General features: G+C 39.7%; 2 protein-coding genes, 1 long non-coding RNA gene and 1 other non-coding gene across 8 annotated transcripts; 3 read left to right on the top strand and 1 right to left on the bottom strand.

The window, feature by feature from the left end:
* The first annotated feature begins 13,998 nt into the window (after window positions 1-13,998).
* Window positions 13,999-141,171, top strand: STON2 (stonin 2). 4 transcript variants are annotated; one of them, XM_074327087.2, is made up of 8 exons: window positions 14,000-14,178; window positions 48,045-48,308; window positions 50,446-50,721; window positions 67,488-67,685; window positions 89,311-89,481; window positions 129,879-131,717; window positions 136,131-136,333; window positions 137,837-141,171. In XM_074327087.2, exons 2-8 carry the CDS (start codon window positions 48,221-48,223, stop codon window positions 137,918-137,920), a joined length of 2,859 nt encoding a protein of 952 aa, XP_074183188.1. In that variant the 5' UTR covers window positions 14,000-14,178; window positions 48,045-48,220; the 3' UTR covers window positions 137,921-141,171. The 4 variants fall into 4 exon arrangements, with proteins under 4 accessions (XP_074183189.1, XP_074183188.1, XP_074183186.1 ...); XM_074327085.2 differs by having other exon boundaries at window positions 48,030-48,308; XM_019731112.3 differs by lacking the exon at window positions 14,000-14,178 and adding an exon at window positions 16,862-17,048 and having other exon boundaries at window positions 48,030-48,308.
* A 16,001-nt stretch (window positions 141,172-157,172) lies between these two features.
* LOC141570521 (uncharacterized) lies at window positions 157,173-163,571 on the bottom strand. The gene is made up of 2 exons (XR_012494577.2): window positions 163,359-163,571; window positions 157,173-162,857 (listed from the first exon to the last, which is right to left on the bottom strand). It is a non-coding gene; the product is annotated as an uncharacterized LOC141570521 (long non-coding RNA).
* A 27-nt stretch (window positions 163,572-163,598) lies between these two features.
* On the top strand, window positions 163,599-211,038 carry GTF2A1 (general transcription factor IIA subunit 1). Of its 2 annotated transcripts, none has more exons than XM_074327090.2 (9): window positions 163,599-163,711; window positions 168,963-169,064; window positions 178,096-178,297; window positions 180,779-180,843; window positions 184,479-184,554; window positions 185,943-186,076; window positions 188,333-188,653; window positions 194,113-194,202; window positions 206,783-211,038. In XM_074327090.2, exons 2-9 carry the CDS (start codon window positions 169,050-169,052, stop codon window positions 206,888-206,890), a joined length of 1,011 nt encoding a protein of 336 aa, XP_074183191.1. In that variant the 5' UTR covers window positions 163,599-163,711; window positions 168,963-169,049; the 3' UTR covers window positions 206,891-211,038. The 2 variants fall into 2 exon arrangements, with proteins under 2 accessions (XP_074183191.1, XP_074183190.1); XM_074327089.2 differs by lacking the exon at window positions 163,599-163,711 and adding an exon at window positions 163,895-164,383.
* On the top strand, window positions 180,077-180,220 carry LOC141570928 (small nucleolar RNA SNORA79). The gene has a single exon (XR_012495370.1). It is a non-coding gene; the product is annotated as a small nucleolar RNA SNORA79 (small nucleolar RNA).
* Window positions 211,039-212,639: the final 1,601 nt, after the last annotated feature.

Raw genomic sequence — 212,639 nt, 5'->3', positions numbered from 1 at the left:
CAGAAACTGTCTTCTCAAGTCAGACACAAGAAGCTGGGTCCGCCCCAGGGCTGGCAATCGTTTGGGAGGAGGGAAACATGTCCGGTGGACCAACAAAGGAAGCAGCTGGGTGCAGTGAGGGAAATGGCTTCTTGGTCTCTGCGTGAGCCCAGAAAAGGGTTCTGAAAGGGACGAGGAGCTCTGCGTGAGCCCCAGTGTCGTCAGGGGACAAAATGCTGTTGTGTGTTAACCAGCTCTGAACTAAGGAAAGACCCACAATAGTTTTTTATTTTTAATTTGAGTTTCAATTTCAACTTTATGGAGATATAACTGACATAAAATTCTAAGATATTTAAAGGGTACATCGTGGTGAATTTAATATGTATACATTGTGAAAGGATTTCCCCCAACAATTAGTTAGTACATCCATCGTCTCACACATTTATTTTTCTTTCTTTTGTTTCTTTTTTTTTTTGGTGAGGACATTTGAGGTCCACTCTCCTTGCAAACTCGTTACCCCTTCATGCCTCTTTCCTCAAGGCTGTCAATTGTCATCGTATACAAGGGAGGTTAAGAGTTATTCTAAACCATTATGGATGCCAAAGGAATAAAGGAGTAGGGAGGAAAGAATAGACTTTTACTGAGTGACAGCATTTGTGAGGAGTTTTAAAAATCCAGATACTCTAATGTCAAGAGAAAACTGTTAATGTTTCAAATGTTTCGGAATAACTCAGGAAAGGGGCAAAACTGTCCCTGGAAAGCTATGTTCTCCCATCCATCCCATGTCCTGCACAGGGTCCCTGCACCCCTGGTAATAGACCCGGATGCTGGCAGGCTCAAGGCAGCAAACGCTGGGAAATCTCTGACAGTCACCCTCTTCCTCCTGTCATTAGCATCCCAATTTTGCTCCACGTCAATCAATGTGCCCAGTTCCAGGGATGTGCCATGTCAGGTCTACACCAGTCATAGCAACCCTGTATCTTTTTGACAGTGGGGATTGGGCTAAGGCAGCGTTCATGTTTCCCCACTTTTTTTTTTTTCATTGTTAGCTTCCTAAGGAACCATTTTAGATATGTGTTTCCCCTAATTGCCCCCCTCTGCCCTCATGAAATTTGAATACCACAGATATATTGAATATCTATTTGGGTACCGTTTGTATATCTGTGCTTTATAAATAAAAAGGGAAATACTTCTTTGCCTTTGCCAAGAACCCATTTTCATCCCTTTCGAGGGCTATCTGGTCCTCGTTGAGAATGTACAGTGTAAGGGATTGCGATGCTGTTGATAATAGAAGATTGGAAATCATTTAAATGTCCATCAATAAAGACTGGTTGAATAAATTATGCCACACCCAAGGAATATGACACCAAGTAGCCACACATTAAAAAATGAGGAGTCCTCCTATGTACTGATATGATAAGCTCTCCAAATACATTAGGTAAAAAATGCAAGGACTAGATGAATGATTACAAAATGGAGAGGAAGAATGGATATATGAATTTCTATGTGCCTGAATATCACAGAAAAGATATATGTGGCACTTGTGACACTGGTGTGCCTAGAGGGAAGAAAACTGAGTGACAACAGGACAGAGATTAGATATAAACATTTGACTGTATACCCTGAACTTTGTGACCGTGATGCCTATTTAAACATTACATTAAAAGTAGAAAAAAACAAAATCTGAATGTAAGTTAGCACTTACGCTTTTTGGTGTATCTTCTTAAAATATTAGTGCTGGCAAAATTAATGGTGTTCCACTTTTATGTCACCAACTGAAGGATTCTAAGAATCTGATGGAATAACAAGTGGCTTTTATCTCCATTTTCTGTTTCTACAACATTGGAGTAAGGTTTTTATCACGGATGGGCTTTTTCTGTAACATCTCCACAACTGGAAGAGCTAAACTTCCGTGTGGAGCTTGAAAATAGAACTCCCCGGACTCCCTGTTTCCATTTCTCTGCATAGTCACATGTTGATTATCCCCACGGCAGTTTATATGAGGACTTTCCACACCGGCCACAGTAACTTCTCTGTCTTTGGATAAAGTGACTTTGCCCAACTTGGAGAATATTCTGAGGCCAGAATTTCCCCCACTCATTCCTGTCGTCAGTGACTCATTTTCTAGGCATGGAGAACCATAAGCCAGTGGGGAGCAATTTACACATTCAATGTGCTGGGTCCTTCTCCTGTCTGTCATTAAAGTTGTCACCCAATTGGAGGACGTCTCAGTTAAGCTCTTGTCTAAATTTAGTCATCAGGGTGCTGTCAGCAAGTATTGAATGCTGACTGTGGACTCAGCACTGATTTCACTCTTAACAGAACCCATAGCTTAATCCAAAAGCCACTGCCAGGGCGTTTTGGTGATGGTTAATGTGTATAGAAACATGGACAAAGAAAAAAATAATCCCAAAAGCCTAGAGGGTCACTGACACTCTTTTCATGGGGTGTGGAAACACTGTGCATATGGCAGCATGTCCACAGCTGTTAGCAGTACACGGTGGCAATGTCATTGTGTTGGTATTGTTGGTACTTCACCTTTAATCCATCACTATTTAATTGTTTAATGCTTGCAAATATGATCTTCAGAAATAACTCAGTGCTGCCCCCTTAGTGTCAGCAAAAGGACCTGGATCTCCCTCTGGTGGATGCAGCTTGGCCAAGGGTGATGATGCAGTGGGAGGGTATGTGGGTGAAGGACAGAGGGGATATGGCCCTCCCTGTTGAGCTGTTGGGGTTGGTGGGGGCTGTGGTGCATCCGGAGCATAGGGCTGGTAAGGAGGGAGGGATCACTGCCCTCTAAGGGTCTCTCTTGGGTGATGGAGGACCCAGGGCACCAAGTCAGCCTGCTGCAGCCCTGTTAAGGACTGGAGGGATGAAGTGGGGCGCCAGTGCCAAGAGGCTGAACTTCCGTTCTTCCAGCTTAAATGGGTGCCAGTTTGAAGCCCTTTCACTTTCTTCGCAAAGGGATTCTGGTTGTCCTCACCTAATAGCTCTTGCTGGTACCCAAAACCCAAATTGAGATGACCACATTGTAGTATAACAGTTTTAAAAGTCAATTTTTTAAATCAAATTAGTTGTTGGTTGTCATTTTGCCCTCTAGGGGAAAAAGAGCTAGTTTTACCTTTAGCAGTTGGAAGTCTTCTGTTTCTTTGATGCTTAAGAGAAGTTGTTCAAATTTCCAAACCGAAGCAGAATTAAATGAAAAGGTAATACCTTATATTTTAGATTTATTCTGGAAATAATGAAAAAGGAATGCATCATTCAGCTGTGGGGTAGGTCTCAGAATTACACAGAGAAAAGCTGAGGAAGCAGACAGCTCTAATGGTCTAGCTAATTGAAATTGTGAGCCCAGCTGTTGGAGAGAAATAGCACTCACTCCCTGTCACTCTCTAAAGGTTCAAATCTCCAGGCCCACTCCTTACCCAGGGGAGCTCAGGGCCCTTGAGTAACAGCCTCATTAAGACTGTGTGGGTTGGGGGAGAAAGAGAAAAGGATACTATGCAGGCAAAATCAATAGATTCCATTACAAACACCATATTTATTTTGTGTTCTTAAACCACCTTTTTTTTTTTAAAGCAATCAGCAGTATTCATTCAAGTGCACAGAACGTCCCCAGCCTTAAATTAGGGGTTCCAGTCTTTCCCCCTTGAGGATCTGACAACCTAGCTAGAGAACAGACACATGAACACACCACAGGTAAACTTAGAAACTGTGATAGAACCAAGTACAGCTATACATGCTTCAAAAAGTAATTATATATATAGATATATATATACAGCCCCATGCTCATTGCTATTTACAATAGCCAAGACATGGAAACAACCTAAATGTCTGTTGATGGATAAATGGATAAAGAAAAAATACATATGTTATGATATATATACATACAATGAAATATTATTCAGCCATAAAAAGAATGAAATCTTGCCATTTGCAACAGCGTTGAATGGACCATGGGGGCATTATGCTACATGAAATAAGTCAGACAGAGAAAGACAAATACTGTATGATCTTACTTATGTGTGGAATCTAAAACAAACAAAAATGAATAAACCAGGCTCATAGGTACAGAGAACAGATTGGTGGTTGCCAGAGGTGAGATGTTGGGGGTGGGGGTGAAATGGGTGACGGGAATCAAAACGTACAAGTTTTCAGTTATAAAATAAATGAGTCATGGAGATATAAGGTACAGTATGGTGACTATAGTTAATAATACTCAATCACATATTTGAAAGTTGCTAATAGAGTAAATCTTAAAAGTTCTCATCACAAGAAAAGCACTTTTGTAGTTATGTATGGTGACAGACATTAACTAGACATATTTTGAAATATATACAAATATTAAATCATTACATTGTACACATGAAACTAATATAATGTTATATGTCAATTATACCTCAATTTTTTTTTTAAAAAAAGGCATATCTGAAGTAAAACCTACAATGAGGATCTGTTTATGACTGTCCCTCTGACATTCTGAGACGGGAGAATCTACTGCAGTGATTCCAAACCTTTCCCAGTATGAGGAATCAACTTTTGTTTTTAATTTCAAGAATCTGTATGGAATAGTTGTTATATTTTACATACTCATTGAATGAACTAGGAAGGCTAAACTAAAACATATTTACCAGCGGCTTGCAATAACTCCATCGTCCACCAGGGGACAGTAGCGCACGTTTTTTAACCACAAGTCTATGGAATGGCACACAATTTAGATTAGATTGACGATGTGATTTTTAATAATTCAGTTAATTTGTTGACAGCTCTCCCTACACTACTAATATAAGGATGGACTTCGAATAACTGTCTTGGGGAAGATCTGTGGGATAAAAGAAAAGCATAGGCCCTGGAATCTGAAGACATGATTCCAGTTCTGCCTCTGTGTTTGTTGGCTGTGTGATCTTGGCAAATTATCAACCTCAAGTTGAAATAACGGGCATCATAATAAACCGTATCCTGCCTTTCTCATAGATTTGTTCTGATGAGAAAATGTCTTTAACATACATTGTCATTCACTTTAATCCTCTGCAAAAACTTCCTCCCTCTCTCCAAGTTTCTTTGTGAGCAGTTCCCAATAATGGGATAATGGATGTTAAGTGCTTCTTCAGGGTCAAGTAGATTGTAGCTGCTCCACAATTTTGTTCCTTGTCCCCACTAAGTATCTCCCCAGTAAATTAAAAGGTCTATATTTGTGCTGTACAATACAATACAATTTGCCCCATGTGACTATTGAATACTTGAAATGTGGCTATTCAGATGTGAGGTGTAAAGTGTAAAATTCACACTAGTTGTCAAAGACCTAACATGAAAAAAGAGATGTAAAATATTTCGTTCATAATTTTTACTTGATTATATTGAGATGATACTTTTGATATATCAGTTTAAATAAAACATTAAAATGAATGTGGCTACTGAAAATTTTAAATGATGTATGTGACTCACATTATATTTCCGCTGGGCAGTACTAGTCTTAACGATGCAGGATTTCAGTTTCTGTCCTGCCATGAGTGAGGTTCCATGATTCAAATATGAACACTCTTAGCGGGAAAAGAAGTTCTAGATAAGCCTGGGATTTAGTTCTTCCATTCCTTGAAAATTGTTCTCTCTGTAATTGTTTGTTTTTTCTTTGTGAAAACACACACAAACTATCCTTTACAATCTGTGTCTTCTTTGTAGTATTATTTATAGCATGAAGAAAGCAGCTGGAAATAACTTAAATGGGGACTAGCTAACAAACAACTGGTACATCCTCATCTCAGACAAGTGTAACTGTTAGAAAAGCAAGACATTTTCCATAAAAACCACCTGAGATGTTCTACACTGAAAAGGAATATAATATCGTATGTCAATTATATCTCAATTTTTAAATGTATTATTATTTTTTAAACCTACCCGAGACAGTTATTTAAAATATAAAGTTATAAAAATTTCCCAGGCCTCTCTGAGTAATTCTGATTCAGCAGGTCTGGGGTGACACCTGTCACTCTTTATGTTTTAAAAAATGCACCCAAAAGATTCTGATTTCCAGACAAGTTTGAGACACACTAAAATAATTTATAAGTGTAGGTAACTAGTACTTGGAAGAGACATCCAAGTTAGAGTTTGCAATCATATTACATAACAATTTTTGTTTATAAAACAATATTACATATTTGTGTGTAAATATACACACTTATGCATAGAAAAAGATCTGGAAGGATGTGAGACCCACTGCTACCTGTGGTTGCCTCTGGGAAGTGTAAGGAGAGTAGGAGAGGCCTTTCCCTTTTACTTACATACTTGAATGTTTGTTTGCATATCACTTAAAGGGAGGAGGAGGAGAACTTGTGATTCCATCAGTTCCCAAGTGTTGGGAGGGAGGAGAAAGGAGGCTGTCAGTTCTCTCGCAGCCCAGCCTGCAGCCCTGGGGCAGCCTATGGGGTGGGGGTGGGGGTGGGATGGGGTGGGGCCAGGGGCGAGGAGGCAAGTCCTTCCCAGGAGCCCCAGCCTGCTCTGCAGCTCCTCCTGTGTGCAGTTCTACACCCTCCACTGCCCTGACACCCGGGGGCGCCCAAAGCCGACTTGACTAAATGACCTGGGAAGAGGGCTGTCCAGATCACAGCTTGGCGGCAGCAGAGCCAGAGTGGTGAGGTCACCCAGCACAGCTGTGAACTATTTCAAGGAAACAGGTGGTGGCTCTGGCCTCTTCTTAGGCTGGGAGTTTGCTGAGAGAGGCCTCTTCAAGGGTGACCTCAAAGCCCAGCCATTGATGCCTCTACAGCTGGGAAAGGGAAGTGCAGGGTGACCCCATGTCCTCAGGAGCCTGCAGATATTGGCTCCCTCCAGAAGTGCGGTTAGCCCTAGTGGCACATTAAGTCACTGGGGAGCTGTAGAAGTCCTGTGCAGGGAGCATAGGATGGGGCGGGGCGGGGGGGGGGGGCTGCACCCCAGACCTACAAAATCAGAATCTCTAAATGGGGCCTAGGTGTCAACATTTTGAAAGCTTCCAGGGGAGTCCATCATGCAGCCAAGGTCAAGACCACTGGTCTCTCACCCTTGCATCTGAAGTCCCTGGAGCTGCAGCATGTACTGGAGGTTTGTTAGAAATGCAGAGTCTCAGGCCCACCCTGGCGTAGTGAATCAGAATCTGCATTTCCACAGGATCCCAGGAGATCTGTGTGCACTTTAGAGTTTGGAAGCATTGCTGTACCCAGGGCTAGGAGATAAACACACAAGCTCTGGGGGCTTGCAGAAAGGGTGGAATGCTAGCAAAGCCCCAAGAGTCCTCGGTACCTCTGCGAGCCTCATTCTCCTCACGGGTATATAATGAAATAATAAACACTCCCCTCGGATTGTTGCGATGATGAAGCTCAACGAAGCCTGTAAAGTGCCTGGTCCTGAGCCCCGGTTTGTTAGAACTGTACTGTTTTTAATCCTGAAACACAGACCGCTCAGTTGGCCAGCCTGGTCTGAGCATGTGCTGGCCATGCTTCTTGTCCAGCTCATCCCTCATCCTGCCAGCATCGCATGTCTTTTCTCTCCAGGGGCTCAGACACAGGGACCAAAAAGTCCTGGCTCAACCCAGATGGTCTCCAATTCCAGAGTTGTTTTTCCTGTTGAAATCATGTGATTGCTCCATCATTAGGAAAAGAAAAACAATAAAAGGGAGTAGGCTCTTGTAATTGCCATGGAAGCTGCAAACGTGGAGCGTTTCTGTGCCAGCTGGAGAGGAGTAGGGTTTGGGGGAGGGGGTTTGCCAAATCCCCGCCCGCCTGCCTGGGCGTCTTGATTGCAGATTAACCTCAGATTGAGAGTCTGAGAAGCTGTGTGATGGCCTCTGTGCCGATGTGGGGAGTGGTACGCTGATGCTGACAAGCCGTGGACAACCTTGAGCAGTGCTGTGCTGTCAAGGATAGCACAGCTTCCTCCAACAGCAGTGCTGTTTCTTTAAAGCCTTGTTCTGTCCCTTAACAAACATCAACTGAGCATTTTCTCAGTGCCAGGCATGGTACGAGTGTCTCATTTCATCATCAAAATTGCCCCTTCAGGCTGGTATTACCCTCAGCTTACAGGTGAGAAGATAGGCTCAGAGATGTTTGGTTCACAGGCCAAATAACTGTTGAATAACAGAAGTGGGATTCAGACAGAGACTGTCCTGCGTCCACAACCCATTCTGGTTCATTCTACCAGAGCTTCTCCCCAGCCCAGGAGGATACGGCCATGGGCTGGAGCTCATTCAAGTTAAAGATTGGATGGTTATTCTTTGTGTTTTTTCCTCCTGGTGTTGAGAAGTACCATCTCCCTAAGTCCTCCTCCCATCCCTTTATCCCCTGAGAGGGAGGATGTTAGTTCCACTATGAGCCACCGTTCTGTATTTAGTGGATACTGTTCTGTATCCACTATGAGCTACGGTCTGTAGCTACCATAGGAGAGTTAAAATCATCTCCCTTACTCTCTTCCACTTTTCCACCGACGAAACACTTATTGAGGATGTCAGGAAATACACAGATGAGCAAAAAAGAGAGAGAAGGGTCCTGTCGGAGACACGGGAGCATGAGAGAAGGGACCTTGGCCCACGGGAGTGGAGAACATGTGGTGGTCCTGTGGGTCAAAAAGGAGGGATTTCAGGCAAAGGGAACATTGCAGGTGACATCACAGAGACGTGTATATTTGTCCTCTTCTCCCCACCCCACCCCCAATCTCTAAGACGCAGGCCCCTTGAAACAAAAGCCAACTGGGATTTTAAAGAACAAGTTTATTTTTAATTTTAAATGACTTCAAATAATAACATTATTAGTATCTAATAATTCCTAACACCATCTGCCAGGCACTGTCCTGAACACTTTCTGTACATTAACTCATTCATTCCTCACAAGAAGCCATTTTAGAGATGAAGAAACTGAGGCACACCGAGGCTAACTAACCTGCCAAGGGTCTTACAACTATTAAGTGACTGGACCAGGTTTCAAACCCAGGCCGCCTGGCTCCTAAGTCTGGGTTCTTACCTGCCGGCTATATTGTTTCTCAAATGCCAGATACTCAAACATATGAGTATCACTGCCGCTTTTTGCAATCTCACTTTGAAAATGTTTTCTTATTCATTTCTAGTGCAGAGAAGGGCTGAGACCCAGCTTACTTGCACCTCTGCTACAAATACCTGTGTAGTAAAATTCTAGTCATAGCGAATATTTATTTATCAAGTATGTGCTATGTACGTGCCAGGCACAGTGCTAAGGTCTTCGTGGGCATCTCCTCATTCAGGGCTCACCAAGACCTCTGAAGTAGGTGTATTATTATCCCCACTTTATAAATATGGAACTGTGGCTCAGAAACCAGCCCAGGGTCACACAGCTAGGAGGTGGCAGAGCTGGGTATCCACCCCAAGCTGCCTGAAATCAGAGTTCTCCTTCCCACCAACACTCCCATGGTGCCTCTTTATCTTGGGAGGTCATTTCACTTTCCTCCTTTTTAGTTTTCTTATCTGTCAAATGAGATGAATAAAAATAACTAATTTCTGTGTATAACTGTGTAGATTGCAAAAAGAGTCTCAGGTCCATAATTTCATTTGAATCTCACAGCAACCTAGAATGGCACACCTTCCCACCAGGTCTTCTCTTGAACTCTCTAGGTTCTAATCACTGCGTTCCTAGAATTCTTTCGATGTTGACTGCACCCCTGCCCGCCACACACCACCACCACCACCAGTGGGGAAGACAAGGGAGGAGAGTAGTGTCATTCACACAAGGAATGTCCATCCTTCATCTACATAGCTGACAATTCAAAAGAGAGAGGACGGTATCACCACAGTGGTCAGAGGAAAGAGAAGACAGACATTAACCAGAAGGGCCTGTTGGCATTGTCGCACAATGGGCTGGGAAGCCCTGGGAAGAAATAGGTGTGACCACCCCATGCAGTGGATGGGTGACTGCCCTGAGTACCAGCAGAGACTAAAGAATGTCTGTTGTGTGCACTCAGCTGCTCCTTGCTCTGTGCTGTCAGTGAAACTGCCTCCACATCGAAGCCAGACTCTGCAGAACAATTTCTTTGTGTGCCTCCTCAGTAGGCTCTGAGCTGCTCGTGACCCTTTCTTTCTTTTTATCCACAGTCCCTGGCACAAAATAGTCATTTTACAATAAATGAATCTTGCTGTGGGAACACCACACTACAGAAGAACACTTAAAAAGTCATTACTTTCTATCGATTTCAAGTTCAATGAGTGTTCCTAGAAGGGAAAGACCAACATGAACTGGAAGGTGTATTGAAGGAGTTAAGGACGTTATGAGGCTTGAGTTGGAAACAGGAAATCTAAATAAAGGTGCTTCAGTATCACTTCGGCATCTTAATAGCAAGATTTCCCACTTGGATGCGTACGTGTATGTGTGTGAGGGGGCTGTTGGAGGGAAGAAAAAAAGGAGCCAGGTCCTTGTAAGGGATTTCTCTTGCCCCTTCTTCTTCTCAGCCTTGTCAAGACCAACCCTTTGGAATTTGGCAGATATTGTGTACAATCTTTCCTCTTCCCAGAATTCTACAAAGTGCTAGGTCCACGACTGTTTGTGGAATGGAAGCACCTTGCCATAAAGACAAAATTAAACACTGGATTATTGACTGAAGTTCATTAAGAGTTCATAGCACAGAGAAGGGTGGGAGCAGTGAGATCTTTTTGAAGAATTTCTAGTGGATTCAGGGTTGAACTGGGCTATGGGGTATAAAGATGTAGACTCCCCCGTTCTCATATCCTCCAGTATTTTTTCAAGCTGCCACTTAAGATGGCTTTAGCCCTGTAAACCAGCAAAAACTACACTGTCAGTAGAGTAGCCACTGGTCAGATGTGGCTATTTAAATTTACAGACAGTTTAAAATTCTGTTCTTCAGTTGTATGAACCACACTTCAAATGTCTAATAGCCACACCTGTCTAGTGGCTTGCATAATGAATCTTTCGGGTAAAGAACATTTCCATCATCATGGACTGTTCAGATGGACAATGCAAATGGAAGAAGCAAATCCCCTCTGGGTTGCTGAAGGTGGGAGCATGAGGGGGACAAGCCAACTCTGAACTGTTTTTTGTTGTTTTTTTTTAAATAGGTTTTTCTGTTCCTCCACACTTCTATAGTTTTAGCTGTTACATTTTAGGATTTAACTAACATGTCCTTCAATGAAGGTTTCCACACTGTCAGAATGCTGTGTACTTCCCCCTACCCCCACAATTCAGTGGTTTTTAGCATAGTCATAAAATTGTGCAACCATGACCACAATCTAATTCCAGAACATTTTCATCACCCAAAAGAAAACCCTGTGTCTATTAAGCAGTCACTGCCCATTTTCCCCTCACCCATCCCCTGGCACAAATAATCTGCTTTCTATGTCTGTGCATTTAACTGTTCTGTATATTTCATCTAAATGGAATCAATCATACCTTATGTGGCGTTTTGTTTCTGGCTTTGTTCCTTTCACTTAGCATGATGTTTCCAAGGTTCATCCATAGGACAGCATGTTATGAGTATTCATTCCTTTTTATTGCTGAATAAGATTCCATTGTATGGATGTACCACATTTTATTTATCCATTCATCAGTGGATGGACCTTTGGGTCATTTGCATTTTTCAGCTATTGTGAAAAATGTTACTATGAACATTCATGTACAAGTTTTTGTGGGGGCATATGTTTTTAATTCTACTGAGCATATACTTAGGAGTGAAGTTACTGGGTCATATGGTGTCTCTATGTTTAACTGTTCAGAGAAGTGCCAAACTGTTTGCTAAATCAGCTGCACAGTTTCATCTTGTGTATGTTTGAGAGCTTATTCTTCTCTTTACCTGACAGAAAATGACATACAGAAACCATCTATTCACAGTTGGAGTGGATGGATGATCTTTTTGACCCACATCAAATGTCCATCCAGCCTGGTACTGGAAGATGCCCTTGTGACCAGGATAGAGGCTTGGCTCCAGTCTCCTTCATGCCACCCTATTAGGGATTTTAGTCAATCATTCAAGTTTAATTGAGTACCTACTATGTTGTATTTACTAAGCCGCAGGCCTGAGGGATGGCCATTTAAACCTTCCACTAGCATGCTGTTGCTTTTGAGTGTTGTCATGAGGATATTGCATGGATAAGTGCATCACTACCTTTTCCTGGGAGAGCTAGTGAAGGCCTCATAGAGGGGCTATTTCAGTTGAGCTTTGAGTGCTAAGTAGGAGTCCCCGGAGGAGAAATGTGATGCAGTTGGCAGAATGAAGCAAAGCTTTGCTAGGTGAGACAGTGCATAGCTAGATGGATGCATTAATAGTTCCTGCCCATAAGAAGACTCCAGAGTGGATGTTGTAGGATTCAGATTCTTTCCCTTATCATCCTTCCAGAGGGCCGAGTTTAGTGTGCTGTGACCCGGGGTTGATCAATTTAAGAAATCATCCTGGGTCAACCTAGTTTTCTGGCTGAAATACCCTTTCTTCTTTGGAGTGATAGTGCAACCGATCCTAATGGAACGTCTGCATTGGCAAAAGCCACAGTTATGGAACATGTGTAACTGGAATGATGGGCTGATGTCTCCATGCGCTTCTGATGCTTGGAGAGGGATGCTGGTGAAAGAACCATCCTCAGCCAGTATGTGTGCCACCAGGTGAGGCTCCACCCATGCCCTTCCCATCTTTTCAATATAAAGTGAATCAATTGTTTGCCCATTGATATAAACTGGAGGAATCTGAGTTAATTTCCTTCTAGGGTCTTGGGCTTCTCAAAGTAAATGACTTTAAGCTCACTCTAGGGCAATAATCAGACCGTTCAAAGTGGCTCAAGCTGCTTTTCACTGGGGTCTTTAGTTCTCTACCAAGCTAAATTTGTCACTAAAGGGTTCTGTCAACATAGAATAGAATTAGGGGGGAATACCGATAGGAAAATAGTTACATACTTGCTTTCAAGACATTAGTGCAACCAAAGTCAAAGGTCCTAAAATATAAACTGTGCTACTTATTTCTACTTATTGTCTGAGTATTTAGAGGGGGGTCCTTTTATGAGTGGTGGAACAAAGTTCTGGTGACACTTTGATTTCTAGTGGTTGTTTTTATTCTTTAGAAAGGTTCAGTGCAGGTGGGAGAAAATGTTGGAAGGACTAAAGACTATGGAAGAAGAAAAGGAAGATGTGAACAATTTTAATTTCCAACAATCTCTCTCTCTATTCTAACTTGTGTCTCTTTACCGCAGTATGGAGTGACTGAGTCTGTCCTCCTGATGAAAGTCTCTCCGTAGTCAGAACTGATGTCACTTGTCCATACATTTCACAGCACATATAGGCATCCTTATGAAAGCGGTTTCCTGTGTTTCTGAATTAATATACGTAAAGCACTTGGAAAAGTGCCCAGCAAATACTATGCACCATGGAAACGTTAGGGTTATTATACTGTTATTATTAATCAGTCTCATCTTCCTAGCTAGGTATGAATTCCTTGTAAATGAAGATCTCACCATCTTTCTCATTCTTAAAAATTTGTTAACATGATTAAGTCCTAACGTGATAACGACCTTGGACAAGCCACTTCCCCTTTGCGAGCTCAAGTTGAACTACATAGAGATTGTGTGTAAAGTCCAATCTGAGTCCACAAACCCAATTTAGCCCCCACTGTTTACAAGCCACTGCCCTGCGCCTTACGCCCTTCTTATAGTAGAAGTATCAAAATGAACAGGTATTCAAAACCCCAAGTAGGCGTGAGGCCGAAGGAGCAATTGATACCCACCATCCAGCTGTGGCACGGGGTATGGAAGAGACTCCAAGGCGATGCCCACTCCCCGCCACCTCAATGCTACTCGCAGCGATGCTTTCCTCTCTGCCTCGTGCTCGGACTACCGGCCCCACTGGGCGCAGAGGGTCAGCATCTGGAGCAGGGTCACGGGGTGCAGCCGGGATGTGAGGCTGCGACGCCGGGGGCGCGGGGAGTAGGTCCCAGCGGCTCTGGGCCCGTCCCACCGCCCCGGTTCTCGGCTGCCCAATCAGGGCGCGGCTCGGGCGCGAGCTGCGGCCAATCAGGAGCTGCGGGAGCGGCTGCCGGAGCCGGCGGGCGCGGAGCGAGCCCGGAGTCGGGAGCCGGCGGCGGCGCTGCGACCCGGAGGGAGCGCAGCGAGACCAGTGCGGCCGGGGTAGAAGGGGGGAGCCCGGCGCCAGCCCAGCCGGCTCTGCCGCGGCTACCTTTCGGTGGATACTTGGGTCCCTGCAGGCGGCGTCACAGGTAACCGCGCTCCGCAGAGGGAGGGCGAGCGTGCGGGCGCGAGAGGGGCCCCTCAGGTGGAGCGGGCTGGGGGCCGGCCGGCCGCGAGGTCCTAGCGCCGCGGGTGCTGCCCGATCCCCTCGTGCCCCAGCGCCTGCTTCTGCCAGAGTCCCAGGGAGGCGCGACAGTTCCAAACGCCGCGGGTGTACAGGAGTGTGTGTGTGGGGGGGAGGTGAATCCGTCTAAGGCGGCGGGGGTGAGAGGAGAAGACACCTGCGACCCCCGCACCCCTACTCAGACACCGTTTGCCAACGCGTGTCTTCCCCAAGATCTGGGTCCTCAGTACGTCTTCATTGGCCTGAGTGGGGAGGCGACAACAGGTGTCCTTGGGGACCGTGCCTCTCCCCCACCCACCCACCCACCCACCCACGCTTGAAATCCCGGTCTTGGCGTTCCTCCCCACCTTCGGGGTGTCGGGAGACAGGACCCCAGCCAGGCCTCTCAGGCACGCTGCCCGCTGGACAGCGCCCAGAAGCGTCCTGGACCCGGCGGACCCCGGGTTTGGATGGAGTTTCTCCCGCCTGTTGCCAAGCAATTTGCCGGACACCCGCCTCTCGCTGGGATGAAGAGTTGAAGTGTGTGTGTGTGTGTGTGTGTGTGTGTGTGTGTGTGTGTGTGTGTGTGGAGGGGGGCAGGGAGGGAGGGAGAGAGAGGAAGAGAGAAAGAGCGGCAGCCCTTACTGAAAGCAGTTGCCTGAGGGCTCTGAGTGAATCATTAACCGTGGTCTTGGGCAGCTACTGGCCCCTGCCTCTCTCTCTCTTTCTCTTAGGCGGGTCGACCCCTTCATGCTCTCTGTGACCCACTCTTCTAATCTGTAAGTGGCAATAATGATTGCACCCACCTGACAGCGTTGTTTTGAGGGTTAAATGAGGCAATGCCTGAAAAACACGCAGCACAGCGCTAAGTACTCAATAAATGCTGGCTTTTATTATTTCCTGTACGGAGTGGATGGTCTTTTAAAGAATAAATCAGACGTGTCCAAACTGGCCCAGCAACCAACTGGAGGTGCTCTGAATAGCTTTCTACACTGGAAGGGGAAAACATGCTATTAATGTTACTGATGGTATCATTTAAAGGTAATGTATCCCTAGAGGGGATAAAAAGGTGCTCCACTGGAATGGTGACAAATAAATGGATTCCAGCTAGTATCTTAGAAAACCTTTGTAATCCCTGAAAACATTGATATGACTGTTGTGTGAAGAGAATATCATGGTATTTGGTTGAATGCTTCTCTTTCATTACTATGGCTGAATTGGGGCGGGGGGATATGAAGTTTCTTGTACTTTCTACCCCTCTATAGTTTAAAAAGAGGGAGAGGAGTGGGGGAGGGGTGTGCGAGGGGGTGGGGTGGGGATGTGGGGAGAAAGTCTAACCACACTATAAAATGCCGGCATCTCTAGAAACCTAAAATTGCGGTTAACACTTTAGTTGTTCCCATGTCTGACCTGGACAGTCTGGTTCAGTTCTTTGCCTCTGTGTCATTTTCCTTTTCTTGTTTAATCTGAAAAGTCAAACATTTGGCGCCATTCTTTTTTCTTTTTAAAACCTAAAATATCAATATGTAGCAGACTTGTTTGGAATTCTGAACCTTCTGCAGCTTAGCCTCCTACCCTGTGACAAACCCAAAGGACCTTCCCAAAGGTTCTTTAGGGCAATCCCAGTGAGCATCTGCTTGTCTTATCACAGCACACTACCCCCATAGCTTGGGGGGGGGGGGGGAAGGCACAAACAAAATGCCCCAGTTATCTTAGGGTTTCCAGGGCCATTCCCTTGAGCCTTAAAAATAAATACATCCTCTTAAAGAAAGTGATCATCTTCTCAGGGTGTAGGAAGCCCACTTCCAGATGCAAATCTTTCAAGTGTCAAATTAATTAGATACTTTCAGTTGTTGATGAGGAGACATATACTCTCTCTACTACTAGAGTGGGAGGATCTGAAAGCTTGCTGCTGGTGTGTGTGTGGGGTGGGGGGGGCAGGAAAAGATTGCTCAGTTCAGAGCCAGACCCACACCTGGTGAGAAATCTATCTCAGTGGCTGATGGCTGGGAAACCTGGACAAGTTTGCTTTTCTGAGCCAAAGTCTCCCATTCTGTAAAATGAAGACTCAATTCCCCCTTGCCCCCCCTTCCCCCCCTCCTGCGTCGGTGGGTAGCTCACCGCAGCCCTCTGCCCGCTGCCGGCCACTCACGTGACCTCGGTGTTAGGAGCAGGGCGCTCCAAACACCTCAGCCACCAGGCGGCCCCCAATTTTTTTTTTTTTTAAGAGGAGTTTTTCTAAGGATGCTAATGGATGGAAAGACCCTAGCATAATTCCAGGGACAGAGTTACAGGTCTGTAACATCCAGAGGAGATCCTAAAGGTGAATGATCGGTTATATCTGGGAAAGAAAAAAAAGACTTGATGAAGGGGTTAACACCTGAACTGAGTGTAGCATGATGAGCCAGTCTTTTGTGCAGATAAGAGTGAGGTGGGATTGGAAGAAAGGGTAGAGCAGAGGAGAGAAGACATTCCAGACAAAAAGAATATGGGAGATCAAAAGTGCTCTAATTATCATTTTAGGCTAACTAACAAATAAACCCCAACTCTCAGTGACTTACAACAGCACAGGTTTATTTCTCACTTACGCTGCATGTCCATTGTAGGTCAGTTGTGTTTCTACTTCTCATCTGTTTTCACTCTGGAACCCACTGAGGCTTTAAAAACAGCTTCTTTCTGGGACAATACTGATCTCATTCTGGGGAAAGGGAAGAAAGAAAACATGACAGAACAAATACGGCTCTTAATGTCTTCTCAGAAATAGACAACACTTCTGCTCTTATGCTATTGGCCAAGGTAAGTCACATGGCCAAACGTGATGTCAGTAGTGTGGGAAAGTATAAACCTCCTGCAGACAGTGAGGTCTGGCCAAGTAGGAGGGGAAGCACAGAAGGAAACAAAGCCAGAGAAGTGGCCCAGAGGCAGATGATTAAGGGCTACATTATGTGTCAGGGGGATGAGACTTTATCCTGTGGGCAGGGAGCAGCCACTGAAGGGTTTTAAGTTAGAGTTTAACACAATCAGATTTTCAGGCTGAGTATACATCTCTCGTGGTGACAAGGGGAGATTGAAATGTATGGTACCAAAGGCAAGAGATTGGTGAGGGCCTGAACTAACACAGCAGCCTCAAATCTCTCACTATCTGTCACATGACGTGAGATTCCAATACTAGAAAATGATTCATTTGGCACTTGAGTGGCTTGTCTTGTTTACAAGTCCTCTCCTAAAATGCACATGCTCTCTCATCTGAGAGTCATTATTTTATAATATCTAAAGCAGCAGTTCTCAAACTGTAGTGTGCCTCAGCATCACCTGGAGGGCTTGAGAAAACACAGATTTCTGGGCTTCCTCCCCCAGAGTTCCTGGATCAGTGGGTCTGTGGTGTGCCTGGGAATGAGCTTTTCTGACAATTGCTCAGGTGATGCTGGTGCTGCTGGTCCAAAGACCACACTTTGAAAACCACTGAACTCAAAGGAGAGGTTAAGACATGATTGAGGGAAAGATCTGAATAGAAGGGCCTAATGGAAAGAGGAAAAAGTCTGGAAGGTCTCAGCATGCTCCATGTGGCAGATTTGCTGAAGACCAACTCCAGCCATGAACAGTGGGGTCTGTAAGAGTGACTGAGTCTCTCGGTTTATATTAAATTGCAGATGCAGTGCTCATAGTGAGGAAATGAAAACTTGAGTTCACAGAATTTGAGTACAAGAAGAGTACAAGTGCTGCTTTTATTCCCTCACTTCGTCACTCTGTCCTGACTCGCCGTCCTGTCACTGAGCACACACCCTTTTGCCTGGCTCCAGACCTTTCAATCCTGTCAGTGTGTTCCAAGCCTGATCCATCACATTTCTTGTCGTCCCAGTTTTAATTTCTTCTGGAACTGGGTTTGCCCACTGGATAGACATTTGGCTGAATTTTAAAATAGGCAGACCAAGAAATTTCTCGCTTCACTGGCGGTCACCTTCATGAGTACACATCTGTACCATGTGGTCATGCAAATTGTGATCAACCCCCTGCATGATAACCCCAGGAGAAAGCAAGATCATCCATGGTTTGGCTTATACCAGTGGGTGGAGCAAGTCACAACAATTCCCTTAGCTGTGACTCACCACTCCTGAAATGAGACAGCATTCCAAAAACGGATGTTAAGGAGAAAACATGTTGGTGTGTACACCATGACACAAGAAATAAAGCATAGTGAGGATTTCTTTATACTGTATTTTTCTCAATCCTGGATGTGGCAGAAGTTTGAACTCTATCAGGGTCCAGTTAATCAGCAATATGCCTGCCCAGCAGACACCATGTGACTGCATGAAATACTTTTATGGTCAACATTTTGAATGTTGGCTAGCAGGTTAAAATATTTGTTTCAAGGTGGGATGAGTGTAAATTGGTTTATTGGGGTGTGGATAGAATATGAGATCTGACAATTAAGTTTGTGAACATATCCTAGAAAAAGTGCTGCATACCTCATTGCTGAATATCACTATGGTCACCTTCAAAGTACTCCCCTTGGGAAGCTATGCACCGATGCCAGTGCCTAGTCCACCCTTCAAAGCAGTTTTGGAACTCTTTTTCTGGAATGGCCATCACAGCTGTTGTCGTATTATCCTTGATGTCCTGAATGTCATCAAAATGCCTTCCTTTCAATATTTCCTTTATCTTCGGGTAAAGAAGGAAGTCATTGGGGGCCAGGTCAGGTGAGGAGGGAGGGCATTCCAATATAGTTATTTGTTTACTGGCTAAAAACTCCCTCACAGACAGTGCCATGTGATCTGGTGCATTGTTGTGATGTAAGAGCCATGAATTGTTGGTGAAAAGTTCAGGTCATTTTCATCTAACTTTTTCACGCAGCCTTTTCAGCACTTCCAAATAGTAAACTTGGTTAACTGTTTATCCAGTTGGTACAAATTCATAGTGAATAATCCCTCTGATATCAAAAAAGTTTAGTAACATCGTCGCAACAAGTTCTCTAATTGTCAAACCTTGTATACTAGAAATTCTATACATATTGAATTTGTATAAAATAAGAAATGTCTTGGTGGGCCCAAGCTATAAAACAAAGTGAGTGAAATTCGAAAGGACCCTTTTCTTGACTGAGATTTGACAGAAACAAATGGCACCGTCAAGGTGTGCTCTTTGAGACAGGAGAATTCCCTAGCATTCTGCTTACTGCCAGAGGTGGCCGAGAAAGCTTAGAGCCAGAACCTCTGTCCTGAGGCCAACTGCATTGATCCGATCTGTCTGTTTCTCTTTCTGGATAATTTTGCATGACTTTTCCCTTCCTCCTGCAGGCTGAGCCTTAGTGCTACATTCCCTTGGTCAATTCTCAATCTCAGGTCTCCAGGAAACATGGTCTAAAGTTTCAAAGATGCAGCAGATAAAACCTTAGACATGAGTGAGAGCCAGGAGGGATTAAAAATGCTGAATATACTCGTATTTGTTAGAAAGTGTTACAATTCCATAGCATTTATACAGCAATTTGATATTTATGAAATATACATATCAAATCACTAGATAAATAGTATCTTCTCTGGATACTATTGAATTAATGCTATCATATATATTGAATTAATTGAATTTGAATTTATATTGAATTAATGCTATCATATATTTTTTTCACATCTCTACAAATTTCAGGAGACAGGTTTCTAGTGCTATTGCTGTCTTTCTGAAATGCAATAACTTGGGAAAAGTTGGCCAAAATTCTGAAGATAGATAATAGAAGGGCAGGATTGAAAACTCAAAGTCCCTTGGATTTTCTTATGGAGCCCCAGCTGGCTCCATACTAACCTGGACTGTGCTGCCAGATGGCCTCACTAACAGGCAAGAGACGGGCAATGTTCTTTGTGATATGTAGTCACAGTGAGGAGTGTGAAGCTACTTTGCAGATTGTTCATGGCCCGGGAAAATCTTTGGAAGGTGCCTTCACGTGAATGGCATCGAGCGTCTTCTGGGCGCATGGCTCTCAGGAGATGTTATGAGGAATGCAGAGAAGTGTAATAATGCTTCGTCTTCTGACACAGCCTCTAACCAGAGAGAGAAAGGGCCTAATATTTATGCAGAATTAATAACAGTTAAATACCAATGAAGCCAACACTAGGCAGATAATCCAAGGGGGCATCACGTGCTGTGAATTCAGAGACAGACATCTTTCTGAGGTTGTGCTGGGCTGGGAAGGCTCATGGAGGTGCAGCCGCACTGGATGGCAGGTAAAGGTGAGATTTAGATGGAGCACTCGTTTTTCAGGAATGAACCTAAGTTTACTGTGGTTCTAATGAGCACAGGCTTGGAGAGGAGAAGGGAAGTCTGAGCTGCTTCCCCTGCCCCTTCTTGCGCCTCTCCCCTCCCCCACTCCTGTTCAAGTGTTGTTTCTCAGTCTAGTTGTGTAGGACACAGCTCCCTGGCCCGTGCTGGTATTATGAGCCTTGCGCCCCCCCACCCCTGAGGCAGCAGGTTGCCATTCGGCCTCTCTCAGCAGTTCATGGTAGCTCTCGCTGGCTGCCAGTGCTCACGATGGCCGCCGGCCGCTCACGATGGCCGCCGGCCACTCATGCTGGCCATCGGTGGCTCATGGCAGCACACGGTAGCCCACCACAGCACACACCGACCTCCGGCTGCTCATGGCAGCCCAGCTCCTGGGAGAGCCATTGTTCACAATCTTAGCTGTAGAGGGTGCAGCTCACTGGCCCTTGTGGGAAACAAACCAGCGACCTTGGCTTTAGGAGCTCAGCGCTCCAACCACCTGAGCCACTGGGCCGGCCCTACTCTGAGCTTCTTAAAGTTTTTCTTTCATGACTGTCATCTACACATCCAATCCAAATATTCTGCCTGCCTGTATCACCTCCTGACAAACAAAGCCATTGTGTGATGCACTAGCAGATGAGTAACACCGGACTTCAGATTGACCTTTACATGTTCACTTTATTAATAGGTAAGCACTTTGGAGCTACGGATGTCAAACCTCTTTATAAATAAAATCTAATCCTATCATAAACTCTGTCAAACTGGCAGGCAGCAGGTCTCTCTCCACTGGCAAAATGACCTCAGAAGGTCAAGTGACTTGTTTAAAGTCATGCAGGAATCCCCTGGCACTTCTGCGTTCACTGGTCCCACTTCCCCTGACATTTGGTCGTGTCCAGCTTCCATTGCTTCACAGATCTGCATAGGGATGGTGGCGCTGAGAACTTGGGGCCCTGGATATCTAGTTAGCGTTTTCTTTATCCACGTGTACTTTATACCACATGGGGGGGCCCTCAGTTGTAACCCCAAAAGGTCCTTGTTACTTTTGGTTTGAGGATAAGATAATTACACCCTTCTCTTTCAGGCTTAACCCTGGCTCTTGAAAGACAGTCCCATTTTCATGCTGTGGGTCTGTGCAAACACACCATCTGAATGAAATGGCATTCTTGGCACTTTTCATGTCAAATGCCAACCAATATAGCAGGACTATCAGTGGCTTCCAATCTGCCTGAACTTTGAAGCGAGACACTAGACCCACCAGCTTGATAGGATCACTCCGTTGGCTGCCTGCCTTCTGAAGTTAGCTAATTGCTTTAAAAAAAAAAAGTGAGTTGTTTTAAACGAAAACAGATTTTATTTCTCTGTTTGCTTTAGAAACGGAATATATTTGTCTGTCTTTCCTGACTTAAGGTTTTAAAAGAGAAAAATTATAATGTTATGATTAAGTGGGTAAGGCTAGAGTGATCCATAGATGGTGAGCTGATTGAGTTATGTATTGTTTAAATGTCTATTGGGTTAACCCACAGCCATCAAAAATACAGTTTTACTTGTGCATTGGGGTCCTGGACAGCCAGTTAGGATTTTCTCTAGCTACATTATACCCCATGGGGGCCCTCAGTTGTAACCTTGTTACTTTTAATTTGAGGGTGAGATAGTTATACCCTTCTCTTTCAGGCCTAACCTTGGCTCTCTTTGAAAGAAGGTATCAAGATTTAATTTTTTCCTACATTGTTCCTTGTCCCTATATTTCCCTTGATTTCGGGCTCTGAACAGTTAAGACGTCTGAAAAATTTTATTATTGAATTTATCAAAATCACTATTAGTAGCTATCATTCATTGAGTTTTACTCTGTTCCAGGTCCTCTGCTAGCAGTTTTCACCATATTATCTCACTTAATTTCTACCTTGACGCTGTAAGGTCAGGAAGAGTAGCATTTCATTTTACAAGTGAGACAGAGGCTGGAGTTACGTAATTTGTCAAACATTGTAGTAGACCTGGGATTTGAACCCCTTGTCTAATCTCTTAGCTCTAAAACCAGTGCTCCATCTAAATCTCACCTTTACCTTCCATCCAGTGCGGTTGCACCTCCATGAACCTTCCCAGCCCAGCACAACCTCAGAAAGATGTTTGTGTTTGAATTCACAGCACGTGATGCCCCCTTGGATTATCTGCCTAGTGTTGGCTTCATTGGTATTTAACTGTTATTAATTCTGCAACTGTATCTGGAAATAGAAGGAAAAGTGCTCTGCTAAGTTAACGGGCTCTGCCCTCTCTGGCCACACCCACAGGGATCCTGCTGGAAGGAAAACTGTCTGCTTTTGCTGTCGGTTCACATCATTCAGCAGGACTGCTGAAGCACACTTCCTTCTCTTTGCACTATCTCTTCCTCCTTAACCTTTTTGTTATAAAGGATCATCTAAAAAGGGGGTGGTTTGGGGAGTGGACATCTACTTGAGTGAATTCAGCATGTCTCTCAGTCACTCACCGTCAGCCCAATTAGCATGGGCAGGCAGTGCCATCTGCAGCCGCTCCCCCAGCTGTGCCATCCACCATCACACTCTCGGGCCCTGGAGCTCACGTGTTCTGCTGTTGGTTGGTGCTCAGTTCCTCATCCCTGAGTGGGCCGTGGGGAAGCAACTCCAAGGACGTCAGTCATTTGCTTTCCCACAGTACACTCTGCTGGGTGACTTACTTGGCTGGTCGCAGCACAGGGCTCACCAGACCAAGGGCTTTGATTTCCTGTCCTGTGGTTGCCTCGTGTGAAGAAGACAGAGAATGTGCATCCAATCCTGGCAGGGCACTTGGCAGAGGTGGTTCCTGGCCCTCAGAAAGCCAGATAAGACAGTAGGTTCATTGATGCACTTAGAGGGGATAAGTACGTCTCATGGATGGAAGAGCGTGGTGAAGTGGTTAAGAGCACGGACTCGGGAGCTGGACTGTCTGGGTTTGAATTGTGTGGTCTTGGGCATTATTTAAACTCCCTCAGTTTCCTCATCTAAATAAATGGGCTAATAGTACCTACCTCATAAAGTTCTTACGAGGATTGCACAGTGTATTTGATTAAATGAGTTATAAAGCACTATGAGATCAATGTCGGGATGGCTCCAAAAGACGCATTAGGCTTATGTTTAGGGGATGTCATACTGAAATAAGCTAGGGCTTATTTTCTGGTTAGGTCTTATTTGCAGGGAAACACGGTCAGTGTTTATCAAATCACCCATAAAAATAAAGTGATCATCTGTGTAGGTAGACAATGCTATGATAAAAGAAGCTCACCTAATTGCTTTAGTAAATGTACTCAAGATGACTTATGTGTAGATGAAATCTTACTAAGTCTACTAGGGGAATTTGCCATTTGATTTGTTTTTTTAATTAATTATTTTTTCATTTACAGTTGACATTCAATATTACATTAGTTTCAGGTGTACGGTGTTAGTGGTTAGACATTTATATAACTTACCCCAATCAGTCTAGTACCCACCTGGCACCATACATAGTTATTACACTATTAGGGAATTTGTAATTTTAAAGAGTCATATGAGAAATATGTTTGCAAAGTGCCTTTTTGTAAAGTGAACATGAGAGAAACAGTGTCCGGGGAAGAGGGAAGCCCAGGGTGACGATGTTTTTGACCAGGGCTACTAGAAAGCTACAGCTGCCATCATCTCGGGTGGAAAAGGATGCTAGTAGAGTCGTTTGTGGGGGTGGGGAGTAGTTGTACAATTGTGGATGTCTTCAGTTTGAGAGGCCTGTTAGACATTGAAGTGAAGGTGCTCCGTGGGCATCAGCAAGCGTCAGGGGAGAAGTCAGGGCTGGAGACGTCTCTGTACTGATTCTAGCTGTAGATGGGATCTAAGCCGTGAGGGCTGAAAGTGGCCCCAGAAGAGAAGGAGTCACCCCTGGGGCTGAACCAGGGGGCATTCCAGCTTCAGTGGAAAAGTCAAGCCAGCTCTAGTTTTCTAGTTCTTTTCTTTGCTTCACCAGTGTAAAATGAAGTGTGTCCCTATTTGATGCTGGCATTTTCTTTGGATAGTTTATCATTTGAGCTCTGTAATGCTTGGACTTCAGTCAAGAGACTAGAGTCAGATAACACTTGACCTCTACCTAGCTTCGTGCCTTTGGGCAAGCTCCTTACTCTCTGAGACTCAGTTTTTATCTTGAGATGGGCACTGGTAGTAAATATGCCCATCTCAGAGGTCTGAGGGGTCAGTGAGTGCAGCTATTGTTTTTTCCAAGCTGGTAGAATTTTTTTCTCTTTACTTCCTCAACCTAGAAGGCCAGAAAGAAAATTAGTGCTATGAAGCTGGTCCTCGGTTTATCACTGTAAAGTTCTCCCTGTTCATCTAGCGTGTGAGGATTGAGGAGCGGTGACAGCTCACACATTTTAAAGCCCTTTGAATTTTCCCTGAACTGGAAACCACATGTTAATCCAGCCCATATTGCTACTATTTTCCTTCTTTTTATTAAAAATAAAAGACGGTGGTTAAGGAGATACTGCAATAAATTCCACACACATAGGTCAGCCACTTATGCTTCCTCTGTAATTGAGACACTACATCCAGAGATCAAGTCTGGCCTGTGTCTGGCAATTGGTACATGAATCACAGATGCATAAGCATTCAGAGACCTGAAAATTGAAATGCAAAAAAAACGGATTTCCCTGGCAGTGACAGTGTTTCAATATTGTATAAACTAACCTCGTATGTGTTCTTTACCACTGTGAGCGAGGTAAGAAGGTTCTCCCTCTTTTCTAATAAACACACTGATCCTCTCTCCTGCTATAAATTCAAATTTTACGCTTGGTTGGAAAAGGCATCTAAGACACTTGATTTCGCTCAGCAAATAATATGATTCTGAATCTGTGTTTTAAAAATGTCTCCCTCTCAGAGCTAAAGAATACAGAGCTATGGAGGCCCAAATGCTGAAGTCTTGCGTCTCAATTCTCTAATTAGTATGTCTGCTGTGTTGCAGTTATGGCTTCTATGCCTTGAATTTGTGGCTTTTCTGTTTTACAGGAGTTACTGTCAGGGAGATGTCTCCCAAAAAGAAATACTACTGTTAGTGGTGGCGGGACCAAATATACGTAACGGTGTGGTTGGTTCCTACATCTCTACTAGAATTTTTGAGAAGCCTTTTCCAGCTGGAGGGGGGTGGTGTGAGGGCTGAAAGCAAACATTAGAAATACGAAAGTAGAAAAATTAATAGGAAAGAGCTTCCAGTGATTAAAATTTTCGTTCTGGCCTTTCAGGTTGAGGAAGTAAAGAGAATAGGCATAAACTGTGGGAAATTTCCACCCGCTTGGAAAAAACAATAGAATAAATAATTCTTAGCCATGAGATGAGAGCCCAGGGAGTCACAAGGTCAAAGGATCCTGTCCCATTTGTCTGTGGTGACAGCCTCCCCCTCCAAAAAAGGAATGCCTCACCCTGAAACAATAGAAGTGTCCCTGGGAAGCTGAAAAGGTACATGCAAAGAGAATTTTTAGAAATCACATCTTTTCAGAAGTACACCAGTTGTTATGCTATATTTTCCAAATTTTCCTTAGTGAGAGTGTACCCCTTTTTAAATTCATTGTATACGAATAGATGTATAGATATATAGATATAAATTAGAAAAATAAATTTAAATGAAGGAAATACACTGGGAGTGTGGAAATGGGTGAATTGTCACCATTTGAAGGTGTTAAGTTGCTCACATTTTTTTTATAATGTGGGGCATTATTTTGTCCTGCAAGTCATACCACTTCCTGACGTATCTGCTCTCTAAATTTACAATCTATAGAGAAGTACCCCGTGTCAGCAGTGCCTGTCACCCACCAAAATCCAAGCCCCTGCTCTATGAAAGCAGAGTCAGCCCTCAGCCAACAGTTAGTTACTTGGCTGCCAGACTGTGCCAAGCCCACCCAGCGTATCCCTGTTCCTGGCGGCTGCCCCTGGCAGTTGGAGACACCCACGTGCCCTCCCTTCAGTCAGCAGACATGAACTTGGGATGTTTCTTGTTTAGGAGGGGCCTGCTTCATGAGGATAACGTGGTCATCAGCAGAGTCTTGCTGCAGCCGCCGCCCCTGAAGCCCACTGTGGCGTCTAAGTGTTTGGCTGGGTTGTTTTGGTTTTATGCTTGTGTGTCTGTTTTGTTGGGGGAAGAGGGAGGGGAGGGATTCTTAGAAAAGGGAAGGAGATATCCTCCCCGTTACTGAAAACGGAAATAAGGAATTATCAGTTCAGGGTCAGTAGAAGCCACAGTGCCTGGTTTCCTTCTGCTGCATGCCTCTGGAATGATTCTGTTTTGTTTGGAAAGATCTAAAAGTGACGTGAGCTGGAGAAATTGTTGTAGGGGGAGCTTTGAACAGGGAGTCCAGAGGTCCCCAGGGGACTCACCAAGGGGCTTTGGGAAAGATGTCTGTGAGGCACCTAAAATTATTATAAATAATGTTGCGTGTATGTGTATTTTCTTGGAGACGAGGGTCTCTGGCTTAAATTATATCTCAAAGAGATCCAGAAAGCCACACTTTTTCAAAAAAAGATTAAGAACCAGTCCCAGGGGAAGTTTGAGTTGTGCGTCTTGGCCCTCGCCCTGACTAGAGAACTCTTCCCGATGGATGACATGTGTGTGAGTATGTAGTGGAAGTATCAGTATAAGTGTGGAAAACATCTTAGGTGCATCCCCAGAAGCCCATGCTGCAGAAAGATGAAGAAGTTTCCAAGTGCCAGAAACCCAGACATGCACAACCCCTGTTCTTCTGTCTAATGCTTCCTATCTCCTTCCCCTCTCTCGTGTCCTTGAGCTGACCCAGAGCTCCTTTAACTGTATTACCTGAAGCGTTCACTGATTGAAGTGAACACTGATATCGCCTCTGGGTGCTGAGCAAACCAGGTTGATTTTTCCTGCAATGAGAGGTTGAATTTGACTTGACCTCCATGATGGCGACAAGAGAAGGCAATTGTAGTGAACTCCCAGGAGCTGTTTAGCCTGTGCCCAATATGTTAATGTTGACCTTCCCACCCCTGGTTCTTCTTTCTCCTCATATTGTACACTCTCGCTGGGTGACCTATTCCAAACCCTTGGCTCTCAATGACCTGTCAATCTATATTATCAATGCTCATCTCTCTTCTTCTGAGCTCTTGACCGCTCTATTTAACAGGCCCCACAGACATCTCCCACAGGCCCATTAAACTCACGGGGTCTGAAACAGCTCATCACATCACATCCCTACCACCCCTCAACCGTCCTTCCCCCTGAAGTCCTTATCGTGGTGAATGGCACGAAAGTTTATCCAGTTTTCCAAGAATCTTTTTCACCCACCCACCACATCACGACTCCCTCAATCTAAATGAGCCTCAGATAGACTTTATCCCCAGGTCTTGACTATCTTACATCTTAAACGGCTCATGAAAAGCATCCTTCCTCTTTCTCCCTCATCTTGCAATGCCTGATCACTATAATTACTAGCTGATCTTCCCACCCTCCAGTCCACCATCCTCATGGCTTCTGGAATGATATTTCCAAAAGACAATTGAATCATGCTAGATCCTTGTTTAAAATTGTTTAATTGATTTCCATTGCCTTTATGACAAAACCTGACCTACTAGGCATGGTCTGCTAGGCCCTGTGTGACCTGACTCCTAACCTTCCCAGCCGCCTGTCTGAATACTGTCCTTCTGACTCATTGCATCAATCAAACTGAATTAGCTGTAGCTCAGAAAACAACGTGCTTTCCTTCATTTCCTCGTCTCTGTATGAACATATTACCTTTATTACAGCTATTCTGAGTGGGGGGCCTTATAAAAAGCTGTTATACTTCAACCTTCTTGGTCATGTGCAACACAGACTCCTCATGCTAGCTCTGCATCACCCCATCCCTGCCTCTTGCCCCATTCCTAACACTAATCCTGAATCTCAGGCTATCCCTGAACTCAAGCCTCATTTCTCCGTCCCGTCATCCCCTTACACTGCACCTTACTCTTAGCTACAGATCCTACTGTATCTCTGATACTTACTGCAGGGGTTGGGGTCAGTGATGCATGGTGTTCGGGGACGGTGTTAGGCACGGGGGAGGTCTGGGGATGGATGTAAGAGCCAGGGATGTCTGTTGCACACTCTTTTTGGTAACAAACCAGTTTTCTATGTTAACACAACTGTTTAGATATGGCTGAGTAAAATGGCATCCTCTAATTGACCATAGGGTGTTGTCCTGTTTTGTTCTTATAGGTGCCATACTTCAAGCTTAGAATGTCCTTTATCCCTGTCCCCAGCTAATTTCTGTTCATCTTTCAAGCCGCTGCCCAAGTATCACTTCTCCTCAGTTATTCTTCACCGACCCAAGACTGGGCTAGGTGTCGCTGTGAGTGCTCATGGCACTGCTGGGTTTTCCTGGGGTAGCCCTAATCATGCTGTGTTGTGATTGTCTATTTATTTGCTGGTCTCCCTGTCTAAGGCAGGATCTGGGTCTTAGTCCTCTCACTATCCCTGGAATTGCACTAGAATATGCCTATCAAGAGATGTTCAATGAATGCATGATAAAACGCTTTTGTGGAAGTAGTGTTTACTGGCTTGGTATTTTATTGGTATTTTATTTTGTTGGAGAACATGTGAAAACCACATAGGGCTTCAGACAAGTTAAGTCTATTTCCCATCTTCCAGGTATTTTCAAGGTCTTTGCAAATATGTTTATATTAATCCCAAGTTAATAAATGCATGGAAAGCAATTGCAGTTTTGCTGTGGTCATTCAGAGAATTTGTGGCAGGGCAGATCCCAGGAATTACCTGTTGGCCCCTCCTCTGAGGTGGTTCAGGTTGTGCCGGGTAAATTCCAACATGCTTCCTCCGTGAAGCTTGTCACTGGGATTAACAATATGTAAACTTGTCATTTTTTGCTTTACAAAGCTATATTAAGAGCCATTCAACTTTAAACTGTAATCATGGTTTATTATTAATTCCTTGCAATTGGGTTCCCGGTCCAGCTGCTTGACTCTCTTCCACTAATGCTTGAGGCTTTCCTTCTGTGTAGCCAGCCCTGAACTTTGGCAATACCGTGAGAAAAAGGGCATAGACATCCATCCCTCTGGGAGCTAGGCTCCAGTTAACTTTCCTCAGTGCTAGCGCTGATGATCCAATGTCTCTTTACAGCATTTAACACTAGAGAAACCTACCTTCTTGAAAATTCTCTCTTGCCTTCATGACCCCAGAGGCCTCTGGTTTTTCTGTTTCTCTGTCTGGCACTCTCACCTTGCTCCCCCACCCCCCTTTTTCCCTTCTCACCTCCCCCCTGCCCTGTAGGCATGCCATCTCCAGTTGTCAGCCATCTTTTGTCAATCTTTGTACTTCCTCTATTGGTCGCCTATTCATTCCTTTAGTTTCATATATCATCTTTTTTTGCAAGGCTCTGAAATCTAACTTTTTACCTCTAATTTTTCTCTAGGCTCTAAATCTACATATTCTCCACCCACCCTCTTTTTCACAATTCTTGGATGTCAGCATATCCCAAATTAAAACTCTTTTCCTGTTCCCACCCCAGTTAATTCCACACTCCTTACATCCTTAGGATATTTCCTGGGACCTTTTCTGCCCTCAATTCAGCTGCCATCGTCCTAATCACCCAGGCCTAATTGCTATTTCTTATCGCTGTTGTTTCTTTATTCTGCTGGATGAACAATAAGCCCAAGGATTCCTATGTGATACGAATTTACTTTCATCTTCTTTCCCAGTCAAGGTTCTCTTCTGAACCTTCAACATTTGCATGGAAAAAGGGTTTTTTATAGAAAGTAACCTCACAGGGTGATCTGATCATAAATTCCTAACTGGACAGGTCATGGTAGGTAGTCATGCTCCTGGCATATAACTTCTTTAGTAAAAGGGTTATCTTTGCCTTAACCAAGCCCCGTCCATTGTTTCTGTGCATCTAGGTTAACACACCTTTGAAATAAGCTGTAACTACCCTCAAGATAGCACATAATCTTGTTAACTATTCTGTAATCCAGTCCTCGCCTTGTTTTCTCCCACCTCCATGTAATCTTCCTTAGGTTCTCATTAATTTCAAATGCATGAAAGAAGCTGCAAAACGTATTCTCCGGAGCATTTGAGATCTTTCTCCTTGGCGTATATCATCCGTTTGGCTCAAATAAACTCATAAAAATTTTCTACAGGTTTGGACATTCTTATGTTGACAAACATTTCCCTGCCTCTCTTTCTCTCTCTCTCTCTCTCTTCTCTCTCTCTCTCTCTCTCTCTCTCTCTCTCTCTCTCTCTCTCTCTCTCTCTGTCTCTCTTTCTGCTTGCTTGCTTGCTTGCTTTATTTCTTTTTTAAAATTTTTATTGGGGGATATTGGGGAACAGTGTGTTTTTTCCAGGACCCATTAAGCCCTAAGTCAAGTCGTCGTCCTTCAAGCGGCACACACTCTAACCAACTGAGCCATCCAGCCTCCCCACCAGCAGCTCAGAGGCAGCTTGTTGTCTTCAATTTAGTCATGGAGGGCGCAGCTCATTGGCCCATGTGGCAATTGAACTGGCAACCCTGTTGTCAAGAGCTCACGCTCTAACAACTGAGCCATCCGGCTGCCCCCACCCTGCTTTTTCTCAAGTGTGAATGGTGGGGTGGGAGAGCATGTGTTGTTGCTGGGCTGCTGGATTGCACAGCTCTGGGGGCAGCATTCACGTATGGGGGCACCGTTCCCATTGCACCCCATGTGAATGGCGCCTCCTGGAGTTGCGTGGCACAGCACTGTGGGAGTGTTAGGGTGCAAGGTGACATAGAATATTGGTGAGGTCTTCCAGGAGGGAGGGACACTGAAGACTAGAGTGGCAGGGAAAGAGTTAAGGGGAGTTGGCAGTTCAACCCAGGAGGAAAGTTTCATTTCTTTGCAAGAAGGAAGGATGGGGAAATAGTTTTTTTCTTTGCTGTCTACCTGGGGAAATAAAGCTCTGTTTTCTAGACAAATCTACATTGTGCTAACTTCATAGTAGAACCACCCACCGAGCTTGAATCTGTGGCCCAGAGCTCTATTTTCCTCTTAATTCATGTTATTCTTGGTATACGGAGTGTTGGCAGGAGCTTCTAGAATGAGGTTCCGTGTTCCTGAAGCTGCACTGATTCACTGGGATGGTCTCAGACTCTGTGCTCACAATTGGACTCCTTCAGATACGGTGTCCATATGGCCCAAAGACGTTGGTGACAGCGCTGGTCACACTTCTGCCCCCTATGTATTGAAAAAGCACAGGTGATTTGGACCTATCATCAGTGGTGGGACCCCTTGGCTGGTGGCCTATAGCAATAGTGTCCGTTGTTCAGGTATCCTTGGAGCACCTAGCCAGGCAAGTTGCCCCCTTCGGCTGCACGCTGCAATGCACACTCCACAGACACTGCTCACGTAGCTGACCATACAAATGGGGTCCCGAAGTTGTCCAACGTTGCATCCCTGCCTCCGGTACCTTCTCTCACGAGGCATTTCCAAGCCAGCCAATGCCTGACATCCAGCTGGCCAGCTGTTTCCTGTCTCACGCTGAAGCTTATTCTACCACTTCCTTTTTTCCCCAAATTTTTACAGTCTCCCCCTTTCTACCACTTTCACTTCCTGAGTGCCGTAACCACAGGAATGAAATCAGCAAGTTCTTGCCTTGTTTCTTTACCAGGCTAACTCCTACTTACTGTGTATTAGTGGAAAATAATAATGGTAAGAGAGAACATTAATAGAGCACTTATTTATTATTCATTGTGGTAAAAGTCTAACATGCAGCTTTCTCCCCCATCCTTGTAGGAATCTCTGAAACCATTGGGTGAAGTTCACATTTAGAGTGTTTGAGACATTCCCATGATGCAGTTAACAATGGAGGAGAGTTGGCCTGCCTGACTGTAGAGCTCTGTGCTCTGAATCAGTGTGATGTTCATCTTCCTAAGACCCAGGGTATATATAGCCTCCTCCAGGAAGCCTCCCTAGGCTTCCCCACCCCACCCCAGCAACTGGTGGTCATCCTTCATAGTAATCCATGTTGTCATTCAAGTTCAGAGCCTCTTAAAAGTGGTAGACAGAGACCTAATGTTCCTTCCCATTTCTGAGATTCCCAGGATATTAAATATTGAAGCAGTTTCATAGTCTAGTTTGAAATCAGGGAGTGTGATACCTCCAGCTTTGTTCTTCTTTTGCAAGACTGCTTTGGATATTTGAGGTCTTCAGTGATTATATATATGTTTTTGGATTATAGGTTCTAGTTCTGAGGAATGACATTGGTATGTCGGTAGGGAATGCGTTGAATCTGTAGATTGCTTTGGGTAGTATGGACATTTTAATGATATTAATTCTTTCAATCCATGAGCACAGTATACCCTTCCATTTATTTGTTTCCTCTTCAGTTTCTTTCTTTAGTGTCTTATAGTTTTCAGTGTACAGATCTTTCACCTGCTTGGTTAAATATATTCCTAGGTATTTTATTCTTTTTGATGTCCATATAAATGGGATTGTTTTTTTTTAGTTTCTATTACTGATCATTCATTGTTGGTGTGTAGAAATGCAATGAATTTCTATTATATATTAATTTTGTATCCAGCAAATTTACTGAATTCATTTATTAGGTCTAATGGTTTTTTAGTGGAATCTTTAGGGTTCTCTCTATATAGTATATCATCTGCTAATAATGACAGTTTTACTTCTTCCTTTCTAATTTGGATACATTTTATTTCTTTTTCTTGTCTGATTGCTGTAGCTAAGACTACAGCATTGAATAAAAGTGGTCAGAGTGGGCTTTCTTATCTTGGTCTGGATCGAAGAGGAAAAGCTTTCAGCTTTTCACCATTCAGTATGATGTTAGCTGTGAGTTTGTCATATGTAGCCTTTATTGTGTTGAGGTATGGTCCCTATACATACTTTGTTAAGAATTTTAATTATAACTTGATGTTGAATTTTGTCAAATTTTTTGTGTGCACCTATTGAAATGATCATATGATTTTTCCAAGACAGGGTTAGAAAAATATTATGACCTTTTTTGTATATTTGCATTTAACCAAATGAAAACCTTTAACATATACTTATACACATAGCAACCCACAATGTAATATAATTTTGTTACACACAAGATAACTATAAGAGTTATAAATGATGTTTATTGAACTCTTTAAGCAGAGCTGTTTGGTAATGGGACATGAATTTAAGGTCGTAGGAGGCACATGTTTCAATTCCTTTAGTGTATCCCTGTGACTAAATGCGTGTGTTCATTTGGAAACAAAATTATTGAATTTATTGGAGTTACATTGGTTAATAACTTTTATGTAGATTTCAAGTGTGCAATTCTATAGTATATCATCTGTATACTGTATTGTGGGTGCGCCACCCAGATTCCTTCATGCGTGTGAGGCCATTGGCTAATTGGTCTCTCTGGACTCTGAATTAACTATTTCTCAATCCCTAACATCTAGCGGAGTCAGGGTTTACTTAGCACATTGTAGGCTCTTAATCCTGTTGGTTGGTTGAATGAATTAGTGAATGAAATGTTTGAGAACCGTCTCCAAACTCAAAATGATTTTGGTTGGAATCCCAGCACTACCACTTACTTACTAGTTCTCGGACCTTGATCAAGTTACTTAACCTTTCTGGCCTCAGCTTTTGAGGTCTTTAAAATGGTAGTATTACTAAAGCACTTACTTCAGGCTGATGGGAGGAGCAAAGGAGATGACATGCCTCCTCTGTGGGATGACAAAGTTAGCCTGCCTGCACGTGCATAGTGCTTGGGGCCCAGGCGGGGTGGGGTGGTGGTCTGCGGACATCATTGTTAATAAAGCAAGATCGACTCTAGCTGCATCCCTTTCCTATGCCTTTGCCTCCCCAACCAGCCACAGACATAATGATTTGTAGCCTCCAGAGCGTCTCCAAAGCACTTGACTTTGTTCTCCAGGCCCTTTATCCCTTTTCATATTCTGCTACTTGATTGACAACTGTGTGTAGACTGCTTTTTGAATACTCGTACTTTGTAGTCTACAGAGCATTCACACAGATTACCTCATTTAATAGTTATTCAGAACTGTAAAATTTCCTGTAGTTTTAGGAAATTCCTGCCCTTGTTATGACATGACTGGCACCTGTCCCTCTCCTGCTGATAGAATTATCACCAAAGATATTTGCTTCTGTATTTACTGAGTTCTTCAGCAGCATGTTTTTTTTCATTTATTTGGTTTATTTTTTTATTTCCAAGCCTGGAATTCAAAGAATCTCATGAAGAAAAGTACCTTTACAAACTCTTTTCCTGTTTCCAACTGGACACATCTAGAGTGGCCTGCTTGGTTTAGGACCTCTGCCTTCCATATGCCCTTGTGTTGAAGGGCAGAGCATGGCAGCACTCCCCAACGAGGACTCTCTCCTGATTTCTGTTTCTGTCCATTTGGAGTCACAGGGTCCTAGGACCTGAATGGAGTCTCATCGTGCTGCATCCATATGGCTCAGGCATGTGAGAGCATCTGCCATTCCTTCTTTTGCTACAGTCTCTCACTGAATGACTGGGTATATTCTGTATGATCACTTCACAATTTGTACCTCTAGCCTTGGTCTCCAGATTCCCATGTCCCGTTGCCTGGTTGATATCTCTCATGGTTGTCTAATAAGCATCCCAAATGCATCCTATTAAAAAGAGATGCTTATTTTACTCCCAAATTCTGACTCTTTCCCTCAACCCCAGTCAATGGCAGGATTCTCCACCCAATCGTCACTGTTCCGCTTTACCCTCCTCCACATGGCGTCATCCATCCATAAGTCCTGTAGAGCCTACCTCCAAAATATATCTCAGCTACCTCTTTGACTCCATCTCCATCGCCCCCATCCTGATTCCAGACACTGTCATCTTCTTTTGGTGAAATAAACCACTTTAATTTTTAATATTTCTATTATGTAAAATTATAGTGTAACTAAGTAATATTAGTTTTATGATTTTAAAATTTCCCTGTACATTTATAATCAACAGTAAGAGTATTTAATGTTTTGACAGTAAGTTTTAAAGGTCACAAAACAATCCTGTTTTTCCCATGAAGATTGCTTTCCATAGCTTCAGCTTGCATGGTCTTTTTTTAAGAAAGCATTTTTTATTTTTTTTATTGTGTTAAAATACATATGGTATAAAATTTACCATCTTAACCATTTCTAAGTGTACAGTTCAGTGGCATTAAATATGTTCCCATTGTTGTGCAACCATTATCACCATCCATCTTCAGAACTCTTTTCATCTTTCAAAAATGAAACTCTGTACCCATCAAACAAAAACTCCCCATTTTCCCTACTTTCCCACCTACCACAGCCCCCGGCAACCACCATTTTACTGCTTTCCCTATGAATTTTTCCACTACTTTAGGTACTTCATATAAGTGGAATCATATAGTAGTTGTCCTTTTGTGACAGGCTTATTTCACTTAGCATAATGTCCTCAAGGTTCGACCATGTTGTAGCATGTGTCAGAATTTCCTTCCTTTTTAAGGCTGAATAGTATTCCATGTCTCATATATATATATATATATATATATATATATATATATATATATATGCGCTACATTTGGTTTATCCATTCATCCCTTGATGGATACGTGAGTTGTTTCAGGCCACCATTGTGTTTTGTCTCAACTATTACAACAGCTTTCTAATTGTTCTCTCTGCTTCTATTCTTACCCCTTTTAATCTGTTCTCTACTCAGCTTCTGAAAAGGCAAATCGAGTTTTGTTGCTTCTCTTTAAATCCTTCATTGACTTCTCATTGTGTTTGGAATAAAATCTAAACATCTCAATCTGGCTCACAAGTGAACTGCCTTTCACCCTTATCCCATGCCCGGTCCTCCTTGCCTACACGACTCTCACTTCAGGTGTTTTCTTGGTTTTGTTTGTTTGCTTGTGAATTTTTTCCTATATCAGACTCTTTGTGTCTTTGGTTCCCTCTACTTTGAATACTCTCCACTTCTTGTCCTGTCATGGTTGGCTTCTTCTCTTCCTTGAGGTAGTAGTTAAATATCACCTCTTCAGAGAGATCGTTTCCTATTGTCCATGTTATTTCTTGTCTTAACCCTTTATTGATTTGCAGATATTTTATTTGTTTATAGTTGATTTGTTTCAAACCTCTTTTCCCCTCTTGCATATTAGCCTCTTGAAGGCAGGGTCTCTATCTGCCTCGTTTACTTTTATATCTTGAACATCTATCGGTGTTTACTAACAATTTGTTGGATGAATTAATCAATATCTTATTTAAAAAAAGAGTTTGCGAGTGTATTCCACAATTGGTTCTACTTTTCCTCTTCATTCTTTTTGCTCACTCTTTATCCCACCTCTAAAATATTCCAAAATGTTAACATCCCTCGTTAGGAGCAGTCCTTAGCATGATATCATCATTCCTGCTCTAGAAAACTGATTGGCTGTTCCTTGAACTTCCGATGTTCAAGGAAAGGTATCCAAAGTTGTTCTTTAACTTTTTGCACTAAAAATGATTACCCTGCCAGCCTTCCCCCATGTCTTTAGAAAAGCAACCTAACTTTGCAGTAGCCTAAATAAGCAAGGCAGAAGAATAAATTAAACCTCTGGAGACAGAACTCCATGTAATATGTTCTAAAGTTCTACATGTATAAGTGTGTGGTTTTTTTTCTCACTATTTTGTATTTTGTATTAGTTTTTACTTACTCTGTACTGCGGGTAAAAGTTGATTTAGTTGTAGTTCAGTCTCTTATCCATATTGAGAAACTATTGAAAGAAGGCTATGTCCAGGCCTCAAGATTTTGAGCTCTAGAATAAATTCTCCCATTTTTGCACTACTACGCTGGCACAGCTTGGGTGGCTTCTCTGCCCAGAGTATTACAAGGCTGAAATTAAGGGTCGACTGCTGTTTTCTCACCTGGAACTCAGGGTCTCCTCCAAGCTTATGCCTGTTGTTCGCAGAATGCAGTTCCTTGTGGTTGTAGGACTGTGTCCCCTTTTTCTTGCTGGCTGTCAGTTGGGTACCACTCTTACCTCCTAGAGGCTTCCCTCAGGCCCTTGAGCTTCATCTTGGCCTCCTCTGTCTCTGCAGTGGAGAACCTTCTTCTCACACTTTGAATTTCTCTGCCTTCCTTTTCTGCTACCAGCCAGAGAAACCTCTGCTTTTAAAGAGCTCATTGATTAGATTAGGCTCACCCAGATAATACCTTAATGTCAATTGATTAGTAACCTTAATTGCATTGCCGTTCAGTGAGACATAGTCATGGTAGTAACACCAGGGTATGTGGAGATCTTGGAGCCACAATTTCTCTCCCCTGTTTTATAGCTAGAATCACACTCACCTGCATGTATTAGAAAACTTGATTATAAGAGCTTAAACAAAATATTTTCTTTTCACATGACAATAAATATAGAGATGAATGATTACTGATACTGGTTTAGTGGCTCAATGACATCAAGGCCAATGACTGATTCTCTTAGCCTTTTCTCATGGTTGTAGTATGATTAACGTAGCTCCAGCCATCGTGACCATGTTCAAGACAGGAAAAGAGAGAAAGTGAGAAGGATTAGGGAGGTATGAACAATATCTGTTATATCAGTTGGGAATGCAAAAAACAAAGACAAAAACACCTTTCAAAGCTTTATTTTTTACTGTACTTCCATTTATGTTTCATTGGCTAGAACTTGGCCAAATGGCTACCACTGGGTACAAGGGATGCTGGCAAAGCAAGAGTAGGAATTATAGTGATTGGTTCAACCAATAATGATCCATCCTCTGGTGCTCGATGATGACAGGAAAGGAATGTTGGTGACACAGTTAATGCATCTGTTATACCTGTTTTCTGTAAGACAGGATGTGGTGTCATAGGATAGAGAATTGTGATCCTGTTCCAACTCTGTCATGGTTAGCTGTGTGATCTTAGACTAGTCAAGCAACCTCTCTGAGCCAGTTGCCTTCTTTATCAAGTGAAAGAAATGTCTGCTTTACTTATCTCAGTGTCATAATAAGAAATGAATTGAAATAATCCATGAACTTCTTTGAATCCTGGAAATATACACTAATTGTAATTTTTGTAAGTATTTGGTATAAAAATAAAACTGTATTTTATTGATTCTAAGAAATACATATATATATAAGGATTTAAAAATATTTTATAATCTCTGAAATTAGATGCACTTTACAATCTATGGCATTTTAACTTGAATGAAATATAATAATGTTCTTCTGAGCTTCTTAGAAAGTGTTAGGGTTATGCCCAGGAAATACGGCAACCACTGGGACCCACAAGACTCTTACAGACTCTTAGGAAACTGATAGTCTCATGATGGTACATCCAAAGTGATAGACTCGTGACTCTAAAATGTAGATGAAAAGAAATTACCCACAGCAACTCCCTGCCTTCATACAGGCAAAATATTAGCATCTCTATTCTAGATATGAAACTAAAGTAAACCAAGATGAGTTTGCCAAGATGGAATAAGCCAGTAACTTCTAAGAGTTCAAGTACCAGAAAGTGTTGTGTTCTGCATATTTTAAAGCTTGACCTTCTACCAGAGTCATTCACCGAATGTGACACACTGTTCAGGTGCCTGGGGATATCATTCAGGGTCACTGCCTCAGGAATGCACCAAAGATCAGAGGCAGCCTGTTTTTCATGCCAAGCGTGACTTAGCTCCTTGACTCTGAGTGTGAAACCATGGAGTTGGATAGCACAGCCATCGGGATTGTTTATTTTGAAGAAAAAATCATGCAATAGAATATTTGTACTTATAACCTTGGGATATACATACATGTATTCATGTACATATATATGTATTTATTTATATGTGTGTGTATGTGTATATGTGTGCATGCATGTATACACACCCAAATAATTTGACTTTAGAGGGACCGAGAACAGACATCTAGGAATAGGGGATTATGGTGTGTGTGATTAAAAGAGAGAAATAGGGTGGAGTTACTTAATGGAGAATCATGCGTAGATACTATAGTTGAAACACAACATATGTTCCTTTTGGAATTCTTTCTCATATGTGTTTGTTTTGAGGCTGGGGTGTTCATTCTACTTACCAATTTCCAATGAAAGAAGAGTAGGCAGTCTTTTTTATTTTTAAAGAATGAAATATTTAAATGAAAGACAAAAAAAAAATGCCAAAAAGATAGGAAAAGCAAACAACCAGGATCACTCCACTTTTCCCTTTCAGGAACATCAGGAACATTTCCCTTTCAGGAACATTAAAGAAACTGTTAATTAAAATGTGTGTGTGTGTGTGTGTGTGTGTGTGTGTGTGTGTGTGTGTCTGTTCTCCAGTGAATTCTGTTCAGGTGCTGTTAACGTGAACTCTATTTTTTCATAAAGGGAAAGAATTTACAAGAAGGAAGAGAAGCAGTGTTCCAAGTCTTTAATCTGATGTAGGTTTTTGTCACAGGGTAATTGGGCCCTCCAGGCTTCTCTTTATTCTGAGAATTTATGAAGCAAGTAACATGGTTACTTTAACTTCCTGAATAAACTTTTATGATTTCTGAAGCACACTATACCAGAGGTCTCAGAATATAAAACCATGCTTGATATTATTTTGTATCATTGTACTGTGCACAATTCTGAGAGCATAGTAGATGCTCAGTAAGTTTGTTGAATATCTTGTTTTAGAAGAAAGCTAGAAAAAAAAATACATACAATCCATGCGGTTTCATTTTTCTCATTCTTCCTTTTTTTCAGTTTTCCTTTTGACATTGAGATGCTTGACCAGGAAAAAGCCTTACTTTTGGGATTGAAATTGGCACTGGGATCTAGTTTAGAATCTAATTTAAGATGTTTCTGCATAAACCCCAAACAGCCAGCCAGATAACGTTTGCCAGTAGCCTCAAAACTCAACAAATGAATGCAGAAATTTTCAAAGTAGCTGTCTAGTTGAATACATATGGCAAAGAGTTACAAGGGGAAGATGTCTAAATTCTCAGATTTAAATAACCCCTTTTGGATCACTAACCAAACAGGAATTATATAGCATAGCTAACCGAACAAAATAAAATATTATCCTAGCTCTGAAGCGGTGGAATTAATGCACGTAGCTACATGAAACCTTTCTTTTTTTCTCATCTGATTTATGAAAGTTCTGTAAAACTTCTAATTAATATTTCCAGGACATCAGTATAAAATCACCCTAATTTAGATGATCTGAACTGATCTTTTGTCTCTTTTTAAAAATAAACACAAATCAGAGAGGAGCGTTTCCGGGGGAGACTTCCAATTCTGGCTATAGCTGGCAACAAACCAGTTCTTTTGCAGTAAACAGTCACAAAACTGGATGAAATGTATGAGGTAACTCTTCTCAAGTATTCGTCATCAGAAAGCACAATCCTAAAACTCATGAGGTGAGCCCAAGGATCGCCTTGGCTCTCTTCCAGGGGAGAGTTTCCTGACTGCAGCATAGTGTGCTGGAGTCTAAACCAAGCACAGCAGTCCTGCTGAGATTAGGAAACAGAGATCAGAGTCTGGGCGACATCTGGAATCTGCAGGGCAGGGCACTAGCAAGGAGAGAGTTGCATGGGGAAGGGTGTCTGAGTGTACCCAGGGAATTCTTGGCTGGGCTGAAGTGCACATGTACAGACTGAAACCATATGAGATTTACCAAAAGTGGTGGCTCCAGGGTTAAGAATACGACATAGATACCAGAGGTCAAACAATACTGGGGGACATTGGCAGTCCATCCTAGCTACCATGGGAAGACCTCCTTAATACCCTATTAACACCTCAAGCATCCAGAAAAGACAGAAAAAGTCTGTGTCTTAGGGGTAAGGTCTGTGCTTTTGAGCAGGGTTGGTAATTTTCTTTTTTTTAATAAAAGGCTAGATACTAATTATATTAGGTTCTATGAGCCATGGGGCATCTGTCACAACTACTCAACTCACTACTGTAGAGCAACATCAGCCACAGGCAATGTAAATGAATGTGCTTAGTTTTGTCCCAATATAACTTTATTTACAAAGAAAGGCAGAGGGCCAGACTTGGATTGTGGCTGTATTTGCCAGTTCCTACTCTAGAGTAAGGACTACTTTAAACCCACCCTAACAAAGCCTCAAACCAAGGCTGTCAAGATCTCCAGGGGTGATCGAGTTTGGAAACTGAGCCTTGTAGTAGTTAAAGAGGCTTGGCAAACACCTTTGGTTTTTCGCAAATCCCTCCAACAAAGTAGAAGACCAAGCCTACACAAGATCAAGATAAGCAGGCAATTTGAGTACTGACGAAAATCAACTGTCTGCAGAGGAAGATAAATGCTGAATGTCTTCAATACATCATCACCTATTATTAGATTTACAAAAAAAATAAGAAAATATTGCCCATAGTGAAAAAAAAAGTCAGTTTTTGTATTTACTAACCCCCAAATGGCTCAGATGTTGGATTTGGCTGACAAAACCTTTAAAACAGCTATTATATTCAGAGAACTAAAGGAAAATATTGTCATAATGAGTGAATATATAGGCCGTCTCAGCAGAGAAATAGAAACTATAAAAGAATCAAATGAAAATTCTAGAATGGAAAAGTTGAGTAACTGAGAAGAAAAATTCACAGGATGAGCTTAACAGGAGAAAGAAGGTAATAGAAGAAAAAATAAATGATCTTGAAGATAAATCAATAGAAGAGATAGAGAATGGGGGAGAGAAATATTTGAGGAAATAGTAGCTGAATTTTTCGAAGTTAATGAAAAAATTGACAGACAAATTCAAGATACTACACAATCTTCAAGTAGGATGAGTTATAAGAAAACCACATCTAGACACACTATAGTTAATTGCTGCAAACCAAAGATAAAATATTGAAAGCAGTTAGAAAAGATGTATTATATGGGGAAATAAGAATTACAACCAATTCCTCATGAGAAGCAATAGCTACCAAAAGGCAAAATACTGAAGGGAAAAAAAGTCAACCTCAAATTCTATGTTTATTGAAAATCATCCTTCAACAACAAGTTTGAAATTAAGAATGGACTTTTTTAGAGCAATTCTGTCCAATGCAAATATAGTGCAAGCCACATATGTATTATTTTCAATTATCCAGTTGCCCCATTAAAAATAAGTTAAAGGAAACAGGTGAAATTAATTTTGAAATACATTTTATTTAACTCAATATATCCAAAATATTATCATTTCAACATGTAATTAGTATAAAAATTATTAAATAGGTTTCATATATATTTTTGTTCTTTTTGAAATCTCGTGTGTATTTTACATTGAAAGAACAACTCAATTTGGACTAGCCACCTTTCAATAGTTACCTGTGTCTAGTGGCTAGGATTGGAATTGGATAGCACAGTTTTAGATCAAAGAGAAACAATGAACATGTTGCCCTATATCCACGTTGTCTACCAAGCTATCTTATACATAGTGTTTAAATTAACCTTCCTAAAACATTTACCTACTCAGAAGAGCTACCTACTATGTGGTAAAACAAGTTCATTTGTTTGTTCATTCATTCATTCATTCATTCATTCATTCATTCATTCATTCATTCAACCATTTACTCAACAAACATGGACTAAATTCCAGACCCTGTTCTAAGAGTTGGAGGCATCCACAAGATGTCCTTTTCTTCAGGGAGCTCATTGGCAGATACCACATTAGCAAACAAGTTCATTATCATTTGATAAATGAGAAGATATGAGGGATAGGGGGCAAGTGGGATTAGTGGGAGTCAAGAAAGATACCATATATCAAAGTTCTTGGTTGTAAGCAACAGAAACTGACTCTAACTAAAAAAGGGGAAAGAGTCTATGGCTGTGAGGAGCCGTTGAAGAGTTTTTTGTGTTTTTTTGTTGTTGTTGTTTTTAAAGATTTTATTGGGGAAGGGGAACAGGACTTTCTTGGGGAACAGTGTGTACTACCAGGACTTTTTTCCAAGTCAAGTTGTTGTCCTTTCAATCTTAGTTGTGGAGGGTGCAGCTCAGCTCCAGGTCCAGTTGCCATTGCTAGTTGCAGGGGGCGGAGCCCACCATCCCTTGCGGGACTTGAGGAGTTGAACTGGCAACCTTGTGGTTGAGAGCCCACTGGCCCATGTGGGAATCGAACCGGCAGCCTATGGAGTTAGGAGCATGGAGCTCTAACCACTGGGCTGGCCCGAAGAGTTTTTAAGTAGAGCTGTGGCGTGGGCATTTTTAGGTTTTAGGAAGATAACTCTGGCACAGTAGATTGGGTAATAAGTTGGAAGGGATGATGCTGAAGGCAGGGAGAGAGATAGGCTAGTCATAGTCTGAATGCAAGAGATGATGAGGGGCTTAACCAAGGTATTGGCAGTAGGAGTGGGAAGGGTAGTTTGAAGAACTCAAATTCATTGTGAAATTTAGAGCTGTCAGTGTTCCAACCCTTCTTTTTCCAGTGCATTCAATACCACTCCCATCCTCTTCAGATAAACAGAATGTAACTGTCAACCTACATGCCCTTCCTGCTTCCCCTTTTAAAGATGTCTTTGCTTCTCCACTCTTTTCTGAGGCCTCCCTTCCAATTTAAGGTATAGCTCATGACCACCTACTGCTCAAGCCTTTAGTAATCTTTTGAAGCCCTTACTCTCTGCTGTTATGGTTTTGATGGATAAGCTATCACAACACGTTAGGGAGCCTATTGTGTTGTTATTTGATGTTGCTGTCATACCTCCCTACAATTTACTGTAAGCTACTTGAGGCCAGTGATGCTGTCTTATTCTTCCTTGAACCCTCAGGCCCTAGAATGGGCCCAGCACAGAGTACCCAGAATGCATTCCTGACGATGTTGACTTTTGGGACATATGGACGTCCTGTGGTGGCCAATAGCTTCCATCACCAAACTTGCTCAGTAGAGTCTGAGGAAAATTAATCTCCCCTAGGCACATTTCTTGAGTCCCTCTCCACTCTTAAACCTTCAGCAGCTTCCCTTTTCCCACTGAACTCCTCTTAGCTGTTAAGGCCATCAGTCCTCTCTCCCCACATTTCCCCAGTAGATACCTCAGCTCTCATCAGACTGAACTCTTCACGGGCCCAGAAACAAACCCCACAAAGATCTGATTTTTAATCTTCTCTTATACTGAGCATCTGTCCCAAGGCTGTTCTTACTCTTCCCTCCCAATAGTCCAGAATCAAGGATGTGCTTCAGATCTAAGAAACCTGCCCCGTCCTTTGTGGTTCCAGCCCTTGCAGATCTCTCTGTAGCTAAACAGCATTTCTGGTGTATCCTTCAGCAGGCAGTTATTCCCAGATTTATTGTGTTTGCTCTTCTGTGTATCTTCATCTCCCCAGCTAGATCATAGACTGCTTGAGGGTCACAGTCTCCAAGGATGCCTGATGCATTTCCAGACACACAGGGCTCTTGAATGCATATAAGGGGACTGAGAGAAAATACATCTATTTCTGTGACTCTCATCAGCCAACTGCATTCACTCCCAAAGTTAGTGTGTAAGGGATGCTGACAAAGAAACTTCTTTCTGAAATGGCAACCTGGAGACTTCAATGAAAGTTTTAGTGTTTCTTGGTCAACCCCTGCTGCAGATAGTGAGTCACTACTCATTTGTGGTGATTCTAAGCCTCACTTTATGATTCACATTCTAAAAATGGGGTGAGGTTTTTAGAGAGAAACCAATTCCAGTGTGAATTTAGCCTCACAATTATTGGGTTCCTCTGTGGTTACCAGCTGCTAGCACAGCGCTCCTTGGGGTCTGGCATCTCATGACTTATTGGGTGATGTGGCTGTTTCATGGCAAATACATAGAATCCATTTCACAGGGTTATGATACGGGGTTCTCTGTAATGAGTTTGTTCCACCAGGCTTTCTTGGGACTACTCATTCTCTGTTACCAGCACATGTCTGGCTCTGGGTTGGTTACGCTAAAGAGGGTCGATAAATTGGGGCTCGTCTTTGATTAATACTTTCTGATTAGTAGTCTTGGTTTATCAGCCAAAGTGCACCTGTATTTGCAAAAAGAATGTTTAGCATTTGACTCTGCATAGTGTTTAAGGGAATTGCTCTAAAAATGACTGAAAGGGGAAGAAATCACTAAACCCAGCATGTGTAAATGTCAGAAATGGGGTGGTTTCATGAAGTTTGCATTCTAGTCCCAAGTCTTCCACTAATGACCTGTGTGACTTGGGGTGAGTCGTTTAGTAACAACACTGGTGGCTGTGGCTGACATTTATAAAGAGCTTGGAATGGGGCCTGGCACATGGTAAGCCCTCTGTGAGGTCACCTGCTATTATCGTCATTGTCATTGGTACCGAGAGTTTGTTGCTCCCAGTACTAAGCACTTGGTGTATATTACTGTACTTTATCCGTAAAATTATGAAGCGAGTTTTGTTGTTCTTGCTACATGTGAGTGAACTGAGGCATAAAGACTCTATAGGACTCGAATCTGGACAGCTCAACTCCTGGGCCCATGCTCTTACTCTGTTGCTCACCTGCTTTCCTTGGGCTTCGGATTTCTCATGTGTAAAACCTGAGATCGGGACTATTGGTCTTTAATTCCTTCGAGCTCTAAAGTTTCTAAGTATTTTCCCCATCACCTTCACCCTTTTCCTCCTTTTCTTCCCCAGGCCCCTTCCCCACCCACATTCATCCTGAGCATTTCACTGGATTTGACTCATCATCACTGGGTCTGCAGGATGTTCTCCCCATTGAGCTGTGACGCGATATGTGTCAGACATGGACTTGTGCTGTGGCTTGTTGTTGTTGAACCTGGTTTACATGCTGCTATTGTTAGGAGAGGAAGAATCTGATTCTTCAGTTTTACTGTCGTACCGTGGCCTGCAGCCATTACCACACCGAGTGACGCGAACATTTGACTGGGCTTGAGAAAGGCTTTATGGGAGAAGTCTGTGGAATCAGATCTTTGGGCCTGGGCTCTGCATGGTTCTCTGGTAGATCTGGTTTTGAAGTACTGCACTCCCCAGGCCATTTGCATGAGTCTGGTCCATGGCTGGTTAAGGATCTTAGGTGAGGGACTTGGAAGAGAGATGTCTGGGCTTGGCATTTTCTGTACAGCTTGGGTCCCCTGGCAGATTTCCACATGGAGAGTTTCACAGATCATTTCATTATGGTTCCACTGTAATTGATGTTTGTAAATTACTTCAGTGCATGATAGTCTATATATTCTCTAGTACTTTTCTTGTGGCTGTGACCCAAAGATTAGAGTGTTTTGGCATCAGAAGACTTGGGTTCAAGGGTTGCATCTATCACCTCTTAGCTTGGGGCATCTAGCACATCTGCTTGTTATGGCCGCCTCTGCTCTCGATCATTCTTTGGGAGGGATCTTATTATGGAAAACAAAAAGTGTTCGTTTGTCACTGTCCTGGGATGTGTGAATTCTTTCACCTAGAGGGCTAGAGGAAACATCTTAGGAACTTAGGGCACCAAACAAGGACCTGGAAACAACACAAGTATTGGATAAGTCAGTTACCTAAGCCTAGATTTCTTTATCTGTAAAAGAATGATATTAATACCCGCCTTACCCAACTAAAATGGCTGTTGAATCAAACGAAGTATGGTATGAAATATTTCTGAAAATTATAAATTCTATACAAATATTAGTTGTTTTTAGGAAGTATCATATAACAAAACTGATTGTTTTAATTATGAAAAAATAAAAGCAAAAGCTGTTAATGTTTCTATTCCGATTTTCCCCAGCATAGATTATTTATTGCAGGTAATAACATGTAGTAAAATTTCCTCAACATTTTCTTTTTATTGTGCACCAGTTAGAAGGCTATGAGTTAAATTGTTCTAGACTAAAATGAATATTGTGATTATTCAGTTAATCAGAACTAATATTGCACAAGGTAGACAATAGCTCTTTTGCAGAAACACATTAATTTTGCATTAATTCAGGTTTTATTAATTCATTATGAGAACAAGGTTCAAGTTGTAAAAGGACATTAATAATACAGACAAAAGTATGTCTATTAAGTATCCTTCTACATACATAGAACATAAGTGCAGTGTGAATAAAGGCTAGACTTTTATGTACTAATTCACATTGGCCTAGACTGAAAATGCGTTTAACTCACATTTTTCACAAAGCAAATATGCCCTACCCCCTAACTCCAAATGAACAAGATGATTCCATTCCAATTTTTCTTGATTGATAAACCGTGCGTGGAGATACCAGCTGGACTTTGTTGGGTTTCTGCCAAAGATTTAAATCAAGCTTGCAAAGAGCTACCTGCCTAAGGCAAGAAACTGCACTGATTTAATAGGAAAGCACATGCATTTATTTCACCATCTGGTAAAAGAAAGTGAAAGCACTTTAAGAAATTTTGATTTTTATTTTACAATGATGACATTACATGATAGATAAAAGTGTTTCCAAAATAGAATAATGGGGGACATTTGAGTATCTAATTGCTAAAATTTGGGTGATTATTTACAAGTCTGCTATGAAGGCACAGAGATCTTACATGAAAGGCAGGTGTTTCCATAGGAGTGGGGGCAAGACGGACACAGAAAAGTAAGGCAAATGGAAACCACCCTGTCCTTCTCGTGGGCAGTGTTGGAAGCCCTAGACCTGTGTGGACTGGGGATAATGTGATGGTTAATTTTTATTTTTATTTAATTATTTTATTTTATTTCAATTTTAAATTTTTATTATTTTTAAACACAGATTTCCGCTTGGCAGATTAACCAGAAGCAAGAGGGGCGAGTCTGGCTCCTTCTGAGTGCGGCCTTGGGCAAGACCACCACAACAGACCATAGGCCCAAATCTACCACGCCACTGTACCCTTCCCCATCCCAGACTTTACTCTGGGGTCTGCCGGAGGCCAGCTGTGTGAAGATGACCAGTGCTTTCCTAGCATGACGACCTTGGACCATGTGATCGCTACCCACCAGTCGGAGTGGGTCTCCTTCAGTGAGGAGCCACTCTTTCCTGTCCCTTCTGAGGGTAAGGAGTGCTTTCATTCCTAAGTGAAAAGATTGGCAAAGAACCACGGCTGCTTGTTACAGCTTGTACTTGATCATTCTTTGGGTAGGATTTTAATATGGAAAAAGAGCCAGTTTATTGCTTTCCTGAGATGCAGATTCTTCTACTCAGAAGCCAAGGGCCTGGAAACACCAAAAGTGGCTGTTTTCTTCAAAGGAACGTAAACTTCATATTTACAAAGGGCTCTATACTCTGCTTTTTTGGTTGTTACTCCCTACATCAATTTTGATTTCCCCTTTTTTTTTTTGTTTAAAGATTTTATTGGGTAAGGGGCAAAGGACTTTATTGGGGAACACTGTGTACTTCCAGGACTTTTTTCCAAGTCAGGTTGTTGTCCTTTCAATCTTAGTTGTGGAGGGTGCTGTTCAGCTTCAAGTTGTTGTCCTTTCAATCTTAGTTGTGGAGGGCACAGCTCAGCTCCAGATCCAGTTGCCGTTGTTAATTTTTTTAACAATGCGCAGCCCACCATCCCTTGCAGGACTCGAATTGGCAACCTTGTGGTTGAGAGTGGGAATCGAACTGGCAGCTTTCGGCATTAGGAGCACGGAGTTCCAACGACCTGAGCCCCCAGGCCGGCCCTCGATTTTCTGAATTTTTAAAGCATAGTTGTTAAGAGTGGCAGACTCTAGAGCTAGATTGCTTGGGCTCCAATCCTGGCTCCCCACGGGTGAGTGATGTGACCTTGGGGAGATCACTTAACTTCTCTGTGTGGTAGTTTGTGCATTAGGGGTAATCATAGTACCTATTCATAGTAGTGTGAGGACTAAACGAATTAATATGTGTCAAGCACTAGAATAGTGCCTGGCACATGGAAAGAGCTCAGTAGTTGTCATTCATGATCATGATAAAGATGGATAAATTGACTTCTAGGGAACTGGTGCTCATGGAGGAAGGCCAAGGTATGATACAGGAGATATTTGCAGAGCCATGTCCGCTGGTTCTGTTCTACTGCAGCTGTGACTGCCAACTGAAATCAACCCAGCTTCATTTTACAGCACCTGGAAAGTGTGAGTTCACGGGTGTGCTGTCCAATATGACAGCCATGTGGCTACTGAGACCATGATATGGTCTAATCTGAATCAAGATATGCTGTAAGTGTAAAATACCCATACTGAATTTCAAAGACTCATTAAAAGTTAAGTATTTCATTAACAATTTTTATATCAATTGCATGTTAGAATTTTCAACATACTGGGTTGAAATTTATATTATTAAAAGTAATTTTACCTGTTCCTTTTTATTTATTTATTTATTTTATATTTTTTAATGTGGCTACTAGAAAATTACACATGTGGTTCACCTTTTATTTCTTCTGGACAGCGCTAGAGGCTTTGACTACATGCAGGTGGACTCGTTCGTCTGGCTAGTGATGGGAGGAAGGAGTTTCATTTTTAGGACTTTAATTTTTAAAAAGTTTTCATACAGTAAAATTGTCCACTTTTGATGTGCAGTTGATGAACTTGAACACATGTGTAGATTTATGCAACCACTACCACAATCAGAGTATAATTCTTTTATTAAAACATAATGCTATTTGAAGGCTGGTAAGTGTTCCAGGACCAATAACGTGATACAAAGTCAGGGGAGGAGCCTCTGTGCCCCCTTCAGCTGATCATTGGTGCAGAGTCTGCAGCTAGTAGCCTGTAGCCATGTGTAATTAGGACTGCACAGAGCTTAAAGTCTGAGTTTAAATGTCTCTAATTCAGACAGAAGCTCTCCACTTCAGCCATACTCTCCACCAGTCCCTGTTGTCTTTGGCTTTTCTCTTCTCACTCAGTTATATTTCTTGATTGGTCACTGTAGACATTTTTGTTCATGACCCCCAAGCACTGGAGTAGATGCTGGGATAAGAATTGTGAATCAGTCTCAGCCTCCCCTTATCCTCTACGGACATGCTGAGGTTATAGATTTTACACATTATTAGGAAAGTACTCCTTTGCATAAGGGCAGATGGGCATGTCTGTTTCTTCACCCTCACCCACTGTGATGGTGAGTCCTATGATCACCCCTTGCCCATCCTTTGTTCTTCCTGCACAAGACAGTTCGGAAGAGTGGCCTTCCTCATGTATGTGATGGTGCCGTCTGGTATCTGTTTCAGGGGGCACAGAAGAGCACCTCCCTGGACTGTCGTCTTCCTCAGACCAGTCCGAGAGCTCCTCTGGGGAGAACCAAGTGGTGGATGGAGGCTCTCAGGACCTTTCCCACTCGGAGCAGGATGACTCCTCTGAGAAGATGGGCCTCATCTCTGAAGCGGCCACTCCTTCTGGGAGCCCGGAGCAGCCCCTGTCTGACCTGGCCTCAGCTATCAGCAACTGGGTTCAATTTGAAGATGACACACCCTGGGCCAGCATGTCACCGACTCATAAAGAAACAGGTGGGACAGTTGGGAGGCTGAAAAGAGTTCTGGCTTAGGTCTGTGCTCATCAGGGATACTTTTCCATGAAAGGTGTGTACGGCTGCTAGGAGTCGACTTTATGTGCCCCGAAGCCCTGAAACACTGACCACACAGGAGAGAGTAGGCAGAGATCTCATCTGACTTAATTCTGTAATAGTTTTTGTTAACATAAACATATATGGGTTTATGTGTTCTGGATCATTTCCAGCCTTTTACCTTTTTCCCTGGCTGTTGACCTGTCTTTGGAAGTATGCATATTTATTTATCTGTTAGGGATTGAAAGTATACCTATTCAGCACCTAAACTGTAAGCTCCTTACACATAGAAATGAATGTTTCTCGAAGTGTGGACCAATGACCATCTCTAGTAGAGCAGCCAGTTAAACATGGATATTCTTATGTCCCAAACCTCTTGAATCCAAATCTTTAGGGTAGGCACTGTCATTAATGGTAAGTCTATTCTTTTGTGGGGATTTAAATATCCAGAAGTGCACTGGGGATCTTAGTGAAGGCAGAGGAATTGCTGGCCCTCACCCTGGTAACCTGGCTACTTATTGTGCATGGAAGCATACCAAGGGCGACTGGATAACCTTTGGGACTGTATCAGTTTTCTTTTTGCTGCTATAATAAATTACCACAAACTTAGTGGCTTAAAGAACACACTTTTATTTTCTTACAATTCTGTAGTTCAGAAGACTGACATGATGTTACCTGGCTGAAAAGAAGATGTTGTCAGCACTGCATTCCTTTCAGGAGGCTCTAGGGGAGAATCTGTTTCCTTGCACTTTCCAGCTTCTAGAGGCCACTCACGTTCCTTAATGCATGGCCTCTTCCTCTGTCTCCAAGCCAGCAATATTGCATCTCTCTGTGCCTTTGTTCTGTAGTCACATCTTCCTCTGACTGGCTTCTGCCCTGCCTCACTCTTCCATTTCTAAAGACCCTTGTGCTTACATTATAGTGTAATCACAGGATAATCCAAGATAATTTCTCCATCTCAACGTCCTTAATTTAAACACACTTGCAAAGTCCCTTTCACTATATAAGGTAACATACTCAGGGTATGGGATTAGGATGGACATCTTTGGGAAGACCATTATTTTGCCCACCACAGAAAACTAAGAGCAAAAAGCAAGGTTGGTATGTTTTTCTGTTGGTGGGTTAAATGTTTTGCTAATTTTAATTTTTAAAAATGATTCCTTTGTTTTTTTAAACATGTTTTTAACATCAGTAAAAACGATTTTAGGAAAATACAAAGCATAATTCTGCCATATAATAAGCACTTCCATTTTTGCATAATAATTTGCACATTAATGTATACTTTTTCGTATTTAACCATCCGATTTCTCAGTTACTTGTTGGTGTGGGAGCCACAACACTCAAAGCAGTGTGGATAAAATGACAGGTCCAGGCAGGCTTCCCAGTCTGGCTAGAGGGAACAAGTAAACTTTACTGGACACCTAACACTGGCATGATAGTGGGCTAATTAAGCATTTATACATGTGACGAGAAGTTACTGAACACTGGGCATTGAATCAGTACAGAAGTACGTTTCTCATTTTTAATAAGATATATGTACTGAATGCTTCCTCTGTGAGGCGGTATGTTCATTGCTTTAACTGCATCATCTCAGGCACTCAGTAGAGCAAGCTTATGAGGAAGGTGTTAATATTATATTCACTTTACACACCAGGAAACTGATACATTAGTGGTTTGAGAATTTGCCCAAGGCTGTGTGCTAGGAAGTGGCAGGAGAGAGCATGAAGCAGGCAGTTCCCAGGATCTCGGAACAGCCTATTGATGTTCGGTATTACATTTGCCTCCATCTTCCTGCTGGGGCTGTAGTTTCCTCTGCTCCTTCATTCCTGGGAGGCAGAGGAGGTGAGAGAGGGGTGGATGGTGTTTCTCCACTCATTTGCCCTGAAATGGCCATGGCTTCGGGTCATTGGTTATATTCTGGCGTTCAGATTCTTGCACATCTTCTTCATACCTTACCTTTAGCCTCAAAGATTGCTCAGAACTACTTATACTATAGACAGATGGGTCAAATTGCTTCAAGTCTTCACCCCTCATTTTTACAAAACTAACTGGGGTTAGTAGTAATTTTGTTTCCACCATCTGACTGAGGCTTGTTATTGAGAATGGTTTTGACTTAAAGTTAAAACCTCATCCTTTAAGGTAGCAGTTCCCAAAGTGTGGTCTCTAGATCTCTGGGGTTTCCCAAGACCCTTTCAAGAGGTCTCTGGGGTCAGAATGATTTTCATAATAATTCTAAGATGTTATGTGCCCTTTTCACTGCATTGCATTTACATTGATGGTGCAAAAGTAGTGGCAAGTAAAATTTCTGGCTACTGTGTACTTATACTAAAAAAAGTTAATTTCACTTAATATCCTTGATGAAGTAAAAATTATTGCATTTACTAAATCTTGATTCTTAAGTATATGTCTTTAATATTCTTTGTGACAAGTTGGGAAATATGCATACACTATACTTTTGCCCCATACCAAAGCGTAATGGTTGTCTTGAAGAAAAATGGGTGTCTAGGAAAAAATTGGGTTTAACATTTTTTAAATTAAAAGATCAATTAAAAAATTAAAATTATTTTAAAATTATGTTTTAGAATGAAAATAATTTTTAAAAAATCTTTGAACTAAGTATTAGTATTTTAAAAACAAGATCTAACCAACACTTGCATGACTACCACACTCGTTTCCTCTTAATCCTGGCCCTAGTTCAATAATATTTTTGTAGGTCTTCCCGCATTTGCTTGTAAGTCTCCCCCAGAGCACTTACTCAATTTTGCCCTAGATCACTGGTGTCCACTTGGAGAAAGCTATAAGTTGGCTAGGTGGCCAGCTTATATAAAATGAGTGGCCATCTGGTGCTTTTTAATCTGGCAATACAGAAATGAACTGTCCATCAATTTCTCATTTATCTACTCTTAAAAAAATGCTTCTCTTGGATTATTAATTTCCACCAATCAGATCTTGAACCTATTTTGGGCTACAGCTTCAGTATATCAAACTTTTTTTAGTACGGATAACACATGAATGAAATAGAATTGAGCAAGCAAGATATTTGATCTGTTGTATTTAAACATGCAAAAATTTGGAATCTGTGGTGAATGTGGAATATGTAGGTCTGTCTCCATGAATAGCAGGGAGTGAAGTTCAGCCAGAAAGAGGTCTCCATGGGAATTGATTTTTGACTATATCCATCTTCCCAGTCACATGAGTATCAACAGAACAAACTGACTTCCCTATAATTTAGCTGCAGTTTCTGAGTTTCTTTCAGTTTTATTCCCCATGTCCTATATGCCTCTACTAAATGCCCAGCACTTCTGATCAGACATCTTTGCATGAGGAGAAAGGGAAAAATGTGTATCTTGGACCCGTCCCATGCAGCCTCTCTGCGAATATCCTTTTATGAAAAGATTATGATCTTGGCTTAAGATAAATGAGGTGGGAGGACAAAAAAGGAGGATAAGTGGGACCAATTAGCGCCATTCCTAGTCTGGATTTCAGGAAGCACACAGTGGAGCCTTACTTAGACCACTGTTCTATCCCTTAACGTCCTGACTTGCAAAGAGAAGCTAGGAAAGAAAGGATAGCGTGCGCGCTCGTGTACACACACACACACACACACACACACACACACACACACGGAGTAGCCAGGTGGAGAAATGTTATCTGGGATATTCCTCTTCCTCCCCCTAGTTCTCCAACTGCCACTCTCCGCAGTTTTTCTGGCAGATGAAGAGGAGAAAATAAAAGAATTTCTCTTTTAACCTGTGCCACCTAAGAATAAAGCCAAGGGAGCTTTGGATTTCAGCCTGGAATGGGAATGTACCATTTGCCCTAATTAAAATGCAAGGAGGCTCTAAACACGGTGGAACTAGGGACAAAGAGACTGCCGTTAGTATAAATCTCTTATTTTTATGGCATTTAAAAGCTAGAAGCTGCACTGACTGGGGAGCTTAGAGAAGCCAGGGACTTGTTAGTCCCCACCCTGGTGACCTGGCTACTAACTGTTCACCGAGGCAAACCAAGGTTGATTGGATAACCTGGAGTAACAGCTAGTGGCGAAAACAACTCCAGAAATACTTAAATCCATCCAGGGAACAAGTTTCTTTTGGACTTCAACTAGGGCAGGATTTGAAGTGAAAAGTCCCATTGTGGTTGGTCTGGGACAAAGGAGATAGATTTCCCTCAGAAAAAATATTAATAAAATTCATTGAGTGGCAGATCCTTTTTACAAGGCAAGACAGCTGGCATCCATTCTTTGGCCCTGAGGATACTAAGATGGGAGGGCATATAAAATCATGCCCCTTGAATCTTTCATAAAGATTGTTTCCTTCATTAAAACCCCTGAAATTTGGTCAAAACCAAATGTGGAATTCATATCTCTTTGACTTAAGAAGACCACTTTGGCTCAGGCCATGTTGACAAATATTATCTTCAGAAAGATTTTTATTAGAATCTTAACTCAAATAATTAAGATTTAAATTAGCCATAAGAATACTGTTCACATCTGCAGTCTGAAGATGTCATGTGATCGATCTGGGTTACATGGTCAAAAATATCAAGACATTTAACTGAAAACTTGTTTGCTGAAACTTGAACTAACTGCATAGCTATTCTGCAGAACCAAAGTGTTTTTAGCTTCTGGGGAATCTGTTCAAATTAAAATTGAATCTTTATATCGCTCTCTAAAAAAATGTTTTTGAAAATGAACCTAAACCCAGGTGATGTTTTATTCACATTTGGGTTCTTTAGCAATAGTGTTTCTGAGTTTTCCTAGTGGCAAAAAGTTTTCCTAACTTAATGTTGTGCTGCCTCTTGCTTTAAAATTCCACTGTGCACCAGGAAGAATATAGCATTTAATTTACCTGTCACCTAAAATCTTCATAAAGATTCTCTCAGCGCAAAGGCTGATTTCACGTAGTATGTGCATTTTACAAGTGTGTGTGTGTGTGTGTGTGTGTGTGTGTGTATGTGTGTTTAGAATATGTTTGCAAATGCATGCAGACAAATTGACTGAAAGAGCAAAGTTCATCCCCAAAATAATTTTTTAAAAAAATGAGGCATTATTATCAGCACGAAGCTTCCTGTTCACTCATGTTACGCGCTGACCTTCCTACACGGACATGGCAATTTTACAGCAAGGCCAAGGCTGAATTGGACCCATTATGCAGATACTGCAGGATATGCATAATTACAAACACAGAAAAACTTTTATTTCCGGAACATTTGTCCCACAGCTCAAGCAATGCACTTGTATTCCCTTGTGTTTCAAATGTCTTCCCTAAACTCTTGGGCTAAGGCCTTCCCATTGTGTCTGGGGAAACTAATTATCTGGGATCAGAGAAAGAGCCACTTGTTTGGGGGTGGACCAGAGATGATGTCAGCCATTTAAGAGGGAGGCAGGGGTGACAGCTGAGAGACCTCTTCCCGAAGAAGGCTAGCCCAGTGGGTAATTTCTATTATGTTTTTCATTCTGGCTACTGGGGACGAGTGGTGGGTGGGGGTGGAGTGAGATCCCAACCATTTGGCGACTCTGTGGACCAGGCCCACTGCATTTGGCATGCATATGTATTTCCCTCCTCAACAGAGGAGGTCTTATTTTCTTTTAATACCTTGAATTGTTCTTCTTTGCTTTTAAATGCAATTAATGACCTTTCCCGAAGCCATCTGAGATAGCGATGTACTCAGGAATGAATTTTAACAGAGCCCTCTTCCTCAGGGCCTGATGCCTCTCTGCCTCTCTCCACTGGGCTCCATTTTGCTGACTGTTCCCACCAAGTTCATTACTGCTCTTGCTGTTTCCTTGGACCCTAGAGCTCTTCCCCCACATTTTCACTCAGACCTCTGCTCAAGCATCACTTCCCGCTCCCCAGCTTTTTTCTGCTTTAAATGTTTTTACAGCCCATGTCTTTACCTGGAAGTAGGCCAAATATATACATATATATATATACATACATATATATGTATGTATGTATATATACATATATATGTATGTATGTGTGTGTGTGTGTGTGTGTGTGTGTGTATATATATATATATATATATATATATATATATATATATATATATATATTTGTTTGTTCAATGTCTCTCTTCCCCACTAGGGGAAATGGACTTTGTCTACCTCATTTACTCTCTATCTCAGAATATGGTGCATGGATCTTAGTAGGTGCTCACTTAGCATTTGTTGGATTAACAAATGAAAAGATGAAAGAAGTACTATATGAAGCCTACTGTAGAACGACTAAGTGACTCATGTTTATGGGCCTACTGAGCTGTTGGGTAGAACTTTAAGGATGGCTTCCTCGGTAAAGTAGATTTTTTTTTTTTAACAAAATAGGCAAGGAAACTAGGCCAGCCTCTTCCCCATATACCCTTTTCTTATTAGCTATTATCAGTTTTTGATTTCTCATTGTTATATTCACAATGCATATACACACATATATATACATACATATACCACATGCATAAATATAGATACATATACACACAGGCATAACATATACACATAAAATAACACATACATACACCTACAAGCACATACATGCACAAACACACACATGTATTTTTTCCTGGGGACTGCCTTAAAAAGCACACTTCCAACTGTCCAATACATTTTTGTTGGATCTAAAGGTGCCATCATGCCATGGGGGAAGAAGGGAACTCTCAAAGATGGCTTTTTTCAGTTATCTAAAAGGGGCCTTAAAATATTTTATTAAAAGTCTAATATTATCCTTTTCTAGAGAGTGTGCTAGCTCACCCAGGCAGGTCTTGTGGCCTATCTCACCCTCAGTGTGGGACACAAAACATAATAAATTACCCAAGCATGCACTAATTAAATAGTTCATTCATGCAACACATATTTAGGTGCTGGGAAAGCAATTAGGAGAAAGTTGGCCCCCGTCCCCGCTCTCGCCAAGCTGAGGTTACCTAACAGTTGGCAGTCTGTTCCCGATGAAGCCTTCTCTGTTGAGAGGAGGAGATCCTCTGACCAGTCCTGGGACAGCTGCTTCTCAGTGCCAGCTGGGAAATAGCAGGGGAGCCACCCATGAAGACTGGAATTTGATCTATTTTGTTTTCATGGATGGTCATGTTTACAGTGTTGGAAAAATCATATAGCCCAAGTGAGTAGACATCAAAGTATAAATAAAGGACATGATATCAACATGTATATAAGTATTTAAAATTTTAATCTACCCAGGATCCCAAAGGATAAAAAAGAAAAGTATTGTATTAGCTGTATTGTTTTAGCTGACAACTTGCATGTTTATTATTCATTCAACCAATGATGCTTTGACCCAACACCCTCCCCCCTCCCCGCGCGTGCGCCCCCCCCACACACACACACTATGTGCCAGTCACTGTTCAAGGCACAGGGGATACAACAGAATATTCCTGTCCTATGGAGCATATGTTCTGCTGGGTGAGCCATACCAGAGATACAATAAAGAATAGACAGGATGTAAGTGTGGTAGATAATGTGGTAAGTGGGAAGGAGAGAAAAATGAGGCAAAACAAAGGGGTCAGGTTGAGGGAGGATGTGACATTTTACATAAGATCAGGGAATGACTCTGTGTGGTAACTTCTGCATGAAGAAGACTTTGGAGAATTTAAGGAGTGACCTTGCAGAAATTAGGAAAGGAGCCTTCTAGGTCGAAGGAACTGCAAGTGAGGAAGGAAGTGCTAGTGAGAAGGGAACTGCCAGTGACGCGTCTCTAAGGGGCTGCCAAGTTCCGGGTGTGGGAGTGGAGCGGAGGGAATTGGGGTGAAGAGGAGACAGGCAGAGCGGAGGTGGGGCCTCAGACCACGGAGACCCCTGGAGGGCATGGTGAGGACTTTGATTTTACTGCGGGTCAGACAGGAAACTGTTGAAGGGTTTTGAGCAGAGATGTGGTATGATCCGACCTAAGTTTGAACCGTAATTATATTAAAACTGTGGCTGCTATGTTGAGAACAAATTGAGAGGAGGACAGTGGAGAAGCAGGAAGACCGGGTGGGAAGCCACTGCCGTGAGCCAGGCAGGAGAGCAGAGTGGCCGGGACCAGGCTAGTAGCTTGGAGACGGTGGGAAGTGATTGGATTCCAGACGTATTCTGAAGGTAGGATGAACAGAAGCCGTGATGGACCAAATGTGAGAAGGATCAGGGATGACCAGAAGGTTTCGTTCTGAGCCCTTCATCATCTGAAAGGATGAAGGGCTTGGAGTAGAGGGGATGGCAGGACCTTAGTTTTGGACAAGTAAAGTTAGAGCTCTAAGTGGAGATTCAAGTAGTTTTGGACATATGTCTGGAAATAATAACTATCCTTTCACCCTTTTTCAGTACTCCCTTTGTGCCAAGCATTTTTCCAAGTCCTTTGTGGTTATTAATCTAATCCCCTTATGAGGTGGGTACTGTTTTTAGCCCCATTTTACAGGTGAAAACACAGAACAGATGGATTAAATAACTTGCCCCAGGCTACAGGGCTAGATCCAGGTTGTGAACCAGGCAGTCTCCATCTAGGGTCCTTGTGCATAATCTCATAGGAGAGGAGGAGAGGCAGATTTCTATCTATTTTTTCACCTTTTTTCCTTGCTGGATGGATGTGGCACGTCGTGATGACAGCAACCTGCTGCTCTCTGGCCCAGCTGTCAAAGGTCTGGCCCCTGGGAGAAGAGTTCAGGCTCCATATTTCAACTAATTTTGTGGCCTGAAGACATTCAATTCAAAAACCTAAATAAAATGATTTATCCAAGATTTCTAAGTGGATAAATAAATTATACTCATATAGACCAAATGAGAACAGTTTGTGAGATGGAGGGACTTTGCATCTCCCAGCTGCATTATTCTTAGTTTCTCTTTCAAGGGAAATATTGGAGTTTTGTCTAAGAAATGTAAAGATCTAATGTGAAAATATAAATAATTAAAATAGTTTCCTTGCTGAGTAATTGGAGTCTTTTGATGTGCGGTGTTAATAAGCTTTATTAACTATGTCACGGCACATATTTTAAATGTACATTATATATTTTAAATGTATATTAAATTTTTATTTTTTAATAAAAGGAACATATTTTATATGTATATTAAATTATAAAGAACAATAGTACAACCTATCACCCAGTTTAATAAATAGAGTATGGCCATCACCCAGAAGCTGCCATGTTTCCCTCCTCCTTCCAGACATCTCCTTCACTCCCTCCTAGATCACCACTTTCTTGGGTTTTGTGATAGTAATTGCATTACTTTTCTTAACAGCTTTCCTACCTACACATGCATTGAGAATGATATAATTGAGTTTCACCACTTTTTGAACTTTATATAAATGAAATAATACTGTATGTATTATTTTATGGCTTGCTCCTTTAATACAACGTTATGTGAGATTTTTCCATGTTACTGCCTGTAGCTATAGTTCCTTTAGTTTTTATTGCCGTGATTTCCATTATATTAATATACCGCAGTTCATTTATCCCTTTCTGTTATTGATGGATATTTGAGTTGTTTTTACTTTTTCGCAGTTAAGAATGTGCTTCTATGAGCATTGTTTTTGTTTTTCTATGAACATTCTTAACATAAATCCTGGTGAACATACTTGTATATGCAAGGGATTCTCTTGTATAAAAACTCAGAGGGGGGAAACTGCTGTGCTATAGGGTGTTTTTATCTTTAACTTTATCACATAACATCAATTTACTCTCTTGTCAGCCATATATAAGAGAGGCTGTGGCCCCACTTCCTCACCTTGGTTGTCATAGTTTTCTGTTTGTCATGAGGAGGCAGGAAGAAAGGGAAGTGGAGAGTAATGGTGTCTCATATGGTTTTATTTGCATTGTGTAGATTATTAGATTTTCTAGTTTACTAGATTGCATTTTCTAGTTAATGAGGTTGAGCATCTTTTTTTTTTTTTCATTTGGGTTTTTTCCTTCATAAAATGCCTATTCAAGTATATTCTTATTGGGGTCTTTCCCTTTTTCTTGCTGATTTCTAGACGTTCCATGTGGGTATGATGTATGGTAGATATTATCTCCTACCCTGTGGATAATCTTTTCACTCTGTGGTACTTTTGGTGAAAAGAAGTTCTTAATTTTAGTGATATGAAATTTGTTTATTTTTCTTTTATGCTTAGTGCTTTCCGTGTCTTGGTAAAGCAAATCTTTTCTCTATCCTGAAGTCATGAGCATATTTAGCTACATGTCTCCTGAAATAGTTTTTGTGTAACCTTTCACACTTTGACATTCAGTACACTTAGAATTGATTTTTCTGTATGGTGTGAAGTAAGAGTCTAATTTCATTTTTTTCATATAGTATTTTTCAAATATTATTTCTGTTATTTAAAATATATATTTATATTATTAATTTTTAAATTATATTAATAATCTAAATTGTGTGATTTTGCTCAGTAATATGAGGGAAAAATCCATGGTAGGATTTTGATTGAGAATGCAATAAATCTGTAAACCAATATGGGGACAATTAATATCTTTACAACATTAAATCTTTCAATCCCTAAATATAGTATATTTCTTCATTTATTTAGGTCTTCTCTACAATCTATTAATAAACTTTAGAGTTATCTCCTCTGAGCTCTTACACATCTTTTGTTAGATTTTTACTATATATGCTTTATATGTTTTTGTTGATGTTATTTTCCTTCCTTTTTTTTCTTTTCTTTTTTTTAACGAGGGCACAGCTCACAGTGGCCCATGCGGGGATGGTGTCACTAGCACCACACTCTAACCAACTGAGCTGACCTGTTGATGTTATAAATGCTATCTTGTTTTAAATTTTATTTTCTAAATACTTTTCGCTGTTTTTCATAAATGCAATTCGTTTATATATATATATATATACATATATATATATATATATATATGTATATATATATATATATATTTTTTTTTAAATCACAAGTACCTTGCTAAAATTATTACTTTTATAATTTATTAGTAGGCTCTAATTACATTAATTGCTTTTGTAATGTTAACCCATACATTCTTACCAGGGTGGATTTACCCCCAAGGGGGCTGAAAATAGTTCTTGGGTTGCCAAGAAATTTTTTATGTGTGCAACATAGCTATATACACAGTATATAATAGACATACAATATATCTTGGTATCAGAATTCAAGGGGAATTGATAAATTGGACCTCATCAAAATTAAAAATTTTAGCTTTGCAAAAGACCCTGCTAAAAGGATAATGCGACAAGCTACAGACAGAGAGAAAATATTTGCAAACCACATACGCAACAAAGCAGAAGTATTTAGAATGTAGAAAGAAACCTCAAAACCCAACAGTAAAAAATGGAAACTTATGTTCATAAAAACCAGTACACAAATGTTCATGGTACCTTTACTCATAATAGTTAAGAACCAGAAACAGCCCGGATGTCCTGTGACAGGTGAATGGTTAAGCTAACTGTGGCACATTCATACCATTACTGCTCAGCAATAAAAAGGAAGGGAATGTTGAACAACATTCAGCACCTTGACTGAATCTGAAGGCATTATGCTGAGTAATAAAAACCAATCCTGAAAGGTTACATGCTGCATGATTCCATGTATGCAGCATTCTTGAAAAGACAAAATGATCGAAATGGAAAACAAATTATTGGTTGCCAGGGGTTAGGAACAGGGCATGAGGACAAGAGGTGGGAATGGATATAAAAGGGCAACAAAAACTGTTCTGTATCTTGATTGTGGGGGGAGAGGGGCTACACAAATCTACAAACTAGTAACATTTCATCCAACTAAACACACACACACACACACACACACACACACACACACACACACGAGTCCATGTAAAACTGGGGAAATGGGAATAAGACTGGTGGATTGTATTAACGTCAATTTCTTGGTTGCGAGATTCTTTTGGGAGGAGGGGAGGAATTCCAGGGGCAGAGGATGATTAGGGGGAAGATGTGTAAAATGCTCCTTACAGGGGCAATAAAGAAAAAAAGTTGAGACAGGGTGTATTAGAACAACCTTTCATTCATTAGATAAAGCCAATTTAGTAACGATGTAATCATCTGTTTCATAATTCACTAGATTCTCTTTGATAATGATTTATTTGAGATTCTTCTATCTATGTCCATGTTGGGACTCATCTATAACTTTCATTTTGGAGAATATAAGTATAAATGAGGTACACTTTGTCAGGTTTTCATGTCAGGAAATGCTAACGTCATAGAGTGAATTTGTGAGGGATCCTTCTTTTTCTGTACTCTGGAAGAGTTAATGGAAGATTGAAATTTTTTTTTTCCTTTAAAGTTTGGTAGAACTTTTCAATAAAACCACCTGACCTGACATTTTCCTTATGGGAATATTTTAAGGTCTGATTCATTTTATTCCATGGTTATTGGGTAAGTCAGGTTTTTAGTTTGCTTCTTGAATCAATTTTGGAAAGTTGTGTTTGCCTAGGTCTACAGTTTATCTATGTTTTCAAAGGTATTGGTGTAAAGACATTCACTATTTCCCCTCATTGCCTCATTTATACATATATATTATATATATATGTGTATATATATGTGTGTATATATATGTATATATGGCATTTGTAATATATATGTGTATATATATATGGCATTTGTAATTATGTACACTTTTTCGTTCTTAATGTTATTTGTGCTCTCTTTTTTCTTTGACAATTTTTCAAATAGTCTTCTCAAAGAATTATTTACCTATGTATGTTTTTAAAAAGTGCAACAATTTATGTTTTTATGTTTATTTACTTCTTTCTAACAATCTTTGGTTTATTGTGTTCATCCTTTTGTAACTTGATAAGTAGGAAGCTTATCATATTAAATTTAAGTTCTTTTCTAATAGAAGTGTGCAACTTTCCCTGATAATACTGCTAACCTGCATTCTTACAGTTTTCATATATAGTAATTTCATTATTGTTTGGTTTTGAATATTTTCTAGTATTCATTGTGATTTCTTGTTTGACCAATGAACCATATAGGGAAGTATGTTTGTTAATTTCTAAATTTTTTCAAATTGTCTTATATCTAGTTTAGATAAATACGTACTAGTTATCTGGTTTATATAACTGGTTTAGATAACTCTGCATTTAATTGTATTATGATCAGTGTTCATAGTCGGTTAGATAACAGTTTTTTTAAATTTGTTAAAACTTCCTTCATGTCAGTGTGTGGCCACTTGTCATAAGTGTTCTAGGTGTGGTTATGAAGAATATGCATACTTCACCTGTTGAGTGCAATGTTCTATGTATGACCATTAGATCAGTTTGTTCACTCTGTTGTTTATATATCTTCCATTTCTTTGATTTTTTTTTTCCTACTTGATCTACCAGTTACTGAGAGAGATATAATTTTATATCTCCCATTATGATGGTGGACATTTTTTGATTTCTGTACTTTTGTCCATTTTTTGCATTAACAACTCTGAGGCTGTGTGTGTGTGTGTGTGTATGTTATATATATTATATATAATATTATATATATTTATAATATTAGGTTGGTGCAAAAGTAATTGTGGTTTAAAAGGTTAAAAATAATTGCAAAAGCCTAGTTTGCACCAATCTAATAATTATATATATCTGATGAATTAAAATTTTATCACTTTCTTGTAGTTCTCTCATAATGCTTTTTGCTTTAAAATTTATGAAGTGTATAATATATAGTTATTTTTTCATTAATATTTTGTCTTGTATGGCTTTCCCATCCCTTTACTTTCATCATCAATGAATCTTTATATTTTAGATATGTCTTCTATAAACAGCATTTTGGATTTCATTTGTATATTCAGTCTGACAGTCTAAACATCATTTCTTTGAAAGTAATCTTATTTAAGATCTTCTCTTTTTCTTTGGTCTTATATAGTTTTGATGTCCACCTGTGGAGTTGTTTTTGGTTACCCTGCTTGCAATACCTTAGGATTTCTAAGCTGATAAATAAAAATTTTCATACATTCTGGGGAACTCTCAGCGAGCATTTTTTCAAATATTGTCTCCCATTCTTTCTCTCTGCTCCTTAGGAACTCAGATTAGGTATCTAGGAGACCTTCTCACTCTGTCTTTCCTGCATTTTAATTTCTTTTTCATGTTTTCATCTGTTTGTCTTTTTGTGCTGTCCAGTCAATTTTGTATGTGTAGTAGTATTTTTTCCTTCTCCAGAAGTTTATTTCCTTCTTTTTCAACTCTATATGCTCCTTTCTCATGTTTTCAATTTCTTTTCTTATTTCCTTGAACATATTAAACACACTTACATTTTCTGCTTAATAATTCTAGTGTCTGAATTCTTTGCAGGTTTGATTCTGTCTGCTTCTTCCTCCCTCCACATCACTTCTTCCCCACCACACACACCTTGTTGGCACTTATTCATGGTAACTTGATTTCTTATGTGTTTCATGATTTATTTATTTGATTTTTTTTTAAAACCATATGCACATCAACTTAGGAACTTTCTGTCTGGAAAGGCTGGTTGTAAGGTATCTTCCTCCAGAAAGGACTAGTATTTGCTTTTCCCAAGTGCCTGAGGCCACTACCAACCTGGAAATACTTCACCTAGTTCTCAGATTGGAGATTTTACAGAACCACAAAAGTATAATAGTTTTAGGTGCAAACCCCTATGTGGGACAGCTTAGGGTTATAAATTCTCAACAGATTTTTTTCTCTCATCCCTGCATCTAGGCTTAAGGAAGACAATTTTTTTTTTTGCTATCCCCAGCTTGGGGGTGGGGCTTATTCCAAATCTGTCCTTTGACTAAGCCCTTGGGAAATTCTAACTTTATGTGTCAAATCTTCTGTTAGATTTTCCATCTTGGGCTTACCCTTCTTTTGTTTCTCTTTTGCCTTCTTTACAAGATTTTAAAAATTCCAAATCAAATGTCTCCCTAGTTTGTTCAAAATCCTCAGGGTATGAAAATCAGGTTGTGTGTTCTGCTTATCATTTCTGGGTTCCAGCTTTCGTTTGGCCTCTGAGAATTCTTTACTCTCTAGCTCACCCTATAATGCATTTTCAATAATGTTATTGCATTTTATTTGTCAATGTAAGAATGTCCAAACCTGTAGAGAATTATAATAAGTCATTTGAGCCAAACAGAGGATACACCTGGCAGCAAGATCTCTATAGACAGAGAAAAAGGAAGAAATGACCATTTGCAGTTTCTTTTATGCATTGGAATTAAGGAAGGAATGTAAGGAAGACTACATGAAGGTGGGAGATATTACAAGATAGTTAATAAGGTCATGCTTTAGAAAGAGGGATCTGAAAAGAGGCATTTCAAAGGTGTGTTAACCTAGATGCACAGAAACAATGGACAGAGCTTGTTTAAGGCAAAGAAAAGCCTTTTTCTAAAGATGTTATATGCTTGGGACATGACTATCCACGATGAACCTACCCAGTTAGGAATTTAGGATCATATCACCCTGTGAGGCGTCTTTCCATAGTACCCTTCTTTTTCCGCCCCCCATCCACAGTGGTATTGAACTGTAAGTACTCCAGACAGAGAAAAGAACTTATATATCTTATAAATGCCTGAGAGAATACAGAATGAAATTCGCTATAATTTTATATTTTGTGCCATGTTATGAATATTACTATTTATTCTTTCTTCCCTCTTAAATCTCAATTTTCTCTTCTTGTTTCTTAACTCTATAATTTTGATTCCCCAGCCAGAAGAACTGACTCAGTCTTTTTGGGCAAGCTACTTAACCTCTGAATCTGTTTCCTATTGTGTAAAATAAGACCATGGCCTATCTCTTGGGATTGATAGCTGGGATGAGATAACATTTGTAAAAGTGTCTGACATTTCATGGGTACTCAATAAATTCTAGTTTCTTTTTTCATTTTTCCTTCCCTGCCAACACTATTTTTGGCACTTGTTTTCAGTACTTGTCAGTAAATTTGCAGTAAGATTTTTATGCAGCAAAATGGAGAAGCTTTGTGGAAAGCAATAAACTGGACAAGTTCGGGACATTAGAAAACTTGATTTTTTTTTTTTAAAAGAAACTTTCCAAAGTGGTTTGGAAAGGCTTTATTTGGTGCTCAGGGCCAAGGAGATAAAGCCAAGCCCTATACATTTCCCCCTTAAAGATATTTTTCTTTGTATCATAGGTCAGCAGCCCCAGTAAATGTCCAATTGTATATTCATGATGGGCAGAATCTCCGGTTACAGTCAAACTCAAAGCAAGCAAAGGCATATGACATCCATATGCAGATAGATAGATAGATAGATAGATAGATAGATAGAGATATATATTCACATATTTTATATATCTATACATATATATTCACATATCTACTCTTATTTCTTAGCAGTGTAAATTGGTGAATTTTCTTGAGATTGTTGGTATGCAATTAAAAATGGGAGGGAATGGAAGGGTAAGGGTGGAAGACTCACATAGTTTGGGTTTGAATGGAGGTGAAATCTAAGTTTAAAAATAAAGTAAATCCTGAAATTACTCATTCTTTACTAAGTTTTTTGTTTGTTTGTTTGTTTATGTTTTTGATTTGAGGGCCATGAGACCTTAGTTGTGGTACTGAATTTCATACTGACTCACAGTGGGGTCTGTTGAAATTTCATACTGACTCACAGTGGGGTCTGTTGACTCACAGACAATTGCTTTTCCCTGTCTATCATGGAGTGATATTTCCTGTTCTTCCTTTTCTTGTGTGGCGGTTGAGATTTCATAGGATCTGAGCAACATCAAAGTAAGACAGGCACTAAAGGTAAACCAAGCACAACTATTTATACTGTATGCTTTTGGTTTCTGGTCTGTCCCCAGGCCCACCATTGACCATGCCCTGCTGGATGTGCCCTTCCTTCAACTCGCTGGGCAGATGCCCTCCGACCTCCGAGAGCAGCGGCACCACGCATTCTGAAGACACCAGTAGTCCTAGTTGTGGCCCCTCGTACACAGACCTGCAGCTCATCAGCGCAGAGGAGCAGATGAGTGGCCCGGCTTCTGGGGCTGACTCGACAGGTAAGATGGAGCACCAAGCCAGAGGGCTTGGCAAATCCCTTTTGGTGACCTGTTGCCACTCTCAAGGTCTCTGTAGCCATCTTTGTTTAAAGAATGAGTTCAAGCATAGTCATCCAGTTGAAAAGCTGGAATCCTGAGGGATTCAAAATTGCTTTGGAAAAAAAACACATACACAGATTGGCTGATTGGTTGGCAGATGATTAATATTGGGAAACTGCTTGACAGTATATGTCAATGTGTTATTTTCTGACGAATCGGTACAAGTACTACTGTTCTCTGTCAATTTCATTTCTTCTTGGATGACGGAACTATATGTAATATGCACAAGGCTGAATCTTTCCTCCTACCACCCACACGTCTTCCCTCTTCAGCAAGAGCGAGGGAGATTTAAGCAGAGAAAAAGTAAATGTCATGTGAAGTGGAATGAGGGTCAGGACTCAGTCCCCATGTCTAGAGTACAAATCATTTTGCAGTTTTGTTTATTCTGTTGTGCCTGAACTGAGCTGTACATTGGTCTGTAATATCCCGTGGTCTATTTATTAAATGTCCGGTAGGCGTAGGATGGAATGCTGGCTGGCTTTGGGGTGGAAGGCGGGCCTGTCAACAAGCACCGTGCTATGCGTTAGGGTTAGGACATCGTGGAAAGGATATTGTGTGTTCTTCGTGTTTGGTTATTTGGCCCGAGAGATTGGTTTCCTCTGAAAGTGATGGAGTTCCTGGTATAGCTTCTCTGTGCATGAAATGACCCAGTATTGTCCAATAATATTTGTATTTTTTTCTCAAAAAATGTTGTTTAGGAATTTGTCTCTGGATCAGTTTTCAAACATGGGTAACCATTTGCCCTCGTGTTGTGTGCTGGGCGGGGGGTGGGGGAGCAGGGCCCGGTGGGGTGCTACAGGAGCAAGAGCGATCCCTCTTGCAGACTAACAGGTTCAGACAGGGTTTAGTGTGGTATTTGATAATATTGCAAGGAATCCTAGTTTATCACAGTTTGTCTTTACAAGCCACAGTTCTGTACAGCATTTTGTTTTCACGGACACTCTCTCAATTCTGGTTGATCTCCATGGCTGATGATCCAGTCAGTGGCTGAAATATGCCCCAAACCCCCCTCTTTACTGTGGGAGCATTTCACGGGTGGGCAGGCACTGTCAGGAGCTGAAGCAGTGAGGAAGATAGGCTGTGCTTGCCTCCTCCTTCACCTCTCCTTGCTCTCAGCCTCCTTCCCATGAGGATCCAGACGATGTGTCGGTTAAGAGCACACACACTGAAGTCCGAATTCTCAGGTTCAAATCCTCATTCAGCCATTTGCCAGCTGTGTAACCTTAGGCAAAATCCTGAATATCTTTCCGACTCAGTTTCTTCATCTGCAAAATGGGGATAATAATAGTACTTAATTCACCAGGTTATTATCAGCTCTAAGTGAGACAATTTCTGCAGCACAACTTACACAGTGCCTGACACAGAATAAGTGATCCTTGGGGATGCAACCTTTCTTCTCCTGCCCCAGGGTTCCTAGTGCTTTAGAGAGCTGGAAAATGGGCTATGCGCTGCAGGAAAAGTCAGGATCTCTGGCTCAGATTCCTTTGTTCAGTGGCCTCTCAACTGAGGTGAAAATTGTTGTAATTCCTGGAGGTTCAGATGATGAAAATCAGAGTCCTAGCGTGAACTGGACATTTTTATTTTGCCTCCAAAGCTTATAATTATTTTCAGTATCTTTTCTAACAGTGTTACACTTCACACTGAGAAAGCCTCCTCCCTGCTGTTTTGGTCAGAGTCCTGGCAGGAAGCAGATGGAACCCTCAGAAGGGTTTATCTGAAGAGAGTTTAATGAGAGGACTTCTTACAGAGGCAGCAAGAGCTAGAAGGATGGAAGAAGGGCTGCCCCACACATGCTCTGGCCAGAGAAAGGACAGAGCCACGGCCAGAGGTTTGCTGAAGTGGGGAGAAATGGGGGAATGAAACACCCAGGCCTTGTGCTGGGGCTTCTCATCGGCAGATCCCAGCTCAAAGCCAAAGGACTGAGAGGTCTGGTGAGGCAGCCCACAGAGGTCAGCCACCGGGTCACAGAGCAGGTGGAGAAGGGTGGAAAATGGATTTGGGGTGAGGGGTGACAGTGAAAAAATGGAGAATTGCCAACACACGCTAATCCCCACCAAGAACTGAATGGCCCGTAGGCTGGGGTGACTCCAGAGACGCAGATGCAAAACCAGGACTGGAGAATGATGAATGATGCTCTCTCTTGGTTCTTTCCTTCAGTAGGAGGCATTTTCTGTGGCTACAGGGAGCCTGGAGGTGTGGTCTCCTGGGCAACCGTCCTCTTTTGCAGAAGTAGTAATACTCATAGCCAAGACTTACTGAGTCTGTGCTGTGTGCCAGGTGTGTATTTTCTGGCCTTGACAAAAATCCTGCCAGACAGGTGTCATTCTCCCCATTTCCTAGTTGACGCTCTGAGTCTGTGAAAGGTTAAGAAACTAGTCTGAGAGAACACCACTAGGAAATGGGTGAACCTGGATTTCAGTCAAAGATCCAAAGCCTTTTCCAGTGGTTCCCAAACCTGGTGATGCCCCCAGAGTCATCAGTTATCAGTTTGCTGTGTTACCTTCCACACCTTCTGTACACGTAGGTATAGAGGATGCATATAAATATAAATTTATATTTCTGTTGTTGTTGTTGTTGTTGCCTTGGGGGTTATTTTTTACCTAAATAGGATCAAGATGTGTGGCAGGCAGAGCTTGAGGAAGAAGCTAATATTTTCTTATCATCTGAGTGTTTACAATGGCTGCTGGGAGGCCACAGCATCGTGGTAGGTAAACAAGTTTCTAGACACTGCATTGTGAAAAGAAATACTGTAAATCTTTAATAAGGAAAGGGCCCAGGTGGGCCCAGGCACCAGGGAAGGCCTCCATCTGCTTAGGATGGCAGTCTTCCTTCACATCTCACCTCCACCTATTCTTCCAGGCCCAGAGGTGGCAAGCGGTGTCTCCAGGGTCCTGGGAAAATGAGACACAGTGGCTTGGAGAGCAGTTCCCCAGGCCATGTAGACCGTGTCTGGATGCAGCCCCTGCTGTGGGAACCCCAGGTGGCTCTTCCTGAACACCCTGACCTATGAAAAGCCATTAACTCACCCTGGGTCCCAGGATGGAAGGAAGATAAGGAAAAAACCAGGTTTAGGAGAATGACCAAGTGCTTCTAAGCCTCTGTTATTTATCCGTCTACCCAAGCAGTAAGCTATGGAGAGCTTCAAAGATTCTGTACACATGGAGAGCTCCCCAGCCAGGCCTGTGACAGTGCCCTGTACTTCTTGCTAATCTTTTTTTATTTTTTTAAGTTTAATAGTTTTATTTTTACAGGGAAAACAAGCATAATTGAGAAATAGCTAAATTCCTCAAACGACACTCATGGAAAGCCTTTGTAGTTCCACAGCAAACCCACAAGAAAGCCAGTACCATTCTGCCTTGCAGCAGCTTAATGAAATAACAAACAGCACCCAGGAGGAAAGCAACCGTGTCACACACAGCTTGGAAACCCAAACCTGTAAACTCCTGGCAAATGTCACTGCATTTACAGGGAGAGGAAAAAACCTTACATTATTCGTTAGTTGTTGTTGTTGTTGAAGATTTCATTGTTTGAAACTTTTAGGGGAATCAATTCCATTTAATAAACTTTTGTAAAATGCTACAGAAGCTGAGGGGTCCAGGACAAACATCGGGGCAGCAAGGGGCAAGGCTGGCAGGAATTTCTCATCAAAAAGTATAAATGAGCTTGTCCCTTCATCAAGCTCTGGGCCACACTTAGGTTTTTCCAGATTTTTACGGAGCCAAGTGCCTGTTATCTCTCAGTGCCCAGAACCTGGAAGGGGGCAGGGCCAGCCTAGAAGCTGGGGTCTGACAGACACCACCAGTCACAGCTGCCTTTCACAGATTTCCACCTCCCAGAGCCACCCTGGGGCCTGGAATCCTATTTATCTGTCTGTTGCCTTGGGGTAGGTGACAACCCCCGCCCCACTTTTGATTGTTTGCATCTGAAGCTCTGATTTAGGGAATCTGTCACATAGTTTTCAACTCCTTCTCAGTGAGGATTATTAAATGTGCTGCTGCTCCTCAGCTTCTCCAAGTGACCCAATTTCTTCTGCAATTGTTTGTTTTCTCGCAAAACTGAACTTGGATACATGTATACACAGAGAAAAAAATAATGTCTTGTTTTCACTGTTGTTTTTTTAAATTGAAGCCTCCCCAAACAGGACATCACTCCCTGGCTTGAATTGTGGTAGTTTGTGGATATGTCCCCCACCAAGGCCAGAACTCAGAAAACTGAATCTTTTCATCCTCATTCTTGGCCCTTTCCTCAAAGATATGGAACAAGTCATCTTTGTCCTTTTTGTCATAAGCCTTGAGGAAGTTGTGGAGATTCTCCTTCCGCATCCTCGGCAGACCCCGATGTCAGTCTTGTCATTGGGTCCCATGGGTTTGTGGGACAGGTCGATCACACCCCGTCTCTGGGAGAGCCCTCCTTCGAGGCTGGATGGTTCATTCCGGGTAACCTGAATCCCTCTGAGGCTGTGGAGCAGATTCTCATCTGTGTCTCTTTCCTCCGGGCATATCATCTCCCCAGAGCTTCCCTCCCTCATCCAGGAAATGGGGTGCACGTCCTTGCCCAGGTAGGGTGACAGAACATGAGTGAGGGTGCTTCGCACAATGCCAAGTGCGGCGGGAATAAAGGACAATTTCTAGCTTAATGGCTCTGTGCCTCATTTCCCTCTGATGTGGGAAGTGAGGATAATTACTGTCTATTCCTTTCTTGCCCCAAAGAAGACTGTAAATTACACGCGTGGTGGGATGGGATCTGAGAGGGGCTTTGCGGTTGGTTGTCAGCAGTGAGAGGTAGGTCAATGCAGAGGCCTGCAGGGGCTTCAGCATAGGCGGAACTGCCTTGGGGAGACAGTTGTCATTTATCTACCCCTCACCCCACACCATTTAGCATTGTGGAGGGAAGTCAGGGGAGAAGCAGAGGTCTCTCAGCCCAGCTGGCCCAGGCTTTCCCTGGCAGCGGGGTATGTGAAGAAGCCACGGGGGCAGATGCTCCGTGATTCATCTCCTGTGTGGAGAGGGGTTCTGGAGGCCCAAGCCCAGCCTGTTGGCCTTGGCCCCGGGGCTCGCCCGGCACAGCCACAGCTTCCCCGTCATCTGAGGCAGGCAGGGGTTTGGCAGCCCCACACGGCAATCCTGATTCCCAGCATAATTGTGGAGGGAAAGACGGAGCAGCCTACACTCTCTTCTCATCTTCTCACCAGAGGGATAATTGGAAGAGGAAGGCAAACAAATCCCCTAGCCTTGGCCAGACCAGAGTGTGGGGCAGAGCTGGACAGCAGTGCTGATGTTTGCTCTGGGGTCCAACTCTCCAGAGCAAATGGCAGGAGAACTGGGAAGAAGCAAGATCCCTGGTAACACTGGCTGCCTCTCTCACCCCCCATCTCCCCAGCGTCCCCTTTCCCTAGATGACAGGCACATCCTGTCATCTTCACAGTGTGGCTCTGTAATGCCACTAGTTCTACATGGATGGATAAACAGTAAGAGGGTCGAGGGAATAAAAACAAGTCTTCTGCCTTTGAAGCCCATTGCAGCCAGGAACAAGAAAACACAAATGTTCGCAATGGCATAAGCTGCTGGTAAGTGGTGGGCTTCCATTTTGGTTTTCTTTTAAGCACGAGGAAAGTGTAGATTTAAGTGTGGGATTATAATGCTCAGGCATATGCAGAGCGAGGAATGACAACACTGAGTGAAGCACATAGCAGGTGTTTGATGATTGCTGAATGGACCCATGAATGAAAGGAGTGAGATTGCAGGCGGTGAGTCCTCTGCAGCCCAGACGTCTGTGTCTTGTTTGGATTTAAGAGTCCAGCATTTCTCTCAAGTGTGTCCCGTGCAGCAGCCCAAGAAATACTGGGATGCTGGCGCCAGTGTGTTAGGTCATACTATGCTCCCTCTGTTGAAGGTTCATAGTGTCAATTAGCTTATTAGAGACTAGAAAATACCTGAAATTATGTGTATGTATGTATGGACCTACATATATGTATAATTTATGCTTGTATATGTAAATACATACATATTTACATATATAAATAAATTTAGTCTTCCATTAATCCATACTGCCTACTGGTCACCTGGTACAGAAACCTTAACATACATATCGGCAAACTTGGAAGTGCATGCGGTTGCTACAGTGTTAGGAAACCAGAGAAAGCAGAAAGAAATATTTTGACAAACTTTTCTGGATTTACAGAGTTAGCGTTACTTGGTGACAGGCCCGGCTACATTTCTCTGACTTTTTTTTTTTTTTTTTAATTCTAGATTTAGTAGACCCAAGACTATATTTTGCCAAACTTTCTTTGTACTTAAACTCTCATGGGCTTTAAAACAAATGTGGGCCAAATGTTCTTGATTCATTTGCACTTAACTGATCACAGTGGAGCTCTGCCAGAGCACCAGGATATCCCCAGGGAGTTTGGACTCTTTTTGTTTTGTGTTTGTTCCCCCCCCCCCCCCCATCAGAAACAAGTGTTTATGCTGGGTCGAAAGCTATGGAATCGAGATACCAATTTTCGTAACAAGAACTTTTTAGATGCTCCCAAAGTTTCTCCTGTCATTTTTGTAAAGGAGGATGGCATGAAACCATCACTGGGGCTGCATGTCACTTTACAAGACGGTGCACGTTTCTCTGCTGCCTGTTTTGTCATAATCCTGCTGCAGCTGGAAGAGCATCAGACTAGATCCAGGGCCCCAAATTCCCAGCAAACTGTAATTACCATTGTGCCTGAGGGGGGCACAGGGGATTCTTGTTGTTCTTAAGGCATGTTTGTATTTTATGAGTTTGGGGTTTTTTTTTTTTACCTTGAATATATTTCGCTTGGAAGACAAAAATAAGTCAAAATCTTGGAATATAATGAGTAGCTATTATGATAGCAATATAATGTAGTTTTCAGAATTCCTCATATTGTAGAACTAGGATTCAGTCTGTGGGAAGAGAATATTTTTTTTAAAGTTGTGGAAAAACGGAAATTGAACCCCAGAAAAGTTCTATTTTGTATCCTTGGCTAGTTGGTGTAAACCACTTTTATAGAAAGGTAAATTCTTTTATTCTGTCACTTCTCATTGGCTGAAGGGTGGGCTCACTGAACATGCTTTCTGAAGCCACTTGTGACTGTGGCATTTTTCTGCAGAATTGGAATCAGGGAAGAAAAGCTTTCCTGAGAAGAGGTGGGGGAGGGCTCTGGGTGGGGGTAGGGAGAAACTGCCAGGTTTACTTTTGTAAATTGTTTACCCCCCTCCTCCTCTCCAAGATTGGTTGGTTTGTACAAATTGGTTGCCTCAAGCAACACATTATTAGTTGAGCCTAAATGTGTCCCAGGAGACTTACTGCTTTCCCTTCACCAAGTCCTTTTCATGCAGAGAATGCTGGGATTGTGGGGGCATTTTCCACTTTGGCACATTTCAGTCCAGTTCCCCCAGCTTTCACTGAGTATCTGCGATTTGCAAGGGGCTATGTCATTTCACAGCATTTAGAAAGCAACCAGTTGTGAGCTGGCTGGTAACCTTTATGTTCAACTTCTGGGTTTTTCTTCCTTCCTTAGACTCTCAGTACTGGTGTCTAAGGAAAGAAGATTATATTACCGGTCAAAACATTCACGTCCCTCCCTTTGATGTAGGTCCCTCTTACAACAGGATGATATTCCCGCCCCATTGACGTCAGGTTTAGCCACGTGACTTACTTTTTGGCCAGCGAAATGCAGGTGGAAGTGACACATCCCGCACGGATTTCCATCTGCCTCCACCCCACACGTTTTCCCCTTTGTCAGCGTCACTCACACTGCTCCACATGCTGCCCTCAGACTCCGGTTTGGACCCTGTTCTGGTGCCCCTGTGGCTTTACTAGTCCCCACTCCTCACCTTCTAGACCACAGTCCATGGACCCAGGACTCCAGAATCCTCTGCACAGACAGCTGCTTCCAGGCCTCTTCCTGGATCTGTGCATCCAAGTGCAGCCCATGCCACTGGTGTGTGCGCCCCTAGGCCTACAGGGGCTAGGACAGAGCTTGGATGTGGGGACAGGGGAGCCTTCACAGTGCAGGATGGAGTGGGGTGGGGGAGCAGGACTCAGGCCAGGGGCCACTTCTCCCTGCATGGTGATGTTTCCGTGTGGAGCTCCAAGGAATCCAAGAAGTCGCAATTCCATTAAAGCCTCGTGCTTGTTATGAACATATATCGGTCAAGGAGGATAGGACCTACGTTGTTTAACAAGTTTTAGCGTGGTCTATACTTTTAAATCCTTACGCATTATGTGAGCCTGCCCCTGGACTCTTAGGGCAATATCCTTGAAGGCTGGGCATAAATCTGATGTTCCACACAGGGGCTACTCTTTCGGCCTGGGCCCTGGAATGAGGGGAAACAGAGCTGCAGCTAATTCTCGATGGATGTAATGGGAGAAAGAAATCTTTATAATTGTAAGCCATTGAGATTCTGGGGTTATCTGTTACTGTGGCATAATTTAGCTTATTAATTCTAAAATGAAGAAGTGACATTCATCGAAGGTGTGTGACTTCACCCACTTTAAATAGGGAACTGACAGAACATTTTCTTATTCTATGCACAGACGTCTGGAATAAATCCCAGGTGTTTACTGTAGTTCTGTGAGTGGGCACACATGTGCCCTTTTCCACACCCCGTTGCTCTCATTGCTGCTCCTGCACTGCTAACACAGCAATGCACTTGGAGGCTCCTTTTCCAGTAGTGATGGTTTGGGTCATCAGTGCATCTGTCTGGTTTCACATCCCTTCTGACCCTTCAGGATTAGACTTGAAGGCCAGACCTTGGGACAAAAACATAAAATGAGAAAACATAAATAAAGCCTTTCCCATGAAGAATTTATATTTATATTTTTTAAAATGTAGCCATTGCCTACGAATTTACATTTGAATGTATCCCCCCCATCCATCTCCCATCTTGTGCCAAAAAGAACAGTCCCAATCAATGATTGCTTTTCAGATCCATCTGTTCATATCAAATATGAGGCAGGTGCTGGAACTAAGAGGAAGTTCTTTCTGACTTGGAACAAAGAAAAGTTACCTGATCCTCACTGGAAGTAAAACTATGAACTTGGTCTAAGGCAATCAGATACAGACGTTTATAATAACACTTTTGATAATTATATTTTAGGTGAAAAACACTTGTTTTCCAAAAGCTTTTAAATACATAATTTTATTCATTCTTTATTACAATTTGTTAGATAAGCAGAAAAATGTCCTCCATTTTCACAGAAGAAACTAAGGCTTACTAAGTTTCAGTGATTTGCCCTCTATTAATATTGGTATTAGGAATATTAATATACTAATGTGTTTTATATAACATACATTAATGATTAATATAATATATAATATACTTTGCATGGTATGTTAATACAGGGGTGCCAAAACAATGTATACAAGTGAGCACGTTGCTCAAGCAGTAGTTCGTCGTAATCAGAAGGGTCTGGATGCTGACAGTAACCACTTTGAGCACCTCTTTTAATTGCAGAAGTCAAATACAAGTCACTTGTATTCATCTTTTGTTATCAGTGTGTATTGAGTATTACAATTTTAATACAGTTTTCCTTTCTTAAAATGTGTGTACTTTTTTTGGCACTCTCTGTGTATGTTCACTCTATGTAACCAGCTTATATAATACCCTTGTGCAGGAGGCTAACTGCTGTAATAACTCCCAAGATTCCAGTGGCTCATCACAGTTCGTGTTTATTTCTCATTCAACCCCCTATGAGTACAGGGTGGTGACAGGGTGCTGTGCTCCCGAGTTCAGGGACCCAGGCTACTCTGTGTCGTCAGTCTCGTCCATTCACATGGTGGGTGGGAAATGGGGGTGCACATCCTGTTGACCAGAACTCAGAGTCTGGCCACACCTTATTGCCAGAGAGGTGGGAAAATGTGGCTTAACTGTGTGCCCCAAAAGAAGAAAACACAGATATTCATGATCACAAGAAATCTGTGCCACAAAAATTGTAGAAATTTAGTGTTTATCTCCCATGATTATAGGGGCCCTGTTTAAGATCTATAGACCATGATGTTACCGCCCAGCTTTACTGAGGTATAGTCGACATACAATAACCTGCTCATATTTGAAGTGTACAGTCGAACTGTTCTCTGCTTCCCCCAAATATCCTTGTTTTTTTCCCCTTAAGTGTACAGTCTAACTGTTCTCTGCTTCTCCCAAATACCCTTGTTTTTTTCCCCTTGGGCCTTGGTTTACAGTGTTCCTTTGTCACAGGTCTAAATGGGGTCCCTCCGTTAAGGTCCAGCTCAGATACCAGCACCTCCAGGAGGCTTTCTTGATTCTTCATCATGCCTTCTATACACGCCATACACCCTTCCCCCTACCCCCCAAGGTGGGAGTACCGTCTCTATCACAGCAGCAGCTCTGCTGTATCACGTACCACTTTCTGTTTGGTCATGTTCATGTAAAACTGGCCTGCTTGCTCTTCTTTGCCTCCGGGCTCTTTCTGTTCCCTCTGTCTGGAAGGTACTCCTTCACTCCATTTAGGTCTCTGCCCATTTATCACCTCCTCACAGAGGACTCCCCAGATCACCCCCTCTACCATAGGGCCGCCAGGGCCCAGTTCACTCTCCATCTCCCTACCCTGCTTTGTTTTCTGCATTGCACTTAACCCCACTTAATAATATTAGTCTGTTTCTGAGGGTCTGCCTGTTGATTGCTCACATGAACTCCATGTGCACGGGGACTCTCTGTTGTCCTTGGTGTATCACTAAGTGCCTGGCATGTAGTAGATGCTCAGTAATTACTTGTTGACAAGTGGGTAGTCACCACCAGATTACACTGTGTCTCTATGGATGTGCCTCGAGGGTCAAAGCAATGTCAGTGTCTGATTCATCATTAGATCACCTCAAACACGTTGCCTGTAATAGCATACAGTAAATATCTGGCTGAAAAACAAAAGTCAACAGTGAGGAGAAATTTTCCCAAGGTCCACACAACTCAACTTTAGCTTCAACCAAAGGTTATTGAGCACCTACTTTCTGCCAGGCACCATCAGATACTTTTCCATACATTGTCTCATCTAAAGCTCACAGCGATTTTCCCATTTTCACACTAATATTCCAGTTAGAACCTTGGGCTAGGACTAGCAACCATGGGAAAGTTCCACAACTTCTCCAATAGCTTCCTCCTTTCCTGTCACTGATACAGCCCCCTCCTCTCCCGACCCAGGGTCTCCCTCTTCCCTGCTGTTGCTGACCATCCTTCTGAGGTCAGAGCCCCTCTGACCCCTCCTTGGACTTTCATTCATTCACTCACTAATTCATTTACTCCATCCTGAGCCATCTTTCCTCTTTCAAACCCTTGTTAATGGTGAGAAAATAATCCTGCCTTCTCTACCTGTATATTATGCGTCTTGTTGTTATTCCTTCTCCTAAGTAGTCTGTCTTACCCTCCTCTCCCTGTGGTCCTCATTTCCTGAACCTTGGAAGGACTGGCATGATATCCTTTCCCCTGGGTTGCTTTTATGCCATTGTTGAGCTGCCATCATGCCACATGTTAAAATAAACCTCCGTGTCCACTGCCACTACCTTCCACCCAGGTCATGTATGTCGCATTGCTGACTTTGGCCATCGTCCCTTTAATGATATTTCCAGTGCTCTCACTACAACAGTCTCTGCCTGAACAACTCTCACTTTGAAGGACCCTCTCTCTCTCTCTAGGGAGGCAGCCCATTCCATGTTCAAGCAGTGATTACTAGTATCTGCCACTAGTTCTTTGGCGACTAATTGCCCAAGGCCTGGGAGAAATCCAGTCGCCTACTCTAAGGGGGTTATAACCCCATATACAGGTTTATGACCCATTTTATTGCTGACTTTTGGTTTTAAAGGAGGATCTGCTGTGTTGTTTGAGAATAAAAATCAATCTCTCTCAGACAGCTATGGAATTGGCTCCCTGGGAAGATAATAAAGCCAAATCTTCATTACGCTGTTGAGGAGTGGAGGAGGTTGGGAGCTCAGTTTGAACTGCCCAGTTTGAATACTGGCTTATTAGCCATTTGACCTTGTTCAAGATACACTTAACTTTTCTGAGCTTCAGTTTCTTCTACAAAATTAGAACAGTCTTAATAATCATTTCATAGAGTTGTGAAGATGAATAAAAATATATTTAATGCTCTTAGAAAACGGCTTGATATTATAGATGTGCTTACTAAGATGTCAGCTCTTCCAATAAAATAATAATTATTATTATAGTTATTATTATTATCACCGCATCTTGGATCCATAAAGAGTAAATCTAATCTTTTTGCTCTAAAATGTCTTCCCTATTTGAAAAGAGCTAAACGTCCTCAGTCCCAGAAACAGTTTACCTGTAAACTTTTCTCTTAAACAGTTTGCAGTTCAGCTAGTTCTACAAAGGTAATAAAAGAAATTCAAAGCATTGAGGTAGGTTTTATATACTGAAGCCTATTTGAAGAGCTCAACAATAAAAATATTTTTAATATCTGAATAACGATGACCTCCTCCCTGGAATTTCTATCCCCAAAAGAGATATTCAGGAGCGCAAATAAAATAAGTCTAACAAGGAAATAGTTCAGATTTCTTTACTGGTTTCAAAAATAGTGCTGACTTATGATGTATATAAAGTGCATAATAATAATAATAATTACAATTATTATTATTATTTTGTCATTTATGTGCTATCTTGGACATTTTAGAGTGTGTGAAAGTGATTTTTTTTCAGAATCATGCCAAATCTGCAAAGCAAGCTGCATATCTTTGTTTGCTAACAGATGGTGTCAGGCCAATAAGCCTGTGAGTTCGAGACCAGGGAGGACCTGGCCTGAAGAGTGCCGTCTGTGGCAACAGCACCGTGACAGCCATGACCTCCACCAACCTCTCCCCCTCCTCATGGTGACACTGAGGAACTTCCTGAAGAGTTTGGTTTTGACAGGCCCAAGGCCTGGGACAAATCCAGCCGCCTACTCTAAGGGGGTTATAACCCCATATACAGGTTTATGACCCATTTTATTGCTGACTTTTGGCTTTAAAGGAGGAGCTGCTGTGTTGTTTGAGAACAAAAATCCATCTCTCAGACAGCTGTGGAATTTGCTCCCTGGGAAGATGACAGGCCAAATCTTCATCGTGCTGTTGAGGGATGGAGGAGGGTGGGGACTCCCTCCCCCCCCCCCTCCCCCCCCCCCCCCCCCCCCCCCCGCAGTGGCTGACAGCAGAGGCCAGGAGGTGTGGGCTCCTCCTGAGAGCCTTTTGTTTGGTTTCTATGGCTCTAACCTCAATCAGCTTGTCTGCATGGAGAGGGGAGAGAGTGTAGTTTTTAACCCTAGTTTGGTGGCTTCATTGAGTTCTCTTTTTCTCTTCTGTCCAAGGCTAGAAATATGCATAGAGGCCAGCTTTGTGGAATTACTTGAGGGTCTCTGGTCAAAATGCATTGCTTGTATTGGTGAGCAGAAGCTGCAGGTATGGGAGAACAATGGTAAAGAACTAACAGTTTTGCTTGGATCCATAAAGAATATGGTCTTCCTTCCCAATTGTGTTGAACTGGGTTCTTGCAGAAAGTCTGTGCTGGAGTCATCAAGACATGAGATCCAGTTCTTGCTCTGCCCTTTCTGGGCAGTTTGCTATCTGCTGACACAGGGTTAGTGCTACCTGGTAGAGCCTCTGAGTGGAATAAATAAAAGAGCAGAGGGAAAGAACTTGGCACAGGGTCTGGTACACACCACTCCTATCCGCGTTTCCAAAGATGTATGGGGTCGAATACTCTTTGTTGCTTCTAGCAAGTATCCAAAGCATCTGGCAGTCAGGAAGGAACAATAACCTTCCAGACGTCACCAGGAAGGCTCTGATTTGCTTTAGCCTTCAGGTCGTGTGCACATGGCGCACACGCACACCCTCACCTGTTTCCAGGTGTTGGTGCCTCACAGGTGGTTCTCTTAGTCCCGGTGCATGTTTTGCCCTCTGCTCTTGGTGGTGCCATTTCAGGGAGAACCAAAAGGAAATGATGAAGCAGCCCCTAAAAGTGAGCAGGACTCTTAGTCATATCTTTTCTGCTTCCTTCCTTGCCCTAACATAACCACTAGGTAGCTTGGGATAGCTCTTTTTTTTTAATCAGAAAGGTAGAGAGAAGTCTATTGCACATTTCCATCTGTAAGGCCAGCTAATCTTGGGGCCTGGTGGGCTTTTGAGAGGTGCTAACAGATGATGTGAAAGGAGGTAATTCCTGCCCTGGGGGAGCTAATCTGGGAAAATAAAAGTAGCATACCTGAAATAATTAGCCACCAATTAAGTGCTAAATCATATGCTACTGACTCAGTGTTAGAACACAGTGTGGGTGAAGGTAAATTAGAGGACGGGCACTGTCTCCCTAGGTATCAAGTGCTGCGCCTTGCTGAAAGATTGAGCAATGTTGTTTATAAACTACACACACACACACACACACACACACACACACCCAGTAAATGCACATGGCAGCTTTTCCCACATCTTTTTTGAAAAAGTAGATCAAAGTTTTAAGCATTTCCTTATAAAACTATTAACATCAAAAGACATTTTAAGAAAGAAAGGAAGGTATCCCTAATCCCACACACCTAACACAAGGAAGTTATCAAAGACTGTATCTCATTCTTAGTCTCTCCAGGGTCCAGCCCAGTGCTTGGCACACAAAGGGCCTCAGTGGATGTTTGTGAATGGGCAACACCACTAGTTACTATTACAGATATCCAGACAATGGCTCTAGGACGGATGCCAGACCAGCGCCTCTTGCATGCCAGGTTCTCTACTCCATTATTGCACTGACTCCTTCTCACAGTGCAAGGTGGGTGGTGGCTCAGCCTGGTTAGCCAACTAGGAGAGTGTTTAGGAGCATCTGCAGTAGACCATTGAGCCTTCCTGAGATACAATATAGAGAGCCTGCTGCCGCGGGTAGCGTGCTTCCCTCACTATCCTGGATTGTATTCAAGTTTCTCCTTTATGCCTGTGGAGGAGGATGTCAATTTGTCATTGCCCCCCACCCCCACTCCACACCCCAGCCAAACTCCACAAAGAGCAGTCTCATTCCCAAGGTATCAGTGCTAAAAGTTCGTGGCTTCTACCTACCTGCTTTTCAGGTAAAGCAGGCTTACCTACCTGTTGGTACTTGCACAGCTTTGAAGACTCAGTCAGGCCCAGTTGATGTAAGATAAATTAAAACTGATTCAGGTTCTCCTGTCTAGGAGTCCCCCCTCCTTTCCTCTCTTTTCTGCTAAATAAGCCAAAGGAAGGCTGATTGGCCCATGGCTTTGGTCTGGGCTCACTGGGTGTAGTAGTTTCTTAGGGCTGCTGTAACAAGTTACCACAAACTGGGAGGCCTAAAACAAGAGAAATGTATTCTCTCATAGTTTTGGAGGAGAGAAATCTTAAGTCAATGTGTCAATAGGGTTATGCTCCCCCAAAAAGCTGTAGGGAAGAATCCTTCCTTGCCTCCTAGAATCCTTTTAGTTTCTGGTGGTTACTGACAATCCTTGGCGTTTCTTGGCTTCCGGCAGCATAACTCCAATCTCCGATTCCATCTTCACTCTGTCTTCTTCCCTGTGTATCTCTGTGTCTCTTTGCTCCTTCTTACAAGGATACCAAAGATTGGACTCGGGAGCCATCCTCATCCAGTATGAACTCATCTTAACTACGTTATATTTGCAGACACTCTGTTTCCAAATAAGGTCACATTCACAGGTTCTGACAGGGACTTCAGCCTATGTTTTGGGGGGACACATTTTGATCCTCTATACTAAGTGATCCCTGAATGCACCTCGGGACAAGTCAAATGTAATGACAGTACTGATGTATTTTTGTTTTGAAGAAAACTGGTGTCTTCTCAGGTCTCTGGTGATGGATTGATCCTGCTTCCTTCACTTGCCCCAACCCTGATGGTTACCAACAGTACTTATTTTCAAAATAGCCAATAATTAACCTGGGAGCAAATAATTACCTTTTTAATGCCTACACGTGATTTAGTGTAAATTCATGAGCAGAGACTTTGTTTTGTTTATTCCTATATCCCCAGCATCATGAAATATTAAAGCCATCATCAGCTTGGGACGAAGTAAAGCCAATCGGCTCTGTATTTATTCACCTAACATTATTGAGCAACTGCTCTTTGCCACGCAGTGGACGAGGTATGGGGTAGACAATGGTAAAAACCAGTGTTACTATAATTTATTGAGCATCTAGTAATTTTTTTGGACACTGGAACAGGCTCTTTGCATATTTTATCATGAATCCTTATAAGGCAGAAGTTGTTATCTTATAGAGGAGAAAACTGGAGGTAAGAATGTTAAAAATTTTGACCAAATATCATAGCTCACAAGTGACAGAATCAAATTTAAATCTGAATGATGTACTGTGGACCAGTCCTTCTCTACCCTTTCATTGAAGGTTTTTTAATAATGTTTCCTAGTTTCTCCTCCCCTCCCCTGAGATCTAATGGAGTATTTTTTTTATTAGACTAAGTCGTCTTTTTACTATAATAGATTTTAATGAAATATATAGATAGAAAGGAACAAATAGCTATCATCTAATATAACACCTCGTAGCCAAAAATACATGCTTTAATTTCAGGCAAATGTAAACCTTTAATAATAATAATAGCATCCCGATTAATAAATGAAGAAGTAATGGGAGAAAATCACCATTTTCCAATCCCTATGAAGTACTGTGTAAGCACTGATTTTCAGCGCCTGCTAAGTGCACAAAAGCAGAGGTAATCAAATACGAGTTGCCTCCTGATGGAGGTACATACGACCACGAATGAACTAGCTATTCTATCCAAAGATCAAATCTGAATTTGATCAGGCCTCTAGACCTAACTATGACTTCACAGAAAATAAAGGGGACAGAGGAACACCAAAAATCACACCATCATCAAAATGTGGATTGTGGGACAATCTGTATGACAAAAGGATCAGGTTATTAACAAATAAATTGCAAGGAAAAAGGAAAGCTGGCAAAAGAACTTTTAGATTAAAAAAAGACAACATCGTTCAATCAGTTGCAGGATTGATTTGCACAAAGTGAAAAAAAAATATTTGAGCCATTTGAAGAAATTTAAATACTGAGTGGATATTGGATAATATTTAAGTAATTGTAGTTCATTTTTGGATGTCATAACATTTTGGTTTTATTTACAAGCAGAATCCTTATCCTTAAGAGCTACATGTGGACATTTATGGGTAAAATGATATGATACTGGGAATTTGCTTCAGAAAATCCAGAGTGGGTAGAGATAGAGGGGAAACACGATTTGGTTGAATTGGTGATTGTCAGAGCTGGTGATGTGTACATGGAGTTTTGTTACGTGGAGTTTTGAAATTTTCCACAACAAATTTGTAAAATTTGTTTCATAAACATGACAAGGAAGTAGTTCAGAAGGCCTGATAAAGCAAGAGGAATGGAGGAAGAGGTCTTGTGTTCACATGAAAATGAGATTGTCCATTTTCTACTAGACTTGTGCTCACCAGCTGGTTAGTGTTCTGATGGACCTACTTTGGGAACAGCCTCTGGTTAGGCCATGGGCTGGGGGACGTAGAACCACAGAAACAACTTGGTTTCTCTACTACAGCAATGATCACCCTCCACATTGAGAGAGCTGGCAGCTGTGATGGTTGGTCACTACCTAATATTTGTGTGGTGCTCGGCCGTTTACAAATGTTTTACATGCTTCTTTCAGTGAATCTTTAATCACAGCCTTGTGAGGTAGATGCTGTCATCCTCATTCGAGAGACTAAGAAGCTGGAACTCGGACCTGAACTTGACTGGAACATCAATAGCAGATTTGGGACCCAAGCCCTGTCTTGGATGCCACCGAGCACTGCGGTCCCTCCCCTACTCCTGACTGCACAGTGGTAGAAGCGAGCATTTATGTCTTTGAAATGTGTGTATGTCACAGCAGGGCCGCACTCGCTGCCAGTGGACTTCTTTCTGGATGGATGGTCATTGAATGTAATTGAAAATAAGAAACAATGCATCCGACATGAAGATTATGCTACATTAGAGGGCAGGACAGAGGACAAATACCCGCCAAATGAATAAACCACCACCATCTTCTAGGCTTCTGCTGAAAGTTGTATTTAGTATTGGAGTGGGGGGTCAAAGCTGGAGGAGAGAAAGAGTCAAGTTCTCTGTCCTGTTCTTTTTTTGTTTTTTTAACCCTTCAAGTAAAATGCATAGTACCCACTCAACTGTAACCACCTTAAAGGAATGCAAGACTGTCTTCTTCCCCCCTTCTCTCTTTCGGTCCCTCTGTGACTTACCTCACCTTCAAGGCTTTCCTTGCCTGAGAAGGTGGGTAGGGAGGGGAGAGGGAGAGGGAGAGGGGCTAGAGAGGGAGAGGGAGAGCAAGAGCAAGGGGGAGGGAGGGAGGGAGGGAGAGAGGGAGAGAGAGAGAGAGAGAGAGAGAGAGAGAGAGAGAGAGAGAGAGAGAGAGAGAGAGAGATTGGCAGGAGGAGCAGGTCGAAACATGGGTACCCCAACCAAAGCTAAGGCTCTGAGTGCTGTCTCAACTATGGAGATGCTTCCACAGTGATGTTAGAGGGGAGAGAACCCAATGAACCGATTTTGAATACCTCTGGATTTTACAGAAAAATCTATTGAGAGAATAAGAACGTGTTGATTCACAATATCCCTAGACAGTTTTTCTAAGGGAAATGAGTCAGTCAAATCATTCGTCACATGGCTTTTAAAATTCTAAGTAGGCTGGGAAAGCTATTTCTAATGAAATGATGCTTGTTCTAACTTATGTATTAATATTATGTCAGATTTATGATACAGTATGTTCTGTGTGTACATATAGAATGTGTTGGAAGCCCTCGTGCCATCACATGGGGTTTAAATTTAAGCATATTTAAAAATTGTTTCATGACTGAGACAGTGTCATAAGGTATGTACCCTTGGAGGAGACCCACATATTTTTCTGGATGTGGTTTCATTGATCAGTAAGCAGAAAGGGGTTTGTGGGAACCATCTCTCAAAATCTTTGAGTCATGAACATCATTTTGCTATTTTAAATGATTATGAGATTTGTTGTATCTCTGTTTTTATACGATCTTACTGATTATGCATGGAATTTATAGGAAACCAAGGTGAGGTTTTGAAATAGAAACCCCAATTACAACATTTTTCCTAAGGGAAAATGGGACCCACTTTACAGTGCCACTTTGAGGAGTAAGTACATTGTGGCAAAGACCAGGGTTGCCGATATCATATTTACTTTGCTGCTACAACTTGAAGCATTTCTTGTACACTTGATGCTGGGTGCACACGTGAGATGGCTCTCTCAGCCTGTAGAATGGGGCTAATAATACCACCTGCTTCATAGGGCTGCTGAGAGTAAGGCTTCATTGAAATAATACATACAAAACATTAAGAAAAGTGTCTGGCACAGACACTTGTGGTCAATAAGTGGCGGCGGAGGTGTCATTGTCATCATAATTGTTATTGATCCTCACAACAACCTGTGATGTGATTTAGGTCCAAGGGTCCTCCCCATCTGAGATATGAGTGTCCAGTATAGAGGTCACCCGGAGCTAGAAAGGGAAGCCAGGCATTCTGACACTGAATCATGAAGAACGTCCCCCACGGAGAGGACCCTTTTACAAAGTAGTAATCCCATGTTATAGACCTACCTTTTACTTTTCTTGACTCTTACCTACTAGTAGCAATTTAATATGCTGATGGAAAATCTCAAATACATCACTTTTTTTTTTTTTTTTTTTTTAATTGCCAAATAAGACTTCATGGTTATACTTGAATCCTGGTTGTGTTATTTTTAAAAGGGTATTCATATGTGCTTTATATGCATACAATTTCTGAAGCAGATACATGAGAAATTTTAACAGTGGGAATGGGACTGATTATTAGAGAGAATACAGATTTTTACTTTTTATTTTATACCCTTATATACTATCTGAAATTTTTTGTCATGAACTTTTTCTTTTCATAAATTCAAAACTTATAAACAACAGAAATTTGTTTTTCATAATCCTGGAGGCTGGAAATCTGAGATCAGAGTGTGAGCATGGTCAGGTAAGGGTCCTCTTCCAGATCAGACTTATATCCTCAGAAGGTGGAAGGGGCTAGGCAGCTCTGTGGGACCTCCTTTATCAGAGCACTAATGCCACTCATGACGGCTCTACCCTCACTGCCTAACGCCTCCCAAAGGCCCCCTTTCCTGATACCGTCACGTCGGGCATTAGGATTCTAACATGTGAACTCTGTGAGGACACGAGCACTCAGACCACAGCAGAGGGGGAGAAAAGTACAGTAACCCATCTCTATAACAGTGTTTCCCAAACCCAAAAGATCCCCTCGTCCCAAGTGACAAAGCTTTGGGGAAGGAAACCTGGTACTCTGGAAGTCCTGAGCTTGGAGATCCATAATATATGTTGGTATGTGAAAGGTTGCGAGAAGCCACAGCAAAGAAACCTGTACAGCACATTTTTTCTTACCTTTATTGTACCTATTATCCTGCAGAATTGTATTCCTTAGCATATCCACTTTGGAAATGGTATACATATTTAAGAGAAGATAACCTCGCCTTAGGTCAAATGCAAGTGAATTATTTCTTCAGGAATGGTGGAAGACTTGCCTGGTGGTATGCTGTTCTAATACTGGGATAATACTGGGTGTTCGATTCAGGCAAACCGGGGTCCCAATCCTGGGCCTTCCATTCTGTAGCTGGCAAGCCCTAGCCAGGTTACCTGACCTCTGAGTCTCAGTGTGCTCACCTGTGAGAGAGAAATAATGATGCCTCCCTCAGAAGGGCAGTTTCAGGATTTCCATGAGATAAGTACCTGGTCCAGAGTCAGTACTAATAGGTGTTAGTTCCCTCCTCCTGACCCCAGGCTCCATTGTTCCGTTGTCTTTTATAGTAACCCTGCTGGACCTCTGTTTATGAACACCCACACTTAGACCAAAACAAATTACTAAATGATCCCTCCATTTAAGAAAAGCTTCATTTTAGGATTCTTCAAAGGCCAGGCTATCAGGTAGTAAGTTCGTACATTTTCAATGTGAATCCATTTCTAAAATCTTGATATCCAGGTACCCATTTGAAGAATGTGCATCTGATACAAGGCAAAGAATCCTGTTTCTCCAAAACTTAGAGCCCAAGAGATAGGGAAATTCATTGTCTCAATCACATCCAACTTTGCCTGCTCTGGGCCATTCCAGGCCCCAGCACCAAAGTAGCCCCTTCCCCTCATTTCCTGTGCCAGTGTTAATGCTCAAACACAGTGGAAACACATTTTGGAGTTTTTTCAAGCATGTGCACGCAAGCACTGCATTTTCAAAGTAACCTTTGCATTAAACCCTTGGAATCTAATTACCCAGTGTTATTTGCCTCCCCAAAGTACCCATGTCTGTACAGATCGAGTGTAAAGTTCAGAAAGTATTAACAAAAGGAATCAAAAGCGAGATCTTGAGCCCAGGCTCTGAAGAATCTCCCTGTTTGCTCCTTGCCTCTCCCTCCTCCTGGGTGTGCCCGCCTGGGAAGGCCAGTGAGTAACCTGCACATTTTTTTTCATCTTGGCCCTTCCCACCCAGACGAGAGGACGGAGTGGCAGACAGGCAGGCAGACGACGGTGAGTCCTGTTCCAGCATGCATGGAGCATACCTCTACCCGCACCCACGTCCTGGACCCCTCGCCACCCTCACCCCACCCCAGGAGGAGCCAGAGCCCATGCGAGGGTCCGGAGGGGACCTCCACTCCCAATGGTAAGGGCTGCCCGCAGCGGGGCCACTTCATTCATTTTATTTGCTTTGGTGTTGGCTTTTATTTTCCATTGTGTTTAGAGGGCAAGTTTCGGATAGAAGTGAAGGTGTTTTGTTTGATTGGTTAGTTCTCAGTCATCTTAAGACAAAGAAATGTCTTTTCCCAACAGGATTTATTAGAACTTGTAACCTGATAGGTTGGCCTTGAAACAAAACTTAATGTACTAATTACCTCTGGTTAGTACAACTTACCCTTTTGGCCCTGTAGAGAGAGAGAAAAAAACACACAAAACTATATTGCTTACCAAATCGGTTTTGAAGAAGGAAAATTGCTAAGGATTGTGGGCATTTTATGGTCATCTCTGACTAATTGAAAAGTAGCCCAAATTGTTACCATAGCTTTAAAATAGACCACGATGACGTTTTGTCTCAAAACAAAACAAGCCAAGCAAACAGAAAACCCTATTTAAAATATTTCATTGTTGAATGAAAGATGCCAGTGCGAGGGGCGGGGGGTGGGGGGGAGTTGAGTGAAAGAATTCAAAGATAAGTTGGTCTAATTAAATATATATAAATATATACGAATATGAAAGTGTTGAATTACATCTGTGGTGCTCTGGGAAGAAAAAAGTCAGATGCTCAATGTGGGATTCATGTGGTATTTACGGGAGAAAATGGAGAGCTTTGTACAGTGTGCCGAGAATTCTTTGAGAGGAGGGTCGGACGGCACTTGGAGGAGGCTGGAAAGCAGGTTTGTTGCGTGGGGCTGGTGCCAAGGACTTCTCCTCAATTGCTGTGAGTGAGAGAGTAATTCAGAGTAATCAAGTGCTACATTGTTAACAGGCTACTGATTTCCATATTTATTCCAAATACAAGCTGTGGATGGCACAGCCATGTGAAGGAAGGACTAAAAACGGCTGCCTCTGGTTCGTGGCCTAGCCCAAACTTTAATACCTGGGGAGTTCCAAGGAAAACGTTGTAGGAAAGATAAGGCTGTGTGTAATGTTACGTTGACACTGTACTACGATAGTATATTTGAGACATTCCTATTCTTTTAATAGCCACAATGAATTACGTTGTGATGACATTGGAATGTGAAGATGCTGAGCTAAGGGGTTTTAGAGGAGAAGGCATAGGAAGCTGCCATAGAAGTTGCCCACAGCAAAGTCACTCCCAGGACACATGGGGACGTTTGGCCTGTGCCCAGGCATCTCTGCAAATGCAGCACAGATTCTCCTTGGAACCGCCGTGCAGGCAACTTAAGGAGCAACCTACACTTAACATATCTAGGTTTTTAGAGCAGCAGTAAACAGTAGCCCTAAATCTAGTGTAGGGCTCAGACTGTGAAGGGCTCAGGCAGGGTAAAAATCCCCTTCTTAGACTGCACACCCCTCTTCTAAGAATTTTCAGGAAAGTACAGTATGTCTTATGTTGAAATCAGTAATTCTTCATCATTGTCATTTCCAATGTTCCTTGGTAATCACAGCAGCAGTTGGCTTTCTTATAGCTGAGGTTTCCCCTTGGCTAATAAATCAAAAGCATAGATTGATTGCAGCCCAACCAGCCAGCTCTTTAGAAGATAATCCGAGAATGTCACTTATTTTGTTGCTGAGTGAACAACAGATGAAGGTGGGAGCCGGGGCGATGATTTTCCTGGAGATGCGAGGTTTAAATGTGTGCCTCTTTTTGGTTATGATTGAAAAACAAATGGATTCCACTCCACGCCACCCATGGTATTCACAGCAGTGACAGCCACCTGGCCGTCACAGGCATTTGCACTTTGGCCACTGTGCATTGCGACATCGCCATACATACAAAAGCCGCTTCTCTCCCAGACCCAGTGCTGGGGATAGAATACAGTTTAGAAAAGTGGGCAGTGTTCCGACCGATGGCCTGTTCTGCCCATTTTCAGAACCTCTTAGGGTTTCTCCGTAAATGGAATTGAATGCAGTATCTTCTTGAAGGTGGCTTTTCTGAGGCCTCTTCATGGAGAATTTGGCATTTCTTTAAAGTTCACTGTGTTTTTCATCCACTCTTGTTGCTTAGTCTTCTAGGCAATTATCCTCCCAAGCAGACTCAAAGCTGGCCGTCTAAATGGGAACCAAACCATGCACTTTAGACAACTTTGCATTGAGCAGCGTATGCTTTCTCCTCCCACTCTCCCTTCGGGCACTATCCAGGCCTGGCCACTTCTCTGCCATCCTGTGTTTTATGGTTTCTGGACTTCTTTTCTCTACCACCCCCTGCTGTCCCAGACTTCACAGGTAGGTGTTTAGGGAATTTGAGTGAAGCTAACCCAAAGGTCAGCGTGGTTTTTCTACAAAACAGAAAGCAGCACCTTCGTTGTAGAGATGCGCTAATAAATTCTGCATCCCCGCCAGGCTGTATATAGGGCCTGGGTCAGGGAGAATAGTTGTGGACTCAGCTACCATAGTTGTAATGCATTTCCCAAGTGGTCACCATTGGGGCAAGTGTGAGAGAAGCAAGGAAGTGGAGTGGAGAGGGCTTCCCCAGCAGCTGGGGGCTGGAATATAATTAGCCTCAGCCTGTAATCTTCAGTGAGCTCCTGTTTCCTGCTCCTCAGGGCTTTTGGCTGTTCTCGTGTGTTATCTTTTTCCTGTAATATTTATTACAAGGCATTGGTACTCCTCATGGTAATGCTGAGGCACCCTTTGGAGGATGTCCTGATAAGCACTCGGCCACATGTCATCTGTAGGCACTTTGTAAGGCAGGGAGAGACATCACAGAGAGACTCGCCCTGAACAAATCCTCATGAGGGTGGCATGTCATCCACATGGCCTGTAAAAACCCCAAAGGAGAATATAAAATAGTGCTGACAGTAAATCCACTTCTGCTTTAGTTTGAGACCAAGATCTTGGGGATTGAGTAAGATGTGTATGTGTGCCGGCAGGAGTAGAAATGAGGAATAGCAGAAACTTCACCCTGAGGATTTTCTAACTGTTTGAGATCAGGGGGAAAACTTTGGCCGACACTTAGAAATCACATTTGGCTGCCCGTGATAATTTTCTCTCATTAGGTTGTGTAAAAATTGATTGCAAAAATGGCCCTAATGATTCTCCTCTTTGAATCTAGTCGCTTGTGATATGATTTTGTAGCTCCTCTTATCAAGAGGTAGAGTCTGTTTCCCCATCCCTGAATCTGGGCTGGCCTGTAACTTACTTTGGCCAATAGGCTGTGCAGAAGGAAAGGTGTGTTTGCTTGCCAGTCCCCAGCCTAGGACTTAAGAGGCCTCGCATACTTCTGCTAGTTCCCTTGGAATCCACCCCAGTCACCAGATGGACACTCCTGGATTCACTGGCTGTGACCCATAGACCCTTATGACCCCAGCTAACCGTGATCTTACACCTGACATCCTAGACCAGCCAGCTGACCTCAGATACATGAGTGGGCCCAGGAGAGAGCAGACAAACTGATCTGGATTCACAGACTCGTGAGCAATAATCACTTCTTATTGTTTTAAGCTACTGAGTTTTGGACTGGTTTGCTATGCTAATAATAACTAATGGATATATGTGGTCACCTGAAGATGGTTCCCCATATATCCATTAGTTGTTAGCATAGCACGCCATTTGGGTTTATGAATGTCATCACAAATGCTTAGTGCAACTCAGTGTAAGAGATTCAACCACTGGATGGAGGGGTTCTATTTGATGGGGGGGGGGGGGCGCAATTCTTGTGATCATCAGCATTACTTTGAGACCTTTTTAACAACACAGACACCTGGGCCTTATGCCAGATTGTTCAACTAAATATAGATGGGTACTAGGAATCTGTAATTTAGAAAGCTATGGTGATGGGCTAGGATTGAAAACCAATAATCCAATGGTCTTGTTAGTCCCTTCCATTACTGAAAGATACAATGATTCCAGTTCATCTGTATTTAGGCAAATAACACTCAGGTGGTTCAGAGTTCATTACTGACTTGGTATACTTCCAGCTGCATAAGTAAACATGATAATCACCTTTGGGCAAAAGCACATTGACCTGATCCTAGATAGGAAAAAAAATTCGCAGGTGTGCATTGATGGTTGGGATTGTATATTGTTTATCATTGTGTCCCCTGGGGTTTAGAACATGGCATGGACTCCATGAATAAATCTGGGGCATTGGGGATGTAATAGGACCTGCACTGAGGACCTTATAGTCTAATGGGGGGGGAAGGGAGGAATCAGAGATCCATTAGGAAAACAAAGCAAACTGTGTTTTAACCCTTAAACTACAGGTGAATTTGTACTATGGTGGCTGTATCAGTTATTGAGTGTTATCAGTTAGTTGTTGCTACAATAATGCTGCATTACAAAATAGCCACAAAACCTCAGTGGCATACAACAATATGCTTTGATTAACCCCTATGTCTGCAGGTTGGGGTGGGGAAAACCAGCTGATCTTGGCTGGGGGTGGCTTTACTCCTCATGTCCCTCATCCTCCCCCAAGGACCAGCTGTCAGTTGGGTAATGGCAGAAACACAAGAGCGCAAGCCACAAGGAGCAAGCTCATTACAAGCATCTAGGTTTATGTTATTAATCTGTTAACATCCTATTGGTCAAAGCAAGTCATATGACCAAAGCCCATTGTCAAAGGGCAGGGAACTATATATTTGCAGGGGGAAGCTGCAACATCATGTGGCAAAGGGCATGGATACTGAGAGGGGTGAAGAATTAGGGCCATTAAAATAAGCTTCTGTGGGGGGAGAGGGGCATGTGAGCGACTTGCCCTTTTTCCTGCTTAGCAAAGCTAGTGAAGTCATAGCTGGATCCCAGAGTAACCAAGAGGCAGAAGGTATCCATTTCTTCCAACTGGCCTGTTCCTTGTAATGTGGAAGTAAGCACTGGACTCTTTGCTACTACGATCTATCCAGTGGGGTTTTAAAGGGAAAAGAATTCCTGCAGGTACCTCAAACTTGGTAAGTACAGAGATGGCACTGGAATCCCAACAAAACGCCTCCGTTTCCATTCTCACCCCATCCTCCAAAATGTAAAGGCATAGGTCATTGTGCTTGGTTGCCTACTGCCCACTTCCAGGATGAACATTATTTGGGGCGGAATCTTTACTTTAGATCACTTATATACTATCATCACTTATTTCTAGGGCAAAAAGAAACCAATTTCCATCTAGGTGAAACATTTCTGACCTTTCCCCAAACCCTAGCCCAATGGTGCAGTGGTTAAGAGATTTGGGTGACTGTCCCTCCCTGATGGGCCATCTTTTCTTGATTTGTTTTCCTGATTTGCCTGTTGCCTGTGCCTCTGGTTGGTATAGAAAACCGGTGTTCTAAAATATGATTGAGGTTCTCAAATAGTCTCCAGGGCAGAAACCGTGTTTCACAGCATTTTACTGAGAATAATAATGAAGTGCTTTATTTCAGGCCACTGGTTTGTAGGCGTTGCTATTGATCATTCTGGGCCTATGAAACTACATTGTGTATCAAATTTACCTCTGAAGAAACTTTATGTAAGGATTATGTAACTTCCCCAGAGACCACATCTACTAACCAACCAAGATTAGCAACCTGTCGTCTTGGTTTTTCAGCTTTTGTTTGGCAAACTGATTGACACTGCTTTGCTTCACAAAAAGCACACGAAATCATTACCTACAGAATGTATTGTCCTAAGAATCCCCACCTTCCTACTACTTATGCTCCATGGGAAACAGGGAAGTCTAGCAGAGAGATATCTGTAATATGAGATTTCCCCACCACAGTATTAGGGAAAGTAAGCTGAGTTAAAGGTAATTTCTAAATTGTATTTCCTGAGGTTTCTTCGTTACTATCTTGACACAGAAATAAATTGCTATCAGAACTGTTTAGAAGTCCTGTTCTTTCATGCATTTTCTGAGCCCTCACCTGCTATTTCTGTTGCCTGGTGACTATTCAGCAACTGTTTGCAATGGTTCTCTGAAGAACAATGCTATTTCTATTTTATGTGGGAAACTGATTTGATTAAGCAACTCATTTAAACTAATGCTTTGTAGGAGGTATGCTACGAGTAGAGTAGGCATTTCTATTGGTATTTTTGTCAAGTGAATACATGCAAATAATCAAATAATTACAGTGGCCCTAAATATATAGGGTCTGCTATAATTAGTGTATGAGCTGGTTATCTTGGATCCATTGTTTCCATTCTGATGATGGCTTTGCTAAACATCTCATGTGTCTCCCATACAACACTGATACTCCATGACAAATTGTTATTTTAGCAAAGGTTTAATATCCTACCCTTCCCCTTGCTCAATGCCAAGGGTCACATCTACATTGCTTATCACTGAAAATCGAGGAGTCCGCGTAACAGAATCTAAATAAATAGCTACTGGGTTGAATGAGTGAGTGAGTAAATGCTAAGGCTACAACATCTAAGAAAATAAGCTCCCAAGAAAAATTCAGGATTCTTCCCAGGTATTTCTGCCCCTGAGAAAGGGCAGTGAAGGGTTAATGCCATCCTAGGAGCTGGAGGGCCTGGGGTGTGGATCTCAGCGAGCTGCTCCAATCACATTCTTTCTGCTGCTATAGCAACAGGTTGAGAATTCTGCGGGCATTGTTGCCTGCCTACGCTGGAAATGCCTAAGTGCAGGCGACTGCATTGTCTGGGAGAAAAACTATTTTTTTCTATGATGTTTCAATGAAGCAGCTTCTTTGCGGAGACAAAGAGGCCAACACAAAGCAGGGTCTAAGAATCTTGGAAAGGCAGAGAGCGATCTTGTTTTGATTGGAGGGACATTTCGAATCTTTTGTCCCCTGAAGAGGTGTGAGGTGGGGAAGGAATTAAGGTTTAATCTGTAGTCAACTGCATCTTTTTCTCCCTCCTTAATGAGGCCTTCCTTCTGAGAGACAGCCTTGGCAGCATTTGGAGAACTTTCTCTTACTATCGTTGCTTCACATAGAGTGATAGTTAAGCTCTTGGATTATTGCCCATGTTCACTTCTAAGTTTGGAGGTGCCAGAGTGGATCAGAATGTAGGCTTTCCCCTATTCACTTGCCAGTTCTTCTAATCAACTCTGTACCTGCATTGTTTACTGAGAAAGAAGGACAGCTAACTGAGAGTGAGAAATGGTGGTATTCGTTTTTATTTGGTGTAGCAGTGTCATCAAGAGAGGAAAGAAAACGGGGAAGCTGCTGAGGAAAGTTGCTTAGGTGGTATTGACTTCCCAGCAGGCTCCACAGGCACTTAAAAAATGCCCAGCTTGTTACTCAAGGGCTGCTGCTTATGTCATCTCAGGTGTGGTGACGATCAGAGCTTAGGGCTAGCTGTAGTTCTTGCTGGGCTTATGGATGAAATCAGTAGTCATTAAATATCACTGGTTGATTTATCACATTGCCACCTTACTGTTACCACTTCTACATCTTATTTTTCATTTTGCACATAGAGGGGGAAACCGACCTGGTTCACTCTTTGTTTCTGGCTTACACATACATTTTAGTCAGAAATACCTGAACATACTGAGCCATTCAGAAGCAGCACTGAGCTCTTTAATCAAAAGCCTAATTTTAAAAACCTTTTATTCCTAACTCACTACGTACTATTTGAATATGGAATAAGCAAACCCTTGATCTTGTAAGGGCTAAAATAAAAAGGTAATACTTTTCCTCTCAACTTCTAAGTTCTGGCTGGGTTAATAATCAAATGAACAGAGAATTTAACAGGAGAAAATCAAATTTTAATACATGCCCATGGCGTATGCACAAATGCATGGTAACTCCAACGGCAGTGAGGGGCAGTGAGGCAACACCGCATATATATGACGTTTTGAACAAAAGAGAGAATGGGGAAGGGTATTAGCTTTCAGAAGTGAGAATGGGCGATTTACAGGTAGTTGAGGGAAAGTGGAGCACACGGGGCAGGCAAATGCTTGCTGGGCAATCCAGAAACAGTGGGGCACAGCGGGTATCTAGCTAACCGGCCCCTGCTTGAAGCCTTCCTATTTACCATAGTTAATTCAAATTAGGCCAACGCAGTGTCCTGAAATTACCTTTCTGAAGCAGGTGTTTCTGCCTGAATCTGTCAGGCAGGAAAGGGTAAGGGTCAAAGTTTCTTTCTGAGTCATGTTTCTTAATAACCAACTTAAATCAATATCCCAAACGGCAGCTCAGGGTGGCAAAACTTTGGTCCCCTTCAATCTTTATGTCTCTGAGTTCTGTCCTCCTGCCTGTAAGTCTGTCGTGGCTACTGAAATGGCCATTCTAGTTGCTGTGAAGCCCAAAATGTGCTTCCAGGAGCTCTGGGCTGGAAGCCAGGAGCCAGGAGTCCTAGCCAGAGTGGCCTTGCCAGCTCGTACAGGGATTTTAATTCCATTGCTTGTAAAATGAAACATTCGGATGACATTTCTGAGATTTCTTTCTCATTTCTCCCATACACCAAAAACTGTGGTCTCCCAGTTTTTTTTTAGTGGAAAAGCCTTGGCTTTGTTGAACATTTTATAATGTGCAAGTCCCTTACCTCCTAATCATACTTCAGGTCTCTGCTTCCGTGACAGAAAAGACTGCCGTGACCCCCAAGCTAGATCAGGACTCCCCGCCTACGTTCCCTGACATGTGTGTTCTTTCACCACTTTTATCGCAGTTTGTAATTATCGATTTTTTTAAATCAATTTTCTCTCATGCCCATAAGACCTAGGACTCTGTGAGGCAAGCACCCAAATTGTTTTGTTCACCATGGGTTCTGCAGATAGAAGGCTGTCAGTAAACATTTGTTGAGTGACTGAAGGTGCTTCATTAGGCTTTCTGAAGGGTGCACAGATGGCTGCGTCACAGTCTGCCCTCAAGGATCTTAAGATTCACTGGCCCTGTTTCTCTTCTTCTACCATCCCACCTCACACCCAAAATCATGCTGTGAGAAAGGAAACCAAACCCAAAACCAATACCTTGGGTTCTGGTCATTGATCTGATTAGTAGATAGGTTTGTAGGGGTCAAAAAACTAATTTTCCTCCCACCTTTCTAAGTTCTTCTGGCTGGGCTAGTAATCAAATTAACATGAGCCAGATTAACAGGAGAAAATGTGCAAAATGTATTATGGATATACGTGTGGGGGAGGTTTAAATGCCATTTTGGACAAAGGAGCAGGGGTCTGGGGGCTGGGATTTCAAAGAGAAAGCAGGTAATTTACAGGTAGAATTACCCTGTAAGCATGGGGTAAAAGAATTCTCGCTGGGCCACCCAGAAACAGTGAGACGCTTGGGAAGTTCAACAAACGGGCTTTGCTACATTGATTTCTCCTTGTCTGCCACATTTAGTTTATTCCATGACAAGCAAGGGGATGCCGCCTTCCTTGAAGCAGGTTTTCTGTCCAAATTCCTTCGGTCAGATAAGGAGGACCTTCAAAGGTTCTTTCTGAGGCTTTTGTTTCCTAATAACTAGCTTAAAATCAATATCCCAAAAGTCCTATTTTGGGGGAGCAAAACTGTGGCCTCCCCCTCAGGTTTTAATGTTCCTTGATTGGACTGATTAGTCTTTTGTGACAGAATCCGTGCAATGAAGCAAGGCCCAGGAACAAGGTTATAGAAGATAGTATATAGAATGGAGGTGGTGGACAGAAAAGAAGGAAAGAAAGAAAAAAAGAAGGAAAGAAAGAAAGAAAAGGAAGAAGGGGAAGCTGGAGGAGGAGACTATGAGGATAACAAGAAGAGTCGTGAAATCACGGGGCTCTGTCTTTTTAATTAATTAGCCCGTAAGGGTCCTTTTTTGATGGCCAGGCTTTACAAGCGAGGACATGCTTCTCAAAAAGAATTCTTAACCTGGAGTGTTGAGGAATGGCACAAAGAGCTTGCTACCAAAAGGCGATTGATTACTGACACACACAAAAGTTAACCGGACTGGGCTCCAGAAATCTTTTATTTATTTTATTTTTTACTTATTTATTTATTTTTATTAGTTTCAGGTGTACAAAACAATCTAATAGGTAGACATTTACACCCCTCGCAAAGTGATAACCTCCCCCCCCCAACTGACTACCCCTCTGACATCGTACATACCGTGTTTCCCCAAAAATAAGACCTAGCCAGACGATCAGCTCTAATGCGTCTATTGGAGCAAAAATTAATATAAGACCAGGTCTTATGTTAAATTATATAAGACCTAGTCTTGTATTATGTCATATCATTATATTATATTACATTATATTATTATATTATATTATACCCGTTATTATATTATGTTATGGTATGGTATGTTATATAAGACCTGGACTTATAGTAAAGTAAGACCGGGTTCTTATATTAATTTTTGCTCCAAAAGATGCATTAGAGCTGATTGTCCAGCTAGGTCTTATTTTCGGGGAAACACGGTAGCTGTTATAATTCCATTGACTATATTCTTTTTGTTTTAAGAAATGGAAAGTCACCAGTTCTGAAAATGATTGTCAGGTTCCTGTAAATCAGTACAGTTGTCAATGCAGGCAAATGTGTCAGGATACCTGAGCTAGCCATTACACATTTAGATAGTGAGAGGCCATTTGATTTTAATCATCAAGCTTAATTCAGATTTCAGTAGCGAAGAGCAAGAATTCCTTAGGCTGAAGGTGTGATGGATGTTCATCAGCCAGGTAGAGGAGGCCTGGAAGGAAGATGATTGAATTAGAAGATACAACTCCTTTTGGTCTCACTGAATTTGCAATTTGCAGGGGAAATGGTTTAGGGGACTTTTACTAATTAAGTTTCTGTAGAAAGAATGAAATCTCTACCTTCAAAAGGCCAAAGCAGCCTCAATTTACTTTGACAACAGGTATAGATAGAGAATGTCAGCAAGTAAGACAGGCAGATTCTCTTCTGACCCCTCTCCCTAAAGAGTTCAGCTTCAATGGCAGAGGACAGCGTTTCTCCACATAGTTGTCTCAGCTTCCCTTTCTTACCAACACCGCAGACAGAGGGAGTCAGTATCTGGCTTTATGCTCGATCCACTTGGGAGCTTAAACCCTAGCCAGACCGTATCCCTCCCAAAGCCATTTCAGGAAGAGAAGAATGACTAAAACAATCACATAATCTCTCTTCTTTATGAAGAGGAAGGAATTTTAACCAAGAATGCAAGGTGTGCCTGTGGCTTTGTGCCTACACTGCAGAAATACACACACACACACACACACACACACACACACACACGTCCACTCTGCTTACTCATTTACTTAGATGGAGACAGTGTGGTATGCCATGTTAGCTAAAGGCTAGGAAATAATTGTTGGGTTGACAAGTAGCAAATTATAAGGCTCATGTATCTCACTGGGCAATATTAATTGGTCACTCCTTTATTTACAAAACTATACAGCAAAGATAATAAATGGGATTATGGTGCTTTCCTATCTGGGGTCCCCGGCTCGTTCCAGAGAAGGTCAGCTATAAGCTGTCTCTTGGATTCCTGGGGATGTGCCTCTTTATAGACCTGTCAGGAATAAATACCATTTTAACAAAATTCTTTACAAAGCAAATCCCTTTGTTTTTAGTGGCAAAGCCTCTGTTAAGTCTCAGCTCTGCCACTTCCTAACTGTACAACTTGGGCGTGTTATTTAATCTCTCTGTGTCTTATTTTCTTCTTCTTTCCACTGAGTTAATAATAATATCTCTCTCGTAGGATTCTTGTGAGAAGTAAATAAGATCATCTAAGAAAAGTTTTTTGCACTATGCCTGGCACATAGTATGAGTTTAAAGAATTTAAAAATTGTTATTGCTTTTAATACAATAAAGACATATCTCAGCCTTTTCTTTTCTCCTTGGCCCCTCCTAAATTAGAAACACCCCTTGACATTTGGTACTGCTCCATATCAGGGTTCTGTTCTGGTGTGGGGAGAGGCGAGCAGAGCAGAGATGGTTGGGCATAGTGGGGAGGTGGAGACCTCTGCCCTACTGCTTTCTGTTCTAGTGCTTTTCCCAGTGTACCACACTACTTCTCTACCTGGTGGCTGGAGACAAGGCCAGGTGCAATACTTTGTCTTCCAGGCAGTGGGAATCTAAGTGCCAGGCTCTCTTTCTCCTGTCCTCCAAGTTCTTTACATACACTGGCCATTCGGCTCAAATCCTAGCTCAGACCTCCCACATGAACTAATGCCTCACACAGAGCAAGCACTCTAGAAATATCAGTGGTATGAGTTAACTTGATTATGGAAGACAGAGGTAGTCGTTGAGCCGTTTGGTGCTTAGAGGAAAACACTTTTACAAAGTCAAAGAGCAGGTCAAGTAGCAAACTTTCTGAGCCATGCGATCTCTCAGGTCTTTCATACTTGGGAGGAAAGGATGTGAATCATTGGGCCTGGAAAGATGGCACAGGGGAAAGGAAACAGGAGATTTCCTGTCCATCTCCGCTGTGAAAGAGATGTCAGTGCAGTGTGGTTGAGTTGCATGGGCAGGACCCTGAGCTGCTGTAGCCCTCGTTTCCTAACCCATAAAACAGAGGTGATAATCGAATATTAAATCACACACACACACACATACACACAGACACACACACACACAGACACACACACACACACACACACACACACACACACACACACACACACATACAGAGCTTTAGGGTCCTGCATATCGTAAGCACTCAATAAATGGTCTTAGCTGAGATTAGCTCATGAATAACACCTGGATATTCAGCTATTTGGAGGCCAATTAGACTTCTCAGTCCCACATCACTTGAATTTTATCACCCTGATGCTGCCCATTTCTCATTTGTTCACCACCGTGAGTGGCGAGGTGTTCTGTCTGCTCACAGCTCTGGTTAACCTTGATAGTTCATAAGTTGGAATTAAATGACCTTTGTTGAGGGTTCACAGGTATTTTTCTGTCATTACCATAGATGGTGAGAGACAAAAAGTATATGACAGGCAGGCAGCTCTCTGGTAATGACTGCAGGGAGGCACTACATGTATTTTTATCTTTAACAGGAATTCATATTTTATCATTTCTTTCATTTGAGTCTCATCAAAGCAATGTCCTGTCCTTCATTCTGGTGAATGTAGGGTGGCTCTCACTGTTTTCCTTCACCATAAAAATGTAGAAGAATGATATGAACTATAGGGCTTTAAAGACAGGACAAATTCCGGATCACCTAATCTAATGCCCCACTTCAGAGGTGTGGAAGTTGAGGCTCATGGGGTATTAAATGTGTTGTCCTAGTGGCAGAAGGACAGGTTTTCCAGCCCCAGTTCAGGGCTCTGAATATGTGGTCTCTTGGTTTATTGCACTTCCAAAGTGACCATGGACAGAAAAGGATTTGAGAGCCAATGTTTAGAAATGTAAGGTTGCTCATCTGTGTGGAGCCTTCTCAGACGAGATAACAAGACCTTTGACCCAGTCTCTTCCATCTTCGGCACGTTATCCCCAACTCCCCATAGGAAATACCCAGCTGTCTATTATGTGAAAAAGGCAATGATGACAGATGAACAGTTCCTGTTTTTCCACTCTGAAGGACAGATAACTCCCCCACAAACTGTGTCCTTAGAGACACAATCAGGATCAAAACAGATTCTGATCCTGAGCTCCCAACGTGGTCCAGGGCATTGACTGAAAAGTACTTCCCAGTGGAACCTCATTCTCTTCCAAATCCAAGGAAGGGTCCAATCTGCAGAGTACAAGACCGGGATATTTATGAATAGACTTTCTCAAGAATAATGATTAAGTGATTTTTAAAATGCTCTTTCCCAAGTATCATTGTAAAATTATATTGGGAAACAAGAAGGTGTACAGTATTTTGAGAAAATATACATTCAAGATGTAACAGTTCAAACCGAGATTCAGCAAATTCTAGACTTATCCAGACTAGACTAAATTTTTCCTTTCAATCTATAGGTTATTATCTTATTAGTAGTTCAGATCCAATATTTGGCCTCTCCTTCTTTTGTTTAAAGCCAATAATACCTTATTTACCAAGCTACTGCTATGAGCCAGACACTGGAATAAATGCTTTGCATGAGCTCTCATTTAATATACACAATACTGTGAGGTAGGTGTGATTTCCCTCATTTTATTGATAAGGGCACTAAGGCTCAGGAGTCAAACTAACTAGATTTTGGGGGTGTTTGATGACCTGTTCTTTCCACCGAAGCAGGGCAGAACACGATTTTAGGCAAACACCAAGGAAAGGTTGTTGATCCAGTTGCTGAACCAAATAAAGCTTTCCTATCAGAAAGACCAGCCTGTTCTACCGGGCTAGCACTATTCCAGAAACAAGCCCTTACAAATTTTGAAATTCTGAATTTTGCCTATCAAAGCAGTCTCTCTCCCTAGTCCTCCCACAGTCCCTTGGTGTTTAGTGTAGGGGAAAACATGTCCTCTGAGTGAATCTGGTTGTCCCTTGAGATTTTCTTTGTCTTTCATCAGTTCCTTCATTTTTCCTTGCACCAAAAGCTACCCTTTCTTCCTGGCCTGCTTCATCTCCCACGAGTTGCTAGGGATGGACTCAGAATAGCTTGACTGGGGAGGCCTTGTCCGACACCAAGAAGCACACGTGTAAATAAACGTCCGACACCAAGAGGCAAACCTGTAAATAAATGTGGACTCCGTGGTTGTGTTTTATGTGTTCGGAGTCCTCTTGAAAATAATTTCTGTGTCTGAGCTGGGTTGCATAAATCCGTAGACAGTGTAAGTCTTGACACTCACTAATGACTATACCAATGCCTAAAACTTGTAAACAAACTTCTGTTTGGGAAGTACTTTCAGAAGCAATTCACATGCCACAGACAAAAGTCATTCTCCTTTTTAGTCATAATAATGAAAGCTAAAAATATAAAGCTTCAGATAACATTATATCATTTCCTAACCAGACTCATCAGATAGACGATCAGTCTTTTCTTATGCTTAAGGAAATTGAGGCTCAAATAGACTGTCTTGCGTTCAAGATCAGACCCCAGCAAGTGTCAGTTAGAACCCAGGTTTCCTGAACTCTGAAGTCCATGCACTGAATTGCTATGTTGTGTTGTCCCTTTTTTAAAAAAAAAAAAGAAATAAATGTATAGAAGTTTACTCTCCATATTTGACTCCGAGTATGTTTTGACCATTTTGAAAAATCAAACCCAACCGACCTCAAGGAATGAGGAGTTGCCACCATTGAGGTCATGCTGAAGACAGCACTGCAGGTTCTGAAAACATTTCCACAAGATGTAATCCAGAACGCTTGCTGTTATACACACTAGTTGCATCAGTGCAATATGTGTACGACGCATCAGCTTAGACTCATTTGGAGGTGTAACTTCTGTTGTTGTTGTTTTTAAGTCTCATTCTTGTTGGCCTATGCTCATGTTTTGTGAAATGTGAAGAGTCAGAGAAAGTGACTGTCGAGATGAATCTCCAAAAACCCTTCCAGTTAGAATACTCAGTGTTTCTATAGTCCGTTACCTTCCCTCCCCTCCACGCTGACTACTCAGGATAAATTTGATTTTTAGAAGTGCTCCTTATTTAAATTATATTCCACCCCAAATATTGTTTTCTCCTCCATTTAAATTATAAGTGCTCATTATTATAGCCACCAGGTAAAAAAGATAGTACTTATGCTTAGGCACAGCTGCAGAGCTGTCTTTCCTTGATAATTTGTTAAGGGGTTCATGCCCTATTGTACCTCTTTATTGTCTGTTTTGGAGAATGTCCAGTTTTAGCTACATTTCCCCTTCTTCGTTTCCCTAAGAGCCAATGAGTTGAAAATGCCATTGTTTTTCCTAATGTGATGAGTGTAAAGCAGAGCCAGATCTGGGATGTCAGGAAGCTCGTAGGTTTTAAAAACGATACTGAAATCATGAAAGGAAAAGGACTGAGTTTCAAGAAGTAAAATTTCTTGTTTTCACAGTGTGAGTGATCAAGCTGCCTTTCTCTGCTTAGTGCCAGGTATAAAAGTAGAGAGGTAATGTCAATATACAGAGAATGAGGGAAGGAATCAATAGGATGCATTGACTGCTTGTAGGAGAAATAGACTCTGGCTAATTAGACGTTTATACAGAGAGTTTATTAGAAGGCTGTGGGGTTGGGGATAGGGTGTGCTCACAGAATTGAAGGGAAAGCTGAGTAATCAAGCTGAAAAGCCAGACGTCGAAAGGACAGGAGCAAGAATAGCATTTGGGTCTCTGTCGAGGACTTGCAGATGGTTTCTTCCAGGGCTACCATCTTGATGAAGGAATGACAACCGTTTTCAGTTTCGTTTTCATTTTCTTAATGAGTCAAATTCCAAAGAAATAGCTTTGCAGTGGCTTAGCTCAGTTCATGCGGCTACAGGAAGGTCGGGAACCTTTACTGATAGTGCCACCCGTCTCTGCTGAGGCAGTGCCTAAAAAATACATCTTAAACAAGATCCCAAAAGTACTAACTATAAGACAGAAAACTGATACATGACACTACAGTAAAATTAAGACTGATAATCAGTAGATACTAAAGAGAGTTAAAGGCAAGCCACAGCATAAGAGGAGGTGTTATTTGTAATAGATACACATGATAAGGACTCATACCCAGAATATATAAAGAACTTCTACAGAACAGCTGAGCAACCAATGAGCAAGTCTTAAAAAGGTAGTTCACTAGCGAGGCTATCCAAATGACCAACAAACATAAGAGAGCATGTACAACTTCATGAGTTTACAGTGAAAGTCTAAAGGCACAATATGATACCCTACGACACACCCACCATCATAGCTAAAATGAAAACGACAGGCAATATCAAGTATTGGCAGGATGTAGAGCAACCAGAACTCCCCTACACTGCAGATGGGAGTGTAAATCATATGATCACCTTGCATACCCAGTGACAGAACAATTCCACTCCTGGGTATGTACCCCCCAAAAATACATGCATATATGTACCAAAAAGCATGTACAAGAATGTTCACAGAAGCACTAACCATAATTACCTAAATCTGGATACTGTCAACTGTCCATCAACATTAGAATGTCATATTCACACAATTGAATATAATACAGAAATGCAAATAGCACATCACATGCAACGAAATGAATGAATCTGATAGATATAAAGAGAACATACTGTATGGTTTCATCTATACACAGTTCAAAAACAAGCAAACTCATACATGGTGGTAGGAGTCAGGCTAGTGGACACCCTGGGGGAAGAGGAGAGCAGTTAGTGACTAGAATGGGACACGAAGGAGTCTTCTGGGGTGCCGGCAATGTTCTGCCACTTGATCGGTGTGAGTTATCTAGGTGTCTTTACTTTTTAAAATTTGTTGAACTTTAAATGTGTGTTTTATAGGAGAGGAGTGTGTTTTTTTTGCGTGTGTTTTATACTTGAATAAAAATGAAAGAAAGGCTAAAGTCAACCCCTGCGGGCCCTACAGTAACCATGCCTGGGTGTGAATTCTGACTCCATCTCTTCGTCACTGTGTGGCCTTAGGCAAGTGACTTAAATTCTTTGTGCCTCAGTTTTGTCATCTGTAAAGAGAGATAATAACAGTATCTATCTCTTTGGGTTGTTGAAAGGATTGAATGAGATAATCCAGGTAAAGCACTTAAAACAGTGTCAGGTACACAGTAAGTAGAAAATAAGTGCTAGGTACACACATACTGTGAAGTCATTGCTCCTTACTAGATGTACTGGGGGAATGTAAAGTATAAAACCCTGGCCTCAAGGAGCTTATAATCATAATTAGAAAGACAAGATATGTAAAAGAACAAATAGCTGACCCTACAAGAGAGTATTGGGAAATTCTAAGTGGGTGGTACAGATGATAAAAACCTATGAATTTAATGGTAGGAGAGATTGCTGTAGCTTAGAGTGCTCTGGGAAAAATTCATAGAGTTGTGAGAAGTGAGAATGGTGGCTACCCCTGGAGTGGGGTGTGACAAGAAACAAGCACAAGGGGACTTCTTGATGGGGGTGCTGGTTTACTTGAATGTGCTTCCTTTGTGAAAATGTACAGAGCTGTATATTTATGATATGTGCATTTTTGGGGGGTATGTATTATAATTCAAGTCGATGAAAAGGGCATTGGTTTTGAAACCTGGTTGATACTTGATCTTAGGCAAGTTACTTAATGTCTGTGAATTTCATTTCCTTAATGTATAAACTAAAACAGATACCTCCCGTAGGGTCGTCATGAGGATTAATGGAAGTGTATGTAGAGCACCTAATTCCGGAGAAGAGCCTGATCTGCTTGCTGGGGTAAAAGATGACAAAGTGGGGCAGACCTTTCTTGTATTAAGATTTGGAGACTCTATCTGGAGTTTATTGCTTTGTTGGAGGGGGTGACCTCCTGTCATTATTGGTGTTGTGAATGGAACCTGTCACAGAAAGTCAGTGTGATAGCGCAGTGACTCAACCACTGGAACAAAGGGCACTTCTGCTTATCAGAGCCACTGCTGGACAGTTGCCCCACAGCACCACTGTTGGTTTCCTTTTCCTGTGTTTAGTCATGGCCACCCTGCAAGTGAGAGTGCAGTGCCCCGTCCAGGTGTGCACTCAGTAAATATTTACGGAGTGTCAGCTGGGTGCCAGGTGTTATGTTAGACTCTGATGGAGCATGCAATAAGGACTAAAACAGGGTAAGAAGCAAAATAAAGTAAAACATAGGTCTTGCCTTCAAATAGCTTATAGTCTAGAGACAAGATATATGTGTTTTTTCCGAAAGCTACTTTTCCCCCTTTTCTCTCCTCTTTCTGTTTTCTGAGTAGTTACAGCTACTCACCCAGTATCTATTCTCATTCTAATTCAGTCTCTCTCTCTCTCTCTCTCTGTCTCTCTCTCTGTCTCTCTCTGTCTCTCTCTCCTTCTCTCTCTCTCTCTCTGTCTCTCTTTTTCTCTCTCTTTGTTTCACACACACACACACACACACACACACACACACACACACCTTTCGCTGAATTCCACTCCATGTGTGCAAGCTAAAAGCTATTTAACATGGCCTCTATCCAACAAAAGCAATCAACTCATAGCACGTATCTTCTCATTGACTCCCCCAAACCTGTAGATGGCCGTGCCTTGCATGAATTATAATAACAGAAATAACCATTTATTCGGTGTCCGTTCCATGGCAGGCACTTGCCTACATTATGTGCAGCTCTTGTAACATCCTGCAGAGCATCATTATCCCATTTTCTAGGTGAGGGACCTGAGGCTGTGAGAGAGCTAAGCTCATTTGCCCAGTGTTACCCACAGCCTGCTCGTGGCACTCACTGTGCGAGCCTGCACTCTCTGCATGGGCCATGCTGCTTGTAGAACCGTGTGCAGCATTTGCTCTGATGATTAAATAATGTAAACACCCTTCTGCGTCAGTTCATCTGTCAACTATGCACACATAAACCCATGTGGTTAGGAGAGGTTGGCCCATGGTCACTCTTGCTGTAATTATTCTAGTTTGACTGGAAATGTCAATAAGGAGCCAGTCAGCCTTGCAAAGCTTCTGAGTTCTTGTTTTGTAAATGCTTCCATACTCAGGCACGCTAACCTGCTGTGCCATCAGAAGGGATACTGAGATTATTTCATTATCTATATGAAAATCTGGGCTGCGTGTTGAGAAACGTCTGCCATTTTGGTCCTCTCTTAGTGGACTGTCTTCTCTCAGATTAATTTAGTACCTATTGCTAGCCTGTGTTCTAGAAATCTGTAGACTGATAGGGGTGTCTGATGCAGATGAAAATGAGCATTGCAGTGGGTTGGGCACAGAGGAGGCAGCTCATAAATGTAGTGCACGTTCTGAGTGGCTTTGTACACAGAGGCACCGTGTAGAGTGGCTACTGTTCCCACTAGTCCGAATGGTTTTGGGTCCTGGCCTCTAAGTGTCTGTAAGCCACTCAAACGGAGATAGCCCAGTCTACTTTATCCACAGTTTCAAGGTACATATTGGGGTTCAGGTCATGATCAAGTGAGCAGGGAAGTCAAAACAAAAGCCGGCAGATCACCATGGTTTAGGATCTAGTCTTAAGGTTTTCAGCATAAGAAAGTTAATCATATTCTTTTTTTTGGTGCTGAAACCCGGGAAGTTCATTGTATTCTTGCTTTGAGAGGTGAGGTTTTATGAAGACTGACACAAATTTACAACAGGAGATGTATGTTGGCAATATGACTAACACCAGTTATTTGTTTTAAAACTAAAAACTACTATAAATTGAGCTCCTTCTGCATGTGCTTGGAACTTTACAGGTATTACTTCCCGTTCCCACAACAACCCTTCAAGTTGTTGGATAATTACTCACATTCCACAAATGTAAATACTGAGCTGGCATCCCAACCAGGTGTATTTCGTTTCAAATCTTGGACTCTTTCCACGCTTCTCAATGCCTGAGAAGCATTCTGTCGGCTGTTCCATTACCAACTGAAATGTTAGCCCCTCTGCCGGTGTGGCTTCAGTCAATTTAGCCAGAATTTTCAGACATTTCCCTTTTGGGGTTCACACAGTACTGTAAGAGCACTTTCTGTTGTATTGTCATTGCTTTTAGTGAATTGTACTTGGTTGTTTATCAACCTGTTTCTTCTGCTAGACTGTGAACTTCTTAAAGACGGTGACAGTGACTCAGTCTTTTTTTTTTTTTTTTTTTACGTTAGGCCTGTCATAGCCACCTGAAAGTGTTGTGGAGTGAAATAGTGGAAGGACTGGGTTTAAATCTTGTGTCTAGTTTGGCTGATGTTATATCTTCGGTACATGGTACACTGCCTGTCGGCAAACAGTATATGCTCAGTAAATATGAATGAATGAATGAATGAATGAATGAATGAATGAATGAATGAATGAATGAATATAATCTTAGATATTATTTTTCCTCTGCAAATCTTTTTCATTATTAAAACCAAGGAATAATAATGTCTACTTTATAGGGTTGGTATGAGATTAAATGTACTAAATCAAACCAGGGTGAGTGATGGTGTGATAGTGACTTTTGAGACTCAGATAGTGGCTTTAAGATTCAACATGTTTCTGCATCTAAATACTTCACTTACGGTTATCTCTATAGTAGTATTCTATTTCATGAACATGACTCAATTAACTTATCCATTCTCCTATTGATGAACATTTGAGGTGTTTCCAGTTTACTTTTATGAATAAAGCTGCTATGAACGTTCTTGAACAAGTCTATTTGTGGACATATCTTTCATTTCTCTTGTGCATAAACATAGGAGTAGAATTGCTGGGTCATAAGGTAGGTGCATGTTTGAATTTATTAGAGGCTGCCAAACTTTTTCAAAGTGATTTTACCACCTTATACTCTTACCAATAATATATGAGAGTTCTAATTGTCCTACATCCTGTGCCACTTGGTATTATTATGCTTTCTAATTTTAGCCCTTCTAGTGGGTGTGTAATATCTCATTGTAGCTTAATTTACACTTCCCTAGTGTCTAATGGTATTGAGCACCTTTTCATGAGCTATATGGCTATTGATATAGCTTCTTTTATGAAGGGCCTGTTTTTTCATTTGGTTCTTTATCTTTTTATTATTAATTTGTGGGAATTCTTTATGTATTCTGGATACAAGTCTTTTATCAGTAGCTTGTCTGTTAACTTTTTAAATGATATCTTGATAAATAAATTGATGAAATGCAATTTATTATATGTTTCTCTTTCATGGTAGTACTTTTGTGTCCTACAAAATTATTGCCTACCCAAAGTCATGAAGATATTTTTTGTGTTTTCTTCAAGAAGTTTTATAGTTTTGGCTTTCATATAGGTCTATGATTCCTCTCAGGTTAGTTTTCATATATATGAGGTGTGATCAGAGAATATGGTGAATGTTTAAATTTTAAAAAAATGTATTACAGTAAAAGACACATTGCCATTAATCCCCCTCAAAATACTCCCTCTCGCTTCGAACACACATCTCCCATCGTTCTTGCCACTTTCTGAAGCAGTTCTGGAAGTCCTCTTTCGTGAGTGTCTTTGGTGGCGCTGTTGTGGCTGCCTCGATGTCCTGAATTGATTCAAAACATTTACCTTTTATGGTCATTTTGACTTTGGGGAAGAGCCGGAAGTCATACAGTGCCAGATCTGGTGAATAAGGTAGATGAGGATACATCGTAATGTTTTATTTGACAGAAATTGCCATACCAGAAGCGATGTGATACGGAGCCTTTCCTTTGTGATCAAATATGGTGAATGCTGCTGCCGAGTGCCATCCAACAGAAAGGCAGGGATTTTCAATATGGGAAGCAGTGCGATGAACCTTAGTAACGATGTGTGACAAGTTTCAATTTGTTCGGTGGGTGCAGTTATTCAGGTGTGAGCTATGGTTGAAAGAAGGTGTGTTTTAAAGTGTGCCGTAAATTATCCTCCATCATGACAACACTCCAGGTCACACATCGCTTCTGGTACAGCAGTTTCTATCAGATAAAGACATTACAGTGTGTATCAAGGCAGCCACAACAGTGCAACTAAAGACACTCAGGAAAGAGGACTTCCAGAACTGCTTCACAACGTGGCAAGAATGATGGGATAAGTGTGTTCGAAGCGAAAGGGAGTATTTTGAGGGGAACTAATGGCAATGTGTCTTTTACTGTAATAAATTCACTGTATTGTTTGGTCATACTTCATGTGGAGAGAAGAGGTTAAGATCTTTTTTTTTTTTTTTTTTTTTTTTTTAATGAATATCCAGTTACTCCTGCACATCTTACTGAGAATAACTTTCCTTTTCCATTGAATTCCATGGCACCTTTATTACAACTCAAATGACTGTATATGTATGGGTTTACTTCTAGACTTGCCATTCTGTTCCATTAACCTATTTATCTTTCCTATTATATTGTCTTAATTACTGAATCTTATAGTAAATCTAAAAATTTAGTAACGTAAGCCCTACAACAGTTTTCTTATTCAATATTGTCTTGGCTTTGATAGAAATTGGGAATTTATCAATTTGTACCAAAAAAAAGCTGAACGGGATTTTGATTGCAAGTATATTGACCCTACAAGTCAATTTCAGAATTTTTTTTTTTTATCTTAACATTTTTGAGTTTTCAAATTCATGACTGTGAAATCTCTCCATTATTTAGGCCTTCTTTATTTCTCTCAACAATGTTATGTAGTTTTCAGTGGAGAGGTCTTATACATTTTTTATTAAATTTACCACTGTGTATTTAATATTTTTATGCTATTGTAAATCATAATTTTTAAACTTTCATTTTCTTGTTATTTGTTACTATTATTTAGGTACTTAGGTTTTTAAGTAATGACTTTGCATCTAGAGAACTTGCTGCATTCACTCATTAGTACTATAATTTTGCTGATATTTTTGGATTTGCTGAATATGCAGTCATGGCACCTATAAATAAAGAGAATTTCACGTCTTTCTTTTGCTCTTTATTTCCTTCTTTACCTTGCTGCAATGCCTAAGAACTCCAGTACAGTATTGAATAGAGTAAAAAGATTGGGGGAAACTGTTCAATATTTCACCATTATCTTAGCTGAGTTCTTTTTATACATGCCCTTTATCAGATTGAGGAAGTTCTCTTCCATTCCCAGTATGCTGAGAGTTCTTAACACTAATGGGTGTTAAATTTTACCAGATAACTTTTCTTCATTTGCTGAGATGGTCTCACAATATATTCTTGTACAACTCATTATTCTATGCATGTTTGGATAAGTCCCGTAATATTCCTGGGAGTTGCAGAGTAGTTGCCTGAGAGGGAAATGTTCAGGCGTGTGTTTTAAAGTTACCACCAGATTCCAGTACCACACACGATTCAGTGTTACATGATCTCCATCTGATTCCTGCAGTTAACTTAGGCATACTTTTGGCTGTCGTTTTTAGTTTCTACTTCATCAACCTTCATAACAGCACAGATAGCTCTTATTTTTATGGTAATGGTGGGACTTTGGGTGCCTTTTATTATTTCATTCACTTGTCTGTATTTTCTACATTTTTTTTTCACTAAACTTGGATTACTTGGTGTTAAAAAAAGTTTTTAAACTTCTGTATTATTAATTATATTACAAAATAGTAGATGTTAGGCCTATTCTTAACAAAGCTTTCTGAAATTATATCCAAGTCATTTTTAATTTGATATGAGTGTTGCTTAAATCTCTGAGAGCAACACATTCACAAACCATTTAATTAATGGTGGATGACTGAACTCTTCTTTGTTGATCCTCCTATTGTTTAATTTCCAAAGATGCTCATTTTTTCCTCACTCCCAACTTTGGGTTCCTAGATGAAGTTCTCAGCACAGTTCGGTTCAAAAGCTTTTATATGGCTCCTCTTCTCTAGGAACTGACTGACCAGAGCAGGAAAATAAACACAAAGAGGTGGTTCCTATGTGTGCTATGATAGAGGTATAGATCAGGGACTTCAGCCCTGCTTGGGAGTTCAGTGACTTCCAACAGATGGAGTCTGAGTCCAGGGAGACTTTGCTCACAGGTAACTCTATCCTTGGCCTTCAAATTCTGGTATTTTTGCCCATGGGAAACAGTTGAGGCTTTAGAGGCCTTGCGCTGGAGAAGCCTTCTTCAGACTAGACTAAGAATGGAAGTTCTAGGATGTAGAATAGGCTCCAGGCATCAGCTGTTATTTCCAGCTGCTGTGCTTTGTTTTCGTGGAACAGGAAGTCATTACCTGGAGAGCCACACATCCTTGAGAGTTCATTAACACTTCAGGAAAGGGAAGTGTCACTTGTCTGCCAGAAATTAGTGTAGGCTTTATCACTGGAGCTACAGAGCCCCCCATGGAGCCATTCAAAGTCATTGTCTTGTCAAAATAATCACTTTTTCTTTCTAGTTACAGGTTCTTGAAACAAGGAATGTTTCTTGCTTTTTCTCAATACTTAGTATGCCTACCAGTGACTATCATTTATTTTCATTGCCTTATGTTGATTATTAAAATTAAAACCTTTATCCTAAACAAAAACAAATACTATGAAAATGAAAAAAATAAGTGCCCTCTTTCTCTTCTTTCATCAGTAATAATTTTTTAAAAATTAAATTGTATTGCATGCCATGTATTACAAATGGCATTCACATGTCTCATTGGGTCCTCACAACCATTTTGTCGTGGATAAACCAGATTTTTATTATCCTTTTTAAAAGTGAGGAAATTGAGGCTAAGACATGGAGTAACTTGCTCAGGATTAGCTAGTTCTGAAGACGCTGAGCTGCAGTGTCAATGTATAACAGAGCGCTCTAGCTGAGGGTGGTGAATTCAGACCTCCTGGGTTCACAGCCTAGTTCTGACGCTTACAAGTCTGTGACTTTGCTTAAGCACCTAACCTCTATGCCTTAGTGTTCCCGTTGATAAAGTAGGGATAATGGTAGGGCCTACCTCAGGCAGGTGTCTCCAGGATCAAATAAAATAGTTTCACTGCAGCTCTAGGCAGAGCACCTGGCCTTTGACACATGATGGGGAGGGTCAGCCTTGCCACATCTGTTGTCTTGGAGGTGGAGGTGGAGGCAGTGGTGGGTCGTTATCCCTCTTTCCGGCTACCTCTCCTGCCCTAAAACCGGAAGTCGACCCCCAAAGTCACCAGAGTACTCCCGACACATTCCAAAAGTCGCCAAGGGCTCTGTTGTCTTCAAGAATCCAAATCAAATGAAATGAACCATGTGATTTCACTGATATGTGGTACATAAACCAAAAACAACAAAAGAACAAGACACAAATGAGAAACAGAAACTCATAGACACAGACAATAGTTTAGTGGTTACCAGAGGGTAAGGGGGGTGGGGGGGTGGGAGATGAGGGTAAGGGGGATCAAATATATGGTGATGGAAGGAGAACTGACTCTGGGTGGTGAACACACAATGGGATTTATAGATGATGTAATACAGAATTGTACACCTGAAATCTATGTGATTTTACTAACAATTGTCACCCCAATAAGTTAAAAAAAGAAATACGTTGACACCCTAAATGTCGCTTTTCCGTACTGCATTTTGCCCTGGTTCTGAAGACTGTGTGTGGTTATCTCCTCTTACACACCCCGTACCTCTCTTAATCTTACCCAGAAAGCTTAAGGTTTTAGAGTAGTTACATTCTTCCTCTCAAAATATTTTTGGGACTGCTTATTCTTTATTCACTAACAACTTTTATCAAATTTATGAAGACTAATGTATTTGCCACACTCAGCTCTTGAAGATAGGATAGAAATTCCTATGCTGTGCAGTGCATGCTCCTGAAAAGCCTTCGAGGAAACAAACCTCTGTGTTTTATGTTGTGCAACCTGCCCTATAATGGAACTGAGCTTCTTGCTTAGAGGTGGGCAGACGATTCTGCCTTTTATGTCCTTCACTTGACTTCCCTCATATATTCAGAGAAGGCCATAAAGAACCACACATACCATTGTGCTGTATGTCTAGCTGCAGAGAACACCCAATCAGAGCCCAAGGAAATGTCCTCAGTGTAGCACACAGAGGTTACTATTGGTAAAGAGTGGAAGAGAGTACCTTTGTCAACCTTTCACGGTGTGTCACAGGCAGGCAAGAAACTTTAGAATTGAAAATAGAAGTCCTGATCCATTACCTCATCTCTGTCTACTGAACTCCCTGACTTTAAATGTCAACCAGGGTCAAATTCACTTCATGAAACAAATCATCAGCATTGCTTATCCTTTATCCAGTCTCACACTTTCTGATTACTTTTCATGCATCCTGCACTTGTCCACTGAGGTGGCTAGACATTGCATGTATGTACTGGAATTAGTATGTTTTCGTGCTCTGCCCTTTGAACTCCACTAGCACACATTGCAATGCTCATACTGACAGCTTGGTCACATACTGCCAACCACATCTGCGACTTACTATCTCCCACATTGCCTGTTTTGAATGTTGTCCCATGATAATTCTCATCTAAGACCATTAAGTGAAAAACATAGGCTTTAGAACTGTATATGCAGAATAATCCCTACTTGGTAGATACGTGTGTGTTTGTGAACGTGTGTGTGCAGGATGAGACAGCCCGAAGGATACAGACTATGACAGTGACATCGATCATCTCAGGTGGCAGCAAGATTATGTAAGTATCTCTCCACCTTCCAAATTTCCTAAAACAAAACTTCTTCCTTAAAATTATCCAAAGCTTCAGTCTTCTTGACATTTATAGAAGCTAACTGTTATTTATGTTAGAACTTGGTGACTGGAACATTTATAAAAGCGAATGTGCTGTAAAATGAATTCCCATATGAGTGCAGTAGATTCAGTGGGCCTTAAATCTTGAGTTGTCCCCAATGAGGCAAAAAAAACGCTCAACCTTGGTTCTGGGGACAGTTGGGGAACAAGCCAATTAAGTGGCATCTGCCAGTTCAGAATGTATAAAGCTATGAGAGTGTTTCTGCCCTTCCACTTTCCCCTCCTCTCTGGTTACTTGATTTCATTTCCTTTCTCAGAAACAACTTGATTTCATTTCCTTTCTCAGAAACACTTAGTGTCTGAGAGACTTTTGAAAATGCCATGACCTCTTTGATATGTGAAATGTATGGAACTTCGCACACAGTTTTGGTTTAATATATCTGTAAATAAGTCTTTATTCCAAGACTGCTTTCTTCATTTTTATGGTCTTCTATCTCAAAAATGCAATAACTTCCCACCTAGGACCCACTCAACTAGCATGAGGAATTGTAGGACTCATTTGGGACCTAAAACTACCTCAATATCTGAAAAGTAATTACAGGCCTTACCAAGTGGCGGCTAAGAACTTTCCAATGTTTAGGAGCATGTTTACATGTATTGTTTCATATTTGCTTCCAAAAAGAACAGAGATTACAATTATCCCATGCGACAGGGAGGAAATGGCACAGAGACTTACTCAAGGCCACAGTGAGTTTGTGGCAGAACCAGGACTAGGAATAAAACCTTTATCAAAGCCGCCACAATACCAAATGTCTCCAAGATTTCCCTAAGGACTCCACTTGGACTCTACGGAATGGTCATAATAATACTAAATGCTTACGTAATGTTGACTATGCAAGTTTTGTGTACATTAACTCGTCCTCACCACAGCTTAAGAGGTACATATTGTTATCTGCATTTTACAGTTGAGACCTAGTGCATTTAAGTAACTTGCCCCAGGTCACATAGCTGGTACGTGGAGCAGCCAGAATATGAACCAGCTTGGAGCTGCAGTCTACATTCTTGACCATTTTACACTGCAGCAGGGCCTATTCATTTCCACCTTTTAATGCCAAGGGCAACCCAGGTCAAAGATGGCAGTTCTTTGGAAAAGAGTCTTAAAATTCCTTCCCTCCAAACTTACAGTGTTTGAAGTATGTGTCTTGTATTATTTAATCAATAAGAATACCGTTCTACTTCCTTATGAAAAGAGCAAGAGAGTAGAGAGGAATAATAAAACAGATTTTGCTCAATAGCCAGACAAGTTTGGAAGGTTCGAGGAACTTATATCTGCCTATGGTTCCTTCAAAGATCATCTCATCTGCCTCTTGCCTGGCTGCTATAAGCAACAGAAACCAACTTGACTAACTTGAAGCAAAAGGTATTTATTCTAAGGATGTGGTAATTCACTAATCAGAAACAAAGCTGAAAACTCAGGCTTCAGGAAGTTGGTGTATCAGGTTGTACCGTGTTACATACAAACCACCCTGAAAATTAGTCCCCCCCCCCCCCCCATAATGATCTGTTTAGCTCAAGATTCTGCAAGTCAGCACTCTGGGCAAGCATGCGCACTTCCCAGTCCGTGCTAGGCAGAGCTGATCTCCTTAGGGGCTCACTCATGGGTCTGCAGTCATTGCCTGGTTGACTAGATGTCTCGCTTCTCCTCCACATGGTCACTCATCCCCCTGCAGACATGATGGTCCCTGGGTTCCAAGTACAGCAAAAGAGGGGACGCCCCACTGCACAAGCACTTTTCAAGTTTCTGATTTAGATGTATGTGATCTTGAGTAAAGCAAATCGCATGCTCTAGCTCAAAGTCAGTGTGAGAGGGCACTGCCCAAGAGCATGGCTAGAGAAAGGAAAATCTGTGGCCATCCTTGCCACCTCCCACAGATGGTCAGGAAACCTGGCAGTCTGACGGCTCAAGTGAGCATGGACTTAATATGCAGCATCTTCAGGCGCCTCCATCTGAATAACTCAGGTCCCACCGTTTTCCTGTGCTGGAGTCAGACCCAGACCGTTCAAGATTTCCAGCAAGAATCTGGCTTTGCTTGGGTCATATGCATCATCTACATCTTGATTAACAGTCCATGAAGACTTGAATGAGAGGGGGAAAGTTCAGTTGTGAAGGTGTTACCCGAAGTAGCAGGAGAAGAGCAGGTAAAACGATATTCCTTCCCTCCATATCATTCGCCATATTGACTTTGTCCTTCCCCTCTGAGCCATGTGGGCTGACTTTAGTGAAAGCAAAAGGAACTGTCTCAACCCATTACATGAACAACAGGAGATTTAAAACATTGGATTCAGAAGACACTTGTGATAGGGTGGCCGGAAGGCTCAGTTGGTTAGAGCACGAGCTCTCAACAACAGGGTTGCCGGTTCAATTCCCACATGGGATGGTGGGCTGCACCCCCTGCAGCTAAGATTGAAAATGGAAACTGGACTTGGAGCTGAGCTGTGACCTCCACAACTAGATTGGAGAACAACTTGTAGCTGATGAGCCCTGGAGAAACACACTGTTCCCCAATATTCCCCAATTTAAAAAAAAGACACCTGCTATAAAGCTAGTGACGATGCTGGCATGGCTCAAGACCTCACAGACATTCCCTTTTCTATCATTGCTATGTAGTCATTGGGCACCAAGAGTAATGCCAAGAAAGGGATGTGAAAAGACTGGTGTTCTGATAGGTCACGTAATCTCAGGCTCTGGCAGCAACTGAACAGGTATTTGTTTAGGTCAGTTTCATAATTTCTGCAGAATTCAAAGACTGGTTTTAAAACTTTCTAGAAATCAAGGAGGGCTAGTGCTGATGTCAAGTTTAGCTAGATTCCAGGCAACAGGGAAAGCCTGAGATGATTTGTTAGCATGGCCACCAGGGAGCTGGGGCATAAAGACTGAATTATTGCCCAAATAATACCAGAGTTTAAGGGAATAGTAAGTAAATCCTTATTTGCCAACATACCTTTCCCTTTGGACTGACAACCAAGGCCGTTTTTCTGGTTACAATGGCCCACTCTTAAAAGGGCAAGGAAGGGGTGATTTCTGTGTGTGTGTGTGTGTGTGTGTGTGTGTGTGTGTACCCATGCTAAGTATTTGAAATATGCCTAGTGCACTCAACCAGTTTCCTCTAAATATTTGGTCGTGTTTTTCTAAAGCTTTGATTATGAGCCTCTAATATTTGTATGTTTATTTGTAAATATGCTATCTATATTATAAATTTACTTATAAGTTACAAACATAGTAGGTATTTCAGTAAATGTTTTATAACATATAAACAAAAATTAGCAATGTTTAAAGGATGGGTTAAAAAGTGAATAAAACGAGAAGTACTGCTAGTTTCTTCCAAAACCCAAGCGGCTCATCCCATATACCAACTTGGGTGTGCTCCCCCACCTTGGGGACTACTTGTCTGGAATACGAAAACATCTTAGTCCTGCCCCACAATCACAAAGGCAATTCTTAGGACCAGAGGGATAATAGAAAGTTGGGTGTTCTGTCTTGACCCAAGTGAACTCACGATTTAACAGTCCCCTTATGTGGTAGATTCTAGTGCTGCTTTGTTATAGTCACAATGCTTTTTGAATGCACACTCTTATATCCCTGTAATTCCCCAGCCTTTGGGGATTTAGCTCTGCAATAATTGTGGAAATACTTGGACTCATGAAATCATAACCTAAAGCAAACATCCTTCTCTTTCTCTCCATCCCCTTTCCCTTCCTTCCACTCTTCTCCTTCCTCTCCTTCTCTCTCCATCAGACTGACACTAGAACTTCAAAGGCATTGTCTCTCCCCACTGCCTCCCCTCCCCTCTCTTCTGCTTCCTTAAGAAGACTGAAATAATAATATTTACATATTTTTTGTGATAGCTAATGTTTATTACACACTGGGCCAGTTAAATTCAATGTCCGTTAATGATCTCATTTATCCTCACAGTAACCCTATAAAGTAAGTATTATTCACCTTAAGAATTGAGAAATAATGAGGTTTAGAGAGAGTTAAGTAATGTTCTCAAGATCTCAGTTTTCTAATGGCAGAGCCAGGTCAGTCTGACCCCAGAGCCCAGGCGTGACCCTCTATAGCCTGTGGTGGCACAAAACAGGCATGGAGACCAACATGGGGCCAGGAACTCAATCCAGCATCAGTATAAGCCGCAGTGAAGCTAGCCTTTCCCTAAAGGGTCTGCTATCCACCCAGGAGACACTGGTATATATATGCTGAATGCTGTGGGTTCTATAGCAAGTCAGGACAAGTACTGAGTGTGTGAATCATCTGGAAATAGTTTTTTACTCTGTGTTTGCCTGTAGGTTACCTACTTTAGGAGGTTTCTGAAAAATTTGAGGGGTTCAGGAGTACAAATGGATCTCTGCCTACCTGCTAGAATAAATCTATTGTCATGCTAGGAGATTATCTTAATTTAATGTTTACAGCTTATAACTTGCATCTACTGTTACTCTGTAAAACTGTCTCATTTGATCTTGGTAACTAAAAGGGAGCTGGACGAGAACTGAAATGAAATCAAATTACCAACTCCAAGTTCAATTGAAAGAGGTGGCTTACTGCATATAGAAGCTGTTTGGTTATTTTGTTGTTATTTCTGGAAAATCCATATAAAGAGCAATGAGCTTTGAGAAATACAGGTGAAAGGTAATCATTTGTAGAGATTCTTTCAGCTGGTCGGATTTGCTCTTCACCTTTCTATACTTGTAGCCCAACTGATTATACCCCCTGTACCCAACAGGCTTTTTCAATGTTTCCTGGAAGCTGTATTATAATCTAGCAAAGTTAACAAATGGAAGCTAAGCAGGCTTGATACAGACTCAGAACACCTGCTCTTCTCATCCCCAATACACGTGTACACAAGCATATGTGCGAGAGCCCCCCAAATTCTCTCTTTGCCCTTACCATGAGCCCCCTGACCAAATTTGCAGAATTTTTGGAGAAGTAGCAGTTCCCATCACTGAGGTTCAAAATGATCAGACTTTGAATGTGGTCCACAGTAGACCGGCTCTACTATGTCACTGTTTGGGGACTATGAAGGGTAAGAAGACATTGCTGTGTGTGCTTCGAGGATATAAGCCCATTAGGATAAGACACTTCCAGGCAGGTGAGACTGATGAGACATCTAAGCTCCACTCCCAGAAGAAGTGGGCATGGGTCCCTGCCCGTGATGCAGGCAGCCGTGCAGTGGCTGTCAGACTTACAAGGATATGTAAACAGGATGGTGAGTTTCAGCTCCGCAGGGGCGTACACTGATCAGGAGGACATTAGTGTCAGTCAAAAGTAGACCCATGTGTTGAAGGGAGTAGAGAGGGAGATGGCAGAGCCATCAGTGAGACTGAAACTTCTTGGTTCACTTCATTTGGTCACTGTGACATCCTCTCTGTGGCATAGCTGTTTTCTGGTTACCCCCCAACATAACCAGGAGGATCATCAAGCCCTAATCCTTGGGTGCACCCTAAAGCTTAGTAAACCAGGTTATTTTCTCTGTCTCTAACTACTGCAGTGAAGTAAAGGTAGTGAGGTGTGTCTTTACCTCCCTTGGAAGTTCCAGGACTTGGGCGTTATCTTACACAGCCTGAAACTGGATTTCACCTGCTCACCCAAAAGTGATGAGGCTCTTAGCAACTGAGATCTCTGACCAAATGTCACAGCAGTGTTCAGTCCCCTCGAAACCCTACCTTAGGATATACTGATTCACCCTTAGTCCTTCACTAAATTCCAAGAACTTCCCCACCCCCTTAGGCGTCCAAGGGTTCCTTGGATCTTACAAGCATCCTGGGTTATTGCTGGGGTGTATCCTCACATGGTAACCAGGTGAATAGTGAGTGAGTACGTAGAGGCACACACAGGAATGACACCTTCACTGTGGCAGTGGGACAGGCAGTCCTGATGAGTCACCTGTCATGGTCACAGTAATGGCGTGGGCACTGGAGGCCTGCCACTATTTCTGGGAACTTGCCCAATGCTCCTCCACGCAGTCCTTTTCTTGGTCCCCAGCCTGGCACTTCCTGAGCATAAAAACTATGCTCAACTCAGAGTCAGGATGAAAACCCCTTTTCTCCTCTTGCCCCGACTATATGTTCCTTTTACAGTAACTTCTGGATGTTCCTCCTTCTCATCTAAGCTCCTAAACCAAAAGAGACCTTTCCACTTCTTGTCACCCTATAGAAGAGTTTGATGGTCCACCCCAAAGAGCCCAGGCTGTAGGAACCCCTCTTTGTTCATTTCTCCTTGGTTGGCTTGGAATGGGGTGTCAACTGTTCTTGATAGGGATTCTATCAAGTAGTGGTAAGTGGTAATCGTAGTTTGATGGATTGGCTTCTTTGGGGAGATCTCTGACCGTATAACTTTACCAGCATCAAAGCATCCTCTCTCCAGGACAGTGCTAGGACAGATGAATACATTCAGACCCTTTGGCTCTTCTTTTTATCAGTGTATTATGATGAATAAGTAGGTCCCAGTGTATTTTATCCAAGTTAGAAGCTCCCTTGATAAAGTTCAGATGACTAACTCCTTTCAGCCATACACATTCACATATCAGGGATGACATCACCTGACTTAGGCCCAAAAGCTTCTCTGTATAAATGGATGTTAATCCTTGTTTAGTCGACTTCTTTTCCCCACTGAACAGTGTTCCTAGAAAGTTGTATATCAAGATAACTCTTGCCAATCGCAAAAGTAATGGGAAAAATTAACCAGATTTTAGCTTAGTGAACAAGCCTCAAGAAAATAACCAGAGTTAGTGGAAAAAGTAGGACTTGATTTTTAATGTCACCTTGGGGAGTTTACTTAATCTCACTGAGCCTCAGGCTTCTCAGCAAAATGAAGGGGCAAAGTTTTATTATTTCTAAAATCTCTTCATATCCCAAAATGTTGTGATCTTTGTTCCTCTTTTCACTTTACAGATCACTCCACACATATTTAAGTGCCTACTGTGTATCTGAGGCTGGTTATACAGTTGTAAGCATATGCTCTTGTAACAGTAACTGCTATCTTATGCTGAGAAAACTGATCTAAGAATATTTGTTCTTGCCACTGCTAATGAATTTGAATGAACAAGTCTTTTTTTAAATTAGTTTCAGGTGTACCGAACAATGTAATAGTTAGACCAGGGGTGTCCAAACTTTTTTCAACGTTTTTTACCAAGGGCCATATGCGGTGAAATACACAAACAGCCGGGCCACTCTCTCGAGGTGAAGTACGTATTGCCTCACCTGGTTTATTTAAGTAAACTAAATATATTTTTGGAATTTGCTGCGGGCCAATTAACAATGGATTGCAGGCAGCAGTTGGCCCGCGGGCCGCAGTTTTGACACCCCTGAGTTAGACCTTTATCATTTATATCCCTCACACAGTGATAACCCCCCTCCCCAATCTACTACCCCTCTGACATCGCACACAGCCATTACATTTCCACTGTCTATTCCTGATGCTGTACTCCGCTTCTTGTAAATATATATATATATATATATATATATATATATATATATATATATATATATATAAAATTGTAGTTGACATTCATTATTGTTCAGCTTCAGCTTCAGGTGTACAGTGCAGTGACCAGGCATCTACATCATCCCTGAGGTGGTCTCCCTAATGAGACAAGTGTCCATCAGATACCCTACAAAATCTTTACAACATTATTGATTACATTCCCCAAATTGACTTTCATATCCCCATGGCAATATTGTGGTTACTGATTGTGCTCTCTAATCCCCTCACCTTCCCCCTTATCCCCAACCCCCACTCCCATCTAGCAACCCTCAGTTTTTCCTCTATGTCTCTGAGACTGTTTCTCATTAGTTCATTCATTTATTCTTTTCTTTAGATTCCACATATAAGTGAGATCATATGGTATTTGTCTTTCTCTGTCTGACTTATTTCACTTAACATAATGTTCTCTAGGTCCATCCATATTGTGGCAAATGGTAAAATTTCATTCTTCTTTATGGCTGCATAATACTCCATTGTATAAATGCACCACAGTTTCTTAATCCAGTCGTCTACCGATGGGCATTTCAGTTGTTTCCATGTCTTGGCTATTGTGTATAGTGCTGCAATAAATAAACATAGGAGTACATAAATTTTTTCGAATTAGAGTTTTGGATTTCTCCGGATAGATACCTAGGAGTGGAATTGCTGGGTCATAAGGTAGTTCCATTTCGAATGAACAACTCTTAAGAAGATTTTTTGCATTTGTCATTTCGTTAACAAATTGGGTTAACAAATGGAAGAAGAAGATAGCAGAATATCTGCTATGTTCAAAATATCATAAAAACTCTTACATTTTTCCCCATAGTGCTTACTTTTTCTTCAATTTGGTGGCTTTTATTACCATTATAATCATTATTTAATCTTTTGGGAATTTAAAATAGATTGTGGTTTAACATTAAAAGAATCCACCATTTCTCTTTAGACACTAAGTAGGAAGCTCGCAGGTACTGAAAATCATCCTGTGGTGTAGCAGGAGAACTTAATCTTTATACATGGCTTTTGCTTGGCAGCAGCCCAATATAATAAAAGCCATTTGGAGGTAGCAAGTAGACGAGAGAGTAATTAAAATAATGGCTTGATTTTCGTTTGGGGTTTTGTTTTAATAAGTCAATAAAATGGAATTGTGGGTGATAGTTCATTTTGTTCTGAAGATAATTAGTTTTTGCCTATTTCTTACTGGAGAAATTTCCTGCCTTTTTTTTTTTTTAACCCCCTCATTATTTCTCTTATCAGCCACACCAGTCATAAGTGTCTTAGGAAAGATCTAACTGATGCTTTATCAACATGCACTACAGCTAAGCTGTTTGTTTTCTTTCTCTAAAGTTAATTAGTAGGAGTAATAAAGATATACTAAGACCTTTCATTATTTCTTTATTTGTAAGCAATACAGAATTTTTTTAAAGAAAGAATACAGATTAAAAATTTTGTAATCATTTCTTACCCAACATGAGACATTTGTTTTTCACATCAAAACGTTGTTATATTCCAAAGCTTTTTAATATGTAAATACATTATATCATGGAAATGTATCATTCTAGCAGTAGCAGTAATAGCAGTAAGGATAATAGCAGCTAACATCTCCTGAACATTTATTATTTGCCAGGCACAATTCTGCTAATATCTGTATTAAATTTTCCCAGTAATCCTGTCAGGTAGGATTTAATATTTTCCCAATTTCATAAATGGAAAAAGTGAGATGCAGATAAATTAAACAACTTGCCCAAAGTCACATGGCTAATAAGCTGCAGATACGGAATGGAAACCCAGGCAATCTGACACCAGATTGTAGGCGCTTGTTATTATTCAGTCAACAATATAGTGTATCATGATCAGCTTCCATGTGAATAAACATGCATCAATAGCTTTGTCTTCAGAGCTCCGTGGGATTCCATTTTAAGGGTGTCACAATTTTTTTGATATGACCGGTCTCCCATTATTGGGCATTTAGGTCATTCCAATTGTTCTGTGACAAAACATTGCTATGATAAACGTACCACTCTATACATAGTTGTATGCCTGTCTTGTTCTTTCCTTAGAATAGACTCCTATAAGTAGAATTCTTAGGTCACGTTTTTTTGAGACTTTTATAGAAAATTTCAAATTGACCTCTAGAAAGATTCTTTTATCAGAGTGTAAATTTACCTGTCACCAATAATGAATATTATTCTTTTTTATCTCTTTGTCTCTATGACCTATGGAGAATTGTATTTATTGTTTTAGAAGGTTAAACTTTATTTCAAATAGTTATTGGACATTTACATTTCTTCATTAGTAAATTGTCTGTTCTCATCCAATATTTTGTGAAAGTGTACCCATTTTTATTAAGTATACACTGTCATTACATATTAAGTACATTAAGTTTTTATCATATGTGATGCAAATATTTTCTCCCCCCAATTTTCCATATAGATGTTATTTTTTATATGTGAAAGTTCCAAAGAAAAAACTTTAATATATAACCTAACCTTTGTTAAAAACAATTGAAGATGTTTTTCAGTCATTGATAAATAATGCAAAATAAGAGCTCACAAGAAAGGAAGTCAATGTTAATAAAGGATAAGTTTTTTAAAGTAGTATTTGGCAGTCCTTGGGTTCACCTCAAGAAATGCTTTATCTTACAAATTGGTAGTCATGGGGATGTCAAATACAGTATGGGGAATATAATAAAAAATGTTGTAAAGATTACGTAGGGTGTCAGATGGGTACTGGACTTATCGGAGGGATCACTTCATAGATTATATAAATGCCTAACTTCTGCACTGTACACCTGAAACTAATATAATATTTAATGTCAACTATGATTATATATATATATACACACACACACAAATATGTATATGGTCACAGGATATAAAGTACAGCATAGGGAATATAGTCAATGTTATTGTAACAGCTATATATGATATCAGATGGGTAGTAGACTTTGTGGGGTTATCACTGTGAGGGGTATAAATGTCTAATCATTATGTTGTTTTGTGCACCTAAAACTAATTGAAAAAAGGGGGGGATGTTTCAATTCTCTATCTTCACAAAAAAAAAAAAAAGGCTTTATTTTCATGTGAACTATGGACCACTTTTGCTTTTTATCCGTAAAGTGTCTTTATTACGATATTTTTTATTTATAAGTGATTTAATAGAAAAACAAATTCTCATTTTCAGAGATTTGAACTATAATCCACTACCATCCCAAAGTATGGATTTTTTATTTTAATTTTTATTGGGGAATATTGGGGAACAGTGTGTTTCTCCAGAGCCCATCAGCTCTAAGTCATTGTCCTTCAATCTCATTGTGGAGGGCACAGCTCAGCTCCAAGTCCAGTCGCCATTTTTAATCTTAGTTGCAGGGACGCAGCCCACCATCCCACACAGGAATTGAACTGGCAACCTTGTTGTTCAGAGCTTGTGCTCTAACCAACTGAGCCATCTTGGCCGCCCCCGGGATGGATTTTTTTTTTTTCTTTAAGACAGGTTGTAATCACGAGACATGAATTGCCAAAAGGGAGAAAATTTTGTAACTAAGTCTTCTGATACTTTTTAATGCCTATCAAAAAGAATATAGAATCTCTAGTAATTAATTTTTTAAAATTCCCCTCCAAGTATAAATACCCTTCTTAATTGTGAGTCTAATGCTTTAAAACTATCTAGGACTTGGTGTGATTTTAAATAACTTGGTTTAAAAAAATATTTATTGTAAGAAAATTATCTTCAGTGGAGACAAAGGCCTTTATTTACTAATTTATTTATTTTCCTTCTGTTTTGACTCGGGAGAGGAAGATGAGAAATGCTATTTTGGGGACAAGATTCCCAACAGAAGGGAATCCTTTGACAGTTTTGGCAGAGAGCCACCTTTAAAGGAAGAGGCCTCGAGCTTGTTTTAAACTGGGGAGTGGTGATAAGCTCTAAGGCAAAAAGGATGTCCCTGATACACTACCAGACTGGGTGGGAAGGCGACAGTACAAAAACTCTACAGAGAACCTTCATTAGAAATGGATGCATTGTAAGATACGCCCCTTTTCCAGTTCTCTAAGGAAGATCAGTTACCGTTCCAAGGAAGTGACTATGTTTTACTCAGGGCCACATTGTTCCCTTTAGCCTTCATCATCATTACCATCATCATGATCATCATCTTCACAACAACAACAGTAATAATAATATAGTAGTGGTAATACATAAAATATAAATCCTACAAACCTAGGTTGTTTCTGACCCTTTTTCCTTTATTTTCCAGAAATAAATCCACCACAGTGGATTAATGATTAATTTGAATGACAATGTCATCTTTAATTTTAAAATGCTTTGAAATCCTTTTGTGGTGCTATACATATAGAAAGTACGTTTTGCTCATTGTATTTCTGGAATTGTTGTGGATATGTATGTATGCTCATGTATTCAACCAACGTTTTTGAAACTGATGTTTTTTAGTAGAGAGAATTGCTATTTGTTTGAACAAATATATTTGGAAAGATGAATGACAAGCCTGCCGTTCTATCCACGTGTAATTATATTTGCAATTATGTGTGGCACTGCTGATTTGGTATGGTTAGATGTAACATTCATGAAAGTTTACCAAGGTTGTCAGAAAACTGAAGCATTTGAGTATCTGTTTCTCTTTGATTCCAAATTCTGGCAGTGAAAACAGTGCATGAAATGGTGATATCCGAACACATTGCTCCAGAGACAGAGAGTGGAAGAACTGCCCCAAAGCAAAGTTTCTGTTCTTACACATTCAGTCAACAAACTTAGTGAGTTTCTACTCCATGCCAGATACAGATTTGTTTTCTGTTCTATTCCTTCATCAGAATCCACTCCTCCTTGCTAACGGCCGCATATTCCACTCCCTTCCCACAACCCCAGCAGACACACACAGGGTTTTTATGCTACTGAGAAGATTTAAATCTCTCCCACATGAAAACTCAAGTCCTATAGCTCTTTCCTTGAATGCTCTGCTAGGGTGGAGTTTTGTTTATAATAACTTTTTTTTCCCTTAAAGTAAATAAACCCCAAGATAGAAAGGTATCTTAGAGAAAATAGAAGACATTATATCATGAACATTTTCTCATGTTACTGAATACTTGTAAACATTTAAGTAGCTGGGTATTATTCTATTGTGTACCTCAATTTCTTAACATTCACCCAAAACTTGGTTCACAAGTTGGATTTATTTCCTTAAGTCATTGTTTATGAACATTTGTAAGATCATTAATACTTGCCAGGCCACTTTCAGAGACTTTGTAGCAATTTACAGTCCCATTAAAGTTCTGTTTACTGTTCATATCATAGCACCCTTATTCTCTTGAGATTGGACATTTTTCACATGCTTATTAGACATTTTTAGTTGCTTTGCCCTAAGTTGTCTGTTAATGTCCTTTGCCTGTATTTCTATTGGAGTTTTTGTATTTTTCTTATTCACTTACATGAACTTATTTCATATTAAGGATGTTAACATTTTGTCTTACTATTTATTGATTACATTTGGGGGGAAAAATCCCTCCAGTTACATTATTTGCAATCATATTATTACTTGGAGCAGATAACTTGTTTTATTCAGTGAGATCAGCTGTATATCATTTTGTGTATGAAGTGGTTTTCAATGTTTAAAAATTAAGGCTACATTCTTTAGGGCAGAGTAAAGAAAACATCTATTCCACGAACATTATAAAGTAAAGGGAGAATGTATAAGAGTTAAATTGCAAGGGACCTTGACTCTACCAGTACTTGTGTATCAATAGACTGGTTTGCATTCTTACTGTCGTTTATATATGGCCCCTCTAGTGTGTTTATTACAGAATTATGAGATCTGTGCCCAAACTAAGCATTTGAGACAGGTAATGAGCTGCTTTGGAATTTACTGGATTTCAGCTAAAATTCTAATAAATTCAGTAAATTTCTTACCTCAGTTTCCCATACCTCCAAAGGCCCGAATAGCAGCCCTCATATGTTCTTCTTTTCCTTTTAGATAATTCTTCCTCACTCCAGGAAGATGAAGAGGTAGAGATGGAGGCCATCAGCTGGCAGGCCAGCAGTCCAGCCATGAATGGACACCCTGCCACTCCGGTGACCCCTGCTCATTTCCCTAGCTGGGTCACTTTTGATGACAATGAAGTCAGCTGCCCTTTGCCACCCATCACCTCTCCCCTGAAGGCAAACACACCACCTAGTGCATCTGTGATCCCAGATGTACCTTATAACTCAACTGGGTCATTTAAGAAGAGGGAACGTCCCAAGAGCACTTTAGTGAATTTCTCCAAAGCTCAGAAGCTGGACATTTCCTCCTTAAACCATCCGCCTTCCATAACTGAAGCTCCACCATGGAGGGCAACCAATCCTTTCCTGAATGAGACTCTACAGGATGTACAACCCTCCCCTATCAACCCTTTCAGCGCTTTCTTTGAGGAGCAGGAGAGGCGTTCCCAAAACAATTCCATTTCCAGCACCACAGGCAAAAGCCAAAGAGATTCTCTTGTTGTCATCTACCAGGATGCCATCAGTTTTGATGACTCAAGCAAAAACCAGTCACACTCTGATGCTGTTGAAAAACTCAAACAACTCCAAATTGATGACCCTGATCACTTAGGTAATGCGACACTAACGGATGATGACCCAGTAGGCTGGATTGAACTGGACGACCACCCGCCTGCTTCAGCACTGTCCCGGCCCAGGAATGGGTGGCCAATGATGCTAAGGATCCCTGAGAAGAAAAACATCATGTCCTCCAGGCACTGGGGACCCATCTACATCAAACTGACAGACAGTGGTTACCTGCAGCTGTATTATGAACAGGGCTTAGAAAAACCATTCCGTGAGTTTAAGCTGGAGATCTGCCACGAGATTTCTGAACCCCGACTCCAAAACTACGATGAGAATGGCAGGATCCACAGCTTGCGGATAGACCGTGTCACCTACAAGGAGAAGAAGAAATACCAGCCCAAACCTGCTGTTGCCCACACAGCAGAGAGGGAGCAAGTGATTAAGCTGGGCACCACCAATTACGATGATTTCCTGAGCTTCATCCGTGCAGTTCAGAACAAGCTCATGGATCTGCCGGTGTTGTCGATGGAATTGAGCACGGTCGGCTTGAACTACCTTGAGGAGGAGATTACAGTGGATGTCAGAGATGAATTCTCTGGCATTGTGAGCAGAGGAGACAGCCGGATTCTCCAGCACCACATCTTGACACGGATCCACATTCTGAGTTTCCTGTCTGGGCTTGCGGAATGCCGCTTGGGCCTCAATGATGTCCTCATCAAAGGGAACGAAATCGTTTCCCGGCAAGACATCATGCCGACCACCACCACAAAGTGGATCAAGCTCCATGAGTGCCGTTTTCATGGCTGTGTGGACGAGGATGTATTCAACAACTCACGGGTTATTCTGTTCAACCCTTTGGATGCGTGCCGCTTTGAGCTGATGCGGTTCAGGACGGTATTTGCTGAGAAGACCTTGCCTTTCACGCTCAGGACGGCAGCAAGCATCAATGGGGCAGAGGTGGAGGTGCAGAGCTGGCTAAGGATGTCCACCGGCTTCTCCTCTAACTGTGACCCTCTCACTCAGGTTCCCTGTGAGAATGTGATGGTTCGCTACCCTGTGCCCAGTGAGTGGGTGAAAAACTTCCGCAGGGATAGCGTCCTGGGAGAAAAGTCTCTGAAAGCCAAAGTGAACCGGGGGGCCAGTTTCGGCTCCACTAGTGTATCTGGCTCTGAGCCTGTCATGAGGGTAACTCTGGGAACTGCCAAGTATGAACATGCCTTTAACTCCATTGTATGGAGGATAAACCGATTGCCCGATAAAAACTCAGGTAGGTAGAGACTTCCCGTCTGTGAAAACCACCACACAGTTGCCAGCGAGCTGGGATCAGAGTGCCACGTGCTATTATTATTCCCCTCCGAAGTGCTGAGTTTTGTTGTGTGATGGGAATGGTGATGGGGGGAGTGGGGGAACCATAAAAGCAAAAGTATTTGAGTGATGTAAGTAACAAACAGGGATGACCCAGTTCACGGCCATCTTTTTACCCCCTTAACTATCACATTTCTTCCATAAAACTGCATTATTCTCTTCAGCTGAGCTGCTAAACAGCTTTCCAGGACAGCTTATAAATTGATATTCCTTTCTGACCCACTAAAGTATGATCTGTGGTGCTGGAAGCTATCCATTTTCAGATCCTAGTAGAAGGCTTCTGGATTCTGAAGAGACATCTTTTCAACTATGCCCTTGGTGTAGGTAAAAAGGCCAGTTTATGGCGAATCATATGTACAATACAGGTGAGGAGCAGATTTATAATTCCAGCCACCCTATGGCAGGCCTGTCACTCACAGTATCTTGAACTCAGAGTTGGAATCTGGGGATGGGAAAGAGGAGAGATGGCCTCTGACCTAGCCAGGATGTGAAGTTCCAAAACATCTGAAAGTCCATCAGACAAAAAGTGAAGGAAGGAATGTTTGATTTAAAGAAAGAAAGAAAGCTTAGCCAGCCCTGGCTGGACTGCTCACAGCTATCAGGGGTGCTTTTGTGCTTGAGTGAGCCCAGAATGCAATGACTTTCCTCATAAGTCCAGTGAGACTTGGTGAAAGGACAAAACTAGGAAGTAATCAAAGCAGCTCCAGCAGCCTTATTTATCGCAGTAAGTCTGGGTGACCCCAATGGCAGTCAGTAAGCCCGCAATCCTTTGATCTTTTAAACCACTTCTCCTTGTTTATAAGAAACTTGGCTCATCTGTTGGCAAAAGTGGATATGTTAGCTGAGCAAAGAGAATAAGGTTTGGCAAAACTCTTGTTTGAAATTTCTTCCTCTGATGCAGATATTCTTCTTTCCATTCTCAATATTAAATCCTAACAGTGTGTTCAGAGTCTTCATTTCCTGTTCTGAGTGTGGAGAGGCTGTGTTTTCATACTCTAAGTGTAATATGATGTGATGGCAAGAGGCAGTATGATCTGGTCCGCTCTCCAGGCGTTCCAAGCAGTGGACACACACCAGGCACTCTGAATCAGACGCTGGGTGTAGTGGTGCACATTCGAGAGACAATTGGACCTCTGTGTCTGAGGCTGGATTTGCCACGCTCTATTTCTAAAATGACAGAATTTTTCAAGCAAAGTCTTCCTAGCTGTGCTTGCTAATTCATTTCCCCTTAAACAGCAATATATTTTCTGGGGTGATAGCACAGTGATTTCTACCTCATCCGCAAGGCCCATCTGATGGAAGAAAGAGCCCTGGGGAAGAGAACAGAGGTGACAGGGAGAAAATTACTGTTTGACCTGCTAGACACTTGACATGGGAAAAGATATGGCCTCAGGTTTATGTATATTGGAATTTTTAGCTCTTAAGTATACTAAGCATGGATTCAGATAACTTAACGTAGAACTATTGGATTTTTCAAGCTAGAAGGGGCATTTGGGGATAACGTACTCAAACCTTTTCTTTCTACATATGAGAAAATTAAGGACCAGGAAGTGACATGACTCATCTGAAGTTACAAAGCCACATCCTTTTCGCAATACCGCAGCTGCCTCTTAGTAGATGACACCAATTAGACACAAACTTGAAATACGAGAACAGAGATTTACCATTGCTGGGGGTACTCACTGTGCCCAGCCCCTGCCGCCCCCATCCAGTGCTCCATCCATGAAACCAGAGAATTGATGATGATCTATTGGTAATTATACCTTTTCGGAGCTCTTCTGTCTTGGTCATCAGACAGTCTTGTGAAGGTGCCGTTTACAGATTATTTTCCACAATGCTCACACCTGCATTGTGAAGGAGGCCCGAAACTCTGCATGGCGATTCCCACCTGCGATGGCGCTGCATCCCTAGCCCCCAGCAGGCAGGGCGGTCACACCATAGGCAGGATGGGTCTGCAGGTTTGCTCCTCTGGCTTTGCTGGCCTCTCAAGCCTGCAGCCACAGCTGCTTTATCCCATTTCCAGCCACCAAAAGACTAACAAGCTGCCATTGGATTCCAGCAAGGCTCCTGCCAGCAGGGTCCAGCCCAGCTCTGTGCATGTATAGTCCCCATCTCTTTGTTTTCTACCAGGACCCTGCCCATCCTAATTTCAGGAGTTTTTCTTAAGCCTAGAAGGCACCAGAACAAAGCATCAGTGCTGTTGCTTTTCCAGATCATCTGCCATGAAACAAAACATTCTGTCCTCATAGGTAGCTTTCTTTTATGGAAAACAGAAATCTGAATTTTAATGCTAAATTTTCTCAACTTCATTAAGGAAGATGACATAACATGTGGGCTGATTACCATAAATTAAACTCTACTCATTTTCAAAATTGCACTTCTCTGTCTGTCCACCAGCCCTACACGTCCATTAACTAATGCTGGGAATCAAGAAAGAATGCTGCTTTCTCAATATGCCAACAATGTGTAAATAAGGATAATTAGGTAAAACTGTTGTTCACCTTGCTATTGAATTAAATTAAGAAACTCCTTTATATACTTTGTACTGATCTAAATTTATAGCAGTACATTGAGAGGAGTTTGGGACATAATTTGGTGTCAGTCAGATCTGAGTTTTATTCCCAGCCGTACAATTTAATGGCTGTGTGCCCTCAGGCAATTTCCTTAAACCTCTCAGAAATCTCATTTTCCTCATCTATAAAATAGGGTTATTAATACCCAGCTCATTAAGAATGAAATTAGACAATGCTTTTAAGTGTTTAGTAGTCTCTGGCCTGTAATAACTATTCAATATATAACGGCTATATAATTATATCTATGGTACACGATTTTAAAAAAATTGAATGGATTCATTTTCAAAAAATGTCATTTTTACTATTATATGTATCTTATTTAAATTCCTTTTCTAAAACCAGTGCAAATTTTCAATTAATTTCCCTGAGTATTACTCATTAGAAATAACCATTGAAATATCTCACATACGTGAAACACAGCAAAACAAATACTTCACTCTGTAATGTTTTCCTTGGAGAGAGGGTGTGTACGGCCTCATTCTCTGAGATTAAAAATTCCTGCCCAGACCAATAAAGGAAATTGAAATTGTTTATTTGGGAAAATTCAGATAACTAAAGGCTGCTTCAGATACATAATGAAATCAAAGTCATGTAACATTGTTTATCCACAGAGAGTTGCTATACGGGGCTTCTTACAGCTGACTGTCTGCAGCCCTCATCCCCCTGCAAACCTGGTCTTGCAGCTTGGAGACTCAGGTGACGTGGTTAAAACAATTTGGAGTCACTGCTGGGTTCAGTTCTTAGCTCTGCCACTTTCTCGTATAATGTAATACTATGACCTCAAGAGATTGTTATGAAGAGGCAGTGAGAGAATCTGCATGAAGCATTTAGCACAGTTGCTGGTACAGTGTGCTCAACAGATGGATCCTACATCAGATGAATGATGACGACAGTTATCGTCTCAGAAATAAGCTCTGACTCTTTTCCCTCAAATATCTCAGAATTCTCAAATGAAAATCAAACCTTCAGTTTGCCATCAAAGTATAGTAGAACTAGTTGTAGATTTATAGAATTAAAGAACAGGAAGGGACTATGCTTGGCATTTTCCAGGCCATACTTTCCTACCACCTTCCAACTCCCCCACTTTACAGATGAGGAATTGAGGCCTGAAGAGAATAAAGGACTTAGGTGTGGGGACTCTGCCACTTAGCAGGAGAGCTGGAAGTCAGACCCAGCTATCCTGACTTTAGTCTGTGTGCTCTCCAGTGGACCCTATTATTCCCTAATAAAAATGTGCCTTTTTTGTGGGCTTTGTCGTTGATTCATGCCTTCACCCTTACAAGCATGCCAAACACATTTTCTTTTTTAAATATGAAATGCTATTAAGAAAATTCAATTCATCTTTCAAAGGAAATCAATGATTTCGCTCTAGGTGGCTGTCACTGATGTTTTATTAGGTGCTAAGTGCTGATCTCTTTCATTCCTTTCTGCTAATCTATAGCCCCTATTTCTTAGTATTTGTGCTGTGTTCACATATCACTCAGACCTGAGCTGGCAGAATAGCCTCTGTTTCTCAGGCCATGGTTTTGATTGCTAAGATACCAGGCTACTATTGATATAATCAGATAGTGTTATATCGAAGGGTCTCCGGCACATGTAGTGTGATTTCTGCTGAGGTAAATCCTCTGCTCAGTGTTGAAACCTCTGAAAGACTTCCAGGCCTTATTTGTTACTGCGGTGGCTCATCTTCCACCTTCTCCCCAAAGAACCTGATCTCTAGCTTCTTCGTCTTTGTTTCGTAGCTTCTGGTCACCCACACTGTTTCTTCTGCCACCTTGAACTTGGCTCTGACCAGGAAGTGCCTTCCAGATTTGCCAGTCACGTGAATGTCGAGTTCAGCATGCCCACAACTTCTGCCTCGAAAGCTGCTGTAAGATCCATCTCCGTGGAGGATAAGACTGACATCAGGAAGTGGGTGAATTACTCCGCACACTACAGCTACAAGGTAGCCCGGGGAGGCACCTGGCAAACGTGTCCAAACCCATCTGTTCACCCCTGTACCCTCTCCCCCTCTCATTCCTTTTAGCAGTGCCTGCCTTGGAGGAGGTTCACCATTGTACATAGCCTTGAATGAGTCTGCCCTGATTTAAATGAATAATCTCTCTAGTGGGCAAGAGAAAGGTTGGGGGGAAAAAGAAGGTGATGAAAGAGGAGAATATAATGTGTTTCAATCATCATGAACAGCAACAATAAACATGAGTAATGGGGTAAAGGGATTATTGCTGCTCATTCATAAGAGTGTTGCAGAGTAGTAATCATAGAAGTAAGTGGAAGGGAGTGTCAGAAACAGCTAACCCAAAGCATATTATTTCAGTTACAGAAGTTGATGGAGTGGATCTGAGTAAAGTTAGGACACAGATGACCTGGTCACTGGGCTGTAACAGGTCAAAACTCAAAAGCCAAACCAGCTTTCATAACTGTAATTGGATTAGGGCTGTGCAAGGAGGAAACTGAACTGGAGTGTACTGACCTGAGCAGTGATTATATCCTGAGGAGTTAGAAGTTCAAAAGGAGATTAAATGCCAAAGATGGAAAATGGAGGTTACCGAAGAAGGATTTTGTGAAGTAGTTTAATAATTTTCTATTCTTAATAATAGCCTTAGATTTATACGATGATTTTTTTGTCTAATTGCTTCCTTAGTTGTGTGATCTACCAAAAAGAACAAATCCTCCATCTTGTGGCCAGAAAAAAAATAGCACTTTCCTCAAATATGACCCTGGTGGACTCTTCTGTCTGGAATTGTTTCCCGTGTCATGAACATCCAAAGTGTTGTTGCGGGCAACAGCTTTAATTATGAAACTCCCTTCTAGAAACATTCCCTGCCTGACATACAAAAGGTTTCAGTTGAAGTGTGTCACTTTCAAGGCAAGATTAATTGATTAATCCCTTTATATACAGTTACAGTATTTTGCAGAACATATAGGTAGAACTGTAACCACTGCAATACTTACCAGTTGGGAGACTTTTTAAAGAGCAAATGTAATGGAGAGTGTCAACAACCAAAGGCAAAGGAATTCATTCATTTAATAAACCTTGTCATTGTCTGCTGTGAGCCTACATTACTGGGCTACAGTAGTGAATAGGGCCAGCCCCTCTCCTATGGAGCGTGTGTTGTGTGTGCCAGGTACCATGGGAATATGGAGGGGGGGCACCTAACTCTACCTAACAAGTCAAGAATAGCTTCATAGTAGAGGTGATTTTTGAGCCACTGCGCAAGGCAAAGAGTAAGAATTTTCCAGGTGGGCTATGAGGGAGAGGGAATTCGAGACCAAGCAAAGAGAACGTGCAAAGAGAGAATCGTAATACACGTAGGGCCAATGACTCCAGGGTGGCTAAAGCCCAAAACATTAACAAAGAACCTATACCTACTGAGGTATTCTCTTCGTTTGTTTATTTCTTGAGATACTTTTCTTTCTGATATTTCTCTCCAACTTTTATTCTTGGCAGGTGGAGATTGAGCAGAAAAAGAGTTTGAAGCCAGATTTTGAAGGCGATGAAATGGAAACTCCCAAGGAGTGTGGGGTCCAGTGATGAGGCCCTACTGCAGGGGCCTGACCGGAGTCCCCATAGGATGTCTTCCCGAATAGCTGAAGTTCAAGTCAGTACCTGCCATGACTCCTCCACCTTGGGAACAGTGCACTGGATCTTCCTGTTTGTGGTTATCTGCATTTTAACAGGAAACCCTGAGGTGGTTGCTTTGGAGAGGCTCTGATCGAGCTGGAAGTACCTTTTGGAGCTTGTTAATTATGCCTCCTTCTCTCCGCACTGCTTAGCTCATAGCACTTGGGTGTGGCTTGTTGTGGTTCCCAGAGTCAGGAAAAGAGCCTCCTACTTTGGTGTTGGCATGGTTTCCTTCTGATGGTCTTATGTCACTTACATGAGATTCTGGAAAACACCGTCTTGAGAAGTTAATTAATTAAGAACCCATCTTTGTCACTCCTTTTAGAAAAGGTTCAGAAAAGGAACAAAACAAATTTCTTCTTTGGGGCTACTGGTCCTTTCATAGGTGTCTCCATTCTTAAAATAGTCACACTATGCAGTAGTAGTTTTCAAGGCATTTCTCTCTTGGTTCTAGGCTGTGTTGATGGAAATGCTTTTTCCATCTCTCTAAGGTTTCAGTCACAGGGTTTACCACTGTGAGTCACAATTGACAGTGGAAAAAAGGCACAATAGGATCTCTACGATTAGCCCCATATTCTGCAAAGGGTGGCTGTTGAAGGGAAAGCAAATTTGAGCTTATTTTTCTTCATTCTGGAGAAAAGAGACATTAGTGGTAAAATTATACTCAATTTAGGAGAGAGCTCCTATCCTAGTGAATTCCCAAATTCACACTGAAAAAGATAGGCCATTTCTGATTCCTGAAACAAATGGATGTATACCTATATATCTATGTGGAATACCTCAGGCGTTTGTCAGGGGCATTTGGGAGCTCTTTTTATACCTCACAGCCAATTGACAGTGCATGTCTCTTTAACTCAAACTTTACAGGAAGTGTATGCAGAAAAGATGATTAAAGCTGTGTCAAAGCTAAGCTTATATGACCTTTTCCCAGAAATTCAGGGTTTAATAATCACAGAATTGTAATAGATCTAAAAGGCAGAAGACTCTAGGGTAGAGATGGGGGAAAGCCATGTTTTTCTAATGTTGGGAACATTGACCCCTGATTCCAAGAGTCTGGGACAAGCACTCTACTTTCCCTTCATCCCTTCCTGCTTACGTTCTAGACCTCTGCTTCTTATTTGTACTTGGGTGTTTTCTACTATACAAGGAACTACATCAGCCATCCCAAAGGGGACACCTGCTCAGTAATTTAAAGGCAGCTTCTATCTGCCTTTCTATTTCGCTATGTAAATTGAATCAGAGGATGGAAAGCACGCTTAGCAGATTTGTAGATGACACAGAAAGACATGTATCCCGTCTATTGACTGGCAGATTCAGGATTAAGTTATTCGATGAATATTCATTAAATTCTAACTATGTACTGACACTAGGCTATAGAAATCATTACAGTTTTTTGAAATACGTAAGCATAAGACTGAAACTAAAAGGATGAAATTGAGTAGGCATTAATGAGAAACTACAGTCTGAGTTTTTTTTAAAATGCAACCTTCTAAGTGTAGAGTGGTGTACGTATGTGTGTATTTGTGGAGGTGTGTGTTTATATGTGTGTGTTGATGGGAAGGGTGGTAGAAAGTCCTGGTTTCACAGAAGTTCATGTAGAAGAAGCATTTTCTTCAGGAAATAGAAGGTCAATTTTGAATCAGGAGTGTATCGTGGCTATTCACCAAGGTAATGCATTCAAACTGTGGTATTAGAAATCCAGGGAGCCCTGCATGTTGCACTGGTAAGTCTACATCTGGATGGAGGGTTGGGTTCCATTCTGGGTACCATGTGTTAAGAGAGACATTAATAAATTGATTGTGTCCAGAGGCTGGTGGCCAGAGTTGTGAAGGGTCTGATTAAATAAGGAACAGGGGAATAGATCCCGTGAAGAACACAAGGTACAGCTGGAAAGGGAGTGCAGAAAAAGAGAAAATGGTATGAGAGCTGCATTGAAATTTCTGTTGAGCTCTAAAAACGGAGAAGAATTAGATTTATTCTGTGTAGCTTCACGGGGCAAACATAGGAACAAAGGGGACTTTTATAAATGACAGATGTTTGCTTCAATATAAGAAAATGTTTTCTAATAAGAGTTGTTTTAAAGAGGGATAGACTCAAGCAGTAAAATTTCCTGCTGCTGCAAATGCCCAAAGTCAAAATAGTCATCTATTCCAGATGCTGTGCAAAGGTCTCTTACAGTGGATTGGAGCTGGATGACTACCAAGATCCCTTCTCCATGTAGGTTTAGTCTCAGTAGTAACAGTACTCTCTAACTCTAGTTACTTTTTTCTTTGATAAGTGGTTTTTCATGCTCTTTGAAATACAGTGGGGTCCCCCAGAGGTCTTCATCAACTGAGGGCTCCAAGGCCTAGCCCTTCCCCTATTGTACTAAAGGCATATGAGATTCCTCATTGAAACACCGAGATGAATTGAAGAGCTGGCAAAGCGAAGGTCATTCTGGTACCTTTCTTATTGAAGATTAGCATCTGGACAACCTCTCAAGATCTCTGCCTCGCCTGCTAGCATCATGTATACTACTTCTTGGACACCCCCACCACCCCTCACCTGCCTCCCCCTTGGTTAACTCTCACTGTCTTCATGCTTTCACTTGGACGTGTTTTGGTTTTTTTTTAAACCAAGGGTTTGGAATATCCCTTTCATGCTATCCATGCATTCAGCAAGCAAATTATTATTAATCTTGAAACACTTACCACCTTGATTTCATCAAATGTGTTTTCCTTCTACTGTCTTGGAGAAACTGATTATGCGTAGCGTTTAGGGGTTAGAGAATGTAACACTATATGTTTTCAGCCCTTAATAGCCTACATACAAAACACAATTGGGTAAATTACCTTTCTCATGTGCAGATTCTAAGTCTGTCACGCTGGATTTTGTGTGTGTGGTCACAAATAATCCTTGTCTGTGTTATCAGTAATGTGAAAATAGTAAAAGTTAATTCATTTTACCAGTGCATAGTATTTCTATTAGAACATTAATCAGATGTCACATATCAACAGCTGTACTTTCTTTTGAGCCTAGTGGCTTACTTTGTGACTTCATAGTAAGAGGATTAGAAAAGTACTCATTATGACATGTCAAACAAGAGAATATGAGGAAATCCCCTTTGCCACTCTTGTAAACATTTTGCATTTCACTTATATTAAATATTATTCTGGACAGTGGGTTTTTTTTGTTTTTGTTTTTGTTTTTTATTTGGTTCTATCACTCTTCTCTACCTTCCTGCATTATTGGCAGGGCTCATAACCCTTGAGAACATTTTTTATGTAAAATATTTTTTATTTGAAATGAGAGTAGTTTCTATTCAAATCCAGTGAGTGGGTGAAGGCAGGAGTTTATTTCCCTAGAAATTCACATTCCCAAGAAATGTGATCTATGAAGGCAAGGAATGTATCTTATTTTTTGTTTCCAGTACTTAGCAAAAAGCTTGGAATATAATAGGTTCAGCCACTTTAAATCCTTGCTGGTGAGACAAATACATGTTAATGAAATAAAGGGAAATTACTATGTATTCAATACATGTTTGCGCAATGAATATTGACCCTGAAATTCTAAGACTATTTAACTCTTACTTATCGTCAAATACTTATATTAAAGCAAGCAAACATGCTTTTATTCCCTGGAAGACTTAAAATAATATCTCTTTCTTTTTATTCCTGCCTCCACTGGCAACTAATGATAGTTGTCAGCACTTAATGTGCAGCTGAATTTAAACTATAATGTACTTTATTCATGTTGAAACATATTGTTGTGCCCAAAGATACAGCAGTACAGATGCTGTCCATAGTCAAGATTATTGATTCAGTTTTGTTCCTGCAAGTCAGATCTCTGAGGAGTCTGAGCCTTGCCCATTGGATGTTCAGTGGGAGAAGAAAGCATTTGGTGGCGCGCACAGCCAGTCTTGGTATGCTAGGTCTTTTTTTTTTTTTTTTCTGCAATAGTAACCACTGACCAATGTTACTGTGTATTTCTTTTGTCACCACAGTAAGATGGAGGTCTGAGGTAAGGCTAAAACTCGTAAAATGAAATCAGGATTTCAGAGCTGCTTTTAAGTCACATAATAAGTTTAGTGGTGGGAAGGCAGAGAATGATCTGAATTTTGTTCTTAAAAACCTCGGGAATATTAAATTGATTTGAGTAGGAAGCACTGCCATCTAGCCTACTTTTAGAAATTCTCCCCGTTGGGAATGGTAACCTTAGCTCTTCTACAAAGGATAGTGATAAGTTAATCCTAGCATATCTACAGTTTAGATTATGTTAAGAATGCAATTTAAGAGAAAATTGAAAGAAAACTGACCAAAAACAATATTGAATCCACAGAAAATATCATCTAGAAAACAAATCATCTCTGACACTTCACTACCAAGTTCCATCTAAACCATGACAGCTCTTTATATAAAATTAGTCATGGCATTCTCACCAAGTTCTAACAATGTTTTCATCCCCCCCCTTTTGTTCCACCTTCCCTCCCCCCACTCTAGTTCAAGCCATTGTTTCTCAGTCTAGTTGTGTAGGACACAGATCCTTGGCCCATGCTGGTATTGTGAGCCTTGCACTCCCACCCATGGCAGCCCAGCTCCAGAGAGAGCTGTTGTTCACAATCTTAGCTGTAGAGGGCGCAGCTCACTGGCCCATGTGGGAATCGAACCAATGACCTGAGCCACGCGATAGGCCCCCTAACAATGTTTTCTAAACATTACCAATGTCTAGGCACCAGTTCCCTACAAATCACCACTTCTTAATTATTCTCTTTGTAAATGAAACTTGCTTTGCATTTTCTGACTCACATTTATGTATTTAAGGAGTTACAAGTGAACAAGGTGTATAAGAGTCATAAATGTAGAAAATAAATGTGTGTATCAGTAATATTTTCCCATGTATTAGCTAAAGCAGGAATATGGAATTTCTACATATCTTCTAGGGTGCCTTAGCAATTCTGACCGGGAGTCAGAATTTGGAGGGGAAAAAATGTGTCTCTGAACTTGCAATTCCAGAGCTGTAAAGAAATTATTCATACATAGTAATATACTTGGTAGTGTCTGGAGAGAAGCAGATAGCAGTTGTATGTAATGAAAAGCTATAAAAGAACAGACTCAAAAAATAAAATTTCAATATGAAAAAATATTCATATTGAATATAAATGAGATTATAGGGAGACGACAAATACAGCACTAGCCATCAAACCTCAAAATGCTTGAACTAGAGGCCATCCCTTAAAAGTAAGGAGTGCTAGGAAAAATTAAAGATTGCATAGCAGAGATAAACAATGGAATTAATTCAACAATTACTTATCAAGTGTCTACTCTGGTCAAGGTGCTACGCTAGCAGACAGATTCTCAAAGGGGAACTAAGAGCAAACATAAGGACACTGAGGGTTGTTGGGATAAAATTGGGGTTTCTGTGAATCTTTAAAGGACATAATCATGGAGACAATCACCATTTAAGTGACTTGCTATTTTCCCAATTGGGCTTCAGTAACTGCAGCTAAAAAAGTGAGGAAGTTGGACTAATTGTTCCCTTAGGTCAGGGGTGTCCAAACTTTTTTCAACGTTTTTCACCAAGGGCCATATGTGGTAAAATACACAAATAGCCGGGCCACTCACTCGAGGTGAAGTATGTATTGCCTCACCTGGTTTATTGAAGTAAACTAAATATATTTTTGGAATTTGCTGTGGGCCAATAAAAAATGGATTGCGGGCCGCAGTTGGCCCGCGGGCCGCAGTTTGGACACCCCTGGCTTAGGTCCTTTCCACTTTTGTGGATCATTTTATTAGGTTGGTGCAAAAGTAATTGCCGTTTAAAAGGTTAAAAATAATTGTTAAAACTGCAATTACTTTTGCACCAACCTAATACAAAATACCCTTTGTTGCTCTTGTCAGTGATACCTCATGTCAACAGGACTCTTCGAATATAGTCTTAAGAACCAAGAAATTTTAAAATTTGAGAATTGGGAAAATCAACTGGCCCATGTTTTCGTGTCTCTATTTTTTACCAATCTGCCCAGACGACAGAAAAACCCTGCAATCCTCTATTTTGTAGTTGCCTTCAAAACATAGATTAAAATGGAGGATCAAAAGCATGGTGAAGATCAGTTGGAATACTGCTCTGGAAGCGCCACTGGCATCACCCAGCACATCGGTGGTGTGAGTGTAAAGAAGAGCAGAAAGGTCTCCAAAATTCCCAAATGGATATTGGATTTGGGTTCTAAAAGAAGTTTTAACGCTTCCTGGGAGCTGAGGAGCCACTTTGGGATGATCAACGATTTATGGATATGTCGTTTTATATGAAAGACTAGAGAAATTGAAGGAGGAAAAAACGCTCAGTAAACATGCTGTTTACTCAGTTTCACTCAGGTGCCCTCAGTCAACACCCTGGGACTATTGTCCTATAGCTAAATGAGATGAAGGGTCTGTCCACCCTCTCCTCACTGTCTCTTAGCAACATAAAAATTGTAGTTTAAAAAATTTTTAAAACACGTACAAAGTAGCATCTCTTCTGTGGTGTCAGTATGATTTAATTTTCTTGTACTTAGAGTTGGTCAAATGTATTGGCTGAATTCCAACTGGACAGAGCAAAAAATTCCAGCATCCTCTGCCTCAGATCAAACTCTCAATGCTAGTTGTGGATAACATTTAGCCACACTGTGACCGAAGCCTTAAGCACCATGTGCTTCAGGACCAGCAACCCCACGTGATGTCCAATGGGAGGATTCTGGGAGAGCAGATGTGCAGATCCCGACAACACGCTGTTGGACCATAGTTTTTAAGGGTTTTGAAGTATGGGCGAGTGATGGAAGGGAAGAGTATGAACTTCTCTAACCTTAAGCCAGCATTCATTTAACCTTTATGTCCAACTGCCAACAGAACCTGGAGAACACTTTACCATGTTCAAGAAATTAAACAGAATCAGTGTGTTAGCCAGGAAATGATAAAAGAGTAACCCTTCTCACCCTCATTTTTGTAATGTCCATAGTGAATTTCAGTGTGTCAGGATGGACGGACCCAAGAGCCAATGAATGATTTAGCTGATCAAAGGCTTGTATTTTCCATCATTAGTCATCTACCCTCATTCGATGTAACTTTTTGTACTATTGTGGTTAATTTTATGTAAAACCAGTTTACCTAAAAAAAGTGATATGTGCCTATGTAATAAAGTCTATACACTGGCTAACTGTAGAGGTGAGATTTGGTTTTTAATTGTTCTGCTGATTGTCATCTGTAATCGTTTTTATGAGCTATGAAAATTATCTTTTAATAAAAATTTTTAAACAAAATCTGTCACTGTACAAGATTTAATGAGGTCAGGCATCATGAAAAATGTGTATTAAAAAGAAGGCCCATGACACAATTAATATGGGTAGTGACCGTAAGCTGACGAATTAACAAATGATCTGTTTAGTTATCCTAGTTAAGTTGATCATGTATATAATTTAGTCAGTTCAATACATGTTTATTTCATTCCTATTTTATACCCAGTTCTGTGAGAAAACAAAATGATACAGTGCTTAAGATTTTCTTCATGATAAGTATATACACATAGTATAAGTGAGAAATATAAAAGGGCACATAATCAAATAATATTTGCATTATGTTCCCAGCATATTTTCAGTGCTCAACAAATAACTGTTCAATCAATTGACAAGTTCAAATGACAATGTCAATATAAACTCAGATGGGACAAAAATCAATATGGACTAGAGGACTTGGGAAGTTTTCACAGGAAAGATGTCTTTTCAGTGAGACCTGGAGGTAGGGATAAAATTTAGCTCAGTGGCAAGAGGAAGAAGAGAGTTTAGAATTGGGAAGTTTTACCAGCATGAATTAACTGTTTCAGGTGTGAGAGTATCCTTTATCTGCCTCAAAGACCCACTGAGTGGAATGGCAGACTAAATAACTGGAATAGACATATAGAGAGTCTTCACGATACTTTATTATGCAAAGCAAATTTTAGTTCCACTCCATCGCCTGCTGTCATGAACCCACTGAAGTATCTTTCCAAACCAAAGTCTTAGATCTCCAAAAATCATTTATACAAACACAACTTTTAGATGAAGTTAAAGTCAAAATGCATGTACTTTCCTCCCCGAACAGTTTGAATCAACAAAAGGGAATAGGATAAAATCTCTACCTGTCAAGAGCAAATCCCAGGGCTTATGACATTTTTTTCTCTTTTCTCGTCTCCCTCCTCTTCTCCTTTTTCCTCCCCTCTCATCTTTCCACTAACAGGCTTCAAGTCCTGGGAACCTAGAAGATCTGGTGGCAGTGGCAAAGAAAGGGACATCTCAGAGACTGAACATTTTCAAATTTTTCCTATGTTGGACTGTTGAACAAACCCCTACTGCATATCTCTCCTGCTGCCTTAACGCTTGTGAGCTGCTTTTTAATGTTTATGTTTATTAGATTTATCCTCCTCCTAAAAAGCAATAGTTGACTAAGAGAACTGGCTTTCTCAGTATGTGGCAAAAATGTGCCAAAAGCAATACAAATCAGCAAGCATAAGTCAACATGCAACTGAATATGACTGAAATTCACTCTGTATTTTAGTAAAACTTTCTTATGGTCTCTTAGTGTAAATTCCCCCCACCCCCCCACCTCTGAGACTCTAGTCTGGAAAGTCTTCTCTCTACTGTTGCTTTTCTTTCTGTTTGCATCTCAGAGGTTAATGTTATCAGAAATGCTGAAAGAATGTTTAAATCTCCTGATTTGCCAGAAATCACAAAATCTATCTTCCTTTACTCTCTTAATAGGCTTCTGATAAGGGAATGACAATTGCAATGAAAAAGCAAGGCTCTATGTGGTGAAGGGGAGGGGACAGAGCACTTGGCCACCAGACTACATGGAGGGGGGAACTTGCTATTTCTTTTGCTATAAAAATACAAGCTATATATCAATTTATACTCTCCTGAGATTTTTAAATTATGAATTTAAGAAGTACTCAAGACATCAGTTTAAGGCTCAGTCTGGGAAAAGCTAGCAAGAAAGTCTATGTGATTTGTCAAGAAAAACATACAAAAGAAAAAACCTGAATAACGAAAGAAATATGAGCAAAACACCGTGACACTCCACAGAGGTGAACACTCGCTTCTAAGTGAATGAATAGACCTGGTTTCTCCTCAAGGTCTGTGACCCCCTTTTCACAAAAATTCTAGCGATGGGATTCCTACTTGCAGATAGGCAATGCTCGCGTTGTGGGAATGCTTCCTTTGGCAAGGCAGCACTATCAGTGGAGACTGGGACTTGGAAGACAATGGGCTCCTTATCTCTAAAACCCAGAAGTAAGTTATCTGTGCTCTCAGATGTTCTCTTTGTAAACCATTTGGTGCTTCACTTCCCAACCCTCTGCTGTCTCTGAATCCCACCTCAGGGAAGAGAGGACTAAATACAGCAGTAACGGATGTATCCAAAATCCTCCAGATCTTGGCAGTAATATTTTCGAACATTTGTTTCTAATTAGAAGTATTTTGAATACACCCTGGGGGTTGTGGAGACAGTACCTCCAAAAGTTGGCCTGTTTGAACAGCAAGCATCATCATCATCATCGCAATTTTTAGACCCTCCTTCTACCTAGTCTCTCCTCAACATATTTTATTTCCGCTAACTAAACCTAAGACACAAAATGCATATTTCTCACTACAAAACCTCTTATCAGATACATTTCACATGCTTGACATTTAACCTATAAATTCCTTTGCTTGCTCAATGTGCTTCGCTTACATTACTCAACAGTAACATCAATGGCTCACACATTGCTATGTGCTTTCTATGCATTACTTCATTTAATCCTCACAACAACTCTATGAAGTCAATATTATTACTGTCCTCATTTTACAGGTAAGAAAACTGAGCACACAGAGGTCATTTAACTTCACCAAGATTCATAAAGCTACTCCAGAGCCCTAGCTCTTAGCTACTGTATGCTGCTCTGCCACCTACCGAAAGTTTGTGAGTGGGTCAACTCAGTTCCAGGTGACAGCAATGACTAACCTATCTTCTAAGTACTCTGTCTTCTGCAGGAATAATTGCTAATCAAAACAGTAGTGATTCATGAAGCGTTTTGAAGCATCCACTCCATGTTCTATTCGGTGCAAAGGATACCAAGGTAAAAGAGAGATGGTTCACCTTCCAGAAATACTCAGTTCAGAAGATGGTTTTTGATGGCAAATCCACCATCATGGAGAGCAGCACATTTGGTATCTTTATTTGAATTACAAAAGGGCACTATGCTTTCGGGGCTGACAAAACCCCACATCAGAGCTTAGAGAATATTTCAAGTAGATCAAACATTGGATTCACCTCTACTTTCTCAGGAGAGTCCTTTTATGCAGCGTAAAAACTACACAACAGAATGTGCATTCTTAGGTCTACTGTTGGTACCCAAATTATGAGCTTGCAGAGATCTATTCTTTAAAGACAGACATGACAGTATCTGAAGCCTAAAATTTACAAAAACAAATACATATGTAAGGAAATATGGGAGTAGTAACTGAATGTTTTAATATTTTATTTTAATCCCAATATCAGTAAAAGGAAAGGTGAGCCAGCAGGAAACAAGATGTATAAAGGATCTGAAGGAAAAAAAAAAAGATGAAAAAAATGGAAAACGAAAATCAATGAAGAGGGGATAGTTGAAGGACCTACAGAGAATAAACACATCCTTGGTGTTGAAACTTTAGGAAAAGGTGACATGTGTATTTTGAATGAGCACATGCAGAAATGTTCCTAAGAATGGCTTTGGAAGGCTGTGTCACACACTTGCCAATGCAGCAATGTCATTGCAACAAGAAATGTTTCACATGTACTTTGAAAGTTGCGTTTGTCATGAGACCACAGAATCTTCTTGTCCACTCCATGATATAATCATCAACAACAAAACACAAACATTTAAGGAATTCTTAGGATTAGTAAAATAATTGGTTTTTGCTCCTAAATGCATTAAAACTTTAAAATATTGTCATTCTTGCCCTCAAAAAGAATTATACTTGAGAAGATAATGCAACGTATATACAACATGGGCTATATAAGTGGTACTGAAATGATGGATTTTAGAAATTCAGGGAGGAAATTAAATGAGCTATTATAATCAGGACAAAGATTTGAAGAAGGGATGTGTTTGGAACCAGCTCTTGAAAGTGTACCACTTCAAAAGGCAGAGGAGGAACATGGTGAGGAGGGCAAGTGCATACCAAGTAGGGGGAACATGATTGTGTCAGTAAAGGAAGTGTAAATGGTAGATTTAGACACAATCCATGTATCTATTTGATGAGAATAATAGAAATAATAGAAATGGCAAACTATGGCCAACTATATTTTCCCAAAATGAATTCAACGCATAGCAATACTTCCAGTCCCACATGCTCTTCCAGAACCTTCCAGCCCCCATCAAATAGGAAGCTATTTTTGCACCCCTTGAATCTGGGGCTCGAATGGTGGGCTTATGACTGCTCCCACCAACAGAGTACACTGGAAGTAATGCTTTGTGACTTCCAAGGCTAGGTCATAAAAGGATATGGTTTCTGCCTAACTCTCCCTTAATTCACTCAATTTTGGACCCTGATTACCATGTTATGAGGAAGCCCAGGCCACATGGAGAGACCGCATGTAGGTGTTCTTGTCTGCAATCCCAGCTAAGGTCTGAGCTGAGAGCTGGAATCAACCAAGACGTAAGCGCATAAAGATTTAGATGGTTCTAGCCCTCAGACTTTGAGCCTTCCAGCAGAGGTACCTGATGTCGTAGAGATGAGACAAGCCATACCCACTGTACTGTGTCCAAATTCCTGATCCTCAGGAGCATAATAAGTGATTGTGAGCATAATAATTGATTGTTTCAGGCCAATAATTTCTGGGGTAATTTGTTATATAGCTATATTAACTGGAACAACAACATTAACTGAATAATTACCAGGTACCGTGTGCTGTGTTTGATGGCTTATATTTTATATCAGTTATTTCTGTGTAATAAACCACCTCAAACCTCGGTGACTTTAAAAATATTTCTCTTATTATCGTTCACATACCTGTGAGTCTATTGAGGATTGGCTGACCTAGGCTGGGCTTGCTCATGTGTCTAAGGAGTGGCTGGGAGCTCTGCCCTAGGCTGTGGTTGGCGGGGGCATCTTAGCTAGGACAGATCCATTCTACATGTCCCTTGTCCTGTTGGACTCCGCAGGCTTGCATTGATATTGTCATTTTCATGGAGAGGCAACAGCACAAAGACAAGAGTGGAACTATATCAGGCTTCTTGGGGCTTAAGGTTAGAAATGGTACACCATTACTTCTACCAAATTCTACTGGCCAAATTGAGTCACATGGTCAGGCCCTGATTAAAGGGGTAGGAATAGACTCCACATATTTATTGTACTGCAAAGTAACGGGCCAAAGATGTGTACATAGGGAGGGGTGAAGAATTGGAGTCATTAACTCAATTTACTACATATTTCATCTTTATAATTATCAGGTAATTGTTACCATAGACCGAAAGGGTCCGCTTGCCTGCATGCACTCAAGCCAAATAAAATATGAGCAGAAGTTTGCAGCAAAGAAAGTAAAGGTTTATTTGAGGAGTTAGCGCCAAGCCCAGAGAGTCCGGTGAGCTCGTGCTCTCACAAACCTGGATTCCCAATGGGTGGCCTCTAGTGACTAGGTTATATAAGGAAAATTATGTATCGTGGTTATTGTGGCAGCTGGGGTCATGGGCTCTCCTGATTGGTCGGGACTAAGGCAGGGAGCAGTTGATCATGGCTTTAGTTCCTGGTGTCAGTCACGGCATTGTTCTGTCTGGTTTCCAGGGGATGCGGTCTGTGGGGTCGTTCTGCTTTCATGAGTCCAGAGCTGAAACACAACTGAGGCCAAAGTGTTATCTTTGTTTGATTAAAACCTTATTCTAGTTTGAGGTTTGGTTATTGTATCTTGGTCATGGTTCATAGACCTGAGCTTTATTCTTAAGTGAATTTGACACTGACCAGAACCTAATGTCCTAAGGGCTTAATGATTAAAAGGAGTGGACACACAATGTATGCACAGGTAGGAGGATCAGGGGAAAGAATGCAGGCGAGTCACAGTTCTAACAGGCTAAAAAAAGCTGGCTTGGATTAGAGCAGAATGCCTGCTAAAGAAATGAAGTTCCTATGCGGTTACCTAAGGGCCATTATTATCCCCATTTTATTTATTTCATTGACAAACTGAGGCTCGGAGACTTTAAATAATGTGAGTTAACAGAGTTCCTGGAGTTTCCAGTGAGACTGCTGCTCCCTTGGCTGTCTCATCACTGCCAAGTGTCTAAGAGACCAAACTCAGAATTTGTCTTGACTCATCCTCTTAGCTCAGACCACAACTGGCTGCAGGTATGCTGGGTCACCCACTCTTCCTAGCTAAACCAATGCCTGACCTTCCTCTAATTGGCACTCAGGATCACTATACCAACATGCTTTGTGTTTCCATTTGCCTCAGGTACCACCACAAGTCCAAATCTTTTTCACCATACCATCCCAGTTCATCCATGAATATAAACCCATCTCCCACTCCTTAACTCCCTGAACCCTTCCTGGGCCCTCTGAGACTCATGACCTGTCATCAGTACTCTTTATGATATTTTCTCTGAACATTCCTTTCACTTGCATGCCCATTTATCTCCTAAGGGCACTGCTTCCTCTGCCCTGTAGTCCTCCCAAAAGGATGCAGATTTTTCTCTTGTACCATATACCTCCAGGCTTGAAGAAGAGAGATAAAAGCGGTGTCACCTTTGTGTTTCCTACTGCAGCTACTACATAAATTGTTTCGCTTCCTCTTTAAAACTTAGATCGTTTGAAGGTCCTACTATCAGGCATAGGTGTGCAGTGTGAAGAAAGATACAGAAACAAATTTTAAAAGACCAAGAATTCTTTTTTTTCTGGCGGAACGAGAGGGAAGGTTGGTCTCAACTTTATATGACAGCGATGTGGGACCTTTATAAAGTCAAAGACATAGCAGGGACAACCTGTTGGGTGGGTAGCTTGTGACTATCGATTAGTATTTAACATGTGGAAAGTCTAACACCCATCAACTCCATTTCTAAGAATCTATCCTACAAAGATAATAACAAAAGTGTATAAAGGTGCAGGTACAGGATATTGTTGCAGTAATGTTTCAAAGAGCAAAAAAGGAAATAGCCTAACTGCATTTATAGGGGAACAGTTAAATAAATTATTGTATATTCATACTGTGAAATGGCATGTAACTGTTAAAAACACATGAGATAACTTGAAATTTCCTAGTCAAAAGAGGTCTTTGATATACTGGGTCTGTGAAAAAGGCACGTTGTATATAAAATTTAATTTATGACTCCATTTTTTGTAAAAAACAGTGTAGTCGTGTTTACCTACATACGTATATCTAGAGATGTCTTGCAAGCATAAAAACACAGGTGGGATTGAGAGGTGTGAGTAGAGACACAGGAATACATGAATTTCATTTTTATTTTATATATTTTTATTTGATGGCTTTTGGTAATTTTAACTTTTCTTGTTTTCCCCCCAATAAAATATTTATTTATTTTAATTTTTATTAAATTTATTGAGATGACGTTGGTTAGTAAAATCTGATAGATTTCAAGTGTACGATTCTACAGTACATCACCTATATATTGCATTGTGTGTTCTCTACCCAAAGTCAATTCTCCTTCCATCACCATATATTTGACCCCTTTACCCTCTTCCCTGGAGGACTACCTGTCCTCCCCTTACCCTCTGATAACCACTAAACTGTTGTCTGTGTCTATGAGTTTTTGTTTGTCTTGTTCATTTGTTGCTTTCAGTTTTATATGCCACATATGAGTGAAATCATATGGTTCTCAACTTTTTCTGACTTATTTCACTTAGCAGGATAATCTCAAGATCCATCCATGTTGTCGCAAATGGCAGTATTTCATTTTTTCTTATGGCCAAGTAATATTCCATTGTATATATGTGTCACATTCTCTTTGTCCAATCATCTATCAAAGGACACTGTGGTTGTTTCCATGTCTTGGCCACTCTGATTAATGGTGCAGTGAACATCAGGGTACGTATATTTTTATGGATAAGTGTTTTCAGATTTTCTGGGTAGATACCGGACGAGGGATTGCTGGGTCATATGGTAATTCCATTCTTAATTGTTTAAGGAGCATCCATACTGTTTTCCATAGTGGCTGTACCAATTTACATTACCACCCGCAGTATAGCAGTATATGAGGGTTCCTTTTTCTCCACAACCTCTCCAACACTTATTACTTGTCTTGTTGATGATAGCCATTCTAACAGGTGTGCAGTGGTATCTTATTGGGATTTTGATTTGCATTTCTCTAATAGCTAGTGAAGTTGAGCATTTTTTCATATATATCTGGTGGACATTTGTATGTCTTCTTGAGAGAAATGTCTGTTCAGGTCCTCTGTCCATTTTTTTAATTGGATTGTTTGTCTTTTTGTTGTTGAGTTGTATGAGTTCTTTATATATTTTGGATATTAGTCCCTTATCAGAGGTGTTGTTTGCAAATATTTTCTCCCATTCAGTTGGTTGCCCATTTTGTTGATGGTTTCTTTTGCTGTGCAGAAGCTTTTTAATTTGATATAGTCCCATTCATTACCAATAAAATATTTTTGAAATGTCAAGATTGATTAAGGATAAAATTAAGCAGGCTAAATAACAAGCAGGCTAAGAACATACAGAGATTTTAAAAATGGCCTATATTTGATAATCATTATCCAATCACATTTTCAAAAGTCAGACAGAAATTCTGGTTTGATTTTTTAATAAAATATATATATATTTTAAATAATATCAAAGAATCCTTTTTTATTTTTAATTTATTGGGGAAGGGGAACAGGACTTTATTGGGGAACAGTGTGTACTTCCAGGCCTTTTTTCCAAGTCAAGTTGTCCTTTCAGTCTTAGTTGTGGAGGGCGCAGCTCAGCTCCAGGTCCACTTGCTGTTTTTAGTTGCAGCGGGCATAGCCCACCATCCCTTGCGGGACTCAAGGAATTGAACTGGCAACCTTGTGGTTGAGAGCCCACTGGCCCATGTGGGAATCGAACCGGCAGCCTTTGGAGTTAGGAGCATGGAGCTCTAACCACCTGAGCCACCGGGCCGGCCTCTTAATAAAATATTTTTTAATTCCAATACTCTAATATTGGAAGGATGAAAATATATTAAGGTCATTGAATAGAAGCTATGTTTGGTCTTCCATAAATATTGTATTTAAAAGGAAAACAAAAGCAAAGAAAGAAAGGGAGACAATGAGAAGTATCAAAAGGAAGGAAGGAAGGAAAGTTAAGGGACAAAGGGAGAGAGATAGAAGAGATTTGGACTTGATTTTGTTGTTTGCTAAAATTAGAATTAAGAAGCAAATATGTGATGAATTCTAACCTATGAAAATAAAACCATTGTTAGTGATAAGTATCACTCAGGAGGCTACAAAATATATGAAGAAATGAAACATCATTCTAGGGACTGTGGTTTCCCAGCCCTGTGCTCTTTCTGGGCTCAGGTGTATTTTGCCATCCTGTGGCCAGATAATGGCATTGATTTTTTTTATCACACGTTATAACATATCTGAAGGCTGAAAATCTATCATTGTAATTTAAGATTTATGGAGGAATGGTAATGCATTCTGCACTTGACAAATGAACAATTATATCTCTTGACTAGAGATTTCTATAAAGCCTCTAGTTTTAAACAACCTGACATAATCATTTCAGAAAATTGATGATTTTCAATGATACAGAAGCAAAGAAATCATTTATTCAAATAACTAAACCTCAGAGAAACTGGTGAAAAATTTACTAATCTAAGTGTAGTATGTGTTTTATCTCAAACTTGGAATTGCTTTCTTCTTTGATTTTAATTTTACAGATGGAAAAATCTTACACGTCCAAAAGATAGATGTGGGTTTGTGTAATTGGTGACCTCAGTTCAGAAATATGTTCTGATTCCTAATGTTTTTTTCTACTCCGCTGTTCAACATGATCTAGACAAAGACAGAATAGAAATCATTTAACTTTCTGTACAATGTATGTTATTATTCTTGCTGTTATGGTCTCTAATATAGACTGAGGACCTATTTTGTGCCAATTACTGTGCTAAGGGACTTCACATGCATTATCTCTTAATTTCCACACAACTCTCTAAAGTAGGTAATATTACTCACTGCCATTTTACAGATGAAATAACTTGCCCATGGTCAAAGTAAGGACAGGCATCTTGGTCTATCTGACTCCCAAGTTCATGCTCATGGGTACTCGCTACATCACCATATCAATATACACTGCCTCTTGTAATTTATTGTACAATCACATTGGCACAGGCCCAATTTAAATTTTTCTATCTACATAATGTGAGTTATACCATTGACCCATTGAGTAAAATAGAAAGATTAATGTTCTACCTTCCCAATGTTCTACCGGTAAAAATGGTCATCCTTCATTTTCTTGTTTTACGAAAGCACGTAAAATATAATTATAAAACTAGACAGAAATGTTTTGATTATAGAGAATCTTGCTAGAAAATGACTGTTCTTGCCAAATTCAGTAATTGAGTAAGTGCTATTTGGAATGGGAAACAGATGATTTTCAACTGATGTAGAAATAGAGAAATCAGTTATTTAAATGATTTAATAAATGGTTTCTAATGATGCTTTTATGAAGGCAATTAGATTTAATCAGGGCAAAGTCTTGGTTTCACATCTCAGTTTTGTATACACTATAGAGTTTCTCTTCTCCCAAATTAAGTTTAACACATTATTAATATATATTTGATAAACTTAAGGAGCAACATAATTTGATTCAAAACCTTCACATTGTCCTGGACTGATAGCTTCTTAGTTTAAGACAGGTGAAAAGACCCTTGAACTTATACCTCTAAAATATCACAAATAGCACTAAGACTTTGGGCAAGTCACTGTTTAAGTTGAGTCTCAGTTTCCTAGCCACAATAAAGGAATAATATATTACTACTTATCTCATTTGACTGTTACAAGCTTCAAAGGAGCTGTGATTAAAGCTTTAAAGTAAATCTATTATTGTTGTTATTGCTTCTCTACTTGGCAGGGAACACAAAATGGCAAATTCCTTACTTTTTTTTTTTTTTTTAAATTTCCATGTTTGTTGTTTAAACATCCATTCTTTTTGCCTACTGGCTATCTCATTACTTTGAAGAGCCATCCACAAGATTAATTCAGAGCCTTGTTCTCAAGAAGGTATTTGAACTGCACCCCTTGATTTTCTCACAGAAAGCCTTGATTAAAAAAAGACCAGCAGTTTCCTTACTTCCATTCTGGCCTGGAATCTATAATAATCTTTCTGCCACCTCACTTTTTATATTTTTTATAACCTCTACTGCCACAGAAAGGTAGGTTCTGGAGAAGAACTGAAATTGGCCCATCTAGTTCTAGTTTCTGTAGTAATTCTTTAAGATGTAGTTTGTAGATTAACTATAGATATAATTTTACCTTCTGTGATGTATTTTATTAGAAAGTTGTCTATGTAGAATTATGTCATATCAAAAGCCTCTGTCAAGTTGAAAGTATATAAGTGAGAACATAAAGTTGGCAGGTAAATCAAAGATAACTTGGCTACTAGAATATTTTTATAGTATTTTGAGCAAGTCTGAGCAAGCACCTTAATTTTCACTATTTTTGATTGTCCCAAATCATAGCTGTTCAACTTGTGAATCAAGATATGGCATATGTAGCTGAGAGCCAAGAGCTGAGAATCAGAGAAAGACGAAACCCATGTAATTAAACAGTGTTTAATATTATATTTATAACACAGTACCAGGCCGTCTTGAGAATACCAAATGTCTGACTAGAAGACAAGCTGTGTGGCTAAAGAACTATTGCTGATTGTAAAAGAAGGCCTTATGGAGTTTATTTTTAATATTTTTAATGAAAAATGTCATTTAACTCAACAACTCTTTGATTTAATCAAATACCCAGTTAAGTGTTCCAATTTCCAAATGTCTCATAATTGTCACCTTTCTTTTACAGTTTATTTGAATTAGGATCCAAAAAGGTCCACACATTGTGACTGAGTGATAGGTTTCTTAAGAACCTTGTAATCTGTAGATTCCTCTCCCTGAATTTATTTGTTGAAGAAATTGAATCATTTGTCCTATAGCTTCCTAGGGTCTGGATTTTGCTGATTGCATTCTTGATGGCATCTTCTGTATTTTTTTTTTTTTTTTTTTTTTTGTAATTGTTAGTTGGTTCTAGAAGCTTGATCACATTCAGGGTTTACAGTTTTTGGGTGGTGGGGGTGGGGTAAGGCTACCTTATAGGTGGTAGCATAGTCTTCATCAGGAAGCACATAATATCTGGCTATTTCCCTTTCTGAGATGTTGGCAGAGGTCAGTGCTTAATGCCTTCACCTCTTAATTCATTAGAAGTTGCAAAATGGGGTTATTCTTTTATTCCTTATTCACTTATTAGCTGCCATGTTTCTTTAAAGAGAAACTTCCTCTCATCTACTGTATTAGTTTCCTGAGGCTGTTTTAATGAATAACCACAAACTTTGGGACTTAAAACAACAGAAAATTATTCTCTCACAGTTCTGGAGGCCAGCAGTCCAAAGTTAAGAAGTTGACATGGCCGTCCTCCCTCCAGAGACTCAAAGGGAGAATCTGTTCTTTGCCTCTTCCAGCTCCTGGTGGCTGCTGGTGTTCCTTGTGGCTGCATCGCTCCCGTTTCTACCACTCTTGATACATTTCCTCTTCCTCTTCTGTTTGTTTACCTCTGTGTATCTCTTAGACGAACACTTGTCATCAGATTTAGGGCCTACTAGGGTATATGTAATCCAGGAGCATCTCATCATAAAATCCTTAATCACATCAGCAAAATCCTTTTTCCAAATAAGATAACATTCACAGGTTCTGGGGATTAAGACATGAACATTCTTTTGGGTGCCACCATTCAACTCACTACATCTACTCTTTGGTACTTGGTGGTACAGTTCGTGTAGGTAAGGCTGGATAAATGCTTCATTATTTTTCTTTATTTACCAGTCTTCAAAATAATGAGCTCTTTCCTTAGTATCTTCCAATGGTGACCAATTAGAATTTTCATCTTTTGTTTTTGTTTAGCAACATTATAAATTATAATGGATTTAAATATTTGATGTGGTTGAATTTGCTGTAAGGACTATCCTATTGATATTCAGTCGTGTCTCATCTTTGGTCAGTGGGAGCCTCTTCATGTTGTCTCCTAAAATTTTCGGCGCAATACTAGTAGTCTTTGATACTTTCTAAGCTGGGTTGAATTGTGTCTTCCCAAAAAGATATGTTGAAATCCTAATCACAGCCCCTTAGAAAGTGACCTTATTTGGATATAGGGTCTTTATAGAGGGAATCAATTTAAAACAAGGACATCAGGGTAAACCTGAATCCAGTATCTTTATAAAAGGGGGAATTTGGACACAGAGACAGACATACACAGAGGGAAAACAACGTAAAGACACAGGGAAAATGCCATGTAAAATTGAAGGCAGAGATTGGAGTGATGCAACTGCAGGCCAAGAAAAGCCAAGAATTTCTGGCCAGAAGCTGGCAAGAGGCAAGGAAGGATTCTACCAGGAGTGCCAGGCAGAGCATGGCTCTACACTGACACCTTGATTTCAGAGTTCTAACTTCCAGAACTATGAGACAATAAATTTCTGTTGTTTTAAGTTATCCAGTTTGTGGTACTTTGTTGCACTAGCCCTTGGAAATGACTACATCTTCCTTGCTATTTGTACAAAAAGATACTCTAGACTCATTTTGTATTTGGTTGGGCAACGACTGGCAATTTCATTTGATTTAAACTAATATTGTTCTAGCCCCAGTCCTGGAGTCAGCAATATGTCCAAGGAACCCAGATTCCTTTTAGTGGAAAATATTTTTCAAGATCATAAACTGGGAGCTAGAGGTGCTCATGGATACTGGGGCTTCACTGTGTTTAGGTTTTTTCAGAGCTATGTATGTTTTATAAGCTAAAACATACTGAGTTTGGGTTTTTGTTGTTTTAAGAAAAAAGACATTTCCTGTTCTTGACCTGGAATCAGAATAAGACAAGTCTCCAAGGAGCACTGGTTTTGAAGTACCATAATCTAGGTATTAGGTATACTCATTGCTACTGGGTTGGTTGTTGTTTCAAGGCCTTTTCAGAGCCAGGGGGGACATTTTCAAGACAAAATGCATCATGATGCTTCTAATTTAAATTCAGGGCTACAAAATCTTTACTTATCCTCTTCTATCTTACATCTGTATTTCCTTTCTACTATGTTGGGAATCCCACTTATCAAGAATGATTGGGATCATAAAATTACTCATTATCTTTATCCCACATTTCACATTAAAAAAACCAGAATGCATATACAAACATTAATAGCACCAATACAAATACTGAGAACAGTGAAAAAAATTTTTCATTCTTTTTGTCCTTAGAGAATATCCCACTACAGATATATAGTCAAATTACTGTGTTAAGTCACTTTAAAAAGTTCTTTTCTGTGGATATTATGGAATATACTGTTTGGTTGATTTCCTTCATTTTATATTCAGTTTTGGTATTTCTTTTCAAAATATAATTTTGTTTTATAATTAAGTGAAATGTTTGTTTCCACAAAGTCAAATCTATAGAACAAAGTATGATTTAAATAAGTCTATCTTCTATTCCTGTCCTCTCACACTATTTCCTACTTATCCATATAGGTAACTCTTTTTCTTTTCTTTTTTTAAATTATGGTTTATCTTTCCTTTTTTTTTTTAAATGTAAGCAAGGGTACATGTACCTATTTTTTAGTCCCCCTTTTATTAAATGGTAGAGTACAATAACATTTTTTTCTGTTTTCACTTCACGCTATATCCTGAAGCTCAATTGCCTAGTGGTATATAGAGATATTCCTCATTCCTCGTTACAGCTGTGCAGTACTCCATTGTTTGCAAGAAACATAGTTTGTTTATTCAACCAATCTTCTTACATGCACGTGTGTGTGGGAGTATTTCTATTATTTTAGTGTTACAATTAGTCCCATAATGCATAGTCCTGGGCATAGATCTTTTCAAGTTTTTGCCACTATATCAGTGGGATAGAGTGCTAGAACTGGTATTGCTGGGTCAATGGCCAAATTCATATGTGATTTTTCTAACTATAATTGGGCACGTGTAATTTAAGTAACTCAATAAATGGCTGAATTCCAACTGATAAATCAGCATTCAGCTTAAGAAGTCTTATCTCATAACAGCATATAATTATTATATTTACATACAAAAGTGGTGTACTCAGCCCTAGAGGTATCCAATCTTGTGGATAATCACAGATCATTGGCCTCATTATTAAAATCTAATGGTATTGTTTTACAAAGTGAGTTTAAAAGAGCTTTCCCTTGTTTTGATGTTGTTGATGTAGCTATTATACGTTTACCATAAATAATAATACATCCACCAAATACTTATTAAAGCACCTTCTATCTACTTATCAAAGTACCTTTGATCTTCCCAACAATCATATGTGATTTTTACTTCATCTTATTAACACAGAGAGGTTTAGTTATCGCAGAAGGTCACAAAGTAAAGTAATGGCAGAGTCAAGCCTGATTCCATTAAGACTGCACTCTATATACGAGTACACTAACTTATTTTTCGTAAGCCACCAGAAACTGGTTTATATTTTGGTATTCAGAAAATAATTGCAAGTTAGCTGATGTTTTAAGACATGTAGTAACAATTTCAAACTATAAGTTAGAAGGGAGAAAGAGAACATTAAAAAAGGATTTTAAAAACTCTCATATGTATAGAATTTCTGTGGTCAGCAATTTCTTCTTATACACTGCATCAAAAATTACTGTGTGTGGAAATCAACAGTTTTTCTTTTTTTGGTAAAGACCCAAAATTAGGTGAAATGTGAATATAGTATATTTTTTTTGTAGAATTAAAATACATCAGTGCTGTTAGTATCTGAATGAATGCTGTAAGTATGCACTACACTTTACAAGGGACTTTCATTAGGATTAGTAAGTTTGATATATAAGATCTTTCCTCTTTACTTTTGTATCTTCCAAAAGTGCCCAATACTTCTCAGCATATAAAGGCTGCATGATGCCTAAATATGCTAATTAGCTTTGTTTATTCATTCATTCATTTATTCATTCATTAAGAACATGGAGGCTGAAGGGAAGTCATATAATGAGATTTTAGTTTAAGTCACTTTCCTTGAGCAGTCGTTTTAGATTTTCTTCTTTCTCAGCATTGTTGCTTAAATAGTCACTTGGACAGTAAAATATTTAAATGTTTGGACATATAAGGTTTGATGTTTATTTTGTTTATGGTATATTAAAATTTATGCACTGATTTTTTTTCCTCCCTTTTCTTCTTTTGTTTGGCAGTTCAGTGTTTAGGTGGATTATTAACACGTTGCGTATGGCGGGGTTTAAATCCCTCGTGAAGATTCTCGTGATCCGTACGCAATGTGTTAATATTAAAAGAAAGAAGTAACTTTTTATCCTCCAATATAAAACATTTTGAAGTAAAAAAAAAAGAATTCATCACAGAGAGCACTATTATGTATCTATCTCTCTAAGTAAATGGTTGTCACAAAATATGAATTCACAAATTGAAAACCTAGTATAAATATTTCACGTAGTACAAAGAATTGCTAAAATTAGAAGTTATTCAAGCTTTAGGGCAGAAAGAAGAAAAAGCTCAGATAAAAACAATTTAAGTATAATGCTAAATCCAGTCTTACATGGGAGGAGTTTTCTCACAATTCTCAGTTTTGTGAATTAAAGAGTTGTAGCCTCCAAATTATTCAGACCCACTATTTTGGTGCAAAATCAGAAAATTTCTCCTTTTGAAACAAAACTGGCTGGTACATATGTATTATGATTGAAGGCGTATTATTGCTAAATGATGATTGGAAAACAATAAATTGGATTGGAATCCATGATAGTTACTTAAATGCCAGGCACACAAAGGGGAGAAGGGAAGAGATCTAGGTAAAAATATTAATCAAGTGCTTAAGCAATGTTGCAATTTAGAGTGTGTAAAGAGAAAGGCGGATTCAGAGCCTCCAGAGAGTCGGAAGGTCTTCAGACCGGGATTGGGTTTTCTGCTTTTTAAATCTCTTAATTATATTCCATTATTTCTGAGGTCAGACCCAATCGGGGCATATCTGTCATCAATCCCTTTATGAATAATTCGGCGGAGAGTAAATCTCATAGATTCTTCCCATGTCCTGTCTACAGTGATCTTAACCTTAACTGATAGCAAAACACTAGGTAATTTAGCTAAGAGTACCACGTGGTAGGGGAGACAACGAGGTGGAAGGTGAAGAATTCCGCGGGCAAACAGTACGTGTCTATGAGGAGGTAACACGAAATCCTCTTAAAATAATGCAGTGACATTTACCAGGAAAGGTATTGTTTAGTGTAACTTTCCAGGCTGATGGTCACCTGAATATTAAATGAATTACAAATGTTGACAGAATCATTTTATGTATCAAGAACACTACGATATACCGTGCATTCTTTAAAAGTGCCCCCAAACAGCCAGCTGTGCAGGGAACAGAGGCAACTGAGGGTTAAGAGTTGAATGGGGGATCAGATGGAGTTACAAGAAATCTCAAGGTTAGTACATATTCTTTATGCCTATTCACAAACCATCCACAACTTCTCATTTTCTGAGTATTAAGGGCCTGTTTTCTCCAATCTCTTTCTTCACATCCCCGCAGGTTGCATCTGTTCCACTCTCTAAGAGGATGTCAAGGATTCTTCAAATCTGGTTTCAGCGGCATAGAACTTTTGGCATTTTGTTTTGCTTCGTCCTTTGAGGATAAACTCCCTTATTCGTTCAGACTCCATTCAGTGTTTCGAAATTCCTAGGGACAAGAAAATTAGGTGCTGTGAGTTCTGCCTTCTAAACAGAGCATTCTCTGTTCTGCGTGAAGTGTTGATGTAAAGGCGGGATTTGCTCGGGCAAAGTAGGTCAAACACACTCCAACTCATGGATCTTTACTGCCAGCTCTCGCAGCGAGTCCAGGTGAGTTGGTCGGTCCAGAGCAAGTATTTCGGACATTAGTCACCACATGTTGGCCATGTGGAGTCACAGAATGCTGGCGATATTGAAAGAACGCCGAGAAACAGGGAACGTTACCCCGCTGTCACAATCCGGTGGTCGGTGTTTTGGTTTGTTTTCTTGGCATTCCCACCACCGCGAGAGGTCATTTAAAAGTATGGGGCGGACCTTTGAGGAATTTAAACCCAGAGACGTGTAAGTTGTTTTGTTAGGGACAAAACCACTCAGCAGATTTCAGGAGTTATTAATTCTGGAATGTTAACAGTGGTCCCAAATCAGCTTCCGTCCCTTTTAGGAACATTACAATTTTGCGAGTGAAAGGCCCACCCTGGGCGACAGCCGCAGACGCCTTGCAGCGCTAAATCCCGAAGCCGAACCCCTGGGCGATGACTCCGCATTTAAAACTCTGCCCTCAGTCCGCGCGCGCCAGGGGCAGGAAGTGGGCCACGTGACCGGTCACACTCCGCGGCCACTCTTAACGAGGCAGCTGTCGCCGCCCCTTCCACATTTCCTAGCTCTTCCAGCGGGACGGCGCAGAAACGCCTGACAGGAGGCGGTCCCAGCGAGCATTGGACTCGAGTACCACCAGAATTCACGCCTTTTCCAGGCATTTGCAGGCTCTTCATTCCCAAGGAGCTGCGGGAGACTTCCGCTTAGGTACCAACCACGTGATCACGCGAGATTGGGGGAGGCTGTGATCTGACTTCACTACTCCAGTCCCGGGACTCCGCCCGCCAACCTCCAGAGCGCGTGACGACGCGGCTCTCGCGGTGTCTCGCGCTCAGCCCCGCCCACCTCTGCCCCCGCCCTTTCCGTCCCTCCCTCCCCCTCCGCCCTGTCTCTCGGCGGCGGCGGCGGCGGCGGTGGCGGCTCGCGCAGCTCGTTGGCTCGCTATATAAAGGGGAGAAGCGGGCGGACCGGACGGCTGGAGCTGCAGCCGGTGGCGGCAGCGGCGGCGCGGGGAGCGGAGACGTGGTGGTTTCCCTGCTTGGCACGGGGTGGGGAGCGGGCAACGCCCCCCGGGCCCCCTAAGGGTCGTGGCTTTTTTTTTTTTTTTTTTTTTTTTAAGGGCGATTCTCGAGGTTTTTTAGCTCCGGGAGGACTGCCCCCCTCCTCCTCTCACCGCTCCCCTCTACTTCAGGACCGATTTTGTTTCAAAAATTTTCCCCCAATCTTGCGGTGGCTTGGGTCACCCTCCGGTGTTTTTTTTTCTTCTGTTTTTTTGTTTTTCGTTTTTTGGTTTCGTTTTCATCTTGTTTTCTCGGGGTTGCCCCCCTCTTATTTGTGTTGTGTGTGGAAATGGCGAACTCGGCAAATTCAAACACCGTGGTAAGGACGTGGTTCGGTGGCCGGCGGGGGCTTCGTTCAGGCGGCAGCAACGGCCGGACCGGGCGGGGGCGGGGACGGCGGCGACTCCCGGCCTCTACTCTTCTTAGCCGCCCGCGCGGCCGCCGCCGCTTCCCGCCTCGGGCGGAGCGGGCCGGGGCGCCGGGCGCGGGGGGGGCGGGCATCGAGGGCTCAAGGCGGCGGGGAGGGCGGGGGCGCCGGCGGGGCCTGGGGCCGCCGCGGGGCGGTCGGGGCCGCGGAGGCCGTTGGGCCGTGGCGACCGCGCGGCCCCGGTCCCAGACCCCGGCCGCCGGGACGGAGGGAGGGGAGCCGCCGCTTGCTCCCGAAGTGGGTCCGGCCGCGCTGGCTGGAGGGCTCCCCGAGCAGCCTCAAAACAAAAACCGCCTGGGGAATTGGGCGAGTCCCCAAGACCACCGTGATCCACTTTAATGCAGTGGAAGGCTCATGGCTACTTGGGGGTTACTTTGGGTGTTTGGCGATTGTGCTTAGGGAGCCTTACCTGGGGCCATTTTATGTTTAAAAAAAGAGGACGAAGGTTGAAAAGCACTTATCTCGGTTCCTTCCGAATTGGTAAAATGGCGAAGGGGAAGCAAAACCCCCCATCGTATCTTCAACTAGCAAAAGCACCAAAGCAAACAAAAAAAGCCTACAGTGGCCAAAGTGCCACCGCTTTGCCTTGAAATTTGCCTACTTCTTCCCGTTTGTCCCTTTTTGGTTACTTGCGATCACGTAGGTTTGCAAAAAGCAGTCACATAAATAACCTTTTCAGTCACCAACGCAATGTGATCACTAGTCCACCCCACTCTTATTTTATTGTGACAATAAAACACGTTTTTGCCCGGTCCCAAATGCCGCAGACAAGCCCGCGGCCGCCCGACTCCGTACCGTTGGCGACTCGGGTCGATCCATCATGGCTGCGGCCGCTTACCCTGCTTTTCAGTCCCTGAGCCTTGTGGTCCTCCTCCCTTTGGCTGCCCTGTTTATATAGAGCCATTGCCGCTCTCTAATATAGACTCTGCCAGGATGGGAAGGTGCTTTTCAGGCCTACGTCACCGCCTCTCCATTTAAACACCAGATCCGGCTTTAAATAGTGAGAGCTGCTGAGAGCGGGGCTGGGAGGTGCGTGCTCCCTAGGCGAGAGGCAGGCGCGTGCAGAGCTCAGTTTATTTCTAGATCTTATACTGTAATTTCGCATCCAACCGAGGCTGCTTTCAGAGCCCCGAGTTTTTGTTTTGGTGCAGCGTTTGGGATTTGCCGTCCTTGCTAGGGGGAAGTAGAATTGCTGTCCCCTTTTTTAATATTTTTGTTTTTAAAGAGAATTTTAGTTCAAATGTCTGTTCTTGTATTAGAAAATGTGTGCATTATTGTCGGGAATTTAAAAAATGCCTTCTATATTAACTGTTAGTCGCAGAGGACTTTTGATAATGTTTGTTCAAGTATTCAGGAAATAATGTTAGAAATATAGCTCCTAGTATTTCATTATGCTTTCCTATAATAAATATCAATGACACTAAGCTTTTCAAAGAAATTAATGCCTAAGTTTCAAGGTATGACCTTATGTCCACAGTACCTTTATGTATGGAAGAATTGTGAGGACTGAGAGGGCTTAGTGGATTTAAACAAAAATTAAAATTCTAAGTAGTGTTTTTATTGCATTGGCTATTATATGCAATATAGAAAAATTCAACTTTCAAATATTGCACCAATATAACATTTTTGAAAGTAATCTTCTAATTAAACATTAGATAATGCGATTGTGGTCCTTTAATTTACCAGTTTTTAAGTTTGGAAATACCTGTTTTTTGAAAACCAGGGCAAACTTCCTGGTTTGTATTTCATAAAAGGCAAAGGCTTCAGCTCAAATCAAGTTTAGCATTTTAAATAATAATTTGGAAATTGCTTATTTCAAAAAGTGTCTGTGTACCCACATACTTTTAAAAACATCAGTATTTTGAGGGCTTTTCAAGCTTAATTCCGCTAAATTATTCTTTAGGTGTATGGTCCACGAAGAATACACATTTTCCTTCAATTATAGTGCCTATGAATTCATTAGGTGGTCAAGTTGTGAATTAATTAAGGCACAGAAGCAAGATCTTAAAGCAAAGTTGATTCATCAAATTGGGAGTGTCGAAAGAAAGCCACATTTGTACCAATAAATGTCTGGATTTCCAAGCGGGAGATTATTAGGAGTGATTGACTTCAGAAACATCAAAACATTTAGTTAGATGAAAAAATAATCTATATCATCAATTTAAGACTGATACTACCAGTTTAAAATTATGCTGCCTCTTTATAATGCCATTTATAAATATATTTTTTTGATTCAGTAGTTAAATCACTATGGATAAGATAATACCCATAGATACAGTTTCCTTATATATGGTAATAGAATCAGAATGTTAAAATAAGGAGGCACTAAAAAAATAAATAAAAATAAGGAGCACTGTAGAGATGCACATTTTATACATGAAGTTCGCAGAGGCAGATGCAGCAATATAAAAAAGCAAGTTAATGGAGCAGCAAAGGGAGAACCCAGATGTGTGAATTGTTTTTCTGGTTATAATGAAAAGGAACAAGTAGTTATTAATGGCTAAGGTAAGTTGTACAAAGGAACTCATTTGTATTTTTGGCTAGGCAGGGACACACTTTCTTAGAGGGTTCCCCTGTGACAGCAGTGTTGCTGATAGTGATGCTAATGAAACATTTGCTTCTATTTTGGATTTGCTTATGAGAGCAAACCCTTGATTTTATTGGGTAACCAGCAACTTGAACCTTAAGCAAGACATAGAACACAAATAAAGACAAAGCCTTAAAAAAACTCTTGACTTTAACTCTGTATGATAATGGATAGGATTTATAATGAGGCAGCTCCAGTTTTATCACTCTGACATGCAAACTTCTTTTTGTCTAACGTGTTAAAAATAGGATGTAGGTTGGGCAAATTGTTTTCCAACTTTAGGTTTTTAAAAAAAGCAGTAGTCCCTCCCCATCCTTCTCCCCTCCCCGGTCTGTGGTTTCAGTTGGCCATGGTCAACAGAGGTCTGAAAATATTACATGGAAAATTCTAGAAATAGTTCATAAATTTGAAATCTCCTGTTATTCTGCACTGCGGAGACATGAATCATTCCTTTGTCCAGTATCCATGCTGTATATGCTTCCCTCTTATTACGGACTGTGGCAGTATTGCAGTGCTTGTGTTCAAGTTGCACTCATTTTACTTGATAATGGCCCCAAAGTGAAGCAGTGCTACTGGCAATTGGATATGCCAAAACAGAAGCTATAAGGTACTTCCATTAAGTGAGAAGATGAGGGTTTGACTTAATAAGGAACGAAAAAAAAAATTTAAAAATCAAATGCTGAGGTTGCTAACATCTGTGGTAAGAACAAATCTATCCCGGAAATTGTGGAGAAGCGCAAAGAAATGTGTGCTAGTTTTGCTGTCACACTTCAAACTGCAAAAGTTATGGCCACAGTGCATGAAAGTTCTTAGTGAAGATAGAAAAGGTATTAAATTTGTCGGAATTTTTTTGGAAATTTTTCAAAAATTTTTGAGAGAAACCACATTCACTTATTTTACAGTATATTGTAGTTGTTGTATTCTATTGTTATTAACCTCTTACAATGCCTAATTTATAAATTAAACTTTATCATGGGTATGTATGTATAGAAAAACTAGTATATATAATGTTCAGTGCAATCCAGTTTCAGGCATCCACTGGGGGTCTTGGAACATATCCTCCACGGATAAGGGGGGACTCCTGTACATTATACTTTTCAAAGTGTTTTCATGTCTATTCTCATTTTATCTTTCTGCCAACCTTCAAGAAGCCAGTTTCCCCCTCCACCTCCAAGTAATACCAATAATAATAATAGTAATGTCGAGGTTGTTCATAATTCTGTTCCGTTGCATAAGCTAAGCAGTAGTAGTAGGAGAGAAATCCTGGGAATAGATCAGTGCCTTGTTCCTCTGGGATTCTGAGGCCTGTTGTTGTGGGTATATGAACAGGTTAATGGGATAACTTAAAGGTACGGACTGGGTAACAAAAACAGAAGTTAGGCGATTTTTAAAATTTGGATAGTTATTGGGTTCAGATTATATCCAGGCAAATAACAGTAGTACATAAAGTTCTCTAAAATCTAAGATTTAGTGACAAGGTGATGAGATATAATAGGGGTCAAACCAAATAAGGAATAATGGGAACCAGACATAGCAACCAAGAAAGCTATTACTGGATCACATTAGGTGTTTTGACTACAACAACACAGGAAATTATAACTGGCAATTGTGTGAACTTTGTATGCACAAGGATCTTGTGTATATGAACTGCGTGAGATAGTGTTAAAAATTCTATTAAAATATGCAGTCATCAGGTAATTCACTCTAAAACAAAGGCAAATGATGTTTACTAGGATAGCCATATCTTTAAAATGGTATCTTCTAAAATAAGTTTTAGATTGTTGGAAAAATTACTATTGTATAACATTGAATTTGTGAAAATGTGTTACACATTTTAATATGAAAAATGATATTTTTCAGCAGTCTTTTATTTTTCATTTAAAGCCTAAATTGTATCGATCTGTGATTGAAGATGTTATCAATGATGTGAGAGACATCTTTCTGGATGATGGAGTCGATGAACAAGTTCTGATGGAACTGAAAACTGTGAGTTTGTACCCCCGCTCCCCCCTTAACATTATCTTCAGCCAGAGACTAATCCACAATTTTTCCGTAGGATGAACATTTGACATGATTGCAGGAGGAAATATAGTTAAGTGACGGGTGCTCGAATTAAATCCCAACTCTCATCCACTCTTCCTCTAACCTTAGGCAAACTACTTATATTTCAGTTTCCTTATATGTGAGATGGGAATTAAGAGTACTTATGTTACAGGTTTGTTTTGAGGATTGAATGTAATAACCATATAAAGTGCTTAGCACGGTGCCTAGCAATAGCATTAGCTGTTATAACGGACAGTTAACATTCTACTTTTATGGTCTAATTACTTGACATACCTATAAGGTGTTTTTTGTTTGTTTTTGTTTTTTCACTTTCTTATAGTCTTAATGTACCTGTATTCTAAAATGTGTTTATGTTGTGGAGATTGAATAATTGCTTGATGAAAGAAGTTCATGTTCTTGACTCTGATACTTTAAATGGGCCAAATGTGGGGCTTATCATCTATTTTACTTCGGGGACTGGTTTTTTGTCTCTTTGATTTAAGCAGAAATATTTAGATAGTTTTATATAACATTTGTGTTTTCCTGAAGTTTATGGTGACTCAGGAAATTGTGGAATATTTTTGCCTTATTGTTCAGGACATTGTTTCTTAAAGTATGGTCCGTGGACACCTTGGGTTTCCCCACAGGCTCTTTCAGGGGGTCCATGAAGTTGACCACATGCCCAAGTCTGAATAATCATAGTTTGTCACATTTCTAGTAAAAGTTGTGTTTGTGAAAAAAAGTGATTCAGTTGTCACCTCAAATGCACAAGTGCTTTTTCTTGAGATAATTATTCCATGTGCAGTAGAAGTGCTTTATGAATTCTTCCCATTTTGATGCACTGATTATTAGAAAGATGTTTACTTAAGGGTCAAGGTGAGATCAGTGGTGATACTAAGAAATACAGTTGTTTGATATTCTATGAAAAAATGTGTTAACATTTGGAATACCTGCATTATGCACTGAACTCACATTTTCCAAGTGACTAATGCATGATATTGCAGAATCCCTTCAAAGTGAAAGATAAATTAATGGATTTTAAATTAAGAGTATCTCAGGTTCATTGGTATATGGTTTCAGATTCTGCATTTCAGCTAACTTTTAAGAAACCATCACTTAAAATGCTTTGTCCTTTTGTGACTACTTAGCTGTGGGAAGGCAGATTTTCTTCATATACTTCGACCAAAATGACAAAGTGAGTGCAGAAGCAGATATGAGACATCAGCTCTTTTCCTTTAAGCCACTTTTTCACTAAATTTTACTAGGCACGAATGGTTATTTTCATTAAAAATGTTATTTATGTTAACATGTAATGGATATATTATTTTTAAATAACTTAGCAAACATTTAAAAAAAAATCTTATAGTTTCATAAAAGCTCTTTGAGGTCCTCAGTAATTTTTGAAACTGATACAGGATCCTGAGACCAAAGAGTTTTAAAACTGCTGGCATAGAAATTGGTTATTTAGATGCTTTAGAGCTGTGTGCAAATAAGTTATCACAGTTAATAAATGCTAAGAAACATCTTGTGGTCTTATTTATCCATTCAGTAGAAGTCTGGAGGCTGTAATTTAGTAACTTATTATTTATAAGCAAATTTATTGTGGTGATGAAATATGTCTTAACGTGTTTAGGCGTTGTGGGTAACTTCTGTTGCATTTTCAGTAAAAATCTACCCATATGAGAAAGGAAAAATATATATATTTAAGTGAGATGAGATATTTGTTTACCTTGAGAAAAATTAATGGTTACTAAAACTGAAGAATAGGGATCTAAAAATACGAGTGAAAGAATGCCAACTCTGAGATATGAGTTGTAAGAAGAGCCACATAAACTGTTCAAACAGCATAAAGTATCTTGGGGAAATGAACAAGAAGAGAATAAGCTTCTTTTTCTTTTTTTTGTGTTACGTGGAGTGACTATTTTACAGTTTATATTATAATCTTATAATTGTCCTTGTTCTGCGACCTTATGTAGAAGGTACAAGATTCGTAGGTATAGAAAATCAGTCCCAAAGATTTTAGTTTACCATAGGTCAAACTAGTGGTCAGTCCAGGTTGCTTGTTACCTACTCTTGCTTTAGGGAATTTTTAGTCTAGGGAATTGATTTTTCCTACTGGTCCCATTAGAATCAAGGCATTCTCTCCAAAGAGAATGGAATGGCTGTCTTTGAGACCAAATAGCTCCACCTGTATTTTTATTACATTTAACTTTTTAAGTGTATGTATGTGTGTGTGTGTATATATATACATATATATATGTATATATATATACATATATAAATAATACATTTATATGTTTTATAGATGGTAGGCTGATTTTTTTGTTTAATAGTTTTTAATGACAAAAATTGTGACTTATTCAACTTCGAATCCCCAGTTTCTACCACAGTGCCTGGCATATGTGGTTGGCATTCACTAAATATTTAACTTAACTGGTTAATAACACATGTGACTGCAGCATCTCACTGAACAAAGTAGTTTAATAGTTTTGTTGTTTTTTAAATGGGGCATACTTTTTTATTCTGGGTTGTAACTGGATTAAAAATAAAACTATTGAGACTAAAATGAGTTCATTATTTTAATTCTTTGCACTCAATTTCTTCAGGATCTCATTAGAATTTCCAGAACGTGCCCTAGTTTTAACATTTTGACAGCCAGCACTATCTAATAGAACTTTCTGTGGTGATGGAAATGTTCTATATTTATGCTCTCTAGTATGGTAGCCACGTGTGGCTTTTTAAGCACTTGAAATGTGGTTAGTGGAACTGAAGTGAATTTTCATTTAATTATAATTAATTTCAATTTCAATTGCCATGTGTGGCTAGTGGCTATTACACTGGATCCCGCAGGTTTAGACATTCTTGCTAATTAGAAATTAACATTAATTTCGTATTTTATACAAAATTTATAGAGGACTTTGTCATTAGCCCTATCCCCTTCTTCCCCCATTTTTGGCCATTTCACAAACTTATCTAAAGTTTCCATATGGCTGTGAAGGATGCAATGGTGAATTAGATTATGAATTAAGATGAGTAATGAGAGTAGATTTAGTTTGAGGTTTATCTGGATAATGCAGGAAGGGAGGTTTTTAAAAAAAAATTCAACCCAATTTTTGAGGTTATCTCTTGAAACACTAGGGACCTACTTTAATGTGTGAATGAACTATGGGAGATAGGAAAGACATAAAACATAGACTTGATTTTCAGAAAACCTATACTTCAATGTAAACTGTAATTTGGATTTGTGAGTGACGTGGGTGGGAATGACAGTCTACAAAATCCTCTTTAAAGTAAGTGATAAAATCATCCTGATTTCTAGACTCTTAGACCTACCCATATCCAAACAGCAAGTACTGTGGGAGCATAAAACATAGATTTTCTTCTCAATGAAACAAAGTGAGAAGAATTTCTTCAATTGAAGATAAATCTGATACTCATTTTATCTGCCTTTAGGTCAGGTTTCTCAACCTTGGCACTAACTGACATTTTGGACCTGTTAATTTTTTGTTGTGCAGGAGTGTCCTATTCATTGTAAGATGTTAGCAGCATAACTGGCCTGTGCCCACTAGATGCCAGTAACACCCCTCAGTTCTGGCCACCAAAAATATCTCGAGACATTGCCAAAAGCCCTGGGGGGCAAAACCATCCCAGGTTGAGAACCACTGTTCTAAATATATTCTAATTATATATAAATACTTGGTCTATAAGTTAAATAATAATCTATTATTCTACTTCATTTGCCCTTGGGGAAAGCTCTGTTCCCAGACATCATTTCTAGGGAGCCCAGCTATGCAGTTCTCTTATGTTTTATCCAGAAGCTAGATGTTTTATGAAACAGGAGAATCCGTCAGAATTTTTAGCCCAGCATACTTCCAGGCAGCAATAGATTTTATCTCTAGGTCAAAACACACTCAGAAGGAATGTGCTTTGCCAAGGTCATTTAGCAAGTAGTAGACATGAACCTAGGCCTTTTGTCACCAGATGACATATACAATACTTATCAGTAAAAAAAGGAAGGTACCAGAGTTGTGACTAGACCTTTTCTGATACTAGCTAGCAACAGTAGAATTTAGAGATCAGAGACTTAGACTAGAGCTGGGATTAGGGTGAGGCAAGCGAGCTGCCTAAGGTACAAAATTTAAAGGACATTCACTCTTCACTCTTAGGGTGTCCTGGACTGCAAATACTGGAGTTAGACTGCCTGGATGATACCCCAGTTTTGCATGTTATTAAATGGGTGATGGTGGTGGATAAGTTGCCTAACTTCTTGTGCCTTGGGTTCTTTTTCTGTAAAAAGGAGATAATAATAATGCCGATCTTATAGATGATTTTTTGTGTGTGTGTGAAAAATGAGTGTGTGCATGTAAAGTATTTATAGAGTGCACAGTAAGAATTCACTATTGATCTAGTTACCATGATATACAACAGATGTACATCTGAATCATTTGGTGAATAGAAAATGCATTTTCTCCATGTCTAATTTTAGAGACCTGGCAGAGATTGCTGAAGTAGGGCTGCCAGGAACAATAGCTACTGTGTTGGGGAAAAGGGTACTATAAATGAAGAGGAAAAAGGGTTTTTCCTATTTTCTGAGCAAAATAAATAAATAACAATTCAGTATTCTTGGTTGTCTTCAGTAGCGTAAAGGATGACTGCTGCCTAAACAGTATTACGTTGTTTATTTTAAACAGTTAATATGTTAAAATTAGAACATTTTGATAAATAAAATTACGTAAATAATGAAATTGAAGAGAAACAAAACATCAACTAATTTGAACTTGACATTATAAGCTTACTGCTAAATATTTGTATGGTACTATTTTGGTATTTTCCACGTTACCTAGAGCAGTATTTGGTACTTATTAAGTATAGATTCTCAGTGGACTACTCCAACACCCCTTACCCTTGCCTCCCCGTAAAGCAGTTGAAAATGTATGGGGCCATATTTGCTTATTATAATGACTAGTGGGCACCTTTGGCATTTGGTAGGCTAGAGCCAGGTGTGTTACATTTTCTGTACACTTCCCTGCAATACTACCCCATACAATAAAGAATTGTCCTGCCCAAAGTATCAGTAGCATCTTATAGAGAATAACTATTCTAGAAAACAGCAGTTTGTTTTCCCTTCTCTTCTTTGAATTAATATTGAATGTCTGGTAAATTCTTGGTCATTTTGTTAGCTCTTGAATAAGATACAGTCTCTACCCTGAAGGAGTTCTTTAATAGTGTGAAAAGTATAACAATACTTCTAACAATAAGAAATATCTCTTTAAGATACAGAGGCAGTGAGGGATTTCTTTGAGACTGTGTAACTTTGACATTTGCATTGTTTTGGGAATTATGAGGGAAGACTGTCAATCATAGAGTAGTTTATTAAGCTTCAGACAGGAGGTATGTATTCTATATTCAGGCAACTAGACTAATCGGAGGGATCAGTGCATAAATTATATAAATGTCTAACCATTGTACTATACACCTGAAACTAATATAAAATTATTGAACATCAACTGTAACTGAAAAAAAAATTTTTTTTAAAGCCAAAATATAAAAATAGAGAGAGATTTAGGTGTGTGACTCATGGATCCCCTTAGCCATCTCAGCAGAAGGCAGGATAGAGATGGGATTATCCAGGAAATATCCAGGAGGACCATCTGTCTAATGGAGTGAATCCCGTGACATGCGCAGGAGACCCACAAGATTTTTGAGAATGCTATTTTAGCAGAAACACTACCAAGGTGAACTGAAAGGGGTAGAGAGAGATAGGACAAAATGAAAGAGGGACACTGGATTCCCCCCAACCCCCCAAAAAGGAAATACAATTTATGGTAACAATTGAGTAGGTTAACATATATGGTATTGAGGAGCTTGGTCTTTAGAGTGAGGAGGAGTGCTAGTTATGCAGGTTTTTAAACTTCTGTTCCAGAAAGTCTGACTTGATTTGATTGCATTTACCCCCCGCCCCCCAAAAAAAAGCCCACCAAATTGGCTTACTTTCTTTCTTCCTTTCTCCCTTTCTCCCTTTTCTCTTCCTCCCTTCCTTCCTTTATAAATTAAAATTTATTGGGGTGATAATGGTTAGTACATACTGACTTTCAACGACCCATTAAAAGGTTGCAATCTGCAGCTTGAAAGCATTGGTTTGGTTTGGACTTTTAAAGCTGTGGTTCTCACCTGAGCACACATCACAATAACCTGGACAGGTTATTAAAAGATATTCCTGGCTTTACCCCCAGAGCTGCTGATTCCGTGATTCTGTAGGTCTGGGGTGGCGCCTGAGAATTAGTATGCCTACTAAGTTCTCAGGTGATGCTGGCACTGTCTGGGCCCCTGACTGCATTTTGAGGATCACTAATTTATAGAGGGTAGATTGGAAGGACAAGTTTCCACTAGAATGTAGGCTCTGTGAGGACAAGGATTTTCGTCAGACTTGCTCACTCTATTCTCAGTGCCACTAGGAGATACTCAATAATTATTCATAGAATGTATGACTTGATGTGGAGAGTTCAGTGAGCTAAGTCATTGCACTTTGCAGTAGTCCTGGGGGGAGGAAAGGACTTGAACCAGGGCCATAATAATAGGGATAGATTGGAACAGTGCTTTGGAAATTGACAAACAAATGGTATTTTGGAGTGGATTCTAACTCATAGATCATTGACTTGGGAGGTTAGGTGAGTAGTGTTAACTAGCACTTAGCAGCACATAATATGAATTCATTAAACACTTGTCATTACTATGGCAGCTTCATGGAAGTGATGGGTCATATTGCAGTGGGTAGACCAATTGGAGGTGATAAAACTGAAGTGTTAAGTTTAGAAAATTATGATTTAAAAACTTTCTTAAAGCATTTATTAATTGTATAATTTTTTCACCTTGATTTTTGACTTACAAGAAGCCAGGTTTTGTTTTGTTTTGGAATGGGGAAAAGAATTATGGAAGGTTAGGGTGATAGCCGACTGTTGGGGAGTGATACTATATAATATTAGGTTGGTGCAAAAGTAATTGCAGTTTTTGGGGACGTCGGATGGCTCAGTTGGTTAGAGTGCGAGCTCTTGACAACAAGGTTGCCCGTTCAATTCCCGCATGGGATGGTGGGCTGTGCCCCCTGCAACTAAAGATTGAAAATGGCAACTGGACTTGGCGCTGAGCTGCGCTCTCCACAGCTAGATTGGAGAACGACTTGGAGCTGATGGGCCCTGCAGAAACACACTGTTCCCCAATATTCCCCAATAGAATTTATATTAAAAAAAAGTAATTGCAGTTTTTGCAGATATTTTAACTTTTTAAACCACAGTTACTTTTGTACCAACCTAATATATTAGTCAGAATGTGTTTTATTGAGTGCATAGGTTCCTATTTGGTACTGTGCTATGCTAGGTACCCTACCCATTTTACATAGATGAACGTGGCACAACTTGGGCTCTCAAGAAGTAGTGCTTTGTTACCCTAGGAAGAATCCTAGCTGTTTTAGTTTGGGATTTGCAAAGACTTAGAGTTACTAGCTGGAAGTGAGTTTAGAAGTATAATTTAATTCAACTTGTTCCCTTTTTATGTGAGAAAAATGACCAAGAAAGATAAATGATTTGTCCACAAAGCTGATTAGTGGCCAAACCAGCACTAACTGGGTTCCTGATCTGGTGTGATGCTATATTACACAATTAATATCACTACCATCATAATTATAAGAACTGACATTTATTGATCACTGATTTTATGCTAGACTGATAAATGTTTTACATAGGTATCTTATTTAGTCCTCACAGCAGCCCATGAGATAGATATTGTTATTGTCTCTGTAAGAGTAGTCTTCAGGCAAGGCGAAATACTGAGTCTGCTAGGGTAGTGGTTGCTCTGGGAAATTGAGTCACTTTTAGTTTACTTTTTCATTATTTTTCATTAAGTTGTTAAGAGATGTGCTGAAACTTACTGGCACGTAAATACAAATCTAGAGTTTCTAGATTTCTACAATCTCCTTGGAAGTGTCAGAAGATTATGCAAATACCTGTAAGTATGGCAGTGGGAGCTTCTTGAAGGATGTGATAGACGCCTCAGGTGATTTAGGCAATATTCCAATATTTGTCTAGGGGACAAAAGAGTAGGTGTAGGTCCTTGTGTACAAAATGACTGAATTAAGTTTCCTTTATATATTTAAGAACTGTTTGTGACTTTCTTGGGCAATTTCTTATAAGGATCAAGGCTCTCTAGGTTGAACACTACCTGGATGAGAAGAAATGTGGTAGGGAAAAGGATGAATAGTTATGAATATTTTATTTTCCTTCCTTTTACCCACTTCTTTTTTTTTTCCCCCATGTACCAGAAACTGTCTTAGGGTGAGATGAGAAAATAAAAGTGGATAAGCAGAAAAAGATGGTCAATCCTGTCATAATGGAAGAGGGACAGGAATTTCAAGAAGTGTGGACTGTTGGGAATACCTCTAAAAGCATTAGGCATTTTTGTTTCTTTTTCCTTACGTAGGATTGGAGGGATGGAAAGTTGGGTTTTTCTGACTTGAGGATTGCCTCTGTAATGTTTCTCATTGGTCAAATAAAACAAAAGATGAATTTGTGTTTTGTATGTGTTATTTAAAAGTTAGAAAACATTGTATTAAGGAGAGATTTTCATAAAAATAGTTAATAATAGGTTTGATATTAAAAAGAATTATCTTTGATTACTAAAATTTGGCTTATATGAAACTGCCTGGTAACTAAGGAATTACCATGGAAAGTTTGTTGAAGATAAATAGAAAAGAAACAGATTCGTCAGTACTCACAGCAAAAATGAACTTTGATGCTTTAAAAATTAATTTTTATTATTGCATATACTTGGGTATGAATTAGAGATTGGTTGATTTTTGTGGTTGTATCAGTTTCGAAAGTGGAAGGATTTTATAAACAGACTAATAAATATGTTTTGTCCATATGTTTAGAGTTATATTCCCTGACTTTCACTTAGAAATTTTTAATGTTCTTTACCTTAGTTATGGGAGAATAAACTGATGCAGTCTAGGGCAGTAGATGGATTTCATTCAGAAGAGCAGCAGCTGTTATTGCAAGTTCAACAACAGCATCAAACCCAGCAGCAGCAGCATCACCACCACCACCATCAGCAAGCCCAGCCGCAGCAGTCAGTACCTCAGCAAGCACAGGCCCAGCAGGTCCTGATTCCCGCATCACAGCAAGGTGAGACTGGATGTGTGTTCCTGCTTACAGCTGGGCAATGAAATCCGTCATTTTCAAAGAAGAGAAATACTTTGGGTTTCTCCTATCCATTGAGGGGAGGGTACTGGCATATGTATGTGTGTATTTATATATAAACTTGTATAAAATGTGGATCCTATTTGTATAGTAATGATAAACAGGAAATTTACTAATTGAAAGTCTAAGATGATATTCAGATAAGTGTATTGATACTTTCTTTTAAGAAAGCTACATAATGGTGGATTTCCTCAAATAAGATCTCTAAAGGTTTATTTACTAAGGGTTTCGTTGTTTTATGTGGTAAAACCATTAGCTACTTCCTTTATGAAATTTTTTGTTCCTTTAAAGACATATTTGAATTTAGTTTTTATAAATATATTTTAAACACTGGAGGATTTTTGTAACTATACTTTGGCAATCTGAAATTTCAGTTCCCTAGTAATTTGTGTAAATCTAAGTTGAATTAGATTTCTTTTAAGTGAAGAGTGAATGTATAACATGTTCATTTATATTACTTGGTTTAAAGGTAAGAAAAAACAAGTGTTTAAAGTGCTTAAAAAAGTGTTTAAAAAACAAGTGCTATGTCCTTTCTACTTTGTACTATGCAAGTCATTTTATTGATTTTGTTTCATTGAAGCCTTATAAAGGCTTTGTGAAGTAGCTCTTAAAACATTTCACAACTGAGTAATATCTGGGCCCTATAAAGGCTAAGAAGTTTGATTTATTCCATATAGTAAGTATTTTGTCTTGACAAACATCTGCTAGTCCTCCCTTATAAGTGGTCTTGCTTGCCGCAGTTTCAGTTACCTGTGGTCAACTGTGGTTTGAAAATATTAAATGGAAAATTCCAGAAGTAAACAGTTCACAAGTTTTAAATTTCGTGGCAATCTCAATAGCATGATGAAATCTTGAGCTGTCCCACTCCTTCCAGCCTGGACGTGAATCATCCCTTTGTCCAGTGATCCATTCTGTGTATGCTGCCTGCCCATTAGTCACTTAGTAACCCTCTCAGTTAACAGATTGACTGTTGTGGGATCACAGTGCTCGTGTTCAGGTAACCCTTATTTTACTTACTAATGGCCCCAAAGGGCAAGAGTAGTGATGTTGGCTATGCCAAAGAGAAGCTGTAAAATGCTTTCTTTAAGTGAAAAGGTGAAAGTTCTGCACTTAATAAGGAAAGAAAAAAAAATTGTATGCTGAGGTTGCTAAGATTTGTGCTAAGAACAGATCCTCTGTCCATGAAGTTGTGAAAAAGGAGAAAGAAATTCATGTTTGTTTGCTAAGAGACTACATTCACAAAGCTTTTATTACAGTATATTGTTGTAATTCTATTGTTGCTAATCTTTTACTATACCTAACTTATAAATTAAACTTTATATAGGTACGTATGTACAGGAAGAAACATAGTATATATGTGTAGGGTTCTGTACTCTCCATGGTTTTAGGCATCCACTGGGGGTCCGGGAATGTATCTTTTGCAAATAAGGGCACATTACTGTATTCACTTATAAAACTTTCTGGGTACTTGTGTTTTGTACGTCTTGTTATTGGAGAGGAAAATGAAGATAAATGAAAAGTTTATTTTAATGTAACTTTATTTACCCATTTGCCTTGTTTGAGGGTATATGTAAACTTGAAATTGATGGTAATACACAGTAGAAATGTCTGTTTGGGTTATTTTACTATTTGTATCAAATAAGACTTAATATTTGCTTTTATTCTATACCTTGCATCAAATAATTTTATCCTTTTAATCTGTTTTGATGACTGTTCCTCCTATTGCCTTCAGGCCTGGCACTAGGATTTTAGGTCATCATAAATTAAAATTTGATTTTCTTCACTCAGAGAATGTTAGGATAATGGGATTATCTGTTTATTCTCTGAAATTTGCGGAATCAAACATGTAGTCCTTTTACACTTAAGTAAGGTCGCCTTTATTTTTGATTTGTATTTTTTTAAAGTTAGTGAAAGTAGCAAGATTTTGGCAAATGTCAATTTGAGAGAAAAGGGCTATATAGATTTAAAAAAAACTAGTTTTAACTTTTTGAGCTCACTCTTAATGGGTTAATATCTCATTCCATTAGCAATATATGTCAATAAAACCGTTAATGCTGAGTTAGCAAGACAGGGTTAAATCATGTTTGAAAATTTCTAGTTTAAGAATACACAGAGATGTATATATGTTTAGGTGATAGGTATCTCACTACTTTGTGTTCTCAGACTTCCTTGAGTCCTTAGGTATTATTACTCAAATCCTTTTTGTAATTGATGTTTTCCAATGTAAGGTGGGTGGTATTACAGCTGTTATTTACCATAGATATTTATAACATTCTGAGATATCAAATGGTTGAATGCAGAAAATGTGGAAAGCATGAAAAAAGTTTTCAGCATTGTCCAGCATTCTTATGATTATGAAATAGCCTCATGGTTCCTTATTTGCATGTGTGCTTGTGTTTTTAATAGCTGCAGCACCACAAGTTATTGTTCCTGATTCTAAGCTGATACAACATATGAATGCATCAAACATGGTAAGATTCAGAACATAGCATTTTGTGTGTCTCTACTTATTCTAACCCATATTATGATTATGCCTAGGTATGTTGTATATTAACAAAGCTTATCCAGGGCTTGACCAAAACAACTGTTTTATTTGGTTTCCTAAATACTGGATTTAGCAGCAAATCTGAAGCTTAACTTGATACGTAGACATTGAGATTCATAAAATTATGTAATTTTCTGTTGAAAATACCAAAAACAAAGAAGCTTTGTGAGAGCTATTTCATCCGTTGCTATTTCCAGAAAATAAGTTTAGGGGACCTACCAAACATAGTATGCCAAATATATTTCTGTTTCAGGGGATTCATTAATTACAAGAGGTCAGGAATGCTAAGAATTATAAACTTTAAAAAAATTTTTAAATAGTTCAAGATAACTTCTAAGATCAGACATTAAAAAATTTCTTTTGCTGATTTAATCATAGCATAGCCTAATAAGTTTTATTACAATATATTAATTGCTACTTTAAAATGCACTTTTAACAAGATGCGTTTATTGTACATTAGACTTGAAATTTCTAAGGGATGTCCATTGAAGTTCATAGTTCGTCAAGTCTTCAAATTTCACTTAGGGCATATAATTCCCATCGAATGTAGTACAGTGTAATAGTAAAATTGAAAGACCCTTCAGATCCTTAGAAAATTTTTACCTGTATGCATAAATTTTTAAAAAATAAAACACTTTCTAAAAGTGTTCTACCACTTTCTCATAAGAGGCTTTTCTATGTTCTCTGTTTAAAATATATAGTAGACTGTTAGTGGTGTGCTAGCTCCGACATTTCATTCTTAAAACAGCCAAGTCTTTTACTTAACGGTAAGAATCATTATTTTTAAAAAGAGCTCTTAGCCTAATTCTAGTAACTGAGATTTTTTTTTTTAGATCCAGTTTTTTATTTTTTTAAATGAAAAAGAAATATTCCAAAAAAATCACTTCTATTAGTTGAGTGATGATAAGTAGTGAACCTCAAAGCTCATTTGTGATTTATAAGCCAGATAGGAAGTAGGCCTCACCTACTAAACAAATGACTTTATATGTACACCAGCCTTAGTAATGTATAACTTGGCAGAATTGCAAATTTTACATGATAGTAGAAATTGCAGTTTTTAAATTCACAAAAAAAATCAAGGATCTCTATTTGTACTTTTAGTACAAGTTGCTGGAATCAGTTCTTTTGCATAAAAATCACAAAATTCCATGCCTAGTGTTTCTCACAAGAATTTTTATTACTCAAAAAATTCCATTTTGTGTCTAAGGCCGCAGATTTCTGTTTAACATTCACCCTTAAAAATGAAAGTCTCACTGTAAGATCCATATTGCAGTTGGTACTATTGAGACTGTTTTCCTAGCAAATCATTTATGTCATTTTTAAAACAGAAAGTTTGGTAAAATCACTTGTAGTAGGCCCATTTAATTTCAAAGAATTTTAAGTGTTGTGGGAGATAATTTTGAATTAAAATTGTGTTTAAAGAGACTGGGGCAAGGCGGCTGAATGGCTCAGTTGGTTAGAGTGTGAGCTCTGAACAACAGGGTTGCTGGTTCTATTTCCACATGGGCCAGTGAGCTGAGCCCTCCACAACTAGATTGAAGGACAACGACTTGCAGCTGATGGGTTCTGGAGAAACACACAGTTTCCCAATATTCCCCAATACAAAAATTTAAAAAGAAAAAGGGAGACACGGGGGCAAAAAATCAGTGGCCCATTTCTTACTGATTTGTTTTATCTCCTTGATTCTAAAATGTATGCTTATTTAACAAATCATACATCAGAAGCATCAATCAATAAATGTATTAGCATTCGTGTGTATTTCAGCATTTTATTTGATGTTTTCATGTATTTTCACAAGTTCTGAAACATAATCAGTATAGGCTTTTTACAAAAAAGTTTTTTCAGTTTTTGTTTGTGTTATTCCTGATTTAATGATACCTGTTAAAAACAGTTTTGATTTTTTAATAACTCTGTATGCTTTGGAAATGAACATAAGTACAAATTATGTAATTTTATAAGGATGTGGGACAGTGATAATAGGTTGAAGGCTATTTCTGGGAACTTAGAAAACAGAACCTTGTAGCAAACCAGTTTTGCAAGTTCTTTTCATGAAATGATTGCTCTGATGCGTTATTTATGTAAGGGCTATTTTGTAAAATACAAGAAGAAATTTTCAGTGAATTATAAAACATGGATTGTGTATGGTACATCACTCAACAAATATTTATTAATAGCTACTTGAATGTGCAGAGGTATGCAGGTAGTTATTCTGTCATGTGCAAACTACTTTGTCAGTTTGCCTGTAAAGGAAGATACAGTAATCTTAGGAATGATAGGCATTTAATATTTCTAAGTGATGTTTCTCAATAGTAAGTGGTTGTTATGTTCCTTAAACATAGATTACCTCTCATTTGCCTATACAGACTGGATTTGTTTGAAATTGGGTAGTTGGGTGGTTGGGTATCCAAATGAAATACAGAACCTGTATTTCATAAAGAGTGCCTGGAGGGCTGTTGCCCAATTCTGGGGATGTAGTGGGAATTTCAGACTTAAGATGTCAAAATTACTTAGGCCTGTCAAGTGGCAACAGCAAGCATATTTTCTTGGAAAACTATACCTAGAGTCTACACTAGATAGTAATTGTATCATTAACCTAGTTTAGTTTCCCAAATTTTGTTGAGTTCTCCTGCATCAGCATCTCCTAAGCACAGTTACATTTATTTCTTGAAGCTTATTCAGATAGAGGTGTTTCTAAAAGTATAGGTTAGATTGAATTATATGAAGGGGGAGGGGGAAAAACTACCTATACATAATTATAATGAGACACATAGAAATGGTTTGAGCAAAGAATAAAAATACAGTACGAATGTGGTGTAATTCTTTTGGAGGAAGGGGAGAAGAGCAGTCTCCAGAAGCAGTAAATCAAGAATTTATCCTAGATTTAAAGAATTCAGAGTATAATCCCATGTATATTTTTGTAACTTAAATGACAGATACTAACTCCATTTTAAAATTTAGTAGTTAACATTTGTGACTTTTCTTAAGCTTTTAAGGTATTTTTTATTAATGGAACTATTACTAATATGTTTCATCTAGATATAATGCCAGTATTGTCATTTTATGGCATCTTAGAAGAATTGCCAGGTGTACACCAAGTGCAGTCTTATGATACAAGGTTTTCTATAGAGAACCTGTTGATTCTAGTATAAGTTAAAAATATTAAAATTTATAAAATGAAGATACACTTTTGCCTCAAGTATATTAATTGACAATAAAGATTTGGGAGTAAGGAAACAGAGAAGGAAAGGAAATAATGTAATGGATATTTCATATATTGTACAGCATTATTAATATGGGTGAGATTTCCTTAGAGCACATTATCCAGGGATGGGGGAACCCAGTTATATTATTCTACTTAACTGCTTAAAAAAATCAGGGCATTTACACTAGGTGGTTTTATTGTAGCATTTTATAATTTGGATTTAGTCTGATTGTTAGAACTTTTATTTTAGTATATACTAAACGATAAACTTGAAATATTGGTAAAATACGCCAGAGATAAATTGAGGTGTTGTTATGCACATATGTAGTTTTTATTTATTTTTTTCTTTGTTTTTGCAGAGTGCTGCTGCTACAGCTGCTACCTTGGCACTCCCTGCAGGGGTGACTCCTGTTCAACAGATATTTACAAATTCAGGTAATTAGAAATAATGGAACCGTTATATATATAACTCAGAAAACTATACCATCTAGCCTTTCTTTTGTCTTTATTGGAAGACAAAAAAATCTTAATATTTCTTTTGGCTTAGGTTACTAAAATAAGATTATTTGAGAGCTATACCACATTAAACTGTAATCATTGCTGAAGACGCAGTAGAGAAGATAAGAATTGCACTTGAGCTTTTGATGCATGAATGAGAATTCTGTTACTGAATGAAGTACGATTACATAGAATTACTTATTACTTGGTTTTTTGCTAAACACTGTTAATCTGCCAAATAAGTTAAACTTGAGTCATTTGAAGTAGTTCATGATATTAAACTAAACACTAATCCTTGTAGTATTTTAAGAGCGAGTTTATTGCATTCTATTTCACATAGTATCTCTATATAGAATGACAAAATTTACTGGGATTTTTGGCATACTAACATTTGAAGAATTTATTTACATGGATTTTAAATATTCTCTAATCTTAATTACATAATTTCTTGTTATTTTGTTAATTTCTAAATTTGTGAAGAACAAACGGGGGCTTATCTTGTTACATGTTTTAATAAGATATAGTTGTTCACTTTTCAATTAATTCAAGATTCTGGGTCATCTAAAACAACATATTGGAAGGATTCAGTTCTGTGTATAAGCGAATCATACAATTAATATTACTGTGTTTTCCCGAAAATAAGACCTAGCCGGACCATCCCCTCTAATGTGTCTTTTGGAGCAAAAATTAATATAAGACTGGGTATTATATTATACTTGGTCTTATACTATTATATTAAAATAAGACTGGGTCTTATATTAATTTTTGCTCCAAAAGACGCATTAGAGCTGATGGTCCTCCTAGGTCTTATTTTCGGGGAAACACGGTATGTGGCAATGATAATTGGTTCCGCAAACTTTTATTGTTTTTAAACAATTTTGAAGCTAAATGTTATGGTACTTTGCTTCAAGATTTTAATGAACTATTATACTTTCATTTCTGTAAAGCTTTAAAAATGAATAGGACCTAGAATATATAATCCTGATGTATTGCTCTCTCATAATTCCTAATATGTTAGCAAAAATAATTAAAGCTTTTAGTCAACTCTCGTAATCTATTGTTAAAACTTTGTTGGAAAACAGCTTTATAAAGATGATAAAGAAAATAAAAATTTTAAGCAATGTATTTGAACATGGATGGAAGTCAGAGAAGTTAAGGATTACGTTTACTGTGTATGGATGAGAGTCCTTAGTAAAATTCTTAGATTTCTTATTTGATAATTTCTAGGGCCTTTAGTGGTTTGACATTCACTATGAATTAAATTCATTTATTTTGATGTGGCAACTGCTAAAATAGTAACTTAAAATACATACTTTTTGCTTTAGGCCAGCTTCTTCAAGTGGTCAGAGCAGCCAATGGTGCTCAGTATATCTTTCAACCTCAGCAGTCAGTGGTTCTACAACAACAGGTTATACCACAAATGCAGCCTGGTGGAGTACAGGCTCCTGTTATACAACAGGTAAAAGAATCTTAAGTTCTGATCACCATCGTGTTCTTTTTTCCTCTCCTCTAGGAACTCTCTGAGTGGTTACCTTCTCTATTCTTAGGACTTTATCTGCACAAATTCTTAGACTATTCTCCAGCACTGCACACCATGTCATTCTAAATTCCTCCTGTATACCTCACAGTTTAATTTACATTCAATATGTTTAAAGCTAAATTGTTGTTATTCCTACTCTTCCTTTATTATCCCCCCCATCACGCTTTTCTATCAGTGGCACTGTTCTCCATCTAGCCTCCTAAGCTAGTTATTCAGCATTCATTCAACAAGCATTTACTGTGTGGCTACATATCAGGATTTTTGCAAGGGACTGGAAGTTTAGGAGTGAACAGGCAGGGATATATCTAATTTCATGATGCTTATTATTCTCTGCAAGGGGTGTGTGGGATCCTCCTTTTCCCTTACCTTCACTATCCAAAGTATCATGAAGTCCTACCAATTCTTTTATAGTTCCTCTTTTTAGACTGCAGTTTTTACATATTTACAGTCTCTTAATATGTTTGAAACTTGTTTTCTCACACTCTTGTCATTTCCTTAGTTCATGCTCTCATAAGTTCACATTTAAAGTACTCATTATCCTCTTAATCAGTTTCCCTGCCTCCAGTGTTGTGCCCTCCTAACATGACTGCCACTTTATATTTGTAGTCATTGTTCTTAAAATCGTGTAATGACTTCCCATTGCCTATTGGAAAAAGTTCAAACTCCTCAGCATGGTTTATAAGATTTCAATCTTTTTTCATCTCTTTAGGTTTAGTTTTTGCTATACTTCCGGTTGTTATCTGCTTCAGCTGCTGTTTAGATCAAGTTAAACAAATCACCTACTTGTGTGCCTCATATTACTGTGAGGAGAAAGGTGAAATGGTTATTTTCTTGAGGAATTTAGGTACTTTAAAAAAGATACAGACATATAAACACATAATGTCAATATAATAGTATGAAGATAGAGGAAAGATCAGAGAAGGAGCATTAATCCAACCTGTTTTTCACATTTTGTCATCTTACTTCTGGGTTTCACTTGGTGTTTTTCTTTTATTTAGAGTGCCACTTTTTGCCTTCCTTCTAGCACTCCAGCCCCTCGCCCCCGCAACAAATAAACAGAAAAGCCTGTCTATTCTCCCAAAGCACAAATAGACACTCAGGTGTTACCTACTAGGAAGGCTTCCCTGATAATGCCTTGTTCCCCAAGCTGACTTGAGTACTGTCTTGTGTTGTCATAACATCACATCATACTTCTGTTACATCTTCTATGTTTTTGAGATGTTACTGCTTTGTCTGTTGCACTACCAGTCTGTAAACCTCTTAAGGGAAACACTGTCTTATTATTTTTGCACTCCTTGAACCTAATGGTAATTAATTGCCATTCAGTGCTTTTTATTCATCACTAGGCATTATCTGCTTTTTATTTATTAATAACTATAGTTGTATTTTCATTAATATGTTCTTTTTGAGTTGTGGTTTGCCTTAGAATCCTAGAATGCAGAAGCTGGAAGAAACTTCAGAAATCATCTGATCTGGTGGTTCTCAACTGGAGTCGCATAATTAGAATTATCTGGGGAGCAAAGATTTCCTCTCCAATTAAATCAGAATATTAGGAGTGGAGCCGAGGTGTCAGTATTTTGAAGCTACCAGGTGGTTATAATTTGCAGCCAGGGTTGAGAACCATTGATCCTAGTCGAACAGTGAAGTGACTAAAGCTAAGAGATTATACACCTTGCCTCTGCCACATGTATACATGTGCTCTTAGACACAACTAGAATCTAGAACCTCAGATGCTCAACACACTGTTTTTTGTAGGGAGACAGTGTAGCATCATAATAAGAGCAGAAGTAGAAAGCCTAGGTAAAAATTTTGGCTTTTGGTGACAAGCTTAGCAAGTTCCTAAACCTCTCCATACGTCAAGAAAATAAACTAATAACTTGTATAACTCTTGGTCTGAAATCTGGTACATACATAACAAATGCTTGACAAGTGAAGTTTAACAATTTATCTTCAGAAAATCTTTTTTCCTTCAAAAATTTGAACAGTGAAGTGGAAATTTACTGGGTCAGTATACTAGTTAAACACTCCTTTTGTGCTTTGGTAATTTTAACCATGAGATACGGCCATTTTTGGTATTTTTTTCAGCATTTGGACCTATTTGTGTGTATCAAATAAAGAAATTAAGCTACTCGATCCTTTAACTATTTCTTAATATTTGGTTTTCTTTTGCCTTAGGTACTGGCCCCTCTTCCTGGAGGGATTTCACCGCAGGCAGGTGTCATTATCCAGCCTCAACAAATCTTATTTACAGGAAATAAGACCCAAGTTATACCTACCACGGTGGCGGCCCCCACACCAGCACAAGCACAGATAACTGCGGCTGGCCAGCAGCAACCACAGGCCCAGCCCGCTCAGCAGCAGGCTCCACTAGTGTTACAAGTTGATGGAACCGGGGATACATCATCTGAAGAAGAAGAAGATGAGGAAGAGGACTATGATGATGATGAAGAGGAAGACAAAGAGAAAGATGGAGCTGAAGATGGGCAGGTAGAAGAGGTAAGTTTCTAGTAAAAGACTTGAAATGAGAAGCTGCTCAGTCTTCTTCCTTTACTTGGTGCCAAACTTGAATTATATCTGATATTTTTAGAAGCTGTTAGGTGCTATACAACAAGATTTTAAATGTAAAGTTAGACTGTTCTAACTTAATAAGGTTTCTAGATTGTTCTGGTAACGTCTTTATAAAATATTATTTCATGTAGCTATTAATAAATGAATGTATACCAAATTAGGTTGAATTTATAAAGGTGATGGAGACAGTGAAAGTAATTCTGATTCTTTGGCTTATGCATTTATGATGTGGCTTAAACATAAGACATTGGTAGAATATACAGATGTGATTAATCTTTAGCTTCAGCAATTAAAAAGGGATGGCAACGTTTGGGAAGCGAAGAAACTCCAGATTGAAGTTAAATGTGACAGATTTTTTTCAGAACCTCATTTTGGTCCATATTCCATGCCATTTCCTTGACAACCTTATCTACTGTTGGTGTCTATCCTTTAACAAACCATCCTTTGTTACTCATCTTAGTTATACATTAGAAGCATATAAATGCATTCTTGTTTCCTTCTGTGTTCCAACTTACTTGTGTTCAAGGTGCTATTTGTCTTACTACAATTTTCGTTGTTAGTTGCCTTCTGCAACCTAAGATGTAATCTTCTTGTTTATCTTAGTACAAAGTTCTTCTAAATTATCTAAATAAGGTTTTTAAAAAATACTGGTTTTGTTAAATATTGAATAGATACAAATGAATAAAAAATACTTTTAAGATATAAACACCTCCATTTATATCTAGTTTAAAAAAAATTTTAGTTAAAAAAAAATCCCCTTACTTAAAGTTCTTGAGTGCCTCTGTCCAATCCCTTCCTCTTCCTTTTGCCATCGGAGTAACCATGCTCATGAATTTTGTGTTTATCATTAATTTGACTTATATTTTACTGTATGTATTGATATTCCTAAAGAACATATTGTTTAGTTTTGCAAACCCACTTATAACATTAATGGAATAATTACGTATTATTCTACAAGTTGTTTTTTTTTTCCTCTGAGGTTCATCTAAGTTGTTGCATATTACCAATAATTATTTTCACTGTTGAGTATACCATAATTTATTTATCCATTTTTCTGGTGTGATGGACATTAGGGTTGTGTCTACTTGTTTACTGTTGCAGTTACAAAATTCTGGTGTGTGTCACCTGGGAATTCATATGAAGAGTTTCTGTAGGTCTGTAGGTGTGATACTTAAATTTTGAATTGCTGGACCTTAAGGCATGTGCATCTTCAACTATACAATAAAATACCAAATTGTTGTACTAATAACACTCCTGCCATTCAGTATATAATAGTGCAGATGTCTACGTGTCTTTACCATACTTGACCTTTACCATACTTGTCTTTACCACACTTAGCCTCTGATTCTTTTCATGTGTTCTCTGTAGGTAATCAAATCAAATATGAAAAATAACAGTTTTTCTTCCCTTGTTAGCTAAGCCCTCCAGAACAGTATTTATTAGAAATGGTGAAAGCTGGCACCTTTATCTTAATCTTAAAAGGAATCCTTTCTGTGGTTCACTATTAAGTATAATGTTTACTGTAGGCTTTTTATGGATATCCTTTATCAGGTTATGGAAGTTCCCTTCTGTTCAAATTAACTAAGAGCTTTGCGTTGTTTTTAAACTGTGAATGTTGAGTTTTATTAAACACTTTTTCTGCAATTATTAGTAATCATGGTTTCTTATTCATAATCTGTTGTTTATGATGAATTGCATTGTTTTTTTTGTTTGTAAACCAGTTTTGTATTCCTGGGATAGCACGACATGATTATATCTTACCCTTTTTATGAATTGCTGAATTCACTTTGTTCAGGACTTCTGCATGTATATTCCAAAATGATACTATCTGTAATTTTCTGTTCTTACACTCTTACAAGGTTTATGATAGCCTTATATAGTGAATTTTGGAGAGTATTCCCACTACCTTGGTCCTTTTTTTAAAGATTGTACTTAATTCTTCTGTGAGTATTTGTTAAAATATGCTGCTGAAAATATCTGGTCCTAGTAATCTTGACTCTGTTCAAGTATTCTTTTTCTTTTTGGGACAGTTTGGGTAAGTTATACAGGCATACCTTGGAGATATTGTGGGTTCAGTTCGAGACCACTGCAGTAAAGCGAGTATCTCATAAATAAAGTGAGTCCTAATGTTTTTGCTGGTGGAGGGCCTTGCCTTCAGTTTGTAAAAAAAAAAAGCAACACAACATCTGTGGAAGCACTTTAAGTGAAGCACAATAAAACAAGGTATGCCTGTATTTTTATAACTATATGTGTATCTAAAATGTTTAATTGATTAGCCTAAAGTTAATGATAATGTTGTATTTTGATGGCAGAATCATTTGTAGTCATTCCTTCTTTCTTTTCTCATGCCTAATAGTATTGTCTGTATCTTCTTGCTTTTTTTCCTTGTTCAATTTTACCAGAGGTATCTTGATTTCATTAATGTTTTCAAAGAATCAGCTTTTAGTTTTGCTTATTCTCTGGTATGTTTTTTCCTATTTTATTAATTTGTGGTCTAACTTCACTGTTTTATTTGTAGAGAATATAACTGTGTGATGTGTACATCCTTTGAAATTGGTTGAGACCTGCTTTATGTGGTCAGTTCTTACATATGCTTCCTGTGTATTTGAAAAGAATGTGTTTTCTGCGGTTGTTTGGTCTTCTCTGTATGTCTGTTAGATTTAGATTGTCAATAGCTTTCTTTAGATGTTCTGTATAACCTTACTGATACTTTTTCTGTGCTTGCTCCATCATTGATTACTTAGTGAAAAATGCTTAAATCTCCTACTACTCTGTTTCCGTGAAAATAAGACCTAGCCAGACAGTCAGCTCTAATGCGTCTTTTGGAGCAAAAATTAATATAAGACCCAGTCTTATGTTAATATAAGACCAGGTATAATATGATATGATATAATATATATAATATATAATGTATAATGTATAATACATAATATAATACCGGGTCTTATATTAATTTTTACTCCAAAAGACGCATTAGAGCTGATTGTCCGGCTAGGTTTTATTTTCGGGGAAACACAGTATGATGGTGGATTTATTTCTTGTTTATTTTTTTAAGCCTAAAAATGGGTGTACATAAGCTTAAAATGGTATTTCCTAGTGATTCTGTTTTGTATGATTCTAATAAAGCAATACCAGCTTTGTTTCAGTTAGAATTTTCCTGATAGAGTTCTTGCATTCTTTCACTTTCAAAATTTCTGTATTCTTAAGCTTTCAGTATGTCTTTTTTATGTGGAATACTGCTATCTGTACTATCATGTTACAACATTTTTATATGGGCCAAGGCTGTTCAATAAGGAAAGAATAGTCTTTTCAACAAATGGTGCTTAGACAACTGAATATACATACATATGCAGAAGAATGAAGTTGGACCTCTACCTTACACCATATACCAAAATTAACTAAAAATGGATCAAGCACTTAAATGTAACAGCTAAAACTATAAAACTGTTAGAAGAAACATAGGGCAAAGCCTTCACGACATTGGATTTGGCAATAGTTTCTAGGTATGACACCAAAAGCACAAGCAATCAAAGCAAACATAAAGTGGACTTAATAGATTAAAACTCTGTGCATCAAAGGACAATACAAAAAAGTGAAATGACAACTTACAAAATAGAAAGTGTTTGCAAATCATATATCTGATAAAGGATTAACATCCAGGATATATATTGAGAACTCTTAAAACTCAACAAAAAACAAACAACCCTATTCGAAAGTTAGCAAAGAACTTTAATAGACGTTTTTCCAAAGAAGATATTCAAATATCCAACAGGTATGTGAAAAGATGCTCAGTATCATTATTCGTTTAGAGAAATGCAAATCAACACTACAAAGAGATACTTTACATCTGTTAGGATACTATACTAAAAGTGTTGGGAGACTAGGGAAAAATTGAAATTCTTGTGTATTGCTGGTGGGAATGCAAAATGATGTAGCTGCTGGGGAAAATAGTTTGCTCGTTCCTGAAAAAGTTAAGCATAGAATCACCATATGACCTAGCAATTTCACTTCTAAGTGTAAGAGAATTGAAACAGGTGTCAAACAAAAAAGCTTGTAAGTGAATGTTTATGACAGCACTGTTTACAAAATCCAAAAGATGTAAATAACTCAAATGGCCATCAACTGATGGATGGACAAATAAAAATTGGTATATCTATATAATGGAATATTATTTAGCCATGAAAAGGGACAGAGGAGTGGTATATGGTACAACATGGATGAACCTCAAACATTTGCTAAGTTAAAGAAGCCAGACCACATATGTGTATGTTATCTGATTCCATTTATATGAAATGTCTAGAATAGGTAAATCTATAAAGACAGAAAGATTAGTGGTTGCCAGAAACGGGGAGAGGTGGGAAAGGGAAATGTCTGCTTAATGGTAAGGGTGGTAAAATTGTTCTGGAATTAGTGGTGATGGTTGCACACATTATGAAGTGTGACTGAATCGTACACTTTAAAATGGTTAAAATGGTGAAATTTCTGTTACGTGTATTTTATCTCAATCTTTTATTTGCATTTGCATTGGTGATAATCTATTTTAAATTAAGAATATGTATTCATACACGTGTGAGTAGGTACAGACCTAGCCTTAATATCTTGATTTTTTTTTCCTTTCCACTTTTATTTTGTTGTATTTTCTTTCTCCAGTGATTAGAAATAATCAGTTATATCTTTTTATCTTCTGCCACCACTAAGGTCAAGTTTAACATAGTTGGTCATTTTCTGCTCTAGTTAGATCTTGATCTTTAATTCTTTTTGGTACTGAGACTAAGTCCCACTCCAACACACACACTCTTTTAATCTGAATGGCTTAGTTGATTATACTCTAAGCATCCATCATCACCATCTTGGTGGTAGACATGCTAATTTGTATTCAGTCATAGTCCCTAATGTAAAGACAAGCCAGGCTGCTAGCCTATTTTATCGCCACTTTTCCCTCCAATTTCACCATTGTTTCCCCTTTCGCACTACAGCTTTTGGTGGTAGGTAGGGCCATTATCTCATTAAACTGTCATATTTTCAAACCTAAGAAAGAAGGAAAACCCATATCTACACATCTTAAACAGTTATTTCAGAAAATGATCTCCTTGTGCTAGTCTGAAAAAAATGAAGGAAATAAATATCATTTCAGACTTATAGCTTAACTATTTTAATTGTTGTCTTTAATTTCTTGATGGAATTCCAGTAACATTGACTCAATGTAGCCAATTAATAATATGTCCGTGGTATATTTGTGTGTGTGTGTGTGTGTGTGTATACATCTCTCTGACCCTTAGTTCTCAAAGAACATCAAGGTCATTGTGCTTCTTTTCATTAAATATTAGAAGGGCCTTTTTCTAGTAATACATAAAGTATAAATAAATAAACTCTCCTTTTTTTGGTAGGAGCCCCTCAATAGTGAAGATGATGTGAGTGATGAGGAAGGACAGGAACTCTTTGATACAGAAAATGTTGTTGTGTGCCAATATGATAAGGTAAGGATTTTATCAGATTACTGACATTTTTTCTATTGTAATTGCTTCCGTAAACCATTCTTTCTGCCTTGTTCAAACATTTGGGAAGCTGATTGATGCCTCTTATATTCAGAATAAACAGTGTGAATGAAAACATTTTATAGTTTAATAGATTATTTTAATAGGATGAGAAATTAACTTGTGTAGCTTTACTTTTGAAAAGTAGGTACGAATGAAGGCTAAGGAGAATTGTTAAGTCTCAACTTGCTAACAAAGTAAACAAAGCGCTTTGAGTTGTCCTTTAACATCAGTAATAGCTCAGTGGGAAGATCCTGTCTTTTTTTTAGCCTCAACTACCTCTAAACTAAAAGGCTTTAATTGAATCCCAGCAACTTTTTTTATTGCTAAGGAGAGAACTACGGCAACAAACAGGACTGATAACTATCACACAGATACGTTTTTACTGACAATTATTTTAAAAATTGTTTAGCTTTGCTGTATTTTGGTAGCATTAAGGAATTTTTAAACTAGATTCTTAGAGAATTAGCTCTTGACTCCTCATTTTCTTAATTCCTAAAAAGGATGCTACTTTCCAAGTATTTTTGTTATAGTTATTGACATTGTTGAGATTTTTATTATTTATTAAGACATTTAATTTGGAATAAAATTTTTCTGACTACAATCCTTAAATTTATAATAAATCCACAAATTATGTTGCATTTAAATTTAATTTCAGCAGAGGTCTTTACCAAATGCTGTAAACTCTAAAAGAAGCAGTTGAGTTTTGTTTGTAGATGCTAATCATTCAGTAAATGAATATTTATTAAGTGCCTCAATGATCTAGGTACTGGAGCAGTAGCATGATCATACAAAATTTGTGCCCTGCATGAATTTCCTTCACAAATGATGGAAGTCTTAGATTTGTGTTGCTTTTATAGAAATAAATGTTATAAATAACCATGCTTTTTGCAAACAGTTCTATAGGGAAAATGTCAAGACAATAGATCTTATCATTTTCTAATGAAAAGGAAAAATCAAGCCAGTTATATACCAGGGAAATGATATAATAAACTCAGGTCAGTGATTCCGAGTTATGAGAGTATCCACTTCTGTACACTGTGACTTCAGGGTGAGTGTTCTTGCTACCCTATACTAGGCACATTATAATCAATGTAATTCCTTGTTACGTTCATGTAGAAGAGAAGAGGACTGAGGTTAAAACAGGAGATACCAATAAACTTTTGTCAGGAAGTCTCAAGGGAACCTCTTGCAACCAAATTATCCAGAACACAATTTCATGGTAATAAGATGTCAGATGTATCAGGCAAGGGAGGACTTTTACCTTAGCTTGACTGAAGGATGTGCTTCTAAGTATTTTCATAAGAGAATGGTTGTATTTTCCTTTGGTACAAATTGTACACATAATATTTTAAATGTTAAAATTGGTTTGGTTTGCTCCCAGAGATGTTTAATGTTTTAAACTAAGAAATTGAAAATAGCTTTAAATAGTGTGTTGAGTGATGAACAGTTTTAAAGTTTGCAGAAATTTAATTTTTAGAATTAAGTTCTGGAGATTGGGGAGGTTGGGGGCTTGATGTTCTAGTCAACAATAAAGAATGGTGGTGTTCTATGACTGGTTAAGATGGGGTTGGAAATGGTTTGAGCCAACTTGAATTTGGGGAGTTTATTTTTGAAGCCTAAACTTTAGAATTTCAATAATGAGTCAATATTAAAAGTGATCATAGAAAGAATAATGGTTTCTGTTGCCAATTAAATCAGAATCTTAGTTCAACCTAGTAATGAGGCCGAGTTCTCCCTTAAGTATGGATAGGTAAGTACTGATGGCATCAGGTATTGAGGCTTCAGCCTTATTTATAGGTAATTTTACTTAATCTGTTTGTCACTAGGAAATGTAAGAGGCCTTTCTCGTGGCATTCAGGACACTCCTTTATGAAGGGCTTAGGGCCAGTAATTGTTTTTCAAGTTATATTTTGTGATTTTATTCAAATAAAAGTATTTACCCTTCATTTGTAATACTTCAGTGCTGAGTATATGGACTATTACTTGATCCGTGAAGCTTTCCTACATTTGCTTTTTGCAAGTTGTCTTGCAGCAGAATGCCAGCACTTTTTTTCCTTGTCTGGAATTACTTTTTCCTGCCTACTCATCCCTTTCTTTTTTTCTGTTTATATAATGCCATTGTCTTTCAGGTTGCAGCCACACAGTTCATGCTGGAAATAAATTTATATACTTATTTTAGGTAGTTAATACTTTCTAGGGTGTCCAAGAAGAGAAAGAGGTCTTTCCATACAACAGTTTCACACAACAAATACTTATTGAGTGTCTATGATGTCCCAGGGCACTATTTTAGGATCTTGAGACACACTAGTGAACAAAACAAAACAATCCCTACCATTGGGAAGCTTACTGTAGTCGAGGGAGACAGATGTTAAAACATAAATTAATTAATTAACATGGCCTATTAGAAGGTCATAATTGGTATGGAAAAATACAGAGTGGGAAAGGGGACAGGTTATGGTTTTAAATGGGGTAGTCATACTAGATCTTTTGAGAAGATGACAGTTGAACAAAGAGTTAAAAAGGGTTAGCCCTGTCATCATCTGGTGGCAGAGCCTGCCTGTTACGTGTGAGGAGCAGCAAGGAGCATTGAGGAGTAGTGTGGCTGGAGGGGGTGGGGTGGGAGAGGAGTAGTGTAGTAGTAGTAGATTAAGTCAGAGGTAAGTGGAGACAGGGTGTGGGACTTTGTGAGGACATAGGCTCTTATTCTGAGTGGATTGGGAAGCTACTGACGGTCTCAGACAGAAAAATGTGGTATCAGTTACATTTTAATTTTAAATGGATTACTTTTCCTTCTTTGTTGAGATCAGAGTGGTGGAGGAAGCAAAGGTTGAAACGAGATGACTATTAGAAGGATATTGTAGTAATCCAAGTGAGAGATAATTGTGACTCAGGGTAGTGTGATAGTGTTGCACATGGTGAAAAGCAGTTGGATCCTGGATATATTTTGAAGGAAGAGTCAATAAGAATTCCTGGCTTTTCTGAATGTGTGATAGAAAAGAAGATGAATCAAGAATGACTCCAAGATTTTTGATGAGAAAACAGAAGGAAGAATGGAGATGCCATCAAGTTAGATGGCAAAAGCTGTAGATAGAGCAGGTTTGGGAGATCAGAGTGATCAGTTTTGGACATGTTAAGTTTGGAGTACATGTTAGATGTTCAAATCATCCGTCTTAAGATGTTAGGTTTAATATCTGCATGATAATGTATTTAGACCAGAGCTGTAAGACCAATTAATATAAGACTGCCCTGACTACTGTTTTAACATTTTTTTGTGCTCCTTTTTGTTTTAATTAGTAAGAAAAATTTAATAAATGCTAAATGTGTACATAGTTTAAATCAGTGATCTAGAGGAAGAGCATGAGCATGGTTTTCAAATATATAAAGAGTTGTTTGATTTTTTGTTTGTTTTTAATGACCCACATGCAGAGCTAGGCTCAATAAATAGAAGTTTAGAGGAAGCAGATTTCAGTAACGGGTAAAGTATGAAGACTTATAAGAGCTATACCAGAAAGCAATAACTTAATTTGTAATTTTTTGCAAACACCCCCCCCTCCCCACACGCACGCACACACTTAATCATACTCAAGCAGACACTGAACAATGATTTACCAAGAATATGCCATGGAGAATGTTTGCACTGGGTGGTTAGACCATGGAATTTTAGGAATGGGACCTAGAAAATGCCTGTACATCGTGAGCACTTATGTGTTATATGAAGCAGCCTGATTTTGTAAAAAGTGTATTGGACCGGGACTCAGGAATCGTCTTTGTCACTTAATAGCAATATGCCCTTGGTCAAGTCATTGAACTTCCCCGGGCTATAATTTCCTCTCTTGAAAATGAAATTCTGAACTGCTTGATTTTGAGGTCATTTAAATGAGAGAAGAGGAAGAACCAAACATCCAAAAACTATAAATGAAGGCAAAAATGGGAATGCCCAGGGCCAGGCCCAATTTGAACTGTTTTTGGCTTAACTGTAGATGTTCATAGGTTTTGAAATCTGTAGTAAGTGATTGGAAGATAGAGTGCCTTCAGATGTGTTTGTTAAATAGTGTTATATATTTAAATCTTGAGAAAACTAAACTTTAAGGAGTTTCATTTTGGTAGAAGGAATCAATCTATGTTTGCATATACTTAGAAATGATACCAGAAAGGTCTTTGGAAGTGCCTTTGGGGGTTGATCAATAGGAAAGAATACTTTTAGCTGAGGAGATGAGGGAAAGCTTAGTGGAGGACACAGTGTTTTTGAGGTGTGTCTTGAAATAAGAATTGAATTTGTAAAAATGGGAGTAAGGGGTGATACTTCTTTTGATTGGAATATAGTCTTTTAAGTAATGTGAAGATAGGAAATATGCTTGGGAAGGTGAGTTATTACCAGGTCATTTAGAAATGGAAATAGTCAAGAAGAGGTGATTGGTTAGAATTGTGCTCCTGGCAGCGATGTTTAGAAGATGATTGGAAGGAAGGGGAGAATGAAGAATGGAAATCAGTTAGAAAGCTATTGTAATAAATCAGGTGAGAAGAGGCTATTGATATGGTAACTAGAAGATTATTGGTGGCCTTTTAGAAAACAGTTGCCAGGTGTCTTGAAGACAAAGTAGAATTAGAAAAAAAGTAATTAGAGATTAAAAATACTAATATTAGTATGAACAATAATACTGTGAGGCTGCAGTACTAAAAGGGTCAGCAGTGTGGAAGTTCTTGCTGCATTTGAGAAAGAAGAAGAGAATGGCTATACCTGATACCAGTATTGAGGAGAGAGAGTGTCCTGGTGGTCAGTAAGTAAGAGTAATGAAGAAAAGCCTAAGGTTAAGCAAATGGTATAGACATAAAAGGAATTAGAGAGAAAAGGCAAAACTGTGATCTAGAAACATCAGGGACAGTAAGGGGTATTCCTGTTTCAAATGTTTGCCAGTATAAAACTTCCTGTGGAAAAAGACGTGTGTATATGCAAACCTGAGATAAGACATTTTACAGAGAAATATTATTAACTGCTTTAATAAACACAAATACTAAGAGCTTTAAAAAATAATTACAGATTTATTTTTTTACAACCCCATCTAGTGAGTGAATTTTCTTTTTTTTGGTCTGATTAAACTTTATTAAAAAAACAATTTGTCCAGCCATAATGATATAAAACTAGAAATCAATTACAAGAAGAAAACTGGTAAATTCACAAATATTTGGAGATTAAACAGTATGCTACTGAACAACCAGTGGGTCAGTAAAGAAATCTAAAGAGAAATTAAAAAAAATACCTCGAGACAAATGAAAATGGAAAAACAACATACCAAAACTTACAGGATGCAGCAGAAGCAGTTTTAAGAGAGAAGTTCACAGAGAAAAATGCCTACATGAAGAAAAAGAGATCTCAAACAACCTAAGTGTACATCTCCAGAAACTAGAAAAGGAAGAACAAGTGAAGCCCAGAGTTAGTAGAAGGAAAGAAATAAAGAGCAGATCAGAAATAAAGACTATAGAGATAGAAAACTATATTCAACAGCACACCAAAAGGATCATACACCATGACCAAGTGGAATTTATTCTAGGGTTAAAAGGGATGGTTCGGTATCCTCAAATAGATCAATGTACATCTCAATAGATGCAGAAAAAGCACTTGACAAAATTCAATGTAATTTATGATAAAAACTCTCAACAAAGTGGGTATAGAGAGAACATACCTCAACATAATAAAGGACTTATATATGCCCACAGCTAATATCATACTCAGTGGTGAAAAGCTGAAAACTTTTCTGGTAAGATCAGGAACAAGACAAGAATGCCTGTCTGCTCTTACCACTTTTATTTAACACAGTATTGGAAGTCCTAGCCGAGAGCAATTAGGCAAGAAATAAAAGTTATCCAAATTAGAAAGGAAGAAATAAAACTGTCACTATTTGCAGATGACATGATCTTATATATTGAAAACCCTAAAGACTCCACCAAGAAACTGTTAGAACTAAAAAACAAATTCAGTAAAGTTGTGGGATACAAAATCAATATACAAAAATCTGTTGTATTTCTATACATTGGTATCAAACTATCAAAATGAGGAATTATGAAAAACAATCCCATTTCCCATTGCATCAAAAAGAATAAAATACCCAGGAATAAATTTAACCAAGAAGGTGAAAGACCCTGTACAATGAAAACTTTTATAAAGTCTTTGATGAAAGAAAGAAGACACAAATAATAAGTGGAAAGACATTTTGTGCTCATGGATTGGAAGAATTAATACTGTTAAAATGTCCATACGACCAATCCACAGATTCAGTGCAGTCCCTATCAAAACTCCAGTGACATTTTTCATAGATATACTAGAACAGTAGATGTACTAAAATTTGTATGAAACCACAAAAGACCTGAATATCCAAAGCAATGTTTTTTTTTATTCTACATTTAAGAAATTTTTAAATTAAATTTATTGTGGTCACATGGTATGGTAAAATTATATAGGTTTCAAGTATACAATTCTATAATATATCATCTGTATATTGCGTTGTGTGTTCACTACCCAAAGTCAAATTTACTTCCGTCACCATATACATGACCCCCTTTACCCTTTGCTACCTACCCCATTCCCCTTTCCCTTTGGTAACCACCATACTGTTGTCTGTGACTGTGAGTTTTTGTTGCTCAGTGTTATATCCCATATATGAATGAAATCGTAATGGTTCTTGACTTTTTACATGTGATTTACTTCCCTTAGCATGATAGTCTCAAGATCCATCCATGTTGTAGCAAAGGGCAGTATTTCATCTTTTCTTATGGCTGAATAATAATCCATTGCGTTGTACCACGTCTTTATCCAATTATCTATCGAAGGGCACTTCAGTTGTTTCCATGTCTTGGCACTGTGAATAATTCTGCAGTGAACATAGGGGTACGTATATCTTTACGGAAAAATGTTTTCAGATTTTTGGTTCTATACCCAGAAGAGGGATTGCTGGTGGGTCATATGGTAATTCTATTCTTAACTTGTTGAGGAATCTCCATACTGTTTTCCATAGTGACTATACCAGTTTACATTCCCACCAGCAGTGTATGAGGATTCCTGTTTCTCCACAGCCTCTCCAACACTTGTTATTGCTTGTCTTGTTGATGCTAGGCATTCTAACAGGTGTGAGGTGGTATCATTGTGGTTTTGATTTGCATTTCCCTAATAGCCAGTGAAGTTGAGCATTTTTTTCATATACCTGTTGGCCATTTGTATATCTTCTTTGGAGAAGTGTCTGTTCAAGTCCTCTGCCTATTTTTTTAATTGATTGTTTGCCTTTTTGTTGTTGTTGTATGAGTTCTTTATATATTTTGGATATTAGTGCCTTATTGGAGGCGTTGTTTGTGAATATCTTCTGCCATTCAGTTGGTTGCTTCTTTGTTTTGTTGATGGTTTCTTTTACTGTGCAGTTTTTTAGTTTGATAGAATCCCTTTCATTTATTTTTGCTTTTACTTCCCTTGCCTTTGAGGTCAAATGCATAAAATCCTAAGACCAAAGTCCATAACTTTAGTACCTGTGTTTTCTTCCATGTATTTTATCGTTTTAGGTCTTATATTTAGGTCTTTGTTTCATTTTGAGTTAATTTTCATGTATGGTGACAAATAGCAGTTCAGTTTTATTCCTTTGCACTTGGCTTTCCAATTATCTCAGCACCATTTATTGAAGAGGCTTTCTTTTCTCCAGTGTATGTTTTTGGTTCCTTTGTCGAAAATTATTTGCTCATATTCAGTGGGTTTATTTCTGGACTTTCAATTCTGTTCCATTGGTCTGTGTAGTCTGTTTTTTTGCGAATACCATGCTGTTTCGTTTGTTGTTGCTTTGTAGTATAACTTGAAGTCAGGGAGTGGGATAGCTCCGGCTTTGTTCTTTTCCTCTCAGGATTGCTGTGGCTCCTTGGAGTCTTTTGTGGTCTGTGCAAATCAGATGATTTTTTTTTCTTTTTAAAATGCCGTTGGGATTTTGATGAAGATTGCATTAAATCTGTATATTGCTTTGGGTAACATGGCCATTTTAACTATGTTGATTCTTCCAATCATGAACATGAGATATCTTTCCATTTCTTTGTGTCTTTTTCAATTTTTTTCAATAATGTCTTGTAGTTTTCAGTATATAGATTCTTCACATTCTTTAAGTTTATTCCTAGGTATTTTATTCTTTTTGTTGCAATTGCCAAAGGAATTTTTTTCCATTTTTCTGAAATTTCATTGTTAGTATATAGGAATGCATTGGGTTTTTTTTTTTTTTTTTTTTAAGATTTTATTGGGGAAGGGGAACAGGACTTTATTGGGGAACAGTGTGTACTTCAGGACTTTTTTCCAAGTCAAGTTGTTGTCCTTTCAATCTTAGTTGTGGAGGGTTCTGTTCAGCTTCAAGTTGTTGTCCTTTCAGTCTTAGTTGTGGAGGGCGCAGCTCAGCTCCAGGTCCAGTTGCCGTTGCTAGTTGCAGGGGGCACAGCCCACCATCCCTTGCGGGAGTCGAACCGGCAACCTTGTGGTTGAGAGGGCATGCTCCAACCAACTGAGCCATCCGGGAGCTCAGCGGCAGCTCAGCTCAAGGTGCCGTGTTCAATTTTAGTTGCAGGGGGCACTGCCCACCATCCCTTGCAGGAGTCGAGGAATTGAACTGGCAACCTTGTGGTTGAGAGCCTGTGCTCCAACCAACAACTGAGCCATCCGGGAGGCAGCTCAGTTCAAGGTGCCGTGTTCAATCTTAGCTGCAGGGGGCAGAGCCCACCATCCCTTGCGGGACTCGAGGAATTGAACGGGCAACCTTGTGGTTGAGAGCCCACTGGCCCATGTGGGAATCAAACCGGCAGCCTTCGGAGTTAGGAGCACGGAGCTCTAACCACCTGAGCCACCGGGCCGGCCCCTGCATTGGATTTTTTGTACATTGATTTTGTATCCTGCAACTTGACTGTATTTATTTATTGTTTCTCATAGATTTTGGTGGAGTCTTTAGGGTTTTATGTATAAAGAATCATGTTGTCTGAAAAAAGTGACAGTTTGACTTCTTCATTCCCAATTTGGATGCCTTTTATTTCTTTCTCTTGCCTGGTTGCTCTAAGACTTCCAGTACTGTGTTAAATAACAGTGGTGAGAGTAGGTATCCTTGTCTTAGAATAAGAGCTTTCGATTTTTCACTATTGAATATATCTGAGGATTTGTCATAAGGCTTTTATTGTGTTGAGGTACTTTCCTTTTATACCCATTTTATTGAGTGTTTTAATCATAAATGGATGATGTTTTTCTCAAAATTTTTTTTTCTGCATCTATTGATACCATAGGATTTTTGTCCTTTATTTTGTTATTATTGTTTTGCACATGTTGAACCATCCTTGCACTCCTGAAATTAACCCTGCTTGATTGTGATATATTATCTTTTTAATGTATTGTTGTATTAGATTTGCTAGTGTTTTGTGTAGGATTTTTGCATTTGTATTCTTCAGAGATATTGGTCTGTAGTTTTGTGTGCATGTGTGTGTGTGTTATATTTGCCAAAAGACAAAAGAGAAAAACGGCTGTAGGAGATCTAAATACATCAGTAATCACCCTAAATGTAAATGGACTGAACTCACCAATAAAATGGTACAGAGCAGCAGACTGGATCAAAAAGCAAAACCCAAACCCAACCATATGCTGCCTTCAAGAGATATGTCTCAGCTGCAAGAACAAATACAAACTCAAAGTGGAAGGGTGGAAAATGATACTGTAAGCAAATGCGGGTGTAGTTGTACTTATATCTGCCAAAATAGATTTCAAGATAAAATCGGTAACAAGACAGAAAGATTGGTACTTCATAACGATAAAGGGGACAGATAATACATCAAGAAGACATAACACTTATCAATATATTGTGTTTCCCTGAAAATAAGACCTAGCCAGACAATTAGCTCTAATGCGTTTTTTGGAGCAAAAATTAATGTAAGACTGGGTATTATATTATATCACATTATATTAAAACAGTGTTATATTAAAATAAGACTGGCTGTTATATTATACCCGGTCTTATTTTAGTATAAGACCAGGTCTTATATTAATTTTTGCTCCAAAAGATGCATTAGAGCTGATTGTCTGGCTAGGTCTTAGTTTTGGAGAAACACGGTAGTATATGCACCCAATGAGGGAGTGCCAAAATATATAAAGTAACTACTGACAGAATTAAAGGGAGAAACTGACAAAAACAGAATTACAGCAGGGGATGCCACTGACAACTATGGGTAGATCAAACAAAATTAGTAAGGAAATGTTGGCCCTAAATGACACGTTAGACCAAATGGACATAATTGACATTTACAGAACCTTTCATCCCAGAACACCAGATTACACATTCTTCTCTAGTGCACATGGAACATTCTCAAGGATAGACCATATCTTGGGACATAAAACTAGCCTCAGGAAATTTAAGAACATTGAAGTCACACCAAGCGTATTCTCCGACCACAGTGCTGTGAAATTGGAAATCAACTGCAAAACAAAATTGGGTAAAACCACAAATATGTGGCAATTAAACAACATTCTACTAAAGTACAACTAGGTCAAAGGAGAACTAAAAGGAGAGATCAAAAGATATACAGAGACAAATGAGAATTCTTGGGATGCAACAAAAGCGTTTATTAAGAGGGAAGTTTATATCATTACAACTCTATCTTAAGAAACGAGAAAGAACTAGAAAAGGAAGAACAAGTGAAGGCCAACGCAGTCTTGAGAAAGAAGGGCAAAAAGCTGGAGTCATCATGTCCCCTGATATCAAGCTATATTATGCAGCTATAGTAATCAAAACAGTATGGTATTGGCGTAAAAACAGGCACATAGATAAATGGAACAGAAAAGAGAACCCAGAACTAAACTCATGTATGTGTATTATGACAGAAGAGCCAAGAATACACAATGAGGAAAGGACAGTCTCTTCAATAAATGGTGTTAGGAAAACCGGACCATTGTCTTAACACCATGCACAAAAATCAATGCAAAATGGATGAAAAATTCCTAGAACAACACGCAGGTGGTAAGCTCTTTGACATCAGTCTTCGTGCTGTTCTTTTTGGATTTGACACCAAAAGCAAAGGCAACAAAAGCAAAAATAATCAAGTGGGACTAAATCAAACTAAAAAGCTTTTGCACAGCAAAGGAAATCAACAGAATAGAAGGCAACCTACTAAATGGGAGAAAATATTTGCAAATTATATATATATATATATATATATATATATATATATATATATGTGTATATATATATATGTGTGTGTGTGTGTGTGTGTGTATATATGTGTATATATATGTGTGTATATATATATATATATATATATATATATATATATATACATATATATATATATACATACATACATACATACATACATATGATAAGGGGATAATATCCAAAATATATAAAGAACTCATATAACTCAATAGCAAAAATACAATGTTTAAAAAACGGGCAAAAGATCTAAATGGACAGTTTTCCAAAAAAGACATACAGATGGCCAATAGGTACACAAAATGGTACTCAACGTCACTAATCAGGGAAGTACAAATCAAATCCACAGTGAGATATTAACCTCATTAATATTACCTGTAGAATGGCTATCATCAAAAAGACAAGAAATAACAAGTGTTGGTGAGAATGTGGAGAAAAAGAAACCCTTGTGCACTGTCGTTGGGAATGTAAATTGGTATAGCCACTACGGTATACAGTATGAAGTTTCCTCAAAAAATTAAAAATAGAAGTACTGTATAATCTTGCAATTTCACTTCTGGGTACTTATTCGAAAGAAAAACACTAACTTGAAAAGATGCATGATCCCATGTTCATTGCAGCATTATTTACAATAGCCAAGACATGGAAACAACCTAAGTGTCTGCATGTATGTATATATATAAAATATATATATATGGAATATTAGCCATAAAAACGAGTGAAATCTTGCCATTTGTTACAACATCGATGTACCTTAGGGCTCATGGTAAGTGAAGTAAGTGAGAGAAAGACATATGCCATACCATCTCATTTGTATGTGGAGTCTAAAACGAACAAACTGAACTCATAGTTACAGAGAGTGAATTGATGATTGCCAGAAACGAGGGATAGAGGGTTGGTGAAATGGGTGAAGGTGGTTAAAAGGTACAAAATTCCAGTTATAAATAAGTCATGGGATATAATGTACAGCATGGTGAGTAGTTAACACTGTGTTGTATATTTGAAAGTTGCTAAGAGAGTAGATCTTAAAACTTCTCATCTTGACAAAAAAAAAGCTTATAACTGTGTGGTGATGAATGTTAACTAGACTTATTGTGGTGATCATTTGTCAGTATATAAAAACTGAATCATTATATTACACACCTGAAACTAATATAATGTTACATGTCAATTATAGCTCAATTAAAAAAAAAGACACCAATTTGCAAATGCAGTAATATATAAGACAAAGGTTTTTTTTGGTATGTGAATGGGTTTTTTGATGTTTTGTTTCTTCTGTCTTTTGATTGTCTCTCTTACATTCTTCTTTTTATTTGTTTATTTAGATACACAGAAGTAAAAACAAATGGAAATTTCATCTCAAGGATGGTATTATGAATCTTAATGGAAGAGATTATATATTTTCCAAAGCCATTGGCGATGCAGAATGGTGAAGAGTTGATTCTTTTCTTTTATAAATAAAACAAAAGAAACTTAAAAAAAATTTAAAGTGGACAGTTTGAAACTTGGGACATACAACAACCAAAACTTATCTTCTGCATGTCAGAAAAGTGCAGTAGAAGCAAAGCTACTGGAACAAAGAGACCTTGACAACATAGACACTACTTCTAACTAGCAAGCCATGGAACTGTAGCACCTGGGGTTGTTGGGGCGGGGAGGGGGGTTGGGGTTTTGTGTAGGAAAACCATAAGTGTCGATTTTAAATACAGGTACCTGCCACGGTAATTAGCATGTAAAGCTTTGTCTATATCCCTTCCTCCAACTTGGGTTCAATCAGAAAATACTAGTTGGAATGAACTGAAGAAACTTCCCTTTTGATAGATTGAAATGAAACTGCTTATTGTATGTGGTTATATTTGGTAAAAATTGCGTGTGGGCTTTTTACAAAAGGGCAAGAATTATGGTGTTGAATTTTAATTTCCTTGTATAAGGAAACAATTTAGAGCTCTCATAATAGGTCTTAAATATTTTTACTTGCTGTTCTCCCTCAGTAATACATACCTCTTTCCCTGCTTTATGGAACATCTATTGAAGAGTTAAAGGAAGTAATTCATTACAGTGTGGAGACAAAATTTGACCCAGGAATGAATATGTATTTTAATTAGGTTGTCATTTTCATTAAACTTGGGTCTCATCTGAGTTGAGCAGAATTAAAATGGCAACTTCAATTTCCTTACAGAAAAATTGTAATTGTTTCTTTTGGTCCTACACCTTAAAAAGAAACCCCAAAGTGGCTCCTCAGGACAATGGTTTTATTTCACAAAAGTACCATATAACTGAAATTCTATACACATGAAAAGTACAGATTTTTTCTTGTTGGGCTGAAGTGTATGCTTATATATATGTTTAGTCTTTAAGCTAAACGAACATTCAGATACCATTCTGTGCATTGACTGAAGCATTGGGTAGGTGGTGAAGACCTGGATTTTTATTAAACAATTTAGTAATTATAAAAGTTTCTTGTGTTTACTAGTAAAGAATTTTAAAACTATTATTTTAATTGAACTAATTTTTTTAAATGCAACTTTGTAATTTGAGGGGCAATTTGGGGGTTGGGGGGCATTAAGTACGTATTTTACCTCTCTTTCATTTGGTGGCCCATCCAGGCCATTGATAATAAAGACATGGGCTCCAGTTTGCACATGGGGAAGAAAGCATATAAATTTGACTTATATTAAAAATAATAGAAATTTAGTATGTATATTAAGACTGCATAGCTCTGTGTTCTATAAGGGGCTCTGAAATGCAATATGGCGTTGCTGTGCTCAGTGTGAACTAGTTGCCTGGGAGAACTGTAGGAACACTTGTCTTCAGCTTTGTGTTCTTACAGCTAATGATTTTGATGATTTATCTTGACAAAATTCACGTGTTTAAGTTACTTTTGTATATTGATTTTTTTAAGTCTTCCATTTTTGTCTTCCTTTTATTTGCCTTTGTGTTTCCAGAAGTAACATAGAAACACTTTTAAAGTACATTGCAAAGAAAAACTGTGAGCTATTACATATTGTTTTTTTCTTTTTTTTTTTTAACACAAATTTTTAAACTTCTTCAAAAAGGCTAATTTTTTTCCTGCTTCCCACCTCACATACCAACTTTTGATTCCTTTAACTTATGTTCTGAACTTTGGTGTAAATGGTGGTTTCTAGCATGCAAGTTAGGTTTCATTTAGATGCTATAACTGGTAATACGGTTTTTATTTTTACTATATTAATTTAGTTTTTTGGAAGGGAGATTTTTTTGTTTACCCCACTACTCTGAAAGCACACAGGGTTTTTTTTGTTTTTAGTTTTTTATTAATGAAACTGAGGGAAGAGAAAGGAGGGATGACATCACAGAAGTCTGGTTGTTCAGTTGCCCTTCAGTGTAGTTGATAGTAGGTTTATATTTTACCCGATGAAGAGTCAACGACCTGAACTACCTATAAAAGTTTAGCAGTGCTGCAGTGTTGATTGCAACCCCTTGACTATCTAGTAGTTCTTGTGCTACTGAACCTTGTATTAGTATATGATATTCAGCTCATGTTTTGGCCCCTCTACGTAGACATTCATATTCATAGTAGAATTGTATACTGGCCTGTCTTTATATAACATTATTTTCAAACACGAACAACCACTGCTTCAGAGTGATTCACTAGGGTTATTTTGAAGCAGGAAGTAACTATTTGTATTTGCACCTGTGTACACGTATTGCCTATTAATTACAGCACACTTGGCAAATGCTTTTACCTGTGAAAGTTCTGAAAGCCAGTCCAAACAACATTGCATACCAAACAGTGCTCTTATATATTACTGCATTGTGTTCCTCTTTAATCAACTAGCATGTTTTAGTTTTATTATGGTCGCTTGCTCTAAGAATGCCACTTGCTTATCTTTTATTGTACTTGAATTCTTAATCATGTTTTTAACATTGTATTTTACAAATCATTTCATTAGGTTCCATAAAAATGTCATTCCTTTGAAAAGGCAAGGATTCCCACTTCAGAATTTTAAAATGAAAATAATACGTTTGTTCAAAGAGGGAAAATAGTTCAGACTTGGTATTAATGAAAATAGATGAAGGTTTCAGAAGAGGATTTGTTTAGATTTGCACAAATGGTGATGGCACCTTTTACTTATAAAAAAGAGTTATGTTAATCAACAGTGCTAAGGAAAATTTATACAAAATGACTTGATAAAGTGTGGAAATGTGCCTTTCAGTATATGTACTCCTTTTGGTGGTCATTTGTATAATCAGACCATACGAATGCTTGAGAATGCATTTAATTTCTGTAAAGAGCCCATTTGGCTAAAACAACTCTTCAGTGTGCAATTAGATTCTAGAGTAAAATGTCTGTTATGTGAGGGGGATCTTTATATTGGGCTTTTATATTTTTTTAAATGTTCACATTTCTTTCTGTTAATTAAATGTCATCATAATATCACATTTATATTGTTGCCACTCTTAAAATCAAAGCCACCTTGATGTTATTCTAGGAATACATCAAGATTTGAGCAGTGTGTATAGTGATTAGAATGTGTTCTTGAAGAGCATATTCTAATAGAGTCTTGTATTAGACATCAAGAACATAAAAATATAACAGCTTTTGTATAAAGATTTTCTTTTGCTATAGTGAAAATCAAGGATTTGGTTTTCTTATTTTTTTCTGGCTTTTACGGAGGAATGAAAAGGGTTATCTCCTAAGAGCAATTTTTGATTATCTTATAGCAATAATATCACCATTGTTTTCAGAAGGTAAATACACCTTGTGCAGGAAAGCAGACATAATTTTCTCTTGGGAGTTCCCTTTTTAACTTAGCATTTTCTTCCACTCGAGAAAATTCCTATATTTTCCGATTATTTCATCTTGAAATTTTTTGAGGTTTTGTGCAATGTAATATTTAACTGATCCGTCTTTGTACATTTTCATTTTCATGTCTGTCTCTCACCTATCTGTCTGAATCAGCTATTTCAGATTTTGAATTCATTGGTTAAAAAATAGTTGCTTTATATTTCCTCATGAGTTTATGTTAAATAGTTTTGCATTTTAATCTATTATGCTATGGAAATTATTCTGAAGTTTATATTCCCCTTTTAAGCCCGCCTTAGTCTATCTTTTGTCATTTTTTATGGTTTAAGGAACACACCAAACTTAATATTTTTGTTTATTTTGAGGAATAAGAGAAACTTTTCCTTCTCTTTTAAGAGAACTACATTGAGTTAATAACTACTATTAGTAACTATTAAGTTACTATTTAACTAGTTAGTAAATATTTCAGTCAAGGTTCCTTAAATCGGTCCAGGATGCATCAGGGCTAAAATTTGGGGGAGGGACTAATCCTTTTTGCTGTTCTGAGCTACTATTGTCAACTGCTGTTGTACATACTGTTATGTGTAAGGGCGTAAATATATTTATTAAGTTTGTATAATTCTGTACAATTGCAGATCAAGGTTGCTCTTCTGCGATATATGGGATATTATGTTTTAAAGACCATCTTGGAATACAATTAGAGAACTTAGTATTTTGATGTACTAAGACCTATTTTAAGTTTAATATTTTACCTTTGCAAAAACTTTAATTAAAGATGTTATTTAAAAAAAGTAATGTTGCTTGCTTTGCTTACTAGTGTATAAAATTGTTAACATAGGTGACTGAATAAAATTACACAGTTTAGAAAGGAAATGTTTTACATTGTTAATGAGAATAAGTTCTGTTTATCAAAAAGGTATCGTTACATTCTTTGTCTTTAAAATGAGTAAGGTAGGATGTCAGCTTGAATTATTAAACTCTGTTACAAATTCTTAATAGCTTTAAAAATGAATCGTTGTATTTTCCAGGTACACAGGAATTGAAATAGGGCTAAATTTACACCAACAAAGTGTAACTAAAAATTGATATAATTAACATTGTATTAAATGAGTATTTCTACTCCAAAGAATAGATTACTTAGGATAAAATTAAGAACATGTTTTTTAATTTTTCTGTTTAGCTAAATCTTTTCCTCTTAGTTCAGAGTTTGTAAATAATTGCATAATAGAGTCAGATTTTTGAGGTTTGTATTACTTATGGAATATATTTTGTGTTATTTTAGTATTAAGTAATTAGCAGGTATTTTAATTTTATAGTTAATTCAAATGAAACATTAAGAAGCTTGTATTTTTGTAATTTTTTTATTCTGTTACAGACTATCTAGGAAACATGGAAGTTTTAACCATTAAAATAATTATAATAAAGATATTTATTGCCGGAAAATATTGTACTTTTACAATTAAATACAAGCTCCAACATTGACAGTCTTACCCTTTTTGGCCTCAGTTTATCTGTAATGTATGCGATTTTGAGGATGAAGTATAGTATAATATGTGCAAAGCTCTTACAACAGTGCTTGGTACACTTAGGTACTCAGATGTCACAGTTAAATTATTTACTTAATTTCATAATTTGCATAATTTAAAATGACTAGTGGAGCTGAAAAAATTTTTTTAAATGGTAATTTAAAACTTATCATTTAAAACTTTTTAAAAGTAGCAAAAGAATGTGGTCTGATTAAGAAAAAGCAGTGAAAGATTTGGTTGCAACCAAACAAATGAAGCCTGGGAAGTTGAGTGAAAGTGAAATTAATAAAAGTTCATCTGACTGTAGCAGAAAGTGCCTGAGGGAAGAAAAGGGAGTGATGGGTATAGGAGAGGGATAATGAAACAGAGGCTCTAAGCTTTTTTCCCCCAAAAGTAAACATTTCCTGAATAAAGTCTAAAATAGGTTGAATTTTCCCAAAGCTAAAACTAGTAGAATTAGAGTATATTAATAATTACATGATTTCCCCCAAATATCAGTGGATTCTGCCCAGTTCATTTATGAAGAAAAACATTGACACAGAAATAGTTATTCAAAGACACCGAAGCTGTATGGTTACTTCACTCTGAGTCTGACCTAATCCTAGTGATTGTCGGCAGTCCTATTTCCGGAGGCAAATGGCCTTTGTGTCAACCCTCTTACTCCCTAGCCATGGAGGGAGAGGCAGATACAAGTATGAGATCTGACAGTTAAGTTCACAGACTTGTTGCAACGATGTTACCTCTTTTTGACACCAGAGGGATTATTCATTATGAATTTGTACCAACTGGACAAACAGCTAACAAAGTTTACTGTTTGGAAGTGCTGAAAAGGGTGCATGAAAAAATTAGACGACCTGAACTTTTCGTCAA

Source organism: Rhinolophus sinicus, chromosome 3, assembly GCF_057876585.1.
Source record: "Rhinolophus sinicus isolate RSI-liver-muscle chromosome 3, RSI-T2T, whole genome shotgun sequence".
Classification (NCBI taxonomy): Eukaryota; Metazoa; Chordata; class Mammalia; order Chiroptera; family Rhinolophidae; genus Rhinolophus; species Rhinolophus sinicus.
The sequence above is the reverse complement of the archived record's forward strand: the minus strand, read 5'-3'. Positions and strand labels throughout refer to the sequence as shown.

Excerpts from the sequence above, each read along its gene's own strand:
- GTF2A1 (XM_074327089.2), top strand. The coding sequence starts at position 164,354 with ATGGCGAACTCGGCAAATTCAAACACCGTG. Across the intron at positions 164,384-168,962 it reads CGGCAAATTCAAACACCGTG|CCTAAATTGTATCGATCTGT; the intron begins GTAAGGACGTGG and ends TTTCATTTAAAG. Across the intron at positions 186,077-188,332 it reads AGGCTCCTGTTATACAACAG|GTACTGGCCCCTCTTCCTGG; the intron begins GTAAAAGAATCT and ends CTTTTGCCTTAG.
- STON2 (XM_074327087.2), top strand. The coding sequence starts at position 48,221 with ATGACGACCTTGGACCATGTGATCGCTACCCACCAGTCGGAGTGGGTC. Across the intron at positions 50,722-67,487 it reads ACCGACTCATAAAGAAACAG|GCCCACCATTGACCATGCCC; the intron begins GTGGGACAGTTG and ends GTCTGTCCCCAG. Across the intron at positions 89,482-129,878 it reads GGGGACCTCCACTCCCAATG|ATAATTCTTCCTCACTCCAG; the intron begins GTAAGGGCTGCC and ends TTTTCCTTTTAG.